At 39.6% G+C, this 222,344-nt stretch overlaps 2 protein-coding genes across 2 annotated transcripts; one reads left to right on the forward strand and one right to left on the reverse strand.

Annotated features, from left to right (window-relative positions):
- Window positions 1-3,410: 3,410 nt before the first annotated feature.
- Window positions 3,411-164,627, forward strand: CFTR (CF transmembrane conductance regulator). The gene is made up of 27 exons (XM_055314679.1): window positions 3,411-3,483; window positions 31,597-31,707; window positions 35,485-35,593; window positions 49,142-49,357; window positions 53,077-53,166; window positions 54,250-54,413; window positions 55,249-55,374; window positions 59,398-59,644; window positions 61,536-61,628; window positions 67,794-67,976; window positions 73,216-73,407; window positions 93,523-93,617; window positions 96,403-96,489; window positions 98,185-98,911; window positions 100,908-101,036; window positions 109,024-109,061; window positions 109,513-109,763; window positions 111,284-111,363; window positions 116,992-117,142; window positions 118,080-118,307; window positions 120,788-120,888; window positions 130,451-130,705; window positions 144,051-144,206; window positions 152,681-152,770; window positions 160,980-161,152; window positions 161,956-162,061; window positions 163,313-164,627. Exons 1-27 carry the CDS (start codon window positions 3,431-3,433, stop codon window positions 163,511-163,513), a joined length of 4,452 nt encoding a protein of 1,483 aa, XP_055170654.1. The 5' UTR covers window positions 3,411-3,430; the 3' UTR covers window positions 163,514-164,627.
- LOC129502847 (cytochrome c oxidase subunit 6B1) lies at window positions 16,473-16,918 on the reverse strand. The gene has a single exon (XM_055314680.1). It carries the CDS (start codon window positions 16,876-16,878, stop codon window positions 16,618-16,620), a length of 261 nt encoding a protein of 86 aa, XP_055170655.1. The 5' UTR covers window positions 16,879-16,918; the 3' UTR covers window positions 16,473-16,617.
- Window positions 164,628-222,344: the final 57,717 nt, after the last annotated feature.

Genomic DNA, 222,344 nt, shown 5'->3' on the forward strand with positions numbered 1-222,344 from the left:
GCTTGGCAAAGTAAGTGGTCAAGAAATACAAGCTGTTATAATATGATTTTCCGGGTTGATATTTAAGCAGCTTGGCAAGAAGAGCTTCATGGTTTCTGACTACCTCTTCCCATTCTCATCCTGGTCATTGATTTCTTTCCTATTCATGACATCTCAAAGCCACATTTAGGATTTCAGGCATGACCTTCAGCCACATTTGAACACTTTCTTGGAGCCTAAGTCTACATTCCCTCATTAGATACGTACCTAGATGCAAATCTAGAGTATCCTGTCCCATTTCATTTGTTTATATCTGCTAAATGTTAATGTTCTGAGTAATAGTGAAGTCTTACTTATGCCCAGAACAAATTTGGAATATAATCTTTTATGATAAAAATCTGGGGTCTTCCTATATAGGTGCATGTATACATGCTTCGAATGGGATATTATAATTAAATGTCATTTATTAAAAATATAAAACTCCAGGCAGCCAGGGTGGCTCAGTGGTTTAGCGCCACCTTCAGCTCAGGGCATGATCCTGGAGACCCAGGATGGAGTGCCACGTGGGGCTCCCTGCATGGAGCCTGCCTCTCCCTCTGCCTGTGTCTCTGCCTCTGTGTGTGTGTGTGTCTGTCTCTCATGAATAAATAAATAAAAATCTTAAAAAAAAAAAACCCTCCAGTAGCCACTGGGTTTGTAGATTTTTGCTTTCTTATCTCAGTCCTGAAGAGGTCTAGCAGTTATGATTTCCTGAAGCCAATGTGAAGAGAAAAACTGGGTTGATGTGTAAGTACGGTATATCAGTACAGGAGGGATGATTTGAAGTGCTACTGCACACTGGTAGGAGTCATGGTTTGGAATTAGATCTGAGTTTGAATCTTAGCTCTACCATTACAGACATTTACCTAATTTTTCTTATCTATTTCCTTCCCTGAAAATTGGGGAAAATAATACCCAATTATTTAAATAATTGGGTATTAGCAATTATTAATTATAATTATTATAATTATTAACAATACCCTTATTGTTTTAAGGTTTGCATGAGGTGATGCCTGGCAAATAGTAAGAACTCAAGAAATAGTAATTATTTCATTTATTCTTTCCAGAGGAAGGAGATGGATTGACAAATACTTGGGGTCTTTTCAAACCATATATCACCTGGTCAGTTTCTGCGTTCTTTGAGACTTGTTAATCCCTTTATTATCACTTGCTCTTTGGTAACAAAGAGGAACTGATTGCCAATTCATTTCAGAATGTGTGTATTATATTTGATGGGTCATACTAGCAAACAATAGAGTGGGAGTGGGGAAATGGATGCAGTGAGTTCATTCACATACCTGGGAAAAGTCAATAATGAAGACAGACAGAGCCGTAATTTGTATGTCATACTGGAGAGAGGAAAACACGGGTGCAGGATTTGAAGCAGGGATCACGAGTTAGAAACGCTGAAGTTCTTTCCTGGTATCTAACTCCATGCATTTTGGTTGTATCTTTGCTCCTATTTTCTCATACTGTTAAAATTTAGGATAATAGAGTTTAGATGTTTGTACAACCCACATTAATATAGAAAAAAGGTGACATTGAAATTCAAGCGGAGCTATGCAAATGTGCTGAATGCATTCATTAGTTTAAATGCGTGTACCTTTCTACTAGGGTGAAAGGCACCTTTTATTTGCACTGTACTCGGGTGACCACAAATCAACCGTCTTGTTAACTTACAAGTAGACACCCTTTCCTTAGTTGTGGAGGCAGTCAAGAGACCCACATTTTTACCCTCATTTTGGATACTTGAATTCACTGTGTCCTTGCTTCTACACAGCAGGATTCAGGACTCAATAAACCTGGGCTCTTTAAAAGCCATCATCCTGCAGGTGCACGGTCCACACACCCACACCTGCAGAGGCTTAGCTGCCCCCAGGCCCAGAGTGCAAGCCGGCGTCTCCGGCCCGGCCCGGGTCGGGTCGGGGTGAACCTCCCCTCAAAGCCTGGGTTCCCTCGGGTGTCTCAGGCACGACGTCTTGCTGCCAGAGACTAGGAAGTCCCTGGGGGGGGGGGGGCGGGCTGGTTCACACACCTGGGCTCATCCGCGCGGTCCCTAACACGCACCTGGAGCCTGCCTTCGGGACGCACGCGGGGCTGCAAAGGAGACCATGAAGCCAGTCCTGAGCGCGCCCGGGACCGAGCGGGGACGTCCCTCCCCCTGGGTCCCCCCGGGAGCGCGTGCGCCCCGGGGCTTGGGCCCGCACCTGGCGACCCGGTCCCCTCGGGCGGCCGCGGAAGCCCCCGGGGCCCCACCGCTGCATTTTGTCCCCGCTGCCGCGTGCACCTTGCGAGCGTCGCACGGACCCGGCGAGGCTCTCGGAAGAAGGGTGAGCGAGGGGGCTCGGGAGTGGGCGGCCGCGTGGCGCAGGGGGCGGCCCCGGGACCGACGGGCTCCCGCGGAGCGACGGGGACCCGACCCCGGACTGCGGCCGCCGCGGTAGGGATGCGGGGGGTGGGGGGTGGGGAGGGAGAGACCCGGAGCGGCGGGGGCGCACCGTAGGGACGCGGGCGGGGGTGGGGGAGGGAGGGACCCGGGGCGGCCGGGGCGCACGGTAGGGACGCGGGCGGGCGGGGGGGGGGTTGTGGAGGAAGGGAGAGACCTGGAGCGGCCGGGGCGCAGGGTAGGGACGCGGGACGGTGGTGGGGGCTGGTGGGGGCGGGAGGGAGACACCTGGAGCGGCCGGGGCGCAGGGCAGGGACGCGGGCGGGGGGGTGGAGGAAGGGAGAGACCTGGAGCGGCCGGGGTGCACCGTAGGGACGCGGGACAGGGGTGGGGGCTGCGGGGGGTTGGGAGGGAGACACCTGGAGCGGCGGGGGCGCAGGGTAGGGACGCGGGACAAGGGTGGGGGTTGGGGGGGAGTGTGGGGGGGAGAGACCCGGAGCTGCCGGGATGCGGGGGGCGGACCCCCTGCTGGACGGGCTCCCGCGGAGCGACGGGGACCCGACCCCGGACAGCGGCTGCCACGGTAGGGACGCGGGCGGGGGGCGGGAGGGAGAGACCCGGAGCGGGGCGCTCGGTAGGGACGCGGGGCGGGGTTGGGGCTGGAGGGGGGCGCGGGAGGGAGACACCTGGAGCGGCCCCGGCCCGGGGCGCAGGGCAGGGACGCGGGCGGGAGGGAGCGACCCGGAGCGGCCGCGCGCGCAGGTGGAGGAAGCGGCTCGGGCAAGTTGGGGGCCGGGCCGGGCGGCGCCCAGCTTTTAACCTGGGCGTTGGAGGCGGGGGAAGGAGCGAAAGCGAAGGGGAGGTGTGCGGGGCAGGGGTGGGGGGAGGCTGGCGGGCGGCAAATGACATCACGGCAGGTCAGAGAAAAAGGGGCGAGCAGCCCGCGGCGGCGGGGCGGGAGCAGGGCGCTTGGCAGCAGGAGCTCGCGCCCGGCCTGCCCGGCGGGGCCCGACGCGCGCGGAGACCATGCAGAGGTCGCCCCTGGAAAAGGCCAGCGTCCTCTCCAAACTTTTCTTCAGGTGAGGGGGCGTCCTGCTGAGTTTTGGAAGGACACGTGCCCGCGAAAGAAGAGGGTGTGTGTGTGGTCGCTGGGTTTTGGGGAAAGAGGAATAGCTTTTTTTTTTTTTTTTTTTTTTTTTTTTTTTTTTTTTTAAGATGCGCTGTCATTCATTGTTGTAAAGGAGGCTGGGGATGTTGGGAACAAAATAGAAGGCGTTGGGAGGAGGAGATTAAAGACCCACGGGAGCCAGTCGTCCGGATAGAGAGCTTCACCTTCACTTCGAAGGCTGAACTACTCGCAACTGGAAACTGTACTCTCAAGGCCCAGATGTACTACTGTGCAAGTGTTTTCTTAGTTTTTTCTAAGAAACTGATGAATTACAAACTTGTTGATAGGGGCACCTGGGTGGTTCGGTGGTTGAGCATCTGCCTTTGGCTCAGCGCGTGACCCTGGGGTCGCGGGAGCCTGCCTCTCCCTCTGCCTGTGTCTCTGCCTCTCTCTCTCTCTCTCTCTCTCTGTGTGTGTGTGTCTCATGAACAAATAAATCTCAAAAACAACCTGTTGATAACAAATACTTAAGTTTGGTCCCTTGTTTCGCCCACTTCGTGCCTTGAAACTTGGGTATCTTGTGGCCTGCCTATTCCAAGTGCCATGCTTGCATGTAGTAGGTGCTCAGAAAACATTTGTTGATTGAATATTGCACTTTTTCTTTACGGGAGACGGGTGAAGTGGGTAATATGAGCTTAAAGTTTTTCTTGTTATGATACTGAGTGAATCTAACACGTATTTGCCAGTATTCTATTATTCTTTTAAGGATGAAAACAAATCCTTTGAAATATCTGTCTTTAAAAAAGCCAATTCTACAAGTTATGCTTTTTTTTTTTTTCCAAGAAGGAGGGGAGGGGCAGAGGGAGAGGGAGAGAAAAATCTTAAACGGGAAACACCAGTCAGCACCTACCTAACCAGGAGCTGGATCCCAGACCCAGAGATCATGACCTGAGCCAAAATCAAGAGTCGAGTGCTCAACTAACTGAGCCACCGAGGCGCCCCTACAAGTCATACATTTTTAAAGGGCAGAGGAGGATCAGAATTATCATGGAAATGTGAAGTCATAGGACTAGATCCTGAAGTTATACACGACTGACATGTAATACATTATACTCTTATCCTACTTTGCATGTAATGAGCCATAAAAGCTTGCAAACTTCATCTAAGGATGTTTTTAAAAGTGGAATCTAAGTTCAGAGTCTTAGGCAAAGTGTAATTAGATGTAGCATTTTAAATTTGAAGTGTTCTTTGCATACTGTATCTACTTTGTTCCTGTTATACTTATGTGGATGAATGAATAGGTGCAGCTCTGTCATGGAATATTACTAGGCTCATAATTATCCAGTGAATCAGCATACTTAGGTATCAGAAAAGTCAAATATAAAAATGCCCACATGTGTGTGTGTGTGGGGGGGAAAGGTACTTTCATATTTTTCCATGTCTTCTCTGCATGTGCAGTAAGCGTGGATCTCAGGTGGTAAGGAATGGCCATTGGCCATTGAAGGAAAGTTCGTCCCTGTGGATAAGACAGAAGGGCTTCACTCCTTGGAATTACCTTTTGTACTTACGTTTTCAGCACCTTTTGTTACTCTGTCTATAAAAATTGGATGATCTGTCCATTTATTTTCCTAGTAATAAAGTCAGAATGCTAATTGGCATAAATCGTAGACTTTTTTAGTAGAGCATATTGAGGAACGTAAGTGCCAATCAGTCTAAAAATGCAGTTTTTAGAAAAATGAATATCCTAGGCCTACTTCTAATTGCTAAGGAACTTTTAATTAGCACATTGTTGATTTAAATTAGATTACTATTGATCTATTTTTTAATAGATCGTCTTATATAAGTTTTAGTATAGCTTAAAAAAATGCTTTGAGGTTGATTTGTTAAAAAAAAAAAATGTATTATAGGGATCCCTGGGTGGATCAGTGGTTTAATGCCTGCCTTTGGCCCAGGGCACAATCCTGGAGTCCTGGGATCGAGTCCCACGTCAGGATCCCGGCGTGGAGCCTGCTTCTCCCTCTGCCTGTGTCTCTGCCTCTTCTCTCTCTCTCTCTCTCTCTCATAAATAAATAAATCTTTAAAAATATATTATAATGGCTACTACATTTGTTAAGAACATACTCATTCCTCTTCTCCAAACTATTTCATAATCAATTGCTCTAAGAAGAGGTGTATTTTAAAAAGTTAAGTTTCTACTATTTATGAGAAAGACAATCACCTAAAATAGCAGTGATTATAAACTTTCTTCTTGGTTTTAATTCTAAAGGGGTAAGAAATTTATTTTCTGCATTGACCACTACTGCTTCGTGGTCAAGGGTGTTAGGCTTTGGATTCAGACTGTTGTGATTCAGAGTGTTTAGATTGAGCTGTGTGACCTGAGGCAAGTCCCTTAACATATCTGTGTTTGCATGGCTTGACCTTTACAACTAGAGACTAATAGGACCTATGTCATTGGGGTTAATCTGTTGAGAAAATGCATGTGAAGCGGTTAGCCCAGTAAATTTTAGCTATTATTATTATTATTTATTATTATATTTTTACATTCATTACCATACCAAGTACTCTGTTTATATAAGATCCTCAATTCATCTTTATTGAATAAAATTTTATGACTATCTGTCTGTAAGATTATGGGCCTGGATGAGAATTTAATTCAGGTAAAATCTCATCTATCATGGCCTTACTAGATATATGAGGGGGGAAAAGTCATATGTTTATATCACAAATTGTTAAATACCTTAGAATTTAACTTTCTGGACATAACCCCTTTAGTTTCGAAGTAAAACTATCATGGCCTGGGTTATAGGTTATATTAAATCTGTCACTGTTTAGGTTTTATTATTGGAAAAGCTAATAAAGTTTGGGATAATTTTAAGTACTTTCCTAATTTTGCATGGGCTTCACATCAAGTTCAAAATTTGAAAGACATCTGAAGCCTTGAATACCTTGGATTTTAGTCATGGCATCCATACCAGGAGTCTAGATCAATGCTTCAAGAATTGTCAGAACCCCACGGAATCTACGTGCCACAGATTCTTACAAAACTGGATGGGGTTCCTGATAAGCTCCGCAGAGAAGTCTCAAATAGGATCAAAGAGTCACTACAGTACTATTAGGATCTAAGGCCAAGAATTGCATAAATCTCTGCTTAATAAGATCATTTAAGATACTTTTATAACTACTAAACACAAAGTGATGAGAGGTTTTTACACAAACTAGATTTATGTATTAGAATGGGTGTGGCGAATCAAAACAGCTATCAATGAAAACCAAACTCCTTCTAAACATCCTGCCTCTGATCAAAATATTTTTGGATTCTTTTTCGGAAATTACCTTTAAACACGGTATGTACGTTTCTTCTCATGGGGAGCTAGTGGCTTCATTGCTTGTAGTCAGAACTTGCATTAGGTTATTAGTCCTATTACCCAGATTGATCACTTGAACTTCTAAATGACTTTTGACTGTATCTTGAAATCAAATCTGCCCTGTAGAGTGTAGATTCTTCATCATAATTTGCTTTGTTAACAGCCTAGTGCTACTTAAGTTTAGGTATTATCATTCAAAAACATGTATTGCAAGCTTAAAAGACATTTCCTAATGAAGAGAAACATTAAGTGCTTTTTTTTTTTTAAACATTAAGTGCTTTGGGATCCCTGGGTGGCGCAGCGGTTTAGCGCCTGCCTTTGGCCCAGGGCGCGATCCTGGAGACCCGGGATCGAATCCCACGTCGGGCTCCCGGTGCATGGAGCTTGCTTCTCCCCCTGCCTGTGTCTCTGCCTCTCTCTCTCTCTCTCTCTCTCTCTCTCTGTGACTGTCATAAATAAATAAATAAATAAATAAATAAATAAATAAATAAATAAATAAATAAAATTAAAAAAAAAACATTAAGTGCTTTGAGCAACAGAAGCATAATTACAATAAGCTTATAATGAAAGAACCATAAAGATCACAGTTTTGAAGAGGACCACCCTTGTTTGATCATACAAGTTATGGCACATTGTAAAAAAATCCATGGCGGTGATTTTGTATTTACATTGTGCTACTCGTTTGTAAGGCATGAGGAAATCTAAAATCATGGCAGAGTCATAAATATCTCTGCAGTTTGTTGGCAGGCATTCATAGAATTGCTGCTGAGAAAGACCACTCGGCCACTCAAACAAGGGTCTAGTCCTGTCCTGGTCAGTACGCAGGCACTGTGTCAGGTGTGTGTCTCGGACGAGGCTGGGCCTATCCAAACCAAAAGAACTAGAGATGCATGAAACAAAAGGCCAGTAGGAGATGCACAACTCCTCTCGAGATGTCCCGCTGCCAAAGGGGTCGGAGTACCAGGAGTCCGTTTAGTCAGTGAACCGATGTCATCCAGTGAGGACAGCGCAGGGTTTCCTCCTCTGCCGTGGCTTTGTCTCCTGTAGAACCGAAGGAGACCACCCGCGGAACACACACCCCTTTCTCTTGGACAGCGTGGCCTGAGCACTGACAGATGTTGACTCCTACAGCGGTCCCAACCTGGAAACATGTCAGTCTTGATTGGCTTTAACTTTCACCGTTCTAAGATGATCTCTTTGGCATGATGTGGCTGAAATCGAACTTATGTATATTTTAATATATAAAGTATATGTATATATAATTAAATTTCTTTTAGTAGATATATATATGTAAAATATATGTATATATAATTAATTTTTTTTTTAGTCAGTTTTGCTAGTTTAAAAAATTTCCTCCTTGGTTTTGAACTATTTCAATAGTTCAAATTAGTACTTACTTGACAGTCCAGAGGTATTCTTAAAATACTTAAAAACACATGGCACAGATGGGTTAGCTTCAATGCTCAATTCTTTGTTAAACAGGAAGTGGAATCTATGTTTCTTAGCCCTTTCATCAATATTTTATGTTTGATGCGACAATCAAAATACCCTGTGGAGCCAGCTGGTACACTAGGGAAATCATGGTTTTCCAGTTTTCCGGTTCTGTTTTGTGGGAGGAAGTAGGACTTAGTATGGTAATTGTCAACGCATAAATGCTCAAACTTGTTTAAAAGGCCCTTCCACGAGCACCCCTATAAGATGTATCATTATTGTTCCTGTCGTTTCACAGGAACCTGTAATTTCGGTGGGATAGAGCTGCCATGTAAGTATAGGATTGCAGAACCACCAGGGAAGGGTGTTAACCGTTTAGCAGGCAGCTATATGTTGTTTGTCAAACTTTTAAAAACACCTCTGACTCAGCAGCAATTTTGGCAATTTTGATTCCACTGATTCCTGACGCATCCGTGTAGAGCACATCCCTGGAACAAAATCCCTGGGATGCCCTGAGGTCAAGAGGGGAAAACAGTATGACGGAGGTCTGGCTGCGGGGCCTGACTGAAGGTTAACGCATCACCCACGTTCAGTGCCTCATGGCAAAGCACAACATTGCCATCTCAGGTGCTCCTCACCTCACCAGCTCCCCCAGTACTGACCTGCTAGTTGTTTGAGAGGCAAATTAGCATTGCAAAGTGGCTTAACTATTGAGCTTTGTGTTGGCAAGGACCTTAGGCTTCTTTTAGCAAGAAACCTGTAAAAATTCAATCAGGTGCCCTGGTGTAGAGAAGGAATAGATTTCTTATGGGCTCTGAGCAAGCTGGCTTTCGCAGCTGTTTCCCAGGGGCAAGGCTTGTCCAGGTCGCAGCTCCATGGGCCTATTCCTGTCTTTTGACATCAGTGACTCCCAAAATTGTAAAGCCCTGGATGTCAGGGCCTTCTCGGGCTCGTTTAATACAGTATTCAGACCATAGCAAGACTCCTGCATGTGCTGGTTTAATAAATATTTCTTTGTGATGATCATGATTCTGTGGTGATCAACCTGAGAGGCTTATAGGTATTGTAGAATGATGACATTCAGCTGTTTTGCAATGTGCCATCATTCTGATAAGACTTTTATTTTTTTGTTTTTTAGATTTTTATTTATTTATTCTTTCATGAGAGACACAGGGGGAGAGAGAGAGAGAGAGAGAGAGGCAGAGACACAGTTAGAGGGAGAAGCAGGCTCCATGCAGGGAGCCTGACACGGGACTCGATCCCAGGTCCCCAGGATCATGCCCTGGGCTGAAGGTGGCGCTAAACCGCTGAGCCACCCGGGCTGCCCTCTGATAAGACTTAATTCTCAGAATAATTATTTTGTCAAATTTTTCTTGTGTCCCCTTATGGCCAGGTCTTATCCTTCCTGAGAAAGCTTATTTGCTAATCCCTTGCTCATGGGATCTAAAGAAATGATTTAAAGGTTTCTGCTAAGTTCTTAGAATTCTCAGTCCTGGAACGGGGCTTTACTGTGATAAAATCAGAGAAGTCTCCCATAGGTTGCTGCAAGGAGCTGAACCAGAGCTGTACTTCCTCTATAGGTGATGACTCAGGGCAGCTTGGAATTCCCTAATTCATTTATTTGCCACCTTCTATATTCTACGCAGGGCAACTAATAAAGTCGAGATGGGCAAGAAAGAAATTGGTGCTGCCTTTGTGGAATGAATTCTCTGAAACCCAGAGTCTCAGGGGCTTTTAGAAACACTCCATGGGCCATCAAATCTAGTCGAAGTCTGGCTAAGGAAGGCCTGCTGGAGAAGTGCCTCATGAGTGGACACCTAAAGGAGATTGCCCGTAGAGGCCTGGGATGGGTTAGGAAAAATGTAAACACGGGAGCAGCAGATTTTGTGTAGGACTGGCAGCAAGAGGGAGCATGACACCTTCAAAGAATTCAGAAATGTTCCCTGTGACTGGAGCATGCGGTGTAGGACAGATTTGTGGGAGATGGGTCTGAAACTCTAGCCAGGGCCCAATTATAAGGGGCTCGGTGAGCTTCATTTGGGCTTTGTCATATTGGAAGTGAAAAGCCATGGATTTCGAGCAGAGGAGTGACACGACCAGTTCAAAGCTGTTGTAGTTTTGCCAAGGGAACGGTGAGCTGTAGGGGTAGAAAGATGAATTTGAAAGACAGTTTTTTGTGGGGGGCCCAGGCTGGCTCAGGCAGTAGACTGTATGACTCTTGATTTCAAGGTCATGAGTTCTAGCCCCATGTTGGGTGTGTAGAGATTACTTAAAAGTAAAAAAAATCTTAAAAAGACATTTGGGAGTGGGAGTGGGATTGGCAACTGATTAGATGTGGAAGGTGAAGGAGAGAGAAGCATCGAGGATAAGGTCTAGATGTGCTGACTTGGGTGACAGGGTGGGTGACGGTGACGTTGGCTGGGTGAGGAGTTTGGGAGGAGACTTGGGGGTGGGAGTGGGGGCCTGGCACTTCTCTTTAAGTAAAAGAGGAAATGATGCGTACGGCCCAAGGCCAGGTAATGCGGTTGTTTGAAAATATATTAAAGTGAGAGGTGAAATGAAGATGTCTGAGTGACAGGATTCTAAATACTGCCTTCACCCTGTTCATTGAAGTCCAGGGTGGTGTTCAGGGAAGGATTTAAAGTGGCTACTTGTTTGGCTTTATTGTGCTATGGAGTCACCTTGAGAGTGTCAGGAATAAGCAGCTGCTATTCTAGGGATGGCACAAGTTAAGATCTACTTTGTAATTCTACTTGACAGCCTCCCACTACCTCCCAGACCTCCAAACCCACCAAATCAGGTGGGGTCTGCAGTGCCCCCACCTCCTCGGAACTTCACTTCTCTCACAGTGGGTTTTACACCTCGGAGTTCTAGGATAGAGACATTCAAGGAGGTATGAAAATCTCGGGGCTGCAGGTACTGTCTGCGGTGACTGAATAAATAAAAGCACACCTACTAGCCTGAAATATTTTGTGTGTGTGTGTGTGTGTGTGTGTTTGCGCGCTAACAAAAGATTCTCATTCTGGAAGAGATTAGGTATCATTGTTTCATGTTAAAACTTTGAGTCTGTTAAAACACACAAGAGTTCTTTTTCTCAGCACTACCTACTGAGCTTCTACCCGGCATCGCACCCCGCCCCGCAAATGCCTAGTGATGTTCTTAACTTTAAGGTTTTTTTTTTTTAAAGATTTTATTTATTTATTCATGAGGGACACAGAGAGAGGGAGAGACACAGGGAGAGGGAGAAGCAGGCTCCTTGCAAGGAGCCCAATGTGGGACTCGATCCCAGACCCCGGGATCATGACCTGAGCCGAAGGCAGATGCTCAACCATTGAGCCCCTTAACTTTAAGTTCTTAATTTGAAAGAGACCCACAAATTTCATCTGGTACCAGTCAGATCAGTAGGTGAAAATTAAGCTGAAAAGGTAGAAGCCCGGAGGTCTGACAACTGTGTTTAGAGGAATTCAAAGCCCAGTCTGGAGCCCAGTTGGTTGTGGGAGCAACAAGAGATCGAGTCTCTTGCTAGTGAGGGTTACCAGTCCTACTTCTAGAGGCAGCATATGGGAGAAACTATTCAGAAGTTCTTGTACGTTTATTTTAAACATCTCTGTGAACTTTGGAAAATAAAGCTACTAAGAAAGCTTTACTTTTTAAACCCAGGTTCATTGCTATGTCCTATTGTTTTTATTTATTATTTTTTTCCTTTTAAGTAGGCTCTACGTCTATCACAGAGCCCAGTGCAGGGCCCATTGGGGAGCTTGAACTCATGACCCTGAGATCAAGACCTGGGCCAAAATCAAGAGTCTGAAACCTAACCAACTGAGCTATCCAGGTGCCCCAAATTCATTGCTATACTTTAGATCAGAGTTTCGCAAACTTTTTCTGTAAAGGGCCAGATAGTAAATATTTTCAACGCTGTGGGCCATGTGGCTTCTGCCATTGTGGGAAAGCAGCCAGAGACAATATGCAAACAAATGGGCATGGCTGTGTTCCAATAAAACTGCATTTATGGGCACTGTATGGGAATTTCAGATAGTTTTCACATACAGTTTTCACCAGTGAGACATAAATCAGCCACAAATATTCTTTTTTAAAAAGTCTATTGCAATAAGCTTCAAAATATGCAGCTTTAAAATTGCTTAAAGACCTATAGAAGAAAAAAATAAAACAAAAAAAGACCTAGGAGAAATTTTCAAGGCTCATGTGCAATTCACACTATTGTTATTCAGTATTTGGGTAATTTTAAAAGGAAGTGAAGCAAACGTGCAAAATGGACTTTTCCGAAGAGAAAAATAGTAGCTTGAAAGCTGCTAATTTCTCAGAGGAGTTTTGTCTCATAGGGACCTATTGACCATAGGGACTTCTTGACGTCCTGTTTGCATATGCACCTTTTGACGTGTCCTTCAAGGCAGACACCCTTATTCTTTTTTTTTTTTTTTTTTGTACCAAGCATCTCTCTGACTCCTTGGCTGAGGAGGCCCATAAAATATACTTGTTGAATTGAATAAAACTGGACTAATTTAGTTTATGGGTATGCTTCTAAAATTTATTTATTTATATTTTTAAGACTTTATTCATGAGAGAGAGAGAGAAAGAGAGAGAGAGGAGCAGAGACACAGGCAGGGGGGGAAGCAGGCTCCATGCCGGGAGCCCGACACGGGACTTGATTCTGGGACTCCAGGATCACGCCCTGGGCCAAAGGCAGGCACTAAACCGCTGAGCCACCCAGGGATTCTTAAAATTTATTTTTTGATGGAAATGTTTAATTCTGAATAAAAAATCAGTTTTACCAAATCCATGTGTTCTAAAGTATAACATAAAATAGGAAAATAAGTTTCTTTTGCTTTCTTGTGTAATGTACAGGACGTCATAGGGAAATTCCAGCTTAGCATGCTATCATTTTTCTTTGGAAGATCGATGATAAACAACTTTGCCATAGATAGACTTTCCACCCCGAAATATTTTTCTCTTCAGATCTCATGTGAGTATTCAGGATGCCTGATAGTTTGATTTTAAACCAGATTGTCAAAACGATTATTTCCAAAATTGTTTCCTAAACGTATGTACCATATTTCGTCTTTTAAAAAAAGAGGACCTTTAATTTCATTTTAGTCTTGGATCTCTGAGTACATTTTTCGATAAAATAATAAGTAGGCTGATGAAATATTTAGTACCAAAAACACTCCTACTCTTCAACTGAAAGATAGAGTTGACTTCTATAAACTCACATTAGCATCTTTTCCCGTTTCTAATATAATAGGGTTACTCTCTTTTTTCCAGAAATGTCAGCACATCACTTGTATGTATGCACTGTGAATGAATGAAAGTACACAATGCAGATAAATCCCCCATGGGTTAATTTGACTATGGAGTCAATTGGGACCAACATCATTAAACAGACATTAGATATTTACATAAATCAGGTAATTCAGAGAATAAAATATAGAAAGAGAGAGAGAGAGGTGCAAACCAAGAAACAGACTCATCACTATAGAGAACAAAGTGATGGTTACCAGAAGGGAGGTGGGTGGAGGGATGGGTTAAAAAGTGATGGAGATTAAGGAGAGCACTTGCATGAGCACAGGGTGATGTATGGAATCATTGAATCACTATATTGTACAGTGGAAATGAATATGACAGTGTATTAACTAACTGGAATTTAAAAATTTAATATATACATATCCATATATCTATGATGAGATCCAAAATTTTATTCATGTACTAAAGAGTTTATAAACTGATGAAATTAAAGCTCAAAAATAGCCATCCCAATAACAAGAGAACTAAGTTCTATGTAATGGAATTTTATTAGAATCACTACAAAATGAACTCATTAATGTAAAAGTAATGACTTTAAAATGCATATGTGATTTTCAGTCATTCATTCATGAACACATACTTGCATTTATTTAACATAAATATTGAGTGTCTGGTATGTTCCAGGAATATAGTACTTTGAAAACTTAGACCACATATCAAAACTTATTATACATTCTAATTATTCTTCTTTTACTAGAATTTTTATGTTAATATTTTTAAAGATGCAATTTTTTTTCTTCCTTTGGAGCACAGAGGCCATTATACGCCTATAGATTTTTCCCTTGCCCATTTTAATGAAGGGAACTTATTTTTATTGATTTATAAAATAGACTGAAGATCATCTAATAAAATTAACTTGAAGTCAACAATTCCTTGACAATAAAAATTTTTTGATGCATTTTTTAAAATAAATTTTTTTTCTATGAAATATAAATATAAGGTGATTATATTTAGAAATACGTATCAGATTTTCTTTAAAGATTTTATTTATTTGACAGAGCAAGAGAGCACAAGCAGGGGGAGTGGCAGAGGGAGAGGGAGAAGCATTTGGGCTCTTTTTTTTTTTGGTCTCTCTGTCTTTAAAGGGACCTTGGGATCATCACCTGAGCCCAAAGCAGATGCTTAACCGACTGAGCCCCCCAGGTGTCCCTGGGTATATTAGATTTAATCCTTGAACAGTCAGTCTTTGGATCCCTTGAGATACTAATTTGGTAATTTTGCCGCCTTTTTGAACTCATTAAAAACTTGCTGATTCAGTTGCTTTTTAAAAAGAGTTTATTTATTTATTTGAGAGGGTGAGCACACACGTACCTGCATGTGCAGGGTTGGGAGGAGCAGAGGGGGTGGGAGAGGGAAAGGGAGAGGATCCCAAGCAGGTTCTGGAGCTCAGTCTCAGAACCCCGAGATCATGACCCGAGGGAAACCAAGAGTCAGAAGATGCTTAACTGACTGAGCCACCTGGGTGCCCCTGATTCAATTGTTTTTGCTGCTGTTAGGGTAGCGACACAACTTGCGTCTTCCCCAAGACACACTCTGTTACTCTGGCTGCTATTATTGCAGAATAGAGTCAAATTCTGGATCTGTTTAAGTTACGGTGAAAAAACCAATGAGCCACCAAATCTCTGCTTCTGGAAATTTGATTAAAATTTAGTTATTCTGTTTAAAGGGAAATCTAGCTAGAAACAGGATAAAGAAATTCTTTAGGTAAATACATATGCTCTGAAAATTAGGAGCCTCTTCATAATTAACAATATTTGTGTAGCTTTAGAGAAGCACTTCTCAAACTGGCCTGCCAACTACCTGCTTTAAAAATAGTGATATATTAGGGATCCCTGGGTGGCGCAGCGGTTTAGCGCCTGCCTTTGGCCCAGGGCGCGATCCTGGAGACCCGGGATCGAATCCCACGTCGGGCTCCCGGTGCATGGGGCCTGCTTCTCCTCTGCCTGTGTCTCTGCTCTCTCTCTCTCTCTCTCTGTGTGTGACTATCATAATAAAAAAAAATTAAAAAAATAAATGTTTAAAAAAATAAAAAAAATAGTGATATATTAATTATTAAATCAATTATGAATTAATTATTAAGTAAACTTAAGATATATATATGTATATATCATATGCATTCGATATATATATCACATCAAAATGCAGATTCTTAGATCCTGCTCCATCCTTACTAGGTCAAAATCTCTGGGAGAGGACAACCACATTTTTTTTTTTTCAACATTCCAAGTGATTCTTTTTGCCTACTAAAATCTGGGAGAATGGGTTAAAAGGGCCCAACTACTGCTTCTCAACTGTAGTAAAAGATTGAAAAACTACAGATTTGAGGACAAATGACAGGATTCCAACACATAATCATAAAGTGGGGGAGATGGAAGTGATTCCATCTTCTCCCAGTTCCAGGAACCTTCTCTCTCCCAATATTCCTCATTTCCTTTTTCTTTCTTAGTGTGTCCAGGGAAGAGGATTTTGAAAGTTTACCATTTTTTTTTCAGTAAATTAACAATAGAAACATAGATATAGTTTAATATGCCACCAAATTTGAAATTTTCTCTTATGTACTTCTTGAAATCTGTACTTTGGTCTCCCACTACCTGCTAACTGCCACGTACCAGGGATTGTCTATATCACCTCAGTGAATTCTTCAATTCCAAACAGATTCTACATCTAAGAATTATGTGGTTTAGAAAGATTATGAAGAGTCACCCAGCTAGTTTCTGTGAAGTCAAGATATGTATTTATATTGGTCTAAATCCAGAGCTCTGCTCTTAACTAATACATCACACTATCCAAAAGCCTAGAATGGAGTTGGTGAATTTTATGATTTCACTCGATTCTTTTTTTTTTTTTTTTTTTTACACTTTTCCAACGAGTATTTATTATTAGTTAAGCCATGATTCAGGATCCCAGGGTGGGGATCACCATGTACCCAGGTCCCCCTTCACCACCCTGGGAGAAGGATGGAGGACAGAGGAGAGGTGGGTGGAGCCAGTTCAGATCTTCCCAGGAAATGTGCCTTCTGCCCGGCGGTCATCCCAGGCCGACACCCAGGATATGGGGCAGAGGGACTTGTACACTCGCCGGTACCATTCGCACACGGAGACATCACCCCCTTTAGCAGTCATTGCCTTCTCACAGCGGTGGAAGTCCAGGTAGTTCTGCCAGCAGTTCCTAGTCTGGTTCTGGTTGGGGAAGCGGCTGTCAAAAGGGGCAGTCTGGTAGTTCTTGATTTTGGACTTGATGTCTTCTGCCATGGTGCGGACTCTGAAGACACCCCTGCAGCACCTCGCAGCTCAATGTTCACTCGATTCTTATATAGATTTTCTTAACATTCTTGTCTCTGAAATGTATTGTTTTTGATACAAGCATTAGAAACAGTATCATTTATTTTATTTATTTATTTATTTATTTATTTATTTATTTATTTATTTATTTTAAACAGTATCATTTAAATAAGGGGTCAGACTCTGTCCTTGGAAGTGCCAGAAGCAAGCCCTCCCACTTAGGTCCATGTGACAAGCTGCTTGTTGTTGGAGGTAGGGGGATGAGGAAGAGAGGAGGGGGGAGGGGGAAAGGGCACTGTCTTATCTTAGGTTAATGAGGTCTTTCTGTTGAAGAATGAAAGATGTGGTCAGCGGAAACTCATGCCAATAGCCAACCATTGTCACGCGGGAATAGCTCGGTTGTACCAAACCAGCAGGCACTTTTTATCTTATCCTGATTCGTTTTATCTAGGTCCTAGCCATCACCCCTCATTTTTTCCCCCAAATCTACCTTCCTGTTATTTTCCACTTCATCAAAGCTACTGCCTTAGGCTTTTTGTTGGAGGTTTGGCATTCACTCCTTCCATTACCGACTTCAGCCCTCAGCTGAGTTCCAGATTCAGTCACTGCAGTGTACCCCTCACCCCCACTTGCCCTCGTGGGGGTACTGCTGTGATCACCAGTTCCTAGATGGTCATCATTTTTGTCTTCTGTTTCTTATGTTTACTCTTACTCTATTTCTTGGGACTGAAGCAAGAGGCAGAGTCACCTGTCAGATGGTGACGTTTGACATTTTGTATATGTATCTCAGGTTTTCCTAGCTGCAGTGGTTTTCACAACTTTTTTTTTTTTGAAAACAATAGTTTCATCAGTGAATCCCAATTTCCAAATGACATCTTCCTTTTTTTTTTTCAAATGACATCTTCCATGGAACTGCAATATATGCAAATAAAAATGACGATGTAAGACAATAGGTCTTCCATAAATACAGAGATATAGGTGATGTCTTGCTCCCAAGTAAGGGCTGAAATGATTATCGAACATTTATGCACTGTTTTCTTGGTCCTATATGTTTGCCTTTTCCACAGTGTTGCATTTCTGAAATCGAGATGCCTCTTATAACTGATGTCAAAGGAAACTTGTCAGCCACCAGGCCCAGGAATGAACTGTAGTCGGGAAACTTGGCAATGAAAAAAAAAAAAAAAAAAAAAGGAAACTTGGCAATGTATTGAAGGTACAAGGAAGGTACAATTCCTGTGACCTCAGTTGAATTATTTGCACCCAGGTGCACCTCCCAAGATTGACTTAACTTAAATTTAGTTTCTTGCTTGAAATTTCTTGAGAAAGATTACTCTGTGATCTAGTTTTGAAAGAAGGAAACAGTTAATATTTAGTGTGAAGTTTGTCAGCCTAGACTCTGTAATAAAAGTAGAAGTTGCCCAAGCTCAGCACTTCACTGGGCCTTGAATTCATACTGCCTGTTCCGTAAGTGAATGTGTTATGGATGCAGCTTGTTACTGTCACCCTGTTCATAGCTGTGAAGAGCCATGAGTGAGTCACAAGAGTATTTTTGATCTGAATATGAAGAAAGCTTAGAAGAAAACTTTAATTATGATGCTAATGAGAAAGTGGTAGGTAATAGTGTGAATAAGTGTGTAATTATTGGAGATTTCTTTTAAAAAAAACCTCCATTTTTAAGGTAGTGTTTCTTTTTTGAAAAGGCTGGAACTAAATTGATGCTGACTTTTATAATCAGTGTCACTGTACTGTTGTGTAAACATGATAAAGTATTGTAAAACCATGATGATATCTGATGTGGCTTGTTAGCATTCTCTGGAGATTGCACAATTCTTTTATGCAGGGATGAGATCTTGTGTGAGCAGGAATGCCAGAGATATGGTGGGTTGGTAACTGAGCTTGGTCCATGTGTATCTGCAGTGACACACTCTCTCATAAAGTGTGGAAATAACCAATGACACATTGTAATGTTTTTAAATCTGTGTGAAGAAATAGAAAAATAAATGAATCTGTGTGAAGAAATGTCAGGGGAACCTTTCCTATGCAGTGGACACTAAATGAGTTAGCCTGACTGTCCAGGAAAATGTTTGGATGAATCCAGTATGCTAAAATGTTCATACAATACATGTAAAAAGGTGTGATGTTTTTAATTCCTATTTTTTTTAAAGATTTTATTTATTTATTCATCAGAAACAGAGAGGAGAGAGAGAGAGAGGCAGAGATGCAGGCAGAGGGAGAAGCAGGCTCCATGCAGGGAGCCCGATGTGGGACTCGATCCCGGGTCTCCAGGATCACGTTCTGGGCTGAAGGCGGTGCTAAACTGCTGAGCCACCCGGGCTGCCCAATTCCTATTTTTAAAACAGTAAAACATGCTTAAAAATATTGACATCTCAGATCCAAAGTTGCTAAGCTCCTTAAAGTACCTCTGAGGAACAGTAGGTGGTAGGGCCCACAGTTTGAGAACCATGAGCTGGTTTTCCCTCCATATTGGTTGTTCTTGACCTTTCCTTGAATTCCTTAGTTCATCCACTCTATACTCTGAGAAAATAGTCTCACATTCCACTTTGTGTCTAATCCTCATTGTCAACTCCTAGGTGGCAATATTGTAGTGGAAGATGTACTTTGGAATTAGACAAACCTGGCTGGAATCCTTACTTTGTGACTTATTAACAGTATGATCTGGGAAAATTTACTTATCTTCCAGTGATGGCATTATGCTCCTCAGTACAGTCAGTTATCCTCATTTAACACAGCTCAGCATTATAATGATATCCAACAGTCACTGAGCATTTACTATGTGTATTAGTCAAGTCCTCAGAGAAACAGACCAATAGGATATATATACACATGATTTATTCTATGAATTGGCTCCCATGATTAGAAAGGCTGGTAAGTGCAAAGTCTGCAGAGTGGGCCAGCAGGCTGGGGACCCAGGAAAGCTCATGTTCCCATTTTATTCCGAAGGCAGTACACTGGAGGATTCTTTCTTGCTTCGGGAGGTCAGCCTTTTGTTCTATTCAGGCCGTCAACTGACTGTATGAGGCCCACCAGTGTTATGAAGGGAAATCTGCTTTATCCGAAGAAGTTCATGGTTTATATATAGATCATATCCAAAAACATCCTCTAAGTTAACACATTAAATTAAGTACTGTCCATGTATTAAATGACAGCAAGTAATGCCAGATACAGAGCAGTTCTGTAATAAGTGGTAAATACCATCATCAGCATGATTATTATAATTTATCCTTTTTCATCTTCACTACCAAGCTCTTAAAAAACACCTCTCTTCTCTAAATTTAACCCTTCTCTTTTGTGAACTAAGCCCAGTGAATTCTCTGAATTATGGAGATCACATTCCCCCAAATGCCCCTGTCTGATTTTACATCTGCAGCCTGTGCTTTGCCATTGGTTTTTATCTCCAACTTTTAACCTTATTTTAAATCTTTTAGAGTTATCGCCATTGTTCAGTTGTCCCTCTGCATGCATTGTCCTAATATAGAGTTTTTCTGTTGTGGGGGCTCAGCATATTAGTTTGCTAGAGCTGCTGTAACAAAGCACCAAAAACTGAGTGGCTTAAACCGCAGATGTTTACTGTCTTACAGTTCTGAATTCACAAAGTCCAAGATCAGGGTGTCAGCAAGTTTGGTTTCTTCTGAGGCCGGGAAGGAGAATCTGTTCCATGCCTCTCTCCTGGTGATTTGCCAGCACTCTTTGACTTGCAGAGGCCTCACTTTGATCTGTGCTCTCATCTTCACATGGCGTTCTCTTGGTGTCTCCACCTGTGTCCAAATCCCCTTTTTTAAATAAGGGTCCCGGTCATATTGGGTTAGAGCCCACTCTAAATGAGCTCCTTTTAACATAATCACCTCTGTAAAGATCCTATCACCAAATAAGGTCGTGTCCAGAGGTGCTGAGAGTTAGGATACCAACATCTCTTTTTGTAGGGGGAGTACAATTTAATTCCTAATAGTAATAGTGTTCAGAAGTAGAATGAAATATAGAAGCAATTTGAAACTGTAAAGTAGAATACATATAAGGCGTTATGCATGTTCATGAACCTTTTAAAAAGCTATGCGTATCACATCTCTACGGTACAGAAGTAACATGGATACGATGCAGAAGATGTCAGGTGCCATGATATGGGGATTGGCAAGGAGTGTAGAATAAATGAGACCATTTGCTCTTGAGGAGAATGAAGAATTACTTTTCATTTGTAAAATTTTGGTGCATCTCTATTAAGAATAAGTAGAATGAAGGTCAGACATTTGGAAGAATGTTTTGGGAAAGCAGGGTGTTAAATATAAAAATATTGTGTTGAGGGGAATTAAACAATCGTGGCTAGAAACTTCAAGATTATTGAAGTTCTTGACTCAGAAATGTTATTCAAGGATGATCGCTGAGTAAGCCCTAATACTTGTGGGTTTATCATACGAGGGTATAGACACCTCGATAGACTTGAAAAATGTTTTGACTTCGTTTTTGCCTTTTAATCCATTTGAATAAGAGTACTGGCTGAACAACACATATTTGCAATCATATCAGTGTCCTCAGATGGGCCATGAACATGCCATCTTTGAGTAGTCAACATAATTAACTTATTCTGTCTGTTGTCCCGAGCGCTGGAGAAGACAATGGAGATGTATATTTATATTACATTGTTCAAGAAGTTAATCTTATAAGACAAGTAAACTAGCAAACTGATTGTAATGTGCTGATATTAATTTAACAGTTTTGAAAATAATTGAGTGACAGTGATGTGCCATGCTGGGTGATATGTGCAGGGGAGACCGCAGTAAAATAAAAGAGCTATAAGGCATTTGCCCTAGTGGAGCTTACAGTCCACTATGTTTGGAGAACATGGGGGATTTTGGACAAGTAAATAGACACTTTGTGACTATGGCTCAAGTGGAGGAAGTACAGGTGAGAATGAAGCACACAGGAAGAAAATTATACCCGGATTGAAGAGAGGCTCACGTATACATAATTTATATGCAATTATTTCAGTGCATTTGAGATTTCTTGGAAATAGAGGTCAGATTTTATTTCAAGGCATCTATATTTCTCTAGGGTAACCTGGCACCTAGTTGGTATTGGTACAAAACCAAAGAATACCCTGCTAGATGATGGGACTAGGGGAATCCTTTTAAAGAATTAAGATCCCCCTTATTACCAGTGGTTTCATCCAGTGGGAACTCCTGCAGAGTTCAAAAGGAAGAGAATCCGGCTCGATATTTCCTTTAAAGTTCATTTTCCTAAAGTGTTTGTGGAACCAAGAGATCATGACATTTTCAGATCGCAGTAATTCTTAGATGCCTATAAAATGACTTTCACTAAATATCATGATTTGTGTTAGGATTTCTGTTTTCAATGACCCGATTGGAAAGGTGACCATTTGGAACTCTTCAGTTGCTTATTAGGATGAGTTAATAACTCAGTCATCTATTGTTGTTGTGTTTTACTGTTGGGGGGAAAGAAGCTACTTAGGGTGTTTATGGATTTTCATTTACCCATGGTGTCACTTATATGATTAAAGATGTAAATATTAAGTGAAGGGGATTTAAAGTAAGGCTCTTAGAGAGTTTTATTTCCTTGGTCAACCTTGAGCTGCTGGCTGTCTCCATGCCCTGCCTCTGTCGTGCTTCTTTTTTTCTGGAATTCACAGTGGCAAAGGGTGAGGGTACAGCCACCTCTATCTCCTCCTCCCTGCACCTCTCAGGAGTTTTATGGTCAGTGTCCCTTCCAGTAACATCAAGTCTCCAAGAACATAAGAAATAGCATTAGCATTGCTCTACAACCTTCGAAACAGGATCTGAAACTTACGATCTTGAATCATGCAATGTGTCACCAAAGGGAGAAGAAATAGGATGCTGAATTTACCTTCCAATGCTATAATTTGCAATTTGCTTTCTAAGGGTGAAATAATGGCAATAGAAGAACAAAATGGGTCAAAATGCCTCCAAGAACCAAATTCCACATACAGTTTGAAGATGGGAAAAATCATCTGAAGCTGGGAGGTCTGAATCCAATGCTATGCTACTCTGTGCATCATCCTGAGAAGTAATCATGAGTAACAGTAGGGTAGCACTGTAAGAAAGCAGACAGCATAAATAAAGTGAAGAGAGGGTTAAGATAAATGAGAAAAATTCTAAAATTTGACCGACCATGTATCTGGTTAGATGACTTCAAGTGGGATCCTTGAGACCAACTTTATCATGACTGAATTTTTAAAAAAATCATCAACTTTGTTTCCCTATGCCGCATGTTTCAGTGTGGCCCTGGGAGTATTAGCTGTTAATGGGCTTTTTCTTAGAACTTTTCCAAGGAGGCCTCCAACCTCCATTTTACCATTCGATCTATCAAGCAAAATAAACAAATAAATAAACGTCTTTGGATAAACAACTGGGTGGAATCACCCTGTATTTTATTTTTTTTAATTTTGGGAGAAGTTTCATCAAGGCAGTAAGTAGTGAGTGGATTTCAGAGAGGATTTAATAAGTAGTGATGTTCGTGGACACATAGTGAGGGACCAGCAAGTGATTTGGAGGTTGAAGGTCAGGAGAGTTAGCTTCTGCTCTGCCTATGGTGGCCTAGACCAAATAGATCCCCAACTCCACAGCCCAGAGCTTCTCAGAGGACTACTGGCCCCAGGAGAGGCGTGTCATCTGCATATTATGAGAAACTCTTTAATGGGAAAAGTCAAGTACCTTTGATTCCAGATGTTGAGTTAACTCTAGAATGAAAACCAGGACCCGGAAAGGATGTGGATATTTGAAGCATTCTGGAGACTGTTTACTTTGGGTCCTAGTCATGATGTCCAAACAAAGAGCTTCAATGTTGAAGGATGCAGGGTTCTAGAAAAAGAGAGGGAATCATACTAGATAAATGGGATAATTATAAAACAAATACCAGCAAAGTTAAATCATTATACCATGTGTGTGATGTCCTTAGTCTGTCATTCCTGTGAAGTATGTGTTGCTCCTACCTTAGCGAGAAGGACACAGAACTCGTTTTCCTTCTTTGCCTCTCAGCTCCCACTGGGCATCCTTGGAACCGCTTCTCTGCTCTGTTCTCCAGAGTGCAGTTGTCTAAAATAACAGTAATAGTGGTGAGGTTCTGACAGTCACACAAGTTTCTCTCTGTGAGCTTTTACAAATGCCAGCCAGTAACCCAGTGGCTTTTCTACCATAAAATCTTAAGGCCAATCCATTTCCCCGCTTCCTTATTTTCTTGGTTCCAAATCTATTTCTTACTGCCAATGGAAATAAAACCCAGAAATTAGAGAGTGGTGGTGTCATTTGTCTTTCTTAGTAAAGAGCTCCTAAAAGTGAACTTACAGAGGATACAGCAATTTTATAGCGCAGTTAAATCATCCTATCTTTCTAGCCGGTTGTTCCAGCTGCAATAAAATTTGTGGCTTTTATTGGTGGCTTCGTGCCCAGATAGAATAAAAAGCAAACAAAAACCATGGAATACCACTCTGAAGCTGCTTTTTCAAAAGTACATGGGCATGGGCTCTAAATCACAGTGCTTTGTTTCTTCTTTGTTATCTTTCAAGATGGGTGGGAATTCTCCAACCATTGCTTGTTGTCTCCCAACTGCTTGAGTCCCTGAAATCCAAGTCACATGGGCAAATTAGGTAGAAATGGTACAAATGGTTTTTCGCCCATGGTACCCATTCCTCAGTTTCTTTACACTGTTAATGCCGTGATCACTCTTATCTGTATTTATGGTGGGTACAGCTCTGAGTGCCTTGCTTGGAGGAGGGGGGGTTCAGGAAATAAGTGATCCGCATGACTTACGATGCATGATCCTCTCATGGGAAGGGGTGCTAATCACTTGCAGGGGCCGCCCAAGCACAAATCCATTTGAAAGGGCTTAAAGTGTCAAAGTCACCATAATAAGAACTTACATTTCACGGTTCGAGGAATAAAATAAAATAAAATGTGGGAGAACTTTCCAAAATCGACACTGACAGTCAATTTCTGTGTGTCATTTGTCTTAATACCAGCTTTAGTAGCTATAATTCACATATCAAACCATTTACCCATTTAAAATATTCAATTCCCTGGTTTGGGCAGGTTGGGGAACTCTCACTATCAATATGAGAATACTTTCATCACTCAGAAAAGAAACTCCATACCCATGAGCCGTCCTTCCCCGCCCTAGACAGCTGCTCATCTGCTTTGTGAGTCTGTAGGTTTGCCTGTCCTGGGCATTTCTGTAAGCGGAACAATGTAGTTTTTGTGACTTTGTTCACTTAATGTGAAGTTCTCGGGCTTCATCCATGTGTCCAGTAAATCATTTTTTTTTATCACCGAGTAATATTCTAGTTGAGGAATACCCATTTGTCTGTTCAGCAGTTGATATTTGGATTATTATTATTTCTACTTTTTTTGCCTGTTGTAAAAAATGCCGCCATGAACATTTGTGTACAAGTTTTGGCACAGACATATGTTTTCATTTCTCTTGGGCATGTACCAGCAAGTGGAATTGCTGGATCATAGGGTAACTTTAGATTTCATATTTTGAGGAACTTTAGGGCTTTTTCAAAGTGCCTGCCTCATTTTACATCCCCACCATAGGATGTAAAATGAAGGTTCTAGTTTTTCCACATCTTTTTCAACACTTAGTATTACCTGTCTTTTTTTTTTTTATTATAACCATTCTAGGAGGTGTGACATGGATTCTCATTGTGGCTTTGATTTACATTTCCCCAATGGCTAATGAGCTTGAGAATCCTTTCATTTGCTTTTGTATATCTTTTTTTTTTTTTTTTTTTTGGAGAAATATCTATTCAGATACTTTGCTTCTGGCTAAATTGAGTTGTCTTTTTTTGAATTATGAGAGGCCCTAAATACTCCAGGTAAAACTCTTTTTTATCAGGTATATGATTTGTAAAAATTTTCTCCAAATCTTTGGACTATTTTTTTGCTTTCTTGACAGTGTCCTTTGAGACATAAAAAGTGTTTGACTTTTATGAAGTCCAGTTAACTTTTATCTACCGTTACTTGTTCTTTTGGTGTTCTATATAAGTGTATGCAGTTGGTGCTAATATGGCACATTTGATACGAGGGTAGGTTTGGTGTCATATCTTATTTTTTAATTCAATCTTCTGTGGGAAAATTATTTTAGCTTCCTCAGACTAAGTTACTCATCTGTAGGTGGGAGATAATACTAAGACTTATGAATTGTTGTGGGGGTTCAGATGACATAATGTATATGAAATCCCTAGCGTTTTGCAGGGCTGCAGTAAAACCCTATTGATGTTAGCTGTTACTATTGTTATAATCCCAGTAATAATAAACTCCAGTGCTCTGAAAATTAAACTGAAGCCAAGCGATTTCTTAGATGAGGAAGCATGTAATAAGGGGCATTTGTACTACTTTATAGACCATATTGAATTTGGCTCCCATGAAAACCAGGTAAAGTAGTCATGGTAATCGTTCTATCAGGAGCTTCAGCTGAGAGAGCCAGAGCCTTTTCCAAGGTCACATGACTGGGAAATGATAGAGACAGGGTGAGACCTGGAGTTGTCTTTTCTTTTTAAAATCACTCATTCAGTTTTTTCAGTGACAGATTTGTAGTAAGAGTCAGGTGACTGGTTTTGTAGTCTTTATGATGAAGTAGTGCCTCAGACATCCATATAAAGAGGAAAAAGTAATTTCGTGGGAAATTAGTACTGATAGTGAACATTGTGTGAATCATGGAGTTAGAACACAATTGCCCAGAGGGGCATCTGGATGGCTCAGTCCATGAAGCGTCTGCCTTGGGCTCAGGTTATGATCCTAGGGGTCATAGGGATTGAGCCACCAGTTGGGCTTCTGGTTCAGTGGAGAGTCTGCTTCTCCCTCTGCTTCTCCCTTTGCTTTTGCTTGCTCAATCTCTCTCTCTCAAATTAAATAAAAAATCTTTAAAAAAGATTGACTAGAAATTTTGTGGTGGATAGCTATAATGAGTAATGCATTATAACTGCATTACTTTAATTAAAAAAAAAAGTCCTGGGATCCCTGGGTGGCGCAGCGGTTTAGCGCCTGCCTTTGGCCCAGGGCGCGATCCTGGAGACCCGGGATCGAATCCCACGTCGGGCTCTCGGTGCATGGAGCCTGCTTCTCCCTCTGCCTATGTCTCTGCCTCTCTCTCTCACTGTGTGCCTATCATAAATAAATAAACTTAAAAAAATATTAAAAAAAAAGTCCTCATTATTTCCAAAGACATACATGCTCATAAACATTGGAGAAGATAGACAAGCAAAAAAGAAAGTATGTTTTCAGACATTTCCTTAATATGCATGCATTACTAATACACTTATATTTAGAAGCATCTTATAAAATGGGCAGATTGATTTTTCTATTCAATGTTTGGATTCTTTAGGCATGAAGTTAAACTAATTTATATTAGGATGCCTGTATAGCTATAAATTCTGGACATCCAGAAGATTTTTCAGAATTGGCTTGGTGTCTTTTGTTAAGCAGCAATTAATTATCTTCCCAGATTATCTGAAATTAATTGACTACATTTACTTTACTGTTCACTCATCTAGAGAAAGAAAAATAACTTCTATAGTTCTGGTAAAGTTAGATCCTCATGAGCTCTTAAACATAAACACGACTGACCTTTAGCAAAGCATGTTCTTCCTAAAGATTTTTGAGCTGGCTCAAGTGGCTATTACTTATAAATTCACCAGTTTATGAATAAGAAGCAAACATTGTTTAAACACTTCTGGAATCAGAGGGCAAGGAGTGTGGCCTGACCCTTACCCCAGAGCTATGACATTGGGGTGCAGTCTTGAAGCGTGCCAGTTTTACACAAGACTTTTTGAGAGCCAGATACCACTACTGTCTCAAGCATTATTTTCACCAAAATTCACTGAGAAAAATACATCTGACTACGAGACAACATTGAATCTAAGTTGATAAAGCTGTGATGTTTGAAGTATTATTTTTATGACTTTTTTTCTTTATATCCTTATAAAGATGAGAGACTTCTGGTCTCAAATCAATCCTTCCTGTCATACTCGCGGATCAAAAACAAAAACCCCAACATCCTCTCCCACAAAAAAGAATCTGAAGCAAAATGATAGTGCTTTGCTGTAGAAATTTGAGATTTATTATCACAACATGTTCAAGTGAGTCTCCATCTTTGCTTTGCGTTAAAGTTCAACATTTCCTTCAGTTGGGACTATCCAGATTAGTTGGGCTAGTTCAAACTCATGGTAAATAAGTTGAATGATGAGAAAACCTCTGGTGTATTTAAATATGTCTACACAAAATAGTTCAATTTCCACTTAGTTCCTTGAGTATTGTTTCATGCAAAAAGGAAAAAGGCTACTAGTCTTTGAGTGTATCAATTTGTCAGTCTTTGGGAGAAGTGTCATACAACCAGTGCTTGTCGAATTTGCTCTTTTACTTCATTTGGCCTGTTAAAGAAAATGTAAAGTTAAATACTGTGGAAGCGTGATTGTTTTATACAGACAAAATCATTTTGAACTGAAAAGGTCTAACACCTGACTTTCATCTTAGATTTTAGCACGTGAAAATGTCAGATGTTTCTGTTGGATTAATAAAAGCCAAAGGTCAAATGGAAAAAATGATTATAAACTTTAATTATGTGGTTTTAGAGGGATAGAGTTTATGAAAATCAAGGCTTTCATAGTGGCTATAATTGAAAAATTATTTTCATTATAAGAAATTACAAGTCGTTCTATAAAAAAATTAGAAATGTTGTCCTAAGAAATTAAATTAATTAAAAACAATTTCTTGTGTGTATTTTTAAGCAGTGAAGTGATAGCATCTTTCCTCAATAAAACCTGAATCCCCTTACAGTTAAGTGAATAAAACAGTGTTTCTGGGGTACCAGACCTTTTCTTTCAAAATCACTCTGGAACTTTTAAGTTCTAAAGAAGTGTATAACTTAGGGACCTCTGTTAACCCCCATAAGTAGTAATTAGCTAGTTTGTTGGAAATGGCCAGAACTTTGGAAAGGGTCACAATTTCTAAGACCTTTTTTTAAAATCCATTGTCACTATATAGTGACTGGTTATGAGTGAAGGAGAAAATTAATTAGAGATGAGAGGAAGAGATGGTGGGAGCAAATTCGAAGAGGAGAAAGAACAGGGTTTATTGCTTGTGGTTATTCCAGGCATAATCTGCTTTGCTTCATGAACCACCTAATGCTTATTGATTTCCAATGGAGGAAATGTGGAAGTAGAAATCCTCACTGGGCTTTCCTAAATTCTATCTGAGTACATTTAACCTACTCAGGATTATGCAAAAGGAGTGGTGGCTGGAGTCTTTCAATAAGTGGTGTTTCATAAAGTGTAGGTATCTGGGGAGTTTTTTGTTTTGTCTTTGTTTTTGTATTTCTAAGATTGGCTTGAGGCAGGCATGGAGAACTCATTGGAGCAGAAATTTCATTCAATGTTATCAGTTTAATCTAACAGGATACGTTTTTTTTCCCTAGGGTGACTGGCGATTTCTAGGCAGCCTAAGGCGAACTAATTTTAGTTCTCATAATTCACTTTAAGCCAAGTTTCTATTTCAGGATACAAATATGGGTTTATTGTGACAACCTGTCAGGAAACACTAAATTAATTGCTAATTAAAAATAGCTAACTTGAGTTTTAATCCTACCGAATACTTTGGTTTGATGATGCTGAGCTTTGGAACTCTTGATAATCAAACCTTGATTTCAAGGTGCAATATACGTATGAAAACAGGCACCAAAAGCTTTTAATACAGGTAGCCCACAAGTTGTGTTACTTTAAAATGAGCGTGAGACTCATTCATGGGAATGATCATCAGATCTTAGATATGGACCAAAGGATGTTTGTTCGTATATATATTTTAAAAGATAAGAAGATTTATTTTTTAATTTCCTGCAAAATGTCTTATGGTATTTGGAATTTACAGAAAGTAAAATCCTGTTTATTTGTCAATTTGGTATCATATTTTAATAATTTCAAACATACTGAACATAGTTTATTAATGGATGGAATCTATTTTCCTTTTTACTAAACCTTCTTTAGACTCCTTCCTTTTTGTCTTCAATGCCATTGCCCTTGTTCCAAGTCTTTCCACCATTTGGCATTCAGTGACCTACTGCAGATGGCCCTTTCTGGCTGAGCAGATTGTTAAATTATCAGGAAATTTGTGAGCTGGTTGTTAAGTACAACTAGTACTAAAAATTAAGTGATATAAACTTAATTAGATAAATTATATTAAAACAAAGGTAATAAAAATGCAACAGTTGTCACTACCTAATTTGACATTTCACTATTATCTTTGCTGTTTAGGTTATTTACTGTCATTATAGCTGGAAGATGAACATACTATAACATGCACCTCTGTATCTCTTCCCAACTCTGTGTTCAATGACTTCACATTTACTAGCTTGAAACTGGTCACAGTGGGAGTATTTACACCACAGAAATGGGCAAATCACTGAAGTCACTTTTTTCTTCTTGGAGAAGGGCTGGTTAAAGATTTGCCAGGGTACCACCCCACTGCCTGCAGTTTGCCAGCTTTTAGCCTTCCTGCATCTAGATGCTTATCTCTATGAAGATTATTTTGTTTTATCTGTACTAGTTAGAAACAATATCCTTGAAAATAACTGAAGGAAAAGAAAAGAAAAGGAAAAGGAAAGAACTGGCATATCCTAATTATTGACCATACTAGCTTCAATAGTTTTCATCATAACTTGTTTTTTATTAGATGTGGAGGGGGTGGATGCTGTGGGGCGAGGAGACAAAATGTAAAGTTATGATCCCCACCCTCAAGTAATGATTCAGAAGTGATAATTAGGCCAACAAATTAATGCAAAGTATTCATTAACCCTTTAGCTATAGTCAACTCATTCAACAATAGTTTGTTGCTGAGAGCCATGTATAAGAACAACATTGTATGGGGATATTGATTGAGGGTCCATCTTCTTTATCATTCATAGATCATTTTATATTTAAAGAGGTAGAGATGGGGCTTCAGTGATTCTAAACTCCTAGTATCTTGTTATTTGGGGGCAGCTTTTTTGGTTTGTTTGTTTAAGATTTATTTATTTGAGAGAGACAGAGTGCAGGGTGGAGAGTAGGAGCACAGGGAGAGGGAGAGGGAAACTCAAGCAGACTCAATGCGAGTGTGGGGCTCAATCTCATGACCAGGGGATCAGACCTGAGCCAAAACCAAGAGTCAGAAGTTTAACTGACTGAGCCACCCAGGTGCCCTGGAATAGTTTGTTATTTTAAGAATACTTTATTTTTTTAAAAGATTGTATTTATTTATTTATGAGAGACACACAGAGAGAGAGGCAGAGACATAGGCAGAGGGAGAAGCAGGCCTCTCGTAAGGAGCCCGGCATGGGGCTCAATCCCGGATCCTGAGCTGAGGCAGACACTCTACCATTAAGAATACTTATATATAGAATGTGTAGTGGCTTATTTTTTTCTGCTGGTAAGGATTCTACTATCATTCCTGATCCTTTCTCTTAGGCACGTTAGTTCAGAGGTATTGGTGTTTTATACAGATGCATCCTATAAAATATGAAGCACTGTCATTTCTATAAATTGACTTATTTTATTCTAATATTTATGCACCCACCACTTCTCACCTGCCAGAAGATTTAAAATAGTATCGGATTCCAAGTCTATACTGGAGACCAAATCAAGTGAATATTGACATCTGTCCCTTCTCTTTGTTTCAGCTGGACCAGACCAATTTTGATAAAAGGCTATAGACAACGCCTGGAATTATCAGACATATACCAAGTCCCTTCTGCTGATTCTGCTGATCATCTGTCTGAAAAATTGGAAAGGTACGTTTATGGACGTTATTCATTAGTTGGGGGGAGGAATTAATACTATTATTATTAATAATACTCTAATTATTTAAAGGATAGAGAACTAGCTTATTAATGGCTTAATTCCTAAAATGACATATTTAAGATAGGAACATCTTATTTTCTGGTTGCAGTCTTGACCAATTAAAAATTAAACAATTAAAGTTTGAAAGATGAGCTATTTTCCTGATAAATGACTTTTTTTTTCTGAAAAATAATTGTGAGAAGTTACCTGTCTTTAAAGAACATTAAGTGGATTTTGTGAAGACTGAAGTAACATCTTTATGAAGCAAATTGTTTATATTTGCCCTCAAAAATCTTAATATGCAAATATGAATGTACTTACTTGGACATCCTAAGGTAATGGCCATTAGATATCAAAGAAATGTAAAAATTTCTTTGAGTACGTATTGAATGCTGGGTATAGTATCTCCTCTCAGCTCTTGGAGGAGCGCATCATCACTTCCATCTTGTAGAGAGTAAAGGAGGCTCAGAGAGATGATGCAGTTTTCCAGCTGATGACCAACAGAGCCACAATTCTAGGGCAGATCTGTACTTGCCACCTCCTCAGGATCGGTGCTTCCCGTTGTAGACTAGTTCTCAGAGTTCCCTTTTCTACGAGTAATGGTTAGAACCCTTTTGATTACCAGTGACAGAAACCCAATTAACCAGCTTAATAGAAAAAGGGAATTTGTTGGCTCCTGTAGCCTACCTGTGTGAAGGGATCTAGGCAGAGGACTGGCCTTAGCGACTGAGTGGAACCAGAGACTCTCGTGCCACTTGGTATTTGCTTGTGCTGGTTTTATTCTCTCAGACCAGATTACTCCATGCAGTGGGTCCTTAGAACTCTGCTCATTTCTTTACAAATCACAAAGATAAGAGCCCTTTTTCCTTGGCCAAATGTGAAAAATCCCAGAGACTCTAGGGTCACATGCTCACTCCTTACACCAAAGGGGGGAAAAAAATAGAAAAGAGAAGAAAAAGGAAAAGAAAAAGTAGCTACTAAATTATTGCCCCCAAATAAAAAATGTTGAGACTTGTAACTTGTTTACCTTATTTTCATTAAACTCATTTCCCTTTAAAATATATTTTCAAGAAAAAAAAATATTTTCAAGGCAAAGTAAGATGTTCAGCCTTATTTTTCTTGATTTTATTCAAGTAATTAGGCTAGTGGGAATAAGAGATTCTTCTTTGCAATATCAAGGACCAATTCCTATTATTAGGCCCTAAGTAGGTGCAAATGCCGAGAAAGCAAGGATATTTTGGTCTGTTTGGTTTGGTTTATTTATGATGTATTCCTCAGTGCTTAGAATAGGGTCTGGCATACAGTAGATGCTCAATAAAAATTTGCTAAGTGAATGATAATTGAATGTGAAATGACTAGCATTGTGTGAAAACCTTTAATATTGTTGCAGAGATAAAAATATACCAAATAATACATTGTAGGTATATCAGCAAGTTCTTAATAAAACAATATATATTGAATACCTAAGTTCTGAATGGATACCAAGGGAAAGATTAATCAGAGTAGGACTAGGTTAATAAGAACCTGTGTACTACAGATAAATTTTTATTTATTGCCAAATAGAGGACATTAAATTGGTGGTATTATCTGGCCTAAGATTTTTTTTCCTGTTTTTATTGCATCTCCCATATCAATTCAAAGTATACCTAATTTTGTAAATTCAACAACTCTGTGCCAGTATAAGTCCATAAATGCTGTCTTTCTTACCCTTGTTATTTTGTATCTCTTTTCACTCTATGCATTTATTTTTATAAAAAATAAAATTGTTTTTTAGAATTTATTGAAACATTTTGGAAGAGTGACACGCCATTTATAGCACTTAGTACATCTGCGCTCTTGGAAAGTGACCCTAGCCCCACATTTCATAATTGCCTGATGACAAAGGTCGTTAGGTGGTAACCACGTAGCTGAGGCACACTGGCCCATCTGGTTCAGTTTGTAACATTGAACCCTCTTTACAGACTGTGCAGACTGCACATCCATTTTTACGAAAAGCTACAGAATTGGTAAATATAGAGCTTCTTCCCTTGTGATTTAACTCTCAGTGTTTGGGATTCTTACAGTGTCTGTTATGGTGCTGCTGAAACCACACCACCTCCTCTCCCTGCAAACTCCTTCTCTCAGGCTATAAATGGTTCAAATCCTGACCATTAAAATAAATTTCACCCACCTTGCATTTCCCTCAGGTTGCTGCTCCATTCTCCCATTCTTTCTCCTCCTCCTCCTGCTTCTCCTCCTCCACCTCCTCCTCCTCCTCTTCTTCCTCTACTTATTCTTCTCCTTCTTCTCCTCCTTTCCTTCTCCTTCTCCTCCTCCTCCTTCTCCTTTTCCTTCTTCTTCTATAGCTATTATTCCTTTGTTCTGGTGGTCCCTCCACTTCTTCACCTTTCTTTTACATCTCAGCTCCCTGAAATATAGTTTCTGTGTCTACCATGTTGCCAAAACAACATTGATCAGGGTCACCAGAGGTCTCTTAATGTCAAATAAAATGGCTTCTTCCTACATGATTTCGGGTTGACCACTTCCTCCCACCTTGAAATCATTTCTTTGGTCTATGTACCGCTTCTTTTTCCTGACTTTCTCATCTGACTCATTCTTCCTTTGAAAGAGAGGCTGAATCTGCCTCTATCTTTAGCTTCTTACCCTGTTGTGAGCCACTGGATGATATGGATGGGAGCAAGCCCTGTGTAAGTGTGAAAGAGTGGAGAGGTGGGTAGACGGGATAGGTAATTAGGTGTTGTAGATAGTGAGCTTCTTGGGGCAGCTGTTTTCCTTTGCACTGAGACTGCCAGTTGTGTGTTCTTCCTTTGGGGTAACTTAAAACCACTGCTAATTATCACAGATGAATAGTAATGGACCTAGCTAGCTCTTAATGAAACGCAAAACCCTTATCTAGTTCTTGCCTGTGAAACTTTTCATCTCTGTACAGATTAGTAATGCAGATCAGGGTGACACTTAGAGATGTGTTTTAACCATTGGGAAGAGAAAGGACTTTCATTAACAGACAGAAGTGCCTATAATGTAAATATAATCCACTGATGAATTTCCAGTTTTTAAAAGAAAGCTTATTTGATACCACCATTCCTTCAGACTATGTGGCTTCTTTTCCACAAAATATAGAATGTAATTCTCTTCTAGTTTTCCAAAGACTATTACTCTAATAACTGACTTTAATAGTTGAAAATGAAGTTTGGCAGTATTTGTTTTATACCCTTACATTCAAAAAACAGTCATTTAGATGAGTTTTTCTAATGTTAAATAAAAGAAAAATCCACCTGACTTTTATGTTGTTTTTTTTTGGCAGTTAAATTTTGTAAAATTCACTACAGGTCTAAACAAGTAAAGATCAAAAGGTGAAGGGGCGGGGGGGAGAGTTGAATTTTTGTTTATTTTTCACTGTCTCAAGCACATTAATATATGTTCATAAGAGTCATACTCTATTTGTCCACCTCTTGCATTGCTTTTAAGAAGTCCAGTACCTTCCTTTAATACATAAATCTGGCCTTGTCACCAAGTCAACTCCCTGAAAATTGATCTATGGTAAAGCATCAAATTCTGCCAAATATCTGAGTGTTGGTGTTGGAAGATCTCCACAAGGTTTGTCTCTTCAGTCACTTGGGTTAATCTCCTTGGATGTCTTTGTGAGAGTAAAACTATATGAAGGGAAATAGAATAGCTCAAATATTTGCACATGCAACTTATTGGTCCTACTTTTTATTCTTTTGCAGAGAATGGGACAGAGAGCTGGCATCAAAGAAGAACCCCAAACTTATTAATGCCCTTCGGCGATGCTTTTTCTGGAGATTTGCGTTCTATGGAATCTTATTATATTTAGGGGTAAGGATCTGATTTGTAAATTCATTATGGATAATAAGTGTATTCATTATTACAATTTTCTTAATCTAAAGTAATTATATTCATTTTTATGACTAGGGTAGTCTCATGTTCAGATAAAAGGACTAATTCAACTCCAAATGCAAATAAACCACTATAATAGAGACAAGTAAAAATACACTAAGGTGCCCTGGAATCCAGGTGGCAGTCTACAAATTGAAATGGGTTTGAAATAAACAGAAAAATAAATAGGTTCAGTAAAATAAATTTCTTTGAAAAGATTTATTTTTTGTTATGATCCCAAATCACATTCTCTTACAAGTATATAAGATTGCTGGCACTTTTATTTTTCTGTATTCGACAGTATGTCATATGACACAATGTCAGAGGAGAATTAAGTCATTTAGCCAATTACCTATTTGAATATCTCTAATATTTTGGAATCCTATATGCAGACTGAGTTTCAGGGAAAAATAGCAAAAGTTTTAAATTTGGCAGTGAGGTACTCTTGCAGTAGATTTTCTCAGCCTCCTATGACTTCATCAGTGAGAAGAGAGCTCCATGTCTGAAAGCTTCTGGCTTTCCGGTGTTTAAGTATAGTCTGGGATGTTTCCCAGCTGCTGTTAAGTGTGACTCAGATCTATTATTTTTTACATCATCTCAAATTCTTGGTTGTAACCTATAAAAGGCAAAGATGAGTTGCAAACTTAGTCAAAGTAAAGACTGTGCATGATATTTTCTTCGGTATAAGTACCATCTAGATTCACATGTATTCATATTGGTCTTGCATTGGAGAATTAGTGCCATAATGTCTCCCCAAAAGATGCCATTTCAAGTTGCATTTTTTTAAGCATTTGTAGTTTGTACATACCAAGAAAAATGCATTTAGAAATTTATCTTGACAAAGATGATCACATTTAGATCCCGAATGTTTTGTAATGCTGTTGATAGTCACCTGGAAAAATTCTTCTGGCTTTTGAAATTATCTGTCATCCATCCATCCATCCATCCATCCACCCACCCACATCTACCTACCTACCCACCCACCAACCCACCTATCTTTCTACCTGTCTATTCCTATAGAAATCTGCAATGGTTTGAGGGGCGGGGATATTTTGTTCATAACTATGAGTAAGGCAGCTCAAGATTAAGATGCCTTTGAGGTGGTTTTTCTCAGTGAGACCACTCAGAACTTTGGAAAACAATTTCGTCCATAGCATCTGGCTCTATTTGACTTAATCAAAATCTTTTGTTGGTTGTTTTAATGATTATACTCTATACATTTGAGTCAAGGTGAAGAAGTACGATTCACTCTGGTCATATATAAGAATGTGACATTCTCAGTAAGTTATTGTTGGATTGAAACGAGTGACACTTCAAACAACTATGTCATGACCAAGACTCTGCGGCAGAGGCGGGGGGTGGCGGGGACTGACAGTTCTCCTTGGTCATAGTCTCCATCACATGCTGCTTCCATTGATTAACATAAGTGCTACTGTGTAGAAGTGGAAAGAGAGGCATCACGATCAAGCACTTTTTGTGCCCTGGTTTCTGAAATAATTTATCCAGCAGCATTGAAGTTTCATGCAAACAAAAGCACTCACCTAAATGTGAAAGTTGAGATGATAAATGAACATATTTACCTTTTTTTTTGGTCGTGTATACAAAAAAAAAGTAGCATAATATAGTTTAATACTTATTGAGTTTAATGTTTATTGTACCTAATCTATTCCAGATTCAGCAGTAAGCCCTTTCTGCAGATTGTTTTATTTAATTCTTCTAGTAATTCCACGGAGCAGATGTTATTATCTCTAATATACAGAAAAGGATATGGAAACTCAGGGAAATTATGAAAGTTCCCAGAGTCACACATATGGTAAATTTGAGAGGTCTTTTTAGCTCCAAAGCCTATGACCCTTCTGCAAAATCAGATAATAATTGCCGTATAATTACATGTGTAATGATTGTATTTACCAGTCCACAGAATGATGTCTGTAGTAACCAGTCTTGAGTCTGCTGAGTTTCTTTGCATCATCCCAGGAGATACAGGTTTCACAGAAGCTGAAAGATTGAGGCTTCTTCCAGGGTCACTTCTGGGGCAAAGATGAAGAAAGATCCCAGTAAAAAGCAGGATAGAAAGCAAAGAGAATCTTGTCCTTTACTTATTATGCTCCAGAAGGAACTGTATGAAACCCACCCAAGGGCCAGTAGTGCTAGGGTCAAACTTATAAACGAAATTAGGGGGTAGATGAATGGAGTGGGTGTGGAGAAGGACTGATTCTTAGACTTCTCAAGTCTTAAACGTGTCCCAGCAAAAGAGATGGGTGGTAGTGAGGGATGAGGTGCTCTCCAGCTAGGCTGAGCCCTGAGCTGCAGGTCTGGAGCCATCACCAAGTGTGAAGGGCAGAGCTCGCTCCTGCCAGCTCACCTGCTACTGGTAACCAAGGGGATATTGGTGAGGAGGAGGAGGGATGGGAAAAGTAGCTGAAATACGTGTGGTGGGAGAGGAAAATTTACATTGGTCGTGGAACAGGTGTTGTGAGGCTGGAGTTTTCTCACCTTTGTCACAGAGAAGGAAACCTCCCTGAGGTTGTGAGGTTCCAAGTAGTGAAAATGTTGAACACTTAAGTCTTAATAACCATGTGGTCATTAAAATAAGTGCAGCTTTTCAGGGTGCCTCGTCTCTGGACCCCATGCTTCTTGTTACTTCCAGAAGAAAAGAAGGGGAGAAAACGTAGCCAACATTGTAAGACCGCTGTCTTTTATACCAATGCCTTAGTATTGATGGTATTCTTTTTGGGCATCCCTTTTTTCCTCTGCGTGTATCAGCTTGGTAATTGTTAAAGTCCATGAAATTGTCAAAGTCTTTGGTAATTGTTAAAGTGAAGATCCTTTTTTAAAAAAATATTTTATTTAGATTCAATTTGCCAACATATAGTATCACACCCAGTGTGCTCCTCAGTGCCTGTCACCCAGTTACCCCATCCCTTCCACCCACCTCCCCTTCTGCAACCCTCTGTGTGTTTCCCAGAGTTAGGAGTCTCTCGTGGTTTGTCTTCCTCAATGAGTGCGGATCTTTGAGATTGCTATACCACTGCTCTTGGTGAAAGGTGGACATGCTTTCAAAATATCCTGTACGTTCTTGGTCTCCCTGAATCAGGGTAATTGTGATGTTAAAGAGGTTTTGGTTGGTTTCAGGGCTGATAGAAAAAGTACTATGAAATTTGCTTTTGACTGTGAAAGGTTAAGGAAAAAAGGAAATGCCATCATAAAGGAGCTTGTCTCTCTGCAACAGTTGATGTAACTTTAAATCATATTAGCTATGGCCTCTCTTCATTAACCATGTACTTGTTTTTTCTCCATCTGACTCAGCAGCCAGATACAACATGATCGTCACATTTAGGACTCTTAGCATCAAAGAGACACTGGCTGTTGAAAACTGATTATGAGGGTCAATTAAGGATAGTGAGAGGCAAGCCAAGTGGAGGGAGTTCTGTAAGCAGATTACGGAGATCACATGGCTCTCCTTTCTTGGGTCCTAGGTAGCCCTGGGCGTATTTCCATCATCAACATGGGATGAGCATCAGTGCAACTTGGGTCAAACTCCTTTTATTCATTAAACCTCAAGAAGGTTAAGGACACAAAGGAGTCCAAGTACTAATGTTGCTAGAGTCCTCAAGTCCCAGGGTCTGTACTGCAGAAGATCTTTGTCCCTTATGTTTTGACAAAGACGTTGAGTGGGGACTTGAACACAAGCCCACGGCTAAGGAGAGTGTTTTGGGGGAATTCTGCACACGGTCCCTGGTTTAGGCTTCGACTTATGTATGTCCCTTTCACATAATTACCTACCTAAAGACAGCCATCTCCAGCAGATCTCCTCCTTCTAGATGCCTGTAGGCTAGGACCTTTTTCTCATCTTCCTTCCCATACTACCTCTCCCCATATGTAGCTGCCTCTCTAGCCCCCCCAGTGACTTGCGTGCTATATCTCCTAAACTCCCCCTATATCCTATTTCTATTCCCTACTAGAACCCCCATTTCTAAACACACTTCCTTGTGCTACCCACCAGAATAAGCCATCTACACCTTTCTTTGGTTCTGGTGACAAGAAGAGTTTGAAGTTCTGGGTTTAGAGTTCTTTGAAATATAAGGAATTTTTATATCACTCTTTAAAGTATCCAGTAGCCCCACCCCAGATAATGTGATTTAATTGTTTTGGGATGGACCCTAGGATAATAGTAGCCTCATTAAGGTCCCCACGTGATTCTGATTCAGGTAGATAAGCACCAACATTATCACTGAATGCGTCTGACTTTTGCTAGAATCTCAGGGGAGCGGTTGGGTGGCACTGAGGGAACTTTCTAGTTTGCTTTTTTTTTTTTCTTAATGATAATATGGAAAAGTTTAAAAACGAATATTAACTCTTTAATGACAGAAGAGCTATGTTTCTGAAACTTTAAGGTGCATACCAGTGACTTGGGATGGAGCCAAGAAGCAGATTCTGATTCGGGAGGATTCTGGAGAGACCCTGACATTCTAAAAGCTCTCAGGTGAAGGCTTTGGAGGACTGTGGGAGAAGAATAGTCGTGGAAAGAGAAGTAAATAGATTCATTGGGACCAAGGAGCCCCTGAATAAAAGTGATGGGGGGGATCCCACTGACACTAAAATGCAGCTGGAGGTATACTGGAAAGTCCCAAAGTGACTAGTGTTAACTTCCTGTGTCTTCCTGCGCCACCCCCCCACCCAGTCCCCCCCACCCCGGACTGCACTGGAGAGAAGCAGATGACAGGGCGCACGGAGAAGGCAAAGATACGTGGCTAAGAGGGACTCTGTTTCTCTTCCAAGATTGCAGTAGGGGGAGACGTTACATCTTTTTCTGTAGAAACTTTGTTATACAGCTCGTTGGGTTTTATGTACCAAATTATTTGAATACTCTTTGGACAGAGTGATGCTCCAAGAACATTTGGCAGTATATGTACTTTTTAAAAAAATATTTATTTGAGACAGAGAGAGAGAACAAGTGTGGGCAGTGGGGAAGTGGGGAAGGGGCAGAGGCAGAGGGAGAAGGAGAGAGAGGCTCTCAGAATCTCAAGCAGAGTCGCCACTGAGCAGAATGCCCGTCTCAGGGCTCAATCCCACAACCTTGAGACCGTGACCTGAGCCAAAGGCAAGCCAACGTTTAACCTACTGAGCCACCCAGGTGTCCCTAGCTGTATATGTGCTTTTTTTTTTTTTTAAGGTTTATTTATTTATGAGAGAGAGCGAGCGAGAGCAAGCGAGCATGAGTGGGAGGGGCAGAGGGAGAGTGAATTTCAAGCCGACTCTAGGCTGAGCCCACAGCCAATGCGGGGATTGATCACACGACACTGAGATCAGACCCTGAGCCAAAACCTAGAGTCCGAGGCACCCAATTGTGCCACCCAGGCGCCCCCCCCCCCTTGAAAGCTAACCTAGGAATCCAACACCATGTCCAGGAGAATCCTGTATGTAAGAAAAAATGCACCTCCTGTTCTTTCATGTGGAATTTTGGAACAAAATTGACTTGTAAATTAGGAATTGTTTGTAATCATGTTTGTTTTTGTTTTGTTTTGTTTTTAAACTTAAACTGGATATGAGGACATCCAGGCCTCCCATTCCTGGTAAGAATATGGTGCATTTTTAGCTCTTGTAGTTAACCAGCATCCAGTAGTGACTAATGAAAAAAAATGGTGAAATAAAGTAAAATATATGTGATGCACTCAAGCATGTATCTTTTTTCAAAGGTAGAACCACGGATCATGCCCTGAGCCAGGGGCAGGTGCTCAACTGCTGAGCCACCCAGGCGTCCCTCTTCAGCCTTTTAAATTATATGTCCATGCTATGGGTCCCAGAGAGGTGGCACTTATCTAAATCACGATGATCTAATAAACTTATAACTTGATTTGCCAGGTCGATGTTGAACTAATCATAATCCTTGCATTTATGTTTAACTGAGAGAGAAACTGGCCTGTTAATAGCTTTTCCATTTCAATTTATGGTTATGAATAAGATGATGGCTTTAGAGCCAAACGTTTGGTTCAAAGCCTAGCTTTGCCACCTAGTAGCCTTGGAACACTGGGTAAGTTATTTAAACTTGAATAGATCTGGGTATGTAGCAAGTGCCTCATAAATGATAGCTATTCCTCTGTCTTTAAATAGAAAATAGGCCTACCTGCACAAATACTGATATTTGCATTTCCCTCTAAATGCTATAAGTAATCTTAAAGTACCCTTTTGATTTTTATAGGGCACAGGACTATGTTTCACCAGTGTTTAAAAATGATAGATTCTAAAAAAAAAAAAAAAAAAAAAAAGAGTCTAAGCATTACTTCAGAAATTAAAAGCGATATTTTAACACGTCTTCCTTCCCTTATTTCATTTTCTGGATTAATCCTACTATTCCACTATATCAACAAATCCAAGAACTTTTTCTTATAAACCATGAAGACTATAGGTTAGATTTCTAGTGAGAGCATCGCTGGTAAGTTAATGTATCAATAAACACTAAAAGAAAAATAGCGAAGCAAAACATTTTGAGTTAGGCATTGAATCTAAAAGCATGATTCGGAGGTAGACAGATGTTATGATAGTATTTTTTGAGATTCTATTCTTGATGTGGTATAGACATTTTAATAAAAACTAAACAACTGTGGTGGTGGATAGGTCTTATTTTCTATGCTTAATATGGAAAAATTCTTCCTTTAGCACTCGTATAAAGCCAGAAATTACCACCAGACTCGTATATCAAGATAAACAAAAATTCGACACCCTTGTTCACTCTGTCAAAAGCCAAATCATAAGACTTTGCTTTGGTAATATAAGCACAGTACTCTTTTTGTCTTATCTAGTATACCTGTGTTTATTTTTTTTTGTACGTGCGTTTTCTTTTTACCATCTATTAATTATCCTAAGTGATATGCAACTTCCTATCCAAAATTTTATTCTTTTAAGTATTTTTTTAGATTATGAAAGTAATCAGATAATTTCTGGTAGATTTAGGTCTATCCACTTTCCCACTGCCCGCCCCCCCATGGGAATATATACTTAATAAAGGGAGAGGAATCATTGCTTTATATAATATGTTATAAATCAGCTTCCCTTCTTAATGTGTTGTGAATGCCTTTTCATATCATTATATACTTGCCTACTGAATCACCTTAATGTTTAATGAATCACGTGGCTGTGTCATAATTTGCCAGTTCCCCATTGTTAAATATTTACTTATATTGCCTCTGATTTTTCATAATTACAAACAATCCTTCAATGCACATCCCTTTAAAAGCTAATTTTAGCAGATTTTCAAATTGCTTTCAAAAAGCAATTGTATTAACTGACTTTCTTGCTACTCTACTGTGTAAATTCAATCATCACCAATCATAGGTATTATCATTTAAAACATATTTTCAAATTGTTCAGTGAGAAAAAGTATGCTATTACTTTTACTTGCATTACCTTTGGTTTCCAGTGAGTTTAAACAGTATTTATATATTAATTAAGCATTTACATGTCTTTCTGCCTTTTTTGCATTTTTCCTTTTAGCATTTGTCTTTTTCTTGTGGATATATGAGAGAATGTTTTCCCCAGCCTGTAATTTGTTTCTAGTGAGTTTTTACCCGTTTTAATTTTTAAAAACTTGTTGCCAAATCTATATACCTTTTCCGGTGTTCTCTGCTTTTTGTCATCAGACATTTTTTAAAAGCCCTTCCCCCCCAAATATTTATGTTTTTACATGAAAATATCTAATCTATTTGGAATTTGTTTTAGTGCATGTTTGGGATAGAAATCTAATTTTAAAAATGAATATCCAGTTTCATCATTTATTTCATCATTTATTACATTATTTAGCCTTTCTCCACTGAATTAAAATGCCATATTATATATAAAATTATTATGGGTACTCTCTGTTCACAGATAAATCACTCTATTTCTTTGTCATGCCACATATTATAATAGCTATATAATATGACCTAATATCCAGTAATGTAAACCCTCTGACATTTTTCTTATTCCTCAAATGTTTTTGACTAGTTTCTCATTTTTTTAATATGGAATTTAGAATCATTTATTCATTGACTCAACAAATATTTGCTGGGTGGATATTCTGTGGTAGGTATTATATATCACGTTGAGGTTGTTTTAGAAATTAAAGCGAAGGGTCCCTACTACTTTGGTGCTGAAAGTTCAGTTCCAAAGAATCTACTTGAAATTCTGATGAGGATTGTGTTAGTCTTACAAAATAACTTGGAGGGGAATGTAATCTTCACAATATCTGTTTTTTTCTTTATTGGGAATTTTTCAAACCTTAAGACTTTTATTTAAAACTTTATGTGTTACTAAAATTTGTAAAATGTATTTAAGGTACATATATTAATTACTTGTATTTATAATGTTTCATGTATTAAATAAATTGTTATATTATCGAGATAATTAATTAATTGATTATTATGCTTGGCACATAGGAATCTATTTTCTTAGTATAGTTAGTTTTTAAACCTCTACCTATTAAACTCTTGATTCACTTAAATTTCTGGAAAAATGTTAAATTGTTCTAATAGCCAGGATTCCTATTGTTTGCGTTTGCCTAACCCTAAAAGTAACACTTCTAGAGTTTTATTACTTAGTTTATTGGTATTAATTAATTTGGTGCTGATTGTTGTCTTGAGGGAGAATTTCTTTCTCAGGTTAATGAAACATCTTTATATCCAAGTATATTTAGAACATGTATCAGAAACTGGTATTGAAGTTTTATCAGATTTCTTGATAGTTGTTATTGAGATAACAATATTGGTATTCCATTAATTTTAATAGAAACCTTAACTTCTCAATATTTCTCAAATAATGTCCTAGTATTCCTGGGAATAAAGAGATAAAATATGTTTAAGACAAGTTGACATAATGATGGTGATGATTTTTCTGGGTACACACCATAGAAAGTCATGTAATCTTAGAAGTTCTTCAACTAATCATGTACTTGTATCAGAATAATCAACTATACTTTGGGTTTAGAAGCATAATTTTTAAGGCAATCGTGTAATTGCAAACCTAAACCAAGTTTCTTGTTTTCACCTGAACTTGCAATTTTGTAGTCTGAATATCAGACAGACTTCTCTTTCTCTGGAAGCTTCTGGCCCGTCCTAGTTATGCAGGTAGGACAGAAATGGTGAAAGGATTTACATTCAGCCACAGCTGATGTTGAGCTTTGGTGTGGAGGGTCCTATGAAAGATACGTCTCCCAGGAGGTCTTTTCAGCCTACTTAAGTTTTCTCTGGGAGGCTGATCTAAACTGGGACTCAAGATTATTCCCACCAGGAATGTGGTTCTCTAACCTGACTCTCTACCCAGATTGTCTTCTGAACCCACACTGTTCTGATCTGTATCTCCTTGAGTAGAAAATGCCAGTAGTTGTGGCAGGATGTGGGCCAGGACAATTGCCAAAGGAATCCCCAGTCTCTGTCAGGAGACTCCTCAGACTCAGAACATATAAACAGAGATGTTAGCACTGGAGGGGACCTTCAAGATCAGCTTGCCCCCACTTGGATTATCAATGAAGAACACATCAGAGAAAGGAATCTCTCACTAAGGTGACACAGATAGCATAGGTAATGTGGATAGGACCTTGGGTTTCATGACTTCTGAATTTCACTGTCACGCTAGCTTAAAAATAGATATCAGGCTTCTTATATTATCTAAATGAAACATTCGGTAAATTGCATCTTTATTTGTTCATAAAACGTAATAATCAAGTAATAAAACGTAATCAAATTTTCAAATAAATTTATGTTACTCCTTGTGACATTCGAGTGTCAGTCTGCTTACATTATTTTATATGATGGCAAATTGGGAAATTTCTTATATTTCAGAATAGTACAAGTCATGGGTATACAAAACTTTCACATATTAAGAAGAGAGGACTTTGTTTTTCCCAGTCATTTTCAGGGATGATTTCTGTAAAGGACTCTACTTCATAGACTAAGCTGGTTACCATTGTTTTCCCTTCTAAAAAAAAAAAAAAATCAGGTGCTATCTGTAAGTGGTTCCATTGTAAATATTAGAGAACACGCTGCTTCAAACAGATTAGGGAAAAACGGGGGTGGGGGGGCTGGGGGGATGTTGGAGTGGTGATTTTGTCCTTGAATGTTGACGGTTCCATATTGTGGTGAGGTTTATGTCAGTTTGCTGTTTGCAGATGATGATGCTATTATTGGAATTTTTTTCTACCAAAAAGAAATTGCATTTTTTTTGTATGAACACGTGCCCTCCCAGAGTACTACTACTGGTGTCTTTGTGGAATTTCCATTATTGTTCAAAGGATGAGCATGTCATCTGTCAGTACAGGCAAGGTGAAGACCAATTCAGCAATGAATATGTGTAAAATAGATGCCTGAATCAGACTAAGACACATTTTACTTATTTTGTTAAAAAATTGCAACTGAATAACTCCTTAGCAAGTAAGACTGTTGTGATAGAGATGGCTGGTTATGGCAAAAATATACTGGCTAGACAGTGGCAGGGACTGTAGTTCAAATTACTCAGTAGGAAAAAAAATTATACCTGTACATTTCCAATTCTAAAAATTCTGTGTACAGCTCAACTGCCAAAGTAGTTTTCTTTTTTCCTCAGAATGCTCATTTTAGCATTCCGTGGGTAGATGTTGTTCCTTAGGAATACATACTGTGGTGTTGATCAGTGGTTCTATATTCTCTGATGTATTATCAGGAGAATACCTATGTAGGCATATGGGCCTGGGAAAGGTTGAAAGATATTTGTGGTGATTATGATATAAGCATGGATTCCTGAGTAGCAGTCAGAATCCTTACTTTCCCAGTTATTGTCCTTTTTTTTTTGTTTTTTAAAGATTTTACTTATTTATTCATGAGAGACAGAGAGAGGCAGAGACACAGGCAGAGGGAGAAGCAAGCTCCCTGCAGGAAGCCCGATGTAGGACTCGATCCCAGGACCCACGGATCACATCCTGAGCCGAAGGCAGACACTCAGCCACTGAGCCACCCAGGCGTCCCCCCAGTTATTGTCTTAAAATGAGTAAGGAATGATGTTTTATCAGGTATACATGGTAAACACCAAGGCTCCTTACTCTCCACTTGTTGATGACACAGTACTTCTAACAAGGGTAGTGCATACAAATCCAGTGTTCTTAACTTCAACTCCAGAGAGCGTTTTAGCCAAGTGCAAACCCAATATTAGAGGATAAAGAAATTAAAGTAAATGTGGTATTGACATTTGTCTGCAAAGAATAACATAATACAGAAAAATTCTAGAATGAAATATTGATCTAAAAGTTATTTTGAGGATGAAATATTACCAAACACACCATGAAAAATTATATTTATAGTACAGATAAATTTATACCTATATTTTCAAATCTAAGATTTGTTTTGACAGTTCATTTTCCTAGTCTAAGGAGGTATTTTGAAATAAAGTTATCTATTTTAGACAAGTCTGGCATGGGTCTCTGAAACTTAAAAAGAAATAGCCAGGGCATCACTTGCACAGATTGTAGTAGTTTAAGAATGGAAACAACCCATCTGCCCCAATGTAAGGCAATTGGACAAATCTTGATTTATTCGAGGATACCCTATTGAACAGCACTTAGAGTAAATGTGGTAGATATACAAGTATCAATGGAAATAAATGCTAAAAACACAGTGTTAAATACAGAGTAGTTGCAAAAAGCATAGTATGATACCATTTATATAAATATAAAACCTAAGAACTAATTCTTTTCTGTATATTCTAAAGATGGATACATGTGCCATAAGAGTATAAACCATACACAAAATGATATGCACCAACAAGCAGTAATTTCTGTACTTATTTACTTTTTATTTTTAATTTTTTTCTTATTTAATTTTTTAAAAAATAAATGCTTTTTAGCAGATATGGCAACTATAAACATGGTATGGTAGGTAGGTAGGTAAGTGATTTTTCTTTTTAGTACTTTTCTGTTTGCCATAATTCAAAGTTTTTTAATTTTAATTTTTAATTTTTTAGTTATAATTCAAACATTTTGAGAATATGGCTATGTGAGATGAGAAAACTATAGCCCATCTTGTGATTAGTTTGGAAACTTTTCTTTTTTTAAGATTTTATTTATTTATGATAGACATAGAGAGGCAGAGACACAGGGAGGGAGAAGCTGGCTCCATGCAGGGAGGCTGACGTGGGACTCGATCCCGGGTCTCCAGGATCACACACTGGGCTGAAGGCGGCACTAAACCGCTGAGTCACCTGGGCTGTCCCAGTTTGGAAACTTTTTAAAAAAGGTTTGACTCTTTCCTTATATTCAGAGCCTTGGTCTACACAGTTAATTTGAAATGAAACATTGAATGTAAGGTATAGTATGAATAGCTAGTGGTCAATCAATAACGGCTCTGTATAGGCTAGGATTCCTAATGGGGATGATTGTTGGTAGAGAAAAGCATTTTCATTTATTGGGAATAAGAAAGCTTGTTGTATTGGGCACTTGAGGTTTAGAAAGGAGGTCGTAGAAAATGGGGGAATCAAAGCAAATTAAGGGTCGGGGAGAGTAAACTGAACAATGCTGGCTTACCAGTCTGGCTGGAAAATATATCTTTGAAATGGAATCAGTTAGCATTGCATCATGTCCCTGCAGGGTTTAGCCTTAGATCCCCATTTCACTGGGCCATCCTAGAACAAGGTGGGGAGATTATGTGTCTTTCCCTTTTGAAAGCAATTTAGTAAGATGGACGAGACACCATTTGAATTCAAATCTATTCCCATATATTCAGGAGTGGTGGTAATGGGTTTGATGGACAGTTTGATTTAGTAGTTAATTGAAGATCCTGATTAGATGCATTTGGAAACACAACTTTAGTCCTCCTGTGTTAACTCACAGGTCTTTGAAGAGTTGATAAACCACTGGAAACGGGCCTGAGGTTGGAATTGGTTATAATGCTCCTTCCCTGAAGTCCATACCTATTCCAGACCAGGAAGGACATGACACTGGAAGTGGAAGTGGCTAAATTTAAATGCCACCGGTGCCTGCATGCAGCTCCCCTTTATTGTGGTTGCCTTGAGAAGCTATTTTATTATGGAAATGCCACTGCTCAGAATGCTTCTAGTTCTTTATCGGGTCACTTGGTGTCTTCTGCCTTAGTTTCTTCTTCTGCAAAGTGAAAATAATAATGCCCACTCTGACTCCTAAAGTTGTCACGAAAATCAAATGAAAGTATTTCATAAACTGTTCAGCGCTATGTCGATGTTACCAATGAACACACTATTCCAGAAACCATACCTTTACTTTATGGTCACTCTTCACTTTTCAATCAAAGATACCTTATATATCAACTTGTCTCCAAATGGCTTTTGCTATAACCCCAAATCAAATCTTCTTTCTAAGTATAAAAATACTGAAAATAATGTCAATATGGCGTGGCCCTCAATGTAAGCCCATCTTAAATCCTTTTTTAAAGATGGAAATTCTTGTGTGGAAATTGTGGGGCCATTTTATGACAAGGAAATGAAATCTAATTTCTTTGTTTTTCCTCTTTTTAGGAAGTCACCAAAGCAGTCCAGCCTCTCTTACTGGGAAGAATCATAGCTTCCTATGATCCAGATAACAAGCAGGAACGCTCCATTGCAATTTACCTAGCCATTGGCTTATGCCTTCTCTTTATCATGAGGCCGCTGCTCCTGCACCCAGCCATTTTTGGCCTTCATCACATTGGAATGCGCATCAGAATAGCTATGTTTAGTTTGATTTATAAGAAGGTAATGCTTTCTTGCAACATGTTTTAAATGTCATGTTGATACACATAAGGGGTAAATGCTGAAATCAATTTTATAGCCTGTGAAGTAAATGGCAACAATAATTAATGTTTCTAGTTTTCCTTGGTAATCAATACAGTTCGTGTCAGCTAATAATTATTGAACATCTTCTATAAACTGCCTGTATTATGGATTTTTAAAAAACTAGTCATGTCATCATTTTTTAGAATTTATGGATTCCATTAAAACAATGCTTATTATCTGCATAAAAGTCATTGGCATAATATCGTCTCGTAAAATGCCAGGTTATCGTTAGGTCTCAATAACAAGAGTATAGTATGTAATTGTTAGTGCTAATCCGAGCATTAACAGTTTCTGCTTTAATTAGTTAAGACACAGTGGTGGCATCCGCTCATCCACTGCTTTGAGTTAGATTTTTGTCATTCTGTGAGTCCTGTAAATTAAGAATTTTTGCAACAGCACATGCACGGGAGCCATCAGAACCTGTTCAGCTTTTCTGTGTGCATTGTCCAGACAAGAGCCCAAGTTTCTGAAGCATGATTTAGGTGAATGCAGATTAAGACTTACCTACCTTAGAAACACAATGTAAGGTCATTTCCATGGCATGGCTTTCTAGACAACGTGTGACTGCTTGGATCTACCATCTCATTTTAGAAAGCTCTTTTGGCTGAATCATTGGGATATTGCTTTACCTTTCTTCTCTTTTTCTTCCCCCAATGTAAAAACTTTATATACTTGGCTTACAAGGGACATGGATCTGAAATCACCTCAAGCAAATAACCCATAACACTCCATAACATAGAGGCAAGGTCAGTTGCGTTGTAAAACCTTGATAGTCATACTTTATTATTCAAAACAGCCTTTTATGGAGGCATAAGAAAAAAAAATGGAGTCCACAGTTTAATCGGATCACCTCAGTTACAATCTCATCAGTTCACAAGTACCAGGAAAAGATGGGCAATAAATCAACAGAATTTTATTTTGATCCAGAAATTTTATGTAAGTGAACAAATTCTTAGATATCACTTAGGAGATAGAGTGGCACAGCATGAACACCAAAGAAAGTTCAATTTAAAAAATATTTATGAAAAGTGCATATTATCATAATGATGGATAATAGCTAAGGACTTCCATGACAAGCTTCTGGGTGAACTGGATATATTATTTCATTTGATCTTCTCCAAAACTCTCTATGGTAAGAATTATTATCCCTGTTTTATGCCTAAAATGTTTTAAGAAACTAAGACCTAAAAAGTATGGAGAACTGTGCAAAAACTTCGAAATTTCTGAAATGGGTAAATCATAGTCCTTGACATGGGGGATTATATAGATATCAGAGCGGGGAAGTACTGGGGTGATAGAGCAAGGCAAATTGTGTTATATAGGAGAGAGATATGAAGTACTCTGGGCTCAGGGGAAGGGGGGATCAAAGAAGGAGAGGGTTAGTTTGTAAATAAGTCCCTATATAACATTTAGGACAAATACAGCAATCTATGTACTTACAGATCCAGAACACATTCAGGAAAAGTTAGAGGCTATTGTATCTCTCCTTCCTCCTCTCATTTTTGAATAGCTGTGTTATTACCCGGTTGGTTTGCCCCTCTAGGCACACTTATTGGCCTGAGTTTGCATCATCACCAGAGAATGCAGTTGTATCTTCACCGTGGCTGTGGTTTGGTCCCTAAAGTGAGCCTAAAGTTAACTGGTCCCGTATCTGACCAACTCCATCCACATGGCAGGCAGCCACGAACTCTTTCCTACAATATCCCAATGTTTGTACTACAGTGCTGTTCTGCATTGTTTTAAGATCTGTGACTATTATGCATTCACATTATATTGTATTTATTTTTTAAAAGATTTTATTCGTTCATTCATGAAGACAGAGAGAGAGAGAGAGGCAGACACAGGCAGAGGGTGAAGCAGGCTCCCTGCGGGGAGCCCGATGTGGGACTCGATCCCAGGACCCCAGGCAAAAGCAGATGCTCATCCACTGAACCACCCAGGCACCCCCAAATTATATTTTAGATGATAAATCTAAATACATTTATAAATGTCAAATCATTATGTTGTCACCTGAAATTAAGACAGGATTGTATGTCAATTATATGTCGATTAAACATTAAAAATGAAAGAAAATAATGAATACAAATTAAATTTATCCTTTGAATTCCTAGAAGATAGAGGTAATTAAAATGAACAAATATTCACTGAGTGCTCCCTGTGTGCATAGCTTCCTGCGAAGGCCTCTGGAGAGGACTCAAATCCCCTGAGATGGACAGTTTCTTACTGAGTCATGTGTAACCCACCTCGATAGAATTTTCCCTGTCCTTCTGTTCTAATAGTGATTTGAAATGAAGTGCTTTGATTCCTTCTTCATCTGTGCTAATCTAACTGCTGTTCATTATTCCCGACCCGTCTTAAATTCTATCTCCTCAATAAAGTGCAGATTTTTATAACCAGATGTGTGAACCTTCTCTTACCTACCCTATTATGTTCTGCACCCTTTAGCTCATTTACCATACCATATGTGGTTGTGTATGCTCCACCCTGAGGCAAGAATTATGTATTAGTGGGGACGCCTGGGTGGCTCAGCAGCGGAGCGTCTGCCTTCAGCTCAGGGCATGAACCCGGGGTCCTGGGATCAAGTCCCACGTTGGGTTCCCTGCAGGGAGCCTGCTTCTCCCTCTGCCTGTGTCTCTGCCTCTTTCTGTGTCTCTCATGAATAAATAAATAAAATCTTAAAAAAAGAACAATGCATTAGTAAATCCTAATAATAATCCCTGAAGCCTTGACTCCAGTGATTTGCATCACTTAAGTGCTCAATATAGATATATTCCGTTGAAACAATGCTGGATGGGTACTCTCCAATCAAAGGCATCTAATGGCTAATCAATTCTTACTGAATTTTACAGCCTAAATATAACTGTGATCTTTCATAATTGTGTTTGATTTATCTACTTAACAATTATATTTGTGTATAGGGGTATATTTTTCTTTGTACTATTTAAGGATTTTGTTAATACAGTCTTTCACAAAAATCCTTAATGATTCATAATATACTTTTGTCGACTTCAACTGTAACTTCATTCAATAGAATTATTATAGAACTCTGTTATAGGTCAGTAGGGTTACTCTAAGGTTATGGTTTTTAAGTTTTTTATTTTTAAAGATTTTATTTATTTGTGAGGGAGAGAGAGTGTGTGAACACAAGCAGGGGGAAGAGGCAGAGAGAGAGGCCGAAGCACACTTCCCACTGACCAGGGAGCCAGGGCTTGATTTCCTGACTCCTGGATTATGACCTGAGCTGAAGGCAGACCCTTAACCCACTGAGCCACCCAAGTGTCCCAAAGTTATAGGTTTTAATCTCAAACTTTGCTTCCTATAAAAACAAAACAAAAAAACCCTACCAAAACCTCTATACTATATAAATGGGCTGTATCATTCCTGTTTTGGAGTAGAAAACATGTCACTGCTGTCTAGATGCTGAAAAACGAAATAATCACAGGCATGCTAGTATAGTATTTTTTGTGAAGAGAAGTATTTATATATCTGAGAAAATACCAAGGTAGATGAACATAAAGTAATAATTTTCATTACCTTTACTTAAAAATACCTAATTCTTTAGCTGTGATACGATGTTACTTATTCATATATTTGTCTTCTCTTTGTCCACATCACCTAACTTCCCATTTTCCTTTTAGACTTTAAAGCTGTCAAGCCGTGTTCTGGATAAAATAAGTATTGGACAACTTGTTAGTCTCCTTTCCAACAACCTGAACAAATTCGATGAAGTATGTACCTACTGATTTAATGTTTTATGCATTATTATTATAACTCCTACAACCCCAAGGGTTTTCCTGGGTCAGTTAACAGTATATATAATAATATATATCCCTACCTTCCCTATTTCTACAAGCTACGGTTGTATAGCAGAGTTCATTCTGGGGTCTCATGGAACCACCCAATGCAAAGGCATCTCGGCTTGCTGAATATTGCATGAAGGTTCTTGAAATTTAATTTTTATCAGATCCCTTTTAATACTTTACTGTTTCCTTTTAATACTTTATTCTTTTTTTAAAGATTTTATTTATTTATTTGACACAGAGAGAAAGAGAGAGAGAGAGGTAGGGAGCACAAGCAGGAGGAGGTACAGAGGGAGAGGGACATGCAGACTCCCTGCTAGGCCGGAAGCCCAACATGGGACTTGATCCCAGGACCTTGGGATGGTGACCTGAGCCAAAGGTAGACACTTAACTGACTAAGCCACCCAGGTGCCCCTCCTTTTAGTACTTTAAATCAGTTATTTACTTTGGCTGAATATGATATGCTGAGCACTTCATGTTCAGTGCTGTCTTATGACACAAATAAATACAAGGTCTTTGAGGTCAGACAGTGTGTTTTATTTATTTTAGCATTCTTAGTATTTAACATAGTGTTAAACCCACCGCAGGTGCTCAACAAATTACTATTGAATTAAGCATGTATTTATTCTTAATATTTTGTCAGGTGATAGAGTTGTTATACTGAGCCTTTGGAGACTCTTTTGCTCTTTCATGTTTACACCATGGCTCTTGCTTTATCCAGATAGAAGTAAGTTATTTAAAATAAACCCCTGACATGATACTTATGCTATTTAATCTTAATTCCACTGAATAAAAATACTTAAAAGTGCAATGACTTGAAATTTATTCCTTGGGAAATCCTAGTCTATTTGCAGAATGTTTAAGCACATTGCTATGTGCTGCACATAGCAAACACCCTGATTTTAGCATGCTGGGAACCATGTGTTTGATTTTATGACCTTGCTGTGCTCACTTTTTCTCATTCAGGCTCATTTGTTTGTCACTGGTTTTCACTGTGATTTTATTTTCCAGGGACTTGCACTGGCGCATTTCGTGTGGATTGCTCCTCTACAAGTGACGCTCCTGATGGGGCTGCTCTGGGATTTGTTACAAGCCTCTGCCTTCTGTGGTCTTGCTTTCCTCATAGTCCTCGCTCTTTTCCAAGCTGGTTTGGGAAGAATGATGATGAAGTACAGGTAGCACTCTAGTTACGTAGCTTGAGAGCTTGGAAGGGTTTTAAATCAGATTTCCAAAGAGTCAACTCTAGTAGAATCAGGCCTGGTCTATTTACTGAACCGGGATCTACGTACTGGGTGTCACTGAAAAAGGAATTGTTTTTAAGGTGTGAATAATACTCCCTATGTCAACAGGACATTTTTTGGCTTATCAGTCTATAGAATTTCTTTTTAAATAGGTGAAGATTGAGTTCAGTTTTATAGATCATAAGGTTCAGGTAGAATGGATAAAGCATATACATACATCGGAGGGAATGCATATATTTCAGGTAGAGTCTTCTAGGTTTTTCACATTCTGGTTCATAGATCATCATACCAGAGCCTTAGTTATTTTTTATTGCAGAATGAATCAGTGATACCAGTCCCAGCTTGTGATATAGAATTTGTCAGCTAGAAGATGATAAAACATATACAAAATTTGGAGTGTCTTTGTTAGCGCTTGGCTTGAATCCCAGATTGTACTCTTACTAGTTATGTGACCTGACTCGGGCTACTTTCCCTCACAGAGTCTCTGATTTTTCATCTTTAAAGTGGAGATAACCATTTCTCTTGGACTTCACTACCATGAAGTGTCCTACACTGGACAGTCTATGGAATGTGTCTAGTAGTAAATGGCACATAGAGGGCATTTACTAAAAGATAGCTATTATTTTTGTTGTCATCTGTCAGATAATAACATAAATGTCCATCTGTTTAATAAGAAGTGTGGCTTTGTTTTTTTTTTAAAGCTTTTGTAGTTCTTGCTGACAGTTTGACTTGGTTTTACTAAGTATTTGATTGATTGATTGATTTACAGAGATCAGAGAGCTGGAAAGATCAATGAAAGACTCGTGATCACCTCAGAAATGATTGAAAATATCCAATCTGTTAAGGCATACTGCTGGGAGGAAGCAATGGAAAAAATAATTGAAAACATAAGACAGTAAGTCTTTCTGATAATTTCAATATAATTAGCCTGTTAATGTTTAATATTTTATTTTTTTAAGATTTTATTTATTTATTCATGAGAGACAGAGAGAGAGGTTAGAGACACAGGCAGAGGGAGAAGAAGGCCCCATGCAAGGAGCCCGACGTGGGACTCGATCCCAGGTGGGATCATGATCTGAGCCGAAGGCAGGCACTCAACCTCTGAGCTACCCGGGTGTCCCTGTTTAATATTTTAAAAATAAGATGTCACAACAGACTTACTCCCAGTTCATATTTGAAGTTTCTGACAATCAATTGTTTTAAGTTATATCAATATTCATGCATCAATATCAAGTGACATAAAGTCCTTTTCATGGGCTGTAGTTGTATATAGTTGGTTAAATATGTTATTTTTAATTCCAAGGATATTTATGCCTCATGAAAGAATTTCCTATCTGTGTTTATAGCTGCTTATTATGCTTTATTTGACAAAAATAATGATCACAATGCTGGAAGCTGATTGAAAACTTAAATGAAACTACCAGAGTCATAATTCTGAACCAATGAAGTGATTTTTTGTTATTCCACTTCACTTATGTTATGGCTCATAAAAAAAGAAAGAAATTCTTCTCTTTGGTTTAGATATCATTGTTTTTACTTAACTTAATAATAATGTAGGGTAATATCCATAAATTGTGTTTCTAGAAACCCTGCATTTAAGAGGTCAGCTCAAGCAACAGAAGCCATCACCTGAGATAGAATCAGTGCTTGGCACCTGTCTCTAGCCTGTTTCAGGTCAGATAACCTCTCTTTCGCTGATTGGTAAAGATTATATCCAGCCAAAAAGTACAGCCCAGACTGAGGTATGGTAACTGTGACATATTTGGGGCACAATATAAATTAGGGTATTTCTGCAGCCACGAGACCATTTTTCTTTAGTCGAGGTCCATGTTTTACAAACTGCAATCAAAAAGGGTTCTAGGAAAAAAAAAAAAAAGCGTTCTAGGAGACTCAGTAATAGACATTCTACTGTTGAAGACCAGATCATTTCAGCTCCTATGGCACACGAGAGTTTCACAGGGAAAAATATGCTAAAGAGCAGAGTACCCTTTTAGATAGTGTGAATATGGCTATGAGGAATTGGGGTTGCTGATTCTGGTAGAGGGTGGTAACTGAGCTGCAGGTGTGTGATTGGAACAACAAAAGAAATGCTGAAATATCAAGTCCTTTTGCCATGTAAATAGAAAGAGTGAAAGAGTAAATATTTCCCAAACATTATTGGTCACCTGTTTTTATTATGCTTTTCAAAGCAAATCCAGGAAAGGAATTGTATTTTCTTTCCAGAAACATCCTTAAAGATCTTGGGGAATTGTTTAGTTGGTTGAAGTTGTTTTTCTTATTAACAAGTGAGTTCTCCATCATACTTGTCCCCTTGGTCACTTCTATGCCTATGAGCACAGGCATCCCAAGAATGGGATGAAATGTTCATCAGAGCATCTGCTTGTCTCGGGCGTCAAGATAAACTCCTGTTCAGGACACTCTAGGTGCTGACTTTTCCTGACTTTGGTTTTTATTTTTCTTCTTCCTCAAAAGATGAAATTCACCCTTTGTATTTTGTATTTCTGTCTGACCAATTCTAATAGCCAACGGTTGGTTGTAACTTGTAGAATCTGGTTCCTTAACCTGGCATGAAATTGTTACCTGAAAAGGCTTGGAAGTGCTGATGTAAATATGGGAAAGCAAGAATTGCTTCTGATACTCAAAAGAGCAAATATAATGTCTTGGAAGAGATTGGCAGGATGCGCTTCGAGGGGTGATTACCTCAGCCTGGCCCAGATGGTCCTGGGCAGAGACTGTGTGAAACTCCTTGCCAATATATTCCTTTATTGCTCTCCTGTAATAAAGTCACTTTCAAGTTTTTTTTTTATAAGAAACTAATAAAATATTTTTATGACTCATAAAGTACAAGTGATTTTATTATGGAGAGTACTGCTTTCTGCGTGATCCTTATAAATGTTCGTGAGTCCATTATTTTTTTCTTGTCATACCACTTCTTCCATTTTCCTCAACTGTTTCTAATACATTTCAACAACAATTATCACAAACCTGTGAACATTTTTGTAAACACTCTTTTCTAGCATTTTATTAACATCAACCTAGCCAATGTTTCTCTTTTTTTGTTTTTTTCTGTTGAAGATTAAGGATTCTAAGTGCTAGGCCATCCGCTGAGCTCTCATTAACCTTGGCAGTGACTCTTCCAGGGAGATGGTATTGTTTCCATTCCGCACAGGCAGATTCTGTAGGAACCAAAGGGAAGAGCAGTTTACTAAAGATGGCTTGGCTGTAACTGGCAGAGCCAGGGGTCAAACCCCAGTGAGATTCTAAAATCACAATCTGCCTTCAGCTCTAAGTGATTGAAATAAGTAAGCATTAGACCACATTAGATTGTGAATCACAGCCTGGGATGGACACATTGAATTTTGTTTTCTGTATCAGAGTGCTCAGGATTATATTTTTTTTCAGACTAAAAAAAAAAAAAAGATTTTTTATTTTCCCCCTGAATTCTAAATTTTATTTATTTATTTATTTATTTATTTATTTATTTATTTATTTATTTATTTATTTATTTATTTATGATAGTCACAGAGAGAGAGAGGCAGAGACACAGGCAGAGGGAGAAGCAGGCTCCATGCACTGGGAGCCCGATGTGGGATTCGATCCCGGGTCTCCAGGATCGCACCCTGGGCCAAAGGCAGGCGCCAAACCGCTGCGCCACCCAGGGATCCCCCCCTCCCCCCTGAATTCTAATACTTAAGAATGAAAACTTCTCTGAATTTTACAAATGTGTGAACTAGCACCCTAAATGCCAGGCACAGCAATTGCTGTTGCTCTCTCCCTCCAGAACCCTCTGCTCATCTGTTCATTGCTGCTTTTTTTCTTGCAAGAGCTGAATAGGAGGATCTCAATTGACTCGAAGTTTTCTAGTCCTGGAAGAGTGGGCTGTAGGTTGAAGGCAGCATTGTTCTCTTTCATTAGCAGCATCTGCACTCCCCGTTTTCTACCTGCTGGAGCACTGACACTTCTTCTACATGTGTTAAAAAAAAAAAAAAAAGTTCACATTTACAGTTCAGACCAGAAGATCAGAAGTAAAAATGATTGTTGCAGGGGCACTTGGCTGGCTCAGTCTGTGGAGTGTGTGACTCTTGATGTTGAGATTGTGGGTTCGAGCCCCATTTTGGTTGTAGAGATTACTTAGAAATAAAATCTTTTAAAAAATGATTTTTTTTTGCAAAGAATTATATAAAGTGAGAGACGGAAAGGATATAGTAGCTGTTCTTTTGTAATTTTTCAAGAACTACCTGCAACAGAATCACTCGGGTTCTTGTTTAAAGCATGGATGCTGGAAGCCTACGGACTTATTCAGTATCCCTGAGGGGTGGGCCTGAGACTGCATTTTAGTAAGTTTCTCAGGTGATTCTCCTATGCTAAGATTTGGGAAACCATTCTTTTGTGGCTTCTATGTTATTTTTAGTGTTCTTCAAAGCCGAGCTAGCATTTCTAAAATGTTAACAATCCACTAGGGAATCACAAAAGTGTATTTTTCCTTCATAAATCTGGCAATGCTGTCCTCATTTCCACACTTAATTACTTAAAACACCACCCAACAAACAAAGCATTTGAATCAAAGTCTCACTAATCTTCCAAGTTAATGATGAAGTGACTCAAGATATTAAAATAATCTCATAATAGCAATAGTAATTATAATTGAGATAATAAATTATAACTTAAAAATAATATTTACAGGTAAGATGTCCAAGACACTGGTATATTCATTACTGCCCCCCTTTCAGAGAGGGTAACTGAGGCCCAGAGAGATTACATGTCTTGCCCGAGGTCACACAGCTCACATAGGATGGAGCTAGGATCAGAACACAGGCAGAAAGCCTTGAGAGCTTCTGTTCAGGTTTTACATATTTCCAAAGCCTGGTATTTGAAAAGTTGATAAGCATCCCAAATTTTATATATTTTTTTTTTATAGAACAGAGCTGAAACTGACCCGGAAGGCAGCCTATGTGAGATACTTCAATAGCTCAGCCTTCTTCTTCTCAGGGTTCTTTGTGGTGTTTTTATCTGTGCTTCCCTATGCACTGATCAAAACAATCATCCTTCGCAAAATATTCACAACCATCTCATTCTGCATCGTTTTGCGCATGGCAGTCACTCGGCAATTCCCCTGGGCTGTACAAACATGGTATGACTCTCTTGGAGCAATAAACAAAATACAGGTAATGTACCCAACAGGGCATCATTTGCAATGATTTTAGAACAGTTTTGAACTTTTCTAGTGAGCAACCTCTCTGGAGATGAAGTGTTGGTCTTGGGCCCGTTTGATGCTCAGGATTTCCTCTCTTGGTGTCTACATGTGGTCTAACAAGCCCTTGTGATGAAAACCTAGTGAAATAAAAAGGAAGGCCTGAGATTCTCTTAAGTCAAAGGAGTTGACGGAAATATTGTTTCTGTATTCCGGAGAATTTTATTTAAGAAATCAGCTAATAGATTGGTTCTCATGAGCTTGACAAATGTGCAAAAGATGGTAACAGATTCACCAGGAAGTCAGAAAACATTCCAGCGAAAACTAAATATGTTCACCTTAAATTTTTCAAAACTTTCCAACATACTTTCCAGAAAGTAAGATAGACGAGAATGGCATTTTATGCCACATCCTAGCAAAGCTGATGTAGCTGTAGCTTAGAAGAGAGGTTCTAAAGTCCTCGGGTGATTATGCCCAGTGTTTATTTAGCTAATTGAATCACCATCATGAATTTATGTGTGGTTATAATTTTTATAATTCATATATAGATCAAACTGTCTTGTACTTTTTTGATGTCCATTTAAATATTTAACCAGAAAATAAATCACTGTGATAGAAATAAACAATGAGGCTGAAGGGTGAGCCACTTTTAGGTGGTTCTGCCCTTATGTGGTCTTGGCCAGACTTTGCCAGTGGTGACCCACGGACCGTAGTTTGGCCTTGGACCTGTTTCACTTGACCTTTAAATCTTAAAACAAACCATTTGCATTAGTTCTCAGCGTTTAAAAGTTGGGAGATGTTACATATACAATAAATCATGTCTTCAGCCTCTTTTGAAGAATCAGAATATGTAGTAACTGGGTCCTCTTCTCCTGTGAGCTGCGACAGCTCCCCCCCCCCCCCCGGCCCCAAAGAGGGCCTGGCCTCTCCAGTTCTGTGCACTCGCCTCAGCCACCCTCCTTAAGTTTATCATCTTGAAGATGTGTGAGTTTTAGATCTGTGAGGTAGACCAACTGGGGAATGTAACTCAGAACCATAGCAGCTCTGGGACTGATCCTATTTCTTCTGTTAACCCTTCTCAACTGAGAGAGAGAGAGAGAATGAACACACACACAGACTCCAAGAGAGAACGTCACAAAGACCGGGAGAGTCACCGAACAGGAACACAGAGAAACTAAACTGGGAGAAAAAGAGAGAAACCAAAATAGAGATAGAGGGTGAGAGAAGAGTAGAGGAGGAAAAGCAAAAGCAAGGCAAGGAGCAGGCTGTCCTCAATACCTGCTGTGCTGAGGACTTCAGGATATAGGCACTTAATTCTTCCCAATGCTCCCACCTTTCCCTCTGGAGCTCTAATAATGTGGAGTAGAGCCCTCCTTTAGAGTCAGGGTTTGATGCTTTAAAATCAGTTATATCAGATCTTCAAACCTGTACGTACACCAGAGAAGTGATGCTCTCGATGCCTCTAATAAGGAGGGTGCTCTAGACGTGAAGACAGAAGCCTTCTCTCTGTCCTAATGTTGAATTGAGGCAGGCACACTGGAGGGTAACCAGGGAGGCCTCGTAAGTTCATCACCCAGGTTAGCATGTGAGCGTGGAAGGAAGAATCAATTGTGTGTTAAAAAATCTAATGTAGGAAGAGAGTTTTATAAAATAGCACATGTTTTAAGAGTGCATTTCAAATGTGATAAATCCTAGTGCTTGGCTTTACAAAACTGTGAACAATTATTTTATTAAGTGATTTCTAATCTGTACATAAATATATTCATAAATACTCATAAAATCCAAATACTGTTAGAGTGTAAACTAGATGTAATAATGCCATGATGCTCTTCGAGTACAATTTTTTTCCCTTCTTTTATAAACAGGATTTCTTACAAAAGCAAGAGTATAAGACGTTGGAATATAACTTAACAACTACGGAAGTAGTGATGGAGAATGTAACAGCCTTCTGGGAGGAGGTCAGAATTTTTTTTTTAATTGTTTGCTGTAAATACTTTGGCATTTTCTCCTTGCTGAATCTGGTTTTCATCTTACTAGACAAGAAAGAATGATAATTGAACTGGTTGTACTGGAAGGGGAACCAACCACTGCGCTTATTCTATACATTAAGAACTCAAGGCCCAGGAATGTTAAATACACAGAAGCCTCTTCATTTTCTTCCAAGTCATGTGATTTGCTTGACACAACAGATTAGGAAGGAATACAAATCTCATAGGTTTTGGTGCCTGATAGGGCAGGGTGTGACTTCTGACTCTGCCATTTATTCTCTGTGTTAATCTAGATCGAATTACTTGTGGAACTTTTGGTTCTCCATCTATAAAGCAAAATACTGATATTTACCTTGCAACCGGTGCCTGGCTTCGTGCAAGTTTGTTGTGAAGTATGAAGTGCTCAGCAGAGTACCAAGCGCAGACTAGTTCTTCTATAGATCCTCCTTTCTCTGACCTCAAGTCCCAGCCCAATGTGTTTTCATACATGGGTCATCCTAAAGATATATGAGAGCTACATCAGTGTGTTATTTTCTATTTTTATTTATTTCCATTCACTATTAAAGATTGTCATATCTCAAAGCCAGAAAAATATTAGCAATGATATTCAGCCTCTCAAGAAGCAATATTTGATTATTGGGAACACCTATTGAGTCCCTATTACCTTATCACTTATATCTGCTGGGTAAAGAGAAGAGTTATTTTGACATTTTTCAAAATACCTGAAACTGGTTCTTATTTATATAAGCAACTCGACAGCCAGAGCTTCACTTTACTTCATTTTTGAAGGTACAGGTTAGAGAATAATTCTTTATCTGCCTAGCAACATTGTTTTTTGGGAAAGTGTCAGATCAGAAAGGGATCAGATCGATTTTACTTCTTTGTTTTGAGGAGTTTCAAAGGCCCTTCTAGGCAAAAATAAGTTTAACATTTTCCCTCCTAATTTCAGACAAAATTGTTTCCCTGCTCTGCTGCAAAAATCTTCTACAATCTCTTCACCCAACTCTTGCCTCCCATCTGGCTATATCCTCATCCTCCAGTCTTTGACCGTCACCTGCCGAACTCTGGACTCTTCTTGATCACATTTGCTCGGGATAGTGGCGCTTCTTAAACCTTTGCTGTGATGTCTGAAATCTCAACATCCACGAGCAGTCCCTCCAGTACTGTCCTAAGAACCTGTACTCTAAGGTGACTTCTTCAGAAGCTTCCTGTCCAAGCACATCCTGAGCTTTGGGAGCACATATGCTTCCTCCACTTTGGAAATGTTACACTCTGAAATCTCTTTCCTGGCCCAGAATTTCCTAACCATCCAGCCCCATCTGTCTCTAAATCCCACCTTTACTGTAGTCCTTCAGGTTCAAGATTTCTGGTCTCTTCCCTTGGACCCTGCCTGGTTCAGCCTCTGCTTACCTCAAGACCAGTCATTTCAGTTCTCCTACAACTCTCTCAATTCCTGTTTCCTTCTACTGAACTCTTTGCTGCAAAACATTACTTTGTGGCCTTTGGTGAAGTAGGTGCTATCTGGGAAAATCACTAAACTTAGGTCATTTGTAAGCTTTACGCTGCTCTTGTTTCAACCTCAGTGGGATCCGTAAACCTTCTTGGGAAATCTTTTCATTTGTCTTTAGTTAATGTTCTTTACCATTTCCCCAGGAGCTGTGCCAGATTTTTACCACTTTCCCCAAAGCCCCTCCTTCTCTAAGGATCTTCATGGCCTTGCCTCCTACAAAACATAAAGAAAAGAGAAGCCATGATCAGTTATGAATGCTTCCGGTTTCCCTGTTCACCCTTGGAATTATGCTTTCCTCCTTCCTTTATGTCTAAGAGAAAGATGTAGGTTTCCTCCTGCCCTTGACTGAGCTATTACTACCTTGCTTCATCATCTTGGAACAGGCGGCCAGCAGTCTTCTCTCTAGAAGCTTCAACATTTCCTTTCAACTGACTCCTTTTCACGTGCGAATATTTTCAAGTTAAAAAAAAAAATTCTTCTCTTGCTTTTGCCCACCCAGCTTCGTCCTCCCAGCCTAACCCTGTCCTCTCCTTTGTTGTCACACTGTTGTCATTTTCTCATCTCTCATGGGCTCCTGCCTGCTGTAGTCTGGAGTCTGCCTTTGCCAACACATCAAAACTCTTCCATTCTTCTTGAATTCATCACTTAGCCTTAAGGTAACCACTCTTTTCATATTATTTTATCCTCAGACCATGACTTCTACCTCTTTCCTGCCTGCTACTTCCATGGTGATGGGTACCGGGTCCCCACTTAGGCTTTCTTCTAGCATTTCATGCGCTCTGTGGGTGACCTCAAGCTCAGGGCCAGCTGACATCAATGTGCTGCTGAGTCTCAAATGCAAATTTCTGGCCCCCGTTTCTTTCCTGAACTTCTTACATGTATTTCAAAATATCTTCCATGGTCCTCAAGGACTTCACATTACTTCACGTTCATCACTCATCAGGCTTCACAAACCCACTCCTTCCAGTGTATTTGCTATTTCCTTTGTTGGCATCATCATCCACCCAGTTACCCAAGGGGCAAGTCCCTGGTGAATTATATAGTACTCTGCCCTCCATCCAAACCTGGAAGTGGGTCAAATTACTACTGACTTATTAGGAAGAGGAAACTTAGAGAGTTTAAACGACTAGAACAAGGTTAGACAACTAATTAGGACAGAGCTAAAAGGTCAGCCTAAGTTTCTCTGACTCCAAAATGCGTTACCACTCACCATACTGCTCCTTATTTAAACAAAACAAAACAAAAAAGAGTGATTGCTGCTTTCCCATATACTGCTTTCACATATGTTACCTCATTTAATACCCTCAACAATATAGGAGACTGAAGCTCAGAATGTTATAACAACTTGTCAACCATTAGCCAGCTAGTTGAGAAGATGCCCTAAGAATGGGGTAAAGAGAAAATATATCATAACCATTTCATGCATGAATACACGGGACACGTAAACATGGAAAATGTTCAATCTTATTAGGGGGCAAATAAATAAAAATAAGATCAATAGTGAGATTCCATTTTCACCTGTAAAATTATAAAAACAAAGTTAAATCCAAAACCAAAAAAACAGTGTTGATAAGGATTCTTGAAAACCAGCATTCTCATATATTTGTTGATGGAAGAAAATTTAGAATTACTATTGAAAAAACTTGAAATTTCACATAATTTTTGCTCTGGAAACTCCATTTGTGGGAATTTAAACAAAAAAAATGTGCTGCCCAATTTATAGCAAAGTATGTGCATATAGTTTATTCATACTTGGGTACTATCTTACAACTAGAAATTATATTAAAAATAATGTCTAATGGTATCTAAAAATATTGATGCTTTATTATAAGTCAGAAAAAAGTGGGTCACAACTTTATTTTTTCTTAATTTTGTAAAAAAATGATATATATTTTATTGAAATATAGTTTCAAGTGCATAACATAGCGACTCAGCAAGTATATACATTACAAATGCTCACCATGATGAGGGTGGTAACCATCTGTCACCATACAAAGTTATTACAATAATGTCGACTCTATTTCCTATGCTGCTGTACTCTTCATCCCTGGTAATATGTATATATTTATAAAAAATATTTGTTTATACTTATATGTAAGAAAGTGAAGGGATTTTTTTTTATTTAAAATTTTTTTTTAAATTTATTTATGATAGTCACAGAGAGAGAGAGAGAGAGAGAGAGAGGCAGAGACACAGGCAGAGGGAGAAGCAGGCTCCATGCACCGGGAGCCCGACGTGGGATTCGATCCCGGGTCTCCAGGATCACGCCCTGGGCCAAAGGCAGGCGCTAAACCACTGCGCCACCCAGGGATCCCTGAAGGGATTTTTTAAAAAGTTTTTTTTATTTATTCATTTGAGAGAGAAAGAGCGAGTGAGAGCATGAGTGGGGCAGAAGGAGAGGGAGAGGGAAAAGTAGGCTCCCTGCTGAGCTGGGAGGAGGGGGGACTCCAGCTGGATCTCAGGATTCTAGGATTATGACCTGAGCTGAAAGCAGATGTTTAACTGATGAACCAGCCAAGCACCCTGAGAAAGTGGAGGGATTTCAGTTGAAATGTTGAGTATGGTTTCTTCTCAGTGGTAGTACAAGTGATTTGTTTGTTCTGCTTTTCTGGATTTTTCAAATTTCTTGAAATACGTGTCTTACTTCTGTAATTAGAAATGAAGATTATTAGCAACAACAGCCTTCCATTGGTCCAAGTGCTTATGGATCAAAGTCCTGATTCTAAGCATGGTACAAGTTCTTCAACAGCCTGCATGGCCCATCTTTTTTTTTTTCTTTTTAAAGATTTTATTTATTCATGAGAGAGAGAGAGAGAGAGAGAAAGAGAGAGAGGCAGAGACACAAGCAGAGGGAGAAGCAGGCTCCATGCAGGGAGCCCGGTGTGGGGACTCGATCCTGGGACCCCAGGGTCATGCCCTGGGCCGAAGGCAGCGCTAAACCGCTGAGACACCCGGGCTACCCATGCATTGCCCATCTTTACCAAGGACTCCTTTTGTCATTTTGCCGTATATATCTGATTAGCCGTTTACCGTTTCTGAGACGTATTTTGTTTTTTAAGACTAAGTCATTGTATATACACATCTGTCTTCCTGGATCACCAATACCATTTCCTGGTCTTGTGCAATCCCCCTTCTGGCCCTCATAGCTCAGCTTGCAGGTCATTTACTTGGCCAAGCTCTGAGTGCTTATTCTCTGTAATGTCGTCCTATAAGATTTGGTGTGATTTTCAGTTCTATCACTAGCACGTTTCAGTATTAATATCTATTCATTCATTATTCTCCTATGTGGGATTTTTAAAAAAGATTTTATTTATTCATTCATGAGAGACACACAGAGAGAGGCAGAGGCACAGGGAGAGGGAGAAGCAGGCTCTGCTTGGGGAACCCAATGCGAGACTCGATCCCAGGACCTCAGGATCATGACCTGAACTGAAGGCAGAAGCTCAACCACTGAGCCACCCAGGCGTCCCCATGTGGGATTCTTGAAGTGGTCTTTAGTACAGAGGTGATGCTCAATAAATATCTGTGAGATAAATAAATGAGTAAGAGAGGGGCACCTGGGTAGCTCAGCCAGTTGAGGGTTGAACATCCAACTCTTGTTTTGGCTCAGGTCATGACCTCAGGGTCCTGAGCTTGAACCCTGGTCAGGCTCTGTGTGCAGTGGGGAATCTGCTTAATATTCTCTCCCCCTCCTTTCCCTTTCCCCTGCCCCCTGCTCATGTGCTCTCTATCTAAAATAAATAAATAAATCTTTTTAAAAAAATGAATAAGAGACTAGCAAATGCTTTTGTCCCATTTTATAAAGACCTTTTATCGTCTAAAAGCTTTGCTTTTAGTTGTTTGATGACTGAGGGGGATGTTAGCCATACATATCATGAGAACCCAAAGCAGTGGTCTTCAAACAATTGCTTATGTATGACCGAAAAGAATTTTGAAAAACTATGACACATACCTCTGACACATCGTTAAGTTGACATAAATTGTTGTGTAGTTTTAAGTGGTGGCAAAAGATGTAATTCCTGTTTTTTGTATATTGTCTTAGTGTGCTAAATGAGTTTTTGTCAGAACCTTGGCGCTATAGGAGTGCATTCAGTTTATGGAAGATAAATGAATTCATGCTGTCAGTTCTCATTATCAAGCCATTCAACTTGCTTTGTGCCAGAAAAAGTATAACAACCTTAAAATGTAGATAATTCATGTATATCAACTAGATTTATTAAATTATTAAGAATTGAGTAAATAATGAAGTAATTAGTCAATAAAAATGCCTTATACTGCCACTCATTTCTGCAATCTTATTCTAAGGGAGGCAAGACATATAGATTTCCTTTAGTGTGAAATTGGGGGAAATGAGATGTTACCTCCTTCAGTATTCCTGGCTTTTTACTTCAGGTAAAAAATTTGATGGTGAGCAACGATCTAGGATATTGAAATTATGTTCTCATTAAATGCTTTATTAAAATTTTTGTTTTTTTACATCATATACTCTAGAACCCACATGCTATATAATTAAATACCATAGGCTGTAGATCATGTGCCATGTGCTTTTCATAATATATAACAAATAGTTACTGAAAATACCTGAAAAGCCTACCTTTTTATTTTCTCTGTATCTATTTTTTCAGGGATTTGGGGAATTACTTGAGAAAGCAAAAGAAAACAGTAATGACAGAAAAATTTCCAATGGGGACAACAGCCTCTTCTTCAGCAACTTCTCACTTCTTGGTACTCCTGTCCTAAAAGACATCAGTTTCAAGATAGAAAGAGGACAGTTATTGGCGGTTGCTGGATCTACTGGAGCAGGCAAGGTAATCTCTTCGTTCTTCACCATTGAGAACTTAATTTGGCAGGCGTTTCTTTCTTTTCCTAGTTTGTCTGTAGTGTAAGAGGGTATGTTGGAGAAATTCTTATGTTGGTAGTAGGAGAACGCTTGGATATAGTGTCTCTTAGAATATAAATTGTTCTATTGATAATATTCTTTAGTCTTTTCTTTCTTCATATTACTTCCGGTGACTTTTTCTTCTGCATCTTTATATGTTACATGGCACAGAACACCAGTGTCTTTCTTTCCCCATGTGCTGATCTTTACATTTATTAAAATTTTTTCTCTTTTTTTCTTTTCTTCAATTGGGGCATAGTTGACACCCAGTGTTATGTTAATTTCAGGTGTTCAACGTAACAATTGAACACCTCTGTACTTCTGCTATGCTCACAAATGTAGCCACCATCTGTCATGATACAACTCTATTATAAGACCATTGATTATATTCCCTGCGCTGTACCTTTCATTGATGGTTCATTCCATACCTGGAAGTCTACATCTCCAACTCCCCTTTATCCATTTTGTCCATCCCCCCACAATCTCCCCCTCTGGCAAGCATCAGTTCTCTGTATTTTTGGGTCTGTTTTTGCCTTTTTTAATTTATTTATCCTTTCCTTTTGTTTTTTAAGTTTTACATATAAGTCAACACAGTGTTTTCTTCTTTTTTTTCTTTAAGATTTTTATTTATTTATTCACGAAAAGCACAGAGAGAGAGAGAGAGAGAGAGAGAGAGAGAGAGGCAGAGACACAGGCAGAGGGAGAAGCAGGCTCCATGCAGGGAGCCCAATGTGGGACTCAATCCCAGGTCTCCAGGATCACGCCCTGGGCTGAAGGCCGCTAAACCACTGAGCCACCTGGGCTGCCCGACACAGTGTTTTATACATGGTAGAAATTCAGTAACTTTATTGAATAAGTGAATCATTCATTTTTAACAATCTTTGGCACAGATATTTTTCAGAGCTGCTCCAGGAAAACCATGGCTTAGATTTTACCTCAGTAACCACATAGGCAAAAGGTCCCTATTTTGTTAACTTTGGAATTTTATTTATTTATTTATTTATTTATTTATTTGTTTGTTTGTTTATTTATTTATTTAAATTTTGTTTTGTTGTGGAATTTTAGAGAATGGATTCAGGCTTGCTTAGGATTTATTATGAGGAAAAATTATTGAGTGGGATAGGTTTTTGAAAGAAACATGTAAGGATGTTAATTTATTTAATGCTGGTCAGCTTCCTACTCCCTACCTCCAACTTATTATAAGCCAGGAATATTTAGAGATACACCTGAAAAAATTAACAGATTAAAAAACAAATACAGGTAAAGGGTGGAACTCAAGGATGAAAGGAAAGGGAGGAAGGAAGATACAGAGGGAGAAGCACTGCTGTTAATAAGACAAAAATGTAAATAAAAGTAGGTATTAAACATTCCTGAAAGACATTCATTAATATCTAATATAGGAAGAACCATATTTTTGGATTTAGTTTGAAACTTGGGAAATAAAATGCTGCAGAAAATGTCTAGTCATTGAGTTGATGTCCACAATGGTGGTAATACAATTTGCTCATTTCTCTCTCCAATTATGTTTTTCTACATGTGAAACCGGCCTTTTAAATAAAGTAGCTGTAGTTGTATATTTTCTTCTTAGGAAAACTTGTTCCTCCTTTAAGTATTATTTGTCCTTCTATTATTTAATATTAGTAGCAATTTTCATTATTGAAAGGGAAAGATACCATAGGAGGAGGTGTTCATATACAAATTAATAGGTGATCTAAACAAGAATGTTTGCTGGCGAGAGGTAATTATGTTTCATATAATTTTTAAAATTCTGTTTGTATGTTTGAATTACTTCTTTGAAAGGTGCACAAAAATAGCTTTGGAATTACAAATTACAAGCAATTAAACAAGTTACCAGCAATTAAATCTCAGGAAATTCTATTAAGAATTGATGAGCAGATAATTGCTGGCTGGAGTTGCAATTGCATTTTCTGGGAAGTAGCTCTGAAGATGGAGTCAGATGAAGGCAGTGATTCCTTAGGAATAATTAAACTCTTCTGAGGGTTTGGCAAGTCAATCCAGGAGGGAGCCCTTTCATAGTATTAGGAATGGAGTATTTTATAATCTGGACAAGAGATCTAGCTAACATATAAGATTGAATAGTTGAAAGTATTAACATTTTAATCCAAATCCCATCTCACTCGATTTGGTATATCGAAAGCCTTAAAGATAACTAAATAATTCTTCTACGTCTATGACTTAACCTAGTGTGCTTGCAGAGATTTTATAACGTAAAGACATTCATCACAGCATTGTTTCAATAACCCAAGATTGGAGGGACCCCTAAATGTCTACTACTAGGGGATTGAGTGGATAAAGTTTGGTGTAGTTATAGAATGGCATGTTCTTCAGTCAGTAAAAAGGATGTTGAAAATGACTGTGAAGGATATGTATGATACACTGTTAAGTAAAGAAAGGACAAGTTATAGAATGTTACATACATAATGATTTGTGTTTTATAAAAGCATGCATATATGTATACATGTGTCTGGAAGGACATTTGTGGATCAAGTTGCTATCTCTGAGATTTTGGGTATAGTTTGTATCTCTAGATTTTCCAAAGTAACAACAATTTATATATGTATTAATATCAATTATTTTCTTAAAACACTAAGGCAGGTTTAATTTTATCACTCCTGTTATAATTGTCTAGATGGTAAGGGAGCCATATCTTCTTTAAACTGTATTCCAGGGACTATCCTAGTGTCCAGCATGTAATAAGTGCTTGACATAAATTTATTTAATTGAACATCTTTAGAAAAATACATTTTTTGTTCTAATCTACATTAAAGTGTCTTTCATTTATGAAACTTCTGTGAATCATTTTAATTAAAGAAAATCGGTTTAAGGGCAGCCCTGGTGGCCTAGCGGTTTAGTGCTGCCTTCAGCCCAGGGTGTGATCCTGGAGTCCCAGGATCGAGTCCCACGTCAGGCTCCCTGCATGGAGCCTGCTTCTCCCACTGCTTGTCTCTGCCTCTCTCTCTCTCTCTCTCTCTTTCTCCGTGTCTTTCATGAATAAATAAATAAAAATCTTAAAAAAAAATAGGTTTAAGAGTCTGCACCACTGGGTACTCGGGACTGAAGGCTGGCTTTGTGACATCTTCCCCAGGGTGGAGGGACTTTCATTTTTCTGTTGTTCCACCACAGCTGAAGCAGTTCTGTGGCCTTGCTGACAACCCCTGACACCACATAGTTTCTATCATCCATCCTGGCCTTACCCGGGTACTAAATTTTAGTTTGGTCTTATAATAGTTGGCAGCAGATGTATAGAATAAACTATTAGCTCCTGCTTTTGTTTACATTTCAAATAAAATTTTAGAATAAAACACAAATGTCTGTGAGGTTTCATCAACATATATATTCAGTGATGCTTCCACTTAATGTCCTCTCCCTCAAAATGCCAAAATATGTAATGAATTATTTTATATAATATTTTTGTATAATATTATTTTAATATTTGTATTATTTTAGGAAATGGGAGGCCATTAGAGGGTTTTAAGCATAAAAGTAACATGACTCGACTTACTTTTTGGTGGGGCCACTTTGAAAATAGGTTGTAGAGAGACAAGCGTAGAAGCAAGGAGAGGAGTTAGGAGGCTATTGTGCTAACTGGGCAGGAGATGATGTTGGCTTATTCCAGATAGTGATGATGGAAGTAGCAGTCAGATTCAGGACATGTTTCTAAGAAAGATACCACAGAATTAGATTTTTTCATACGCGGCCTATGAAAAAAATGGAGGAGTCAAGGACGAGTCCAAGGATTGAGTAACTGGAAGCATGAAGGTACCATTACCTGAGAAGATTATGGGAGAAACCGGTTTGGGCAGAGCTAGACTGTAAAACATTAAGTTTATAATGCATATTCGACATCCAAGCTGAGATGTTAGTTGGATACACAGCTCTGATTTCAAGGAAGTAGGGGCTGGCAGTGGAAAAACTTGAGGCTAGATGAGATTCCAAAGGATGGAGTATGGATAAGAAGGGAAAGGAAAGGGGCCAAGGTGTGAGCCTAAGGGCATTCCAACTTTTTAGAGGTTGTGGAAGTGTTTTATTATAGTGGTTATATTTATAATAACTTTATTTTTAATCTTTACCTAATGTAAGCTCTGATAAAATCAATGTTTTTTTTTCTTTCTCTGCTGCCTCCTTTCCTTCTACTTAATGTTAGTCAATAGTATTATCTTTCTTAATGATTTATCTTTGTAGTGTTAAATATGTTTACACATCTATTACCCAGTGTGTTACCTTGAAATGATATCCTTTGACTTCCAGTTTTTCTTGATAAAGCAATCAGCAAATTTCCTTTATACCCCATTTCCTCTGTTTTGTTTGTATTTTACTTATTGTCGGGCATATAACGTATTGAAATTCTTTTCTTCAACTCTAATTCCCACATTAGTTTAAATTTTAGTTCACAGTCCTTTATATAAAATCTTTGCTCACTGATAGTCTTTTTGGTGAAGCTTCTTCAGTCATCTCTTGGATGATTTTTAAAAAAGATTTTGTTTATTTATTCATGAGAGACACAGAGGCAGAGACACAGGCAGAGGGAGAAGCAGGCTCCATGTCGGGAGTCCGATCCCAGGACCCCAGGATCACCCCCTTCAGCTGAAGGCAGACGCTGAATCACTGAGCCATCCAGGCGCTCCATCTCTTGGATGATTTTATCCTCATTTCTTCAAGAAGGGCTCCTGGGAACAATATTATCTGATTATCTCTCTTTTTAACTGATATCTTGTTAGATGAAGATCATATTGAATCTGCCTTGTTGGGTTATTGTGAGGATTAAATAAATGAATGCAGTTAAATCACATACAACAGCACCCAGTATAGACGAAGTACTCGGTGGATGTTAGCTGGGACTAATCTTTCCCTGACGTCCTCCAAACTCATCCTATTGATCTGAATCAGGTGCTCCAATCCCTGTGAACCTCTACCATAGCACTTATCACATCCACTGTAATTGTCTCTTTTATTCCTTTTTGTGTCTTTTGTGCTTAGCAGCATATCCAGAACAAGAAGTGCTTACTTCTTACTTCTTACTTAAATTAATATAGACTCCTTTAAAATCAGAATAGATACCTCTGCTTAGGATGATAGTTGGAGGTGGGTATACTCTGAGAATGATTTGATCAAATGATTTAACTTAATAACCATGGCTTTATTTCCAGACTTCACTCCTAATGATGATTATGGGAGAACTGGAGGCTTCAGAGGGTAAAATTAAGCACAGTGGAAGAATTTCATTCTGCTCTCAATTTTCTTGGATTATGCCTGGCACCATTAAAGAAAACATAATTTTTGGTGTTTCCTATGATGAGTATAGATATAGGAGTGTCATCAAAGCATGCCAACTAGAGGAGGTAAGTGACTATGTGACATACTTCTGATGATGTGTATGAAATCTTCAAACTACTTGAGGTATATAATTAGCCTCCTATTCAACAGTCAGCGTACATATATTAATCAAATTTCCAATATGGACAAACTACCCTGAGTAAATCAACTAATAAAATATATGACCCCTGCTTTAAGACATTTACAAAAACATAGAGAAAGTACAATTTATTTTTAAAATGAAAGGCGCTGATTTGGTTACGATAAAAACTCTATGAAATGGAGATAATTTTATTGACTCATCAGTGTGACACATGTCCTCAATGGACTTTATATGGTATGCGTTTTTAAAAAGATACTTCAAAATTACATGAGAGGATTTTAATAATTTTAATAATTACCAAACCCTAATTGTGTGAGCATTGACCTGTTAGTAGAGAAACAGAGGTAAAATTGTGATTATATTTTATCCTTTGGCCTTAAACGTATAACTACATGACCTCTAGTGACTGTCATTTTCTGAAACAGAGCCAAAATGAAGATGATACTGTTGACTTTTTTTATAATAATATTGGGGAATGGGCTAATTATCTGAAAATATGTGAAGTATTCTAAGGGAGGCCAGTATATGGATTCTTGTGCTATTTAATACATAAATTGTATGGTGGAGGTTTCAATAATTATTGATGTAAATGTTAAGGCAGGGAATATATCCTTATGAGGTTTATCAACAGTATTGCCTGAATAATAATTGATTCAAAGTCACTATATTTAGCCATCTGGGTGGCTTAGTTGGTTAAGTGTCCTACTCTTGATTTTGGCTATAATCATGATCTCAGGGTTGTAAGACTGAGCCCCTCTCTCCCTCTCCTTCTCCCTCTTTACCCCTGCTCATGCTCTCTCTGTGTCTCTCACAAACAAATAAATAAATTTTTTTTAAAAAAAGGAAGTAGAAATGAGCTAATAATAAAACAAACAAAACACAAAGTCATTATCTTTGATAGGTGGGATTTGACTCTAGTGAATTCCTTTAAGTCCTCTTTTATGAAAAAAAAATTGCCATGGAAATAAAATGAAACTTAAATACAGTATACATAAAAAATAGAAAAGTCTAATAGAAGCTGCAGTTCTTACAAAAAGAGGGATACATGCTTGTACAAGTGGCTCTTCCTGTAGATACTGACCCATTCAAAGGAGTTTTTTAGAGCTCCATTCTCTTATTTTGTGTACACAAAAACATAATAAAAACTACCCTGAAAAAGTATTGGATTTATCTTGAAGAAGATACTCTTCATTCCTCAAAAGCCCTTCTTCCAAGAATAGTATTTCACAACCTGGCGGGTGAAACTCTCAGGGGATTTGTTATTTTAAAAAAATCTGAGTGTTTTTAGAGACCCGAGATACTTATCTAGGTGGGGACTGGGATGTAGGAGTGGTAGTGTCTTGCAAGATAAATCATAGAGTTTATTTATTAGTTGAAAGGTGGTGGAAGGTTTCTGGTATGCTTTATTTTTTTGCTTTGAATATACCTTTTCTCATAGAAATGATTTTGTAAATGGTGATTTGATTCCACCAAATAAAAGTATATTTACCCCAAATAGAGCATAGTTAAATTACTTATAATAAATTCAGAGCTGTGGGTCCCTCATTCATGAAATGAGCATTTATTAACATGAATACTGTGCTAAGTGTGGGAAAACCAAGCTGAAAAATACACAGCCCATTTTCTTTTCTTTTTTCTTTTTTTCTTTTTTTTTTTTTTAAGCAGGGAGAGACATGTCAGGTTTGGGCTTTATTTATTTATTTTTTTAAGATTTTATTTATTCCTGAGAGACACACACAGAGAGAGAGAGAGAGAGAGAGAGAGAGAGAGAGAGGCAGAGACACAGGCAGAGGGAGAAGCAGGCACCATGCAGGGAGCCCATCGGGGACTTGATCCCGGGACTCCAGGATCACGCCCTGGGGTGAAGGCGGCGCTAAACCGCTGAGCCACCTGGATTGCCCCCATTTTCTAAATGGTACTCATCATAGGGATCTGTGTTTTAGTGAACCATTGTGTGGTAAGTGAATCATATCTCAATAAAGCTGTTAAAAATAATGAAAGAAAAGAGGTTAAGAGCAAGAAGAGCTTATTCTTTTTTTTTTTTTTTTGTGATTCTATGACCAACCTCAAAATTATTTTTAAGTGTATGAGTCAGTGTTTTTTAGTATAGTTACAGGGCCGTATGCCTATCACCATATCTTCAACTCCTCTAAAAGAGGTGCTATTAGCAATCAGTTTCCATTTCTTCATACCAACCCCCCCCACCCCAACACACACACCTGACTGTAAACAACCACTAATCCACCTTCTGTCTCTGAAGTTTTCCTGTTCTGGATATTTTACACAAATGCAAACATTCAATATATGGCCTTTTGTACCCAAATAAATGCTTAAACTAGAAAAGAGTTAAGAAGTCTTCGTTTTTTTTTTTTAATTTATTTATTCATGAGAGAGAGAGAGAGAGAGAGAGAATGGCAGAGACACAGGCAAAGGGAGAAGCAGACTCTATGCAGGGAGCCCAATGGGGGACTTGATCCTGGGTCTCCAGGATCAGGCCCTGGGCTGAAGGCGGCGCTAAACTGCTGAGCCACCCGGGCTGCCCCAAAAGTCTTCATTTTAAAAACATTGGAGCCTTGCTGTATTTAATAAAAATATGAATAGAATAAGATCCTTATACTTGTGAGGTTAATGGACCAGTGGGAGAAAGAAACGTATCAATAAAGAATGTAGTTGGTGCTCTAATAGAAAATGAAAGAACCCGTTCTGTAGGAGTGAAAAGAGGGAGCATAAGAATTGATCTGGATTTGCCCAATGTAAGGAATAGGTACAGGGCTAATGTCCTCCCACAGTGGAATGATTCACTGCGGGATTCCAGTGGTGACAAGAGTGAAATTTATGGCCTTGGAGTAATTTTTTTGACTAAGAACATTAGAGCTGACAATAAAGTAGAGAGAAGTTTAGGTTGGTGTGAAGAATTGGGAGATTGATGAATAAATGGTTACAGGATTATTGAGAAAATTAAATGGAACAAATATAAGGTGTGTAACATAGCACCTGGTGTAAATTAGCCATTCAGTAAATATTACCTCATTTCTACTTCCTTTTTTTTAAAAAAATTATTTATTTGTTCGTGAGAGACACAGAGAGAGAGACAGAGACATAGGCAGAAGGAGAAGCAGGATCCCTGCAGGAAGCCCCATGTGGGTCAATCCCAGGACCTCAGGATCACGACCTGAACCACAGGTCGACGCTCAACCGCTGAGCCACCCAGGTGCCCCCTCTACGTCCTTTTGAGGTGGAGAATACTGCTAGAGAGCGTGATGTAAGATGAATATGTTCTGAGAGTCAGTTCTTGTTAGTGAGTGACTACTATGGAAATGAGGTGGAACTTGGTGTGATTAAGATGGGAGAACCATGATGGAGAACCATGAAGAGTCATCAATGTGAACTTTGATGATGACAAAAGTAGCTATAAGAAAAAATTAGAAAAGTGGTTATCTGGAAATATGGTAGCTGTTGTTCATGACCCAATGAACAAAAGTTGGAGTATTCTTTTTTTTTTAAAGAGAATTTTTTTTAAGCTTTTATTTATTTATGATAGTCTCACAGGTAGAGAGAGAGAGACAGAGACATAGGCAGAGGGAGAAGCAGGCTCCATGCACCGGGAGCCCGACGTGGGACTCGATCCCAGGTTTCCAGGATCGTGCCCTGGGCCAAAGGCAGGCGCTAAACCGCTGCGCCACCCAGGGATCCCAAGTTGGAGTATTCTGTGGAAGAAAACAGATGGCATCAGACAGTTTGGAGTTCAGGCACATTGGTTCCATGTTCCAGAAACGGCAGTGGGCTTGGGTGACGATTCCAGTTTCTATGTGCCTTTCAGACCCCAAAACATGACTTATGTGATTACCCTGTACCAGACACTGTTCCCAGTGGTGGGGTCAGGGTGGGCACAAAATGAAAAGTTATTCCCCCTTCCCTCAAATAACTTTCAGGCTGGTTGGGGGAAAACATCTGTAAAGAGACCCTTTCAATAAATGATAGCAAGTATCGGGATAAAGGTGTTCCGAGGGCACTGCGGAAGCCCACTTGAGGGTTTTTGGCTTGCCTCAGTGGTTCAGGAAAGACTTTCTCTAAAATTGGACAGCTTGAAGAATGAGTAAAAATGGGAAAGGTATTCTGGACCAAAGAAACTGAGCGGAAACACAGGACATGAAACCAATCGGTTCGTGCAGGGAACCACAAGCTCTTGATGGGACCAAGGGGGACACTGAGGGCAGAGGGAGGAATGGACCTGGAGGACCATGTCCTCGGGACTTTGCACCCCAGGCTCAGGAATTGCTCCTTGGAGACCTTTAATCGGGGGAGGGATGCAGCCAGTTTTGCACTGTGGGTCTATCACTTTGGCTATGATACGAGGAACGGAATTAAGGGGGGTGCATTTTGGAAGTCCGTGGGTTCGCAGAAAGAGCATATATTTTGAAATCTGAGAGAGTTGGGCTAGTAAAGAAAGTTGCTTAGTCCTATTATACACTGAGGGTTATCCTCTCTAATATGGAGATTATATGACTTATTTTGTAGAGTTTTGTAGATTTTTCTGGTGCACAGAAAGTACTTGATGAGCAAAACAGCCCGCAATGGTAGTGACAGTAGCAGCAGCAGTATTTGCTCTTCGGACTAGCAGACGGGAGGCGAGCAGGAGCGGGGTCAGCGATCCAGGAACAGGGGTTGTGAGGGGCAAGAAGAAACAGGAGTTAAGGGGAGGGGTTGTGCGGAGCTCAGGAGGGCCGCATCTCTGTCCTATTCCATCCATAGGGAAGGGCCTTAGGGAAAAGGGGCCTTCAGGGGAAGGCTGAGGGATTTTTTTTTTCCCTAAAGAAATTAGAAGAAGAGAGATTGCTTTAGGATTAAGGATTCCCAGAACAACAGGAACTGGAAAGGGGGGCAGGTAGGACGCGATGGGTTTAGGAAGGACGCACAGAGAAGGAGACATCTGATGGAGGCTCTGCGTGTCCGGGAGGGACAGACTTCCTGGGGGAGGACACCGCGGGTGGCTTTTTTGCTTTCGTATGGTACACTTGGCTCTCCTTCCCCTTTGCCTGAGGTTGTCAAAACTCTTAGCTTTTCGTTTCTAGTGATCTCTGAGTCCCCGCTCCCTCCTGTCCTGCCTCTTTAGCCACCGGGCCTTCCCGCCGCCCGGTAATAGGCCAAAGCATCCAGCTCCTGGCCTCTCTGTGCTTGTCGCGGGCACCTGCTGTCCGCACGCTGGGCGTGCAGGCTCGTGCTTGTCCTCTGGGTGTTGAATGTCCCCTGCCTGTTGTCATTTATCGAGCGCCGGCGAACTGCTGGAGAACCGTGGGTCCACCGGGCAGGTGCAGAGGCCGTGTGTGTGTGTGTGTGTGTGTGTGTGTGTGTGTGTGTGTGTGTAGGTTCTTAGCAGGTGACTGTTGCACACGCAGCTGCGGTGGGCCCGCGGGGCAGGACGATTCCGCTCAGCGGGCCCCCGGCTGCGGCCCTAACAGCGGGGCTGGGGTGCTAGGCTACTTCAGCCAAAGGCCCTGAAAACAGGGCCTCTGTTTTCAGCCCTCGGGGCTTTCCGATTTGGGGATCTTTTGTTGTTCTTGTTAAACAAGCGTCCCTCACCTTTAAAGAAGAGCCAGTTGGGGCCTTCCGAAGGGGGGGGGGTGCTTATTTCCCAGGCAGGGAGGAGGGTTTGGAGCCTTAGGGACGCGCAGCCCCCCGGGGGACGGCCCAGGGGCCTCCAGCCCTGCCCGGTGGCCTCGCCCCCAGTGCAAACAGAGGGAGTCGGTCTGTGTTCGCTTTGCCTGCCAGCCTCCATCTGTTTCTCAACGTGCTCCGGGCCGACTTGGAACTGGAGATGAGAACGGGATAGTTTCTTCCTCATTTTTGTGTTTTTGTTCGGCTCTCCTGTGGACGGAGCGCTTGCGTGCGCAGCGATGCTCACTGTCACAGGGGCAGGCGGGCAGGTGCAAGCTGGGGGGGGGGGACGCACGCACAGCATAGTTCACATAGTTTTCAGATTTCAGTTTGTTGAAAACTGTCCGCCGGCGGGTAGCTTGGAGCCTTTATCGCAGGGGAGGGCGCGGAGACACCCTGCGCGGAGAACGGACCGTGGGGAGCGAGTCAGGTGCATCCTTCGCCTTCCTTTCTTCTCCTTTAGGATCATCTCCGTGTCCTGCTGTGTCAACATTTCCTACTCAGGATCTAGATGAGAGTACAATGGATTCCTAGACCAGTGTAGAGGGTGTTTTTGTTTTGTGTTTTGTTTTAAATACTGTTTTATATCCCTGTGCCCATTAATGCATTCTTTTCTTTCCATGTCACCAGACTACCCTGAGGGTCCTTCTAAATATTTGTATGCTTCCCTAACCGGCACTGGAGATGCTGCTAGCTTCAAAAGAGGACTCAGCATAACTAGGCCCTTGTTGACTTATTTATTCCTTAAGGAGATTGTAACCCTGTTTCATTATTGAAAGAGGGATAGACTTCGCTGTTCTCTTATTTTATTTATTTATTTTTTTTAAGCACTTCACCTCCCATTGAGCCCCGCAGCTGACAGCAAGAGAATTCTAGGCAGGTTGGTGTTTTGGTAATGAGTAGTTGGACTGACCATTTTCAGTGACTCACTCTCTTGTAAAAGCACCTGGGTTTGGCTTTTATGATAGTGCATGGTGGAAGGTAGGGTGTGGGATATGAGAAGAGGTTAGGGACTTAGGATATATAATCGGTTTCCACAAAGTAGTTGAGATCCTTTTGTAACCGCAAAATGGCCTTCATGAAGTATCTGTCTTGGCAGCCATTACATATGCATTGCAATAAAAATATTTACTAGGTAAGTTGCAGAAGTAAAGTTTGGTTTGTGTTTCCTCTACCACTGCTTGGCAGGTTTCATCTTTAAGTCACTAGAAGACAAATTAGGAGGAAAATTGGCAAGAAGTTGTTAAAGGAAAAAAAAAAAACTTGGGAGGGAAATTGGCAAGAAGTATGAAAAACTTGGGAGGGAAGTAAGCAAAGAAATGAGTTAATGACTGTTCTGGAAAATAAATTCCATCATGCAGATACCACAAATCTAATTAAATTTGTATTTGACCTCTGAATCTCCAGATCTGGCCAAAACGAACCTGTATGAACAGAGGCCTAACCTTTGGATAGTCAGTCCATCACTACAGGAGAATTCAGGAATGTTCATTCGGGAGATCTGTAAATAAAATGGGGCCATTGGAATTCACATTTGCGTTCAATAGCAGCCAAGACATAATGGACACATAAAACCGATACCTGAAACACATTGAACTATGTCCCCTAAACCAGAAAAAAACCCCACACTTAATGACTGTACCTTGAACCACCTGCAATTTTCTCCTAATAGGTAATTAAGTGAGTTGGAGAGCATTGCCATTTATTTACTGTAATATGAAGCAAGTACATTTATTTTATAAAACTGTTGAACCAGAACCAACAGGAATGCCACAGGGTTTCCTGAACTGGATTGTTATTTCACTTCATTTGAGCCCTGGAACTTAAAAATAAACACTAGCTAACATCTGTCGAGAGAGCTAATTATGTCAGACCGCTGTGCTAAAGCTCTTTGGTCCATTGAATTCTCACTTTCTAGTTATCTAGTGACAACATTGCTTAGAGTTTGCAGTCAAAGAGAAACTGTGCTGAATCCTAAAAGCGTGAACTAGATTTTAGGAATTGAAATCGCAAATTCGGGAATTAATTGTTAGCTTAACAAAGGGGAGTTTTACATTTCTAATAAAACCAAAATAGCACTAGGACTGCTTGTCTCAGTAAGATTTGGGCTAGTCAACAGAACGTTTTTTTTTTTTTTTTAATTTTCATTTATTTATTTGACAGAGAAAGAGAGCACATGCAGGGAAGCAACAGGCAGAGGGAGAGGGAGAAGCAGGCTCCCTGCTGAGCAGGGAACCCCATGTGGGGCTCGATCCCAGGACCCTGGGATCATGACCTGAGCCAAAGGCAGATCCCTAACCGACTGAACCACCCAGGGGCCTCAACGGAACAGTATTATAAAAATATCATTATAATTGTCTGGGATCAGGCTCTCTCATGAATAAATAATGAAATCAAGATATTTAAGCTAGGTTTTCATATTAATACAAAACAAAGAACCCATGAAGTTTTCCAAAGGTAAGAACCATGATGTATCACGTGTCTATGCTTAAGGTTTCATCTCTCCTGAAGAACTGGGATTCTAAGCCCTGCACTCTTGGAAAACTCCCCCTCCCTCTTTGCAGCAGCAGCTAATGAAACAAGATCAACAGAAGATTTTACACTTATATTTTCATAGAACCTTAGAACTCAGTAATGTTCATAAAGGTCTTTGTAGGAAGGGGGGCTTGGTTTTTCTGAAAAATTTGAATACAAGTGTTCTTGAAATGGCAATTGTATTACCATTAATGTCTTTCAGAAAGAAGTCAGTAATACCTAATCTTTATTCAGAAGATTTAGCTAGCCTTGATTCAGATTAACCAAATTAAAAAGTTGATTTCCACAAATATTTGAGTTCCTCCTGTGGGCACAGTAGTATGTTAGGCATTCTGGATGCTGCCTGCAAGTATAACAAGGGTCCTGTCTGCAATTAATTTCTGACCTACAGATGTTTGAGGGGAGAGATCTCTCTATCTATCTATACATCTTTTAGTAAAGATATTCACTCATTTAGTAAATATTTGTAAGTGCAAACATTGAACTAAGCACTCTGCCAAACTCTGGGAATTATTAATGAATCAGACACAGTCCCTGTCCTTAAGGGGCTTTGAGTCTCGTGGAGATAACCAATAAAAACCAGAGCAGTTTAATGAATTCTATGATATCGGTTAGTGTAGGGTCCTTAGATGAGCACAGAGAAGTAGCAATTAGTCTGATGTTAGATGTTCAGGGAAGGTGTCCCTGGAGAACGTGACATTGCAGGTGAGAGATGATGGATAAACAGGAATCATTTGAGTGAAGAAAAACTGGGAGAACATTCCAGAAAGAGGACAGGATGTACAAGGCCTGCAGCCCAGAGGGAGCCCTGTATATTTGAGGAGGTATGGTCGGTCCTCTGTGGCTAGAGTGTATAATGAAATGGGCCTGGAGCAGGAGCTCCAGGTAGTGCAGCAAGACTGGGGTCTGGGATGACAGGGGTATGGGGTGATGGCTGAATTGGGAGAGGATTGTCAGCTCACGGTTTCTGTCCTTCCATTTGCCAGCAATTAAAAAAAAAAAAGGCTGAAAGACAAAGTCATCCATTTCATTTTTGTGTTTCTTGTAAATCCAGTCAGTGGAATCCACTTCTCATATGGCATTCTAGCTGCAGAGAAGTCAGCGGAATGTAATTAGTGGGAGCCCAGGAGAGTACCCTGGGAGGGGAGCAAATGGCTCTACAGGTCTGCAGCATCCTCTGTGGTTGCTTTCCTCTACTGGGGGAAGTGTCATAATAGAAAGAATATTTTAGGAAGATTCATCTAATATAATATGCAAATTGGAGGGGGTGAGTGGAGATGTTGTGGTTAGAATTTTATGAAATACTGTTTTTCCAATTTTAAAGAAAAAAGGAAGTAAAATTTTTAAGAGACTTGTTGAAGATCCATAACGGATGGGACCAGCAAGGGAATCCAAGTCTTCTGATTCCTTATCTTTGTCCTTTACTTTATTAGGGTTATTCCTCATTAGAAAAGAAAGTCTTAGACTCTAATGACTTACCCACTGAACATTGCTGACTTTAAGTCAGAACTTCAGGCTACTTAATCTCACTATGATGTTAGCAGCATTATTAATTAAACCATTAAAATTGTAAATCTGCCATTTGTGAAGGGAAAGATTATGATAACAAAGACTTGTGACCTAATAGAATTCCATGACACAGTTGTGAAGACTATTTGCAGACTATTTGTTTTCATGGAAATGATATGTCAAGCTACCTGGTCCTAAATTAGCATATCTTGGGGGAACGGCCTATATACTACCCACTTGATATTTAACTACGTCAGGAAATTTCTTTCCAGCTTCTCTTCCAAATTATCTTCTCCTTTTCCTTTCCTCTTGGGGCAGCATCTCTTCTTCTTGCCTCCTATGGAAGTCCAAGGAGGTGGAGAGGAAGCCTGCTCAGGCCACATTGAGCAGCTGGTGCTCCAAAGCCAGGTCTTGAGAGAATAAGGATCATGGTGGGGTTACTTCAGAGGAAGGGTGAGTGAGTATTAAAGTCCATCTCCTAAGAAATTGAGTCACTAGGTACCAGGGACCTGGGAGCCAAGTTAGGAAGTCCAGAGCAGGGTCAATGGCAGGGTAGCAGAGTAATGTGCCGGCTAAGTACTGGGAAAGAAGTGCTTTATCAGGCATTGGATTTGTCCCAGAATCTTGGGTGGGTAGACGTAGAGGAGATAGTAAAGGAATTAACAAGCTTCCTAAGTGCCAATTCTTAGACCAGCTGAGTCAAAACCATTTAGGGAGCTCTTAAAATCCAGGTTTTTAAATCTCATTTCAGAGAATCTGATATCTGGAGTCCAGAAGTTGAATAGATCTAATGTTGAGCCAGAATAAGAGAAACAAGATTCTTTTTGTTTGTTTGTTTTGAGTATCTTTTCTAACTTTACTTCCTTGGGAGCATTTACCCAGGGACACCTTAGATCATTGCATTTTATAGTTCTTCCTTTAAAAAGGCTTATGTTATTTTCCAATACAAGTCTAGACCTACATACATACAGAAATTAACGCTAAGGAGGCATAGAGATATTAACAGAATTACATATACACTCACAAGCTCATACATAAAACCATATATATGGATGTACATATCTGAATGTTAAATAGGCGCTGAATATTGGTGACGAGACTGTAGCATCCATTATGTAAAAGAACTAGCTTTTGTACTTTTGTTGCCGGCAATAAAACTCTATTGGAATTGGAGTTTTCTGCTATAAATTTGGTCAGCACCAAACCTCAATGAAAGAAGAGGTTTTATTAATTTTTTTTCACGTTGATAAACAGTTCTCACCTCCTGTGCTTTCTGGCAAGGATTAATCTTTAGCTGGTATTTCTATGGACAGCTATTTGTAATCAAGTTTGACTTGGGTCAACAAATTACCTTTCCTAATAAGCAGAACTCCAGGTTTTATTTATTTATTTTTAAAGATTTTATTTATTTATTCATGAGACACACACACACACACACACACAGAGAGAGAGAGAGAGAGAGAGAGAGAGAGACAGAGAGGCAGAGACACAGGCAGAGGGAGAAGCAGGCTCCCTCTGGGGAGCCCGATGCGGGACTCGATCCCAGGACCCTGGGATCACACCCTGAGCCCAAGGCAGATGCTCAACTGCTGAGCCACCCAGGCATCCCCAGGACACCAGGTTTTAGTTTATGAATTCATTCATGTGTATTCAGTGCTGTAGAAGTCACCTTCTGTTGCTGTGTCACACAGAGCTACCCAGTGCTCTCAAGATAATGCATCCGTGTTTACAAAAGCTACGTGCAAAAATGGTTAATTCATTCTTTGGCTCTTTTTCTAGAATTGGCTTGACTGTCTTAACGTTTTCTCCTCCCCTTCCTGTGTCCTCCCTACCCCTTCTCTCTGTTCCCCCAACACTTCTTCTCCTTCCTTGCTCATGTTGCTTGTGCATACAGCACAAGTGCTTAGTAATTATTAAACATTAATAACACTGGCACCAAGCGTCCAATGATTTACTCTTACAAACCTGTTTATTGCATGTTATTACCTCTAAAGTTCATGTTCCCTCAAACCAAGCTTCACACCCTCCTCCCTTACCACAAGCAGCTATATTGTCAAGGTTGTTCTAAAGAGTGATAAGATAGCTGTAAAACAAGGTTTATGATATTTTCCTATCTACAAAGCCACAGAAAGCTCAAATGTACTCAGCAAATATTGCAAAATTGCAATGAACATTAAATGTAACACTCCACCCTTAAAGCTCTCCCTCCCTTTAATGTAAGGACACCCTATATCAGTCCTCTGTTGGATGTTCACGTCGGGTAGTGATCTTTAGGTTACCAATTCCTCTTTAAAAATTTCTGCTTTGTCTAGCTCAGGTGAATAATGTTAGGCTTGTGATTAGCTGCATTTTTAAAAGATAAAATGACAAACATCTGTGTGAAAAGGGAATACAGCAGATTGGGTATATTATACATGTCTTAATAATAAGTTAAACTTTATTGCACACTTATAGCATTACTTTGACCTTCTCTCATACTCTTTATCTAAGTATTTTCAGGTACTTTACGATCTCAAACAGACCTACTATACGCACAGACTCCTTTGAGGTTGGCATTTATCTTTCTGACTATCATGTTGTAAAGGAAGCCAGCCTTTACGTCAGCCTGGAGAGTAGTAAGGATCTGTTTCGGCAAGTATAATAACTACAAGATGCAAATTCCCAGGCTCGTCTCTAATTCCTCTGAGTATGAGTGGGTACAGCATTTTGAATGAGCTCCCCAGGGGATTCTGAAATAGTTGGTCCACATACTTCGCTTTGAGAACCAGTGCTCCACGTATTTGATTTTATCTGTAGATAAACTGTGCTGGGAAAATTATTAAAAAAAATAAAAGAAATAAGGGACGCCTGGGTGGCTGAATGGTTGAACGTCCGCCATCGGCCTAGGGTGTGATCCTGGAGACCCGGGATCGAGTCCCGCGTCGGGCTCCCTGCAGGGAGCCTGCTTCTCCTTCTGCCTGTGTCTCTGCCTCTCTCTGTGTGTCTCTCATGAATAAATAAATAAAATCTTAAAAAAATAAAAAAAGATGGTGGTGTAGGAGGTGAAAAACCTTCATATAAAGATATTTTAGGGTAGCCTTCAACAAGAGAATGCAGCATAATGTTTAGAAGTTTATCTTTGATTTATGTTAAGGCTTAGGTTTTTTTATTTAAAAATTTAATAGTCAGGTTTTTATTTTTTAAAAAAGATTTTATTTGTTTATTGGCGAGACAGGAGAGAGAACACAAGTAGGGGGAGTGGGAAGGGAGAAGCAGGCTCCCCGCTGAGCAGGGAACCCCACACGGGCTGACTCCCAGGACCCTGGGAGCATGACCTGAGCAGAAGGCAGATGCTTAACCCACTGAGCCACCAGGCGCCCAGGAGTCAGTTTTTTATTTAAGAAGTCAAGTCGTGCCCAGCATCGTAATGGCGCTGAGTGACCTCCTCCAACAGGTCCTATGGATAGCTCCAGAGGAATTCAAGTTGTGTGCCAGTAAAGAGAAAGAGAATTTGTCGCTGTGCAAGCCTCCTCTAAGCAACACATGTCCTTACACTGCTTGTCAAACTCACGACGGTTCCAAGCGGGACACTTTTTTTTTCCTTTTTTTTTTTTTTTAGTTTATAATTTTCACATAAAGGAAAATCTGCTGTGGAGGCTGAAAACTAACACCCTTAAGATAAATATATTACCAGATTTGGGTGCCCTTCATAATCAGCAAAGATCAATATTTAACAATGTATACAAAACAAAGTGTTTTATGTTTAATCAAACAGAAATAGCCAAACACTAATAAAGAAATCTACCAATGAACAATAAACTAGGCAATCAGAGCAAGTCCTCACTTCAGCAACAGGATATTGGTATCACTGACTTATTTGATCTTAAAATAATGAGCCTATTCACAATTCTCTTCAATGTAGCCTCGCTGCTTTGTTTGGTGCCAGTCTCAGCTGTTTCCTATGAATTTTTCGCTCTCTGGGAAACTTATTAGAGTCTCCACATTTACACACTTCTCTTCATCAGTGGCTTCTGTCCAGAAAAGGAGGCCAAATATACTGGCTCAGTAGCTCAAATCTTGTCAGATATGGGAATCTTTTATTCTCATGCCTTTTGAAAGGTGGTCCATATCACTAGCGTCCATTCTGGATGGGAGACCATCACGTGACAACCTTATGTGTCTCTGGATGGGAGACAAGGCCGTTTTCTACCTGCCTGGCGAGGGTCCTGGACAAATTTTAAGTAGAACCATGTACCAGATCTTTCCACCATTACTTTCCCACAAGACCCCAAGCTTCAGGCAGTCACTATGATGAACGCGACAGGTACTTTTGTGATCCACTTAGTTGAACTCACACCTATTTATACACGTACTTATCAACAAACAATATTCAACAGTTTTGTTTGTGTGGCTTTAGAGTCTAGCTAAGTGGTAGACTTCCCACACATCATCCTTCAACCCCATGCTCCCCATGATCTCGTCGAGGGCTAGCCACGCTAGTTACATGTCCAGATTATGTCAGTCTTTTTTTTATATATAATTTTTTAAAAGATTTATTTATTTATTTATTTATTTATTTATTTATTTATTTATTTATTTACTTACTTACTTACTTACTTACTTATGATAGACATAGAGAGGCAGAGACACAGGAGGAGGGAGAAGCAGGCTCCACGCCGGGAGCCCGACGCAGGACTCGATCCCGGGTCTCCAGGATCACGCCCTGGGCCAAAGGCAGGCGCCCAACCGCTGAGCCACCCAGGGATCCCCAGATTATGTCAGTCTTCTGCTCCTGTGTCACGTTTGTTTTCTCCTTCTGCTACTGATGAACATTTAGACTGTTCTAAGGTTCTACACGTTACCGCAGTGGGAATCTCCGAGTTATTTCTTTTTGTACATCTGCAAGAATTTCTCTGGAGAATAAATCTAGCAATTGAATTGTGATATTTTCAGGTACCTGTGCACATTTCTCATTTTACAAGACACCGCCATGTTGCTCTTTAAAGTAGATGCACCAGTTTACACTGCCACTAGTGATTTATGAGTCTTCCCACTGATTCACATCTTTAAAAGCCCTCGTTATTGACAGAGACTTTCATTTTTGCCATTCCAATATGTAAAAACTCCTCTCTCTCTCTCTCTCTCTCTCTCTCTCTCTCTCTTTTTCCTCATTTGTAGTTCCCTGATTGCTGATGAGAGTATACACATTTTCATGTTTGTTTGACAGGTTTGGGGGGTGCAGGATTGTGGTGGTTGTGAGATGTACCTTAGGGACCACCATTGTGGGAAGTGGAACTGAACAATGGCCCCAGTTGCCATCCATTGAAATCCTTTACTCATTGAGTTTGTCTTGAGTCGTCTCCTCATCCAGGCAGCTTCCTGTGGAGCTTTGAGTGTGGCAGGATACTAAAGCAGATTTGGGTTTAGAGGACGTGGGACTTACTTATTAACTGATTTCGGTTCAGAGACTCCCAGATGGCTTTCCAGAAGTTGGTTAGATTTAGACAGTGGTCTAGGGTCCTTCCATCCAACCTCATGTGTCTCTGTCCTTTCAGTTGGGGGTTGGACTTGTGTATCTGACCTATATCCCAGCCTTCCCTCCCCTTTAAATTTGAAGATCTCTTCTCTTAAGCTAAGACAGAATTAAATATTTAATGATTTTATTGGGGGAAATACTGGTGTATAAGGAAACAAGGAAGGGGGAGCGAAGGCTGGTCGCTAGTTTTTCTTTTTGCTAGGAACAAGCATCAAGAAATAAAAATGGAAAGTTATTCAATTCATAATAGTAGAAAAGCAAATATTGAGGGGTGCTGGTGGGAATGCAAATTGATACAGCACCTGTGGGAAACGGTGTGGAGGCTTCAAAAAAATTAAAAATTACACTACCATATGACTTCACCATTGCACCTCAGTATTCAACCAAAAGAAGCAGAGGCACTATCCTGAAAAGGTATCTGTGTACCCCCATGTCCATTCCAGTATTACTTAGAATAGCCAACATGTGGAAGCAACATAAGTGTCCACCGACAGATGAATGGATAAAGAAGACATTTTATCTATCATCTATCTATCTACCCACCTACCTACACATATATATAACAGAATATTATTCATTCATAAAAAACATGAAATCTTTCCATTTGTGACATGAGAGGACCTAGAAGATATTATGCTAAGGGAAATTAATCAGACAGAAAAAAAATACCATATCATCTCAATTATACATGGAATCTTAAAAAACCTGAACTCCTAGATATGGCAAACAGATCGGTGGTTGCCAGAAACAGGGGCAGGAGGGGGGTGAGAGGACGAAATGGATGAAGGTGGTCAAAAAGTGGAGACTCCCAGTTTTAAGGTAAATACGTCCTGGGGATGTAGTGTAGAGCAAGGTGACCATAGTTAATGGTACCATAGCATGCGCTGGAAGATTATGAAGAGAGTAAATCTTGTGAGTTCCTTTCACAAGAAAGATAAATTTGTAATTGTGTGTGGTGATGGATGTTAAGTAAACTCATTGTGAGAATCACTTTGCAACATATACATGTATCAAATCTTGTTGTACACCTGAAACTAAAACAATGTTATACACCAATTATATCTCAATTTAAAAATATTAGGGATGGGGCACCTGGGGGGCTCCATCGGTTAAGGGTCCGACTCTTGGTGTCAGTTCAGGTCATGATCTCAGGGTCGTGAGATTGAACCCTGTATCTGGCTCCATGCTGGGTGTGGAGCCTGCTTAAGATTCTCTATTTTGCTATCCCTTTGCCCCTCCCTGCTGTGCACACATGTGCATGCTCTTTCTCTCTCTTAAAAAAAAATTAAATACATACATACACACACACACATATATTAGGGATAAATCTAATAGGAAATTTATAGGACATATATGAAGAACATTATATAATCTTACTGAAGGAGCTAAAAACAAGATCTGCCTTGGTTTGAATCCTGACTCCAAACAAGCTGTGCTATTTTGCAATGATATTTACCTTTTCTAAATTTCAATTTCTTCATGTTTAAAATGAGGATAGGGCTGAGATGAATATTTTAAAAGTCTATATACATGTAAAGTGCTTAAATGGTATCTGAGCACTAAGTGCTCGGTATGTATTAGCTATTATTATTATTACTTTGTTGGTGGTGGTATTGTTATTATATAAAAAACTAAGTGAACAAAAAGAGCCAAATGATTTATGAATAATAATTGTGCTTTGTCAGATATTAAATCGTACTTAATGCCATTAAAAGACCAAAACCAGAAAACCCAGCAGAGTATTAGTATAGGAATAGAAAATGGATCAGAGGAACCAGACAGAGAGCCCGGAAATAGATCTTTAAAAATATGAGAATTTATTTTAAAAGATTTATTTATTTATTCATGAGAGACACACAGAGAGAAGCAGAGCCACAGGCAGAGGGAGAAGCAGGCTCAATGCAGGGGAGCCCGATGTGGGACTCCATTCCGGGACCCCAGGGTCATGACCTGAGCCAAAAGCAGATGCTCAACCGCTGAGCCACCCAGGCGCCCCAAGAATTTGATATATAGTAGTAGATGGTATACACATTCAGAGGAAAATCATTCAATGAATCGTGTCTGCTAGCCAACTAAGAGGAAAGAAGTATAGATTCTTACACCATTGTACAAAAATTGAACCTTGAATGTATTTTTTTGAATTTTATAAGAATAATGAACATTTTCAGAGATAATTTGGGATATTACATGAACAACCTGAAAATGGAGTGGTGCTTTTTAACCAACATAGGGATTCTGGATAGATATATTGACTTCATGAAGATGAAAATTTTGCCTATCACGTGGTGTGAACACAGTGAAAACAAACAGCAGGAAATATTGTTAATACCTGTAACATACAAAGATGAGTGAGAGAAATTTGGCTCGAAGAGCCTCTTATTTATTGTCTTCAGAAAGTTAACGTAACAAAATTATTATTGAGCTCTTTGGACGTTTAAATTCATTAGGGAAAGTGGAAATGTTCATTTAAGATCTTCTATGGTTTCTTCTTTTCTTGTCTCTTCACTTTTCTTGTCTCTTTTATTGTGCCGATATCTTCTTGCCTTTTTCTAAAGACAGCTACTTCTGACACTGTTCCTTTCCCATTTTCTTCCTCGACTCTGTACACTTCTCTTCATTTCCTTTTCTTATATGCGTCCCTTTCTTTGTTGCTTAGTGTTTGGTTACCCACCCTCCCTCCATTCTCTCTCTCTCTCTCTTCCTTCACTCCACCAATCTTCATTAAACGTCAGTGCTGGGCTAGGATTTTGTATCCTCTAAATCCATAACCTATTCTCTAAGTGTAACTATGTCATAACCATGCTATCAGCATGACTCCTGGTATTCCTAAATTTTAAAAATATTCAAAAAGCTTTTCACTGATTTAACCAGTATGGTATTGAGTTCAAATCTAGGAAAATGAAAACTCTAATAATTCCAGCAACCTCTGGCTTTTTCATAGCGTGTTAGAAAATTTACCTCCTCTATAGAAGCTTGTACTCAATACATTCACATAAGGAAAACTATATATTTTTTTACTCTAAAAGATTCATTTTTTTTAAAAGAGAATGGGATTTGGGGGGAGTAAATGTGCAGGAGAGAAATATACCCGCAAGCGTTCTCATTAGTTACCCTAAGGTGAGGACAGAGGATGTGCTTCATCGAAAGGCTCAGTCAAAGCCTAAGGACCGAGGTGTTCCTGGAGGTGCTTCTTCAGTAAGGATAGAGATTTTGGACTCTGGAGTGTGGAATTCAGCTGTAGGCCTTGCATTTGGTTAGAATCCTAGATACGTGGCTTGGCCCATGAGTTGAAAAACATCATTTGGTTCAGTAGAAGCAAAAGAAGCACTTGGTTCCATCTGCCTCAACGACAAAGGTCTTCCTCATGGGCAGGGCTGCTGGCTGTCGGCGACCTCTCCATGTGGCCGACTCCGCTGAGTCCTACTCATCTCCTCCAACATGTCAGCTCTTTATTTTTTTTAAATCTCAGGTCTTTGGTCCCCCTTTATCAGGAGTACTGACATTAAGAGTTCTTTGGGGGCAGGGGCCCATATGGTTCTAGGAGCTGCCAAATAGTTTTTAATATAAATGAATATTTGTTAATTTACCTGCGTTTGGGTTTAGAGTTTTGTATATTGAGTTCTATTTAACTTTAATAAGGTAGGCAACAGACTCAAGTGAATAACAGGTAACCGTTCTGACAGCTTAAATTTTGATGATGGTGGTGGTGGGTCAAGGACAGATGGTGGATTGCTTCTGGATTGTGAAAGAAAAAGGAGAAATAGTATGGAAGTGGGTTTTTTGTTTGTTTTGGTAGAGGGAAGGAGAAGAAGGTGGTAACAGCAGAGAAGAGCAGATGTTTGGGGATGTGAAGAGCAGAGGGAGAGCAACTTTTTTTAAATTAAAGGGAAAGCACTACCTGTCTAACTCATTCTTCATGTGTCAGGTGAATGTCATCTCTTCCAGGAGGCCTTCTGGCATTTTCTGTCTGTTATAGGCTACTTCTGTTGTCTGTACAACTAATTTGCCAATTAATTGTGTACCGTTTGGTAACTTATCTTAAAAGAATTAAGTCATTGGGATGTTTTTCAGCATGCTCCAGGATGATGGCTTTTCTTCCAAATGAGACTTAACAATAACTGTGAGTCAAGGACTCCTTCTTATAAATTCTAATCTTCTTCTGCAATGCCCGGCATGGTTGCTGCAAGAAGTTCACTAACTGGGAATAAGGACGTTATGACCCCTGTGGACAGTGGTGACAGGAGAGGCAGCGTGCACGACAGGGGCATGAGGTGCTGAGGATGGATGGGGAGGAAGACGGTGGTGGGTGGGTGAGAGACGTATGGAAAAGAATTGCCTTGTATCCTTGGCCACCTACTGAATATGCTTCGGTACTATAGGACATGCGAATAGGATTCTTTTAGTTTTTCTTGCTAGGAGGTGTATTCCTGTTGGAGATTTCCTTTTAAACGAGTGAGTTTACATTGGAAGGGAATGGCACTTTAGCATGTCAGTAGGACTTGGGTTTGTGTGCTGGGCCTTTGGATAATACACACACGTGTACATCCCCATGCACGTACCTATAGTTTACCTTTTGAGTTTTCTGGTTCTTATTTCATGATCATGAAGGACGTCTAAAAAGTCAAAGAAAAATTTTATTTCTGAAACTTCAGTCATGTTTTTGCCCATTCGAAGTGGGTTTGAAATCATTGAGATGTGGGGTTTTAAAGTTCGGCTGTGGTTAGAGCAACGGTGTGACCTACGATTACATTTGAAGGAAAATGTGCCTTTCCAGTTCAGACACATACTAACAATTCCTCTCTCACTTCCTCTTTTTAATAATAGGACATTTCCAAGTTTGCAGAGAAGGACAACATCGTTCTTGGAGAAGGTGGCGTCACGCTGAGCGGAGGGCAAAGAGCAAGAATCTCCCTAGCAAGGTGAATATCTGATGATTGGTTCGGCGAGCATTGGTTGTGGATATCATGCATGTAAAAATTATAGACATTTCTCTATTTTTTTTTATATTCTGCTTCTGGAATTGAAAAATGCCTGGGGTTTTATGATCAGAGGGTTGAGAGGGTTGAGAATCACCTTTAAGAACTATAGATAACGATTTTGTATCCATATTTGATGAAGGCGATGGCTTTTTCAAATTGCACGCTCTCATTTTGCTATCTGTATATTTGTTTGCCTTATGGTGTGATTTAATACAAAGTGGAAAACCTTGGGATGCTGCACAGCACAAGGAAAAACAAAAGTATTTTTGTGAAGTCTATCATAGGGCCCCTCGCTTACTCCCACCCCACAATTCACTCACCTGTTGATACCTCTTGGTTTAGATAAACATACATTTTCAAATTTTCAACATAATTAGTAATTTTCATGACAAAACTAGTGAGGCAAATGATGTCACTTGGCTTCAAGTCTGCAAGCTTTAAGGAAAAATAAATAGGATAAGCAGCGTCTAACATTGTGGGGGACAGGGATGTCCCTTGGTAGAGACATTCTTAGTCTAAGCATTTCGAGCTGTCAAAGGGAAGTACATAAAGTTAATTCGTGTCAAGAATAAAAGTTTGTGGTTAACCTGTAACTTTCAGTTTTAAAAAATATTGGTGATATGAGACGTCAAACGCTCTTCTAGTTTTATTCAAATAGAATTCTTCTCGCTGTGTCGCCAAGGTTGTTAACAAGAAGTCACATGGACTTATCGGTATTTTGGTTCCCTTCCTTACTGTCTTCTACTTTCAAAGGCTGGAATGATAAATAACATACTGAGCACCTGCAATTGCCTGGTATTATTCTAGGTGGACTGTGTGTGTGTGTGTGTGTGCGAGTGTAATTTTACTTAATCCTTATATCCCTCTGAAAAGAAAGAATTGTTCTCCCCACTTTATGGAAGAGATCATTAGATAATCAAGGCTGTTCAAGCTTCACTGGCCAAAAACTATACCAGGAAATTGTTGAGTCAGCCGGGTCCTCTTGACTCTTTTGACATTAAACCATGATTTGGTTTTGGGATTACTTGTGATGTAATAAATCACTAGATATGGATAATTCACAGACAAAATCATGGCTTCTAAATAGTTGGAAATTGATTGATTAATCTGTGAGCCACAGTAAGACGTAACTTAAGCATTCCATTTCGAATTTATGGTATGCTCCATGGCTTCTAGGCATTTAACACAGAATTGGGTTTGTCTTTACGAAAGTTTAACATTTGGTTTTATTGTGAGGTGCACACAATATGAAGTACTACTGAAAGTGATCGTTCATTCTTATTCTGATTGGAATGTGTCATATGTTGCCCGGTTTGGGATGGTGAGAATTTCCAGTTCTTGAGAAACTGGTCCTAGAAGTGAGGGAGAGGGAAAAGTGAGAACTGAGTGGGGGGAGGAAAGATGTTGAGGTTGCATTTTGGCAGGGGTCTCTTTTTTTTAAGATTTTATTTATTTATTCATGAGAGACACAGATAGAGAAAGAGAGAAAGAGAGAGAGAGAGAGAAAGAGAGAGAGAGAGAGAGAGAGAGAGAGAGATTGAGAGAGGCAGAGACACAGGCAGAGGGAGAAGCAGGGTCCTTGTGGGACTCAATCCCCGACCCCGGGATCACACCCTGAGCCAAAGGAAGACCCTCAACCGCTGAGCCACCCAGGTGTCCCTCTAAGATCAAATTGATGAAGATTTTACTTGCTTATAGAATTTTTGTTCTTTAACTGAAAAAGCAAATCTCAGATGGGTGTACATGTTTGTGAATTATTTAACCTTCATTTGTTTGAAATTCATAGAAATATGCTTCAGAGACTGAAACTCTGTGGAGCAAAATGCAAAGTAATATTACGGCCACAATTTGTTGGTGGCGGTCAACACTGCTGAAATGTTTTTCTTATGTATTGCTGCTATTTAGCTGTGGTCTCGGACATTTTACAGTTTTGAAAAAGTCTATTTTCCTCTTTGCTTTCCCACCAACATGCAAGATCTTTGAATCAGGGACTATGTAATTTTTACCATTGTATTCCTAGCACCTAGCATGGTGCTTGGCTCTCAACAGATACTATTATTCAAAATTTTCTTTTTTTAAGGTGATACTTTAAATGGTGTGGTGTGGTGTGATTCAGTTTGTTGACTTCTGCTATTTATGCCACTTACATTTAGCAAAGCCGCTTCAGTCGTTCTTGGGATATTGTGAAAACCATTAAATCATTTACGGCTTACCTTTTTTTTTAATTTTTATTTTATTTATTTATTTTTTTATTTATGATAGTCACACACAGAGAGAGAGAGAGGCAGAGACACAGGCAGAGGGAGAAGCAGGCTCCATGCACTGGGAACCCGACGTGGGATTTGATCCCGGGTCTCCAGGATCGCGCCCTGGGCCAAAGGCAGGCGCCAAACTGCTGCGCCACCCAGGGATCCCTACGGCTTACCTTTTTGATTCGCCTTTAGAATTGCCTACACTAAATAACAGGAAATATTTTATTTTATTTTATTTTATTTTATTTAAGATTTTATTTACTCATGATAGACATAGAGAGAGAGAGAGAGAAAGGTAGAGACACAGGCAGAGGGAGAAGCAGGCTCCATGCTGGAAGCCTGATGTGGGACTCGATCCTGGGACTCCAGGATCACGCCCTGGGCCAAAGGCAGGCGCGAAACCGCTGAGCCACCGAGGGATCCCTGACAGGAAATATTTTAAAAATCTGATTTAATATTCGTTTTCTTTTCAGAGCAGTATATAAAGATGCTGATTTATACCTCTTAGACTCTCCTTTTGGATACCTGGATGTTTTAACAGAAAAAGAAATATTTGAAAGGTATGTTCTTTGAATAGTTTATAATGCTCATGCTAAAAGATGAGAAAGAACAATTATCCCCTCATAGGCTGCATTTTACCTGTGAGAATTATGGCCACCATTGTGACTCATGGTGGCAGCATGTGACATAGCATCACTGAAATCTGATCTTCCTTTCACAGTCAAGATTCAAGATCATGTCCATTAAAAGCTTTTCTGACCACCTCACAAGAGCCCAATTTCTTCCCTTGATTGTTGTAACGATCACTATCAATGTAGTTTTTGCATTATTATTACCTGTGGCATATAGTATTTTAAGTGGTTATTACACTTAATGTTTTTACTTTTTTGTATGTTAGTATTTTATTCTTTCTTCTCCTTAAATTGGATTTTCTTAAGAAACTAAATAAGGTGAATGTGTTAATGCAGACAACTACTCAGACCATTGGTCTACCTTGATACCTCCTATAGAACCTCTTTCTTCATCACACAAAACTAGGGATATACATTTCATGGGAGCTCTCACTAGGGCTCAATGTGTGGAAAGTTCCTAAGAGGAGCAATTTGTTATATGACTTGATTTCAGTTTCAAAATGATTTCCTGAACTATAAAGTAGTTTATCAGGAGAGTTATTACAACACTCTTCTAAAATAAGGTTTTTAAGCAATAAGGATGTGTGTGTGTGTGTGTGTGTGTGTGTGTGTGTAAAATGGCTGCATTACCCCTAGATTTAAATTTAATACCTAAGATTTTTACAATCCTATGAGTATGATAAGTAACTTCTTACTAATATAAACTTTGTTAGCTCTGTTAGTATGTTAAGGTATAATCTAGAATGATGCCTCTTTCTTGTTTAAGACTTTATTTATTTGAGAAAGAGAGCAAGCATGAACATGTGGGGAGGGGCAGAGGGAGAGGGAGGAGCAGGCTCCCCACTGAGCAAGGATCCCAACAGGGGCTCAATCCCAGGACCCCAAAGTCATGACCTGAGCCGAAGGCAGACATTTAACTGACTGGGCCACCCAGATGCCCTGAGATTGATGCCTCCTCTCTCCATACAATTTATAATGTCTTAATGTCTAAAAGAATTTGATCTCCTTAGGTGGTGCTAGTCAGGATTTATTTTTAAATTAAAAGGAAATTTTATTAGAGGAGAGTCAAATTTATTATTCAGTTCTCAGCTTTAAAGATCAGATTAGTTTTATATATAAGCTCTTGAGAACTAAATTCATGGCCAACTTGAAATGTAAAAGGAAATTGATAGAAAACGTGAAGAACAAGAAAGCTCTGATATTTTAGAGGACACAGAAATATAGATTCTCAGGGATCTTGAAAGGTTATCTGGCAATTCTTTAATTTTTTAGATGAACAAACCAAGACCCATAGGGTAACCAATTTGCTCAACGTCCAACATTTATTTAACATCAGATATTTAATTTTGCTCTAGGTTTGTTAACATTCAACTTTATGATATAGCATACTCTAATAATTCAGTAATATATTTCATGCAATAATAATTCAAGAAGACACCAAATTAACTGCCTTTATTTACTTCTAGAATTGCTTAAGTATAATAATGACATTGGATGATAGACATTTTACCTAAGAATACATTAATAAAATGTTAAAATGCAATACATAGACTGTAAAAGAGATTATATAATTGATGTCTTATTTATATCTTCTTATATTCTTTTTTTTTAATGTTCTTAAAGCTGTGTCTGTAAATTGATGGCTAACAAAACTAGGATCTTGGTCACTTCTAAAATGGAACATTTAAAGAAAGCTGACAAAGTCTTAATTTTACATGAAGGTAGCTGCTATTTTTATGGGACATTTTCTGAATTACAAAGTCTCCGGCCCGACTTCAGCTCGAAGCTCATGGGCTATGATTCTTTTGACCAGTTCAGTGCAGAAAGAAGAAACTCCATCATCACTGAGACTTTACGGCGTTTCTCCTTAGAAGGAGATGCGGCCGTGCCCTGGAATGAAACAAAAAAGCAATCTTTTAAACAGACTGGAGAGTTTGGTGAAAAAAGGAAGAACTCTATCCTTAATCCAATCAACTCCATAAGAAAATTTTCAATTGTACAAAAGACCCCATTACCCATGAATGGCATCGAAGGAGAGTCTGAGGTGCCAGTAGAGCGAAGGCTGTCCTTATTTCCCGACTGTGAGCCAGGAGAGGCCATCCTGCCTCGGAGCAACATGATCGACACTGGCCCCACGCTCCGGAGACAACGAAGACAGTCTGTTCTGAACCTGATGACGCGCTCCTCCGTGAACCAAGGTCAGAGCATTCACCGAAGGACAACAGCATCCACGCGAAAAATGTCACTGGCCCCTCAGGCAAATCTAACTGAAATGGATATATATTCCAGACGGCTATCTCAAGACAGTGGCTTGGAAATAAGTGAAGAAATTAATGAAGAGGATTTAAAGGTCTGTATAAACCATCGGTGGTGGTGTTTTTAATTTTAGTTGTCACAGAGTGCAACTGAGAGAAAGGCAGTACGTAGCATGATATAAAACTTGTATTATTTTAGGATTCGGAAGGTTCCAGAGCCCATAAATTACGTAAGCAACTTCAAAATGTACAGGAATAACCTATTTCCTTTGGCGATGGACATACCTCTTCCCATGAAAGATATAGTGAGGCCTAGTGTTGGGTCCTTGAGTAGGCCAGTGATAATCGTTATTATGAATGAGAGGAATTGTGAATCATTACAAATCTGCTTTGTGACCACCTTCCAACCTCTGTGGAAGGAAGTGGGGTATAAATAAAGATACAAACAAATAACAGCTTCAGTCAGAGGCCAAGAAGGGTTTTGTATAGAGGTAGCCCCTGTGAGGTACATAAGCCGCTAGTCCCTTGACAGAACTACCTCGGTATTCTGGTTGGTACCTCAGTCTTACCCAAATTTGTGTGGGCTTCTTTTTATCTTTTAAATTTGCTTTGTAAGTTGGCCATCGGGATAGGTTTCTCTTAAAGAAGGTATATGAAACTCAACGTGTGCTGGTGCCAACCTTCAGATAGAAAGTCTTTTACATTAAGTTTTAAAGAATAAAATGCTTTTGTTCTTCAAGTAAGAAGCAACATAAAAAGAGGAGGGTTTTTGTTTACTGTGTTTTGCTTTTTTTTTACTAGGAAAATTCCCGATGTGCCTTGGATGAATCAGGCAGCAATGTTTGAACTGACATGTTTGATAGCGTAGATCACTTAAGAGTAGTGTGGCCTTTGGCAAGGCACAAGTCATGTGAGATCTTTGGACCCAAATTTCCTCCTCTTGTAAAATGAGAAAACAAAACAGGTGATCTCTAAAATGTACACTTCCAGTATTTCTATAATTTTGCAAAGGTTTCCTAAGGAACAGTTTATGGTTTTAATATCAATATGAATGAATTTCTCAAACCCAAACCGATAAATGTAGTTGTAAAGAATGATCTCCTTAAAAAAAAAAAGAATGATCTCTTTAACTGATAATAGTTATTACTTACTGATAACTTTGAGTGCCAGGCAGTGTATAATTAGTGCCCACCACTATTCTAGAAGGTGCATATCCATATCTTCATTTACAGATAAAAAATCAGAAATTTAGAGAAGTCCAGCTGCCTAAATTCAGGCAGCTTCTAGGAAGTCAATGGTGGAGTTCCAATTCAAATAAAGGTTCATTTGCTTCCAAAAATCTTTCTATCTAATCAGTGTGCTATATTCCCATTTCATAGAACCCCTTCTTTGAGTTTCTGGGGCTCCTTTTATGAATTTTGTTGACTTTGTAAGAAACAAAAATATCTTTTCCCTTAGGAATATCTGGACTTGCTCTTTTTCAAATTTTTGAAATGCATCTACCAAAGGACAAATAGACTTCTAGGGAAATACATGGAAGATTAGAATTTTATAACTTAAGTCATATCTGGAAAGAGAGAGGATCTTCACTACTGAGGGGCATACACACATCAGCGGGCCTTCACGTCTATTGGGCAGACCTCTAGCCAGCAAACTCCAAACTGAGTGAAATAGCCAGCAAAACTCCAAACTGTATCTGTCCACAGACCCCTGAAGAAATGAATTAAATCAAGGGGAGTTCTAGGAAACTTCAGTTTGATGGTACTATTTGATAAAAGATGTGACTCTGTTAAGCATTAAAATGATAAAACTGTCCAAAATCAATACAGTCGTATCATCAGTGATTTACTTTCAGAATTTTGAAAAATTACAGTGTTTCCCATTTTTGAAAACCTGTGTTGCTCCAGTGGACATTATACTGGCTATTGTGCGACATCACCTATGTCATTCACAATGGTTTATATTTGTTGAAATTCATTTAGCTTCAAATACCAGTATTCCTTTAATTGCCCACATTCAACATAAAACCACAATGGTGGTGTGAAACTGTGTTGTCTCCTCGTAGTAACCATGATTCTTTTTTTTTTTTAGGAGTGCTTTTTTGATGATGTCGAGAGCATACCACCAGTGACTACATGGAACACATACCTTCGATATATTACTGTCCACAAGAACTTAATTTTTGTGCTAATTTGGTGCTTAGTTATTTTTCTGGCTGAGGTAAGAAATTTCTGTTGTAAAATATTACTGTGGTTTAAAGTTGCATTAAGAATAGCTTTTTTTTTAAGATTTTATCTATTTATTCATGAGAGACACAGAGAGAGAGGCAGAGACCTAGACAGAGGAAGAAGCAGACTCCCTGCGGAGAGCCCGATACAGGACTTGATCCCAGGACCTGGGATCATCACAACCGCTGAGCCACCCAGGTGTTCCCATTATATAAATACAAATATATGTGTATTTATAACCTTACATTATATAATGATATGCATACCTCCATATTCATATTCCTATATTTCATATATAGCATACAAAATAGATATGAAGAGCTTTTAGTGGAGTTGTTCAAAACTTCTAAGCAGAATACTTTTATATGGATTGAAATTAAGCAGTGAAAATTATTCTGTGCTCAGTTTTAGGTTCATTTGATTATAGATATTGCATTATTGAATATGCAAGTGATGAATCACCACCTTTAAATGACTGTGTCTTCACAAAATGAAATAAATATGTATTAGTGGCTTAGTAACCCTTTTAAACAATCCTTTTAGAGATCCCCATCACCCGCTTGCTTACAGATTTTGTCTGTCTTTGGTGCCACCATCATGGTCTGTTTGTCATGCTTCTGCTGTCCTTCATGTCACCAGGATAAAACAACAAGGGAGGGGAGTGCAAGCAGCGTGCTAGGCTACAAGGGCAGGGCACAACGATGTTAGAGGTTCTCGAAGCAGCATGATGGATGAGGCTTCTCTCTGGATGAGGAGCAGCCACCTAACTGCCAAAAGGGGCTTGGCCAGAATGCCTGTGGGTGAGGTGGCTTTGAGGCTGGAGAGCATTTGTCCTCCAGTTGTCTAATGCGGCCAACGGGGATGCGGCACCAGCCAAACACTTGCCGTGAGGGAATTTAGGATCAATTTTGCTAAATCTTTTTGTCTACTGAGATAAGATAGAAGTCCAGATATTTTCTGTAAAGTCTTCCCCATTTTTGAAATGTAGATAGTTGATTAAATAAAAACAAACAAATGAACACTAGATGGGTTCAACAAAACACACAGGTGGATCGGGTTCCGCCTGGGATGACTAGTTACCCTAGATATTTATTCCAGGGGACATCAACCGCTGGATGGGCCCTAAGGTATGAGCTAAATCTGACATGAAGGCCCCACTGCCTTCAGGGTTTCTCCCCTGGTGAAGAGCTGCCTCTCCTGAGAAGTGTAAATGCATACGTAACTGAAACCCAGTCTTAGAGCTACATGTTGTTTCCTGTTGTTGGGCTGTTTCTAACCTCAGTGGTGAGGTCTACATAAAATAGCATCCCTTTTCCCTGACCAACTAAGATAGTGTTCAGTATCTAAAGGTACATACCAAAAAGTCGTACATACTGTTTCACCTATAAACCATCAGTTTCCATTTGCTCTTGAGTCCTGGTGATATCCCTTCTTTTGCCCTATTATTGTAAATTCATACACCAACTGGAAGTTTGATGGGAGTTGCAGTGTAGTACAGTCCCCACGGTGGCATCACACTGACTTGGCTGTGACCTCGGTCCATCTTGTTAACACAATGAAGCTGAGCAAGGTAAGTTAACCACGCTGAGCCTCAATATCCTCATCTACAAAATGGAGAGTTTACAATACCAACTTCCCAGGTCATGTTTGTGAGTGAAACCACATCAAGGTTATAAAGCACTTAATGTAGGGTTTGGCACATACTGAACAATGCTAGTTGCTGTTCTCATTGATACCCTTAATGTCATACCATTATAAAGCTCAAGATAGTTTGAGGTGAGCAAGTCCATAACCGAAATATAATGAAAGTTTCAATAATCCCTTTTATACTTTAACAAAAATATGCAGTTGGGTAATTTGACACTCTGACATGAGTAATAAAAATTGCTTTGAAATGTATCTTAAATTTACCTCATTAATCTCTGCTAGTCATGCCAAATGACCAACATTAATATGAATGAGACCTAGTTTTGTGCCACATTTAATCTCAAGCCAGCCTTTCATGACTGTTAATGATTTAAATCTCTGCACTGAAAGGTCACATATCTTGATTGTCTTCAATTTGTAGAGTTGCGAAAGAATAAAAAAAACGGTCTTATCTGAATGTAGTGATGATTTATGTTAATTTACAGGATCTTTGTCCTATCCACCTCCATAGAGCTGAACTTCTGTACCTCTCAAAATGGTGTATAATTAATTAACTAATTAGCGATTGAGCACTGAGCTGCTGTGCGTGTGTACAGTATTACCGGCTCATTTAATCAATAAGACAGTGGTCCTTTGTCTTTAAGCTTGAAACTAAATCACAAGAGAGGATGTAAATTATTAGTGGAGCCCTCACAGTTATTGCAAAAAAAAAAAGTCTTTTTAATGGGCAAAACACATTGATAATGCCATTTTCTAGACAAGACATTATATACTAGGATGAGGCTCTTTGGCCAATGTCCTGGGGGCATCACCGATGATCTGGCTGTCAAAACTTTAGGTAATAAAAACTTGGTGATAGTAGACGAATAGCAATTGTTTTAATTATGTGCACGGTTATATAGCTAAACACTGATGTTCACAGTTCTGTCACCTTCTTCGAATCAAAATTTACACAGCTTTTCTTTTAGATCAAGCTTCTTTCTTAATACCAGTGTGCCCCTTTCTCAGTAACACCGACATATCTCATCAGCATGTATCATGGTGCAGGTGCTAATCCGGGAAGATAGTTTAGTTCTTTGCTAGAGCCTCATACTCATCATGATCAGAAAACTTGAAGAAAGGTTAAGATACGTGTCTCCCTTGATGACGTAATTTATCCATTTTTAGTTTTTAATGGACACCATACTCCAATTTAGATTTTGTGGTTTTATAGAGTAGGTTCCATATGCTTCCCTTTCTTATTTCTTCCAAGTGTGAAACTGAAAAAAATTAGTTTGATTTATGCAGTTTGTTACGACATATCATTAATGTGTTATTTTGATTAGGGAGTCAGTCTGCCTTTATATCTCTGGACCATTTTTTTCTATGCAAAGAAGTATTTTCTGTAAGTTCTTCGATATTGGCACCAAGGGTAAAGGCTATAAATTTTTTTTTAGGATTTTATTTATTTGAGAGAGAGAGAGAGAGAGAGAGAGAGAGAGAGAGCATGAGTAGGGGGATGGGAAGGGGCAGAGGGAGATGAACAGGGAGCCCGACTCGGGTCTTGATCCCAGGACTCTGGGATCGTGACCTGAGAGGAAGGTGGATGCTTAACTGGCTGAGCCACCCAGGCGCCCCAAGGCTATACAATTTCTATCACGTTGGGCTTTCTAGTGCTTCTGCTTGATGGTACATCACTGAGAAGAAATGCAAATAAGACTAGGAGACAGTTTCCTGCTTCTTACAACAACTGGTGGGTATTGTTCACTGGAGTATCTCAAGATCCTTTCGTGTTTTCATTCTGTAATTTTTTTTTTAATTTTTATTTATTTACGATAGTCACAGAGAGACAGAAAGAGAGGCAGAGACACAGGCAGATGGAGAAGCAGGCTCCATGCACCGGGAGCCCGACGTGGGATTCGATCCTGGGTCTCCAGGATCGCACCCTGGGCCAAAGGCAGGCGCTAAACCACTGCGCCACCCAGGGATCCCATCATTCTGTAATTTTTAAGGAATGTGTCAAGAGTACTGCTCTATCCTATTCTCTTTGTTAAGAAGGAAGCTCTGGGTAGCTTTATATTTTTAGTAAAATGGACATGTGATATACTCCCTTAATACTTCTGCTGTAACTGATTAATAATAATCCTTTGAAGGCAGTTCTACTTAGCATGGGTCTACGTTTCAGGGCATGATTTTGTGAAGCATTGAATTCTGTGTATGAAGACATGACAAGGTGGCACTTTACTATTACGGCCTGCCGCTCGCTCATGCAGCCATTTACACATTCAACACAGATTTCTGAAGTCCTTTCAATGTGTCAGGCACAATTCTGTGCGTATAGTGTGGTTGCGTGTGTAGTGAACAAAACACAGCTAATGGGTGGAATACACTACCGCACTTATGTTTATACTGTTCACAGAACATTTAGGATACTGTGTTCCTTTGGTTAAAAACTCAAAATACCCATTGTGTTTTAATAGGTATTGCTTTACAAACATCCCGTTGTGTGACTCAGGAGGTAGCTCTGAATTCTGTGTATATAAAAACTTGTAGAATAAATTTGTTTGGCTTCTTTAACTTTACCCTATGTTACATGACAGGTTATCTGCTTTTTCAATTGTGTGTGTTTTAAGATTTATTAATTTATTTCAGAAAAAGAGAGAGTCAGGGAGGGGCAGATTCCCGCTGAGCCCAGAGCCCAACACAGGGCTTAATCCAATGACCCTGAGATCATGACCTGAGCCGAAATCAAGAGCCCGATGCTCAAATCAAGAGCCTGATGCTCAACCAGCTGAGCCACCCGGGGACCCCAATACTGGCTACTTCTTTTTCATCTTGGGGACATTTGCACAGTTCATGAATCATCATCCTGGTCATTCATGGAGTTGTCCGTAGAGAATGCTGTCATCAGATTTTGGATATTTAACATGAATATGTAATAAATACTCTGTCTACACCCCTATAGAACTAATAGTTATTATAACCTATGCATGCACTCTCTAATGCAGTAGCTGACAGCAATATATGAACATATAAATGAAATAAAATAAAATTTAAAATTCAGTCCCTCAGTCACACATTTCCTGTGACAAGTGTTCCATGTGATAAGCGGCAACAATATTGAACAAGGCAGGTATAGAACATTTTTATTATTGTAGATATTTCCCTTGGACAGTGCTGACTTAGACTGTACTGTTTTTTTTTATGTGAAATGGATTGAAGTGTAAAGCCCCAGAAAAATAAAATAAAATAAAGACCTTTTGCTTTTCCCTTTTAATGACCCAGAACTCTCACTCTATCATAAACTGCATAAACTTTACAACTTGAAATGTTTTGGAATGAAATGATAGAATTTGCTTAACCAATTGTTTCTGTATGCCCCCAAATATTTGTACTTATATCATTATATCAAGTCTTTGGAACTGTTTTTGTTCTAGTCAACAAAAATAGTTTGGATTGGCAGTTCTGTGTCTCCATCCACTAGTGGTCTCTTCACAAAAGCCAGGAAATAACTTTATATTACACTGACTAGACCAGTTCTTTGAAAACTACTTGGGTTATTGTTCATTAGTAAATATTATAAAATATTTGTTTATGGGATTTATTCTTATCCCAAGAATGTTGGCAATGCTAGCAATATTGACACTCCTTTGATTGGAACAAAGGGGGACTATAATAACCAAAGAGTGACTCAGAAGGATACCCTTATCTTGATTCTTGAATGACTTGATTAGTCTTAGGAAATAGGAAAGCATTCGTCCTGGGATGAAGGCTTTTGAAAAAATCAGATTATTGCCTTGTTTTTTTTTAAGATTTTATTTATTCATGATAGAGAGAGAGAGAGAGAGAGAGAGAGAGAGAGAGGCAGTGATACAGGCAGAGGGAGAAGCAGGCTCCACACAGGGAGCCTGATGTGGGACTCGATCCCGGGACTCCAGGATCATGCCTGGGCCGAAGGCAGGCGCCAAACTGCTGAGCCACCCAGGGATCCCCCCAGATTGTTGCCTTGTTTTGTGTCAATTTGAATTTCCTTAAATTTCAAGGAAACGGGAACTTTTTTTCTTTACTTTTACTGATATAGTGCATGGAGGCTATGTGTGCAATGAAAAAAAAGTAGGAAAGAAAGAATGGTGACATTAGATTTTTCATTATTATATTCCTAATATGTGAATTTAACTAAAACTTATACACCTCTTTAAAATATAAAATATAAAAAATAAAACTTCATCGTGTCATTTCTTAGTTAATGCCAATTGTTCTTTATAAAACATTTTTTAAAGGTTTTATTTATTTATTCATAAGAGACACAGAGAGAGAGGCAGGGACACAGGCAGAGGGAGAAGCAGGCTCCTTGCAGGGAGCCCGACGTGGGACTCGATCATGACCTGAGCCGAAGGCAGACGCTCAACTGCTGAGCCACGCAGGCGTCCCTATAAATTTTTTATATAGTACTATTAGATACTTAAATTGAATATGAAAGAACACTTAGAAATTTCTTCTCTATTTTTATGCTGTATTAATTTTCAAATTATTTTATTCACAGCTTTTTTTTTTCCTATTAGATTCTCTGGTAAAGTTAGTTTTTGGACAGTCATAAAATTACAGTCATTTCTAGTATTAGAGTTGTGATGGCAAACACAAGATTGTTGTGCTCACTTCGGCAGCACATATACAAACACCAGATTGTCTCTCCACAGGGTTTAGGAGAATAGAATACCAGATTGAAGTGGAACTGGGTGCATGGCTCTTAGATATTGAAGGAACTAAAAATACCATAGTGGTTAAAAATTTTTATTTTTTCAGTTATGATATATAATACTCATCCCTCAGACAAGAGTTTCTACCTTGAGAAAGCCTGACTAGTACTAGTAGTGTGTGTTTCAACCTAAAGTATGTATTTTGTCTTTATAACAAAGTGAATTTATAACAAGCTAAATTTCTGTACGTTTGAGAATTGTTTTTTGGATGAATAATCTTTTTCTAGTTTTAATTAATTTATTTTTAAGTTTTTATTTTAATCACTCAATGCTCATCAAAAGTGCACTCCTTAATCCTTATCACCTATTTCACCCATCCTCCCGCCGACCTCCCCTCTCAACCAACAGTTCTCTATAGTTAAGAGTCTGTTTCTTGGTTTGGTCAGTCTGTTTCTCTCCTTTTTTTTCCGCCCTTTGCTCATTTGTTTTGTTTCTTAAATTCCGCAAATGAGTGAAATCATATGGTATTTGTCTTTCTCTTACTTCACTTAGCATTATACTCTCTAAGCTCCATCCATGTCATTGCAAATGGCAAGATTTCAGTCTTCTTTATGGATAAATAATATTCCATTATGTATATATCTCTATCTCTATCTATCTGGCTATCTATCTACTTATCTATCTATCTATCTATCATCTATCTATCTAATCTATCTATCTCCATTCATCAATCAGTAGACATTGGGCTGCTTCCATATCTTGGCTATTACATATAATGCTGCAATAAACATCAGGATGCATGTACCCCTTGGATTAGTAAATTTTATTCTTTGGGTAAATTAGTGCAATTGCTGGATCTAATAGTAGGGTAACTTTTTAACTTTTTCCGGAACCTTCATACGGTTTCCCACAGTGGCTGCACCAGTTTGCATTCTACCCAACAGTGTAAGAGGGTTTCTTTTTCTCTGCATCCTTGCCAATACCTGTTGTTTCTTGTATTGTTGATTTGAGCCATTCTGACAGGTGTGAGGTGATACTTCATTGTGGTTTTGATTTACATTTCCCTATGGTAATTTATAATGAGCACCTTTTCATGTGTCTGTTGGCCATCTGTATGTCTGTTCATGTCTTCTGCCCATTGTTATATTGGATTATTTGCTTTGGGGGGTGTTGAGTTTTTATAACTTCTTTAAATATTTCAGGTGCACTGTTGAGACTTTTATCTAATTTTCATAAATATGAACATCTTTTCCAATAATTAAGTGGTTTCATAGGAATTAATCCCTCATGTGCTGCATACTAAATGGAATTATTTATAACAGCTAAGTGAATTATCTGCCAATAGGCTATTCGTCTCTTTATAAGAAGCAAGATTTATTCTTTAAAACATTTAACTGCAATCCTAGCTCTTCTGTGAGGTTCCACGAATAGTTTCTATTGAATGAGGGAGAGAAATGGAAAAGTATTTAATGTAGTAGAATTTTAATTCTATTAACTTAACATGTTATAACCACAATATAATGGTTTTGAGAACAATCATTGCAGCTGCTGGACCCAGGAAAGTGAGGCAAAGGAAAATGAAATTGTGTGTGTTTTGATGGAGGAATAGGTAGAGATGTTGGAAAAGAAAATCAAGTGTGTATTGTTTTATTTCAGGTGGCTGTTTCATTGGTTGTATTGTGGATACTTAGAAAGTGAGTATTCCTTGTCCTATTGTAGATTATATTTTGTTTCTATTGATTATTTGGGTCTTATTAAATATTATAATATCCAGAATGCTTCATTTCCCCATAGTATTATAGAGATGGAAAATTAAATTCTTTGTTTAAAATTGCGAGCATGTGCGGTGTCTGCAACTGTTTTTCCAGTTCCTACAGAATTTAGCTGTATTTTGTTTCCATAAATACAATAAAAATATTGGAAACAGCATTATACATTTAGTCCTTTCTCTGACTGCTTAATGTTTCAGTGGTGAAAAAATGTAGTCTACTTCATTCCAATATTAGGTCCTTGAGATCAAAGGTCTTACTTCTGCTAGTGAAATATGTTGTGTTTCCTCAGACTCAAGTTCAGTTTCGTCTACATGTATTGGAAATTCAGCAGGGAAGTTTGGTTGCCAAATAATGGTTTCTTTTTGCTTTGCAGCTCATCTTCTCAAGACAAAGGGAATAGCACTCAGAGCGTAAACAGCAGTTATGTAGTGATCTTCACCAGTACCAGCGCGTATTATATTTTCTACATTTATGTGGGAGTAGCTGATACTTTGCTTGCTCTGGGACTCTTCAGAGGTTTACCACTGGTGCATACTCTAATCACAGTGTCGAAAATTTTACACCACAAAATGTTACATTCTGTTCTTCAAGCACCTATGTCAACCCTCAACACACTGAAAGCAGGTATTTGACTGAGTATACAAAATGGTGCTGCTGATCCATAGTCAAAAGGTCCTAGGATTTTGTTGGTTTTCTAGCAGTAGTGTTGGCTTTTGATGGAGGCATCTGCCCCGTTGAAGATTCGTAATGACTGGCATGCATATTTCTTAGATATTGTAGGCTATCAGACCTTGAGGCTGCTCCTCATGTTTCTGTCTTGGCTAATTAGCCAATGTGTTATCCTGTGTTGCTGATGGGAGTGTAGCAACAGAAACAAGCCATTGGGTTAGCCATCCTTCTCGGTTCAGATATTTGGTCTAGCCCCCTTTCAGGCATCTTGTTGCCAATGTACAGTCTCATTTAAAAGAGAAGATTTGAAATGACCAAAGAAAACCTAAAATTCTTTTACCTATGAAGGCTGTAGAATAGGATGGTATAGAATAATTTAGTTTCATGTAACCACTCAAAGGTGATCAAATAAATTCGTTTTAAGGTTTTGTTTTTTGCTTTTTGGATCTTTTTTTTTTTGATGGAAGAGGAAGAATAAATTCCAAATGTATTTTTAAAGTATTTTTGACCCAACTATAGAGGTTGGTAACAGGGCAAAAACTCATCCCTTTAAGATAAAGACGGTCTGAGGATCTAATGTATGACATGGTGACCATAATTGATAACACTATATTATGTAATTGAAATTTACTAAGAGAGTAAAACTTAAATGTTCCCCCTCCCCCCAAAAAAAGGTAAATATGAGAGATTATGGAGATTTTAACTTTGTGTGGCATTAAGTATTAAGAATTTTGGACTTCATTATGTAGCTAATGGGGGGGGGTTGAATGAGAGGATTCAATATCACTTTTTTTGTACTATGGTATGTTTTATCTAATTGTGTCTTTATCCCTAGACAATGAATTCCTTAAGGGCAAGGAGCCCGGCTTATTCACCTCTGTTATCTCAGTGCCTAGCGTTACGTCTGGCACATCGTCAACATTCCATCTATAACTTTTTTTCATTGAAGGAAAACATCATCAGATTTATAAACATAAGTCTGGAATTCAGAAGACAGGCTGACGCTCAGGTTGCCAGTAGAGAGGGTGGAAAGAGGGAACATGGAAAAGGGGGGCCACACAACAAGGGGCAGAAATTAAGAGTAGCCATGGGTTCTGCAGAGTATGTCAGAAAGGCCTGGAAGTCGGAGGAGAGGGAGAGCCACACGTCGTGGAGTACAGATGTAAAGCGATGATGATTGCACATCCGGGAAATCATCATTACGTTCAAGCTCGCACGTGTGGGGTGGTAGCAATAGGATGAATCTTACCGTAATCCGTATTTTATAAGGGTTTAAACGTGGGAGACCATGACTCAACCACAGGGCTTAGGATCTCTGTACAACACGAGCGTTTTCTAAGTCTTTATTTATCCTGTTACGTGCTGATTCTTATTTGAGTTTTGAATATTTCTGCTGTGATCCAGATGGAACAAATATTGATATGTCTTTTTAAGATTACTGTTTTCTGAGCAATTTCTCTTTCTTTATATTACAGGTGGGATTCTTAATAGATTCTCCAAAGATATAGCGATTTTGGATGATCTTCTGCCCCTTACCATATTTGACTTCATCCAGGTTTGTAAAAATAAGAACTATTAAGTGTCTTTACATTTGTCATACTTTTAAAAATAGTTAGAAAAAGAAGATTAGGTTATGCTTATTTTTCATTTTGGGAGTTGAAGTCCTATCTATTGTGGGAATTTTGTCAATATCAAAAGTCTTCAAAATCGGCATAAATTTAGTAAATTCAGTGGTGATTCAGAGCAGTTTACCTGACCCGAACCTAAGGCAATTCCACATTTAGACGTGATAGCTGTGTACCGGGGAATGCTTTGAAAGACATAGTAGACCGCCTTTCCCTAACTGTCCACAAAGTATGACATTTTTGACATTGGCATTACTGTTTGATGGAAGTCACCTACCTCCAAAGGGCACGTGTTAGAAATGAAGACCTGTTAATCCTTGATGGGCTACAGTTTCAACCCATCCCACCCAGGAACACATTGGCCCAGGTTAGCTAGCCAGCAGCCTCAGGGTAGGGACCATAATACAGGGACTGTAGTACAGATACCTTTTCAAGCAGATGAGAAGGGAAAGAAAAATCCAGGACTCGTGAGGACCGTCCTTGGGTGACACATCTGAAGGGGCCACCAGGACAGCCTGGCTCTGAGCATGTCTCCCTGGAGTGTGGTGATTGAGTGGAAGTTAGAATGAGAAGAAAAGGAGGAGATGGAGATGAAGGTGACCTAGGGGATGCACCTTAGGACTCTGCAAGTGGAAGGACTTAAGGAGGGCTGTGAGTTAATGACCTTGCTGTTGGACCCAGTTTGGAGACAACTTCCTGTCTGGCTTAGGTCAAGCAAATGCCACAGTTTCAGTGATCTCCTTGGAGAGACAGCTGGAACATTGCAGCCCATCTTCGCATGAGTCATCCCCCCCCCTTCCCAATCCCCTATAATAATACTTTATTTGAGAGGACCTCTAAAACAAAATAAAGGCTACCACATTTGTGTGTATATGCAACCGACATTGGCAGGTGCGGAAAAACCAGATTGTCAGTTTGCCTCATCTGAAATGACTGGTGCGATTAAAATGCATTAACTGTTCCTTGTGAACTTGAGCATTTTGGATTTCCTTCCATTGCTGTGTTTAGGGCTGTAACTCAGCAATAGCTGCTGGAATTCTTTCACTGAGGTTTTGAGCTCAAACATTTGAAGGGACATGTCCTGTATCTTTCTTTAAATGTGGTTTATTTGTTCCTTGTTCCAGGAGTGGAAGTGACCGATCTCAAATATAATATTATTAAATTAGGTAAAAACTGGAACATGGATATTTTGACATGATTGCAAAACGACGACTCAAATGTTGGTCCTTGATGATGTACATACATATAAAAATTGTATATATAATTATATATATATAAATTTTTTTTGTAGTTTACTATTTTCTGATTCAGTGTGAAGCTCATTTCAGAAATCCTGTGGGAGAAATATTTTTAAGTATTTATTTTATAAGTTAACACTTTTTAGACACATGTGATGGCTCTGAAATCCTTTCTGTTATGGCAATGGAAATAGTTTCTGCTCAATTTCTAATGTTGCAGTTCATTAGTTGTGCTTTCACAAGTAATTAGGCAGGGCTCTTTTATTTATTTAATTTCCCTATTTTATTTATGAGGGCCTCATATTAAGGAAGCATAATATCTGACAATCAAATGGCAGTAAAAATCTGATTAGTTTTGATTTTATTTAATAATCAGTCATTGGGGCACCTGGGTGGTTCAGTAGTTGAGCATCTGCCTTTGTCTCAGGTCATGATCCTGGGGTCCTGGGTTCGAGTCCCACCTCAGGTTCCCTGCTCAGTGAGGAGTCTGTTTCTCCTTCTCCCTTTGTCCCCTCCCCACCTCAGCTTGTGTTCTCTCTTTCTTGCTCTCTCTCTCTCAAATAAATAAAATCTTAAAAAAAATAAAAATCAGTCATTCATCCTAGTTTTATTATAAAAAAAAATCCTCTAGATTGTGAGCTTCTCTAGCTATACTTAATTATGTTCACATTAAAGAAATGTTTTCGAGTTACAACATTACAGGAACAGATTTTTGCAGAAAATAAGGCATACCTGTAAATTTCCTTTAAAAAATAAATTTCTATTTACTGTTTGTCCTAACATTTAATAACGTTCTAGCAGAATTTGCTTTCTGGATTGGAACACTGTCTAATGGAAATGGAAGATCTGGATTCTGTTTCTAACCTGTAAAATGAAGTAGATAAATCTGATGATGGTGTCTTTCGGTACTCAAGTTCTGTGCTTCAGACCAGCATACTAGCAGTGGCCCACCCATGACACATTTGCTGAGGTCAGAAGCTAATAATTTAACACCAGCTGCCAAACTTAAGGCACCGGTTTAATATACTTGAAATTCTCATTACACGTAGAAACCTTAAATTCTGTCCTAGTTTTTAATTCAGAGGGGATACAAAACATGTCATTTTATGGGCAGCCCGGGTGGCACTGCAGTTTAGCGCCGCCTTCAGTCCAGGGCGTGATCCTGGAGACCCGGGATTGAGTCCCACATCGGGCTTCCTGCATGGAGCCTGCTTCTCCCTCTGCCTGTGTCTCTGCCTCTCTCTCTGTCTCTTCTGAATAAATAAATAAATAATCTAAAACAAAAACAAAAACAAGTCATTTTAGACCAGATATATTTGTGAGACAGAGAAAAACTATGCCTTAGCATCCTGTTTATCTCCATATTTGGGTGAATGATTTTTTTTTTTATTAAGTAGAAGCCTGTGTATTTTAAAATACCAAAATGTTCTCTTTTCAGCCACAAAACCCTTAAGTCTCTTTTATTTCTTCTCTCTTATCTGAATATTTAATTATACCCAGAGTCCTACTACGATTTCTTCTGTATCTTTCACATCTCCCCCCACATTCATTCTATTAATCCCCTTAATCCCTTACTTAAAAATTCATTTGTGACTTAAATTCCAAATCTGCTCTTCATATCATAGTTTTAAATAGGTATCTATCTATCTATCTATCTATCTATCTATTCATTAACTTATCCCCGATTTCAGAGTGATCCTTCATTCTTCTCATCTGCTCTAGTTTCACAGGCAGTGCTATGTGGCCTTTAGCATCAGGAATGCTTTTGAGCTGCTGTCAGTGGGTGAAAATGTGCTGCTTACCTCCTAGGACCATGAATGGGTGGTGCCTCGCAGGCTTTATGGCCTGTTGATTTTTTTTTCCTTTTTTAATGAGGAAATTTAGAATTTGGGTAAAGGTCATTGGCAATTAGACATCTGTGCTCCTGTTTCCATCCTGTCCTGAATTCCTTCTATTTATTTTGTTGTCCTCTCACTAATACACCTGACTGAAGTGACTTGTTTCGTACTCACTGTGAATTAAAAAAATCTAGGACAGAATTTAAGGTTTCTTTCGTGCTGAGAATATCATATATATTAAACTAGTGCCTTTAGTTTGGCACACAGAGTTAAATTATTAGTTTCTGACCTCAGTGCCAAAGGATGGCCTCTTATGTAGCAAATGGAATTATTTTTCTCAATGCTTAGACTCCTTTTTCACCTCCTTTTCAGTCTGAGCTATGTTCTGGATGATTATAATTCCTGGAAATTTATCTTGTGAGTGTTTCATAATTTCCAGTTGTAGCCACCTTCCTCATTCTTCACTAACCTCCTGTGATATCTTGGGTAGTCCGACTGTCCAATTATACCCATTTTATTGTAAGTTGCATTTTCATTCCTAAGAATCTCTAGCACATCAGCAGTCATGGAAACAAAATGGTCACTTTCTGCAACGAGTGTTATAATCCAGCCACACCAGATTGGAATTATATGGTAAAAATAGCACTAGTCAAATGAACACAGTGCTCTTTACAACTGTCTGCAGCAAATACAAGACCCTGATCCTAATGGAGTAGCTGAATGTTGTCACGATGCCAGTGCAACAACATTTGTCTTTCAGACATCCTGGTATTTATTTATTTTTTTTTAATTTTTTTTTATTTTTTTATTTATGATAGTCACAGAGAGAGAGAGAGAGAGGGGCAGAGACATAGGCAGAGGGAGAAGCAGGCTCCATGCACCGGGAGCCCGATGTGGGATTCGATCCCGGGTCTCCAGGATCGCGCCCTGGGCCAAAGGCAGGCACCAAACCGCTGCGCCACCCAGGGATCCCGACATCCTGGTATTTAATACGATAGTCTGCTTGATTAAATCATATTCCCTAATCATGCTTGGAACTTATACCCCCCTACTCCCCCACCCCTGGCAAAGATCCTATTTCTAGGAAATAAATGTCTTTGGTTAAAAAACTAGTTTGCTATTGAAGTCTTGTCAGGGAGTAAGTAGGGCCTTTGGGGCTTTCTCATTGTATTGGTGGCTCTTGTAGGGCAAAGATGGACTAGGGAAGACCTTCCTTAGATTTTTGAGGCATCATGTGTCCTTGGTCCAGTGCCTGGCACAGTAAAGATTTATCCGAGTATTTCTTGATGAGTGAGGGCTCTTAAGGCAGAATTAATTAGAGACATGGAGGCATTTCCCCTAGAGAGGTCACTGAGAGATTATCCTCTAATGTTTTAGATGGAAATAACAACGCACTCGAAGAAGATTTATTCAGCTCTTAGCTATACCCCCACCCCCACTGCCATCTACCAAAATATTCTGCATTTCACTGCATATTCAGCTGCAAAAATGCATGTGTCACCCCTGGAAATTGGTAGAGAACTGGCTCACTGATTATCATTTGGATGTTCTAATAAGTTTATTTTTTAACCCTTGTTGTGACATTATTTATACTTATTCAAATGGATTATGGTGGAGCAAATGCTAGCAGGCTCTTTTTCTTTTTAAAATGTATAGATTTGATATCATGTGGGAATAATAGAATATAAGCTTTTAACATGATTCCGAAGAACAACTAGCATGGTTAGCTTGTTTCTTTGATGTTTTGATGGATAATGTGAAGAGATATCTCTAACTGATGGGCTTGACTGAAGCACGAAGTGCATTTTGACAACGTAGGAGATGGAAATAAAATTAAATCAATTAGTCATATCCCAAAATCTTTTTTTTTGAGCCTTTAAAGTCATCTCCAATTATTTTAAGGAATAGGAACAGAAGAGTTGGGGAGGGGAATCACATTTATTAAATATAATTTTTAAAAATCTCAAACACGAGTCAACTATGCTTGAAAAAATTGTTTTATGCCTAAATGACCGAGTCTTCACTTAAACCAGATCTTTCTGACTCAAAAAGCTCCAAGATGAATGCCTGATTTTCAGGAATTGTGTAAACAAAATAAAGGCTAAAATTTCACATTTATATCAAAATTATTTCAAAATTAAATAAAATTATTTTAAAAGAAGGCCACGCTAGGGAAAAAAAATCATATTCATCTACAATTGTTTATTGTACACCCTTTTAAGGCATGTGGGAAGTGAGACCATCCTGCGACCCAAGGACACCATGTTTTCAAAACTTCAAGGTATTGTGCCAAGCAACCTGAGCAATTTTTTGAATTTTCATAGAACTTATGCAAAATGCTACTTTGCCAGGAAGATGCCCGCCCTTCGTTGAGAACGGAGCAGAGCACGAAGAGCTTCTTTGGAGCTACACCTCTGGCGTACCTTGTGCGTTACCGACGTGAAAACATTCACTCACCAAAGTGTTGTCTTTGATCTTGCAGTTGTTATTAATTGTGATCGGAGCAGTGGCGGTGGTGTCGGTTTTACAGCCCTACATCTTCCTAGCGACAGTGCCAGTGATAGCGGCCTTTATTATCCTGCGGGCCTACTTCCTCCACACTTCACAGCAACTCAAGCAACTGGAATCGGAAGGTAGGGCGCTGCAAGGGCAGCCCTTGCCCTGGGAGATACCCACAAGGCCGTTTGTATTCTCTACCTGCTTCCCTCTGCCTACTTTTTCCATTCCCCCCAACCCCTACCCCCAACGGCTGTTAAACTCCTACATAATGTGACAATGACTTTTAAAAACACATGTGTATGCAAAAGGGTACAGTCAATTCCAAAGCACACATAGATGGTTTCTGCTAATGACCGTGAGACTTCATTCTGGCTTTAAAGCAAGTTATAAGGGTTGTAGTGTACGATGCTCATTCATCATGAACTTGCGTAAATTCAACTTTAAAACGATAGGGCTACTATTACTACTAAAGCTTTGTCTGGGCTCCCAAACAATACCAGGCACAATGTTTCATATACCCTTCCTGCTCTCCTGGGGTCTCCCTTTCTGTGTGCACCCCCCTACCCTGACCCCTGCCGCTCCCCGAGCACGGCCTGAGCTGTTGGGGAAGCACATCTCTCAGTAATGGCTTTGGCGCCAGTGCATCTTCAGGGTTAAATCTCCAATGTGTTTCTATTGAAGGTTATTGTCTAAATGAAGTCACATAAACTTAAATAAATGGTCCCAAAAGAAAAACATGGTCTCTCAGCAATGATTAATATAGGATTGCTGGGGGCAGGGGGAAGCACGCAGTGAAAGCCAAGAAATATGAATAAAATATGGCATTGATTCTATAAAAAGCTCTCGTCCATGATGGCCTAGTAAAAAAAGGAGGCTAATTCATTAAAAACAACAGCAACAAACCAAATTGCATCTATTCAAGGTATGGCCCCAGTACGAAAACCCTCTAACGAATGACATTTAGTGTACGATTACCCTTTTTGAAGCTAATCTTTTTCAGGTCCCTGGTAGTAAGAATTTGCATCACGTCCTTACATGATTTGTGTTGTTTTCTATGGGAATATTTTGCAGGCAGGAGTCCAATTTTCACTCATCTTCTTACAAGTTTAAAAGGACTGTGGACACTTCGGGCCTTTGGACGCCAGCCTTACTTTGAGACTTTGTTTCACAAAGCTCTGAACTTACATACTGCCAACTGGTTCTTGTACCTGTCAACGCTGCGCTGGTTCCAAATGAGAATGGAAATTATTTTTGTCATATTCTTCATTGCTGTTACCTTCATCTCCATTTTAACAACAGGTGACATGGACTTTTTAACTATGCGACTGACCATTCAATTGAAAACTTTGTCAACCCCAAACTGCTACAGTCTTACTGGTTAAACATTTTAGGTATCTTTGAATAGATTTTTTTGGGGGGAGGGGAGAGGAGTTTATTAATCTTAAAATTCATCTATGGTGGGACAAATGATTTCTTTGAATTAGAGCTGTGTGATCTCAGCATTATAGTTCGAAAAGTAGACTCAGAGCGTACAGTAACAAATCTGTGATTGAGAGAAAAAAAAATCATCTTTTGACTCATATTAGTAAAGAATCCTGGCTTCAAAAATTATAGATCTTGTTTATTCAAGAGCTCGCTGAATAGGGGAAAAGAAACATCCCCATTTATACCCATAAACACACAAAAATCCCCCTCCCTGGTAAATTGGTTTCTTTTAACCACCATTTGGTGCAACTCATTACCCCAATGTGAATTTTACACGATGAAAAACTACCCTAGGGCAGCCCGGGTGGCTCAGCGGTTTAGCGCTTTCAGTCCAGGGCCTGATCCTGGAGTCCCGGGATCGAGTCCCACGTCGGGCTCCCTGCATGGACCCTGCCTCTCCCTCTGCCTGTGTCTCTGCCTCTCTCTCTCTGTGTGTCTCTGTGAATAAATATATAAAATCTTAAAAAAAAAACTACCCTAGAAGTGAACTAACTTAGGTAGAAGTACCAGATTTTTAAAAATATAAATGTCTTGTATGCCCGCATTGGGCTCCCCGCAAGGAGCTGCTTCTCCCTCTGCCTGTGTCTGCCTCTCTCTCTGTGTCTCTCATGAATACACGGATAATATCTTTAAAAAAAAAAAAAGTCTTAAATTTTAGGGTCTTTGGGTGACAAACACAATACCTTTCACCATGAGTAAAATGAAAATCTATATGGACAAATAAGCTTTAATTTAAGAAGTTGAATTACTAAAAAAAAAAAAAAAGTTGAATTACTGAGTTAGACGTGTTGAAGTAGGCTATACATGTGACAGCGGACCCAGATTCAGAGCACCTGCCACATCTAAGGGACAGTTTGGTTGTCCGAGTAGAATCCTGCTCCAGCGGAGTGCAGCATGTGCTGGGGTCGCAGGGATGCCCCACGAGGCCCAGGGCAGGAGGCTCAGGAGCCTGCAGGGGAAACGGAGTAGGCGTAGACGGAGTGTTGCAAGATGACTTTAGTTCAGGCCCTGTCCGTCAGAGCTGATTCTTAGCCAGAGTCAATGTTAGCCACACGTCTAATACCAGTCCTGCCTCTACTGGCCTTCAGCTCCGGTAACTTGTACACATTAATCAGCTTCGCTAAGGCCTTCATTTTCTTCATATGTAAACACACATAATAAGAGCACCTCCCCTATGGTTTGTGGTCTCTAGTGTTAAATGTGATCGTTTGTGCAAAACACTTAGTAGAGTGCATGGTCCCTCGTAGACACCCATAAAGCTTATAGTATTTATTATTGTTATTATTATTAACATTTTATCTTACTCCCATCTTAACTTTCAGAATGAGTAATACACTGGGGCCCTGATAAATCTTACCTACTTAGAACAAATGATTTAGTGTTAAAAGCACATGCCTTCTACATGTGGTTTGTCTTCTGTCAGAGGAAACATGGAAGAAAAAAATTCAATTGATAATAATAGGGCAAATTACTTCTCCCGATTTTAGAACCCAGTGACAATAATCTTCTCCTGTATTCCAGTTGCCAGGACTGACTCTCAACCGAGACTTGATAACCTAAAGTTTTAAGACCTTTCCTGTTAGAAAATTTTTAGGACCATGAATTAACGGTCCCCTCCAGCCCTGAAAACCATTTATTCTAATTAAACACTCAAGTATTGTTCTTCCTGGGTGAACTAGTCACTTTTTTGTTTCTTTGTTTAAACATAAAAGTCAGCTTTCTCCCTTTCTCAATGGCAGACCCATGAGTTTTCACTTCCCCATGAAACCTGAAGTCTGCTCCCCCCACCCCCTGCCACCAAAGCATCTGATTAGCAGAGAAAGTCCTCCTCACAAAGGCAGGAGACGTATCTAAACATCTTCTGGGTGCTGCTCAAACACACCTTTCTCCTGCTTTTGACTTCTTTGTGGAGGAGCTCATCTGGATATAGAAGTTTTTTTTGCATCGTCCATCATAGTCGTTGAAGGTATGGTTACTTACAGAGTAGTAGAAGAGATGACCGCAGTATTGACCCGACACCAGCATCCCCTCAACAACTGAAACCTCTTCAAAAAAGGGCAACTCTTCCCTAATTGTCACTCTTTAATTTGAAACATTAGTTGAACGCTTAACTGCATGCAGAACCTTATTACCGGTGGTACATGCTGTGGTGAACTGAGACGAAAGATGGTTGAGATGAGCACAAAACTGGAATGTAACTTGAATAGGACATACGCCCTGGGAGCAGCACAAAGTGGCTCACCGAAGAGAGAAATAACTATAAAGCCTGTTTATATGTTTTTCCCCACCTATAGGTGAAGGAGAAGGAACAGTTGGTATTATTCTAACGTTAGCCATGAATATCATGGGTACGTTGCAGTGGGCTGTAAACTCCAGCATAGAGGTGGACAGCTTGGTAAGTAATTATTATTTTTCAACTTCTGTGAAAAAGTTTGGACAAATCAGAAAGTATCGGTAATGACATAAGGGACAATTACTTACCCAACCGCCAGTTAATGAACAGAACATCACCGATAAATCGAAGGCTACTGTGTCTCTCACATTAGACCCGTATCCTTTCCTTCCTCCACATAGACAGCCACTCTCAAGATCCTGTGCTGCGGTGAAAAATCCCGGGCAACGATTTTTCTGGGACAGATAGACGGGTGTGGCATGACTGGGTCCCAGAATTCACCCGCATTCAGCTTCACCACATGGGGCCGAATTGTTCTCAGATATCTGGTGTCAGGTCCTACTCCCATCAAGAGCGTGTAAGGGTTCTCATTGGTCTGTAGCTTCTGCCACACTTGAGGTCGCTGGACCTCTTAATTTTGGCAGATGGGAAGTGATCACTAAGGAGATAGGGCTGCTTAATACATATTTATTGGCTTTCTCTTCCGTTAGCTTATTTCTGTCAACTGCTGAGTGTTTTTCTTAATTGGTTCACAAGAGTTTATGAATTCTGGGGTAACGGTCAGTCCTGTCTATTTTTAAACACAGTCCTCTGGTCAATGGCTCAGCTTCCAGTGTCTTGACGAAGGGAAGCTTTTAAGTTGAATGCAGTTAATTTCATGAATCGTTCCCTTTATGTTTTGATGTCTTGTCTAAGAAACCCTTTTCTGTCTTGGGTTTTCCAGTTGCTCAGCATTGCATTTTTCATAGTATTCTTGGGTTGTTTTTTTGTTTGTTTTGTTTTTAATGTTTTAAATTTCCAGTCTTTAGCGATAGCTCCTTTCTCATTCCTAGAGTGTTTCTTTTTGCTTTCTCTCTTTTTGTTTAATACTCCCCCTCACTTTATGTACTCTGTTAGAGTGTACAAAGACCGTGTTTTGGTTTTGTTCTGTCTCTTGTCTTGGTTTCTTGGAATGCGCAGCCTGCAGTAGCATATAACTGAGTGAACACCATCAGGGGCACACACCCCATGGCAGCAAGAGTGGGAGATAAAAGGAAGAAAGGCAGATTTCCCACTTGGAGTTAAAAAGATACATGGTTTTCATGAATCGCATTATCATTAACTTTTATTAGTCCGCCTGGAATAGTGTATTTAAAATCAATCATCCATTACTGCGTTCGCTGAGAGCCTAGAGGGCCAAGTTAATGACCGTATATAAAACGCTGCCATCACACTTTCTCCTAAGTTCCTTCTCCATTCTCCGAGGTAGATCCCATGGTCCCAGGATGCATTCGTTCATTCAGCTGTGACAATTTTCTAACCCATTCCTATCAGAATGAGTATCATCATAGGGCGTCCAGGTGGCTCAGGTGGTTGGGGGGACACCCTTGACTTTGGCTCAGGTCATGATCATGGGGTCCTGAGATTGAGCCCTGTGTTGGGTTCCACCCTCAGGGAAGAGTCTGCTTCTGTCCTCTCCCCTCTCCCCCTGTTCACATGCTCTCTCTCTCTCTAAAATAAATAAGTAAATAAATCTTAAAAAAAATCATCTTTAAAAATATCTCTAGGGGAAAAAACAAAACTTTTCATGCCCTGTTTCTCCCCACGTGTCTTAATATTTTATGTAAGCAAAGCATTTTAAAAATTCATTGACATGTAATTCAACCCTAACATGATTCATAATAGGGTCTCTCTCTTTTCCTTGAACATTATTTTTGGGGGTTTGGCCAGCTTTTTCAGTGACTCCATTTATCTCTCTTCACTTAACTCTTAATGCTTTTGGGTTTGGATCTCATAGATGTACTTAGAAATGTTTCTGTTGGAAAATAGCAGAAGAGTGGATCAGTATTGTGCCTGCATTTATTTAATTTTTTTGTTCAAACTTTCTACTATGTTGACTTTACAATTAAAATCTTCATATACTTCACTTCGTTATCTAAAAATATCTCTACACCTTGTATATGCCCAGTTCTTTTACTGAATTAATTTCTTGGTTTATGAAGCCTCTATACATTTGATGTTGAAGCATTTGGCCCATTTCTATTCTGCATGTCCAATCTCCACTAAAGTTTCTTTCATTTTTTTTTCTCCACTAAAGTTTCTTTAAGGTATTTTTACTTCTCTGGTTTTGTGCATGGGCATCCTGAGCTTTGTAATCTGTGTTTTGACATTGTGTCTTTCATCTTTTGGCATAAAAGAATATTTGCAAAGAACTATTTATTATAACACAGTCTATGGAAAGGATCAATATTTATATTTGATTTTATTTTAAAAAGTCGTGTTCTTTTGTTTGAGTATCAAAGTGATCATGTTCGTTTTCATTTCCCTGCCAAATGGTACAAGCGGTCTTCCCTTGTGGGCATTCTTCTAATTATTGATTCCCATCATACTGCTTTTACCGACACACCTACCAGAGTGGTATAGTGATCTTTTCATTTTCACCTGACATGTGTTGAGGGTAGGAGAGGAGACAGCCGTGCCCTCAGATTTCACCTCTGTGTGATGTTAACCCTGAAGGTTCTTGTGACCTCTGAGGGAGAAATCCGATGTGCTCTCGTGTTACATTACTGAGTGTCTTAACTGAATTTAGATCTGAGTTTAAATGCAGTAAACAGGGTGTTTCATTTGATTTCCACTTCCAGTTTTCCAGTGTAGAGCTACTTAGGAAAAGAAAAAATATCTTTAGACTTAGAATATTTCATTTATGTATCTGTCCTAGTTTAGACAGAGGCACGGAATCAAACATTAGCGGAACTATGAAGTAATAGAAACAGCAGGATGACTTTTCTTTTACTGCTCATCAGGTGCTTACACCAGGTGCCCGGCTGTTATTAGCCTTGGGCCAGTAAGGGCAGTAGTTGGGTGACAGCCCTTCCTCACGGTTACTTCATGTCCCTCTGTATTTGTAACTGCCTACTCATCTTGGTTATCGGCTCTCCAAGCTCACCAAAAGCCCTTCGACTGCATTTTCCTAATGAATTCTTTATTATAGTCCCTAAGATAGCTCTTTTCCACCTTCTTATCTTTTCTCGGGAGCTCCAGTAATTCCACTCCCTGCGCTCTCAGCCCTTGACCTTGCTACATACTTCATAGAAAGAACCAGATGCAACCAGAAAGGATTTCCTTGTTTCTCTCCACCAATTGCACCAGCCTGCTGCACCTCTCTACTTGTATGCTCTGCCTCTGTGTCCTTGTTCCTATTTCAAGGCCAATAATATGCAATTACCTGCTTTTTGTGGGGCCTCTCTCCCCATCATAAAACTACCTCCCCTTGATGTCTAACACCTCTTTTCTTTGATCTATTTATAGCACAACTGCTTGTAAGAGGGCCTGGCTCCATTTCCTCCTTCCCGTTCTTGCCACAGCCACTTCACTTGGTTTGCATCAGCCCCATGACTCATGATCAACGTCTTGCCAGAGCCGATGTCTTCGTCTCGCTTACCGTCTCAGCAGTCCTTATGCCACGGACAAATCCCTCTTCTCTCACTACCATCATGCTCCTCTGGCCTGCCTCTGCTACCTCTCTGGTTCCTCCTTAGTTCTCCTTGCTGGGCCCTCCTCTTACAGATCTCTGGACATTAGCTGTATTCCAGCCGTCTTCTGTCTCTGTTCTCTAGCTGCTACCATCCAACTCCGTGCTTTAGATACCATCTCTCGGACGCCCGGGTGGCTCTGTGGTTGAGCATCTGCCTTGGGCCTAGGGCGTGATCCTGGGGTCCTAGGATGGAGTCCCGCATCGGCCTCCCCACAGGGAGCCTGCTTCTCCCTCTGCCTCTCTGTGTCTCTCATGGATGAATAAATAAAATATTAAAAAAAAAAAAAGGTAAGCGACCGTCTCTCAATCACTCATTTGTAACTCTGGTTGAGACCATCCCCCTCCTCTCTGAAGATACACGACCAACTTGATGCCTCTGTATGGTTAGAAAGCACAGTGATAAGAATGTCTTCCAGTAAGCTTGACATTTGGGGGCCTAAGTTCTTGTTTGGAATCTCCTCAAAATACCACACTGGGGTATCAGGAGGCCATTAAAAGGGAACAAATCTTCTATTCTACCTACTAACTTGTCTGGCTTTATATAGTAGTGAAAAAAATCATCTGAACATTGTCACCTTATGAATGACATAGTTTAATAGGTTGTGAATCACCCCAGAAATTTTTAAAAAATAGTAAAATTATCAGAGAGTCAAATTTAATAATGCCCACTGGAAACCCCCATTTTAGGGAATTTCCAGTTATTTCGGTTGATAGCACGATGTTTTAAACCATGTTATTTCAAATTCACTCTTCATTTCAACATGAATCGTGTATATGTCTGTCTATTTCACTTGTGTATTTTGTTCTATGTCATAGATGGGGTGAAAAAAAGAAGTGTTAATTCATTTTAACTGCATACCTCAAGTACTATATGAATTACAGTTATTATTGCTAAAGCTATTATTTTAACTTTTTTGTATTCTTAACAAATCTGTGTACTGATTTATATTCTTTGGATTCATGAGATACCTGACATTTTTAGAACCCTAAAGCTTTTCTCTGTCCTGTTGTTAGCTACACAAGCATTGTGTATCTTTTTTTTTAATAAATTAATTTTTATTGGTGTTCAATTTACCAACATACAGAATAACACCCAGTGCTCATCCCGTCAAGTGTCCCCCTCAGTGCCCGTCACCCATTCACCCCCACCCCCCGCCCTCCTCCCCCTCCACCACCCCTAGTTCGTTTCCCAGAGTTAGGAGTCTTTATGTTCTGTGTCCCTTTCTGATATTGTGTATCTTAAACAGGAATGTGTAACTATATTTCTGCCTCTGTGAATGAACGAAAATTAAATAAATCAGAGTTAGAATGGGTGCAGAGGTGATGTTTCAACTTTAACAATACCAAGCCATCTGGTGACTAATAGATTACCCATGCTCCAAGTCTGTTTGAATGAGGCAGCTGACAATTCATGTATTTTCAGGACTATCACTTAGGGAGCACAACTAAGACATCTGAGCATAGGAATAGTGTCCTGCTTCCCTAATTCTCTAACTACAGCAGCTGATAAGACAGGCCTGTGGCACTGTGTGTTCCTAATAGCACAAGAAGAAGGAAGCCACCAAGATGAGCTGGGGAGGCTGTGTATCTGCAAGGCTCACATTTAGATTCCAGTTAAGGAGGCTCCAGAAAGTTCTTGCCAGAGTGATGCAATCTGAAAAGAGTTTTCTGTCAATAGAAACTCCCTGTTTCTCCTTTATCCTTTTATTGCCTGTGTTTATTTTGGATTCCAGGAAAGATCAAGTGACTGATGCTACAGTGGCCACCAAGAAATCTGGCTTCTCTTCGTTGCTTCTGGCGCCTAATTCTCTTGTATTGAAAGCAGTTTTTGCTCTAAGAATTTGAGGGGAGGATTCAGTCCTCCTATTTCTCCCCCTTCTTTCGATAGTCTCTTGATATTTCTCTCTGTTTTTCTGTTCTCACAAGGCTTTGCGACATGCTTCACCTTCATGACATCTGTCCCAAGACTTCTTTTCATCCAAACATGTTCTTTCTGTCCTGCAGAGTGGCTTTTCTACTCTGCATTCCACGCTGGCATTATCACCAGGATGCTGAGTGGCCTTAGGCAAGTCATGAGCCCCCTGAGGGCTTCACTTTTCTCTTTGTGAAAGGTAACAGTTTGGGTAGAAGTTTTCTAAGGTCCATGTCAGCTCTGATATTCTTTTCTGAATCCTTTTCATATGAAAGACTTCAAGTCTTGATTGGCATGCATGCATGTAGGCCTGATGCCAGATGCCCCCAGGAATCAGACCTGTCACCCTCCCTGACAGCTAAACTCCAGTGATTAAGTCATCTACCGCTGCACTTGTCAGAGCGGATCAAAGAACTGAACCCGTGTGTTACTAGAGCCAACAAAGGGAGAGAAAGTGCCCTTGAGATGTTCTAGAGTCTTGAACTAGTAGGAGAGGCTGATGAGAGCCATAAAGGATTGCTAGAGTGTTAGAAAGTTTGGAAATTTTGTTGGCTTTCTGCATGTGACTTTAACTTCCTGGGTTTAGATTTTTTTCACTTGTACCAAGAATGAATAGATCAGATCAGAGGTTCTCAACCTCAATGGCACACGAGGAATCTTTAGAAAAATACAGATTCCTCAGGGTCCTATAAGATCCATTATATCAGTCCTTTTGGTCAGGGGCAGGGTGACGGACAGGATGTCTATCTATATTTTGAAAAGTGTTTCGGGTAATTCTAATGTGCACCTAGACTTGTGAATCACTGGATTAGATGATATCCAATATTCATTTTACCTCTGATTTTTTGGTATATTGTAGCAGGGGGTCAGCAGATATTTTCTATAAAGGGTCAGATACTGTTTTTAGCTTTTTGAGCTCTATGGTCTCTATGGCAACTACTCAGCCTTTGTAGGGCAAAGCTAATGTAAACAATTGGGTGTGACTGGTTTTGGCCATTGATCCATAGTTTTGCTGATCTCTGGTCTATGGAATAGAATTTACTTTGGAATTGATGGATCACCAGCAAATCATTTTTGCCCTATATATTAACTAACATATATTTGTTATATATATGTAGCTATACATAAAGGAAGATGCTTAATACCAGGACTTTGGAGAAGCTAAAATATTTCAAAATTAAGATGCTTAGAGAAAATCTTATTAAAATCGTATAAACTTTGAAAAAAATTTTGATATGGTGTTTTAGACTCCTTGAGATTTCCTTTGAAATACTTTTAATGGATATCACATGGACCCAGTTTTATTTATCAAGCACTTGCTGATGGCCTGTCATGTGCTTTTAAAAAATAATACCAGATAGAGTGTAAGTAAGTTCAGGTTCAAGTAATAATATTCGTGTGGCTCAGAATTTTCAAACTATCCATCTCTGGCTCCAAAAGTTAATTTTTGAAACTTGAAAGACCAGAATTGATTTTCTCTACTCTAGTTCTGTTGTGGCTTCCCCGTTAAAAAGCAGTGGAAGTAGAATGTGCCAGTTGGAGAGCCTGTGAGGTACAAGAAGTTAGTAATTTATAATATTGTCTGGCTGCATCATCTTTTCAGTAATAGCATTTCAGTGGTTGCAAAAGTGGCCACAGTGCAGGTGTCTGCACTAGCCACATTTTCTCTTCATCAGAAAGTGTTCTAACCCGCTGAATTGAATGAGTTTCTGCTCAGATGCTGTGATGAGTGCCCATGGCTGAGATGAACTTGTTCTTGGTCAGGGACATTTGGCTATGCTGTGAGTAGCTATAATAGCCTGTCTCAGGGTCACTTTAAGCAAACTAGACTATATGAAAGATGATTGAGCTGAAAAGTTAGTTTTACATTCTATTTACTACATTTAAATGTCATTTTCTAATAATACATATAATTTTGAGTCATTTAGGTAACAATATTTAAGTGTTTTGCTTACCATATGGAAGTATTAAAATATGAAGGATTTTTGTCGATTGTGTCTTTCTTGATATATTTAACAAAGACTAGTCTAGAATTCTTCTCAGCATCGACATGCAAAAAATGTCTTTATTTTATGAAATTAAGTTTCATTTCTGCATTTCTTTCAATCATTTCAAGAACATAATATTATTCTTTTGCAGGATAAGTACAATAAAATATTTTAAATGCATTTGAGCTATTTTTCTGGCAGTTCCATCTGAATGGTAGTTACAATTCTAATTGATCTTTCAGACCTTGTATAGGCTAGCAAATTTCTAGGAAAATTAATGACAATGTAATGCAAAAGTATGCTTTAATTAAAAAAGAAAACTGAATCAGGATTTAACAACCTCTGAAAGTCACCTGTAATTTGGAATTGAAAACATTATGTGTGAGAGCCACTCTAGAGTTATTTATAATGGATGTGGGCTTTGGATACTTTTCCATTAACAATGGGTTTGATTTAAAAAAATTCTCCTCTTGAATCTTGAAAAATTATTAAAGATGATATGAAGATTTTTCAAGATGAAAAAAGTAGAGCAAGAAAATTACTAGATGGAAGAACTTCACAAACAGCAAACTTGATCAATAGCATGTGAAACCAGCAATACAATTACATTGCTAATAAGATGGAATTTTTAATGTTCAATCAAGGATCAATATTTAAATTCCTCTGATTTATTTACCAATAATTCCACATTAAAGATGAAAAAAATTTCCTGTCCCATGTTTTGATAATGAAAAATAGTAATAATAGAAGCAAATGCCCTGAATACATTTCTTTCCACCTTCCTTTATTTTGCAAAAGATATCATTTTTAATAATCTAAGCCTTAACTATAACTAAGGCTATAAATTAACATTGTAAAGGAGAGGGTTGAATTTTTTTTTAATTTTTATTTATTTATGATAGTCACAGAGAGAGAAAGAGAGAGAGGCAGAGACATAGGCAGAGGGAGAAGCAGGCTCCATGCACCGGGAGCCCGATGTGGGATTCGATCCCGGGTCTCCAGGATCGCACCCTGGGCCAAAGGCAGGCGCCAAACCGCTGCACCACCCAGGGATCCCCTAGGGTTGAATTTTGACTGAGGAAAGCCAGAATCAGTAATTACTTTTCAGACAAAAAAAAAAAAAAAAAAAGCAATCAATTTCCTTGCAGGAAGCTAGTAATTCCTGAGAAGGGCTAAGTCATCAAGGATATCTACTAAAAATAGAACTTGAGTGAATTCAAAGTCTTCAACTCTTTCTTGTTATTAATTTATTTATTCATATATGTAATCATTCACATATTCCTTTATGAATTTTTCAAATATTTATTAAGTGCCTATTATTTGCAAGACTATTTTAAAAATTAAATTCCAAATTGCAGTAAATCATAACTATCCAGAGATATATGTTCTTTTCGAAGAATTTAAGCACCTTTAAGAAATACATGAGCTCTTTTATTTCTGTGTACATTAAAGGTGTACTTTATTAAATGTTACATGAATAGATTTACAGAGCAATTGTGTATTTAATTTCATATACAATTTTTATATACAGTGACATTTTCCTCAGCAATGGAAATTGATCTGTAAGTAATTTGTATTAAAAATGTAATCATTTACCGCAGATATAGAAGAGTGACTTAAATTTGTTTGAAGATTATTGTGAGGTCATTCAAAATTTACTGAGCATCAAGGGTCCACTTGCCACCCAGCTGACCCAGAGAATTGTAGACACTTTTTAAGGCAGTTTGAGAGGTGAGAATCTTCAGTAGTGGTTTTGAGGTGTGGAATGTTTTATTATAATATACCAGTTGTACAACAGTGTGCAGTGTTGCTCATAGTTGAAGAAAAAATTTCCCCTTGACATCATCTATTCCTTTGAGTATAGTTTGTCTATTGATGTGTGGCTTGCATAACTAAGAATTAAATGATCACAAAAATAAACAGGTCTATACAGAGCCCATTTATATAAATCCTAGTTAATTCTCTTTGGTTAAGCTTTTAATTATATCCAATTATCCTGTTAGTTCATTGAAAAACCTCCTGACAAATAACCAGGTGACGACGAGCAGCGTCACATCTTACATGTTATTTTGTAAGGAAACATCACACTAATTATGACATTGCCTGCAGGTATTAAGCAAACAAAAATAAAATATTGTTATTTCATTTCAGATGCGATCGGTGAGCCGAGTCTTCAAGTTTATTGACATGCCTACAGAAGAAAGTAAACCACCTACCAAGTCATTCAAACCATCCAAGGATGCCCAACTCTCAAAAGTTACGATTACTGAGAATCGGCATGTGAGGGAAGATGATATCTGGCCCTCAGGGGGCCAAATGACTGTCAAAGACCTCACAGCAAAGTATATAGATGGTGGGAATGCCATATTAGAGAACATTTCCTTCTCAATAAGTCCTGGCCAGAGGGTGAGATTTAAATATTCTTTGCTTTGTTTGACCTGTGTTTAGTAAGTAAATCTCGGTAGCCTCAAGCAATGCCTTGGTAAAGTCCATTGGTAGCATTATTATTATTACAGACCAGGCCAATATTGAATACACATATTTCAAGTTATTAAATATGAAGCCATTATTTTTTCATGAAGACACATCTGGGAAGAAGTTGCTATAGCCGATGTCGAAGAGTTGACTGCCTGTGCTCTCTTCTAGGATTCTTATGGTTTCAGGTCTCACATTTAGGTCTTTGATCCATTTTGAATTTATTTTTGTGTCTGGTGTAAGAAAGTGGTCCAGTTTCATTCTTCTGCATGTGGCTGCCTGTTTTCTCAGCATCCTTTGTTGAAGAGACGGTATTTCTTTTCATTGGAGATTCTTTCCTGCTTTGTCAAAGATTAACTGACTACATAGCTGTGGGTACAATTCGGAGTTTTCTATGGTGTTCCATTGATCTATATGTCTATTTTTAAGCCAGTAAAATAATGTCTTGATCACTACGGCTTTGTATTGTGATATAACTTGAGGTCTGGAATTGTGATTCCTCCAGCTTTGCTTTCTTTTTCAAGGTTGCGTTGGCTCTTCAGGGTCTTTTGTGGTTCCATAGAAATTTTAGGATTGTTCTAGCTCTGTGAAAAATGCTGTTGGTATTTTGATAAGGGATTGCATTAAAAGTGCAGATTGCTCTGGGTAGTAGAGACAATTTAGCAATATTTGTTTTTCCAATCCATGAGCGTGGAATGTCTTTTGATTTGTTGTGTCATCTTCTGTTTCTTTCATCAGTGTTTTCTAGTTTTCAGAGTACAAGTCTTTCACCTCTTTGGTTAGGTTTATTCCTAGGTATTTTACTATTTTTGGTACAGTTGTAAATGGGATTGTTTTCTGAATTTCTCTTTCTGCTGTTTCATTATTGGTGTATAGAAATGCAACAGATTTCTGTACATGCTTTTGTACCCTGCGACTTTACTGAATTTTTTTTTAGCATTTTTTTTTTGGATAGGATCACGTGGATTTTCTATATAGAGTATTATGTCATCTGCAAATAGCGAAAGTTTTACTGCTTTTTACCAATGGATGCCTTTTATTTCTTTTTGTTGTCTGATTGCTATAGCTAGGACTTCCAGTACTGTGTTTAATAAAAGTGGTGAGAGTGGGAGAGTGGACATCATTGTCTCGTTCCTGACCTTAGGGAAATAGCCCTGTTTTTCCCCATTAAGTATGATGTTGGCTATCGGTTTTTCATAGATGGCCTTTATAATGTTGGTATGTTACCTCTAAACCTACTTTGTAGAGGGTTTGTATCATTAATGGATGTTGTACTTCATCAAATGCTTTTTCTGTGTCTATTGAAATGTTCATATGGTTCTTCTCTCTTATTGACGTGATGTATCATCGTTGATTAATGTTGACTGATATGTGAATATTGAACCATCCTTGCAACTGAGGAATAAATCCCACTTGGTCATGGTGAATAATTTTTTTGAATCTATTGTTGAATTTTGTTTGCTAGTATTTTGTTGAAGATTTTTGCATTTATGCAATATCAGGTGATATTGACTTGTTCTTTTTTTTTTTTGTGGTGTCCATATCTGGTTTTGATATTAGGTTAATGGTGGCCTCATAGAATGAATTTGGATGGGTTTGTTTTTTGTTGTTTGTTTTTCCTTTTCTATTCTCTCTTCTTGAGAAGATGTATTAACTCTTCTCTAAATGTTGGTAGAATTCACCTGTGAAGCCATATGGTTGGTCCTGGACTTTTGTTTTTTGGGAGTTTTTTGATTACTGATTCAGTTTCTTTGCTGGTTATAATTCTGTTCAAATTTTCTATTTCTTCCTGTTTCAGTTTTGGTATTTATATGTTTGTAGGAATTGATTATTTCTTCTAGGTTGTCCAATTTGGGGCATATACCTTTTGATGATATTCTCTTATGATTGTTTGTATTCCTGTGGTGTTGGTTGTTATTTCTCCTCTTTCATTTGTAATTTTAGAGTGAAAACAGTTTTAAATCAGCACAAATGGAAAGAGTAGGTTTTAGATTGAATTTGTCCCTTCTATTAGAATGAGGTTGTGTACGTTAGAACTATGTAAAATTATTTGCCTTTGTCCCTCCCTTGCGTTGAGAAAACACACAATTAAGTTTTCTCTTTTGCTTTGCACATCAGTGAGTACCACAAGCAGCTGAAAACATCCTTGGGACCACCAGGACAGATTCCAAAAGTGATGTCAAGTTACAAACAATAGCAGCAAATAAGTTGACATAAACCAGAGTGAGAAGCCTTGGTAAATTATTTCCTTTCCCTCCTCCTGACATCTTTCCAACCCTTTGCTTCACCGATGCTAACTTGCTTGCTAAATTAAATCCAACTGAGTCCTACGAGTGTGACAATTTGCAGAGTCCTCATTTCTTTAGGTAGTTTCCTTGATGTGAGAGTAATAATAAGAGCTGCTGTAAAATGAGGAAGAAGCAGTATGCTTAGGCATTTCATGTTCTCAGAAACTTTATATAGAAAATAGGCCATATGTGTTCACTAACTATTCTTTGCAAGGAACGGTAGGTGCTCTGAGGGAATTGAAAATTACTTATGTAAGGCTATGGATCTTGCCATCCAAAGAGAGAAGCTAATGTTTATCAAGTGCTTATCATGTTCTAAGCACTGTCTAAAGACATTTATTTGCTATCACATTTGATCTTATTATAATCCCAAAGGTAGATACTATTACCCGTTTTGTGCAGTGGAAGAAACTGAAGTTCAATTAAGTGAGTGAGTTAGCAGGGATCTTAAACTCAGATCTGTCTGACTTTAAAGTTCTTTTTCACCTGCTTCCCTTAAAAGTAGAAAAAGAAGGAGCCAAAGGAGAGAGAGAGAAAGGAAGAGAGAAAAAGAGATATCTGTCCCAGAAGATGACCCTCTAAGGGGAAATGCAAGATCCAGTAAGAACTGAAGCAGATCACTGTGAAGTTAACAAAGCTTAAATTTCAGAGTTTACTTGCCTGAACCCCTTCCAAGGCCATGTACTTAATTTTATATTTCTAATTTTGAAATCTTTATTCTTGGAAAGAACTCCTCCTCCATATTGTATAAGCCTCAGGTTCCAAAAACCCTTGTTATACCCTTGAATAAAAGATACATAGGTATAATACAGAGGCAAGGAGGAAGCAGTTAGTATCAGTTGGCTGGGAGTTGTGCTATTCAGGGGAAGTTTTCCACAGGAAGTGGCATTTAGAAGGAGACTTTGAGACTTGAACTGTATATTTGAACAAGCAAAGGTGAGTGAAAAGGGGTAAGCAGAGGGAATAATTGAAGGCATGGGGCATGTACAGGAAACAATGACTAGTTTGGTCAGATTGGAGGATGCATAAAGGATAAAGTGGAAGACATACCTAGAGCAAAATAATGGGAATTATTGATCTTGGGAGCTGAAGTAACAAAGGAAGTTGAAGACTCAGAAAATCTTACTCAGTTTTGTTCCTGAGTAGTCTTTGGTCATCTTCAAGAGAGCAGTGATTCTCAAAGTGTGGTTCCCTGGCCAGGATCATCTATATCACTCAGAAACTTGTGAGAAATGCATATTCTTTGGCCTCATTCAACCCTACTGAGTAAGAACTCTGGGTGTGTAGGGACAGTAGTTGGTATCACTGATACATTCCCTTCCAAGAATGAGAGCCCAGTTTAAGACAGTCATTAGGTGTAGAGAAATGAAGGTAGAAGTCCAACTGCAAAGTGTTAGGGAATGGGGGAGTACTGAAATGAAGAGTTCTGTAGAGCATTGACATTGGTGTGGGAAAGGGGTAGCAAGACCACCTGCCTAAGAGGATGGCTATATGGAGGCTCTTTTGCCTTTGCACTATAGAGATTTTGGTTGTTTTGTTTTGTTTTGTTTGTTTTTTGAGACAGAAGGAAAGCAGATAGCTGGGGTTAAAGAGAAAGATGAGTAAAGAGTTGGGCAATTAAGATCTTTTAAAAAAAAGAAGAGTTGGGAAACTGCAGGTGTTCATGTTATACAGCCTTGATCTTTTAAGTCCATAATAAAGCAAAGTCGTGGGAATTGAGTAATGTCAGTCCTGTAACTTTGTTTTTCTTCTTCAGTATTGTGTTGGTTACTCAAGATCTTTTGCATCTCCATATAAACTTTAGAATCAACTTGTCAGCTCCACAAAATAACTTGCTGAGATTTTTTAAAATTTTTTAAAATTTATTTATGAGAGAGAGAGAGAGAGAGAGAGAGAGAGAGAGAGAGAGAAAGAAAGGCAGAGACACAGGCAGAGTGAGAAGCAGGCTCCATGCACCGGGAGCCCAACGTGGAATTCGATCCTGGATCTCCAGGATCGCGCCCTGGGCCAAAGGCAGGTGCCAAACCGCTGCGCCACCCAGGGATCCCACTTGCTGAGATTTTGACTGGGATCACATTGAATCTATAGATAAAGTTGGGAAGAATTGATATCTTGACAATATTGAATCTTTCTTTTCACGAACATGGACCATTTCTCTATTTACCTACTTTTTCTTTGAGTTCATTCATCAGAATTTTGTGGTTTTTCTCATCTAGATTTTGTATATTATATTTTCTTACATTTATATCTAAGTATTTGTTTTGGGACTGCTAATGTAAATGGTAATATGTCTTTAATTTCAAATTCCACTTGTTCATTGCTGGTATTCAGCAAAGGAATTGATTTTTGTATATTAACCTTGTATCCTACAACTTTGCTGTTAACACTTATTAGTTCCAGGAATTTTATTGCTGATTCCTCTAGATTTTCTATGTTTATGATAATGTCATTTGTGAACAAAGACAGTTTTGTTTCTTTCTCCCCAATCTGCATGCTTTTAATTTCCTTTTCTGGTCTTAATGCCTTAGCTGGACTTTCCAGTATAATGTGGAAAAGGAGTTATGAGAAAGGATATCCTTGCCTTGTTCCTGATCTTAGCAGGAAGTCTTTTGAGTTTCTCTCCCTTACGTGCAATGTTAACTAGAGGGTCATTATAGATGTCTTTTTCAAGTTAAGGAAGTTCCCCTTTATTCCTACTCTGCGGAGTTTTTCTCAGGAATTAGCATCGGATCTTGTCAAATGAGTTCTGCATCTATTGATACAAATTGTGATTTTTTTCTTAGTTTAGGCCATTGATAGAGTAGATTATATTCATTTTGAATTTTGAACCAACCTTGTGTATCTGGAATAAATTACACTTGGCCATGGTATATAATCTCTTTGTACGTTGTTGGATTGGATTTGCTAATATTTTGTTGAAGATTTTTGGTTCTATGTTCATGAGAAATGGTCTCTAATGTCTTTGCCTGCTTTTGGTTGTTGGTGGTGGTTGTTAATGTAGGCCTCATAGAATAGTTAGGAAGTATTCCCTCTGCTTCTATCTCCTGGAAGAATTTGTAGAGGATTGATAGAATTTCTACTTTAAATATTTGATAGAATCCACCAGTGAATCTATCTGGACCTGGAGATTTCTGAATTGGAAGGTTGTTAAGTATTGATGAAATTTCTTTAAAAGATATATATGTCTATTTAGATTGTCTAATTCTTGTGTGATTGTTGGAAGATTGTATCTTTTGAGGAATTGGTACATTTCATGTAGATTTTCAAATTGCTGGACATATAGTTGCTTATAGTATTACTTTATTATTCTCATATGATGGGATATGCAGTGATGTCCTCTCCTGCAATTATAATATTAGTAATTTGTTTAATTACTAATTCCCTTGTTTTTTTCTTAGTTAAGCCTGGCTAGAAGCTTATTAATTTTATTGATCTTTTTCTAAGAACCAGCTTTCACTGATTTTCTCTACTTATTTCCTATTTTCAACTAGGTGATTCTGCACTAATTTTTATGATTTCTCTTCTGCTTTCTTTCAATGTAACTTACTCTTCTTTTTCTAGTTTCCCATAGTAGAAACTTAGACTATATAGAAACTTAGAATATTTTAGATTTGTCTTCTTTTCTAATATATGCCTTTAATGCTATAAATTTCCCTCTGTACTGCTTTCACTGCAGCCACAGGATGAGCTGTGAGTTGGAGTTGGGTATTTTCCTTCCCTAGATCAATTGGGTTCCAATAAAAATCCCAGAAGGTTAAGCTCTGATAAAATAGTTTCTCTTGAGGGCAGTCTTATGAAGAACTGAATTCTCTAATGCTCTGGAGTATTACAAAATTGTTGCTTTCTCCCTCCTCCTACTGGATGCATCAGGGATTTTTCTGTTTTTCACTGTGAAATGGTAAACATCGTTGGGCTCCTGGAGGTAATATTCACAAAATGGCCCTTCTACAAATGGCCTCCCCCTGACTTTTTTGCCCTCAGACTTGTCCACATTGAGCCTCCAGTAATTTGTCAGTTACGGTTTAGAGATTTTTACCCTGATTCTGGTTTCTGTGAACTTTCTGATCATGGTTTCTTCTCTCATAAATTGTGGTTCTCTATATCTGTGTGTCTTTCCATTTATGGTGGTTATGGTTTGTTCCGTGTCTTCACTCTCTAACAGATGGAAGAATTTTGATTTTTCAGTTTGCCCAGCTTTTTACTTGTTAGGACAAAGTGATGACATTCAAGTTCCTTATATTTTGGTCCAGAAATCAGAAGTCCTATTTGTCATCTTTCAATCCCTTTGCTTAGCACAGTGCCTAGTTTACTATATGTTAAATGCATGCCTGAATGAATAGCTTGTACCTACTTGTAGGTGATATGATTGGTTAGAGTATGAACTGATTGTTAAAATATTATTTTGAGGGATCCCTGGGTGGCACAGCGGTTTGGCGCCTGCCTTTGGCCCAGGGCGCGATCCTGGAGACCCAGGATCGAATCCCACATCGGGCTCCCGGTGCATGGAGCCTGCTTCTCCCTCTGCCTGTGTCTCTGCGCCTCTCTCTCTCTCTCTGTGACTATCATAAATAAATAAAAATTTTAAAAAAAATAAAAAAATATATTATTTTGAGCCGGTCTGTTAAGATTATTATTTCTACTGCCTTGCCCTTAGAACATATAAGAGCATCTTGCCGTCTATAACAAGATGTCCCAAACATACTTTTTGCATGCTGTCTCAAGAATATACTAAAATTCAGTATATTATCTTGATTATTCAACAATCCTACAAGATCAGCTGTGGTCTAATTCATCTTCTTGAAAAAAGAAAAAGAAGAAAAGATTTGAAAAGGACTTAAATAGGCATCTCTTGTTTAATTTTTAATGGATTTCAGCATTTTTGCTGGGATGGTGTGCCTGAGTCCATTTGAGCTGCTGTAACAAGATATCATAGGCTAGGTGGCTTATAAACAACAGAAATTTATTTCTCATAATTCTGTCTGGGAAGTCCGGGATCATGGTGCCAGCAGATTCATTGTCTGGTAAGAACCTACTTCCTCATAGATGTTTGTCCTGTCATTGTAACCTGATACAGTGAAAGAGGTGAGAGAGCTTTCTGGGATTTTGTTATAAGGGCATTAATCTCATTCATGAAGGTTCCACCCTTATGACCTAATCGCTTCCCAAAGGCCGACATATGAATTTGGGGAAGACACAAATATTCAGCTCATAGCATGGTGAAAGATCTTTAAAATCAGTATTTTATGTAAAAAAGTTATTCAGTCTTTATGTTAAAACATTTTGTCCATAACAGTTATCTTAGGGAAGAGGTGTCTTATTATCTTCTTTGCTCCTAATTTAGACCTTTACTTCACAGAATCTGTACTTTAAATTTTATTTTCAGTGCATGAGAAATAGAGCAAGATTTTTACAACTTTTACTGTACTTTCAAGTAGTTGTTTTCTTAAAAGCTTTTGATTTTTTGCTGGAATTTTAATATCCAGATTACCTTCTCCCCAATAGAATATCTCTTCCTTTTTCCCTTTTCTTTTCCTCTCAAAATGCAGACTGGGATTCTAATTTGGAGCCAGGTCCTTCATGATAAACATAGACTTATCAAAATGCCTTAGGTGGTAAATTGTGTCTAACACAGTACTGGATGGTCTTCTAGTTAAATAGGTATTTAATAGTACTTCAAGGTCTATTCTTTTGGGTGAGCTTCCCTGCTTTCTTTATTTGTAGACTCTTCAAAATCCTGAGATGCCAGAAGCAATTTAAACAGTGTCAAGGGTAAAACAAGCGAACAAACAGTGTCAAGGGTTCAGATGATGTCTGTTTGATTTGTGAAACACATATGGCATCCTGTTGTGATAGAAATTGGTATTTAGTAGCTGAATCATTCAGTAATTAACCTTAGAGTTATGAGGAGCATATTCTCAAGAACTTATGCTAAGAATTATATTTCATTAATGGTAAATATATAAAAGGTACAGTAATTACCACTTTAGAGATCTAGATTTCATCTTACTTGGTATCTTGATTTCTGGAAACCACAGAAGATGAAAAATAAGTATAGTAGGTTTCCATCTGTTGCAATACTAAAATAGTGGCTCAAGCACTTTGAAAAGAATGTACTGAGACTGTTCTATTCATGGTACGGAGCAATTACAGCTAGCACCGAATTCAACATTGTGTAGCTGTCCACATAGTATTTTGATTTATCTTGATCCAAAATTCTCAGAAAGGAAGTTCACTGAAGTTACTAGAAATCACTGACTTGCAATTAGGATATACCTTAAAAGCTTACTTGCGGGAAGTACCCTGGCCTTATTCAATAGATCACTGAGAAGCCTGGAAAAACAAATCCCGGAAAAGAATTATTATGTGCCAATTATATAAACAAGAAGACTTTGTTATATATGGACCAATAAGATTCCTTGCAGCTAGAAACATGTCAGACACGATGCAGTATCCTCAGTTCAATAATATAGAAGGATCAGAGAACAGCTACAAAACTGGAAAGCTAAACAAAAGATTTATAATTTGCCTCTCAATTAAGCCTTATATCAACATAAAAACTGAATTCTCTAGAACTTTCACTATTTGCTTCTTGAAAGGGAACATGGTCATTTATCCTAGTTATTAGAACCTTGGCTAATGATATAGATATAGAGGTCTGGTCCTCAAGATGGTTTTGATAAAAAAAATTTGTGATACAGTTTTGTTATTTTTTATCTATTTATTTTTTAAAGTTTTTATTTAAATTCCAGTTACTTACCATACAGCGTGATATTAGTTTCAGTTGCACATATAGTGATTCAAGACTTCCATACAACACCTGGTGCTCATCGCAAGTGTGCTCCTTAATCCCCATCACCTATTTAATCCATCCCCCACCCACCTCCCCTCTGGTAACCAGCCGTTGGTTCTCTGTAGTTGAGAGTCTGTTTCTTGGTTTGCCCCTCCCTCTTCTTTTTCCCCCCTTTGCTTATTTGTTTTGTTTCTTAAATTCCATATATGAGTGAAATCATATGGTATTTCCCTCTCTCTGACTGACTTAGTTCACTTAGCGTAATACTTTAGCTCCGGGGGGGGGGCACCTGAGTAGCTCAGTCAAGTAAGCGTCTGACTCTTGATTTTGGTTCAGGTCATGATCTCAGGGTTGTGAGACTGACCCTGCATCATCAGGCTCCACACTATGGAGCCTGCTTAAGACTCTCTCTCTTCATCTTTCCCTCTGCTCCTTGCCTGCTCACGCTCTTTCTCTCTAAAAAAACAAATAAATAAATAAATAGAATTAAATACTTGCTAGCTCCATCCGTGTTGATGAAAATAGCAAGATTCCATTCTTTTTTATGGCTAAGTAATATTCCTATATATATATATATATATCTCACATTTTTATCCATCAGTTGTTGGACACTTAGGTTGTTTCCATAATTTGACTATTGTAGATGGTGCTTCTATAAACATCAGAGTGCGCGTATCCCTTTGAGACAGTATATTTGTATTCTTTGGGCAAATACCTAGTAGTGCAATTGCTGGATCGTAGGGTAGCTCTATTTTTAACTTTTCACGGAATCTCCAGGCTGTTTCCACAGTGGCTGCACCAGTTTACATTCCCACCGATAGTGCATGAGGGTTCCTTTTCTCTGCATCCTTGCAAACACCTGTTGTTTCTTTTGTTGTTGCTTTCAGCCGTTCTGACAGGTGTGAGGTGATACCTCTTTGTAGTTTTGATTTGTATTTCCCTGATGACTGATGATGCATCAGCATCTTTTCAAATGTCTGTTGGCCACCTGGGTGTCTTCTTTGGAGAAATGTCTATTCTTCTGTCCACTTTTTAATTGGATTATTCACTTTTGAGTGTTGAGTTTTATAAGTTCTTTACAGATTTTTGATATTAACCCCTTATCAGATTTGTCATTTGCAAATACCTTCCCCCATTCTGTAGGTTGCCTTTTAGTTTTATCGATTGTTTCCTTCATTTTGATATAATCCCAAGAGTTTATTTTTGCTTTTGTTTCCCTTGCCTCAGGAGACACATCTGGAAAGAAGTTGCTATGGCTGATGTCAAAGAGTTGATTACCTGTGCTCCCTTCTAGGATTCTTATGGTTTCAGGTCTCACATTTAGGTCTTTAATCCATTTTGAATTTATTTTTGTGTCTGGTGTTAGGAAGTGGTCTAGTTTCATTCTTCTGCATGTGGCTGTCTGTTTTCTCAGCACGAATTGTTGAAGAGACAAGTTTTTTTTTTTTCCCAAGAGAATATGCTTTCCTACTTTGTCAAAGGTTTGCTAACCACTAAGCTGTGGGTCCAATTCTGAGTTTTCTATTGTGTTCCATTGATCTACATGTCTGTTTATGTGCCAGTACAATAATGTCTTGATCACTACAGCTTTGTAATATAACTTGAGATCTGGAATTGTGATTCCTTCAGCTTTGGTTTTCAAGGTTGCTTTGGCCATTTGGGGTCTTTTGTGGTTCCATAGACATTTTAGGATTGTTTCTTCCAGCTCTGTGAAAAATGCTCTTGGTATTTTGATAGGGATTGCATTAAAAGTGCAGATTGCTCTGGGTAGTAGACATTTTAGCAATATTTGTTTTTCCAATCCATGAGCATGGAATGTCTTTTGATTTCTTTGTGTCATCTTCCATTTCTTTCATCAGTGTTTTTTAGTTTTCAGAGTACAAGTCTTTTACCTCTTTGGTTAGGTTTATTCCTAACCAAAATCTTACTATTTTTGGTACAGTTGTAAATGAGATTGTTTTCTGAATTTCTCTTTCTGCTGTTTCATTATTGGTATATAGAAATGCAACAAATTTCTGTACATGCTTTTGTACCCTGTGACTTTACTGAATTTATCAGTTTTAGCAGTTTTTGTGGTGGGATCACTTAGGTTTTCTATATAGAGTATTATGTCACCTGCAAATAGTGAAAGTTTTCCTGCTTCCTTACCAATCTGGTTGCCTTTTATTTCTTTTTGTTGTCTGATTAAATTTGTGATATGACTTTAAAGTAAATCACTTCCTCTTGTTGAACTTTCCTTCCCCCATACCTCACCTACACAAGGCATATTCAGATTGCTTATAAAGGCTTTATTGTTGTGGTTGAAAAATCATGACATATGATGAATATCTTTGTACAGCATGGGCTGATTCAGAAATGGAGGTGTGTGTATTACATTTCACAAGATTTTTAAATGAAACTTGATCTGATATTTGATCAAAATTAACTAAATTCATTTGTTAGATCAACTAAATAAGTTTGTTCATTCATCTTGATTCTCTCCCACTCCCCCTCCCTTTCTCTCTTTTCCTTCCTTCCTTCTTTCTATCCATCCATCCATCCATCCTTCCATCTATCTGATCTGTATGTCCATTTTCCATTCATTCATTCTTCCATCTGCCTGACCCTCAGTCAATCCGAACAACCATTTATTGAGCACTTTATGTATACCCACCCCTGTGGCAGGTGGTGAGAATTCAGTGGAAAAGAATATAGACCACCCTGTTCTTGCTGAACTTAAATTCTTGGGTTAACACAGGAATAATCAAGAAAAAATAAATACAATATTTCCTGCTTCTGATCAGTAGTATGAGGAATGTCAAAAACATGTTGTGTATAACTTTTGGTTTATCTGATTTTATCAGTTGTCTCAGAAACTAAGCATCTGTGAAAGCCTCATTACAGAGCTCTTATGAACAAAAGACATGGTGTCATTATTGCTTACCAACTTATCCCAAAGGCCTAGTTTATTACCAGATTCCGAATAAAGCATAAGTTATTATCTAAATAAGTTATTATCTAAAGCATTCTTTGTGGTCCATGAATTGGTTCTGGCTTATGAGCAGTTAGTGGTCTTTGATAAGTATAAGAATTGAGAGTAAGTATGTAGAAATTCGTTTTTATTATCTTTTCTTTTGAAGTACTGATTTGCAGTGGATCGGAAACTAAAAAAGCCGAAACAACAACAACAACAACAAAACAGGGCAACACGAAACTATTCTTTGCCACAGGTGGTGTAAAAAGCATTGCTCTAAAAGACCAGTATCTCAGCTCTCCTGTAAAAAAAGCTAAATATAAAAGAGAAACAGGAGTCATGTAAGGGGAAGGAAGTAAACATTTATTCAGTGCTACTAAGTGTTGAGCCATATTTCAGCGGTCAGCTGATGGTTGCAGGAATGTCTGCCCACTCAGAGCATCTTCCTCCGGGTGCTCGGCAGCCCCCCTGGAGCACAGAGGTGGGACCCACATGGGCTGCCTGAGCACCCGATCTCCCCTTGTGACACATGGCATTGGCACTTCCATTCTGTGCTCTTTGGTAACAAGAATAGGTTTTGTTTTTTCTTTCTTTTCCTTAATATCCGTTTTGCTTCTCCAGGTTCTCTTCCTGCCAGCCAGGGTAGATATAAGAATTTGATTTGACAACTGTCCAGGTGCTTATCCACTGAGTGGCAAGGCTTGGCCTGCTTCTCTGGGAACACAGAGCTCACTGAACTCTTTCTTGTTTATTGTCAGGCCTAAACTGGTGCCTAATTTATTATGGACGGTATCTGAATGTTACAACTGTTTCAGATTCATTAATTTTCAATCTCATCTTCGCATTAGGAACTAGATCAAGCTTTATAGAGCCCAGCTTTTGGCTTGAGGCCACCCTTAGAAATGCATGAAGACATTGTATCTTTGTTTTCCTTGGTGCAAAATGGGCATCTTTCACCTCTATGCCATTAGTAAAGGTCAGTGATAAATGAAGGGTCAGAATTAAGAGTCCAGCTCCTTCTGGCCAATTTCTATATTCTTTTTCCAGGATTGTTTTGCTTCAGATCACTATTGGCCAGACTTTGGAGCGTTACAGAAAGGTTTGAAAGAATAAGTTAAAATTTCCCCCTGGCGATAAAAAAAACAAGACCGTTCCAGTGTTTTTTAGTGAAGTATAACGCCAGATTACATTTGTGGTATGGTGTCTGTATGTCACAGGAGTAATTCTGTCTCTCTTGTTTTCTAGGTGGGCCTCTTGGGAAGAACTGGATCAGGGAAGAGTACTTTGTTATCTGCTCTTTTGAGACTGGTGAACACTGAGGGAGAAATCCAAATAGATGGCGTGTCTTGGGACTCAATCCCTTTGCAAGAATGGAGGAGAGCCTTTGGGGTGATCCCACAGGTAAGGCAGAAAGACTTAGTAAAAAATAAAAATAAAAAGAAAGAAAAATTAATAACTATTTTTTACCATTATTTGACACTTAAATTCCAGAAAATCACATTTCCCTGTAAAGTATATTTATCATTTATTGCTTTCTTTTTTTCTGCAATGCAGTATTTCCACAGGGAAAAAGAAAGCTATCTATAAAAGTTTGGAACTCTCTGCCATCCAGTGATTGAACTATTAATAGTTTTGATCATCTCTCCCAGAAGACACAATCCACATGGGAGGATGGGACTTTCGTTTTTAATCAGTGTTTTTTTTCACCCCCTCCTTCAGTGGTCTGAGCTCCAAGTTAGCAATCCCAGCAGGTTGAGAAATGCTTTGCAAGATATAAATGATGCTGCTGAAATAAGAAACACTTGGAAGCATGAAGTAGTAGAATTGAAAATAGAAAGTATAATGACTGTTTTTTGTTCTTTGGATGAAACGAATCATGTCAGATTAATCTGTAGCCTCTTTTTTTTTTTTTAATGTCACTCTTCGATTTGGGTCACAAAGGGTCTCTAGCTTCCCTGGCTTAGTAGCATTCTATCTGTGTCATTGTAGAAGAAGATTTCTTATATATGAGAGAAATAGCAGATCCAGTTTAAAATGATCTCAATGGAAACCAAGGAATGTCTTTACTGGAGCCAAATCTGAAAGGCACATGTAGCATTTCTACTGGCATTTGCTTTCTTCTCTGTGGGCGCATTCACGGCTTTAGCTACCACATTGCTCCCTTTGTACTAATGAGCTGAATCCATTTCCACCAGCACATTCTAACAATTCTCTACATTTAACGCAAAATTAAAATGCCAGGAGCATCTCCAGATTGATTGACCATAAATCTAGCCTGAGAAAAAAGCTTGTATTTCTTGATAGATTACCGTAGTGGAACATTTGCTTTTTTTTTCACCTAAACAGGCACTAAATATTGTAACTGCTAGATTGATGCTTTTAATTTTTTTTGTCTAGACTTTGCCATATTGCCAGAAGCTTAATCCTGGTAGAACTTTTGAAAAACAGTTTTGTTTTTCAGAAAGATAAAAAAAGATTGTCAGATGGTCTAAAGATAAAGAAACACTGAGAATACAAGTATCCCGAGGTGATAGCCTTAGGCAAGATAACAATGTTGACGAACACAGAATAGAATCTGGGTGTCTGGTTGTCCAAGAAGCGTTGCTGTTCATTTGACTCTAAGTCTCCCGGCCCCAGTTTTAACTGCAAGTAGTGAAGCTTTTGGGTTTTTTTGTTATTATTATTCACACCAATCTATGCATGATCACAAGTACAGCTTTAAAAAATAATTTCACTGGGAATCCTTGAGTTTATCTGCCTGTGATAGATTTTTTAAAAATTAGATGTTCTATTTAAGGAACCTAAATGCAAGACCCGGAGAAAAACCAAATGAACCAGTCATGGAAATTCTGTGTCTTGCCTTTCTGCTGAAGTAAATCTCCCAAACCTGCCTTTATTTCATTTTCCCTCTTCTGTGGCTTCAAACATCATAAAATTATACAAACTAAACAAGACGTACTTTGATATGTGCCTTCAAAAATGCGTGATCATGCTAATATAGATGCATCTCATTTTATGTTTTTATGACGCTGGTTTCTGAGACTGTCTCCTCGTATCACAGGGACATCTGTAGATAGGATATAGGGCTTTTTCTCCAGTGACATCTTAAGAATATTAAGTGAATGCTCGAAGAAGAGAGGGCAAACTCCTTGTGCCTTTTTAATATCCTAAGTAGGAGATGCTTTTATTTTCCTAACTTTTCTTGAGAAGTTCAAATTAAGTAAAATGTTTTCTTCTTTGCCTGGAGTTTGATCTTAAAAAAAAAAAGAAAGAAAGAAGGAAGAAAGGGTTAAAAATCCAAGAACTGTATTTTGTTTGCTTTTCCATCTCTCTCCCTTCCATCCTTCTGACCTTGCAAGGGCATCTCTGACATGGAAACATGAGATAGGTCTGGGTCAGTTAGTTCCTTGTTTTTAGACACACGAAACAGGAACAGACCAAACAGAACTTTGAACAAAAAACTTTTTCTCTCCCTCATAGTGATCCTGAGGCATCAGTTGTGGCATCACAAGATGTCATTAGTTTTGGCAAGTTCTTGCTCCGCGTGTCTGTGTTTGTGTGTGTGCGCACACGTGTGCGTGCGTGCATTCTCTCCTACAGCTGGAAAGCAATCTTGGAGAATGCACCAGTCTGGAGAAAAGGGTACGATGTACATTTCAAGGTGGAGCCTTCTTTAACTTGTCCCACTTAACTGTGACCTCGGTCTGAGGGCATGGAGAGGAGGCAGGACAGCCTATAGTCAGACTCCCATTGCCTTAGGCAATTCGGACATCAAGACTAGACATTGTTTATTAGCCTTGAACTTTGTTAAGCACTTTATTATTGAAGGACAAAAAAAAAATTTTTTTTAGGATTTTATTTATTCATGAAAGACACACAGAGATTGGCAGAGACATAGGCAGAGGGAGAAGCAGGCTCCCTGCAGGGGGCCCAATGTGGGATTGATCCCAGGACCCTGGGATCATGACCTGAGCCAAAGGCAGGTGCTCAAGCAGTGAGCCACCCAGGTGTCCCCAGAAAAACAATTTTTAAGCATATTTGTAGAACTTCAATTATGACTTTGAAAGGCTGCAAGCTGTTTTAAGTAAATGATTAGGTCTATACTTGGAATGAGACCTTATGACCTGGAAATAACCCATGCCCGCATATGATTCCACCACAGGGTTGGAATGACTTTTGCTGTGAAGGGCATCAATAGGGCCAAGACACTGATCTGTAGATTCAAGCAATGGAATTGGGAGTGCCTCAGTTCTCATTCAGTGTAATAATAATGATTTCATAATTAGTTGTGAAACTCCTATATGCTTAAAATTAGAGCATACTATCATTCTATATGCTATAGATTCTATAGTTATGTAAAAGGCATTGAGGTCTCCATCCCACCTATGAGCTTCCAATGAGAAGTTCAAAACTGACGTCAGAGAGTAGAAGAAGAAACCAAAATTACCGTTTTGGTTACCAAGGATAGTTAATTATACCTAGTCATGAGTCGAGGCATGGGTCTGCTCAGGGGTCATTGTGGGTAATTACGAGGGTGAGTACAGCCGTCAGCCCTGCTGTAGCTGCTCTAGCAGGTCACTGTCACTGTATCCTCCCTCTTTTCTCCTCCCACCGCTATGAACAGATGAGTACGGGCCCTTTCACAGAGCAGGTGGGAATTAAGGTGGGTCATAATGGGTCACAGCATTTGTAGGTTTTGGAAAGGTTGGGGGCAGGGTGTTGTGGAAAGCATATTCCAGGATCCCAGACAGACTGGGATATTATGAACAAGTACAGAGAAGGGGATTAGAAAGAGTTGGGGCACAAAGGACAGGGGAGGCCACGTGTTAAGGAGTATTAGGGGAAAGGGGGAAAGACCTGGTAAGTACTGATACACCCCAGTGGGGAATGAGTTCACTCTTGCTGGGCCAGGAAGAGGATGGTGAAAGGGTACTGGAAGCGCCTGCTGCCTGTGCAGGGAGGACTTCCAGAAAGGCGCTGGAGAGGCAGGAAGTAGGGCTGAGAAACTCTCCAGTTGTCACGTGGTACAGTCCTGGACAATAGTGAAGACCACAGTGAGGGCAGGGTGCCAAACTCAAGGGAAAAGAGAAGGGATGCCTGCCTGGCTCACTGGGTAGATCCTGTGGCTCTTGACCTCAGGCTCGTGAGTTTGAGCCCCACATTGCGGGGGGAGGGTGGGGAGTAGAGTTTGCTTGGAAAAAAAAAGAAAAAAAAAGGGAGAAGAGCAGAATAACTAGTGTGGATATTAGTATGACACAACCACTATTTCTGAGCTGAAAATTTTAACAATTTTGTCTGATCTGAAAATCATTTTTAAAAATGCTCTCTCTCAACAAGTGTATACTGGAAAGTTGTAGTACAAAAGGTCGAGAAACATTAGATGACTTTCCAGGAAACAAATATCTGAACATCTTACGTGCACTCATTTACACATAAGTAAATTATATGTACATTAACATGGTAAGATTATCCTCTATTCTAAATCTTTTTTTTCCCCTCTATTCTAAATCTTAAACATTTTTGTCTAATACTTTGTTTACCTTGTTCTCATTTAATAGATATTCTTCAGAGCCAAACAACGCTTATTTTTTAGACATTCTATAATGCAACCTTAGAATCTTGATTTGTGGGAATTGGATAGATTTCTATTGTACACATTCAACTTATAATAAAATTTTGCAGACATTGTCAGAAGGTAGGATCAGAGCCACTGTGATGCTTCTAAGCAGTGGGGCCACATTTTAACAGAACTGTATGTGAACTTGAATATATATATATATATTTCCCTTCTGACCAAAACAAAACAGCATTATAAGCATACAGCTCTGAGCACCCCACAGAGGCTCGGCCACCTTCACTGAGTTTAGAAGTTGAGGAATCAGCTTCAGGAAAGAGATTAGTCAGCTGGTGAACAATGGTGCTCTCTTTATTCTTCCTGGAGTCCCAAGAATTGCTCTTTATGCCATACGTCCATGACATTAAATAAATATCAAATATTTGCACATCCTCGTTTTCCTATTGGTGACCAGTTTCTTAGAGGATCATTGTGATTTTTAGTTTCAGGTGTATTTTTTGCTGTATAATCCATCTGACTGTGTCACCTTGGCCAAGCCACATAACTTCTCTGGGCCTTGGCTGTTTTCATTTGTAAACCTGGGAAAAGGACATAGGTGACCTGCAGGGACCTTTCAGCTTTAGAGATGCCTTTGTGGAAACTTCAAACAGTTTGGAAAACAGAACCGAGACACCTGCTGGCACTTCTGAAAGGAAGAGATACTATTTATAAGACAGGAATGAAATGTTTAGTTAATTGTGTGAAATTTAATTCGAGCTGAACAAGTCCAGTCAATTTTTTATAATTAAAATTAAACATTACTTTAATGCTAGAAATAAAGTATAAACAATAGGCCTACAGAGTTTCTGAGTGGGATCAAATCCACTACATCTGAGGCTACGGGATGTCTAATTTCCACAGCTTCCTTCCTTCACAATTTTGAATATATATCTATTTCAAATAAAATGAACATATAACATATTGCCATACACTTGACAAGTATTATATGTAAATTATTAAACTACAATGAGATAAAATGAGGCATACCATTTCCCAAAGATGATGTAAAAAGATCAAAGTTTTATTTATTTATTTATTTTTTATTTTTTTAAGATCAAAGTTTTAATGGATAGTTAGTATTATTTCCTTAAAGACTGGCCATGGGAAGAATGTCCAGGCTGAGATTCTTAGAATGTATAAAAAACTGAAGAAGTGAAATAAAGCCACGTGGCTGTGGTGGAAAAAGGGAAGGTATAGAGCAAGGTGCTAAATGAGCCAGAAGAGATACAAGGTGCTAAATCACGTAGGCTCTGCAGGCCATCTTCAGGATTTTACATTTTGCCTTGAGTGTTATGGAAAGCCAAAGGTTTTTAAAGATTGAGGACAATCCAACTTATATGTGTAGCAGTTGCATTGGTTGCTAACTAAAAATAGACTGGAAGGGAGGCAAGAGTGAGAAGACGGATGTCAATTAGAGGTTCCTAACTGTTCCAGAGAGCCACATTGGCGTTTTGAACTATGTGGTGGCAGTAGGGATGGAGAAATAACTGGGTTTGAGATACATCTGAGGGGAAAATCCACAGGACTGATGATTGATTCCATCATCAGGAGGATGATGAGAGAGAAAGAAGGCCTCTTTCTTTCTCATCGAAGGGAGGATCCAGGAGAAAGAAGACCTCTGGATTGAGGAAGTGAAGTTGCCATGCACTTATCAAAATGGGAAGGCCTATAGGTAGAGCAGGTTTGAGAGGAAAGGCATTTCCCCATTTTACCATGAGAACACTGAGGCTCCTGTTTGCAGGTCAACCTCCTGGCCAGAGCTGCATGGTCACAGCATCTCGGTGAGCCCCATTACCTTTAATTCCTTCTGTGGCTGCTTTGTTGTTATGATACCTTTGGCTTCCCCCCAGCGTCCTCCAGAATAATGACATTATTCTATTGGATCAAATTAAAATTCCCTGTTGTTCTGTTCCAGGGGTTGGGTAAATGTCCTTGAAGGTTACAAAGACACTGTAGCCCATATAAAAACCCTTCCACTCAGGTGCTGCCTGGGGGGATGAAGCCAAGCGCTCCCTTCATGGTGTAGGAGCTGAGCCTGTAGCCAGGGTATGGCTAGTGATGCTCACGCCAAGACTGTGCCGCTGAGCACTGATCGGCCCCTTTCTAGGCCCACTGGGCTGCTTCTACACAACCTTATTCATTCCTGAGCTCCAGATCAGAGGTGAAAACTAGCTTGCGCAGGACTGGAGACATTGTGCACATACTTGGAACAGACACCCCTGGGCTTGAATTCCAGCTCTGCTATCCGCCAGCTGAGTGCTGGTAGAAAAGTCACTTAACCTCCCCCAGCTGTGAGATCCTTGTATCCCATAATAGGATTTATTCCATTAGGCTGATTGGAAGTTGAAAAGAGATAATGCGTGTAAAGGGCCATACCTGGCCTATGGTAAAGGTGCCATAAAGTGAAGCTCTGTGTTCCAGATGCTTGATGCCCAGTGGATTCTTTGGACATTACTTCCATTTCCTGAGAAGCTTGGAGGAAGATGCACAAATATATCCATCATCTTAGGAGTCATATATTCATCCCTTATATCCGCCTCCGTAAAGAAATATAAGTTCCCCTAAGGAAGATGATTTTTTTCTTTTTAGGAGTAAGAGAGGGAGCACAGGAGCACAAGAAAGTGGGGGAAGTAGGGAGGGGCAGAGAGAGAGGGAGAGAGAGAATCCCAAGCAGGCTCCATGCCCAGCACAGAGCTGAGGTGGGGCTCGATCCTCACGACCTGGAGATCATGACCTGAGCAGAAATCAAGAGTCGGACACTTAACCCACTGAGCCACCCAGGCGCCCCTAGGAAGATGATGTTGTTGCAGGTTAAGAAATACCAGTATAAGTCTTCCTGTTGCCCTCTCTAGAGTGTTCCTGAGATTTTTGGTGTAACTTGATTATTTAAGCCGTAAGACACTCCCTAGGGATTGAAGTCTTTAATGTGACCCTCTTTGGATCTTACCGCCACGGTGAGGATACCCTGGTTCTGCGCAAGAGCCACAGAGACGGTTAATCTGGGACCCTCCTGTCTTGTGCAGTTCCTTACGGATCAGATGGATGCTGAGCTTTCTCTCTGGCTAAGGCAATTTGTGGAAACTAAGAACTTCAAAAAATGTAGTCCTTAATTCTCTTCAGTGGATATAATCAAAGGCAAAAGAAAAAAGGCAAAGAAAATATTATCCTGAATGTTAACATCAAAAGTACTTTGCAGTTCGCTCATATGTACAAGGAAAGGACGCAATATTAGTATTATTGTGTCATCAGCACTTCGCAGTGAGAGTGGTTTTCTTTTAAAAAATATTTATAGCCACACGAGCAGACCTCAGTAACCGCGATATGGCAAGGAGGGTGTCTCAGGGTGACAGCTGTGCAGTACTCCTTGCAGGGCATCACCTGGTCATCCCATCATCTCAGTGGGATCCACCTCCTCTGTTACGTGCACTCACCTAAACAAATACTTGATTTCCATTTTTTTTTCACTGATTTCTAAGTTGTGGCTTTCTCCTGGTTGTACAAGTAGAGATGTGCCTTGGTTTATAGACCAGATGAACATGTATGTTTAAATAGAGTCCATAAATTCAAACAATTGCAAAATCCTCTAGGAAGCTAGACTCATCAAAGGAATCCAAGGAAAATATATGGATAAAATAGGAATTTGTTCTAACAAGTAAATTATAACTCATAAGCATACACTGTTTAACTGATTTTATGCTGTATTTACTCTTAGTAAGGAAAAGTGCTAAGAATAAAACAAAATTGTAATTTCCCACAACTTACAATGATCTTAGTTTCCTTCTCCTAAGGATATTGGGACTAGATAAGTGTTCACAGGGGGCTTCCAATGTAGCTGGGATGTTTTATTTCTTTAAAGAAGACACAAAACAACTATGGTAAATTTTTAAAATTTAAGAAAACCAGGGGTTTCTGGGTGGCACAGTGGGTTAAGCATCCAACTCTTTGTTTCGGCTCAGGTCATGATCCCAGGGTCTTAAGATCGAGCCCCACGTTGGGCTCCGTAGTCTCCTGAAGACTCTTGCTCTCCCTCTGTCCCTCCCTCTTGCCCCCTGCACATGCTCTCTTTCTCTCTTGCAAGTAAAAAAAAAAAAAATCTAAAAAATAAAATAAAATTTAAGAAAACTAGATGGTAAGTACATGGCTATTTGTTGTTGTTTTAAAGTATTTTTTTTTCTGCTTCAAGTATTTTGCAATACAATAATGGAAACATACGAAGGTGTTTAGGTTATTCATACTTTCCTCTTTTTCTTTATTGCTATAGAAAGTATTTATATTCTCTGGAACATTTAGAAAAAACTTGGATCCCTATGGACAGTGGAATGATCAAGAAATATGGAAAGTTGCGGATGAGGTAAGGTTGCCAACTGAAGTAATTCTGGAAAAGATAGCTCAACCACACACACACACACGTGGTTGTCATAACCGAGATCACTTACACACTTACTTCGTGCACATATGTGTGTGTACAACCTTGAAGTGGAGAATACTAACACACTTGGAGCCCCCACTACTTTGGACTAGACCTACCCTTTCTCTGTGTTCAGTCTTCAGCTCTTAGACCCCAGAGGCAGCACTGCCTTCTTCCTCAGTGTCCATCAGGGGCAGACCCAGGAACTTTAAAGGGCTCCAGGATCGTTTGTGATTCCAAGGACCATCTCTCCGCACCTTCTCGCCCACCCTCTCTGTCTGGGTCCTGAAGCATTCTCAGCACTAGGAGAAGTTTTGGCACAACATGGAACACTTCTCTAGGAAGCATGGGTTTAGCTCAGAGAAATGACGATCCCTCTAGAGCACCTGCAAAAGGCCGCGGTCTTCTCTGGAAGTCACCAGAAGTCAGCTGCTTTCAGGGGATGTGGCTGTGAACCTTTCTAGGCAGAGAGTCCCATGGCATGCTCCATTCCTTGAGGTTGGTAGGACCATATAGGAAATATGCGGATTAAAATGGAATCAAAATTACCGAATAATACTTTGTATTTACCCATTAGGGTGGTTCATTATAGTTGAAAGCATCAAGTAGAAGAATTTAGAGTGCTGGGAGCAAAATTCTTGGTTTCCTTAACAGAATACCCCAGCTGTAAGGTGATCGTTCTTGGACATGGAAGCATTATATGGAAGGAAAGGAGAACATAAACTGTTCTATTTCATTACATTTGAGGCTTACATCCAAAGCCCTAGTTAGGGGCAGACTATAATTATGGGACCTAAGAACATTGAGATTCAAAGGTCTTCTTAGAGAACAACTTTATTCCACTATTTCCCATAGTTTGGCCCAATTCTGTTTTTCCCGAACGTTCTTCCCACCCTGTGGACTGGATCTTGCCAGGAGCTTTGACATGCTTGTGAGGGTGAAACACTTACCCCCTGAGTGCCCAACCTTAATATGCCCCTCATAAAATACACTTAGATTAGCTATTTTTATTATCAAAGTTTCCTTATTACCCAACAAACAGAAGTTTTAAAGAAAACATTAACTAAATTGCAAGTGGCACATTTGGAGATCTTTGATGTGACTTCAGAGAATGAGCTATAGGAACACGGTGTGGTGGGGCAGGACCTGGGGAGGAAGACATTAGACTTTATAAAATCAGCAACTGTTGCCAAGTCACAATCAAATTTACAGGAAGTCAAGATCATAAAAACCTAAAATTTTAGAAGACACGGTTAAAAATTTAAACACCAGTATAGTGCATACATATTACCTGTCTAGATACTCATTTGATAAACTCATATTTGGCTCTTTTTTTTTTTTTTACCTACTTTAAGAAATGCTTTGTCATTCATAAACCAAGATGATGATGCTGTCCTTACGTTCACGTCATGTGCTTTGAGTAGTGATGATAACTTTCTGTTGAGGAGGCCCAAAGGTAGCACACACATAAGCAACAGTCCAGAGGAGCAGAGAGGCAGAAAATCATTGGTTTAAAGAGTTACAAGTCCTGGGCTTTTGTCCACGTGGTTGGTCATACAATTTATCCAAACAGGAACATTTTGGGGTGTGTCAGTTTCTAAACTGGACAGGATACTGGGACCAAGGGCATAAACCGGTACTGTCCAGGGCAAACCGGGACGTATGGCATCTCATCCAGTCCTCTCTGTGACCTCGGTATGACTTGTGTCAATAGAGAGACATGAGCTGAGTAACAGCAGATTAGCCAAACACCTGACTCTTATCTCAATAGCGCCTCCTTCGTAATTCCGCTTTCCCCCAAGTGAAAATCAGAAGTACACACGATGACGCCACCAGGCCAAGAAACACTTCGTTCCTACCTCGCAATTGTCCCCACGCTCCAGCACGAAACTTTGTTCTTGTTGATGTGGACTAGGTTTCGTGAGGCCATGAGGATCGTGCCTAGTTACTGGTTCTAAGGCTAAATGTAAATGGCCCACGTTCATCTCCGCACGCTGAGCCTCATCATTCTATGGGTGAAGTTAAAGCACGTGTGGGTCCAAAGTAGGGAAAGAGGGTGTCTATCTAAGACCTTGGACTGAGATGGTCTCATTTTCCCGTCCCCAGATGACTCTGAGCCAGATAGCTTCTCCCCAGGAGCACTGACTCTATCAGTTGTGTAGACCAAGGGAATTTCAAGAGACTGGAAAAAAAATAATAATAGACCCCTAACACTGTGGCTCAATAGATTGCTAAGGTTGTTGTGACCTTTGAGGCATACACGTTACGGACAAGCCCAGGGCCTGGCAAATAATAGGTATTAAGTGACTCTTGGCTAGTATGATCCTGTTTCCATCTGGTCTTCACCTGGCCATCCTTCAAATGTTGATGTTTCACAGAATCCTTATAATAGTCTTATTTTACTTATTCTTTCTGGGAAATTTACCTCTTGGCTCGAACTAATGCCACTATGCTGAGACTCCCAAATCTGCCAGTCGGCTCCCTGCCTGACACCTCTGCGCGGACGAGCCCCTTGTCTCCATAGTGACTTTTTCTGCCCCAGTGCGCACACCTGTCCTGTGTTCCTAATTCAACAAATGGCACCAGCACCTTCTAGGTGCCCAAAGCCAAGACCTGGGACTTAACTCTTGATTCCCGACTTCTTCACCTCTCCCCACCTATCAAGTCCAATTAATGCCACTTCCTGCAAATATCTAGAATGTTCCCATCCCCATCTGACACCACTCTTAACTCTCATGGGGGAGTTTGAAACAGACTCCTCACTGATTTCCCTCCCATTGGCTTCCTACAGTTCATTCTGCTCTTTGTGGCTCTGGTGATCTTTCTTAACCCTGTATCTGATCACTTGTTTCTCCCCTTCTTCTGCTTCTTTGTCATCCTTTAGACAAAGTCCACCCTGGTTAAGGTGGTTTCCAAGGTCCTTCATGATTTGATCTTTGCTCGCCTTTCTAAACTCATGCCCCAGTCTCCCCTTGCTTACCACGATCCAGCCTCTAAAGCAGCTTCTAAAGCATGTGCTCTCTGATGTCCAGAGGTTTTTTTTTTTTTTTTTTTTTTCTCCTGCTGTTCTCTGTACCTGGGAAATCCCACCAGCCCCTGCTCATTATTCAGGTCTTTTCTTCCCATATCACTTCTAGCAACCTGCCCTGAGGCTCCAGTCCTGAGGGAGGAACCCCTCCTAGGTGTGTCCTATACCCTCAGCCCTTTCATAGCATTCTTCTCCCTGGATAGACTCACCTCTGACCTTGTCCACCTTCCCCATCAGACTGTAAATCCCTTGAGGGCAGAGGGGGTGTCCCATTCACTGCAGTATTTCCAGGGCTTACGGTAGTGTCGGGATGTGGATGGTGGTCAGTAAATATTGGTTGATCAAATGAACAAATGAATGGCTTCATTCGGTTTTTTAAATGAAGGATTAGATTCATTTGTTTAGATGAATAAACAGATGATTTGCCTGTGATCCATCTCGAAGATAACCTTGTGATTGGTACACAACAGGTGTTGCCATTAGCAACGAGCACGCTGAGCCTTGAGAAGTCTGAGGGGCTTGGTGGATGCTGCATGGCCGCATCCTTAGACTTCGGGTTCACTGGCTCTTGCCGCCATGAGCTTTCTTAGTTGTCTGTGGCTGAAGCAGCCTGTTGGTTTTAGAACAAGGGCTTTTTGGTAACTGTTTGCTTTTTAGATAACTTATAAAATAGTTCCCTTCCTAACACATTGATAGCTAGATATTTTAAAGAGCAAGTTACATAGGAGACAGTGGCCTTTTAAGTGGAAAATCTGCCCTGGAAAACCTGCAGAGCAGCAGAAGCAGTGCTTAAAGGAGTTGAGAGTGTCTATTTTTATAACTACCTGCTAATGGACTATTCAGTCCAACGGCAATTCACTTTTCTGTTTTTTTTCCCCCCATGTTTTCTTGTCACAAGGGCAAACTCTTGCCCCATAATAACATTCCAGAGTGTGGCAATAGCAAGAGTCAACATTTTGAAGAAAATATCTGGTCCTTTACAGACCATAATACATTTTGTTTAGCCTGATATGTCACAAGACAAAATTTTTTCCTTGTAAATACATGATTTTTTCAGCTCAACCGCATAAAGCTGGCAAAGTCTTTTGTTGTAAAGTTGTTTATATCCACAAACTGGTGATGATACTTTTATGTGTTTTTCATGCTAAGTTGGAATAAAAATAATAAGAAGTGTTTGGATTCTAGATTTTAATTTATCTTAATTTGGACAGAGGTAAGCTAAAATTTATATTTATTTTAAACTACTGAAAAATAATTTGTGATATATGTAACTAACATTATATCAGGAACAGATATATATATAAATGTGTATATGTTAATATATAAAGAATTCTGCTATTAAGCTACTAAATTAGATTATCTCTGTGGCAATTAGCTTTTCAATCTTTTTTTTTTCTTTTCTCACAGCCCTATGAACAGTAATTTCTCACTTATTATTTTTCTCCCCACCTGGACTGTGAGTTTCTTCAAGACAGGGCCTAGTGTTATTCATCTTTGAATCCCCAAGTCTGCCATAGTACCTAGAATTTAATAAACCCTCATTAAGAATCTATTAAAGACTGTGTGACTGAGCACTGAGCAGTCATTTACATTCAAATAATCATTAGGTTAATTTAAGCTGTTCTTACCAGCATATAAAGTTGGTTACACATAGAGTTATGGTAATAACTTTGTAACTTTCCAAAAACATTCATTAGACTGTCTGGCCTCCCACTGTCTCTCCAAAACCTATCACAACATCTGGCAGAAAATAGGCAATTGATCAATTTGTCAAATATTTACTTACTTCAAAACTTAAAGCTTTGCTAACTCATGTTGATCTTTCTCCAGTGAATGTGATTTTTTTTTACTATACTTAATAGTGAGTAAAACAGTAAGATAGGAATGTTGCAAAATAGACCCTAGGTTGTTCTATCTCACTGTCATTTATTTCTTATAATTTTGTTCTCCAAATATGGACAGTGATAAATATTTAGGTACTTAATTATTTTCTTAAGAAATAGTTTTCATCTGGGAAAAAACACACAAAAAATATAATATAGTATGGTGGCTAGGGAAATTATTGTGTGATCGGTGTGGATCTAGAGGGAGAACATTGTATGTGCCATTACATTTTACCAATATCTCAAGCTCGTTATTAGAGGTGTGATATAAATTAGTAGTGTTGCAGTGCTTCCTCCTAATGTCCTCTGCAAGGCAATTTGTGAAGGCAAAAATCTTACAAATCTTGTCATACCAGGGTAGTGTCTCAGTGACCAGGCCCATGTCCTTGGGATTTCCCAAGTTCTACTAGTAGTTAGGATGGATTAGGTGCTTACCATGCACCTCTCTATGTGGCAACATCTTTCCAGAAATTAACTCACTTAATCCCCAAGTATAGTCCTTTGAAGTCCATACTATTATTTTCCCCATTTTTTTCAAGTGAGGTAAGTGAGACTTACAGTAACACATCTGATATCGTGAGCCCAGGAGAGGAGAAGTGCAGAGGTGAAAGTGCAAAAGAGCCCCTTTTGTCTGACTTCAGAACTCCAACCTTTAATCAGCACTTTTACTTTTAATTAAAGTATAATTGACAAAAAAAAGTATAATTGACATATAGCTGTATTAGTTTCAAGTGTGCAATGTCATGATTGGATAACTGTATACAATGTGAAATGATCACCGCAATAAGCTTTGTTAACATCCATCTAATCTGTACTTTTCCTGATGGTTAATTTGACTTAAATTTTTTTTAAAGTCCTTATTGGTGTTAAAGAACTTCTAATTTTATACTTCTATGTTTAAGGCATTTTAAAGAGTCTTAAAGATGAGAAAAACACCCAGATAGCAAAGTTGCCTGTCTTAGGTTGCGCTCTATATCGGCAGGACAGAGTCAGCACTTGTTAACTTCTCATTTGTCACTCTTAAGTTTGGTTCATTTTTGAATTCTTCAAAACCATGTTTGGGTTTCTTCTGGCCAGCATTCTAGGGGCTCAGTACTTATTTGTTGAACAAATGGACGAATGTGTCAAAGCTGACGGCGCACCCAATATTGGCACTCGGGCGTGTGTTTTTACCCTCAAAAATCAGTCTAACAGGGGAAACTTCCACAAATACTACCATGGCTAAATTTCCACAAATACTACCATGGCTAGCTGCCTGACTGCCCTAAAGGATGACCAGGGACATTCAGAAGGGTGCGTCAAGGTGTATAGGGAACTACAAGCTGTTTGGTGCTGCTGGAAGCAAGGGTGGCAGAGATTCCATCCTGGATGCCTTTTATGTCATGTGAGAAGGCTCAGTTTTATTCTGTAAGGAAGAAGTTTCAAAGAGAGAAATGAGATGGTCAAACCTGTAATTTGAGAAGCATCCCTGGGGTGTTTGTATGGTCACTTGACAGACTGATCACTTGGGATTTGCAGTGGGAAGCTTAAGGAATAATGATGGCCACCACAATGGGGTGAGCAAGGAGGAGGATTTAAGAAGTATTTGGAATATGGCCAGGGCTAGGGATAAAGATTCAAAAAATCCTTCACTTATCCATGGTAGTTGACACCCTAAGAACAAAGGAGCTCTCAGAAGGAGAGTTCAAAGAGTTAGGGGTGAGTAAGATATATTCAAGGGACGGAAAGAGGAAGAGCTGCCCACACATGATAATAAGTGGCCATAGAGTTTGTGGCTTCTCATAAGCCAAGGAATAGGTGTTCAAAGAAGGAAAAAAAAAAATGTTCTGTGTTGTGAGACAGTGGAGACAAGAAACACATGCTAATTTTTTTTGAGATTTGTGCAAAGGAGGTGGATATGGAATATGAGCTAAAGGAGAACTCGGAGGTAAGTGATAGGAGAGACCGTAGCAGGTTCACAGGCTGAAGCCAAGAAAAAGCAAAAGGATGAAGAAGCAAAGAAAGAACACAGGTCTTCTTGCTCCTACCTGGTATCTTTATTCACATCTCAGAACCTTGGATCTGAAAGTAGTTTTACATTTGAGTCTTCCAGGGCACATCAGACTAGTCCCCCTCGTCCAATTAATATGTTTACATTCCCTACCATCTCAGAGACTCTTCAAAATTAATGGATTCTCACAAAGCGAGATTGCTTTAATGAGAAGCCAGTCAAGGAAAAAGAGCATCATTGGCAATATGTATCACGGGCACACAGTTGGTATTTGCTGATCAAATATGGTGATATGGGCCACCTGTGAATTCATCACTGAACCCAGGAGTGTTTCCTAAAGCCATTATCCATCCCATTCTGCCTGTATTACAATGAGTATTATATCCTCCTTCCCAGGACTAAATCCCAGACTTCCCAAGAGTAGGGACAATCATCCATCTATCTCTTTGGCTCTCAAACATTCAGCAACGTTTGGCAAACAAGAAACGTTAACGCACGCTTATCCAAAGAAGTGATGAGAGCCGAGACTGCAATCACTGGTGTCTTATTTTGGAAGAGTTTGTTTCTATATCTTGTTCACATCCTCACCTTATTATTTTCCATCTAGCTTAAAAACGTAAGCCATTGGCCCTAACACAACTCTCATATTCCACCTCAATATCTAAGCACCTTTAAATCTAGTTATATACCACCATTCTCTCTTTTTTTTTTTTTTACTTCATAGTGGCATCAATTTCTTATCAGTTTTTATGAATTGAAGAAGCTCCCCAATTGATTCTTTCCTGTTACTGTCCATGCTGTTAGGACAGAGAAGGGAATGGAAAGTAGAATAAAAGAAGCTGTTGAGATATGGCAAAGACCTGCATTTTATACATATTGTCTTTTCCAGCATGAGTTCAATCGTGTTGTAATTATCGATGTATGTCTTTATAGATCCTGAGCCTTGCAGGGGCCACGTGCCATTTATCTTTTTTTCAATCCCCACGCGGAGCCCTTGGCGCAGAATAAGCACTTGTCGAAAATGTCCTGAATTAAGTACAGAGCTGAACCAAGTCGTGGGCTCATCCTTTAGAGCTGCCGGGAGCCTATGTAGACTCTTGTTCAATCAAACCCAGATAGCGGGAGTGGTGGGTTGTTGATGTGAAATCTGGACTTTGAGGCTTTTAGATTGTCACCTCTCGAGTGTCTTTCACCTCGTGGGATCTACACTACCCTTCCAAGCACGGTGATTTCCCTCCTTCTTTTCTGCAGGTTGGACTCAGATCTGTGATAGAGCAGTTTCCCGGGAAGCTCGATTTCGTCCTGGTGGATGGGGGTTACGTCCTAAGCCATGGCCACAAGCAGTTGATGTGCTTGGCCAGATCTGTCCTCAGGAAGGCGAAAATCCTGCTGCTCGATGAACCCAGTGCTCATTTGGATCCGATGTGAGTTTCAGAGTTCCTGCTCTTTATTGACACAATGGGAGCGAATCTGTGACGCCTCCTTCATGTTGACACCGATTCCCAATAGGCTGTCATGTCCCCAGCCCCCAGATGTGAAATGATTGCCCAGTAGAAAAGTCACTGTTTGACGTGAGCACGAGTGCTTATTTCCTGGGATAAGAGTCCTGCGTTCTCTTCAGAGTGTGATTTTGGAATTTCGTAGAGACTCTCCCCTTGCCAACACATGATGAAATATTTAGTTACATAGGCATAATCTGATTCTTATGACTTTTCTTTCTATGCCATTTATATGGTAAGAAATTTTTTTAGGGGCACCTGGATGGCTTGATCGACTGTCTCCCCTCGGTTCAGGTCATGATCTTGGGATCCTGGGATCGAGCCCTGTGTCGGGCGCCCTACGTGGCGGTGGGAGTGGGGGTGGGGGATCTGTGTCTCCCTCTCCCTCTGCCTCCTCCCCCCTGCTTATACTCATGCTCTGCCTCTCTGAAGAAATCTTCATAGCACGAGAGAACCTCTCATGATTCCACATGATAATGAAATGTTCTCACTTGCAAAACTTTCTTCAAAACATCTGTCCTATTCGTTCATGGAAACCTAGAATCTGCCCCATGGTGGGAGAGCTGATGATGGCGGACTCTGCATCAGCACTAGGTTAACAAAAGTATTTGAAGAAAGATAAGTCATTTAAAGAACTAAATTGACAGGACAGGAGGTGTGTCATCAAGGGTAAAGGCAGATTATTGACACTCTGTGATGTTACATGTGCCAGTTTCTTCCTTTTCTAGAACATACCAAATCATTCGAAGAACCCTAAAGCAAGCGTTTGCAAACTGCACAGTGATCCTCTCTGAACACAGGATAGAAGCGATGTTGGAATGTCAGCGATTCTTGGTGAGCTTATAATTTGCTTAAGATCTTACTTCTCCTTTAATTCTCGTTAACAATAGCTGAGATGGGGGTTCCTGCAAATCACAACACAACAGTGTACAAGTGCTTCCTTCAAATAGGCGTCCCGCAGCCGTCCAGCTCTACTCAGGGTAGCCACGCTCCTTTGGGCTCCGAGGTGAGGCGGGGATCCAGGAAATCTAACGTAGCAGCCGGTTATTGAGTTACATTAATCAACAGACACATCTGTACATTTGAACCCTTTATTTGGGGATCAAGTCATAAGAGAGTCTAAGTCCCGATGCTTTTAACAGCTAAGTCTCCTTGGATGGGCTCCAGGGCAGGCCTGGATCGCCGTGCACGCCGACGTGTGGTTTTAATGGTGGTTGAAAGACTCACTTCATTCTTCTGCTCATTACTTAGAGCTCGGGTGAGCGCCTCTCCCGTCCACCTCCTCATTGTGCTTGCAGAGCTGTCACAGAGCCTTTCGAGCCATGTTTACAAATTCCCAGGGGTTTAGTCACAAGGAAGTTCCGAGGAGGACATGTCCCGTCATTCCTGTTAAGGCCTTCAAGGCTCCTGGAGGGACACGCTTTTCTTACTGAGGGCTTGTTGTTACCTAGAAGCTTTACGTGACAAATGGGGTGGGGGGGGGTGGCCCGCAACCTCTTGCCCTGCCGGGGCCAGGCCTTGGGGCTCCCGAGAGGCCCTCCGGTCCTCCCAGGAGGCGTCACCCGGGCACCTCCTGACCGCTGCCTCACTTGGAATGGTTGGGGGCTGTGAACAGGCTCGACTTTGTGTTCACACTGGGTTTGAGGCAGTGGGTGAGGCCCTGTCAGACGTCACCCTGACCTGCCAGGCCCAGGGGTTCCTTTAAGGCTCTCGGAGGAGCCACAGGGCTCACGCCTCTACCATTAAGAAAGGAATTCTGGTCTTCCAGAGGCCAAGTAGAAAGTTAGAGCCCGGGACCCCTGGGTGGCCCAGTGGTTTGAAGCCCGCCTTGGGCCCGGGTGTGATCCTGGGGTCCCGGGATCGGGTCCCATGTCGGGCTCCCTGCATGGAGCCTGCTTCTCCCTCTGCCTGGGTCTCTGCCTCTCTCTGTGTGTCTCTCATGAATAAATAAGTAAATCTTTAAAAAAAGAAAAAGAAGGCTAGAGCCCCTTTAGCACATGGAGGAGCCCCAGGAGGCCAGAGGCCCCGGGGACCGGGCTGAGGGCACCCTGGGCCCTGGGACGCACTAACGGCCGCCCCCCCTAGGTCATCGAGGACAGCAGGCTGCGGCAGTTCGAGTCCATCCAGAGGCTGCTGAGCGAGAGGAGCGTCTTCCGGCAGGCCATCGGGCCCCCCGAGCGGCCCAGCCTCCTCCCGCACCGGCTCTCCAGCCGGCAGAGGTCCCCTTCCAGGATCGCGGCCCTGAAGGAGGAGACGGAAGACGAGGTGCAGGACACAAGGCTTTAGGGCGCCCCGGATCTTTGCGGGGGGCTTCGCTCATCAAGGTGGAGGAGGACGTGGGTTCGACTTCGGAAACCAAGGACGAGTCGTGTATTTTTAAAAGGAAAAAAAAATCTTGATAAGGGGAATTAAGGACACTCAGCTGGATCTGGATAAGTGACTTCTGGGCAGTGGTCAAATTGTGTGACAGGGACTTCAGACCCTTGAAGATTTGCCACGTGGGCGCACGAGGCCGAGCTCCCAGGAAAGCCTTTCCTCTGGGAAGCGATGGGAGGGCGGCTGTGGGGGTCAGCCCGCTGAGCTGCTGGGCCTGCTGCTTGGGGACACGTGCACCCTGTGGCCCAGAGGGGGACGCGGCCCACTACCGGGAGCCTCGATTAAAGGAAGGCCCCTGGGAGCCTGGCTGGTGCGGAGACCTTCCTGCCCCTTTCCCCTGCCCTCCCTGACATGGCCCACAACATGACTCCATCCCCTGGGAGGCATCCCGGCTGTTCCACTGGGGGGCACGTGCTAGAGGCCCCGAGTCAGCTGGCCTGAGGCCACGTGCAACACAGGGTACCGGTCAGGAGTCTGAGGGAACCCCCCGTTTGTACCACTCACCACTCCACCCAAAGCAAGCAATCCAGCCCATGAGAATGCGCCCCTTCCCGGGGAGGGGGCAGGGTGACTCCCTTGGTGAAGAGGTTGACCTGACGTTCCCCAGCTTCCAGAAAGTAACAGGCTCTTAAGAGCTTGGGACAGAAAGACGTTGAGACAAACATGCTTTAGTGGGAAGTGGCACAGGAGACCCTCCTCCCCCGGGAGCTCTGGGAGGAGGGCATGGAAGCAGGCGGGTGGAAATACGGAGCTCCGAGGACGCAGGTCCATGTAGGGTTATGTCGCGCAGTTTCTGCCCAGCTCCAGGCCTGTCCTACCGTGGAGCCTGGCTGGGAGGGATTACGGGATGCACGGGGGACCGTCGGTTCACTTTATATGCTTCTGTTTTTATAGTTTTTGTGATGCAAATAAAATTTTCTCTAGGAAATATTTATTTTAATACTACTTCAAACTCACAAATGGCTGTATTTTAAGATGATTGTATTAGGAATTATATTTGTATTGAAACAACTTTATATTTGAAATGTTGGCTTTTTATGGCACTAGCTATTTTTATGATGTGTTAAAACTAAAGGGAAAAAACGGGGGGTGGGGGGGAGGATATCAACCAGGGGTTACTAATCACCTTGATGGCATAGAGAGAAGCCTTAGGGTTCACAAAGATTTGCTCCTTTGATTCCCTGCCAGCACACAGGTTCCCTCTTAGCAAATGGTACCACAAAATCCGACCGCTTCTCTCAAGGACACATGCCTTCCCAACTCCAGACTAAACTGTTAAGACTGCATTCTATTTATTACTGTAAGAAATTATCATGTGCCAATAAAATCTGTATATTTGTGTGAAACTTAGCTGTTTTCAGACGTGTTCGTTAATCACGCCTCATTCATCTCTTCAGTCTCTAAGGATCATGGAACCCAAAACACGAACCATTTCTTTAAATAAAGCTTCTTGATAATCCCACATGAGTTGAAATGCTCCTAAAAAAAAATGATTTCTTCTTAAAAAATTTTGGTAAAATATACATAACCTACAATGTACCATTTGTGAGTGTACAATTCAGGGGCCTTCAGTGCATTCCTGGTGTGGTGCAGTCATCATCACCACCCCTCCACACGACTTTTTCATTTTGCAAAACTGAAACTCCGTAGCCGTTCGACAAAAATGTCCTATTCTTCCCCCCCTCCCAGGCCCAGGCAATCACCATTTGTCTCCACCTTTTGTCTCCATGAATGCGATGACTCTAAGTCAACTACGATGCAGGATTTCCCTCACACATTTCCTCGTGTGACCTGGAGTATTTGTTCTTTTGTGACGGGCTTAGTTCACGTATCATGTCTTCATAGTACGTCATCTTACAGCATATGTCCGGGTCCTCTGTGTTTTGAGCTGAGTATTCCAAATAAATTATTCCAAATAGATTTGTTCCAGATAAGCAAATACATCTCTTCCATTTGTCAACTTAGGTTGTTTCTACCTTTTGACTATGTTGAATAATGGTTTTTTGAACAGGAGTATACGAATGTCTTTTTGTGTCCCCACTTTTATGGCTTAGGACACTTTTGAGTTGTTTTTTTTTTTTAAAGATTTTATTTATTTATTCATGAGAGACACAGAGAGAGAGGCAGAGACACAGGCAGGGAGAAGCAGGCTCCATGCAGGGAGCCCGACGTGGGACTCGATCCTGGGTCTCCAGGATCATGCCCGGGGCCGAAGGCAGCGCTAAACCTCTGAGCCACCTGGGCTGCCCCAGAGGTTGTTTTTGTTTTAAAATCGAGGCTAATAGAATAAAAAAAAAAATGTATCCTCTGCAAGGGCCCATTTATTTATTTGAAAGCCTTTTCAAATCGTGGCAGTTATCTGATAGCTCTTGATAAGCAAATCTCATCAAGGAAAATAGTATTTCTGAAAGCTGAGTGGTTTTTCTTTGTTTCAATCCATGTTTTTAGTTGACAGAGCTTCTTTGGTACCCTGTTCTTCCTTGCAGAGTTTCTTCATATAAGATGCAGGTGCCAGGGTGTGGTAGGTAGTAAGTAGACCCCTACTAAACCCTCCAATCTGGTCTTTCCTTATTTGAGGAGGTTTGTTTTCACATATGACCCCAAGAGGGCAGTCTCAGAGCATGCTCTACTCTAATCATTCTAATTTTTTCTAAAAAATTAATGTGTTATATTTTAGGGCAGTTTTTAGTTCACAGCAAAACTGAGCAGAAGGTACAGAGTCCAATGAACTCCTTGCACCCCGCACATCCAGCCTCCCCCACTGTCAACATTCCACACCAGAGTGGAACATTTCTTACAATCAGCATATCATTATCACCCAAACTCCATGGTTGACACTAAGTTTTACTTGGGGCAAGCCCTTATTCATCTGCTCCTTCCCCTACTCCGAGGCAACAACCGATCTTTCCGCTGCTTCCATGGTTTTGCTTTTTCTAGAATGCACACAGTTGGAATCATACAGTCTGTCGTCTCTTCAGATTGGCTGCTCTTACGTAGTAATATGCATTTAAATTTCCTCTTTAGGACATGGAAGCCATGTCTTTTCGTGGCCTGGTATCTCATCTCACTTTAGTGCAGAATAATATTCCATTACCTGGGTGTAGCTACTGAAGGACATCTTGGTTGCCTCTAGGTTTTGGCAATTATGAGTGAAGCTGCTGTAAACATCCTTGTGCGGGTTTTGTGTGGACATTAGTTTTCAACTCCTTTGGGTAACTACCAGGGATCTTACGGTAAGAGTATATTTAAGTTTTGGAAGAAACTGTCACGCTGTCTTCCAGAGTGACTGTCCTGTTTTGCATTTCCACCAGCAGGGAAGGAGATCTGCAACCTCCCAGGCATTCTGCATCCTCAGTGTTTGGGAATTTGATCATGCTAGTGGAGTTGTGTGGTGCTATCTCTTTGTTGCTTTATTTTGCATTTCCCCAGGACACATGCTTTTGAATGAGTTTTCATATGCTAACTTTCCATTTTTTATATCTTCTTTGGTGGGGTGTCTTTTCAGGTCTTCTGGGAATCTTTTAATTAGGCTATTTGTTTTCTTATTGGTGAATTTGAAGAGTCCTTTGTGTATTTTGGATAACGGTTCCTTTCCAGATAGGTCTTTTGCAAATATTTCCTCCTAGTCTCAGGCTTGTCTTTTTATTCTCTTGACATTGTCTCTTGCAGAGCACAAGTTTTAAATTTAAATGAAGTCCAGCTTATCAATTTTTCTTTCATTGATTGTACCTCTGGTGTTGTATCTAAAAAGTCATCATCATCTCCAGGGTCATCTAGGTTTTTTACTATGCCATCTTCTACAAGTTTATGGTTCTGCATTTTACATTTAGGTCTGTGATCCATTTTGAGTTAATTTTTGTGAAGAGTATAAGATCTGGGTCTAGATTCACTTTTTTTTGCTTGAAAATGCCCAGGACTTCCAACACCATTTGTTGGGAAAAAAATCTATCTTTTCTCTATTATTGCCTTTCCTCATGGTCACAGGTAAGTTGATTATATTGATGTGGGTCTAGTGCTGGGCTCTCTACTCTGTCCCGTAGAACTACTTATGTATTCTTTTGCCAACACTATACTCTTGATTACTGTAGCTTTATAGTACCTTGAAGTTGGGTAGTGCCAAGTTCTTGGACTTTATTCTCTTCTTCATTGAGTCAGGTAGTCTAGGCCTTTATTTTCTCTGTGTAAACTTTAGAATTAGTTTGTTGATAACCACAAGATAACTTGCTGGGATTATGTTAAAACTATAAATCAAGTTGGGAAGAACAATATCTTGACAATATGGAGTCTTCTGACCCATGAACATAGATCTCTTCCCACTGAGTTCTTTTTAGATTTCATTCATCAAGTTTTTCATCAAAGTTCATTATGGTTTTCCTCATATATGGATCTTATGTATATTTTGGTAAATTTGTAACTATTTCATTTTTGGAGGGCTGCTAATGTAACAGGCAATGTGTTTTTAATTTCTAATTCCACTTGTTTATTGCTCGAAATAGGAGAGTGATTGATTGAGTTCTGTATATTAACTTAGTATCCCGCATCCTTGCTATCCTCACTTAATAGTTTCAAGAGAGTTTTTTTTTCAGTCCTTTTGAATTTTCTACGTATATGATCATATCATCTGTGAGAAAAGACAGTTTTATTTCTTCGTTTTTGATCTGCATATCTTCCTTTAATTTTTATTTTCTTAGATTTATTTATTTGAGAGAAAGAACGAGAGAGTGTGTGAGCCAGCATGGAGTGGGGAGGGGCAGATGGAGAGGGAAAGAGAGAATCTCAGATTCTCTCTCAATCATAATAAAGGAAAGTTATTATTTTAATTTCTTTAATAAGTCTATTCAGATTGACTGTTCTTTCTACGTTTTAGCAGGTTGTATCTTTCAAGGAATTGGTCCATTTCATCTAGGTTATCAAATGTATGGGCATAAAGCTTTCCCTAATATTCTTTTATTATCCTTTTACTGTGCGTGGAATCAGTAGTGAGTTCCCCTCTTTCCTTTCTGATACTAGTAATTTATGTCCTCTCTGTTACTTTCTTAGCCTAGTTAGAGGCTTATCCAGTTTATTGATCTTTACAAAGAACCAGTTCTTTGTTTTGTTGATTTACTTTATTGATCTATTTTCAGTTTCATTAATTTCTGTTTTAATTTTAATTATTTCCATTCTTCCGCCTAATTTAGGTTTAATATGCTCTTCTTTTTTAGTTTTCTAAGATGGAAGCTTAGATAACTAAGTTTAGATCTTTCTTCTTTTCTACTATATTCATTCAATGCTATAAACTTCCACCTAAGCACTACTTTTTGCTTCATGCCACAAGCTGAGAAGTTGTTATTTTATTTTTATATAGTTCAAGATATTTTTCATCTATGTTGTGATTTCTTCTTTAACTCATGTGTTATTTAGAAATATAATGTTTAATCTCTATTCTGGGATTTTTCCAGCTAATTTTTTTTGTTGATTGTTAGTTTAATTCCATTGTGGTCTGACAACATGTACTTTCTATTCTTTTGAATTTGTTAAAGTGTTTTATGGCCCAGGATGTGGTCTAGCTCACTGAATGTTTCATATGAGGTTGAAAAGAGTGTGTATTTTGCTGTTTTTTGGATGCTGTGGCTGTCAATCCAGTTAATTAATGGTACTGTTAAGTTCTATGTCCCTGCTGGTTTTCTTATGCTGAATCTGTTATTTATTTTGGAAGGATAATAAAGTCTCCAACTGTAATAGTAGATTCATTTATTCCATTTTCTCCCTTAAGTTCATCAGTTTTTGATTCATGTACTTTTATGTGCAGCTGTTGTTAAGCACATATGCATTAATGAGTATCATGTTACCATGCTATAACTTTATTCATGCTTTTATTTTTAATCTATGTTTCTTTATATTAAAAGTAGGTTTCTTGTAGGTAACATATAATTGGGTCTTAGTTTTTCATTCCCTCTGACAACCTCTTTTAACTGGTGTTTCTAGACCATTGAAATGTACAATGATTATTGGTATAGTTCAATTAATATTTGCTATACTTTTTACTATTTTCTTTTTTTTCTTGCCATTTTCTATTGGCTATTTTTTATTTTCTCACTTTTTTCCCCTTTTGTGGCTTTGAGGATTTTATGTGATTTCATTTTCTCTCCTTTCTTAGCATATCAATTCTCCTTCTTCTTCTTCTTCTTCTCCTTCCTTCTTCTTCTTCTTCTTCTTTTTTTTTTTTTAGTGGTCACCCTGAAATTTGCAATATATGTTTACATCTAATCCAAGTCCCCTTTAATAACACTATACCACTGCATTGGGAGTACAAGCACCTCATAATAACAAAATATTCCTAATTCCTCTCTCTTTTCCCTATATCATTGCTGTCATTAATTATTTCATTTATACATAAGCATATATACATAGTATAGGTAATCAAATACATTGTTGTTACTACTTATTGAACAGCATACAAAGTTTTTTTTTGAGAGAGAGAGAGAGGGAGGGGGGGGAGAGAGAGAGAGAGAGAGAGAGACAAAGAGAGAGAGAGAGAGAGAGAGAGCTCAAACAGGGTGGAGAGTCAGAGGAAGAGGAAGAGAAAGAATCCCAAGGAGGCTCCATGCCTAGCACAGAGCCTGGCATGAGGTTCAATCTCAGGACCCTGAGGTCATGACCTGAACTGAAATCAAGTTGGATGCTTAACTTCCAGAGCCACCCAGGCACCCCCAGCTTATAATTTTTTGATCACTTAAGAACAAGAGGGAACCCTGGGTGGCTCAGCAGTTGAGCCTCTGCCTTCAGCTCAGGTCATGATCCCAGGGTCCCAGGATCCAGTCCCGCATCAGGACCCCTGTGTAGAGCCTGCTTCTCCCTCTGTGTCTCTGCCTCTTTCTCTGTGTCTCTCATAAATAAATAAAACCTTAAAAAAAATTAAGAACAAGGAAAATAAGCCCTTCTTTTCTCTACCACTGTGGTGTGTGCAGTTGATTGTTCCTTGCCATGTCTAATCCCAGGATTTTCAGGAACAAGTGATTCCTGGCTAAGAAAAAAAAAAAAAACAAAAACGCAGAATTGTTCCAATCCCTAGTGGATCTTGAGGAAAACCGGTACCAAAATCAGGTACAACTCCAATAAGAGACATTGGAGAAGAACCAATAACCTGGGTTTATAAGGAATCACACATGAGGTGTATAAGTATTGATGCTGCATGAAGGTCACTTGTTTGTAACATATCACTCTGTAAATATCACTATACTTGAACAGTAGACATGTTTTATCAGGAAAATGATTTTTTCTGTTTGTTTCTGCACCAGTTATGTTGACTCAGTAATAAATATGTGAGACCTTATATTTGGAAAAAATGAACGAGACAGGTAAACCTTTTTATTTTACCTTCACTTATTCATTCTCTGATGCTCTTCCTTTTTTAATGTAGATCTGAGTTTCTGGCCTAAATAATTTTCTTTTCCTCTAAAGAACTTTTAACATTTCTTTCAAGTTAGGTCTGGTGGCTACAAATTCCCCCAGTTTTTGTTTGTGACTGTCTTTATTTCTCCTTTTTTTTGTGTAGGATAATTTTGCAGACTACTGAATTCTAGGTTGGTAGGGTTTTTTTCCCTCTAAATACTTTAACTATTTCACTCCACTTTTCTTACCTGCATGGTTTTGGAGGAGTAGTCAGATGTAATTCTTATTTTTTTCCCCCTTGTATGTAAAGTGCTTTTTCCTCTGACTTCTTTTAACCTTTTTAAAATTGATTTTCTGCACTTTGAATATGCCTATGTTTGGGGTGGGGTTTTTTTTGGTATTTACCCTGTGTGTTGTTTACTGAGCTTCCTGGACCTGTGGTTTAGGTTTTGACATTAAGTTGGGGAAGTTCTCAGTCATTATTGTCCCAAATATTTTTGTCTCCTCTCCCTCTTTCTTCTTCTGGCATTCCAGTTACAGATGTATTATACTTTTTGTAATTGTTCACAGTTCTTGGATATTCAGGGTTATATTTTTCCAGTCTACTTTTTCTATGCTCTTCAGCTTGGAGCTTTCTATCATCATAGCCTCAAGCTCAGGGCTTTAGCTGTGTTCCACGTATCATGACCCCATCAAAGGCCTTCTTCATTTCTGTTACTGTGTTTTTGATCTTTGGCATCTTTTTTTTTAAAGATTTATTTATTTATTCATGATAGAGAGAGAGAGAAAGAGAGAGAGAGAGAGAGGCAGAGACACAGGAGGAGGGAGAAGCAGGCTCTATGCCAGGAGCCCGATGCGGGATTTGATCCCGGAACTCCAGGATCGCGCCCTGGGCCAAAGGCAAGCGCTAAACCACTGAGCCACCCAGGGATCCCTGATCTTTGGCATATTTTTGATTATTAGAATTTCCATCCCTCTGCTTATATTATCTACCTGTCTTTATATCTGGTCTACTTTCATATTAGAGTGCTTAGGATATCATGGTTTTTCTGCATTCCTGGTCTGATAATTCCAATGTATCTGTCATATCTGACTCATCCTGATGCTTATTCAGGACTGTTTTTTGCCTTTTAGTATGCCTTGTAACATTTGTTCAAAGTCAGACCTGATGTGGCAGGAAAAAGGGACTTTGGTAAAAGCATCTTTAGTTATGTAGTAATAATGTGTGGAGGGAGGTAAGCATTCTGCAGTCTTATAATTAGACCTCAGTCTTTTGCTAAGCCTGTGTCTGTGGACTATGAACTTCCCTAGTGCTTCTTAGCTTTTTCTCCTCTGGTAAGTGGAGGAGGATGGTTCACATAGACTGGAATAAGATATTTCTTTTCCCCAGGTAGGTTAGGCTCTGAAAAAATAGTTTTCTGAAGGTGGAGAAAGTTTTCTTTCTCCTTGATAAGAAAAACAGAATGCTCTGGGTTTTTTGTTTGTTTGTTTGTTTGTTTTTTTGTTGTTTGTTTGTTTTTTAGTAGTAAGTTTTCCCCTCTGCTGGAAGCAAAAGGGGACTTTTACCCATTTTTACTGTACCTGTTCAAGTTCTTGGAGGTAAAATTCATGGAAGTGTGTGTCCCTCTCCTCTGAAGACTGGTTCTCCTTAAATCTGCCTCTCTCAGGCTTGTCCATCCTGAGCTTCTAGCAATTCATTAGTGATAGGTCAAGTTTTCCTAACCCAGTACAGGTTCCAGAGGTTTCTGCTTGGGGGTTTCTACCCAGGTAAGTTGTATTTCTCTGTATCCACCTGTCTGTTTCTCCAACTGTGGGGTCAGCAGTTTGCCCTGTCACCTACTTTCTGACATATCTAAGAAGAGTTATTGTTTTTTCAATTGGCTCAACTTTTTACTTATTGTTAGGTTGGTTGGAGTCATGACTTCTAAACTTCTTACATGCCATATTTGAAGCCTGGAGTCTTTGTAGCTTATTATGAGTTAAAAAAAAAAATAGAGCTTTTCAGGTTAGAAGGAGTCAAATGCAAATAAAATGTGACAAAAGCATCCCTAGTTTTGAAAGACCACTTGAAGAAGAAAAATACTGAAACAAGATGGAAAGTCAATGTTGGTCACTCAACCTACATTGCTTAGCTTGGCTGTTGGCTCCTCTTTATGTCTGATTCTTTCCCTTTCTCTTTAACATTTAAAAAGAGAGACTATTTTGGCCACAGACTTTTTACTTTTACCTAATTGTTTCTATATTCAAGTTGTGAGTTGGGTTTTACATGTCCCAGTCTATTCCCACTCCCATTTGACACACAATTTGTTTTCATTTATTTCTTAGCTCTTTTACTTTGTTCTTCCTCTTTATGAGAAAAAAAAAAAACCACTAAAGCTTAAAACAAATATATTTCCTTCCAGTAACCAGGGCCCTTCCAGGGCTGGGAAATTGTTACATATTAGAGTGAAAGGCTAATAAAACCCCCAATGTAAATATTTTAGTAGTTTGCTAAATAAAGAACCTCAAATACTATGTGGAAGACAGTTTAGAATGAGGTTTAAAAGGCTCAATATAAAAACCTGTCTGACCTGTTAAAACAGGTGTGGACAATCAATTCCTTATTAAAAGATACGATGAAAAAAACCCTTGTAAATGCAAGACAAATACATTAGGGCATGAGAACTCCAAATCAATAGGTTAGAAACTATAAGCTGTCTCTAGTGTGCAGACCCAGAGAGACCCACGTCATTATTTGTCAGTTGAGAGGGAATTAGGGGAATTAGTATCTATATACTTTCTCAGAGAAGGGAGATTCTTGGCAGAATTTTAAAGTTTATTCTTAATCCATTATAGTAAGAACACTTGCTTGTTTTTTAATAACTCAATTTCTCTAGCTGAAAATGAGATAGTGCATTGGTAAAGGTGGTAAAAAAATTTTTGTTAAATGAATATGCTAATACTGGCCTTTAATTTCATGTAGCAAAATGGATTAATGCAACAATAATGCTGAATGGTAACTTGGATAAAAAGCTAAGACACAATTTACAGCTTTCATTCATCAAAGTACAGAATCTTCCAAATATTTGGAATCATCCAAACTTCCAAAGTCAAGGTACATATTGACCTTTAAGAACTGCCCCCTTGTGGATATTCCGTTCTATTTTTAGGATAACTGATTCCCCCACCCCCCCACCCCAAAACACATATACCAACTACGAAACTGAGCACAGGAAGTCACACACCAACGTAAATGAACTTCTATGGCATTTTCTCCTTAAACCATTGTGAATATTGGAAATTAAGTGAAAAATTTTGGTGTATAAACAATTCTTTAGCTATAGTCTCTTCCATTCACCTGGACATTGATGGAGCAATAGCAATGATCTTTAATTATCGGGAATGACAGATATGCTGCTAAATGGAAATAAAACTGAATTGTATTTTGATTGGCAAGTATTGGCACAAATACTTAAAAAAATACAGAAATTTACCTTTCAATTAACTCCTATGAAATGAAAGTTGTAATTTACCGAAAATTTTAATATATAAAAATAAGCTGCTTCTGTTTTCTTTTTAAAAAAGAAAGATCAATACATTGAGTAAAATGGTGGTTACCAGGGCCTGGTATATAATCCCAGACATTATATAACTTTAGCTGTATATATCTTTAAAAGACAAGGATTTTCTCTCTTATTCTTTCCCTCATTTTTTGGTGACATATCCACAGTGCCACTGCCACAATTAAAAAAAGTCCTTAATATCCTCAAATATCCACTCAATATCACATGTCATTGTCTCATTTCTTTTTAAACATAGATGGTCCTTGTTTTGCACAGTAGTATGGAACTATAAAAGTGACCATAGAAAGATAATATAAATAAAATTAAAATTGTTCCATGACCTTTAAATATATTAAACAATTAAACACTAAAAGCTCCCTTACTTTTGGTTATACATATGTAAGAAAATGAAAAATCTAGTAAAACTACTATTTACTTAGTGCACTGTAATTTAAAACGTTAGACACATTGAGAATTAAAGTGTTTTAGTTTTTGGTAAAATACTTATCAAGAAGAGTTTCAGCAGTGCCTTGTCTTCTTCTGGTCGAGAACCTTCTTGGCAGTATGAAGACATCATCTCTTCTGCATCTTGGCAACTCCTTCCTCAGTTTGGATCAGCCTCCAACATCTTATCCTTTGGGCCTCCAGCCTTATGAAATATCTCCAAGATTTGCTTAATGTAAGGCTGTTTGCTGGTATCACTTTTTTCTGGGACATCTTTGTCTTTTCGTCACGACCACTTTCCTCATGTCCCTATGTCTGCCTTCACCAGGCTCTCTGGCCGCGTATCTGGAGTCTCTTGAATGGCTGCACTGTCAACATGTGCTCGGCCGGCTCTTCTATAACTCGATTGAATCTCATTCCCGGCATGATCACTTTTTATCTCTGTTGCATTTTCAGCTTTGTTGGCCAATTGTCTCTTTGGATTCTCCATTTTTGTAAAGTACCGTGTAGGTTTATCACTGAGAGACAAAGAGGCAACATAACCACACACTCCACACACTTTGTTGTTTTTTTGAGTGTACTGAGTAACAATTGCACAGTGACCAATTACCCACAGACTGTGAAAAATATGATTGGCCACTGAGCATGGTGCAAATCTGTTATTTATATAGTGATTTGTGGCCTGAAAAGCTAGTAGTGACGTTTGTAGTTTATGCAGTAATTCACTGTTGATAATACTGTGGTAACTGAAATTTAAACTGACAGTACAAAACATAGACTGCCTGTGGTTTGTTTGAATCAAGATCCAGTTTAGGTTTCATACTGTGATTGGTTCATATATATCTCCTTAGTCCTTTTATAGTGCGTCCCTACATTTTTTTTTTCTTACAACTTACTCGTTGAAGAATGGGATTATCCTTTGCAGTTTTCCACAGTCTGGATTTTGCTATTTTCTTCTCTGTAGTCTTGTGTAACAAGTTGCTATCCTTCATGTTTCCTATAAACTGGCAGTTAGATCCAAGGACTTCTTGGCTCCTGAGTCTTTTTGATTTACCCTAATAGGTTTTGGTAGTTTCCTTGAGTTTTGGTATGAGAAGATATTCCAAGCTGACTCATCTATTCTAGGCTTACTTGCATACATGGAATTAACGATTCCTTCAAGGAGCCCTTGTTCCTTTCAGTGGGAAATGGTGTTTAAAACCCAAAGTGTAGGGCAGCCCAGGTGGCTCAGTGGTTTAGTGCTGCCTTCAGCCCAGGGCCTGATCCTGGAGACCCGGGATCGAGTCCTGCGTCAGGCTCCCTGCATGGAGTCGGCTTATCCCTCTGCCTGTGTCTCTGCCGCTCGCTCTCTCTGTCTCTCATTAATAAATAAATAAAAATCTTAATATATATATATATATATATATATATATATATATATATATATAATAAAAACCAAAATGTGCTCACTAGAGTTGCTCATTACTATTCAATTTGTCTTTGGATTAGTCTTTCCAATGGATTGACCTTAGACATTGATTAATATTTGGATTGACCAAATATAACAGATTTGAACTGAGCAAAGAAATATATCTCTGTATATGTCCACTTTCACATTTATGCCTTTACTTAGTTTTATATTTACTATCCTGAAAATATGTCATAAGTTTTTACTGTTACTTCCAATTCAAATCCTGTACTTCAGTGGTTTTGCTTACCCTCTTCTATCTTATATCTGTATTTTCTTTCTTACATGACAAGACTCTCAGCTCTCAACAATACCCACAATGATAAGAATTGGGATCTTATATAATTTTTCACTTGTCCTATCCCATTCCAGTTTCAAAATAACAGTACAACACAACACCGACACTATGATTACTGAAGAATATTTAATTTCCTTTTTCTTATTTTCCCTCAAGTTATTTTCATCTTTAGGGTATACTCCACCAGAGAGATGCAGGAAAATTACTATGCTTTAAAATCATTTGGAAGAATCCCTCTCTGTGTGATTATGCTACCAACTGGAGATATATGCAGATTTATTAGTTTTATTTTATTTTTTCTTAGCTCTTTCCCCCTGATGCTCTCGGATAAATGAACTGGCCCAGTGGTTTGGCTTCTTGTGCTTGTTGTTCTGATGTAGTTACCAGCTTATTCCCAACTGCTTGCCATCTAAATCTCCATTGTTTCTGAGTGTGTTTAGGCTTGAGCTTCCCCTAGTCTGTCCCAGATAAAGTCAGTTTTAGGGGGAAAAGTTCTCTGTCCTTATGGTGTGGCTTTCCACCTTGGCAAAATCTGGAAGCCACTGCTCCAGAACTGGGGGCAAATATAGTTTCCATTTCTCTTGGAGCTACATCCTAGCTGTATAGCAAAAGGTTGGGTAGCAGGGCGGGTAGACTCTGGTCTTCTAAGCTTGCGTCTCCTGGCATAGAATTTCTATGCTATGAATGAGCTGGAGTGAGGGCAGTATCCTTGGCCTGCCATACCTGGGGTGATCTCTGCCCTACATGGGGACCGCATGGACGAAGGAAGCCCCTGAGCTCCCCAGTGCACTCATCTGGAGTTAGTCTTATGCAACATAGGACAGTGGGATGGGGCAATGAGAAATGTTCTGGCCTGAAGCCCGAGGGAGATGCTGTGGTCCTAGACTGTGACCTCTGGGGAGAGGGAACCACATCTTCTTGGCCACAACAGCTGGAGCAGAGCTGTGTCACAGGGGAAGGAACAATCTTCTTCCCTAGTCTTATGTGCCATAGACTTCTGTTGTTCTACTAAGATTTATATATATACTTGAATAAATGTTTCTTTATTTGCTGTGTGCCATTAGGATAATTTCTAGAGAGTTTAAATGGTTGTTTGATAATTTTTACCAGTAATTCCTCCCCCCACCTCTCCCTGAGAAGCAGGTCTACAAAGCTCCTTGCTTTGGTGTTCTGGAAATTGTCTCCAGCTTAGTACTAATCCCTGTGGTTTCCCATTTTTTTTCTGTCTTTCACCTCCTGAGTGACTCTTTGAATCAGCTCTTTATTTTTTTTTTAAATTATGTGCCAGTTGCATTTTATATATATATAATTCTCCTTTTGTTTCTCACACCATATAAGGAGGTTCTAAGAACTGTGAGGCTTAGAGAGGTTGCAGGTCTTTCACATCATTTCACAGTGAGAAATCACATCTCACTCCTGGATTTTGAGCCACTGGAAAATTTAGACTCATTTCTAATCAGAGGAAAGTGATCTGAGTTAGCCACAAAAGAGAGAACTACTTCCTGGTTATGTGTTCATCTTTAGAGAGCCTACCAGCTCGTCTCTCCACTCCCATGGTCTTCAACTGCAGAAATCTCTGAAAAACAGAAAGCTCACACACAATCAAACTCATGCTTTCCAGCACTACCAAGATTCGGAATTGTGGCTCTGTCATTGATTTTTAATAGTCTTTGCTAATGTCTGAGTGCTTCCTTTTAACATATTCCAAAGTCTTTAAAGGTGTAATGACAAAGGGTTTGGATTCATCTGTATCAGTAGTTTCTAGTCTGTTTAGTGGGATGTTATAGGTTACTACTTGTAGTAACCTCAGAGCCTATAATGTGCATGGATGCGTTTTTTACTCTGTAAGAGTGGAACAACATCTGTAACATTTCCCAGTGTATTTGGGCATGCAACCCTATTTCCATGTGCCCCTTACACTGTTTTGGGGGAAGATTGGCTTAGAACATTTATTCAGCAAGGAAAGGACATGGGAAATCCTTCCCACTGGCTGGAAAATATTTGCATATCAGCAGCGTTTCCATCTGCTATCCTTTAGAGTCTGCTGAGGGAGGATATACCCACTTTTTGTCTCTGTAAGGTAGAGCTCTTGGACAAATTGCTATTAGCTGCTAGGGTCTGTGAGGACACACCCAGCTTCCCACTGAAGCCTAATCTGCACTCCCACCTGGAGAACTCGGGAACAATCCCATGGGCTGTTGATTCTTGGAAGGAATTCAGAAAAACACTTTGAGCAGGTGGTTAATTTTGCTATGGCAAGAACTTGTATTCTCCAGTGCCCAGCATGGTGCCTGGGGCATCATAGGAGTTTAATAAAATATTTGTAAAAATATTTTAAATAAATACTAAATCAACACATGATTCAGGGTCAAGCTTTTCAAAAAAGGAAAATTAGCTGCATCCTCATTACTGGGGGGAGGGACTTATTTTGAGGAAAGGAAGAGTGAAAGAGCCTCAGCTGTGGGATCTCTAGGAGGAGGTGCATGGAGAGTATGGCCAGGATTGCAGGAAATGCTGTCCCAAAAAGAACTCCTAAACTCAATCCCTGGAAAGATACTGAAATGACTCCACAGAGATCTTAACCTGAAAGAACTAGACTAGTAGTTCTGAGAGCGTGGTTCTGAGGCCTGCAGCCTGTTACATTCCCCACAAGCTTAGAAACTCATGCTCCCCCTCTCTCCCTTCAACCTACTGAATTAGAATCTTTCGGATTTGGCCAGGAAACTGTTTTAACAAACCTTCCAAGTGGTTACTATTCACATTCAAGTTTAAAAAAAAAAACCACTGACCAAGAGTATCCTTTTGAAGTGAAAGTGATTCCTATGGACTGAACATTTGTGTTTTCCTCCCACCCCAAATTCATATGTTAATGCCCTAATACCAAGGTGAGAGCCTTTAGGAGGTGGAGCCTTTAGGAGGAAATTAGGTCATGAGGGTAGAGCTTTCGCAATGAAATTGGGGACTTTATAAGAGATCCCAGAATGCTCCCTGGCCCTTTTTCCATGAGGATGCATTGAGAAGAAGGTTGGTGTGAAGCAGGAAGCCAGTTCTCTAGAACCTTGACCTTAGCCTTCCAACCTCCAGAAATGTGAGAGAGAATTCTGTTGTTTAGTTGGTCTTTTGTTACACAGCCTGAACTAAGGTAGTGGTAACCCTGAGAGCAGTCCTTGTGAAAACCTCGAGAACTTGAGGAAGCAGAGACAAGGCCCCAGCTCAAACCAATTAAAGATGAATCTTAGGAGAATGAGGTTAGGCTATTGATAGCTTAAAATGCTTTCCAGGCAATTCTAATGTGCTGCCAGATGAGAACCATTGGCCATGTAGATTGGGCTTTGAAGTGGGCTACAAGAGCTGTGATGCTCAGGAAACCAATGGAGCACAGCAGTAAATTGACTCCAGAGACTAAAGCTTCAACCAAGGATAGGAACAGTAGAGCAGTACCTGGCACCTGAGGGTATTTATTTACTTATTTATGAATGAATGAATGAATGAATGAATGAAGAGGTAGGAGGGGAGGGCAGAGTGAGAGTCTTAAGCTCCATGTCCAGCATGGAGCCCAATGTGGGGCTCGATCTCATGACCCTGAGATCATGACCTGAGCCAAAATCAAGTCAGGTGCTTAACTGACTGACCCACCGAGGTATCCCACCTGAGGGTACTTTAAAGGTACTTAGTAAAACATTGGTGGTGACATCAAGTGAGAATTGTTAACCAGAAACTCCACAGATTGAGCACCATCTATGTGTTCAAGGTGATGGGGATACAGCAGCAAACAAAAAGGGAAAGACCTCTGTCTCATGGGTCTTGCATTCCAGTGGGCAGGGACCGAAAATACAGGGTTAAGTTTTGTAATATGACGGATGATAAGGAGAAAAATGAGGCAGAGATTTAGAGAGAATTTTACATCACATAGTCAGAAAAGCCCTCGTCAGTAAGGTGATAGTTCAGCAGAGACCTGAATGAAGAAGTTACGTGGTGGGCTGAACAAGAATATTGGAGGCAGACGGAAGAACAAAAGCCAAGAATCACAGTCAGTCATTAGGTATAAGATAGAGGCGCCGTGTCCAGATTGGAGAGGAAAACAGTCCTAAGGACAAAGAAAGGTAGAGGGTTGGGGGCAGATGATAGGGGCTTCTGTAGGAACACTGGCTTTAACTCCCGGTGGTAAGAGGGAACATAAACCACTGGAGTGTTTTGAGTGTGAAATGAAGCGATTGGCCTTATATTCTTCAGGGTCATCGCTGCTGCGTTGAGACGAGGCCGAAAGACTTTGAGTGTAAATGTAGAGACCAGTTAGGAATCTCCTGCAACAGTCCTAGTGGGACGGCCGTCGGAAAGGATGGACACTTACCATTTAGATAGAACTGGAGAGTATTATGCTGAATGAAAGAAGTCAATGAGAGAAGGACAGTTATGGTTTCACCTATACCTGGAATATAAGGAACAGCGTAGAGGATCATAGGAGAAGGGAGGGAAAACCGAATGGGAAGTCATCAGAGAGGGAGAACAACTATGGGAGACTCTTAATAGCAAACAAACTGAGGGTTGATGGAGGGGAGGTGGGTGGGAGGATGGGGAAATTGGGTGATGGCATTAAGGACGAGCACCTGGTGTGGTGTGCACTGGGTGTTATACGCAACTGCTGAATTATTGAACGGTACATCTGAAACTAATGATGTATGTTGGCGAATTGAATTTAAATTTAAAAAAAAAAAATAGTCCTAGTGAGAGACCAGCCACTCAGACCAAAATGGAAACTACGGTGTAGCTGAGAGGTGGTTGGACTCTGCACATATGTATCTTGTGGTAGAAGCAACAAAATTTGATAATAAACTGGATGTAGGATGAGAAGAAGACTCAAGGATGGTGCTAAGGTTTTTGGTCCAAGAAACTTTAGGGGTGAAATTGTTCTTTACTGAGATTAGGAAGACTGAAGGAGAAACTGGTTGAGGGGGAGGGCAGGATCCAGGACATTCTTTAAACATGTTAAGTCTGAGACATCCAAGGGAACAGGAGAAAAAAGTAGGTTGATAGATGTGAGGGTGAGAAATTATGAAAGTTCTCTTTTGATGGACTCAATTTTTATCAATTCAATAGAAGAAAAGCTAGAAGTTGAGCATAAGGATAGGAAATCAAATATTGGGGATGTAAGGAGAAGGAAGTATGAATAATTTGTCTAAGACAATTTTCCCAATCTTTTAGAGTCATGGTACACATTTATATATTTTTTAAATTTTATTTAATTTTCTTATTTTATTTTTTATTATTATTATTTTTTCATGGTATACATTTAAAAAAAGAACAGGGTAGCCCGGGTGGCTCAGCAGTTTAGCACCACCTTCAGCCCAGAGTGTGATCCTGGAGACCCGGGATCGAGTCCCACATCGGGCTCCCTGCATGGAGCCTGCTTCTCCCTCTGCCTGTGTCTCTGTCTCTGTCTCTCTCTGTGTGTGTGTGTCTCTCATGAATAAATAAATAAAATATTTTTAAAAATAAAATAAAAATAATATTTGAGTGGCACACTTGGATGATTAGAAAGGTATTTGGAGCCCTGGACAAGGTTTTTGGTGTGGGAGGCCGCTGGCTCAGAGGTTCTGATTGCCACAGGTCCTGCCTAGATGCCCAGATGGCTAAAGAAAGTAGCACCTTCTAATATCCTGGTTCTGTCATGGCTTCGGAGTAAGATGTGGGAATGAATGGACTGGAGAAAAGAAAAAAGATAACCAGGTAATGGATAAAAGGACCCATTTGCAACGGAGGTCACGAATTTTGAGACTAGTAAAGATGATTGTTTTTTAATTATCTTCAGCTACACATATATAATCATGCAAGAGGCAGAGAACTCGATTTAACTAGGTTTGGGGTTGTGCCGAGCAATTACAATGAGAAGAGAGAAAAGGTGAGCGAGTTGAAGGGAAAATTATATTTCGGGATCAGGTATTCTAAACTAAGTGAGGAGAGAAATTGAGACACTGAATGGGCAAGGTATATTGGAAAAGTGAGTGGTTCAAAGGATTGTGAATTTTGTGGGATCTCAATGTTTTTGGAGTTGGGATACCACAGAGGAGGGGATGATTGGAGAACAGAACGCTTGAAACTGAGGTTAGGAGTGGGATGCAGAGATCGGTAATGGTGAAGCGAAGGTACTGCGTGGGCATGTAGCTGAGGTAAGGTGGAGGAAAGGAGGTGCCAAACGGAGACGTCAGGGTATCAGGTATTGACCTTAATATTAAAATCACCAAAAATGATACCAGATGAGGGTAACAGTAAACCTGGAGATAAACTCTTCAACAAATGAGGGAGAGTAACCCTAAGGAAACACATACTAGGGAAAGAGCTGGTGTAGCGCGGTGGTAGAGTCGGGTGTCGGAACTTCGGTGGAGGGGGGTACAATGTGTGGACGGGACAGTGAGTGTCAAAGAGGACAGCGTCCTCTACTTCCAGGTCTGGGGTACAAGATGCGTGGAAAAGAAAACATTCCACTCGAAGGGGCCCCAGAAAAAAAAGTGTGGTCAGAAGGAGCCAGGTTTTCATTAAAACAATGTGATGAAAGGAACAGTTGGCCAAAATGAGAGGGCTGAGATCCCAAAGGGTAACAATGGGAATATTTGAGGGAGTTTGGGAGATCTGAGACATGGGATCACATTGGGGGCAAGGGGGTGGTGGTATGTGGAGTCCGGGGGATGAGAGCTCAGATGACGAAGGGGTGTGCCTGTTACTGTTCCTGCTGCTTTTGTGGTTACTGGTGAGCAACAACCCCAGAGAGTTCCTAGCTGTGCAGCTATACACGATCTAACATCACTTTTCAGAGAACCTATTTAAAAAAAGAATAGAAAATATTTTTCGTAGTCTAGCTAAGAAAACTGATTGGCCTTTTCTTAACTCTTTCTTGAAATTTTCTCCAAAACGATCAATTCCAGAAATGAGAAATGAGAGAATCTTGTCTAATCTCTTGCCTTCAAATAATTCATTCTAGAGAAGTGATTATCCATTTTCTCCAAGACTTTCTCTTTAAAGACTCTTTGAGGGGATCCCCGGGTGGCTCAGTGGTTTAGTGCCTGCCTTTGGCTCAGGGCGTGACCCCGGGGTCCTGGCATCGAGTCCCATGTTGGGCTCCCTTGCATGGAGCCTGCTTCTCCCTCTGCCTGCGTCTCTACCCCCCCTCTTTCTGTGTGTGTGTGTGTGTGTGTGTGTGTCATGAATACATAAAATCTTTTAAAAAAAAAGACTCTCTTTGAGTCTCCTTTTTGATTTGAATATTGATCTAAACCTCAAGTAACCCTGGTTCCATCTTAATCTTACATATCCAGACACGAGCCTTTGCTATGGACTCGAGGGCGTGTGTGAATATGTATGTGTGGCGTCAGCGTGGAAATGGTAGCGTCCGGTGCTCTGTAGACCTGATCTTTATGAATCTCCATGGTGTTTCTGTTTCCTGTGACCTGTGGAGCTTTGTGACTCATCTTGGCTAATACTCTTTTCAAAACCACTGTGTACTACGGGACAGCTAGAAAATTCTAGGAGTCTGTCCAAGTCCTAATTGAGATTCAATTCCCCACCCTCACAGCCTTTTATTAGGCAACCTTTATGAGCACTTGTTTTCCAAGTTACCAGATTACTCACTTCAGAGTTCAAGTACCCAGAAACTACGTGCTTCCATGGCCACAATAAGAGGCAACAACAGATGTCGGCAATAAAGCCAATCAGTATCTAGGATAAGATCTGGCATGGAGGAAGGGGTGGTCCCGTCTTTGTGAACTTCCAGGGAAGAGGGGAGGAGAGAAGCTCGCCCTCTGGCAGGCAGCTGAGACACCCCACTGGGACATCCCATCTCCTATCTTGCCAGTTGTGTTAGTTTGGCTCTTCAAGGTCACAAGAAGTTCCGTACACATCACCTTAGTGATGGGGTTTTCTTGTGAGTGTACGTGAGAACATGAGGTAGGATGGGAAATTTCTCATCAGCTTTACAATTTCTCTTGGTCTCAGGACCGGGATGATGATGATGATACACAACATGGTTCTTACCTACCATCGAAGGGCAAGAGGTAATGGGTTTTCCCTCTGTTTCTCACCCCCACAAAACAGGGTGATTGAGTCTGCTTTTAGCTTCTGACTGTGGGGCTACCCAACCAGAAATGGGTCTCAACATTTCACCTCTTTGATGGTCAGCTTCTCTAGCATCAGGAATTTTTTTTTTTTTTAATCTCTGGTTTTAGGGATCCATGCATCTCTCTACCCCCTGGAATTCTATGCCTGCATGTGGGTCTGTCCATATGCCTATTTTCTTAGAGGATATGATAGTATATGGATTCCATTTTCAAAGGGGCCTTAGTCCTTCAATTAACTATGACTAGTATAACAGATTTGGATTTTACTCATGGCCCATGACAGAGTAGGCAGGAATGAGTGTTCAAATCACTACCCTCGGGGGGTGTGGGGGGGTGGTCCCTGTCCTGGCAGCAACTTGAGGCTTCAGAGACGCCTGCATAACTGGTCACATATTAAAATAGTATGTGAGGCAACTTTCTCAATTCGTCAAACTGATTTCTGATACCTCCTTCTGGTCCTTCCATTGGTCCCAGAGATTTCACCATCTGTCTACAAGTGCTCATAGACCGCCCCTGACTTCGTAACAGAATGCACAGAGTGTTTGCCATGTGCCTCTCGGGCCCAATAAGCTCCTTTCAGGCTGTTCAAATAGACTCTGCTTTACGACCTTAACACTGGGATCCGTAGCTCCCCTTGGTTCTGTTTTTCTCCTGATGGAAGGTGAGTAAGTGAAAGGTATTCCAGGATTTTCACTTCTTAGTATGTAGACCATTTAAATATCAGCCTCCCACCCTTTAGTAGCAAGGATTCTACATCTGGGTATACAAAAGAAATCCAGGCAACCCCAAAGGTTTTTTCTGGCTCACTCCTTTGTGCAGAGGTAAATTTTTAACTACCTCCAACAGGGTTTTCAGTATTTCCAGTGTTGACTCAGACCCAGTTGACAACAGTAAAAAAAAACAAAAAAACAAAAAAAAAAAAACAAACCCAAAACCAGCAAGTCTAAGAAGCCAGTCTAAATGGTGTTCTTCAGTCACACAGGTGGAAGGGTGACATGAACGTGTGCTGTTTTTTTTTAGTCAGTTATTCTAAGTCAAATCCACCTCGCTCTCCATGTAATCAATCACTTTCATGGTCTGGCTGGGCTTCAGACTGATGAGTTCGAGAACATGGAAAGGAGGTTTGAATGTTCTTTGGCTTTGGAGCGATGCAACACGTGGTTGAAATTCAACCTGATGTCATTAGCCCTGTAAATGAATTAATCGGTAGCACCTACCAAAGCTAGGAAATAAAATATATTTCAAGAGTTTTCAGTTCACTGACAGCAAAATGGCTTAGAGACTTGATAATGTGAATATACCATAAGCATCTTGAAATTTTTAAAGACAAATCTGTGGAGAACAGGCATGGTTACTCTTCTATTAAATTCCATCAGCATCAAGGGCTATTTCTCATTCTTTTGGAACCTTTCTCATGTGAAGATCGATGTGATTTATAAGAAATACATTTATCCTTTGGGAAAGCTAAACTCTTTTTAAAAAGGGAATGAGAACTCATTTCAGTTAAAAGAGCCTTTAAGGACTTTCCTTTGTGTTTTCTGCATTTGTTTTGGAGGATTGTTTATAAATACCAAGTCTTTTATTACAATATTCTATCCTGTAGGGTGGAAAAAAAAAGAAAAAGGCTAGTATTTCATTAACACGCTCTATACAAATCTTGAATACAGTTCCCATATAAATATGCAATAGCCTCCAGGAAAGGCATATAAAGCATGCTGATTACATTTTACTTTGCTCTTTAGGGTTGGAAGGGGCTGGAACAATATTTAAATTGGAACAAGTAGAGACAATGCCCTTATGAAAGAAGACAGGTCCACACAACTGGCTGGCATTATGTTTATCTTCTCAGGATTTTTTTTTTTTTTTAATGTTTTTGGCTGTCTTCTAACCTTGCCTTTTACACTATTGTTCATTTTGTTTTCAGAGGGCTTGGTTCTTTTCATCTGAACAGACATCCTGTTTTGTTGGAAGAAGTTCCATTAAATTATCTTGTCAGCTCCCACCAAACTTTCTTTTCATCACTTCTGCTGTCTAGGTTATAAAAACCCATGGCAAACACAAGAGGCCCCAAAGGAATGTGTGTTGGATCTTCTGGAAACGTTATTGCTTGGAATCCTGTGAGATCTTTGCCTCTGGGACGGTAGCGAGGAGAAGGTAGGTTGGCCTGGTTAAATCTCTCCTAATGGAAGGGATTTTTGTTAAGAGCAGCTGTATGAAGTCGTGGTGCCTCAGGCACAGACTGATACCGAGCTGAAGGGTTGGTCGGATGTTACTAATACATGTGAAATAAACAGCCCTCCTGTAGGTATTTCTTGGATGATTTCCATCTACTGCCGTTGAGTACATTCTCCCAGAATCCAGAAAGTTGCCTCCTTTCTCCCTCAAAGAAATATGAGTTATTACTTTCAAGATTTTTGCTATGAGACAAAGATAATAAAAACAGCTACGCCAGCCATATTTTACTTCAGTGACCAGTTTTATTTCCCCTAATGAACAGGTATGGTCAGTGTGACTGCATTAGGTTGGCCTGGCCAAGAGCACCAAGGAGATAATCAGCTGTCCCCAGGCAGGTTGCTGTCTTTGGAATGTGGCCTCTGGTAGGCAGTGACACCTCTTCCGGCTTACTTTAGGTTGGAAAAGAGATAAAATAATCTATATTTCCTTGTGCTTTTAAAACCAAAGGGTCATAGAAACCAAAGAGAGGATCATAGGGCAAGGGAGGGGGAAAATAAGATGAAATGAGAGGGAGACAAACCATGAGAGACTCTTAAATATAGGAACAAACTGAGGGCTGGTGGGGGGGATGGGGTAACTGGGTGGCGGGCGTTAAGGAGGTGATGTAATGAGCACTGGGAATTATGTAGCTGGTGAATTGCTGAACTCTCCATGTGAAGCTAATGATATACCATCTGTCAACTAATTGAATTTAAATAAGTAAAAATAATACAGTAAACAGATAACTTAAAACAAAATGATATACAAGTTAGATTTTAAAGATATGAAGAAGGATTATCTTATAGGTTTGATTTATTTTTAATTGAAGTACACTTGATTTACTTATATTACTATTATATAATTGTACCACAATTAATAAAAAATGTACCACAATTAATACATTGTTCCATTAGTTTCAGGGGTACAACATAGTGTCTCAACGACTCTGGACGTTATGCTATTCTTACCATGAGGGTAGCTGCCACCTGTCACTTTGCAGCACCATCACAATACCATTGACTATATTCCCTCTGTCGTACCTTTCATGGCCGTGACTTTCTCGTTCCACGACTTGACACCCATGTGTCCTGCTCCCCTTCACCCACTGTGCTCATTCCCTCCCCTCTAGCAACCATCAGTTCTCTGTATCTATGGGTCTGTTTCTACTTTCAGTTACTTTGTTGGTTTTGTTTCTTAGATTCCACATAGAAGTGAAATCAGATGGTATTTGCTCTTCTCTGTCTGACTCCTTTCACTTGACATGATACCCTCTAGGGTATTAGCTTAATGCCCTCAAATGATAGCATCTCATTCTCTTTTATGGTTGAAAAATATTCACCTTCAGGTGTCCCAAATTTGTTTTCTGTTTGTTTTTTTGTTTTCAAACCTAGGCTTTGGGATTGGTAGAGCTAGAGCGGAGTGTAGGTGGGGGTTAGGGTTAGGGCTCAGGAGCATGGAGGGTCCTATCTGCCTGCAGTGTGGAGACATCCCCCAAGGGCCCATTGAGGGCAAGCCTCAGGTTTAGGTTTTGTGTTGGCAGTGGGGCGGGGGGAGCAAATGGGTGGGTTGGATTAAACTTTCATTCAAATTCCTCCCGCGCTAACCACATTTCTATTTTCCAAATGGCACGATTTCCATCTGTGTTGCTGTCTGCCTCTCCTAGTGTTGGTCAGGTGTCCCAAATCCCTTATTTTTCAGACCTAGAGCCAGAACTGTGGTAGAGCCATAACTAAGTGTAGGGTTAGGGCCCAGGAGCATCGAGGTTCCTAACTGCCTGCAGTTAGACGCACTCACGTCTTCAAAATGGCACGATGTCCTTCTTTGTTCCTGGCTCAGTCTTCTGGTGTGGGTCAGGGGTCCCCTGTTCCTTGGTTTTTAGAGTGACGTTTGGGCCATGGGGATACCAGAACCAATTCTCCAGCTGGGGTAGCGCCCAGGAGCCTGGGGTGCCCTATCTGCCAACAATACGGTGATCTCCACGGAGGGCTGAGTTGAGGGGGACGGGGAGGGTGAATGTCAGGCTTAGGCTTTGGGTTGGATATGTGGGTTGGCATAGGTTTCCATTCAGATTCCTCCTGCACTCGTCCCATCCCAGTCTTCCAGATGGCACAGTTTCCTTCTGTTTTGCTGAGTCTTCTAGGGTTGGTCGTGTTCCAAGTCCCTTGGTTTTCAGACCAGGGCTTAGGGCTTAGTAGTACCAGAAACAAATCTAGGGTTAGTGTTTAGGCCCAGGAGCGTGCGGGGTCTTGTCTGTGAGCAGTGTGATCTCGCCAGAGGGTCGATGGCATACATCAGGCTTAGGTGTTGGAGATTATATACAAATATGGATACATATAAATATATATACGTGGTTATTCATGTAAGTATGAATATATATACACGCATATAGTCTACCGTGTGTGTGCGTGTATATGTCTATACATGTTTTTATCTCCATTCATCTTTCAGTGGACACTTGGGTTGCCTCTTGTCTCTGTATCCTGCTTATTGTAAACAATGCTGCATTAGCACCTGGATGCATAGCTTTTGAAATTAGTGTTTTTGTTTCCTTTGGGTAAATACCCGGTGGTGGGATTACCAGATCCTATGGTAGTTCTATTTTTAATTTTTTGTGGAAACTCCATCCTGTTCCCCACGTTGGCTGTAGCAGTTTACATTCCCACCATTGGTGCATGAAGGTTCTTTCTTCTCCACTTCTTTACCAACACTTGTTATTTTTTGTCTTTTGGATCCTAGCCATTCTGGCCGGTGTGAGGTGATATCTCATTGTCGTTTTGATTTGCATATCCCTGATCACTAGCGATAAGCATCACTCCAAATGTCCCTTGGTTCATCTCTGTGTCTTATTTAGAGAAATGTGTATTCAGATCCTCTGCCTATTTTAAATTGGATTGTTGGTGTTGTGCTGTATTTTAACCGCTTCTCAGACCTATCATTTTCAATTATCTTTTCCCATTTAGTGAATTGCCTTTTTGTTTTGTGGATGATTCCCTTCACTGTACAAAAGGTTTTCATTTTGGTGTAGCCCCAGTAGTTTAATTTTGCTCATTTCCCTTGGTCAAGGAGACATATCTAGAAATGCGTTGTGAAGGCTAATGTCAAAGAAATTACTGCCTATGTTTTCTTCTGGAGTTTTGTGGTTTTGAGTCTCACATTTAGGTCTTTATTTTGAGTTTATTTTTTGTGTATGTTGTAAGAAAGTCCAGTTTCGTTCCTTTTGCATGTACCTGTCCAGTTTTTCCAGCACTGTTTACGAAGAGACTGTATTTTCCTCATTGTATATTCTTGCCTCCTTTGTTGTAGGTTAATTGACTAAAATAATCTAATGGACCAAATAAGCATAGGTTCATTTCTGGGCTCACTTCCATCCCTCAGTGTGTCTGTTTTTGTGCCAGAACCATACTGTTTGGATTATTACAGCTTTATAGTATATCTTGAAATCTGGGATTATGATACCGCCAGCTTTGTTCTTTTTTCTGAAGATTACTTTGGCTATTCAGGGTCTTGTGGTTCCATAGAAATTTTAGTATTATTTGTTCTAGTTCTGTGAAAAATGCTGTTGGTATTTTGATAGGCATGGTATTGAACCTATAGATAGTTTTGGGTAGTATGGGAATTTTAACAATTTTCTTCCAACCCATGTGCATGGAATAACTTTCCATGTATTTGTGTCATTTTCAGTTTCTTTCATCATTGTTTTACAGTTTTCAGTGTTTGGGTCTTTCACCTCCTTAGTTAAGTTTACACCGAGATATTTTATTCTCTTTGGTACAATTGTAAGTTAGATTTGATTTAAACATTTTCATTTCTAAAATTAAGGATCATTGAGCTTAGCTAATTTGGCCTGGAAAGGTAAAAAGTGAAACCTCTGCCACTCTGCATCAGGGGACTTGTTTACTAGTGTCATAGACCCTGGGAAAATCCTCACTTTGGACTCGGTGAAAGTTACTCCTCTAACCAAAAGAAGCAGAGAAGAAAGTCCTCTCCCTACAAAGTCTAGGCAGACTGCATGAAGTTGAATCCTATGAAATTGCTGATACTGACCACCTTTGCCCAACATGAGTAATTTCATGTCATTCAGTACAATAGAATCAGCACCTCCTTCCATAAGGTAGGCTGTCTTGGCCTTTTCCACTTTGTCCACCCTCCCATGCTTGAGTAGAAATCCCCAGGAAGGCATAACACTCGCTCTGCCCCTAGAATACACAAGGAATGTTTTTTTTTTCTCCCCTCCTCCTGCAGTATCACAAAATATATTGATATATTGGAGTATCCTGTGAGACCTCAACATTATTCCTGCTTTTTCCTGAGACCCAGCCTCCTCCATCCCAATTAATCCAGCCTCACACGTTGGGGGAGAGGGGAGGATCAGAGGGAGGATGTGGGCAGGGGGAGGGAGTGTTTTTCTCTGTGTATAAAATCATTTTTCCTTGGGGTAGGTTTAATTCTCAGTTCTTGTCATTGTCAAATTTCTTGGGTTAAGGATCTCCTTTAGGTATTGTTAGTAATATATACCTACAACCTCAACTCATCATTTCAGTTAGGATTGTGTTCCCCAAAAAGTGTAGGCCAAGGAAGCATCATTCCTCACATGATGCTGTGCTCTAATGAGTGTCTTTCCTGTCTAGGCTGGTTACATGGTATGCATACATAAATTTTGGCTTTCCGAGAGGCTGTCTCAGGATATATTCATATGAATCAACTAACCCTATGTTCTTGGCTTTCTGTCAGTACAGGTAGTAGCAATGTATCCTTGTTCACATCAACTGCTGTTAAACTGAGCACTAATTTACGTGGTCTTCATTTTTCTCAAATGCAAGAAAGTAGTACCCCCTAGGGTTATGGTGATGACTAAGTCAGATGAAATGTTCACAGGGCCTTCTGTGTTGTAGAATGTCAGAACATGATATCGTCCACTGTAAAGAAAAGGTTGGGTGGCTCAGTTGGTTGAACGTCTACCTTTGGCTCAGGGCATGATCCCAGGGTCCTGAGATTGAGCCTCCCCCCTCTTGCCCTCTCACAGTCTCTCAAAAATCAATCAAACATATTTTTAAAATTTATTATTATTATTATTATTATTATTTATTTTTAGAAAAGGCTGGAAAGTCCTTTTGCTAAGGATCGGTGAATTTAGTCTGCTTTACTGCATGGCTGACCAAAATGTTATTCTTTAAAAAGTCCTAATTCTGGACTCTGCTAAAAGCTCACTCTTCAATATTGTGATTCGGTAGACTTTTAAAAACTGAATCTGTAATAACTTCAGCATGCTCTCTAATGCCTCAGTGAAATCATTATCATGTTTGGTCAGATAGCATGTAATTCTCTGAGATTTGTTGTGTCAGGTTTAGGGCACCCAGAGCTCCCTCCCAGGACCAGGATTTCTTGCAGCCAGTGATATTGCTCTGGTGAGATGATATCCATAGATGTTCACGGATCTTAGGAGAGTGACTGCCCCAAATGACTACTCAGACTTGGTGGTAGTGGGGGGCTTGTCATCCAGGGAGATAACACTTACTTCTTTCAGGTGGCAAGTGGAGGAGAGTAAGTTGCCCTTTGACCTCTTTATACAGATGCTTCACTATCTGCCAGATGGGGTTTGAGATTAAGCCGTGTGCTCAGAGACACAGGAGTGAGGAGAGGAAGCTTTCTCTGAAAGATGTCTTGGTGTCCCAGCGTGGTGGGGTAGCCTTGGCTGAAAGACCTGGACTCCCTTATGTTTACTCTCTGTCACGGTTGAGCCAACATCATGCAGCATGAGGCGCACTGTACTAAAAAGCCAGAATCCTGGGTCTTAGTTTCCCTTTTGCCGCAGACTTTCTAGCCGATCTTGAGTTAATCACTCTGGGTCAAAGCTTTCCAGCTGTATATTGCGGATGGGAATGCTATTTCCATATCTGTCTAAAGGCAGAGAAGTGAACAGATGGTCCTTCTTATTTTTAAGTCTTATTATGCCCTACTTTATTTTTCTGCTTGTCTTTTATCCTCTTCTTTTGGGTTTTCCTACCCGAGACACTCTAGACTATTACCCAAAATGGAGATGTAGAGACCTAAGCTCAACATTTTAAGGTAGAAACCACCATCCATGTAGTTCTACCTGGAGAGAAGAAATAAGGATGGTTGGCAAGTTTTGTCTTTATGCTTCTGACAACTGATATAAGGAACTAAAGAAAAGAGCTCATGAAGGGAAAGAAGAACTAGCTTGTGATGTGGACATGTCAAATTTGAGGCAATTATCTGACCTCCATTTCACAGTTGGCTAGGTCTAGGTATCTACAGCCTGCCATGCAGTTACGTATTTTTGGCAACATCAGCATATATGTTGTTAGAATCCTAGAAGTGAAGGAGAATCTCTGAGGAGAAAATGCATTGAGCAGAAGAGCAAGTGCAGAGGCCGATTGTGCTGGGACTTTGGAGGTGAACAGATAGAGGGTCCGGGGAAGGAGGCTGAGAAGTGTCCACCAGAGAGTGGAAAGAAGACTAAACTTGATGTCATGGGGGCCATGGAAGAAGAAAGTCTTCATAGCAAAGGAGGGGTGGAGGAGGTAAGATCGATGGTGCCAAATACAGAGTAGAAATGTATTAATTCCAAGCTTAAAAACTGTCTATTCTGGGAATTAGACAGTCACCGATGACTTTAGGAATAAGTTTCATGAGTCAAGCACACTTTAGTTGATTTAAGAATAAGGGAGGGAAGAGAAGGCTGGATGAGAAGACACGGAAAGAGATGTCATTTGTTAGGTGATCTTTTTTGTTTTTTTTTTAATGGGGGCCTTTTGCGCTCACATGTAGGCTTCAGGGAAAGAACTACAGTGAGGGGAGATAAAGGGTACCTAGTAGGTCTCTGGAGGAGCTACATCCTGGGATAGTTGGGCAGGTGAAGGACAAAGCCTCATCTGTGATAGAAGTATCTTAGTTTGGGTTCTCCAGGAACAGATACCAAGGTGTGGTCAGATGTGTAAGATGAGGAAGACAGAGAGAAAGTGGGGAGACCCTCCAGACCTCAGTGGACGTCTACAGCATGAAGGAAAGGGACAAAGGGGGGCTTAGGCAGGAAGCGTCTCAGGTATGAGTCCGTTCCAAGGAAGTCCTAGCTAGGCCCCTGGAAGGCCAAGGTCTACAGCTGAAGCAGTTCCATGTCTCAAGGACTAGGCTTGTCAGCATCCCTCCCATGCTCAGTCCCTTGCTGGGGGTAGCTTGAGGGCAGCCTGGCCTCAAAGCAAATGCAGGGGTAGACCTGGAGGAGCAGCAGTTGGAGTCATCTGCACTTATGCTTGTACTTCAGGAGGTCGGGTGGTGCGTTTTCACGGGAAAGCACGGCCATCGTGGTGGCTGTATGTGGATGTCACGAGATGAGAATAGGATAAGGGAATTCCCACCTGGAGGCCTCATTATCTTTGGAGTAAGAAGATAATAGTTGGGGCACCTGGGTGGCTCAGTGGTTGAGCATCTGCCTTCCGCCCAGGGTATGACCCCGGGGTCCTGGGATCTAGTCCCACGTCGGGCTCCCTGCATGGAGCCTGCTTCTCCCTCTGCCTGTGTCTCTGCCTCTCTCTGTGGGTCTCTCATGAATAAACAAATAAAATCTTTTTTTTTTAAAGCATAATAATTTAGTCTGGCTAGAATGAGAAAAGAGAGAACAGTAATGGGGAAGGTACTTGCAGGGTGATGTTTTTGAAGAACAGAAAATGCGAGGAAATAAAAAGATTTTGTGCCCCTTGAGGTCTCATGGAGACAAGACACTGGACTGGACTGTGAGCTGCAGTGACACTAACAAGCAGGGTTTTTCGTTTTTTCTCCAGAGAGATGTAATAAGAATAAAGACAGTAGATTGTACAACTGCCCCCATTACTCTTACAGGCACCCCTGCTTCCAAGTTTCATAATTCTTTTTTTTTAAGATTTTATTTATTCATGAGAGACGGAGAGACAGAGACCCAGGCAGAGGGAGAAGCAGGCTCCCTTTGGGGAGCCCAATGCGGGACTCGATCCCAGGACGCTGGGGTCACGCCCAATGGCTAAGCCCCCCAGGCATCCCAGTTTTGTAATTAAGTTATTAGTTATTCTTCACTTAATTAAATACAAAATATATGTGGATTTATTAGCACTTACTATGTATAAAGCACAGAGGGAGATATAAATATGGGTTTCTGCCCTCAAGGAATGTGTAACTTAATACCAACAATATGGGACACACGCAGACTATGGTAGGCAGTGTGAGAGAGGCCAGATAGTGTCTGTGGGACTTCGGAACAGGTACGGAGCACCTGAGTGGGTGATGGGGTGGGGGTGGCTTCGTAGAAGTGGCTGTAGGTTGGGACTCATGGAGTGGGTGTAACTGTGACAGGTTTGTCATCTTCCGTGTCCAGAGTAATACTGGGCACCGACCTTTTTTCTCCCCTCTTCTTAACCTTCCTGTTCCGGGCCTTGATCTGGGCTGGATGCTGACCGCCCCGTGCCTAGCTTGCTAATCAGCCGCGGAGTCCCTCCTTAAATCTACAGTCTCATAGACTCCATTTCAAACACACCTGGATAAATTATGTTGTTCAGCTACTCCAGAAGTTTGGGGGGACCTCTCCCCTATTTTTCTTTTTTTTAAATTTTTTCTCCCCCCATTTTTCAAGTGTAACTGATGTGACTGCATTTGGCACTCTTTGTACAGTTGCTGGGTTTGCACATTTGCACAGAGTCTTATTGGGCTAGAGTTGATCCCTCTGCAAGACTGCGACAGCCTACCTGTGGGCAGGAAGTCACACATGCTTGGTACATAGTAGTGTTGGTACAGGGTCTTAGCCTGCTCATCCGCCAGTGAGGCTGCAAATTATAGTCCAGGTCTGGCTTTGGAGAGGGAGGGCGGCAGTCCCACTGTGTTATCTCATCTACCTTAACTAGTAAACGGGCTGATCCTCAATGCTCGTTCTTGTCTCCGTTTGATCAGGATGCTCTATCAAAATACCATAGGCTGGGTGGTTCAGAAACGATAGAAATGTATTTCTTGTGGTTCTGGAGGCTGGGAAGTTCAAGGTCAAGGCACCAGCAGGATTGGTGTCCGGTGAGTGGCTGCTTCCTGGTTCATTGGCAACTGTCTTTTCCTGTGTTCTTCCGTGGCAGCAGGGGCAAAGGAGTACTCTGGGGTCTCTTATAGGGATTCCAACCCCATTCATGAGAGCACTACCCTCCTGATCTAATCCTCTCCCTCATCTCCCAAAGGCCCTACCTCCTAATATCATCACAGTGGGGATTCCGTCTCAACATGTGAATTTTAGGGAGACACAAACATTCATTCTATATTTCTTCACTTGGATCCTTTTCATGGTTTCCGGTAGGTTGAGACTCCTACTCTCCATAATAGATCTGAAGGAAGTTTTCACCTCTCTGTGATAAACCTATTATGAATTTCTCTTTTGCCTTTTGAATACCTTGGGATAAAAATTACTAGAAAATACAAGAAGTGTAATAACATTGTATACTGAGGGCCTCCATCGTATGAAATAGACATAAACATTTAAACATTCCCCACTCTTTCTGGGAAATGTACTTACCGTACGGTGTGGAGGTTATTCCATGTTATTGCTAAGTTCTTAGGATGACACTTAACGCGCTCCATCAACTAGCCATGCCTAGACTCATTATCTTCATTGTGGGAGCTACACGTTGGACTCTGGTCAAGAGAACTCCTTTAAGACTCTTCACACTTGACTGTTTCACTCCAGACTCCACAGTGTCATTCAATAAATAGTTGTGGATGAAATAAAAATCACAGCAGCTTGGTCCAACATAACCCCTCCAAGAGGCTTTTCAGATGTTTACTCACATAACCAGTGTTTTGATGTTTCCTAATTAGTGATTTTACATACTTTCTGAAGGTTAATATTTTACTTTCCATTTAGGGGTAAGCACTGAGAACAAAGATTTCAGCTCCAATTTCTGCCTATTATGTTGCTACCATTGGCCTATCAAGGCTCCTTTTCTTCAGATGAAAAGCTCGCTCTTAGGAAACTTTGTCAAGGTCGACGTAACAAAGAGTGAATTTTATTTTATAATCCTTTTGTATCAACAGTATTTACTTTCAGGATTATCGAGTAATATTTTTCCTCCCAGAAAGCAAGCTGGGTTGTTGCTCTTTGGGGAAAAATAAGAGGAGAGGGTTGTGGGGTGGTTGTGTTGGTGTTAGAGAAGAGGCTGGAAATATAATATCCTAAACGAAGGGAAGATGTAAGTGGATAGTACCTTAGGGCGGATAATGAATGAGCTCTGAGGGAAGTTTACTCTTCTCTCCCAGATACAGTGGAAACTTCCATGTGAGATCATTCTCTAGCCCGTATGAAAACCTTTCTTTAAATTCTCCATATATTTAATTTGAAGCTTTTTCTTTGCATTTTATTTTATTCTCTGGGGTTTGGGGAGGCAAGCTGCCTCTCCTTTGATTTAGAGTTCTCACATTTTTCACATATAACTCACTGGGTCTGTACACAGAGGCCATTCAGAGCTCCATTTCAAGAAGCGATTGCATCCTTGATCCATTAATCCTCTAGAACCAGAATTTGGCAATCCTCAAAATCTGCTTTCCACACAGAGCTTACAACCATCATTTTCATTAGGTAAGTGCCAGGTGGACAAACATGGCCAAACACTTTCCATGCTTCCTTGGCAAGGAAACATGTAAGACATGGATAATTCATTGACCCATGGTGGTTATAAGTTTGCATAATTTTCAGCCATCTCTCAAGCTTGCCTGTGACTGCTAGGTCACTGTGACATTGGGCTGGCAGCCTACCTTTAGGCTTCCTTGTTCTCACCTATAAAATGTCCTAGGATTACCTGTTCAGACACTGAACTTGGACTTGTCTATAGGCCACTGAACTATATTGGCTGCTTCATGTCCGTGTTCAGCCTTTAACTTCCTCATAGTACAAGTCTTGATCACTGGATCTTCTTCCTCTCCCTTTCTTCTCTGACTTACTCGTAGAGACCCTCATAATTTAGATAAATGACCAGTTCTCAGGCATGGGCTTAGGAATCTCCCAAAGGAAATCATGTAAAGTTAATGAAGCTTCAGTGTGTGGACCTTCATTTGTACTGACCCTTTCTAAGCCTCCAAATATTCTGGGAAGTTGCAGGATAATATAGTAGCCAAGCATGGTAGAAACACAGGACACTTTACTTGAAAGCTTGATGGTCCCAGACCAGTCCTACCCTTATGCCTCTAAAACTTGACCCTGGTAGACCTCAACCAGTATCGAATCCTATCTTTTGCTCCAAGGAGAAGAACCTGAATGAGTCACTGCTTTGCTCTCCAATCCAGACCATGATGACTTAGTCTATGTAGCCATTTGGCTCATCCTACCCACAGCCAGAAATAGCATTACTGATAGAGCTAAAAATTTTCGTCTATACTGTCAATAATTAGAAGGAATTTTGAATGGCTCTGCTAGAATAAAGACTAGATTGTCCATTTTTTCTATAAAAAATTTCACAATATCATGCCATATAAAAAGGAAAACTGTAATCTATAAAAGACTGTACAAACCTTAGATTGTACCTTTTTCTTAGCTTTCTTAGAAACTTAGAATATTCTGTGGGAAGATTTGTCAAGTTTTCTTAAAATATTCTCTGGCTTGGATTTCCCTGTTTCAATTCCTTGGTGTGGATTAAACACACACTGGGTCCTGTTCTCTGTGCTCCAATTGGCCTAGCACGCATAACTAATCACATTATTTCCTTCAAAATTAAGGCAGAACAAAGTACAATTTTCTAAGACTTTATATAAATATATCAAAGCACACCCTGGAGAAGAAAAGATAACTGTATTATATTAGAGCATGTCTCTGACAGGTTTTATATAGGCTTTCTTCCCTTTTTACAAAATTTGATCATGCATGGCATGTATTAGTTGGGATCTCCAATCACAAGAGACAGAAATTTTGCTCCCCACAGCTGAAGCCCAAAAGAGAATTTATTTTGAGGTCAGGCTTCCTTAGGTACTGCCAAATCTAAGTGCTCAAACCCTATCATTAAGTCTTAGTCTTGTCCTCTCTCTATGCTGCTCCTTGGATTGGCTCCATTCTGAGGCAAGCTTGCTCCTTGAGGTAGCAAGGTAGCTGCCAGCAGCTCCAGGCTTATAATCTTCTCTCTCAACAACCTTGGTAGTGGCATGAATGACCACTTGAATCTGAAACATAGTCCTAGAATCGAGTGTGCTTGGTTCTGCTTGGCCTGAACTCAATCACAGGCCAGCTCTTGAAGCTCAGGAGGGTGTCAGCTGTGCCTGGTCCACTTGTCTGAGAAGAATAGGAGTTGCTTCCCAAGGAAAACCAGGCTGCATTGCCAGAAGACGTGGTTACGGTGATGGTTTGGGGGCAGGTAAAAACAAAGGATCGTGATTAAAGAGTGCTGCAGCATGAGTCCTAAAATCTGGGCCATAGTCTAATTGGCTACTAAGTAGTTTTATTACCTTAAACAATCATTTAATCTTTGCAGGCCTGGGCTCCCAGTTCTGTAAAATTACAGACTTGCATAAAAAGTCCTCACAGTTCTCTGTGAAGCTGAAGTTCTAACTCAGTGATGAATTTGCTCGGTAGTTCGGTAGCAAAAAAGCAGGACTCAATCTGATTTTCTTTGATTAAAATCAATACAATGACTTTCCTGGGATAGCAATACATCTTACAGCAAATGCAGTTCTGTCTGGAGTCATGAGGTTGTATGCTGTCTTTGAAAATGAGTGTTGGCCGGAAGTGTGCAAGGCTTCGAACTCATTATTGAACTCTCCAGTCTGTCTAGAGATATTCATACCCTTATTTTTTAGAAGCAGCCATGATGGATATTAAGTTGCTTCCAGTACTTCTTTATTTTTATATCTACTCTTGGGGTTTTACTTAGAGAACCAATGAAGTCTTGGAAGTACCAGGAATCAATTAGAAAAAAAATGAGAGAATCAGGTTGCTAGCATAACTGACCCTTCTAATATGCTCCTTAAAAGAGAGGAAAGGGGTTATCATCATAAGTCAAGGATTACAGAATGGAGCTGGAGAAAAGAGTGAACCCAAAAGAAAAGTCTTAAGATATTTGATTGACACCATGACTGGTATTCAGTCTAGAGCCAGCTGGCCTAGCTCATGGAATGATTAAGAGAAGCTGGGGAAGCCCTTGGAGGGGAAGAGAGAAATTTTTTGAGTATCGCACATGAATCTCAACTAGAGATTCTTGCTTTGGGTGTTAAAAGCCTTTTATTTTTATGAGTTTTCGATCCAAATGCAAATATGTGAGTGCCCCACAGATTGCTGAGACTTAAAATGTAAATTAAAAATCAGGACTGCAAAAAATAAATTATGACTGTTTTTAGAAGTTCCATGAAAAAACTCGTATGCTTCATCTGCTTGTGATATTGGCAGTGTATATGTTGGCTTCTGACTTTGGTACGGATGAATCACTCATCTGGAGTTTCAAAACGGTGCCTCTTTAATTTACGGTAGATTCTTTATCAGGTTAGGCAAGAATGGCAGGTTCTGTGGAAGGTGGACATTTTTCAGAATCCAAAGGAGGTACCGCTCACGTAAAACTCAATATAAGCAGTGTCCTCTGAAGCAGGAGTCTGTATCTCCTTAAAGACACTCCCATGGTTAGACCCTACACTATACAGGTTGCCGGCCTACTCGCAGGGGAGACCATGGCTTGATTTGAAATAAAAAAGCAAGCACTTGGTCTCAGTACCCGAAAGTACTACATGCTTCCGTGAATCTGGACCTCATTTTTGCAAAGTCTGAAAGTGGTTTAGAAGGCATGAGAAAGAACATAATAATAATCTGTCTTGGCCATGCAATGCTCTAATGGATAAGGGAGATGTGAGCTCATCAGGGTATAGGCTTAAACCCTTAAACTGAAATACAGACGCACATACGTACCTACTACGAGACCGCCATGATTGACATGACTGCCCAGTTGTGGACACTGTATGAAAGGTTAGTTGGTAGTGTGTTCCCCTCTAAGTACGTGGGGTAGGTATTAGGTGTAGAGGCAAAGGTATTTAATGTAGAAGTGTTTACAGAATTAAGTGAGGTGTAGGTTCGTAGTTGGCACCTCAGAAGAAGCGAAAGATGGTGCTGTCATGACTCCACAGAAGAAATTGTAACCTTCACTCAAAATTTGGTTCAGATCTCAAAACTGATGATCTGACACCCCCCGCCCCCCCCGCAAGAAGGTATGAAAAAGTTGATTACTCATACAGAAGTTTTTCTGGGGAAAGCAAGTCTAAAAGTGGGTTGGAAGTAGGGGAGATTTGGGATTTCATGATGGCTAGGTAGTAGGGCTGGGGTGAGGGTTCCTTTGTGTGAGTGTGGCTTGTGTGACTGGAACTTCTCACCAGTGAAAAAAGAGCATAGAAGGTTTCTTAACGGCTTGTCCAGATGTGAGTAAGGGGACAGGGAAGTTACGCGGGTTGGAAGCTTCCAGTAGTCAAATTCAACGGTTAATGCTCTTTATATCCTAAGAAACCTGTGCCTAATCTAAAGTAAATCCCACCCTCCATGATTTCTTTTAGAAATTGTATACTTTTAGCTCTTATATTTAGGTCTTTAATCAAAGTTGATTTTTATATATCATGTAAAGGTTGAGATTTTTCTTTTCTGTACTTTTACATCTGAGTCTGCAATTGTTTCCATGCCATTTGTTGTAAAGATTAACCTTTCCCCGTTTCTCTATGGTGGGTAGGTAAATTCTGGACTCGCTGTTTCCAGGATCTATATGCTGTAGTACTTCTACCAACCTCATACCACTACTATTTATTCTCAATTACTGTAGCTTTAGTAAGGCTCGGATTCTGTTATTGGAAATCTTACGACTTTATTATTCTTTTCAAAATGAATTTGGCTATTTAATGTTCTTTATATTTCCAGATAATTTTAGAATCGGGTTCTCAGCTTCTAAAAACAAAAAACCAAAACCCTACAGATATTTGGATGACTATTGCCCTGGATCTATGGGTCCTTTTGGAGAGAAAAATACTAATTCTTCGTGTCATATTCCATTGGATGTGTACACCACATTTTCTTCATCCATTCATCGATTAGTGAACTCAGGTTGTTTCAATGTCTTGATTATTGTGAATAATGCTGCAGTGAAAATAGGGGTGCAGATATCTTTTTGAGGTGGTGATTTCTCTTCTTTGGATAAATACCCAGAAGTGGGATTGCTGGATCATATAATTCTATTTTGAATTTTTTTGAGGAAACTCCATATGTTTTTCCATAGTGTCTGGGCTAATTTATATTCCCACCAACAATCCTCAAGGGTTCCTTTCCCCCATATCCTTGCTAATACTTATTATTCATCTTTTTGATAATAGCCATTCTATTGGCCATTTATTTACGTTTCCCTGATGATTAGTGATGTTGAGTATCCTTTTCATGTACCTGTAGGTTGTCTTTGGGAAAGATGCATTCACACAGCCCTCTGCTCATTTTTAAAATCAGATTGATTTTTTGTGTTAATTCTTCATATATTTTAGATATTAACCCATTATTGGGATTAAATAGTGTCATGTCGTCATGTCATCTAAGTAGTGACAGTTTTACCTTTTCCTTTCCAATTTAGATGCTTTTTATTTCTTTTTCTTGCCTAATTGCCCTGGCTAGGACTTCTGATACTATGTTAAATAAAGTGGAGAAAATGGGCATCTTTTTCTTGTTTCTGGCCTTAGATGAAATCTTTCAGCTTTTCACCTTGAGATGTTGGCTGTGGACTTGTTATTTGTGGCCATTATTAATGTGGAGGTATTTTCCCTCTATACGCAGATTGTTGTGAGTTTTTTTCATGAATGAATGTTAAATTGTATCAAATGCTTTTTCTACATGTACTGAGATCATCATGATTTTTTCCAGTTTTATTGAGAAATAATTGACATACATCACTGTACAAGTTTAAAGCATAAAACATGGTTTGATTTATATGTATTATGAAATGATTACCACAGGTACAGTTAATATCTTTTCTTATATAGATACAGTAAATAGAAAAGAAAGAAAACAGGGAAACATTTTTGTGATGAGAACTCTCCAGACTTATCCTCTTGAAACCTTTCTTATATATCATACAGCAAGGCCTGCTCTACTCAACATGTCTTACATTAATTACGTCACTACTCTTTATTTATTTTATAACTGGAAGATTATACCTTTTTTCCTTTACTTTGTTAGTGTGGTGTATGACATTGATTTATCACATTTTGAGCCATCCTGGACTCCTTGGAATAAATCCAACTTGATCATGGTATGTGATCTTTGTAATATATTGTTGGATTTGATTTGCTGATGTTTGGTGAGGATTTTGCATCTGTGTTTATGAGCAATATTGGCCTATATTTTTCTTTTCTTGTAGTGTCCATCTGTTTTTGGTATCAGAGCATGCTGGCCTTGTTAGAAAAAAGTTTGGAAGTGTGCCTTCTTTTTCTGTTTTTTTTTGGAAGGCTTTGGGAAGGATTGGTATTCCTTAACTTGTGATAGAATTTGCCAATGAAGCTGTCTGGTCATGGACTTTGTGTTGAGAGGTTTGTAGTCACTGATTCAGTCTCCTTACTAGTATCTGTTTAGAGTCTCTTCCTGAATGATTCAATCTCAGCAGGCTTATGTTTCTAAAAATTTATTCTTTTCTTCTATATTTTCTTATTTATTGGTGCATAATTATTCATAAGAGTATCATGATTTTTTTTGTATTTTTGTGGTATCAATTATAATGTCTCTTTTTAAGAGAAAGTATATTTATTTTTTAAAAGATTTTATTTATTTATTCATAAGAGACAGAGAGAGAGAGAGAGAGGCAGAGACACAGGCAGAGGGAGAAGCAGGCTCCATGCAGGGAGCCCGATGTGGGACTCGATCCTGGGTCTCCAGGATCACGCCCTGGGCCAAAGGCAGGCGCTAAACTGCTGAGCCACCCAGGGATCCCCTCTCTCTCTCTTTTTTTTTTTTTTTTAAATTTCTGATTATATTTGTTGGAGTCCTCTTTTGATTTTGGTGAGTCTAGCTAAGAGTTTGTTTCGTTTATCTTTAAAAAAAAAAAAGCTCTTCATTTTTTTGATCTTTTCTATTATCTTTTTAGTCTCTACTTCATTAATTTCCTCTCTGATCTTTGCTATTTTCCTTCTTTCTTTCTTTAAGCATTGTTCTTTTTCTAGTTCCTTGAATTATAAAAGCAGATGCTTTATTTGTGATCTTTCTTGTTTTTTAGTGTAGGCACTTATCGTGATGTACTTCCCTCTTAGCACTGCTTTTGCTGCATCCCATACAGTTTGGTATGTTGTATTTCCATTTTCATTTGTCTCAGGATCTTTTTAGTTTCTCTTTTGTTATTTCCTTTAACCCACTGTTTTTCAGTACTATGTTTAATCTATTAATCCAAATATTTGTGGATTTTCTAATTTTCTTGAATTTGATTTCAGTTTCATACCATTTTGGTCAAAAAAGATGCTTGATATGATTTAAGTCTTTTCAAATTTATTAAGACTTGTTTTTTGTTAAGTCTTAAATTTATTAAGACTTTAATTTATTCAGACTTTGTAGATCAGAGATATATGATCTATCTTGGAGAATGTTCCATGTGTGATTGAGAAGATTATGTATTCTCCTGTGTTTGGATAAAATGTGCTATAAATGTTTAAGTCCATCTGGTCTAATGGGTCACTGAAGTCCAATGTTTCCTTGTTGATTTTCTCTCTGAACTATCTATCTGTTGATGATAGTGGGGTATTAAAGTCTACTATTTTTATTTTGCTGTTTTTTCTTCTGGATCTGTTAGTATTTGCTTTGTATGTTTAGATGCTCCTATATTGGGGAAATAATTATTTACAAATGGTATATCCTCTTGTTGGATTGACCCCTTTATCATTATATAATAACCTTTGTTTCTTATTACAGTCTTTGTCTTAGCGTCTATTTTGTTTGATATAAGTATAGCTACTACTTTCTTTTAATTTCCATTTGTACGGAATATCTTTTTCCATTGTTTCACTTTCTGTGTGTGTTGTTAAAGCTAAAGTGAGTCTTACTGGCAGCATATAGTTAGGTCTTCTTTTCTTTTCTTTTCTTTCTTTTTTTTTTTTTTAATCCATCCAGTCACTCTGTCTTTTGATTAGAGAATTTAGTTCATTTACATAGAAAGTAATTATTGATAGGTATGGACTTCCTGCCATTTGTTTTGTGTAAATCCTTTGTTCTTTTCTTTTGCTGCTTTCCTTTGTAATCTGATGAGTTTTCTGTAGTGGTATGCTTACAGTCCTTTCTCTTTAGTCTTGATAGAGTGGTCTTATGGGAGATAAAACTTGTCAACCATCCTGGCCTGTGCTCCTGGTTGTTTCTCAAATCTTTGTGATTGTTCAGGTTGACCCCTTTGTTCTTTAGTGGCTCCTCATAGTTGAAGGTGTGTCAAGACCAGAGTCCAAAAGGAAAAACTGTAGTCAGTCCCTACGTGCAGGTTAGTTGGAAACCAGACTCTCAGGCAGTGTTTCAGAAAGTATATAATTAGGCTGCTTCCAGGGAGAAACTGAGAGGTGAGTGTTTTTGCCTACTTTCTCTGTAGTGGGCCTGGATGTATAGCCAGTACTTGGAGATGGGGTGCTCCTGAACCAGTAAGAACTTATTCTTTGATTTCTATAGTCCCGTGGGACTCCTGAATGAAGGCCCCGTTGGCTGTCAGAGTCAGATTTATCCTTTGGGCAGCATCCATAGAAGCTGAAGTGCAGACATACGTATGAGCTCTTTCCAGGGAGATACTGGTCATTTGGGGCAGGCGGGAAGGAGATGGCAAGGAGGTGTCCACACTGAAGTGACCCCTTACATGTGTGCTAAATTAGAAGCTTGACCCTCAGACAACAGCTTTTTAAGTATGCAAATAGACTCCTTTTAGGGAAAATCTGAGAGCTGGACATTTGTTGCTTGCTTCCTCTGAGCTGAAACCTGGGATGATAGCTGCAGTGAGTGTCCATGCTCAGGCCCGTTAATAACTGCTCCTTTGTTGGCTATACTCTTGTGGGTCTCATGAAACAAGCCCTGTTGGGCTTCAAACAGAGGTGTTTTCATAGCCCATTCCTCAGGGAGCATCTTCAAAGTTGAGGTGCTAGATGTGGGATCCAAACCCTTTGCTCCTCAGGGAGAAGCTGGGATTTAGGAGTTCTCTGATTGTCTGGCACTGTGCTGGAGTAGGGTTTATGACAAGAGTGTCTCAGCCTTTCCTGTCTGTTTCAGTGTGGACTTGTTTGTTTGTGTTTTCCTTAGTCACTGGATGTATAGAAGTTGCTCAGTTAGTTTCTGGTTTTCTTTCAAGGGAACCTGATCCTTGTAGAGCTGTTCATACCATGTGTCATGGGAGGAGGGAAATTCAGTAGTCTCTTGTATCACCATCTTTGAAGACTTCCTTTGTGGTTTTGTGGGTTTTTTGTTTTGTTTTTGTAGATGTCCTTTATTAAGTGTCTTTCCAATCAACTCAAAGTTTTTAGCATGAGTTAATGTTGAATTTTGCCTAAGATTTTTCTGTCTGTATTAAATGATTCTGTTTTTTCTTTTTTTTTCTTTTCTATTTTTAGAATATATTTTTCACCAGATACAGGAATCTTAGGTTGGCCATGTTTTTTCTTTTACCACTTTAGAAATCTACTTTGATTTTTCTCTGGCATGTATCCTTTCTGGTAAATTATGTGAAGTCCTTATCTTTGCGATGTGTCTTTTGCTCTGGCTGCTTTTAAGATTTTTTTTTTTTTAAATCACTTAGTACTCTGTAGTCCAGGCAGTTAACATACTCTAAAATCCATGCCTTAGAGGTACTCAGCTTGAATTCTAAAGAGGTAGATTAGGCAATAGAGGCATCTGCTATAAGCATTTGTCTAATTTTATTATTGATCATCAATAGAGCCTTGATTAGTAATGTCAGAAATGAATTTTCCTGGGTGAAATTAGTGACTTGTTAGTTGGCTTAATGAATGTTAGAAATATCTTTTTGACTAAATATTCATGTATCATCTGGCTAAACTATTTTGGAGACAATTTTTAAAAAGATTCATTTGAGAGAGAGAGAGCATGTAAGTGGGGGGAGGGGCAGAGGGAGAGGAAGAGAGAATCCTCAAGCACACTCCCCACTGGGTGTGGAGCCTGATGTGGGGCTTGATCCCAGTACTGTAAGATCATGACCTAAGCCAAAATCAAGAGTTGGATGCTTAACTGGCTGAGCCTCCCAAACACCCTTTGGAGACATTTTTGATGGAGAATAAAGTGTAAACATCTTGAGAACCCAAGCACCTCAAGGATGGTGCTTGATCTTGATCTCCTAAGTGGCCTCTAATCCAGTCTTGGTTAGAAAGATTTTGGGTTGACTAATTTCTGATGATAAAGTAAATGATCTACCTTAAGTCAGGCTCAAGTGAACTTTTCATGCAAGATGTTCTATCATCTGGGATCCCTGGGTGGCGCAGCGGTTTGGCGCCTGCCTTTGGCCCGGGGCGCGATCCTGGAGACCCGGGATCGAATCCCACATCGGGCTCCCGGTGCATGGAGCCTGCTTCTCCCTCTGCCTGTGTCTCTGCCTCTCTCTCTCTCTCTGTAACTATCATAAAAAAAAAAAAGATGTTATATCATCTAATAGGATAGGAAGCTGAGACCATCAAATTCCTAAAACAGTTATATGAACTACTTGGTGTCTGCTTTCTAATGAATGCTTTTTAAAACAAATTTGAATGTGAGATAAAATTTGACCTATGATTCATACTTTTATAATAATCCAGTAGTGAGATTGAGGGAAAACAGTTATCCCTCACCCATTCTAATCATTGATGGCTCTCATTATTTACCAAAAAGAACCTAAGAGTTATGCATGACTGATTTATAATAGGCCCTAAATTAGTTTAAAGGTCCTTATAAAAATGTCTATTAAAATGTACTGGATATGTAAATAGAAAATAAGATTAAAAATTATGAAGTCACCACAGGAGGTTTTTTTTTTTTTCCTGTCCTCCAATATCCATCCTCAAGTACACCAAACAACTTAAATCACAACCTTGAGCCACAGAACCAAGTAGATCCAAATGGGAAAAAACTTCAAAATCGTCTAGTATAGGGATCCCTGGGTGGCTCAGCAGTTTAGTGCCTGCCTTCAGCCCAGGGAGTGATCCTGGAGTCCCGGGATCGAGTCCCATGTCAGGCTCCCTGCATGGAGCCTGCTTCTCCTTCTGCCTGTGTCTCTGCCTCTCTCTCTGGGTCTCTCATGAATAAATAAATAAAATTTTAAAAAATCATCTATTATAGCCTTTTAATTTTTCAGTACCTTTCCTAAAGACTCAATTAATTGTTCAAAGGATTAATCAAGGTCCTCCATGGAAACTCTCTCAGGTTCTCATGAATCCCTTATTCTCTCTATTGAGCTTTACAGTTTAATAACTTAAAATTTTATTCATTTAACTAAAATGTTATCTGTTTGACTACCAGATTTTGTTGGCTCATCTACATTTCTCTAGATTTTAGAGATTACACTTTCTCATGTGTTGACCATATAATAGGTTCTCAGTGGTACTTATGTTTCATTAATCTAGTTGATCTTTGTAACAACCCTATGAAGTAGGTACTGATATTATCACAGATAAGAGACCTGGAGTCAGAGACTTAAGGAATTTCCCCAAGGTCGTTGTCAGCTAGTAAATGGAGTAGCCATTACTCAAACCCAAGTCTGGTTACAGAGCCCAAACTCTTAATGCTGTATGATATGTTTAATCAATATATTGAGTGGGATAATTCAAGAAATAGCACAGAATCTAGCATGAAAATATTTTGAATTGATAAACATTATCTAATTTAGTAGACAACCATTTTTTTCTCCTTTTTTTCCTCTGGTTTGATAGATACTTTAAATTTTTGAAGTCTTAACTAATTGGCCAAGAAGCTCGTGTGAAATAAATTAGAAACTTCTCTTCTACAAGGGAAAAAGACTTTGGTGGGCAGGAAATGATGAAAGTAGGAAAGAAAGACAAGAAAGGGCTTGAGGAACTCCAAAATCCAAAAAACTAGAAGATCATTGGGAAACATGGTTCAAGAGAGAAAATATGTGGGTGCCAGCCAGTAACCAGAGAGAAAGGCCATTGCAAGACATTCCTGCCATTTGGGTGTTCAGGAACCTGGATGGACAGTGAATGTACAAGCTGATTGTCTACACTTTCATAGTGCCATTCTGTTTCTTTGTTTGTTTTGGTTTTTTTTTGTACTGATATTAATTCATTCCATTCAATGACTCCAGGAATTCTAAAATCCTAAATGAAAAAAAAAATCTAGATACCTATTGTAGTGGTGGTGGTCGTGAACGTGGGAACAATCTAGGTGAGAGAAACTTGAACTGAAGTTTCTGGTTAAACAAGGACCTCCTCATCATATTTTTTATCAAATTCTTGCCAAACATCTTTATACCTGTTATAGTGCTGTGTCAACGGTCCAAAATAACCAAAGTAAAAACCAATGAATCACTGAAGTAAGAATTAGTAGAAATTTATTATGCACACACCAAAAAGACAATTTGCAAGCCACAAGTGCTCAAACTAGAACATGGAATGAGGCTTTGTGGTATTTTGTTATAAATCAGCTTATATAGGGAGAAAGCAGTGACTGTTTATTCTTCACAGTGATTGGTCACAATATTAAAGTGTTCGGTGGTTACCTCATGTCATCCTTGGGAACAGTTCAAGTTTTACTTAGCATTTCCAGAGGCATAAGCAAGAGGTGATCCAGGTCAAGTTAGTCCTGCAAAATAAGCTAAATTAAGATTTGCCTACATGACTAAACTAGTTTTATCTGGTCAAGGAACCTTCAAGCCTGGTCTCTGTCCTTGATTTTAGCAACGACTACATAGTAGTATTAGGTAGTAGAGGTAAAAAGAAATTAGTAAGGTATGAATGGCCCTTGCCTTCAAGTAGCTAACAGTAGCTTCTGTTTCTTTGATGTTAAATATTTGGAAAAACACCTTTTTTTTTTCTTCTCAAAGTTCTGGACTCAGCTAGGATGAAACATCTCTTCAGCTTTTTTACTTAGTTGTCTTACCCAGTTTTGTAGCTTTTGGTCTCTTTTCCTCAGCTTTGTTGCACCATATCCCACTTTCTGCTCCAGCGTGGTGTTTTTCACTGCTCCCTACCTCACTCCACGCACCCAGGGCATCACTTGATGTGAAGGACGCCATTGCCTTTATCGAATCTGATGACTTCCTTCTAACTAACTGCAGGGATTCTGATTCCATCCCTCAGTGTTCAGCCAAAAGGAACATAAAAGCTATTCTGAGACAATTTTGAGGTACTTGATGATTATAGAAGGAAAGATTTCTGAAGTTAGGAGGTACTTCCATTTTAAGTTTTAAAAAAACAAACACCCTAGGCCCAGAAAAGTGACACAGGTCACTCAAGGGCAGAACAGGGAGTTTTATTTCAGTTTCTGTGCTCTGTTTACTGTAGCACAATATATCACATTTAATAAGACTGTTCAGAAACCAGGAAGAAAGGGGCAGGAACATCCTGCTTCGCCTCTCAAATTACCCCACACAGGTGCCGCATAGTTCACTAGTTCCTATTTCATTACTAACAAGGACAGTCTTAAAAATTCCAAGGTAAATTGTCAGAAATGTGTGAACCACAAACTGGTTTGACCGAGCCAACTTGTGCTGCTTTTGCTTTAAAAAAATGTTTTAGTGACAATATTAGTATATTTGGACCCAAATACCCTTTGAAGGATTGTCTGGAAGAAAACAGAACATTGATTGTTTAGGCCCCTTGAAGACACAGAGGCCCAGATATCAAATGAATTTGATCAGTTTGTTTTCTCCTCCTAAAGAGAAAAAAATGTTCCAAATCACTGGGTGTTCGTCATAGAAAGAATTCAGCTGTAAGCGAGAGTCACTTGAGTATCTATGGACTGTTTCCAGTTGTGAGCCAAGTAGATACACCAGAAATTTCTGGATTGAAAGGGAAGCTATGTGGTTAAGAGTATGTCAGTTTCTTTAAAAATAAAGTTCCTACTGGAATTTTTGTTAGGGTTGCTTTAAATCTGTAGATTTAGCAAAAATTGACTCTCATCAATATTAAATCTTACCGCCACTAACAGGCTGTATCTCTACTTAGGCCTTGCTTAATCTGTCAACAATATCCATATTATTCAGGTATTACATGTGTTATGTATATTCCTAAATATTTCATGTACTTGATACTATGGCAAATGAATTGTTTTCTAATTGCTTATTGGTAGAATATAGAAATACAATGGATTTTTGTACACCAATCTCCTATCCTGGACCTTACTAAATTCACTTAGTTCTAGTAACTCATTTGTAGATTCCTGGGGATTCTCTGTGTATGTGATCTGAAAATAATGAGAGTTTAACTTTATCCCCTTATGCAGACCTTTATTTTCTTGCATAGGCCTGTTTTTAATAAAAAGTGGTGAGAGTATGTGTCCTTGCCTTTTCTTGATTTTAGGGGAATGCATACGTCTTTCCCCATTAATACTATGATGTTGCTTATAGGTTTTTTCCTAGATGTCCTTTATCAGGCTGAGGTAGTTCCCCTCTACTCCTAGTTTGCTGAGAGTATTTGTCATGAATGAGTGTTGCATTTTGTCAATGCCCTTTCTGCATCGAGAGAAATGACCCTGTATGAGGTAAATATGCTGAATTGCATTGATTGACTCCCCCCGGCTTTACTGAGATGTAACTGACCTATAACATTGTGAAAGTTTAAGGTATGCAGCACAATGACTCAGCACCCGCGTGGGCAAAATGATTATGAGAATCAGATTAACGAACACATCCATCACCTCATGTCATTACAATTTTCGTGTGTGTGGTAAGAACTCGTAATATTTACTCTCAGCACTTTGAAGTATACAGTAAGTGTTAACTAGTCACCATGCTGTGCATTACATCCCCAGAACTTATCTTACTGGAAGTTTGTACCTTTTAACTTCCTTCACCCATTTCCCCCCGGCCCCTAACTCCTGCCTCTGGCAACCCAAAATCTGTTCTGTTTACATGAGTTTGTTGTTTATTTTTTTTGTTGTTGTTTTTAGATTCCACATATACGGGAGATCACATAGTAGTTGTCGTTGCCTGTCTGACTTACTTCACTTAGCCTAATGCCCTCAAGTTTCTTCCTTTTTTATGACTTAATAAGAGTCCATTGTACATGTATACCACGCTTTCCTTATCCATTCATCCACTGATGAACACTTAAGTTATTTCCATATCTTAGTTATTGTTGGTTATTGTTGGAGACCCATTTAATGTGGATGGACGCTCCAGGCCTGGGCAGAGTTGGGGGTGTCCCAGGATTGGTCAGGCAGGCAAAGTAGGTGGGTCATAGGCCCACACTTGACCCCGGGAAGGGATGTCAGGTAGTTGAAGCTGGCCCAGGCATGCCCAAGGGTAGTACCAGAAGGGTGGCCCAGGCAGGCAGACCCACCAGGGGGCCTGGAGGCCAGCCCTGGAGAAGGTATCTAAGCCAAGGGGTGAGTACCCAGGGCAGAGCCTAACCTAGAAGGCAGGGGTGGAGCTGGTTGAGAGCTCTCAGAGTCTAGGGACTAGCCGCTGCTAGTCTAGTCCCCAAGCCGCTGCTAGAACTCAACATGTGTCTACTGGTTGTACTCAAGCAGCTCCCGGAGGCGGGCGTGGATATGGCCATTCTTCTCCTCCAGATGGTCTAGACAGGAGTTGATTTGGCCCAACATGGAGTTGATGGCAGTGTATTCTGCTTCCCTGAGGCTGACGTTCTCACCTTCTCCGGCTGTCCCCCCCCGGCATGCCTGAGTCCCCACTGGAGCCTGACGTCATGGCCTCCTGCACCACAGGAGCCTCCCAACGATGGAATGTGGGATCCTGGTGCCCAAAAGATGGAGGCAACGCATCGACGTATTGTAAACAATGCTGCAATGACCAAGGAGGTGCAGATATCTTTTTGAGCTTATGTTTTTATTTTCTTGGCTAGGTCACTGGAAGTGAGACTGCTAGGGTGTACGGTTATTTTATTTGGAATTTTTTTTTAAAGAGCCTCCATACTGTTTTTTCTAGTGGCCGGACCAGTTCACATTTTCACCAATACAACACAAGGGATCTCTTTTCTCTACATCTTTGCCAGTGCTTTTTATTTCTTGTCCTTTTGATGATAGTCATTCTAACCGGTGTGAGGATGTACTTCACCATGGTTTTGGTTTGGATTTCCTTTTGATCAGTGATGTTGAGTGCCTACCTGTTCACGTACCTGTCGGCCGTCCATAGGTCTTCTTTAGAAAAACGTCTATTCCGATTTTCTGACATATTTTTTGAATCAGATTGTTTTAAAAAACATTATGAATCCTTTATATATTTTGGATATGAATCCTCTTAGATACAGACTTTGTAAATATTTTTTTCCCACTCCACAGGTTGCCTTTTCATTTGTTGATGGTTACCTTTGCTGTGCAGAAGCTTTAGTTTGATGCAGGCCTACTTGTTTGTTTTATTTAGAGATTTATTTTAGAAAGAGAGGCCACATGCTCACATGCAGGGGCAGGGAAGCAAACTCCCTGCTGAGCACAGAGACCAATGCGGGGCTCCATGACCCTGAGATCATGACCTCAGCTGAAATCAAGAGTTGGACGCTCAACTGATTGAGCCACCCAGGTGGCCTCCACCTGTTTATTTTTGCCTTTATTGCTTTTGGTGTCAAATCCAAAAAATCATCAAGACCAATGCCAAGGAATTTACCACCTGTTTTTTTTCCTAAGAGTTTTATGGTTTCAAGTCTTACATTTAAAGGCTTAATCCATTTGGGTTAATTTTTTGTATATGGTATAAGATCACCGTCTAGTTTCATTCTTTTGCATGTGGCTGCCCAGTTTTCCCACCCCATCTATTGAAGTCTATCTTTTTCCCATTGTATATTCCTGGTACCCTTGTCATAAATTGGCTAGTGTCGGTTTATTTCTAGCCTCTGTTCCATTGTTCTGTGTGTCTGTTTCTATGACAAAATCATACTATTTTGATTACTATAGCTTTTAATCTAGTTTGAAATGAGTGAACATGATGCCTCCAGCTTTGTTCTTCTTCCTCAAGATTGCTCTGGCTACCTTCTGTGACTCCATATAAAACCTTTAGAGTTGTTTTTTCTATTTCTGTAAAAACTGCCACAGGAATTTTGAAAGGAATTACATTGAACCTAGACTGCTTTGGGTAGTATGGACATTTTAACAATACCAGTTCCTCCAGTCCATGAGCACAGAATGTCTTCTCATTCATTTGTGTCATCTTTAATTTCTTTCATCAAAGTCTTACAAGTACATACTGTACGTAACTGTGCCTCCATGTGCAGGTTTTTTGTCTCCTTGGTTAAATTTATTCCTAGGTGTTTTGTTCTTTTTTGATGCAATTATAAATTATCCTGGTTTCATAGTTGCTTTTTCAAATAGTTTGCTATTTGTATATAGAGACACAACTGATTTTTATATATTTATTTTGTACACTTCAACTTTACTGAATTTGCTGATTGGTCCTAACGGTTTTTGGTGGAGTCTTCAGGGGTTTTATATAGTATCATGTCATCTAAATAGTGAGTTTTATTTCCTTGCCAACTTGCATCCTTTTAATTTTTTTTTCCTTGCCTAATTGCTCTGGCTAGGACCTGTGTGTTGAATAAAAGTGGAGAAAGTGGGCATCTTTGTTTTCTGACCTTAGGGGAAAAGCTTTTAACCATTGAGTGGGACATTAGCTCTGGACTTGTCAGTGATGGCCTTTGTTATGTTGAGGTATGTTCCCTCTATACTCAGATTATTGAGAGTTTTTATCCTAAATGGATGTTGAATTTTGTCAAATGCTCTTCTGTGTCTATTGAGATTATATGATTTTGGTCCTGGATTTTGTCAATGTGGTGTATCACATTTATTGATTTGCAGATGTTGAAGCATCCTTGCATCTCGGGAATAAATGCCACACAATCACGGTATATGATGTTTTTAATGTATTGTTGAATTTGGTTTACTGCTTTTTGTTAAGGATTTTTGCATTTATATCTATCGGATATTGGCCTGTATTTTCTTTCCTTGTGGTATCCTTCTGTGGTTTTGGTATCAGGGTAATGCTGACTATGTGAAATGAGTTTGGAAGTGTTCACTATTCTGTTTTTTGGAAAAGTTTGAGAAGGATTGGTATTAATTCTTTTTTTTTTTTTTTTTGGTAGAATTCACCAGTGAAGCCGTCTGGTCCTAGAGTTTTATAAGTAGGGAGTTTTAAAATTATTGATTCAATCTCCTTAGCAGTAATAGACCTGTTTAGATTTTCTAGTTTCTTAATGATTCAATCTTGGAAGGTATGGTTCCAGGAATTTAACGATTTCTTCTTTGTTATTCAACTTTTTGGCATATAATAATTCATAGTAATTTCTTCTGATTATTTATATTTCTGTGGTATTAGCTGCAATGTCTCCTCTTGCATTTCTAATTTTATTTAAGCCTCCTCCCCCTTTTTTTTTTCTTAGTGAATCTAGCGGAAGTTTTGTCCGTTTTATCTTTTCAAAAACTCTTGGCTTAATCTTTACTATTGTCTTTTTAGTCTCTTTTGCATTTATTTCTGCTCTTCTCTTTGTTATTCCCTTCCTCCTACTAGCTTTGGGCTTTGTTCTTTTTCATTTTCTAGAGGTTGGCATTTATTGCTCTGGATCTCCCCCTTAGAACTGCTTTTGCTGCATCCCGTACATTTTGGTGTTTCTTGTTTGCCTCAAGGTACTTTTTTGTTTTGCTTTTGAGGTCTTCATTGACCCACTGGTTGTTCAGTAGCATGTTGTTTAGTCTCCACATATTTGTGAATTTCTCCAGTTTTCTTCTAGTGATTGATTTCTAGTTTCATATTATTGTGTTGGAAAAGATGTTTGATATGATTTCAGTCTTCTTAAATTTGTTAAGATTTATTTGGTGGACTAATAATATACGATCTACCCTGGAGATTGTTCATGTGCACTTTAGAGAAGAATATGTGTTCCGGTGCTTTTGGGTAGAATTTTATGTACTCGTTAAGTTCATGTAGTTTAAAGTGTTGTTTAAAACCAATGTTTCTTTATTGATTTTCTTTCTGGATGATTTATCTACAAATATAAGTAGTATATTAAAGTCCTCAACTATTATTGCATCGCTCTTCTATTTCTCCCTCTAGGTATAATAATATTTCCTTTATATATTTAGGGGCTCCTATGTTGGGTACATAATTACTTGCAAATGTTTTATCCTCTTGTTGGGTTGATCCCTTTATTGATACATGATGCCTTTATTATTGGTCTTTATTGGTTTTTATTTTATTATTGGTCTTTATTTTAAAGTATTTTGCCTGATATAAATATAGCTACCTCAGCTTTCTTTTGGCTTCCATTTTCATGGAATATCTTTTTCTATTCCTTCACTTTTAGTCTCTGTGTGGCCTTATGTCTAAATTGAGTTTCTTGTGGGCAGCTTATAGATGGGTCTCTCTCTCTCTTTTTTTTTTAATCCATTCATTCTGTGTCTTTTGAGTTGGGAATTTAGTCCATCTATATTTAATTATTGATAGATGTACCAATGGCCATTTTGTTGATTCTTTTCCAGCGTCCTTCTTTTTTTTCTTCCTCTGTTCTTTTCCTCTGTTATGTAATGACTTTGTTTAGTGATATGCTTAAATTCATTTCTTATTATCTTTTGCACACCTACTATAGGTTTTTTTTTTTTTTTTTGGCTTGGTAATTACCATGAAACTTATATGGGTTATTTTTGTGACCGTCTATTTTAAGTTGATAAAAACTTAAATTTGAACATATTCTATACTCTATATTTTTACTCTTTCACTCACATTGTTTCTGATGTTACATTTTACACCTTTTTTTATCTTGTGTATCCTAAACTAGTTATTATATCTACAGTTATTTTTATTACTTTTATCCTCATATTAATTTTATAAGTGATTAATGCACCACCTTTACCATATATTTTCCTTTGCCAGTGATATTTATATTTTTATGTGTTTTCCTGTTATTAATTAGTATCCTTGTTTCAGCTTAAAGAAGACCCTTTAATGTTTCTTGTAAGGCTGGTATGATGGTGCTGGAGTCCACCTTTCTGAGGTGTTGTCTTATTCTTTTGTTTAAAACATATTCCTCTCTTTCTTTATTGTGCTTTACTATCTGTACTGGTTTTGTACGTGTTAGATGAAATAGCTACATCTCCCAGTCTTGAGGGGTTGGTCTTTTTTTTTTTTAAATTTTTATTTATTTATGATAGTCACACACACACAGAGAGAGAGAGAGAGAGAGAGAGAGAGAGAGAGAGAGGCAGAGACATAGGCAGAGGGAGAAGCAGTCTCCATGCACCAGGAGCCCGACGTGGGATTTGATCCTGGGTCTCCAGGATCGCGCCCTGGGCCAAAGGCAGGCGCTAAACCGCTGCGCCACCCAGGGATCCCGGGGTTGGTCTTATGTAGAAGACAAACCTTATTGTTCAACCCTCTGCCCTAGCTCTTGGTTGACTCTCAAACCTTTGTAGTTATACAAGTAGCCTATTTAATTTTTAATAGCTCCCAGTAGTTGAAATTATATTAAATATAATAAGACCAGTCAGTGTCCCAAAGGAGGGGGATTTCAGTCAGCACCTATATTTAGGCTGACTGGAGGCCAGACCTTCGGCAACAGCTGTTAAAAATATGCAAATGTATGCAGTCCTGTGGGACCACAAACATAAGCCCTGCCGGTTCTCAGAGCCAGATGATCCAGAAGAGTCCCTGGGAAGCAGTTGCTGAAAGTTGGGCTTCAGATAAGTGTGCAAGCTTCTTTCTGTGAGGAACCAGCAAGCTGGAGAGTGACAGAGGAAGAACACAAAGACAGTGTCCTAACCTGCACTCCCCGAGAGCACCTATATGGTCTCTAGATGTGTGCCAAACTTGAAACCTTCCTCTAAGGCCAAAGCTCTAGTCTAGCAAGTAGACTTCTCAGAAAGGCTGGGGACGTGTTTCACTCTGCTCTCCATGCTGCGCCTTGGGCATAGTAACCTGCCCCGAATGCTCTCTCCACTAGCTACAGTCCTGGGGAGCCCAGGAATACCAGACCCCTGGCCACCGGATCCTGGTGATCAAGGAGTGTCTCCTGGCCTGCAGCCACAAACTTGAGTGCACCAGATGCCAGATGTGTGGTGATGGCGTTCTGGAGTGCAGTGGAGGGAGAGCGTGGAGAGATATAGCACCTACCCTCAAGGTATCAGGAAAGGTTTACAGTCAGCTCTTGGATGTGTTTTCGGGTGGAAGCCTGCCCATAAGGCTGTAGCTGTGATGTTAAAGTAATAGGCCTCTTTCTGGAAAAATTTCCTGGGTCCATTTCCTCTTGCTGTGCCCTGGGGTGGTTGCTGTTTAAGGGCCCTTTCTCTATTAGTTCCCGTCCTGTTGAACCACGAGCATAAGCTCCACTGGGCCCACAGGGCCAGCCAATGTAAAGGTGTTCTTCGCAGCAGCTATAAAAATCAGGAAGGAGAAAAGGTATAAGCTCCTTTCTGTACGACACCAGCAAGCTGGAGCTAGGCAGAGGAGAGCACAGAGGAGAGCACAGCATCCACCAGCCTCTTCTGTTCCCTTCACTCCTCAGGGAGACGCGCTGGGTTCTGAGTTCCCTTTTAATTTTGGTTCATGATGCCAGGGGTAGAGTTTACGGTGAGATTGTGCCTCAGACTTTCCTACCTTCTCTGATGTTTGCTCAAATGTGAAAGGGTTTGCTCAATGTGAAGGGACTGCACCACCAGTTTTTTTTGTTTTGTTTTGTTTTTAAGGAGAAATTGTTCCATATATAGTTGTAGACTCTGTGTCCACGTAATTCGGAAGTGAGTTCAGGGTCTCCCTCTATCACCATCTTGAACCAGACTACCGTACTGTTTTGATCATTATAACTTTGGAATGGAGTCTGAAATCAGTAGGATGCCCCAGCTTTGTTTCTTCCTCTGGATTGCTTCGGCTTTTCAGGGTCCTTTGCGGTACCATGCAGATTTTAGGATTTAAAAAATATTTCTGTAGAAGATGCCATTGGAACCTCACTATGGATTGTACTGAGTCTGCGGATGGCTTTTCATAATATAGACATTGGATCAATAGTTCTTCCAATCCATGAACCACAGGATAGCTTTCCATTTATTTGTAATTTCTTCAGTTTCTTTCATCAGTGTCTAATAGTTATCACCGTACAGATCTTTTACCTTTTTGGTTAAATCTATTCCTAAGTGCATCACTGTTTTTGATGCTATTGTTAATAGGATTATTTCATTTCTTTTTCAGTTAATTTCTTGTTAGTGTCTAGAAATGCTATTGATTCGTGCATGTTGATTTTGTATTCTGTAACTTTATTAAAGTCACTGATTAGATTTTTTTGATGGAGTCATCAGGGTTTCCTATATGTTAGATTATGTCATCTGCAAACAGAGACAATTTTACTTCTTCTTTCTTGATTTTGATGCCTTCTTTACCATTTTTTGCCTGATTGCTCTGGTGAGGATGTACAGTAGTGTGTTGAGTGGGAGTAGTGAGAGTTGGCAACCTTGTCTTGTTCCTGATCTTAAAGGAAAAGCTTTTAGCCTCCCACCATTGGCTTTTATTATGTTGAGATACGTTGCTTTTACAGTCAGTTTGAGAGTTTTTATCATGAACAGATATTAATTTTTGTCAGATGCTTTTTCTGCATCTATTGAAAGGATCATATAATTTTTATCTTTTCTTCTATTAATGTGAGGTATCACATGTATTGATTTCATATGTTGTACCATCATCCTTGCATTCCAGGAATGAATCCCACGTGATCATGGTATATGATTCTTTTAATGTGATTGATGTTTTTGAAAGTTTACCAAACTTTGTGTTTCTGGTACAAATCTCCCTTGGATATAATGTATCTTTTTCATATATTGCTGGATTCTATTTGCTATTATTTTGTTAAATATTTTTGCATCTCTGTGCACAAGGATTATTGGTCTAAAGGGGGCTTTAAAATTTTTTTTTAAATATTTTATTTATTCATGAGAGACACGCAGAGAGAGAGAGAGAGAGAGAGAGAGAGAGAGAGAGAGAGAGAGAGGCAGAGACACAGGCAGAGGGAGAAGCAGGATCCCTGCAGGGAGCCTGATGTGGGATTAGATCCTGGAACTCCATGTTCACACCCTGAGCCAAAGGCAGGTGCTCAACTGCTGAGTCACTCAGGTGACCCTAGGGGGCTTTTTTTTGTTTGTTTTCTTAGAATGTGTTTGGTTCCTGTTTTTGATTAGTTATTTATTCCAATTTTATCTCTACTTTTGACTAGTTATACATTTTAGTTTTAATTTTTTAATTTCATTTTTCTAGTTGGCAATGTGCATATTTAACTTATTACCTTGTACCTTCAAATAATATTGTACTACTTCAGCTACAATGTAAGAACCTTACCACAGTTACTTCCATTTCTCTCATCCTGTCCTATTCCTTGTACTTTTGTCAAACATTTACTTCTGTTTATGTCATATGCTCCATTCATTGATCGCTTTTATTCCCATTAAACAATTACCTTACAGGGCAGCCCCGGTGGTGCAGTGGTTTAGCGCCGCCTGCAGCCCAGGGTGTGATCCTGGAGACCCAGGATCAAGTCCCACGTGGGGCTTCCTGCATGGAGCCTGCTTCTCCCTCTGCCTCTCTCTCTCTCTCTCTCTCTGAATAAATAAATAAATAAATCTTTAAAAAACAAACAATTACCTTTCAGAGAATTTAAAAATAAAAAGTCTTATTTCCTACATATCGTATGTCATTTCTAGCATTGCTCATTTTGGGGGGTAAGGTACACATTTTGATCAGGAATCAATTGCTCATTTGAAGAACTTCTTTGGTTATTTCTTAGAGAGCTGATGACAGCAAGATTTTTTTTTCCATCTAAAATATATATATATATATATATATATATATATTTTTTTTTTTTTTTTTTTTGCTGCTATAAAATTTAGCGTAGGCCAGAGACTTAAAATGAAAAAATAATGTGAGCCATCTCAATGCTTTTTGATACTGAGTACTTTCTGAAATCATGTTTGGGATGTAGGCGTTACATAGGTATTGTTAAAATCTCACCTTTAAAGTGTGGCTACTTAGAAAGCTTAGAAATGTGTTTGTGGCTCACATTTTTGGCTAAAAATACATTTTTTTCCTGGACAGCACTGATCTCTCTAAACAGTCTTTTAAAAATATAAATGCCTGACAGTTGCTAAAAACCCCAGGGACGTCTCATTGTCCAGAGGCTACTGCGGAATCCAGCCTGTGCCACAGGCAGCATCCACCTTCATCTCTGTTAGTTCTTCTCTTGGCTCAATGTGTTTCAAGCCTCGGGCTCCTTCCTGTTACCTCCTTAGGAGAGTCGCCAGTTCTGTAACCCCTGGCTCCACGTCCCTTCACCCCTTTCATCCTTCAGGTGTCAATATGAGGTCCTTGAAGACCTTGCCTCGCACGAGTCTGCCCTAACGTAACCCTTCCTACAGGACCTTGCCCAGCTGTGCTCTATCCCACCATTCCGCTGATTTCCTTTACAAAACATTCAGAATACGAAGTTGTTTTGTTTCTTTATTTACTCACAGTCTCACCCCAATACGCTGCATCTCGCACATCCTAACACTGTGTCCCTAGCACGTAATATTACTTTAACGAATGAATAAAGTCTGAAGCCGCTCTGAACAAATGTAAACTTTTCAGTTCACTAAGGAGAAATGTACTCTTGATTTTCTTAAAATATAAGCCAAATAGTTTTTATGGTATGGTTAGCTAATACCGAGGTATCACAATACATGGGAACGACTAGCAGGATTTCTGATTTTCTGTTGTGCTTTCTTCTTGAGAATAAGAAAAAGCTTTTTTTTTTTTTTTTTTTTTTAAAAGGATACTATAGCCTAGAGAAATAAAAGGTCCTCTTAGCTTTGTGGCCAGAATTTGAGGTCACGGCTCCTGACATTCAAGTGTTATCTTCACTATTTAAGACAGAACGATGGGTAACTGCATCTCTCTTCCCAATGTATTTCCATGGTCCTAACACTCATCAGACCTCCTACTCTGCAACTAAACATATTCCTTTATAGTAAAAACCAAACTAACAGAGGATATTTGTTCAATTAATTTGCTCCTTTAATACTTGTGGGATGTTCTCAGAGAAAAATGATCTTGCAAAAGGGGTGGCATAGAATTCAGGAAGTATCTGGTGACTTCAGAGATCGGCTTTCCGACCGTGGGCCATGACTATTCGTAAGCGGTGGCTAACTCAGGGATGGCGAGGGCTAGCCAACTGCACTTGATTTTCA

Source organism: Nyctereutes procyonoides, unplaced genomic scaffold, assembly GCF_905146905.1.
Source record: "Nyctereutes procyonoides isolate TBG_1078 unplaced genomic scaffold, NYPRO_anot_genome, whole genome shotgun sequence".
Lineage (NCBI taxonomy): Eukaryota > Metazoa > Chordata > Mammalia > Carnivora > Canidae > Nyctereutes > Nyctereutes procyonoides.

Bases quoted from the DNA above. Each gene is read 5' to 3' on its own strand.
- CFTR (XM_055314679.1), top strand. From the start codon at position 3,431: ATGCAGAGGTCGCCCCTGGAAAAGGCCAGCGTCCTCTCCAAACTTTTC. The intron at 98,912-100,907 runs GTCTGTATAAAC...TTTTTTTTTTAG, and splicing joins TTAATGAAGAGGATTTAAAG to GAGTGCTTTTTTGATGATGT. The intron at 144,207-152,680 runs GTAAGGCAGAAA...TTATTGCTATAG, and splicing joins CCTTTGGGGTGATCCCACAG to AAAGTATTTATATTCTCTGG.
- LOC129502847 (XM_055314680.1), bottom strand. From the start codon at position 16,878: ATGGCAGAAGACATCAAGTCCAAAATCAAGAACTACCAGACTGCCCCT.